This window comes from Dendrobates tinctorius, unplaced genomic scaffold (genome assembly GCF_039654945.1).
Source record: "Dendrobates tinctorius isolate UK_male_01 unplaced genomic scaffold, ASM3965494v1 ptg000070l, whole genome shotgun sequence".
NCBI classification, from domain to species: Eukaryota; Metazoa; Chordata; class Amphibia; order Anura; family Dendrobatidae; genus Dendrobates; species Dendrobates tinctorius.
This window is the reverse complement of record NW_027361738.1, coordinates 62,459,599-62,734,216: the sequence shown is the minus strand read 5'-3', so window position 1 is coordinate 62,734,216 and position 274,618 is coordinate 62,459,599. Positions and strand designations below refer to the sequence as shown.

At 41.9% G+C, this 274,618-nt stretch overlaps 1 protein-coding gene across 4 annotated transcripts; it reads right to left on the bottom strand.

The window, feature by feature from the left end:
• Window positions 1-134,221: 134,221 nt before the first annotated feature.
• On the bottom strand, window positions 134,222-267,298 carry MKX (mohawk homeobox). Of its 4 annotated transcripts, none has more exons than XM_073581732.1 (7): window positions 266,976-267,297; window positions 260,209-260,459; window positions 227,389-227,551; window positions 209,221-209,374; window positions 205,563-205,898; window positions 138,783-138,816; window positions 134,223-135,046 (listed from the first exon to the last, which is right to left on the bottom strand). In XM_073581732.1, the coding sequence occupies exons 2-7, from the start codon at window positions 260,385-260,387 to the stop codon at window positions 134,857-134,859; spliced, it is 1,056 nt and encodes a 351-aa protein (XP_073437833.1). In that variant the 5' UTR covers window positions 260,388-260,459; window positions 266,976-267,297; the 3' UTR covers window positions 134,223-134,856. The 4 variants fall into 4 exon arrangements, with proteins under 4 accessions (XP_073437836.1, XP_073437833.1, XP_073437834.1 ...); XM_073581733.1 differs by having other exon boundaries at window positions 227,389-227,548; window positions 266,976-267,296; XM_073581734.1 differs by having other exon boundaries at window positions 134,907-135,041; window positions 266,976-267,298.
• Window positions 267,299-274,618: the final 7,320 nt, after the last annotated feature.

Genomic DNA, 274,618 nt, shown 5'->3' with positions numbered 1-274,618 from the left:
AGTGACTCCAGACTTACATCGGCTCATATCGGCATTCAGCGGCTTCCTCGACCGCCGTGCAGTGCACCGCCGGCTTCCTAACACCCCCAGGCACATGTTGACCCGTGGTAGAACACAGAGAAAGGCTTCTCCTCTGCGCCTGCCTGACATCTTTCTGAGGACTCAGACTGCACATGCAGCAGGGAAACTGGCAGCAGCTTCCCCTCCCTCAGGATCATCTCGTTCCTCCCAGGGCTCAGAGAGAGGTGAGACCTCAGAAGATACACATCACAGTAACTCTGCACCTATGACTAGGGGGGACATGAGGGATTTCCTGGCATCTATACGCACTTCTTTAAGGGAGGACATGCAGGACATGTTAAAGGAGATAAGAGGAGAAGTTAACTCTTTAGGAACATGTACAGACCACTTAGAAAACAAGATGTCTGAGTATGTTTCTGTCATCAACGCTCTTGTGGATGAGAATCAAGCCATGAAAGGTAGATTGGCAGGGGCATTTGATAAAATACACGATCTGGAGGACAGATCTAGAAGAAATAATCTTCGTATAAGAGGCATCTCAGAGACTATAGGAGATAAAGATCTGGCCCCCTTCCTCCAAAACTATATGCAAGCTGTCCTGCCATCGCTCTCCCCAAGGGACCTGTTAGTTGACAGGGTCCACAGGACGCCCAAACCCAAGCACTTGGATTCGTCTCTCCCCAGGGACACTCTTGCAAGGATACACCTGTATACTACTAAAGAGACCTTTCTGAGACAAATAAGAAATCCTCCTGAGCTTCCTTCTGAGTTTCAGGCACTGCAAGTTTTCCCAGATCTGTCGGCTGCTACGCTGTCTAGGAGGCGGGAATATGCCCACGTCTGCAGAGCCTTGAGGGAGGTCTCTGTGAAATATCGGTGGGGTTTCAATCCTGTGAGGCTCTTAATCACTCATAACGGAAGTACAGTCGTCTGTTCCTCTCCTATGCAAGCGGAGGAGAAGCTCACGAGCTGGAAGATCCTTTTTTCACCGAGACAAGCTGACACGGGTCGGAAGGTGGCTTTGGAGTGGTCTATGGCTTGACTGTACTGCATGGTATGAGTCTGGATAACTGGACTTTCCTGCTACGCTTCCTAGTGGGCCTTGGTTCGCGAACTTTTCACTTCCACCCCCCTCGTAGATCCTTGATCTGCGGATCGTCCGAACTGTTCTGGATGTTTATACGAGTGGCTCTCGTATATTTGACTATGTTTTGGTTTCTTATCTTTTTCTTTTTTACTTTTCCTTTCTTTTTTTGTCTGTTCTCTTCTTCGAGGTTTTTTCCTCCCAAATACCCAGGCATTTATGTGCTACAATGGACTCTCAGTGTATTTGTAGGCGTGTTAGTTCTAACATGCTATATGTGACTATATTAAGTGTGCAGTTCCATTCTGCCGGCAGCACTGTGAACTTCTCGTATCAGTATTATGAGTATACAAATCTTATCCTTGAATGTTAGGGGCCTTAACGAATGATTATTATAGGACCTTTTCTCAGCAATTAACACCATATCTACAGTGTCTGTTCACACACTGGAGAGACGCTGGTACTGTGATGGCCCCTAATTTAGAGGCCACTATTTCCACTATACCAAAACCGGGGAAATCGCTCACACATCCCGGAGATTTCAGACCCATTGCTTTGTTAAATTCAGATGTCAAACTGTTTACTAAAAATCATAGCATCTAGACTGAAACTAATACCAACTATAGTGTCACCAGATCAGGTGGGCTTTGTTGCAGGACGGGAGACGAAGGATGGCATACGACGTATGTTGAATTTGATTAAAATATCTGAGCTGTCTGGCCAATCCAGTGCATTCCTGTCACTTGATGCTGAAAAAGCTTTTGACAGGGTGCACTGGGGATATTTAAGAGCAGTCCTGAAGAAATTTGGACTGTCGGGCCCTATATTATCCACAATCTGTGCCATGTACTTGACCCCCTGCGCCATGGTTTTGACGTCTGGCTTCTTGTCCGGCCCGTTTCAGATCACGAACGGTACGAGACAGGGGTGCCCGCTCTCGCCTGTTATTTTTGCGCTGTGCATGGAGCCGCTTGCCGAGCGCATTAGAATGTCGGCGGGCATTTCTGGGATTAGGGTTGGACAGGTGGAGCACAAAGTCGGTCTATACGCCGATGATGTCATTCTATCCTGTGTAAATTTAGAATCTTCGTTTTCTGCGATTTGTGAACTTGGGGAATTTAGCAAGGTCTCATACTATAAACTGAACCCCACAAAATCCCTGTTGTTTCCGGTGGCGGTTCCTTGTGCGGCAAAGACAAGGCTGGAGGCCATTTTTCCATTTAAGTGGATGAGAGAGGGTATTCCATATTTGGGCATTACACTGACAGGTTGTGAGCAGATTGTGGATAGGACCTTTACTAATTTGGAAACACAGCTTAAGAAACAATTGGAGCAGCTTCATGCTGTCCAGACCTCCTGGATTGCAAGGATTAATGCCTTTAAGATGATTGTCCTACCTAAAATATTGTACCTACTCCGGTGGATACCAATGATAATCCCTAAAAAAAGAATTCTAAGATTACAAACTATGGCATAAAGTTATATTTGGTCATATAAAAAGTCTAGGATCTCCAGGGCCCTAATGTATTACCCGTATAAAAAAGGGGGACTGGGGGTACCAAACTTGTTAAAGTATCATAAAGCCGCTATAATGACGGGACTGAGAGACTGGTGGCAAGCGGACAGAGACCATAAATGGCTTCAAATAGAAAATTATTATGCTACCGTCAAGTCTACCCGATATATTTTGGAGGCTGAAGCTATTAAAACTACTAAATATTCCCCACTTTTGCCAACTATGAAAGCTGCGCTACATCATTGGAGGACAGTGGTCCCATCTCTTATTAAACTATCACGCCACTCCATATCGCTAAAGGCCCTTGAGATGCATATTCCATACCTTAATCTTCAGTCATGGGTTGCTGCTGGAATTGTGAGTCTGGGAGACCTAGTGGGGAGTGGTGGGTTAATCCCGTTTGACCAACTGGCTGCTGAGTTTCCGGCCACTCGGAGGTGTTTTTACCAATGCCTACAAATACGTCATATGTTGCATAATTCACCGGACTCGGTTTTTTTCAATTCACAACTAAATAACATAGTTAACGGTTATTTTCTGCTGCCTGATTCTGACCCGAATTATTATATAGAGCCCTGAATGACCCGCCGGATAATACAAAACTGCCCTATATGATCAGGTGGGAGCGGGATCTGGGTTTTCTCTCCAAACCTGTTGACTGGGAGGAAGGATTGGGTGAAGTTGTACGGGTCTCTTCATGTGTGAACCATCTGGAGCAGTTGAAAAAGACGCACCTGAGATGGTATCAGTTCCCGGTCCGAACAGCACATTTTGGAGCTGGTGGGTCTGGTGAATGCTGGAGAGGGTGTGGGATGAGGGGTACTCTTGAGCATACTTGGTGGTCCTGTCCGATGCTCCAGCCTTGGTGGAGGGGTGTTGATTTATTGATCTCACAAGTCTTGGGTATCCAGATGACTCTGACCCCAAGCCAGGCCATTTTACACATTGGCCTGAACGAAATTCCTCATATTCTTAGAGGTACGCGGTCACATATTTTGATAGCTGCTAGAGTGTTGACAGCGGCTAGATGGAAAGATCCCACCCCCCCAGAGGTTGCAGGACTAATTGATAGAATAACACTCACTGCCAGCTTGAACTAGCACTAGCTCACTCGATGACCGCCATAATAAAAAGACAGAACATTTGGCACCCCTGGATACATAGTAGACACTCCACGGTTGCCCCGCTCCAGCCTGCTTAGCCGTATATAAATAAGATGCCGGATATTAGATATTGGATGTTGTTTGTTTTCTTTCCTTTTTGGAATATATTACTGTACTGCAGAACACTGAGACTTATTATGTGTACTTGCTGTTACACATAGTTCTATCGATGCCACTAATGCCTGTTCCTCCCCTCACCCATTCCCCCTTCCCCCCCCCCTTCCTTTCCTGTTTTTCATTTGTCGGTCCCCACTTTCTGCTCCTTATTTTCTCCTCTCGTTCCCCTAGTTTCATATGTATGGTGGTTGTAACTATTGTTGTCATTGTTTTGACTTGTTTTCTTGTTCAACCTCAATAAAAAATAATTGAGAAAAAAAAAACCCCTCCCTCCCCAAAATATAAAATAAAGCAAATATTATTAAAAAAAAAAATATATATATATATATATATATATATATATATATATATATATATATATATATATATATATATAATATATTCTCCTTTAACCTCAAGTCCCGGATGAGGCCTCCAGCCGAGTCTCCTTTTAGTGACCAAGTACAGGTGAAGCAGTAGGATAATGTCATCTGCCAATTGTGCTGGAACGTTATTGTCCTCAATGGGCGTTCCTCATTTCTGCAGGCTGCTGGCTTAGTGACCTTCGGTCTACAAGGAGAGGGGGGTAGAGCCCATGAAATTGTTTTTGCAATTAGGTTTTATTACAAATTTTGTACAGTTTCACACTTACAGGCCTTTTGTTTCCTTACTCAAGTTAGTAACTTGCCTCTCTCTTTCTGGGCTTTTCTCTGCTGATTTATGGCCACATCCAAATGTATCTCGACTTTGATGTGGTCATAAATCGGCTGAGAGGAGAAAGATAGATTAGAGTTACAAATGAAACTCGCTGACAGTCTTGGAGAAATCATTCGGCAGCTAACAACGTGTAGAGAAATAAACGGTTTTAAAAGCCAAACGGTGCAAGATTTTTGCAAAAAATATTTTGTAGCCCAAAATATCCAAAACGCTATTTCTCAGACGGTACATGGACTGCACACTGCTCTGTGCTAAAATTGCCTTTCTGTCTGCCCTTATTAGTTGTAACTGTCATGCTGTTGCAAACGTTTGTGTCCCCCCCCCCCCCCCCCCCACACACACACACACTGCCTTGTTTGCACAGTGGGCCTCCTCACACTTTCCCACAAACCACAATGCCAAAAACTGCATTGTAAAACCTCACTAATTTGCTGTAAAGAAAAAAAATATATGTATATATAAATATACCAAATGTAAATTTTTGGTGCAGAATCAACAAGTGGGACACAATTGTGAAGTTGAACGAAATTTATTGGTTATTTTAAATTTTTGTGGAAATTCAAAAACTGAAAAGTGGGGCGTGCAATATTATTCGGCCCCTGTAACTTAATACTTTTGTTGCGCCACCTTTTGCTGCGATTACAACTGCAAGTCACTTGGGGTATGTCTCTATCAGTTTTGTACATCGAGAGATTGAAATTCTTGCCCATTCTTCCTTGGCAAACAGCTCGAGCTCAGTGAGGTTTGATGGAGATCGTTTGTGAACAGCAGTGTGACAGTCCCCATAGACAATGAATAGAGCAGAGATTGAGTGTGCGCACCCTCAGCTCCGCTCAAAATGGGGTTGATGAGCATCAAACTTGCGGTCGCTAGGGGGATGCCAGCAGTTAGACCCTCTGAGATCATAGTTATTCCAGATCCGTTTTTTGGGCGGGGGATATATATATTTACACACAAAAGAACACCGCAGCACATGTGCATGAATCTAGGTCATGTGAAAACAGAAAAACATTCAATTTAGCAAAGTTTTCCCAAAAAATCTTTTCAAAAATTTTTTTTACTTACAGTAATAATGAAAAAATGAAGGTTCTTAGTGCACAAATTGGCCAATTCATGTATGCCCATCAACCACAGCAAGGTGACCTCCCTCTGATGGGTCCCTGCTCTACACTATATGCCACTTCCGGACCACCGGGTACCATTTTGGAATTATGTGACTTTTTGATCGCTTGTTACAGCATTTTTTGTTGAATTGTGGCTATCTTGGGGAAAAAAAAGCATTTTGGCGTTCTTGAATTTTTTCCGTTGTTTACCGATACGGTTTAATGATTTTTATATTTGATAGATCGGACTTTTCTAAACGTGACAATACCAAATGTTTTTGTTTTGTTTGTTTTTTTAATAACTTTATTTTCACTGGGGGGAAAAGGGAGGCGATTTGAACTTCTATTTACTTTTTCATATTTTTAAAACTTTTTTTTTTTTACTTTTTTACGGATTTTGTTAGCCCTCCCTACGGGACTTGAAATTGGATTGTCTGATCACTTGTGCTATAAGCAGCCATGCCACAGCATCGCTGTATATAGCTGATGCAGTATCTGTCTCCTTTGAAGCCTTGCCATAGACATAGTTTTAAAGTGGTTCTGTAATGACAGTCACCGGGGTCATCAGCCAACCTCCCGCTGTCATGACAACCCATCGGCGACCCAGATCACGTCATGGCGTGCATATGTGCGGAAGTACACGCTTGCGCGACATCGCGAGTTACATGCTGTAAGAGAGTGACAGTGGCATTTAATCAGTTAACAATTGCAGGTGGAGTTCAGCTCCACCCGTGACTGTTAACGGCAGGTCCTGTATTACACAGCTCCAGTTAATTGGAGCCGTGTCATACTCCATTTTTCCTGTGCTGGAGCTGCAAGTGAACAGCATTTCATGGCAGGGCTCTCTTGGCAAGGGAATGTCATGTGACTCATTGGAAAACCTTCAAATTGGGATGCCCTGTCCAAAATGAAGAACCAGTTCAAAGAGAACCTGTTGCTTTTGAAAACATTCTGCTGATATAGTGGCAATCTGCAGGAAAAAGGGTGTAAGTCGTGTCTGGCTGCCATACTAAAACTGGCTAGAGGGGGAAAATGAATGTTCTCCCTGCAGCCGCTTGTTTTCAGCTGATGGGGCGGTGTAGGGAGCTGTTACAATCACTGCGCATTATAAGTGTGCTGTAATCACTGGCCAGCACATTGATTGACAGCCTGCTCTGCGTACAAGTTGCATGCACACATGCCGCAGAGCAGGCTGTCAATCAGCCGAGAAGTGAATACACCACAGTCATAACATGGTGAGCAGTGACTGTAACCACTCCCTGCACTGCAACAATGACTGGAAGTGAGCAGCTGCAGGGAGAATATAATTTCATTTTCTCCCTGTAGCTGTACTTCCAATAAGTCAGCCAGACGTAATTTAAATGCGTTTTTGTAGGTGACCGGATACCTTTGTACTACTTAAAGTTGGCTGGCACCACACCTTTATGTGTTGTAAATGTAAGCAATGCTTATCCTTTTTGAATGCGAGCAATAAGGCTGCTTTCAAAAACATATCACGTTTTTTGGTGTCGGTCACAATCCATTGGATCGACAGATCCGTCGCAGATTGTAAAAAACTGATGCAACGGATCCGTTTTTTCGCCAGATCCGCAAAAAAAGGATACGTCGCATCCGTTCATCCGTTTCTTCCGTTTTTTGATGGCTCTGTTTTATAAAAACGCCCACAGACCAATACAAATCTATAGATAGACATAGATATATCCATAGATATATCTATGCCTTGATATATCTATGGATAGGTATAGATAGATAATAGCAAGGCCGATGTTTATTAATGAACAATATTTTTTATTTAAAAAAAAAAAAAAAGGAAAAATAATGGTGTGGGCTCCAACTCAATTTTCTGCACCAGAGGGGGAAAGCCGACGGCCGGGGGCCAATATTTGTAGCCTGAAAAGGGGGAAATACCCATGTCGGCATAGCCTTTACTGGCTATTAAAATAGGGGGACCCCAAAAAAAAATGACGAGGGGTCCCTCTACATTTTATAGCCAGAAAGGCTACGCAGACAGCTGTGGGATAATATTCATAGCTGTTGTGAATTCTCTCTCTGGCTTCCCTCTGGTGATTACTGAAGATAGTGGAGCTGGTCAGATTGAGAGTTCGATTTCTGGGCTCCCTCTGGTGGTGACTGGAGGTAGTGGAGCATATCTGATTGACAGAGGCTTGCCACCTGATAATGAGGAAGATGATTGGAGATCTGGGGTTTCTGATTGGGATTTAAGACAGCTGACTCCCTCTATCCCTGCTGGTGATTTTTTTTCTTGTGCCTCCTGAGGTCTGATGTATCCTGCTCTTTCCCTGCATGTTCAGCTAAGTGGTCCATTTGCTATTCTGCTTGCATTTGATCTGGGTTTTTTTTATCTCTGCTTTGTGCAGGTCAGCTAGCTCCGGCTGGGGCTGTGCTGAATCACCGCCCATATGTTACTGCATATGCCAGTTTGTTTTGTCCCCTTTTATATTGGTCTCTTTTTGCTTTGCTTTCAGAATATACCAGAGTGCTGATATAGTGGGGTCGAAGTCATGTGACTTCAGTGTTTTTTGCATCAGACGTGTTGGACTTTTGCAGGGTTTTTTATGTGATTGCAGACAGTGTCTTTCCTTTCCTGTCCTATCTAGTCAGACTGAGCAAACGATGGGGCCCACGCTATTTTTCTGCCTGCATTTGTGTTTTCATCTTGTCTCACCGACAATATATGTTTGGGGGGCTGTCTATTCCTTTGGGGTCTGCTCCGGGGCACTTTAGATTTCCCCTTTCTTCCTTTAGGCTTAGTTAGCTCTCCGGCTGTGCCGAGGTGTCTAGGATCATCATAGGTACGCTCCACGGCTACTGCTAGATTTGTGGACAGGATCAGGAGTCTGCGTCCACTTAGCTACCAACCTCTCTGGTTTTCTGTGGCTTAGCCTGGGCCTGCTATCCTCCTCGGTGACCCATTCATAACAGAATCACCAGCCTAACTGTAGACTCTAGGGTACTCTAAAGAAGGAAAGAATTTAAAACAAAAAAAAGTGTCAATTTTTTTTTCATATTTTTTTTCCTCTTTTTTTTTCTCTGGGGCTGTAGAAGGATATTTTTTGTCTAAGTGGAGACTAAGCAATTGTCTGATCGTGTTGAGCAGCTCGCTGCTGAAGTGCGGGGAATTTCTGCCTATCTCGCTCAATCATCTGCTGTTGAACCAAAAATCCCTACTCCTGATGTGTTTTCTGGGGATGGGTCTAAATTTTTGAATTTTAAGAATTGTAAATTATTTTTTGCTTTGAAACCTAACTCATCGGGGAGCTCTGTGCAGCAGGTTAAAATTGTTATCTCCCTGCTACGCGGTGATCCCCACGATTGGGCCTTTTCTTTGACACCCGGAGATCTTATTCTGGCTAATGTGGGCGTGTTTTATCAAGCCTTGGGGTTGTTGTATGATGAACCTAATGCTATTGATCAAGCTGAGAAAACTGTGTTGGCATTGAACCAGGGTCAGGATTCTGCAGAGTTATATTGTCAAAAATTCCGAAAGTGGGCGGTCTTTCAGAATGGTGGGATGTTATGGTGGGATTTCCTGTTCCCTCTGGTCTTGACGACTGTCATTGGCCATTCAAATTGATCGGCGTTTATGTGAACGCAAAACTACACGAGAGGCATTGCCGCCTTTCGAACGAACTTCTGAACCCATGCAATGTGATAGGGTTTTGACGTCTGGCTTCTTGTCCGGCCCGTTCCAGATCACGAACGGTACGAGATAGGGGTGCCCGCTCTCGCCTGTTATTTTTGCGCTGTGCATGGAGCCGCTTGCCGAGCGCAATAGAATGTCGGCGGTCATTTCTGGGATTAGGGTTGGACAGGTGGAGCAAAAAGTCGGTCTATACGCCGATGTCATTCTATCCTGTGTAAATTTAGAATCTTCGTTTTCTGCGATTTGTGAACTTGGGGAATTTAGCAAGGTCTCATACTATAAACTGAACCCCACAAAATCCCTGTTTCCGGTGGCGGTTCCTTGTGCGGCAAAGACAAGGCTGGAGGCCATTTTTCCATTTAAGTGGATGAGAGAGGGTATTCCATATTTGGGCATTACACTGACGGGTGCTGAGCAGATTGTGGATAGGACCTTTACTAATTTGGAAATACAGCTTAAGAAACAATTGGAGCAGCTTCATGCTGTCCACACCTCCTGGATTGCAAGGATTAATGCCTTTAAGATGATTGTCCTACCTAAAATATTGTACCTACTCCGGTGCATACCAATGATAATCCCTAAAAAAAAGAATTCTAAGATTACAAACTATGGCATATAGTTATATTTGGTCATATAAAAAGTCTAGGATCTCCAGGGCCCTAATGTATTACCCATATAAAAAAGGGTGACTGGGGGTACCAAACTTGTTAAAGTATCATAAAGCCGCTATAATGACGGGACTGAGAGACTGGTGGCAAGCGGACAGAGACCATAAATGGCTTCAAATAGAAAATTATTATGCTACCGCCAAGTCTACCAGATATATTTTGGAGGCTGAAGCTATTAAAACTACTAAATATTCCCCACTTTTGCCAACTATGAAAGCTGCGCTACATCATTGGAGGACAGTGGTCCCATCTCTTAATAAACTATCACGCCACTCCATATCGCTAAAGGCCCTTGAGATGCATATTCCATACCTTAATCTTCAGTCATGGGTTGCTGCTGGAATTGTGAGTAAGGGAGACTTAGTGGGGAGTGGTGGGTTAATCCCGTTTGACCAACTGGCTGCTGATTTTCCGGCCACCTGGAGGTGTTTTTACCAATACCTACAAATACGTCATATGTTGCATAATTCACCGACTCGGTTTTTTTCAATTCACAACTAAATAACACAGTTAATGGTTATTTTCTGCTGCCTGATTCTGACCCGAATTATTATATAGAGCCCTGAATGACCCGCCGGATAATACAAAACTGCCCTATATGATCAGGTGGGAGCGGGATCTGGGTTTTCTCTCCAAACCTGTTGACTGGGAGGAAGGATTGTGTGAAGTTGTACGGGTCTCTTCATGTGTGAACCATCTGGAGCAGTTGAAAAAGACGCACCTGAGATGGTATCAGTTCCCGGTCCGAACGGCACATTTTGGAGCTGGTGGGTCTGGTGAATGCTGGAGAGGGTGTGGGATGAGGGGTACTCTTGAGCATACTTGGTGGTCCTGTCCAGTGCTCCAGCCTTGGTGGAGGGGTGTTGATTTATTGATCTCACAAGTCTTGGGTATCCAGATGACTCTGACCCCAAGCCAGGCCATTTTACACATTGGCCTGAACGAAATTCCTCATATTCTTAGAGGTACGCGGTCACATATTTTGATAGCTGCTAGAGTGTTGACAGCGGCTAGATGGAAAGATCCCACCCCCCCCCAGAGGTTGCAGGACTAATTGATAGAATAACACTCACTGCCAGCTTGAACTAGCACTAGCTCACTCGATGACCGCCATAATAAAAAGACAGAACATTTGGCACCCCTGGATACATAGTAGACACTCCACGGTTGCCCCGCTCCAGCCTGCTTAGCCGTATATAAATAAGATGCCGGATATTAGATATTGGATATTGGATGTTGTTTGTTTTCTTTCCTTTTTGGAATATATTACTGTACTGCAGAACACTGAGACTTATTATGTGTACTTGCTGTTACACATAGTTCTATCGATGCCACTAATGCCTGTTCCTCCCCTCACCCCTTCCCCTCCCCTTCCTTTCCTGTTTTTCATTTGTCGGTCCCCACTTTCTGCTCCTTATTTTCTCCTCTCATTCCCCTACTTTCATATGTATGGTGGTTGTAACTATGGTTGTCATTGTTTTGACTTGTTTTCTTGTTCAACCTCAATAATAAAAATTGAGAAAAAAAAAACCCCTCCCTCCCCAAAATATAAAATAAAGCAAATATTATTTAAAAATAAAATATATATATATATTCTCCCTTAACCTCAAGTCCCGGATGAGGCCTCCAGCCGAGTCTTCTTTTAGTGACCAAGTACAGGTGAAGCAGTAGGATAATGTCATCTGCCAATTGTGCTGGAACGTTATCGTCCTCAATGGGCGTTCCTCATTTCTGCAGGCTGCTGGCTTAGTGACCTTCGGTCTACAAGGAGAGGGGGGTAGAGCCCATGAAATTGTTTTTGCAATTAAGTTTTATTACAAATTTTGTACAGTTTCACACTTACAGGCCTTTTGTTTCCTTACTCAAGTTAGTAACTCTTGCCTCTCTCTTTCTGGGCTTTTCTCTGCTGATTTATGACCACATCCAAATGTATCTCGACTTTGATGTGGTCATAAATCGGCTGAGAGGAGAAAGATAGATTAGAGTTACAAATGAAACTCGCTGACAGTCTTGGAGAAATCATTCGGCAGCTAGCAACGTGTAGAGAAATAAATGGTTTTAAAAGCCAAACAGTGCAAGATTTTTGCAAAAAATATTTTGTAGCCCAAAATATCCAAAACGCTATTTCTCACACGGTACATGGACTGCACACTGCTCTGTGCTAAGTGTGCTAAAATTGCCTCTCTGTTGTGAGTCCATTTTTCCCTTCACCATTGAGGTCTGATGAACTCCCTCCTCTGGTGAAGGAAGGTATTGAGGCTGATTACCAAACACCTGGGCAGCTAGATGATGACTGGGTGGCTGGAATTGAGGACTGGATATAAGGCTGCCGACGCCCTTCTTCCTGGCTGGTGATTTTCCTGCTGGATACTTGGAGACCAGTCTGATTCCTGCATCTCAAAGCTAAGTTTTTCTGCTCTGCTTTGTACTTTTCAGTTATGATTTTGTTTTGCCTTGTTTTTTGGGAGTTCTGCCATCCCCGGCTGGGGGTGAGCTGAATTCCATTTTTGTCTCTGATCTGTTGATCTTTTGCTCTGTCTTCAGAATATACCTGAGTGCTGATATAGTCTTTTGAAGCCTAGTGACTTCAGGGCCTGTTTTTCCTATCAGTCGGTTGGCTCTTTTTGGATAGGGTTTTTTGCGGATGGCAGACAGCAGCTTTCCTATCCTGTCCTATGTAGTTAGCTTGGGCCCCATCATTTGCTCAACCTATCTTTCTATCTGTGTTAGTGTTTTCATCTTGCTTCACCGTCATTATATGTTGTGGGCTGCCTATTGCTTTGGGGTCTGCTCTGAGGCAGTTTAGTTTTTCCCCTTTCTGTCTTTAGGCTATGTAGTTCTCCGGCTGTGATCGAGGGGTCTAGGGCACCGTAGGAACCCCCCATGGCTACTGCTAGTTGTTGTGGATAGGTTCAGGGGTCTGCAATCCGATAGCTGCCAACCTCTCTGGTTTTTCTGGACTTAGCTAGTATTTTGTTTTTTCCTCCTTCGGTGACTCATCATAACACCTCTCTGTCTGCCCTTATTAGTCATGCTGTCATGCTGTCGCAAACTTTTGTGTCCCCTTACACACACACACACACTGCCTTGTTTGCACAGTGGGCCTCCTCACACTTTCCCACAAACCACAATGCCAAAAACTGCATTGTAAAACCTCACTAATTTGCTGTAAAGAAAAAAAAATATTTATATATAAATATACCAAATGTAAATTTTTGGTGCAGAATCAACAAGTGGGACACAATTGTGAAGTTGAACGAAATTTATTGGTTATTTTAAATTTTTGTGGAAATTCAAAAACTGAAAAGTTGGGCGTGCAATATTATTCGGCCCCTATAACTTAATACTTTGTTGCGCCACCTTTTGCTGCGATTACAGCTGTAAGTCACTTGGGGTATGTCTCGATCAGTTTTGTACATCGAGAGATTGAAAGTCTTGCCCATTCTTCCTTGGCAAACAGCTTGAGCTCAGTGAGGTTTGATGGAGATCATTTGTGAACAGCAGTGTGACAGTCCCATAGACAATGAATAGAGCAGAGATTGAGTGTGCGCACCCTCAGCTCTGTTCAAAATGGGGTTGATGAGCATCAAACTTGCGGCCGCTAGGGGGATGCCAGCAGTTAGACCCTCTGAGATCATACAGTTCTTCCAGATCTGTCTTTTGGGAGGGGGATATATATATATATATATATATATATATATATATATAATATTATACACAAAAAAGAACACCGCAGCACATGTGCATGAATCTAGGTCATGTGAAAACAGAAAAACATTCAATTTAGCAAAGTTTTCCCAAAAAATCTTTTCAAAAATTTTTTTTTACTTACAGTAATAATGAAAAAATGAAGGTTCTTAGTGCACAAATTGGCCAATTCATGTATGCCCATCAACCACAGCAAGGTGACCTCCCTCTGATGGGTCCCTGCTCTACACTATATGCCACTTCCGGACCACCGGGTACCATTTTGGAATTATGTGACTTTTTGATCGCTTGTTACAGCATTTTTTGTTGAATTGTGGCTATCTTGGGGAAAAAAAAGCATTTTGGCGTTCTTGAATTTTTTCCGTTGTTTACCGATACGGTTTAATGGTTTTTATATTTGATAGATCGGACTTTTCTAAACGTGACGATACCAAATGTTTTTGTTTTGTTTTGTTTTTTTTAATAACTTTATTTTCACTTGGGGAAAAGGGAGGCGATTTGAACTTCTATTTATTTTTTCATATTTTTAAAACTTTTTTTTTTTTTAAACTTTTTTACGGATTTTGTTAGCCCTCCCTACAGGACTTGAAGATTGGATTGTCTGATCGCTTGTGTTATAAGCAGCCATGCCACAGCATCGCTGTATATAGCTGATGCAGTATCTGTCTCCTTTGAAGCCTTGCCATAGACATAGTTTTAAAGTGGTTCTGTAATGAGTCACTGGGGTCATCAGCCGACCTCCCGCTGTCATGAAAACCCATCGGCGACCCAGATCACGTCATGTCATGGCGTGCATATGTGCGGAAGTACACGCTCGTGCGACATCGCGAGTTACATGCTGTAAGAGAGTGACAGTGGCATTTAATCGGTTAACAATTGCAGGTGGAGTTCAGCTCCACCCGTGACTGTTAACAGCAGGTCCTGTATTACACAGCTCCAGTTAATTGGAGCCGTGTCATACTCCATTTTTCCTGTGCTGGAGCTGCAAGTGAACAGCATTTCATGGAAGGGCTCTCTTGGCAAGGGAATGTCATGTGAATCATTGGAAAACCTTCAAATTGGGATGCCCTGTCCAAAATGAAGAACCAGTTCAAAGAGAACCTGTTGCTTTTGAAAATATTCTGCTGATATAGTGGCAATCTGCAGGAAAAAGGGTGTAAGTCATGTCTGGCTGCCATACTAAAACTGGCTAGAGGGGGAAAATGAATGTTCTCCCTGCAGCAGCTTGTTTTCAACTGATGGGGCAGTGTAGGAAGCTGTTACAATCACTGTGCATTATAAACGTGCTGTAATCACTGGCCAGCACATTGATTGACAGTCTGCTCTGCGTACAAGTTGCATGCACACATGCCGCAGAGCAGGCTGTCAATCAGCCAAGAAGTGAATACACCACAGTCATAACATGGTGAGCAGTGACTGTAACCACTCCCTGCACTGCAACAATGACTGGAAGTGAGCAGCTGCAGGGAGAATATAATTTCATTTTCTCCCTGTAGCTGCACTTCCATTAAATCAGCCAGACGTAATTTAAACGCGTTTTTGTAGGTGACCGGATACCTTTGTACTACTTAAAGTTGGCTGGCACCACACCTTTATGTGTTGTAAATGTAAGCAATGTTTATCCTTTTTGAATGCGAGCATAAGGCTGCTTTCACATATCACGTTTTTTGGCGTCAGTCACAATCCATCGGATCGACAGATCCATCGCAGATTGTGAAAAACTGATGCAACAGATCCGTTTTTTTGCCGGATCCGTAAGAAATACGGATCCGTTGCATCCATTCATCCGTTTCTTCCGTTTTTTGATGGCTCTGTTTTTTAAAAACGCCCACAGACCGATACAAATCTATAGATAGACATAGATATATCCATGTCTTGATATATCTATGGAAAGGTATAGATAGATAATGGCAAGGCCGATGTTTATTAATGAACAATATTTTTTATTTAAAAAAAAAAAATGGAAAAATAATGGTGTGGGCTCCAACTCAATTTTCTGCACCAGAGGGGGAAAGCCGATGGCCGGGGGCCAATATTTGTAGCCTGGGAAGGGGGTAATACCCATGTCGGCATAGCCTTTACTGGCTATTAAAATAGGGGGACCCCAAAAAAAAAATGACGAGGGGTCCCTCTACATTTTATAGCCAAAAAGGCTACGCAGACAGCTGCGGGCTAATATTAATAGCTGTTGTGAATTCTCTCTCTGGCTTCCCTCTGGTGATTACTGAAGATAGTGGTGCTGGTCAGACTGAGAGTTCTATTTCTGGGCTCCCTCTGGTGGTTACTGGAGGTAGTGGAGCTGATCTGATTGACAGAGGTTTGCCACCTGATAATGAGGAAGATGATTGGAGATCTGGGGTTTCTGATTGGGATTTAAGACAGCTGACTCCCTCTATCCCTGCTAGTGATTTTCTTCTTGTGCCTCCTGAGGTCTGATGTATCCTGCTCTTCCCCTGCATGTTCAGCTAAGTGGTTCATTTGCTATTCTGCTTGCATTTGATCTGGGTTTTTTTCTCTGCTTTGTGCAGGTCAGCTAGCTCCGGCTGGGGCTGTGCTGAATCACCGCCCATATGTTACTGCATGTGCCAGTTTGTTTTGTCCCCTTTTATATTGGTCTCTTTTTGCTTTGCTTTCAGAGTATACCAGAGTGCTGATATAGTGGGGTCGAAGTCGTGTGACTTCAGTGTTTTTTTGCATCAGACGTGTTGGACTTTTGCAGGGTTTTTTGTGTGATTACAGACAGTGTCTTTCCTTTCCTGTCCTATCTAGTCAGACTGAGCAAACGATGGGGCCCACACTATTTTTCTGCCTGCGTTTGTGTTTTCATCTTGTCTCACCGACAATATATGTTTGGGGGCTGTCTATTCCTTTGGGGTCTGCTCCGGGGCACTTTAGAGTTCCCCTTTCTTGCTTTAGGCTTAGTTAGCTCTCCGGCTGTACCGAGGTGTCTAGGATCATCATAGGTACGCTCCACGGCTACTGCTAGTTGTGTGGACAGGACCAGGAGTCTGCATCCACTTAGTTACCAACCTCTCTGGTTTTCTGTGGCTTAGCCTGGGCCTGCTATCCTCCTCGGTGACCCATTCATAACAGAATCACCAGCCTAACTGTAGACTCTAGGGTACTCTAAAGAAGGAAAGAATTTTAAAAAAAAGTGTCAGAATTTTTTTTTTTTCATATTTTTTTCTTTTTTTTTTTTCTGGGGCTGTAGGAGGATATTTTTGGTCTAAATGGAGACTAGGCAATTGTCTGATTGTGTTCAGCAGCTCGCTGCTGAAGTGCGGGGAATTTCTGCCTATCTCGCTCAATCATCTGCTGTTGAACCAAAAATCCCTACTCCTGATGTGTTTTCTGGGGATGGGTCTAAATTTTTGAATTTTCAGAATAATTGTAAATTATTTTTTGCTTTGAAACCTAACTCATCGGGGAGCTCTGTGCAGCAGGTTAAAATTGCCATCAAACTGTGTTGGCATTGAACCAGGGTCAGAATTCTGCAGTTATATTGTCAAAAATTCCGAAAGTGGGCGGTACTTACTAAATGTAATGACAATGCCCTAGCAGCTCTTTCAGAAGGGTTTGGCAGAAACCGTAAAAGATGTTATGGTGGGATTTCCTGTTCCCGCTGGTCTTGACGACTGTCATTGGCCATTCAAATTGATCGGCGTTTATGTCAAAGTAAAACTACACGAGAGGCGTTGCCGCCTTTCGAACGAACTTCTGAACCCATGCAATGTGATAGGGTTTTGTCTAGGGCACAATGTCAGGAGTTTAGAAGGCGTAATAAGTTGTGTTTTTTATGCGGGGACGCCTCTCATGCTATTGCTGTCTGCCCTAAACGAGAAAAGCGTTTTGCTCGCACATTTGCGGTGGGCAGTGTACAGCCTAAGTTCCTTTTGGCGATTACCCTGATCTACTCCTTGTCTACATTTTCCGCTAAGGCTTTTGTTGACTCAGCAGCAGCTTTGAATCTGATGGATTTGGACTTTGCTAAACGTTGTGGTTTTCCCATGATACCCCTGCGGACTCCTATCTCTTTGAGGGGTATTGATGCTACTCCCTTGGCAGAGAATAAACCCCAGTTTTGGACCCAGGTGATAATGTGGGTCTCCCCGGACCACCAAGAAAATTGTAAATTTTTGGAGTTACACAATTTGCATGATACTATTGTTCTGGATTTCCCTTGGTTGCAAACTCATAATCCTGTTTTAGATTGGAAATCTGTGTCTGTAGTGAGTTGGGGTTGTCAATGTGTTCTTAGTGACACTCCTGTTTTCTCCACCTCTCCCCAGTCTCATGATATTCCTGACTATTTGGCTAATTTTTCTGATGTATTCAGTGAGAGTAAGTCTGCGTCTTTGCCTCCTCATAGGAGTTATGACTGTGCAATTGAGTTAATGCCCGGGTGTAAATTTCCCAAGGATCGGCTTTTCAACTTATCGGTACCCAAACATGATGCTATGCGATCTAATATCAAGGAGTCGTTGGAGAAGGGTCATATTAGACCATCCTCTTCACCTTTAGGTGCTGGATTTTTTTTGTGGCCAAGAAAGATGGTTCATTAAGGCCTTGTATTGACTATCGTTCCCTTAACAAAATCACTGTTAAATATCAGTACCCGTTACCCCTGATTTCTGATTTATTTTCCAGAGTTAAAAGTGCCTGTTGGTTTACCAAGCTTGACCCCAGGGGGCATATAATCTTATTCGCATCAAGCATGGGGATGAATAGAAGACGATGTTTAATACTCCGGAGGGACATTTTGAGTACCTGGTGATGCCTTTTGGGCTCACTAATGCCTTTTGGGCTCACTAATGCCCCTTCTGTCTTCCAGTCTTTTCTGAACGATATTTTCCGGGACTTTGTTGATAAGTTTTTGATCATTTAGCTGGATGATATTTTGATCTTTTCCAGTGATTGGGATTCTCATGTGGAACATGTCCGGACTGTGTTCCGGATTTTGAGAGAAAATTCTCTATATGTTATGGGATCGAAGTGCCTCTTTGGTGTACAGAGGATTTCATTTTTGGGATTCATTTTGTCCCCGTCGGCTATTGAAATGGACCCGGCCAAGTTTCAGGCCATTTGTGATTGGGTTCAGCCCACTTCTTTGAAGGCTCTCCAGAAGTTTTTGGGTTTTGCTAATTTCTATCGTAAATTTATAACTAATTTTTCTGGTATTGTTAAACCACTGACTGATTTGACTAAAAAGGGCACTGATGTGGTGAATTGGTCTCCAGAGGCAGTTTCGGCATTTCAGGAGCTTAAGCGGAGATTCACTTCTGCTCCGGTTCTACGGCAACCTGATGCCTCACTCCCATTTCAGGTGGAGGTAGATGCTTCTGAGATTGGTGCAGGAGCCATTTTGTCCCAAAGAGATCCAGTGACTTCTAAGATGAATCCTTGTGTCTTCTTTTCTCTAATTCTCCCCATCTGAACGTAACTATGACGTGGGGAATCGGGAATTGTTGGCCATAAAATGGGCATTTGAAGAATGGAGACATTGGTTGGAGGGAGCTAGACACGAAGTTGTGGTCCTCACTGACCACAAGAATTTGATTTATCTTGAATCAGCCAAACGCTTGAATCCTAGACAGGCTAGGTGGGCCTTGTCTTTCACGCGTTTTAATTGTGTGGTCTCTTTTCTTCCGGGCACTAAGAGTGTTAAGGCGGATGCCCTTTCTAGGAGTTTCTTTGCCGATTCTCTTGATGTGATCGAGCCTACTACCATTGTAAATGAGGGTGTAGTTCTTTCCGCCATCTCACCCGATTTGCCCTGTAGGAATTTCAGGAGGACAAACCTGAACGTTGTCCTATGAGAAAATTGTATGTCCCTGACCAGTGGAGGAAAGAGTAATGTCTGAAATTCATTGCTCCGTGTTGGCTGGTCATCCAGGTATTTTTGGTACCAGAGATTTGGTGAGACGGTCTTTTTGGTGGCCTGCCTTATCTCGTGATGTCAGGAATTTTGTGCAGTCCTGTGGGACTTGTTCTCGGTCCAAGCCCTGTTCTCGCTCTATTGGGTTGTTGATGCCCCTGCCGGTTCCCAGGAGGCCATGGACTCGTATCTCAATGGATTTTATTTCAGATCTTCCTGTCTCTCAGAGAATGACTGTTATCTGGGTGATCTGTGATAGATTTTCTAAGATGGTCTATCTTGTACCACTCCCAAAGTTGCCATCTTCTGAGTTGGTGCCCTTGTTTTTTCAACAGGTGGTTCAGTTGCACGGGATTCCGGAGAACATTGTGTCGGACAGAGGAGTCCAGTTTGTTTCCAGATTTTGGAGAGCTTTTTGTTCCAAACTGGGAATTCAGTTGTCTTTCTTCTCTGCATTTCATCCTCAGACCAATGGGCAGACTGAGAGAACAAACCAGACTTTGGAATCCTATTTGAGATGTTTCATATCTGCTGATCAGGATGACTGGGTCTCATTTTTGCCCTTGGACGAATTTGCGCTAAACAATAGAGCTAGTTCTGCCACTTTGATGTCGCCTTTTTTCTGTAACTTTGGGTTTCATCCTCCATTTTCTTCGGGGAAGGTGGAATCTTCGGCCTGCCCAAGTGTGGATTCTGTGGTAGAGAGAATGCAGAAAATTTGGGACCAAGTGGTGGATAAGTTGTCCCAATCTCAGGAAAAAGCCCAACAGTTTTCCAACCGGCATAGGACCATTGGTCCCCGGTTTAAAGTGGGCGATATGGTTTGGTTGTCTTCAAAGAATAGTCCTATGAAGGTTGTGTCTCCAAAATTCAAGCCAAGATTCATTGGACCTTATAAGATTTTGGATATCCTTAATCCCATTTCTTTCCGTTTTGCTCTTCCAGTTACGTTTAAGATTCATAACGTGTTCCATAAATCCTTGTTGAAGAGGTTTGTAGAGCCAGTAGTTCCCATGGCGGCACCTCCTGACCCTGTATTGGAGGTAAATTGGAGTATGAGGTAGAGAATATATTGGATTCTCGTTTGGCTAGACGGAGACTCCAGTACCTGGTCAAATGGAAGGGTTATGGCCAGGAGGTTAATTCTTGGGTGTCTGCTTCTGACATTCATGCCAAAAGATTGGTTCGTGCTTTTCACCGGGCCCATCCTGACCCACCTGGTGGTGTGGATGAGGGTTCGATGACCCCTCCTCAAGGGGGGGTACTGTTGTGAATTCTCTCTCTGGCTTCCCTCTGGTGATTACTGAAGATAGTGGAGCTGGTTAGATTGAGAGTTCTCTTTCTGGGCTCCCTCTGGTGGTTACTGGAGGTAGTGGAGCTGATCTGATTGACAGAGGCTTGTCACCTGATAATGAGGAAGATGATTGAAGAACAGGGGTTTCTGATTGGGATTTAAGACAGCTGACTCCCTCTTTCCCTGCTAGTGATTTTCTTCTTGTGCCTCCTGAGGTCTGATGTTTCCTGCTCTTTCCCTGCATGTTCAGCTAAGTGGTTCATTTGCTTTTCTGTTTGCATTTGATCTGGTTTTGTTTATCTCTGCTTTGTGCGGGTCAGCTAGCTCTGGCAGGGGCTGTGCTGATTCACCGCCCATATGTTACTACATGTGCCAGTTTGTTTTGTCCCCTGTTATATTGGTCTCTTTTTGATTTGCTTTCAGAATATACCAGAGTGCTGATTAGTGGGGCGAAGTCGTGCGACTTCCGTGTTTTTGTGCATCAGACGTGTTGGACTTTTTTGCAGGGTTTTTTGCATGATTGCAGACAGTGTATTTCCTTTCCTGTCCTGTCTAGTCAGTGTGGGCCCCATCGTTTGCTCAGTCTATTTTTCTGCCTGCGTTTGTGTTTTCATCTTGTCTCACCGACAATATGTTTGGTGGCTATCTATTCCTTTGGGGTCTGCTCCGGGGCACTTTAGATTTCCCCTTTCTTGCTTTAGGCTTAGTTAGCTCTCCGGCTGTGCTGAGGCATCTAGGATCATCGTAGGTACGCTCCACAGCTACTGCTAGTTGTGTAGACAGGATCAGGGGTCTGCATCTGATTAGTTACCAACCTCTGGTTTTCTGTGGCTTAGCCTGGGCCTGCTATCCTCCTTGGTGACCCATTCATAACACATATTCTAGGAAGGGGCCATGGATATTGCCCCCCTCCCCGGCTACAGATACCAGCCCGCAGCCGCCCCAGAAATGGTGCCAATTCTGGCACTTAGCTTCTCTCTTCCCACTGCTGTGTAGCAGTGGCATATGGGGTAATAAGGGGTTAATGTCACCTTGCTATTGTAAAGTGACATTAAGCCCGGTTAATAATGGAGAGGCGTCAATAAGACACCTATCCATTATTAATTTTATATTAATAAAGGGTTAAAAAAACACACATAAGAATAAAGTATTTTAATGAAATTAAACAACACATTTTTCAAAATTTTTATTTTCCGCCTATCCAGTCAAAGCCATCGATCTCCTGCAAAAAAAATAAAAAAACCCTATACTACCTGTCCGACGTAATCCCATTAATAACGATTGTCCCACAACGATCTCACCTATAGAGCTGTCACATCAGCAGATGTGACCTCTCTATAGGCCTCTGATGACACACTGACCGGAGATAACCCTCCAGCTGTGTGTCATTGGAGAAAATTCTCACGCTGTAGTGCCGCAAAGTGACAGGTGAACTCAGGTGACCTGTCAGCGAAGGAGTGTTATAATTTGGAGGATTATCTCCATCGTTATATCACCAGAGCCCCTGGAGAGTGGTTGCATCAGCTGATGTGACAGCTTTACACGGGAAATCGTTGTGGGACACAGGGAGTATACTCTTTGTTATTTTAATTTTTTTCAGGTGATAGAGGGCTTCGGGCATTAGCAGAAATGGTGAGTATGAACTATATATATGTGTATGGGTTTTTTGTTTTTTTTTACATTCAACACAGCTGGATGATGGGGCTACTACTGTCCCATCATTGGCTAATGTGTCAATCAAACACTGTCACTGTAGCAGGCGTAGCCCGATGGAACTTGTAGTCCCATCGGACGATGCCTGCATATACACACAAACACACAGGCACCCGCACTAGCACACGCACAGCGGCACACAGTGTCGGCACATGCGCAGTTTAAAAAAACGGATTCCGTCATTTGTCGGACAGCGATGGATCCGTCGCCCATAGGCTTCCATTCTAGGATATTTCGATGTAGACTAAAAACGTTCCTATGTCCGTTGTCTCTGGCCGATGGACAAAGAATTTCCGACGGATGAAACGTGCGGCAATCCGGCGCTAATACAAGTCTATGAGAAAAAAACGGATCCAACGGCATCATCTGTTTTTTTTCAAAATTCGACAGATTGTGACTGATGGCAAAAAACTGATATGTGAAAGCAGCCTTAACAGTTCCTAATATCCTGGACTCCTGAACTGTATCGCTCTTGGATGTATTTTCACCCGTCTGTTTTACTGAAATTCCTCGTGATGACCTTGTTATCAGAACCACATGGTATCACTGGCCCGATGGCTGGATTGCGTTTGAGAGCTTTTTTGGACTCTTCTGTTCCTATAACTCTGAATGACACCATAACTGTAGAAAAGAAATACTGCATCCTAAATGTTTGGAATTTAAAGCCATATTTGTTCACAATAAGCTCTCGCTAAAAATGATAACAAAGAATACATCATTGCTTCACTGAAACTGTGGCTCTGAGGTTCGGGGATAATAAAAGCAATAAACTGCTGCATAAATCAGATTAAGGTCGATTATAGCGCGATCAGTCAGGAGCAAATACAGATGTCGACAGCCACTATCTAAACATTATTAGTTAAGCTGTACAAGACACCAGGTTAGATTTATCAGTGCAATTAGGCAAGTTTTCTGAGATGAACACAAGAAAGCACCTTAAATACCTTACGGGAGATTCGTCAAAACTGGTGCACAGGAAACATTTTTCAAAGAATTGGTTGATCATTATGAGCAATTCCTCGATGTTCACTTTGCACTAATTTTGATAATGCTCATCACATCTTTATTAAGCTTCTCAATATTGTTGAGGAATCATGCAACAGTCCGAGATCGCCTGGCAGACCTAAATAGAACTTTGAGGCTTTGCTCTAGCTTCCACGACTGTCATGTCCCAGGAAAGCCCTGGCCTTCACTCTTCATCTCCTGTACAGGGTTGTGAACTTACACAGGGACCCGGGGTTGAGTTCTCAGTGCAGCTGCTGGCCGCTGCAGCCTGATGGCAGGAAACCAGGACATAGGGATGGGGACAAAATCATCAGGCTGAAGAATGGTCTCTAAATGAGTCAAGGTCTGAGACAGGAATATTCACTAGCATCAAATGAGCTGATCACAACAGGCATTAACCAGAGCTAGTACAAACTATAACTGGCAGCCAGTGACTGACTCCAAGAAATGTAAGTCGGAAATAGCTTAGACTATGGTTCCAGTAGAGAAAAAAATACATCAAACTAATTAGCTCATTACAGAGAAACAAGAAAATTGTCTGGATGGACACAAGTCCCAGCAGAACTAGGGTCCACCAGAAATACGTCTGCGCGACCCAGCAACAGGGGCAGATGTGGCCAGAGCATGTCCGGACGTGGATCTTACATCCATGCAGGAATCTGTAGACCTGCATCTCCACAACAGAAACCTCTAGGTCTCTACAGGGGATTCCAGAGAAATTACACATCGAATCTGTGCTCAATCATATGAATGTACCATAAGAATGTGTTCACACTGATTTACTTTTTAAATGTATTTTGAACTCACAGGCAAAAGGGCAAATACAGTCAAAAGGTCAAACACTGAATAAAAACAATTTTATTAGTATATATAAAAAAATTGTATACACATATGTACAGACAAACATGCATGGAAAAGGGCTGAATGATGGAAAAAGGCTATAGCAACCACATACAAAAACCCAGGTAGGTATGTCACAGGGGAGTTGCAATGATCAACACGGTATTGTGAATATATCAATCACTCATGGTAATGTGCCAACAGGTAATGCATCCCAAGTACCCATACTAACAAATAAACAGGGTCACCCATCCTAGAAAGGGTGAATACCACCAATAATGAACAAAATATGAGGGAATACAAATACCTTGTAGGCAAGAGGCAACCCTCCCGGACCGACCTACCAACCCCAACGCGCGTTTCGGCGTGCCTTCATCAGGGGGAATAAGGCTCAAGGTGCTGGGTCTGGATTTAAATATACTCCATACCGGAACCATCATTGCGGCCGCGCGGCCCCCCGGTGACGTCACGTCCGCCGGATCGCGCTCACACGGGCAGCCGAAAGCCGGGAACACGTGGGGCCCCACGTGACCCGGAAGTCGGCGCACCGCCAGAGCGAGAGCCGGCCGACACAACGGGAGCAGGGCGCACGCGCTCCGCAAGGAATGAGACAGGACGCGCCATGACATATGTGGGCAAGAAAATGGGCGGCTAGTTCTAGTAATGATCAAAGTATGTCACAAAGACCAAGACAAACAAAGAATTATATAAAATACACATCACAAAATAAATAATAAGAAAAAGAAAAAGAGAAAATTGACATTGTGGAAGTGACATTATAAACTGAGCCAATAACATAAGTCCATAAAATACAAACCCATGCCCAAACAAACATAGTTGTCATATAATAACAATTGAAACAAACACGATTAGTGCAAAAATGTCAACATTAAATAGTGTATGCTTGTATAGAGTATCAACAATGAATTGAAAATACGCATATAACCATACACCGGACGATCACATATGGAAGCATAGGAAACAGATATAAGTATAATGGCCATGTCAATAAATCTAACACACATATTATCCCATATCTTGAGAGTACAGATACCGCATGCCAAATATAACATCAATCTGCCTAGGCAAAAATACAGACCCCAGTGGAAATTATTCATGTGTATATATATATGCATATCCCCATAAACAAAAACATACAAAATGACAAAAAACTGCAGCACCAACGAATATACAAAATATATATGACAACGATTGCGGGATAGCTTCAAGAAGAAATGCGCATCCATGTCAGCAGCCAAATGCAGATGGCCGTCAGCAATAGCATAGCACACTAAAAGAAGAAAAAACAAAAACACAATTAAGATCAATTAAAAATAATGTATGCGGAAGCTTAACCAAGCACAATGAACTAATGGTCAGAGAAATGATGAAAAGCTGAGATTCTCGTTTAATCCGTGTGGCTGAACTGTATTTAGGGTCCAAATCCATCTACACTCCAATTGACCTAAACGTTTAGACAGATCAACCCCCCTAATGTTAATCTCCAACACATCAATGCCGCGAACTCTCAAAAGAGAGCTGTTGCAATGATGGAATAACTTAAAATGTTTGGGGATGGTTTTGAGGGTGGTTGTCTCATCATGTCCGTCGGCAGCTTGAATGCCTAACACGTGTTCTCTAATTCGGACCTTAAGTTGTCTTGTCGTCATCCCCACGTAAATTAAACCACAAGGACAAGTGGCGAAGTAAACCACATACCTTGTGGTACACGTGATACGTTTCCTTATATTATAGATTTTTGTACCAGCCGAATTAGAGAAATCATTACACCTGTCAACATTAGGGCATGCCACACAACGGCCACAAGGAGAACAGCCACCCGCAATCAGGCCAGTACCCAAAAAGGTCTGTGGTTGTAAACCCATATGATGACTTTTAGTTAAGAGGTCACGTAAATTCCTGGCACGTCTAAACGTGATTAATGGTCGTTTAGGTAGAAACTTATTAATTAAAGGATCTACCTGTAAAATAGGCCATGCCTTGGTTAATGCTGACCTAATGCGATCCGAATAGGGATGGAACGTGGTAATGAACCTACAATGGTTCATATTATCAGGTTCCCTGGCCCGTTTGTTATATAGAAGAGAATTCCGTTTCGAATGCTTGGCCCTATGATAGGCCTTCTTAACAATCCGCCTACTGTATCCGCGTTCTAGAAATCGTAGTTTCAATTCCTCTGCCCGCCTCTCAAAGTCTACATCCGATGAGCACAACCGTCTCAACCGGAGAAATTGTCCCACCGGTATAGAAGTAACCATATGTCGCGGGTGGCAGGAAGATGCATGTAATAATGTATTGGTGGAAGTGGGTTTACGAAAGATGTCAGTGATTATATTGCCACGGTTGTCCTTAGAAATCGTGACATCCAGGAAATTGATTCTATTACTATCCCACTCACATGTCAAGGAAATATTTAAGTCACTGCTATTGAGGCACTTAACAAATTGGGCAAGGTCGACGGCCGTGCCCTGCCAAACGAACAGGATGTCGTCGATGTACCGCGTCCAAAAGGGGACGCGATCAATCGACGGCACCCTGCCCGAGAGGAAGAGGTCCCTCTCCCACAGCCCCAGGAACAGGTTGGCATAGGCCGGCGCAAAGGCCGCGCCCATGGCTGTCCCCTGGAGCTGCAGGAAGAAGGACCCCTTAAACACAAAATAATAATAACACAGAATAAGGCTCAAGGTGCTGGGTCTGGATTTAAATATACTCCATACCGGAACCATCATTGCGGCCGCGCGGCCCCCCGGTGACGTCACGTCCGCCGGATCGCGCTCACACGGGCAGCCGAAAGCCGGGAACACGTGGGGCCCCACGTGACCCGGAAGTCGGCGCACCGCCAGAGCGAGAGCCGGCCGACACAACGGGAGCAGGGCGCACGCGCTCCGCAAGGAATGAGACAGGACGTGCCATGACATATGTGGGCAAGAAAATGGGCGGCTAGTTCTAGTAATGATCAAAGTATGTCACAAAGACCAAGACAAACAAAGAATTATATAAAATACACATCACAAAATAAATAATAAGAAAAAGAGAAAATTGACATTGTGGAAGTGACATTATAAACTGAGCCAATAACATAAGTCCATAAAATACAAACCCATGCCCAAACAAACATAGTTGTCATATAATAACAATTGAAACAAACACGATTAGTGCAAAAATGTCAACATTAAATAGTGTATGCTTGTATAGAGTATCAACAATGAATTGAAAATACGCATATAACCATACACCGGACGATCACATATGGAAGCATAGGAAACAGATATAAGTATAATGGCCATGTCAATAAATCTAACACACATATTATCCCATATCTTGAGAGTACAGATACCGCATGCCAAATATAACATCAATCTGCCTAGGCAAAAATACAGAGGGTGGTAATGTCGTCCTGTGGCCTACTAAGCTATATGAGAGGGAAGCCTATCGTCAGCTGAATAACAACATATGTTATAAGAAGCTGACATATAACCCCTCAAGTAGTTATTACAATCAACTAGAGAATATTATTAAAAAGGCTACACGGGATGACATTATCACCAAGGAGCTGGCTTCGGCACTACTGGTTAATGAGCCAACTATTGCCACTTTTTATTTACTACCAAAGGTTCATAAGGACCTGAAGTCACCGCCTGGTCGGCCTATCGTATCGGGGAGACGTAATTATTTAGAGCATGTTAACCGTTGGATTGACTTCCACCTTCAGCCTCTCGTTACAGCACTCCCCTCCTATTTGAAGGATACCGGTGAACTTTTGTGCAGGGTCGATGGCCTTTGCCTTGAGGGTGAATCCCTGTTGGTTTCAGCAGATGTGGAGTCCCTGTACACTAATATTAAACATAAAGATGGTATAGCTGCAGTGCGATTTTTTCTGCAAACCTCTAATTTATCTATTCCTTTGAAGGGACTCCTGCTGGAACTGCTGGAATTCACCCTCACACACAATTATTTTGTGTTTAAGGGGTCCTTCTTCCTGCAGCTCCAGGGGACAGCCATGGGCGCGGCCTTTGCGCCGGCCTATGCCAACCTGTTCCTGGGGCTGTGGGAGAGGGACCTCTTCCTCTCGGGCAGGGTGCCGTCGATTGATCGCGTCCCCTTTTGGACGCGGTACATCGACGACATCCTGTTCGTTTGGCAGGGCACGGCCGTCGACCTTGCCCAATTTGTTAAGTGCCTCAATAGCAGTGACTTAAATATTTCCTTGACATGTGAGTGGGATAGTAATAGAATCAATTTCCTGGATGTCACGATTTCTAAGGACAACCGTGGCAATATAATCACTGACATCTTTCGTAAACCCACTTCCACCAATACATTATTACATGCATCTTCCTGCCACCCGCGACATATGGTTACTTCTATACCGGTGGGACAATTTCTCCGGTTGAGACGGTTGTGCTCATCGGATGTAGACTTTGAGAGGCGGGCAGAGGAATTGAAACTACGATTTCTAGAACGCGGATACAGTAGGCGGATTGTTAAGAAGGCCTATCATAGGGCCAAGCATTCGAAACGGAATTCTCTTCTATATAACAAACGGGCCAGGGAACCTGATAATATGAACCATTGTAGGTTCATTACCACGTTCCATCCCTATTCGGATCGCATTAGGTCAGCATTAACCAAGGCATGGCCTATTTTACAGGTAGATCCTTTAATTAATAAGTTTCTACCTAAACGACCATTAATCACGTTTAGACGTGCCAGGAATTTACGTGACCTCTTAACTAAAAGTCATCATATGGGTTTACAACCACAGACCTTTTTGGGTACTGGCCTGATTGCGGGTGGCTGTTCTCCTTGTGGCCGTTGTGTGGCATGCCCTAATGTTGACAGGTGTAATGATTTCTCTAATTCGGCTGGTACAAAAATCTATAATATAAGGAAACGTATCACGTGTACCACAAGGTATGTGGTTTACTTCGCCACTTGTCCTTGTGGTTTAATTTACGTGGGGATGACGACAAGACAACTTAAGGTCCGAATTAGAGAACACGTGTTAGGCATTCAAGCTGCCGACGGACATGATGAGACAACCACCCTCAAAACCATCCCCAAACATTTTAAGTTATTCCATCATTGCAACAGCTCTCTTTTGAGAGTTCGCGGCATTGATGTGTTGGAGATTAACATTAGGGGGGGTGATCTGTCTAAACGTTTAGGTCAATTGGAGTGTAGATGGATTTGGACCCTAAATACAGTTCAGCCACACGGATTAAACGAGAATCTCAGCTTTTCATCATTTCTCTGACCATTAGTTCATTGTGCTTGGTTAAGCTTCCGCATACATTATTTTTAATTGATCTTAATTGTGTTTTTGTTTTTTCTTCTTTTAGTGTGCTATGCTATTGCTGACGGCCATCTGCATTTGGCTGCTGACATGGATGCGCATTTCTTCTTGAAACTATCCCGCAATCGTTGTCATATATATTTTGTATATTCGTTGGTGCTGCAGTTTTTTGTCATTTTGTATGTTTTTGTTTATGGGGATATGCATATATATATATATACACATGAATAATTTCCACTGGGGTCTGTATTTTTGCCTAGGCAGATTGATGTTATATTTGGCATGCGGTATCTGTACTCTCAAGATATGGGATAATATGTGTGTTAGATTTATTGACATGGCCATTATACTTATATCTGTTTCCTATGCTTCCATATGTGATCGTCCGGTGTATGGTTATATGCGTATTTTCAATTCATTGTTGATACTCTATACAAGCATACACTATTTAATGTTGACATTTTTGCACTAATCGTGTTTGTTTCAATTGTTATTATATGACAACTATGTTTGTTTAGGCATGGGTTTGTATTTTATGGACTTATGTTATTGGCTCAGTTTATAATGTCACTTCCACAATGTCAATTTTCTCTTTTTCTTTTTCTTATTTATTTTGTGATGTGTATTTTATATAATTCTTTGTTTGTCTTGGTCTTTGTGACATACTTTGATCATTACTAGAACTAGCCGCCCATTTTCTTGCCCACATATGTCATGGCGCGTCCTGTCTCATTCCTTGCGGAGCGCGTGTGCCCTGCTCCCGTTGTGTCGGCCGGCTCTCGCTCTGGCGGTGCGCCGACTTCCGGGTCACGTGGGGCCCCACGTGTTCCCGGCTTTCGGCTGCCCGTGTGAGCGCGATCCGGCGGACGTGACGTCACCGGGGGGCCGCGCGGCCGCAATGATGGTTCCGGTATGGAGTATATTTAAATCCAGACCCAGCACCTTGAGCCTTATTCCCCCTGATGAAGGCACGCCGAAACGCGCGTTGGGGTTGGTAGGTCGGTCCGGGAGGGTTGCCTCTTGCCTACAAGGTATTTGTATTCCCTCATATTTTGTTCATTATTGGTGGTATTCACCCTTTCTAGGATGGGTGACCCTGTTTATTTGTTAGTATGGGTACTTGGGATGCATTACCTGTTGGCACATTACCATGAGTGATTGATATATTCACAATACCGTGTTGATCATTGCAACTCCCCTGTGACATACCTACCTGGGTTTTTGTATGTGGTTGCTATAGCCTTTTTCCATCATTCAGCCCTTTTCCATGCATGTTTGTCTGTACATATGTGTATACAATTTTTTTATATATACTAATAAAATTGTTTTTATTCAGTGTTTGACCTTTTGACTGTATTTGCCCTTTTGCCTGTGAGTTCACATTGCAGTTGGTCTTCTTTTGTCCTCTTTATGGTGGATATGTGAGTTTGTGACTGTGTCCATTACAATATATTTTTTCATCTTCTTATTCACTATGTTCATTGGACTACTTCCAAATGTATTTTGAAGCAGGACCAGTTTAAAATCCACATCACAGAGTATTTAAAGAGGTATTTGATGTAGATTTTGAAGCAGTACTACTTCAAAATCCATGTAAATTGTAATATTTATTACGATTTATTTATTACGATTGTTTGTTTTTTTAATCTCATTCATTCTTTCTTTTACTATTTCTGGAAAATGGAATTTTCCTTTCCTGTTATATTATTGAAATTTTCTAAATAAAGGATATATATAGAAAAAAAAACCCATGTGAAAAAATAGTGTGAATATATCCTAATGTTAAGTTTCCATTATGAGTTTTTGGTTAGTTTTCGATGTTGCAGATATTATACACCATTTCTGCACCTATTATGACCATGTTTACACCTTCAGTATTTGGGCAGTATTTTGCAACAGTATTTTTAATCCAAAACCAGGATTGTGTGATAAATACAGAAGTGGTGACGTGTTTCTATTATACTTTTCCTCTGATTGTTCCACTCCTGGTTTTGGCTTACAAATACTGATGTAAAATACTGACCGTGTGAATGAGGGCAGGGATAAACAAAGTACAACCTGCCATTGCTCAAATCAGCGTACACAAAATAATTACAGCACACATGCCGTGCCATTATTAATATATGTGCTTGATTATATAGACAGCCAGAATAAAGTCTTTTATTTGAAATAAAAAGACACAGTTTTACTTTTTTATTTAAAAAACAAGCACTGATATACTCGCCTAACGCCCATTCTATTGAAGCCATGGTCTCCTGTAGATGAAAACAAACATATCCCTCACCTGTCTGACGTTCTGTCCCACGCCGTAATCCATGTCTGCAATAAATAGTTTTCAACCTGGATGGTGCCAAGATGTGACCGTCCAGGCTGAGAACTACTGGTGAATGAGCTTCTGCGAATGCAGTGTCAGTGACCAGCGGTGACCTCATCAAGGTTACCGCAGGTCACTGAGGCTGCATTTCCAGTCGGGCCACTGAACCGTTGTGATCTCAATGAGCTCGGCACTGTGAGACTTTTTCTCATGGTGCTATCGGTGATCTCTTTGAGGTCGCCGCAGTATATGGGCCTGCTCTCGCTGCAGTGAGTCATTTTCCCCTGCTCTTCAGCATGAGCGGTAGCCTCCGATGAGCAAATGTCGCACAGAAGGATTACGGTGTGGCACACTATGGAGTCTTTCAACTTTGGACAGGTGAAGAATATTGCTGCTTTTTATTTTATTCTTAATTTTACACTTGAATATAACTCTCAATAATGTCCCCTGATCGCAGGCAGAGCAGGGGCCAATGATGTGAGCTGTCTTCAGCAACCGCCGTCTGAGAACAGCGCAAAATGTGCAGGCTTTTCTCAGGCACATGGGAGCCACAAGTATTAAACACACGGACACTGATATCTCTGATACTGTTTTTTCCAGTACCAGAAATATCACGACGTGTGAAAGAGCCCTAAGGCTAAGTTCCCAGTGTTTGGTGAGTTTTTTCTGTTGAAGATTTTCTGCACCCATTAAGTAAAATAGACTGCTTGCATTTTTTAAAAATTACGCAGTGTAAAAAAAAAACTCACCAAAATGTCATCGTGGCAACGTAGCCTTATGTCAGAATTGTGGGGACATAGATTTTCCCACTTTTTTATGGCCATTGGGTATAAAGGGCCCCATTTTTACAAACTCTCCAGGAAATTACCTATGGGTGGTGCCCCCTGATTGTATTTGAGATGGGATGCTGGCGTCATTATTATTACAGTTTCTCTAAAATGGATTTTGTGTCTTTTTCTTGAATACTAAAATGAAGAATATTCTCTCCAGACAGCAGTAAATTGAATTTGATGTACATTCATAGAAGAATAGAAACTTCAACAAAGAAAAAAAAGTCTCCGGTGTATTGACTCCTGACAAAACAGTTTATCTTTTGTTCTCCTGCACAGTAAGGAATAATGTTTCTGACATCCTTGCCCTGCTTCTTCCCTCTCCAGTTGCTGCCTCTGAAATCTAAGACTTCGGTCCAGCAAATTACAATTAAAATGGGCACAACTGGCAGACGTGAACGCGGAGCTGGCAGCGAGAGCTTGAATCATTTTCACAGGGAATTCATTTAGACGTTGGCTGTAAGGCTGACTTCTTTCCTTTGTAGCAGGTACCACTTTAATATATATTGTTAACTTCTTTTCTTTTTTGTTTCTAATGCCTTTTGGCTTGTATTATTGTTATATCATATTTTACCTAAACAATCCAACATGTTCAGATTCTTTTTTTTTTTTTTTTTCCAAACAAATAGTTGGATTAAAACAACACACATTGGCTGGCGCGATCAAAAAACTGGAGCTAGGGAACATTTGTAGGTCACATCGAGAGCAAATGTATTTGTCTAAAATCCTTTGTGATTCACATAACTTAGAAATGTAACATAATAAACCTAAATGATTCCATACTGAACTGTCATCGAAAGAGCCGTGTAATCCGAATAAAGACTGCTTCATGCGTATGCTAATGCTGTGTCACCGGTTGAATTCAGTTCACCGTTGTGAACTACTCTTATATATGTCCAGATCACAATATAGGTCTATTAGTGATGAGTGAACGTGTTTTATAGAAATCTCATGGTCGCTGTGCCTTTTTTTTATGCAGCGCAAACCGACCTGCGGTGCGTGTTTCAAATCCGCAACATGCCAATTTCTCTTGCGGATACGCTGCGCTTTCTGTGCAGATTTTTCCTATAGACTTGAATAAGATGTGGATAACCCACAGGTAAACAATGCCCATGTGTGTTTTTTTTTAGTTAATTTCTGCAGTGGTAAAAAGACCTGGAAGTAGCAAATACAAAGCAACTTTGCATAAAACATGACAGACCAACAAGAGGCAAAAAAAAAACGCAATAAAAAAATCAGAAAACAAATCTGAAAAACAATGAAAAAAATGAATGTTTAAGCTCAGAAATGGTGCAGAAAATCTGCAACATCGAAAGCTTATAGTGGGAACATGGCCATACAGTCGCGATGATACCACAAATGATTGTTTTTTAAGTCATTTTTAACCCCTTTCTGACATCCATGGACGGGATAGTACGTCTAGCGCGATCAGCTGCGCTCTCGGGGGGAGCGCAGATGATCGCGGCCAGGTGTCAGCTTATTATCACAGCTGACACCCAGCACTATGTGTCAGGGGTGGTCACGGACCGCCCCCGACACGTTAACCCCTTGCACACCGCGATCAAACACGATCGCGGTGTACCGGGAGTTAAAGGGAATCATCAGCAGGGAGGGGGCTCCCTCCATGCTTCCCTGAGCCCCCCACGGCAGCGCAATGTGCAGCGCTGCTGCGGGGGGCTCCTTCCCTGCAGGTCCCCGGATCCAAGATGGCGACGGGGACCTTCAGGGGCCTGCATGGAGCTGGCTTCCTCAGTGCCTGCAAAGCGCAGGCATGAGGAAGTCTGCTTCAATGCCTGTGACAGATCGCTGATCTGTCACATGACAGTTATTGTAATAAAGTTAAAAAAAAAAAGTGTAAAAATAATTTATAAAAAATCGCTAAATAAATTTAAAAAAAAAATCCCTAATAAATTCATTTTTTGGGAAAAAAAAAACAATAAAAGTGCACATATTTAGTATCGCCGCGTCCGTAATGACCTGCCCTATATAACTGTCCCACTAGCTAACCCCTTTAGCGAACCCCTTAAAAAATAAAAATAAAAAGCAAAAAATGATTTATCATACCGCCGAACAAAAAGTGCAATAACGCGCGATCAAAAAGACGGATATAAATAACCATGGTACCGCTGAAAATGTCATCTTGTCCCGCAAAAAATGAGCTGCCATACAGCGTCATCAACGAAAAAATAAAAACGTTAGAGCTCGCAGAATAAAGCGATGCAAAAATAATTATTTTTTATATAAAATTGTTTTCATTGCATAAAAGCGCCAAAACATAAAAAAACTACATAAATGAGGTATCGCTGTAACCATACTGACCCGAAGAATAAAACCGCCTTATCAATTTTACTGCACATTGAACGGTGTAAACGCACCCCCCAATAGAAATTCTTGAAATGCTGGTTTTTGTTCATTCTGCATCCCAAAAATCGGAATAAAAAGCGATCAAAAAATGTCACGCACCCGAAAATGGTACCAATAAAAATGTCAACTCGTCCCGCAAAAAATAAGACCTCACATGACTCTATGGGTCAAAATACGGAAAAATTATAGGTCTCAAAATGTGGTGATGCAAAAACTATTTTTACAATAAAAAGCATCTTTTAGCGTGTGACAGCCGCCAAACATAAAAACCGCCATAAATAGTAAATCAAACCCCCCGTTATCACCCCCTTAGTTAGGGGAAAAATAATAAAATTAAAAAAAAAATGTATTTATTTCCATTTTCGGGTTAGGGCTAGGTATAGGGTTAGGGCTGAGATTAGGGTTAGCGGTGTGTTGGGGTTAGGGTTGGAGTTAGAATTGGGGGTTTCCACTGTTTGGGCACATCAGGTGCTCTCCAAATGCAACATGGCGTCTGATCTCAATTCCAGCCAATTCTGCGTTGAAAAAGTCAAATGATGCTCCTTCCTTTCCAAGTTCTGCCATGTGCCCAAACAGTGGTTTACCCCCACATATGGGGTATCAGCCTACTCAGGACAAATTGCAAAACAACTTTTGGGGTCCAATTTCTCCTGTTACCCTTAGGAAAATAAAAAATTGGGGACAAAAATATCATTTTTGTTGAAAAAAATGATTTTTTTATTTTCACGCCCGGACGTTATAAACTTCTGTGAAGCACTTGGGGGTTCAAAGTGCTCACCACACATCTAGATAACTTCCGTGGGGGGTCTAGTTTCCAAAATGGGGTCACTTGTGGGGAGTTTCAACAGTTTAGGCACATCAGAGGCTCTTCAAACGTGACATGACACCGGCAAACCATTCCATCAAAGTCTGCATTCCAAAACGTCACTACTTCCCTTTCGAGCCCCGACGTGTGCCCATACAGTAGTTTTCTCCCACATATGGGGTATCAGCGGACTCAGGACAAATTGGACAACAACTTTTGGGGTCCAATTTCTCCTGTTACCCTTGGGAAAATAAAAAAATTGGGGACTAAAAGATCATGTTTGTGGAAAAAATATGATTTTTTTATTTTCACGCCCGGACGTTATAAGCTTCTATGAAGCAATGGGGGGTTTAAAGTGCTCACCACACATCTAGATAAGTTCCTTAGGGGATCTAGTTTCCAAAATGGGGTCACTTGTGGGGGGTTTCCACTGTTTAGGTACATCAGGAGCCAGCGTCGGACTGGAACACCTTGGGCCCACCAGAGAAAATCATTCTTGGGGCCCACTATGTAGCTGCATAGAGTTAAATGCCAGACCACCAATTATGCGGTAAAACACGCTAATATCCGGGTATAATATAAGGTTGTACATGTCTTAATTATGTAGCAGGAGTTGGGGTAGCCCCCTCATAGAATATAAAGCAGCCCCCTCACATAGTTTAATGCAGCCATCTCATAGAATATAATGCAGCCATCTCATAGAATATAATACTGCCCCCCTCATAGGGTATAATACTGCCCCCCTCATAGGGAATAATGCACCCCCTCATAGGGTATAATGCACCCCCTCATAGGGTATAATGCACCCCCTCATAGGGTATAATACTGCCCCCCTCATAGGGTATAATACTGCCCCCCTCATAGGGTATAATACTGCCCCCCTCATAGGGAATAATGCACCCCCTCATAGGGAATAATGCACCCCCTCATAGGGAATAATGCTGCCCCCTCATAGGGTATAATACTGCCCCCCTCATAGGGTATAATACTGCCCCCCTCATAGGGAATAATGCACCCCCTCATAGGGTATAATACTGCCCCCCTCATAGGGAATAATGCACCCCCTCATAGGGTATAATGCACCCCCTCATAGGGTATAATGCTGCCCCCTCATAGGGTATAATACTGCCCCCCTCATAGGGAATAATGCACCCCCTCATAGGGTATAATGCACCCCCTCATAGGGTATAATGCTGCCCCCTCATAGGGTATAATACTGCCCCCCTCATAAGGTATAATACTGCCCCCCTCATAGGGAATAATGCACCCCCTCATAGGGTATAATGCACCCCCTCATAAGGAATAATGCTGCCCTCCTCATAGGGTATAATGCTGCCTCCTCATAGGGTATAATGCTGCCCCCTCATAGGGTATAATACTGCCCCCCTCATAGGGAATAATGCACCCCCTCATAGGGTATAATACTGCCCCCCTCATAGGGAATAATGCACCCCCTCATAGGGTATAATGCACCCCCTCATAGGGTATAATGCTGCCCCCTCATAGGGTATAATGCACCCCCTCATAGGGTATAATGCTGCCCCCTCATAGGGTATAATACTGCCCCCTCATAGGGTATAATACTGCCCCCCTCATAGGGAATAATGCACCCCCTCATAGGGTATAATGCACCCCCACATAGGGAATAATGCTGCCCTCCTCATAGGGTATAATGCTGCCTCCTCATAGGGTATAATGCTGCCCCCTCATAGGGTATAATACTGCCCCCCTCATAGGGAATAATGCACCCCCTCATAGGGTATAATACTGCCCCCCTCATAGGGAATAATGCACCCCCTCATAGGGTATAATGCACCCCCTCATAGGGTATAATGCTGCCCCCTCATAGGGTATAATGCACCCCCTCATAGGGTATAATGCTGCCCCCTCATAGGGTATAATACTGCCCCCCCTCATAGGGTATAATACTGCCCCCCTCATAGGGAATAATGCACCCCCTCATAGGGTATAATGCACCCCCACATAGGGAATAATGCTGCCCTCCTCATAGGGTATAATGCTGCCTCCTCATAGGGTATAATGCTGCCCCCTCATAGGGTATAATACTGCCCCCCTCATAGGGAATAATGCACCCCCTCATAGGGTATAATGCTATATAGATATATAGATATAGAGTTAGATAGATATAGATAGAAAGATAGATGTAGAAATAGATAGATATAGAGATAGATAGTAGATAATGGATAGAAAGTAGATAATGGATAGATATAGATAGAAAGATTCATAGAGATAGATAGAGATAGATAGAGATAGATAGAGATAGATAGAGATAGATAGAGATAGATATAAAGATAGATATAGAAAGAAATATAGATAGATCGATAGGTAGATAGATAATGGATAGATAGAAAATAGATAATGGATAGATAGATAGATATAGAGATAGATAGCTATAGATAGAAAGATGTAGAGATAGATAGATATATAGATAGAGATAGATAATAGATAGAGATATACAGATATAATAATAATAATAATATAGACATATATAGATAGATATAGAGATAAATATATATAGATAGATGGCTATAAATAAAAATAGATATAGAGATATATAGAGATAGATAGATATAGAGATAATAGATATAGAGATAGATAGATATAGAGATAGATATAGAGACAGATAGATATAGAAAGATAGATATAGAGATAGATATAGAGATAATAGCTAGATATAGAGATATGTATAGAGATAGATAGATATAGAGTTAGAAAGATAGATATAGAGAGATATAGAGATAGATAGAGATAGCTAGATAGATAGATGGATAGATAGAGATAATAGAGATAATAGATAGATATAATAGATAGATATAGAGATAGATATAGAGATAGATGGATAGATCAATAGATAGATAGATAAAGAGAGAGATAGAGATATAGATTGATAGATAATGAGATATAGAGATAGATATAGAGATATAGTGTTAGATAGAAAGATAGATATAGAGATAGATAGATATAGAGATAGATATGGATATAGAGATAACAGATATAGTGATAGATAGATAGATATAGAGATAGATAGATAGATATAGAGATAGATAGATAGATATAGAGATAATATATAGATAGCTATAGAGAGAGAGATATAGAGATAGATATAGAGAGAAACAGATATATATAGATAGATATAGAGACAGATAGGTAGATAGATATAGAGATAATAGATATAGAGATAGATAGATATAGATATAAAGATAGATAGAGATAGAGAGAGCGGTAGATAGAGAGAGAGATAGATATAGAGAGAGATAGATACAGAGATCGATAGATAGATATACACTCACTGGCCACTTTATTAGGTACACCTGTCCAACTGTGTGTTAAGACTTAATTTCTAATCAGCCAATCACATGGCGGCAACTCAGTGCATTTAGGCATGTAGACATGGTCAAGACAATCTCCTGCAGTTCAAACCGAGCATCAGTATGGGGAAGAAAGGTGATTTGAGTGCCTTTGAACGTGGCATGATTGTTGGTGCCAGAAGGGCTGGTCTGAGAATTTCAGAAACTGCTGATCTACTGGGATTTTCACGCACAACCATCTCTAGGGTTTACAGAGAATGGTCCGAAAAAGAAAAAAAATCCAGTGAGCGGCAGTTCTGTGGCCGGAAATGCCATGTTGATGCCAGAGGTCAGAGGAGAATGGGCAGACTGGTTCGAGCTGATAGAAAGGCAACAGTGACTCAAATTGCCACCCGTTACAACCAAGGTAGGCAGAAGAGCATCTCTGAACGCACAGTGCGTCGAACTTTGAGGCAGATGGGCTACAGCAACAGAAGACCACACTGGGTACCACTCCTCTCAGCTAAGAACAGGAAACTGAGGCTACAATTAGCACAAGCTCATCGAAATTGGACAGTAGAAGATTGGAAAAACGTTGCCTGGTCTGATGAGTCTCGATTTCTGCTGCGACATTCGGATGGTAGGGTCAGAATTTGGCGTAAACAACATGAAAGCATGGATCCATCCTGCCTTGTATCAACGGTTCAGGCTGGTGGTGGTGGTGTCATGGTGTGGGGAATTTTTTCTGGGCACTCTTTGGGCCCCTTGGTACCAATTGAGCATCGTTGCAACGCCACAGCCTACCTGAGTATTGTTGCTGACCATGTCCATCCCTTTATGACCACAATGTACCCAACATCTGATGGCTACTTTCAGCAGGATAATGCGCCATGTCATAAAGCTCGAATCATCTCAGATTGGTTTCTTGAACATGACAATGAGTTCACTGTACTCAAATGGCCTCCTCAGTCACCAGATCTCAATCCAATAGAGCATCTTTGGGATGTGGTGGAACGGGAGATTCGCATCATGGATGTGCAGCCGACAAATCTGCGCCAACTGTGTGATGCCATCATGTCAATATGGTCCAAAATCTCTGAGGAATGCTTCCAGCACCTTGTTGAATCTCTGCCACGAAGAATTGAGGCAGTTCTGAAGGCAAAAGGGGGTCCAACCCCTTACTAGCATGGTGTACCTAATAAAGTGGCCAGTGAGTGTAGATATAGATAATAGATAGAGATAGATAAAGATAGATAATAAATATAGAGATAACAGATAGATATAGAGATAGAGTAAGATAGAAAGATATAGAGATAGGTATATATAGATAATAGAGATAGCTAGATAGATAGACATAATAGATAGATATAGATATAGATAGATATAGATAGAAAGATAGATATAGAGATAGATGTAGAGATAGAAAGATAGATATAGAGATAGAGCGATAGATAGAGATAGATATAGATAATAGAGATAAATAGATAGATAGATAGAGAAAGATAGATATAATAGAAATATAGAAACATAATAGATAGATATAGATAGATAGATATAGATAGAAAGATAGATATAGAGATAGATGTAGAGATAGAAAGATAGATATAGAGATAGAGCGATAGATAGAGATAGATATAGATAATAGATAGAGATAGATAAATAGATAGATAGATAGAGAAAGATAGATAGATATAGAGATAGAAAGATAGATAGATATACAGAGAGATAGATATAGAGATAGAGATAAATAGCTAGATATAGAGAGATATAGAGAGAAATAGATATAGAGATAATATATATATATATATAGAGATAGATAGATATAGATATAGAGAGATAGATACAGAGAAAAGATATAGAGATAAATAGATAAAGATAGATAGATATATAGATATAGAGATAGAAAGATAGATATAGAGATAGAGCGATAGATATACAGAGAGATAGATATAGAGATAGATAGAGATATATAGATATATAGCTATAGAGATATAGAGATAGATATAGAGAGAAATAGAGATAGATATAGAGATAGATAGAGATAGATATATAGATATAGATATAAAGATAGATATAGAGATAGATATAGATATAGAGATAGAGCGATAGATAGCGAGAGATATAGATATAGAGATAGATAGATACAGAGAAAAGATATAGAGATAGATAACAGATAGATAAATAGATAGATAGGTATAGAGATAGATAGATATATATATTAGATAGAGATATATATAGATAAAGATAGATAGATATAGATGGTAGCTAGATAGATAATAAATATAGAGATAATAGATATAGAGATAGATAGAGTAAGATAGATAGATATAGAGATAGATAGATATAGAGATAGATGTAGAGATAGAAAGATAGATATAAAGATAGAGCGATAGAGATAGATATAGAAATAGATAGATATAGATAATAGATAGAGATAGAAAGATAGATATGAGAGATAGAGAGAGATATATATAGAGATATATAGAGATATAGAGATAGATAGAGAGAGACAGATAGAGAGAGCGAGAGAGATATAAAAACAAAACAAAACACAATACTCACCTCTCCTCCTCGCTCCCACGCTGATCCCGGCTTCAGTGTCAGGAGCTGCCCCCTCTGCCAGACACACAGCGGGTGCGCGATGTAGTGACGTCATCGCGCACTGGCTGTGAGCCAGGAGCAGAGAGGACTGAGGGCAGCGCCTTACAGCTGTAGTCTGCAGCGCAGCTTACTGGGCTGGGGGCGGGGCCTCTGGGGGTGGAGACCTGAAATGATATTCACTGCTTCGCGGTGAATATTCATTTCTCTTTAGCAGCGGGGACAGGGGCTCCTGCCTCCTGACACCCGCTGCTGCTCCGCTGGCAGGGGCCCCCATAGCAGCTGCATGGTGTGCGACACACCACTGGCTGGGGGCCCCTGGAGCAGCGGGGGCCCTAGGCAACTGCTGGCCCTGTATGCCAGCAGGTGCCAGGGCCCACCAGATGCCAGGGCCCACCGGAGAATCCTCCGGTTCCCCGGTGGGCCAGTCCGACGCTGTCAGGAGCTCTCCAAAGGCAACATGACACCAGCAGACCATTCCATCAAAGTCTGCATTCCAAAACGTCACTACTTCCATTTTGAGCCCCGACGTGTGCCCATACAGTAGTTTTCTCCCACATATGGGGTATCCGGGTACTCAGGACAAATTGGACAACAACTTTTGGGGTCCAATTTCTCCTGTTACCCTTGGGAAAATAAAAAAAATTGGGGACTAAAAGATCATGTTTGTGGAAAAAATATGATTTTTTTATTTTCATGCCTGGGCGTTATAAGTTTCCAAAATGGTGTCATTTGTGGGGAGTCTCCACTGTTTAGGCACATCAGGGGCTTTCCAAACGCGGCATGGCGTCCAATCCCAATTCCAGCCAAAAAAGTCAAATGGCGTTGCTTCCCTTCCGAGCTCTGCCATGCGCCCAAATAGTGGTTTACCCCCACATATGGGGTATCAGCGTACTCAGGACAAATTGCACAATAACTTTTGGGGTCCTGTTACCCTTGGAAAAATAAAACTTGAGGGTCAAAAGATCATTTTTGTGGAAAAAATATGATTTTTTAATTGTACGGCTGTACGTTATAAACTTTTGTGAAGCCCTTGTGAGTTCAAAGTTCCCACCACATATCTAAATAAGTTCCTTGGGGGGTCTAGTTTCCAAAATGGGGTCACTTGTGGGGGGTTTCCACTGTTTAGGTACATCAGGGGCTCTCCAAACGTGACATGGCGTCCGATCTGAATTCCAGCCTATTTTGCATTGAAAAAGTCAAACGGCGCTCCTTCCCTTCTGAGCTCTGCCATGCATCGAAACAGTGGTTCCCCCCACATATCAGGTATCAGCGTACTCAGGACAAACTGCACAATAACTTTTGCAGTCTTATTTCTCCTGTTACCCTTGGTAAAATAAAAAAAAAATTGGACCTGAAGTAATTTTTATGTGAAAAAAAGTTAAATGTTCATTTTTTTTTAAACATTCAAAAAATTCCTGTGAAGCACCTGAAGGGTTAATAAACTTCTTGAATGTGGTTTTGAGCACCTTAAGGGGTGCAGTTTTTAGAATGGTGTCTTTTTTGGGTATTTTCTATCATATAGACCCCTCAAAGTGACTTCAAATGTGAGGTGGTCCGTAAAAAAATATGGTGTTGTAAAAATGAGAAATCACTGGTCAAATTTTAAGCTTTATAACTTCCTAACAAAAAAAATGTTGGTTCCAAAATTGTGCTGATGAAAAGTAAACATGTGGGAAATGTTACTTAAGTTTTTTGTATGCCATATCTCTGTGATTTAAGGGCATAAAAATTCAAAGTTGGAAAATTGCAAAATTTTCAAACTTTTTGCCAAATTTCCATTTTTTTCACAAATAAGCGCAAGTTATTTGAATGAAATGTTACCACTAACATGAAGTACAATATGTCATGAGAAAACATTGTCAGAATCACCAGGATCCATGGAAGCGTTTCAGAGTTATTACCTCATAAAGGGACAGTGGTCAGAATTGTAAAAATTGGCCCGGTCATGAACGTGCAAACCACCCTTGGGGGTAAAGGGGTTAAACTGGCAAGTTTTCAAAAGACAAGATTATGGTTTGCCTAGCACAGGAAATTGCATATGGTCCATAAGAACAATAAAGTGTTCATTAAGACAATGTTTATTTTTTTGTTTTAATAGTTTACAGCTAAAAAATTAATGTACCGTACTTCTATAGTGTACGTTATTGAAGGTATCTTTCCAATTTGCGTCATCACTGTTTGTTCCATGCGTCAAGTTCAGGATTTTATCAGTGGTTTTCATGTATGAAAAAAGCAAATAAATGACAACGCTTCTCCTATACATTACAATGTTAATCACTGACAGCACATGGATTGTACACTGATGTGTCTGTGTGACTTGTCTGGGTAATTTTCATCCATGACACCTATAAAAGTTCTAGTCCTCTTCCTCTCTAAAGAGGCAATTTGCATATTTCCCAAGAGCTTTGTGACTTAAACGTCTCCTCATCATGGCATGTCAGGCTTGACATGTCACTCTCCGCAAAGCGAAATGTTACCCCTTGGATCACGATGATACACCTCTCACCTAGCCAAACCAGATCTCACACTGCACTGATGAGGGGCAGTACACCAAAACAAAGTGCCTGCAAATTGAGATTTTGGCTTTTATCCTAAGTCATGTGACAAGGCTCGTTAGAGAGTCGATATTGACTTTTAGAATAGCTACTTCCAATAGGTGGTGGTATAGTTGTAGTCTCTTTCTATCTAAAGAGATAATTTATCAATAAAAACAAACAGGTCTCTTTGATTTTTTGGAGGACACTCGGTCTGCAAAATGATAGTCATGTGAACAGCCCCATAGACTATTATACAGTTGTGCTAAAAAGTTTACATACCCCAGCAGAATTTTTGCTTTATTGGCTTTGTTTTCAGAAAATATGAATGATAACACTAAAACTTTTCCTCCTCTCATGGTTAGTGGTTTGGTGAATCAATTTATTGTCAAAACTACTGTGTTTTTTCTTTTTAAATCATTATGACAACTGAAAACATCCAAATGACCCTGATCAAAAGTTTACATACCCCATGTCTTAATACTATGTATTGCCCCCTCTAATGACAGCTTGAAGTCTTTTGTGGTAGTTGTGGATGAGGTTCCTTATTTTCTCAGATGGTAAAGCTGCCCACTCTTCTTGGCAAAAAGCCTCCAGTTCCTGTGAATTCCTGGGCTGTCTAGCTTGAACTGCACGTTTGAGATCTCCTCAGAGTGGCTCAATGATATTGAGCTAAGGAGACTGAGGTGGCCACTCCAGAACCTTCACTTTGTTCTTCTGTAGCCAATGACAGGTCGACTTGGCCTTGTGTTTTCGATTGTTGGAACGTTCAAGTACGTTCAATTCGCAGCTTCTGGGCTGATGATTGCAAATTTGCCTCCAGTATTTACTGATAACGTGCTACAATCATGTTTCCTTCAACTTTGACCAAGTTTCCTGTGCCTTTGTAGCTCACACATCCCCAAAGCATAATCAATTCACCTCTGTGCTTTACAGTAGGAAAGGTGTTCCTTTCATCATAGGTAGGGATGGGCGAACCCGAACTGTAAAGTTCTGGACCCGTACCGAACTCATAGCTCAGGCCATGAACTGGGGTGAACCCTGACGTCACCGCACGAACACTGCCAGAAAAAGCCGAAGACTGCCGAGTGCAGTGAATACCGCCAGAAGTTAATGAGCGGCCCCGGAAGCAGATGGGGCTGGGAAACAGCGGGACGGCAGGACGCATCACTGGATAGGTAAGTATAATTATGATGTTTATTATTAATTTTATGCTTTGTTTTACAGCCCCCCCCTGCCCCATCCCATATCTGTAAAGTCCAAGCTCGGGGTTTGGACGCAAGTTCACATCATCTCCGGCCCCAAGCTCGAACTTTACAAAAAAAACTCAGGCGAACCCGCCGATCCCGATCCTCGGGGGGTTCACCCATCACTAATCAAAGGTCTTGTTGACCTCTCTCCAAATGTAACGTTTATGGTTGTGGCCAAAAAGTTCAATTTTGGTCTCATCACTCCAAATTACCTTTTTCCAGAAGTTTTGAGGCTTGTCTCTGTGCTGTTTTGAGTATTGTAGGCGCAATACTTTGTGGCGTTTCTGCAGTAATGACTTTCTTCTGGCGACTCGGCCATGCAGCCCATTTTTCTTCAAATGCCTCCTTATTGTGCATCTTTAAACAGCCACACTGCTATTTTCCAGAGAGTCCGGTATTTCAGCTGATGTTGTTTGTGAGTTTTTCTTTGCATCCCAAACAATTTTCTTGGCAGTTGTGGATGAAATTTGTGTTGGTCTACCTGACCGTGGTTTTGTTTTTACAGAGACCCTGATTTTCCATTTGTTAATCACAATGCTGCTGACTGGCATTGTCAATTCCTTGGATATCTTTTTGTATCCCTTTCCTGTTTTATACAGTTCAACTATCTTTTGCCATAGATCCGTTCACAAATCTTTTGCTTTCCACATGACTCACACTCCAGAAATGTCAGTGGCTGGATGAAAGATGCAAGATGGATCCCAGAGACTCACTCAGCTTTTATGCACACACACTGATTACAAGCAAACAGGTCACAGGTGAGGGCGTTACCTTTAGTAGCTATTCAAACCCATTTGTGTCAACTTCTGTGCATGTTATCAGGCCAAAATCAACAGGGTATGTAAACTTTTGATCAGGGTCAGTTGGATGTTTTGGGTTGTCATTATGATTTAAAAAGCGAAAACACAGTAGTTTGACAATGAATGGCTTCACCCAACCACTAACCATGAGTGGCGAAAAAGTTTTGGTGTGATCATTCACAATCTTTGAAAAAAGGTCAAGAAAGCAAAAATTCTGCCAGGGTATGTAAAGTTTTGAGCACAACTGTAGGTAGAAAACCACAGTTAGAACACGTTTGTAAAAAACAGATGTCTGAATGAGACCTTCTGCGCCTCTTCTCTCAACCTCTGTTAAAATGTCAGAAAATGGTATTTTGAGAACAAAAACATGAAGTTGTTGAATTTTAGAGATAGGAACATTTTTTGATGTTTTAAGGTAAAAGTCAGGTCAAAGTTAATGTTTTTTCTCAGCTTTCAAAACCAGAGTGTGAAATCGATAGCCTTGGAAAACACATTCATCATACATGAGCTTAACAAATGGTCTTAAAAATGTTTCTACCTCTAAAACTGTTCAAACATTTTGACATTGCCAGTGCGGCATAAATCGGAGGGACGTCCTGAGGTGTGGGTGTGCACATTACAGAACATTAACATTTTTATTGCCAGTCTACAGATTGTTGGGTTGTTGATGATACATTTAGATATTACAACTTTGGCACCGAAATCCCATCTTATATTTCAGTACTGTCCTGTAGAGACCAAGTAATTAATGAGCAGCAATAAATCTTTAACATCAGTTCTCTAAACCTGCCAAGATACATCCATAATATATCTACTGCAGTCTGCACTATGTGTCTTTTGTTCTCCCGGGAGATAATCCACTTCAAAGATGTCTAGCAGTTATTTAGTCCCACCTCCAATCGAAACCCATGCACACTCAGCCGAGCCCAGGTAAATGGGGGAGACAGCTTTCTGCCTTTCGCCTTTCCAAGGGTACATGCACTTTGCGTTCTGTGTCCCCGTTGAGGCATACATCCAAAATCCCCTTAATACTTCTGAGTGTCCACCTCTTGTAGGCATAAACTCCTCAAAGAAGTGCACAGCATAGCGCATGTTTGCGCTATCATCACCATTGTCCCATCCGATACATGCGCACGGACCCTCATTTTGCTGGGGATTTAGGGCGTATGCCCCGACGGGGACACAGAACGCAATGTGCAAGCACCCTAAGATATATGAGCACCTTTAGGCTCGTAAAGTGAACCTGCACTTTAAATTCTTGTATAGGACGTTGATGCTCCAGGGATCTCTATCAGTATCAGAAACCCATTGAGGGAAACCTAGGAGGTTGCCGGAGTTCAATCCTTGGTACTGTGGCTTAAAGAGGTTTTCCAATTTAATGCATTGATCATCTATGCGCAAAATAGGTAATAAATGTATGATCACTGGAGATCCATCTGTTGGGACTCCTACTGATTCAAGATTTCCAAGGTCCACAGTGTGAATAGAGCAGTAGTGCACATGTGATCTACCGTCATCTTACATTTATCATCTATATTGTGACCCCCGTGGGAGCTATGGTGACCCAACCAGCACTGACATACACAGACAGAAGAGGACCCCTGTGTAAGAACAATATATGGGCCGTTTGCAGCCATAGAGCTCATCATAATGCACAAAGCCACCTGCTTTGGAGGTAAAAATAAGCCACCGTTCCTCTTAGTCCCCTGTGTGACCAAACAGGTTGCCCCAATAATATGTCACCCATGCCAACCAGTGTCAGCCACCATGACCCCCCTTGCAACTACAGTCCCCTACAACCAGCACTGTATTTGCACCCTTGTAACGTCACTTTACTGTGCTGAAACATAAATAGTTTATAGATACAAAATATTGCGTTAAATAGACCAAATGGGGCTAAAGAAAGTCTCGGTTTTGCGCCAGAGTTTATTTTTCGAGAATTTAAAATATAACTAGAGGAATCCGCCTGAAGAATATTCTACTTCTTTTAACCACTTTATAGTAAGAGATCAAAAGAAGTAGCAAAAGATTGAACACGTGCACAGCGATGTCGTTTGTCATTTTTTTCAGGCAGATTTCAGGCAGAAACTGCCTGAAAAAGACGTCATCATGTGCATATACCCTACTAATGTTTTGTTTATCAAAGACTTATCTAAGACTAAGTTCACACCTTTGTTTGCACATACTTTTTGAAATGATAAGAAGTGTCAACCATTAAAAAGCTACTCTGCTGGGCGTAGATATCCCTTCAAATTGAAAATAGTAACTTAGATTCATGCATTTTAATTGGTCGACGCGTTTCAAAGTCGCACCGTCTCCGTATTCAAGACATAAAACCACTAATCACATGCACGTAAACTTTATCTCTTCCGTTTACAGGAACAAACAAATGGGAATCATGTGCAAAACAGATCATTGTATCACTGATATAGACGGAAGCGAACTGACTCCTTTGATTGTTATGGGGTCCAACTGGGTTACCTTTTGTGTCGCTTTTTAAAAAAAGAAAAAGCGCAAGATGCAGAACTCTTTCTTCCATTCTAATCTGACATAAAACGGAACCCAGAAAGGCTCCAAAATAATCAATGGGCCCCTCTACTTGTGTTTACCATGGATCCATTTTGCACATGTTCCTCTAAACGAAAAATGCAAACAGAAATGTGAACTTTGCCTAAGACCACTCGAAAATATGTCATCTCCATCCGTGGGAAGACTGAACATAATTTAATGTTGTTTGTTACTTGTTTTACTTAGACATAATAAGTAGTTGTCCCGCGAACAGAAACAATAGAAATATAAAAGTCATGCCTGTCTGGCTTCACATTTGAAAAAAGGAGCTGGAACGCCTGGAAGACTTATCTTTTCGAGTGGTTTCATTGCCAGCAATGTATAAGCAAGATTAATATTTTCCATTGTGTTACAGATGTGAGCTGAGGCTATTGTTTGACCTAAATGACTTTTCTGACCTGATTAGTCGATGATATCACTTGGCACACTGAGCATAATTAGTGGGGATCTATTACAGATTTGTCCTTTGCGCTCCACATTGTTCGCTCTTGGAATCGTCACTCGTCTTGATCTCCAGGTTTGAATGCGCCACCTGAAAACAAGCAGTGTTTAAGTAAAGCTCGAAAACTTGAAACAAATGGTAAACCAAAAATGTGGCAAAGTCGAATCCAATAACATCTTGATCTTGTAACTATCTCTGTGTTGTCTTTCAAGCATTAATAAAATCCATATTGGAGATGTGGCTTTGATACTGAGAAAAGGAAGCAAACACATCTGTATTTGCTAAACCTTGGCCCACTTTTATGTTTGTTACTTTTGTCTTTCCCCTTTTGATGACATCTTTTGGATGGTGTTTTAAACTTAATATTTTATTATATTTTACTGTGCGGGGGGCACTGGAATAATCTAATTTCATTTCAACTTTTTTTGTTCTTTTTTTGCTGAGCATGCGCTGTATGTTTCTACTAGCTCCTTGTACTTAAAGGTTACCTGAAGTATGGGATTATTGGATAATGAAACTTAAAGTAACTCTCCTGCGTTTTTTTGTTGGCTTTTCTTTTTTTCACTATCTGTTAAAACTGTTAAAGGGAACCTGTCACCACTTTTATCATATATCAACTAAAACTATCACTTTATTCAGCGCTTGTGCTGCAATCCATAAATGGTTATATAACACCCTAACTCCCCCTGTATATTCCCCAAAAACCTTTAATGAGGTGTCCTTTTGGTGCTTTCTATCCCTCCTTCCGGCTGCTGCTCACCGTCCTCCTGCTTTGCTTGACTTGGATGATGCCTTCTGCGTCATCCACATTGCCGGGCAAAATCCCACGCTTGCACAGAGAAATCACCAGCTCGCGCCTGCGCACAATGCTCTACCCTACTGTGAGCAAAGCTGAAAACATGCGCACAGCAGTGGCAGAGAAATAGCTCCTGTACATGAGCCGGAAAGACATGTGCCACCGCATGTGCACTGATGTTTTCAGCTCTACTCGCAGTAGAGCAGAACATAGTGCGCCGGTGATTTCTCTACACAGGCGTGGGATATTTCCCAGCTATGTGGAGAACGCAGGAGGCATCATCCACATCAATCAAAGCAGAAGGATGGCAAGCAGCAGCCGGGAAGAGGGGTAGAGAGCCCAGAATCGACGCCTCTCAGACAGTACCGTCAGGATTAGCATACTGCACAGGAGAACTTTATAATGTTTTTGGAGGGTATACAGGGAGACTCAAGGGGTTATTTAACCATTGATGGACTGCAGCACTGGCGCTGATTAAGGTCATAGTTTTAGTTGACACAGTACAGAACTGGTGACAGGTTCCCTTTAACTGTCAATATTTTTTCAGTGTGTGCATTGAACTACTTACCGGTAACTGTCTTCTACTGTTATGAGTACTTCTCCACTTCTCTCCAGGACCATGTGACTGCAGTTGTGACCAGCCCGTTCACTCCAGTGTTTGCTGTGTATGCGGAAACCACTTTCTCAATGTAAGACTATGAGAGCTTTTAGAACAAGACTCTGAGACCTTCACATGAGCGTATATATCGGACAAGTGCTAGATGATGGGTTTTTTTGCATGGATTTTGTAAGTAGATCCACTTCAAGTTCTACATCAAAAATTAAAAATTGCTCCAAATACTCTTTGATGTGGATTTTAAAGAACTCCAAAATCAGTGTAAAAATGTTCAATGTGAACTTTTACACTAAATTTGCTTTCGCTCCAGCTAAGTGACAAATAATCTGAGTCATACTGTAAAGGGGTTGTCCACTTTGCCTTAATTTTAGCAAATGTGTTTAAGACATGATTTTGTGGCTCCTTAGAAATCTTAGTTGGTTCCTCATGGCCAATAAGTATTACATTTAAAGAATGGCAATGCATTATATTGTATAACCATAGGTTCTTCAACGTAGGTGTCTCCACCACAGCTTCTCCACCTTTTTACAGACCTCTGTGGACATACCACACATACCAACCACCATATTAGTAGGTGGAAATCAAGGAGGCCATAAATTGTTGTTCCCGGGGACCCTTCTGTTGTGGATGTCTTCTGGCTTCATGACAACAAACTCTTTCCATACATCATTATTTGTGCATTTGGACATTGCACATATAGACCCTTGCTGGAGAACTGCAGTAAGAAAACTGATCACGATAGATTAGAGAATCTGGACCTACAGCAATCACTTAATCCTTGAGTTGCCTTCTACTTAAAGTAGTTGCTCGGTGACAATATGTTCTCATCTATCTGCAGGATAACTTACTGATCGAGGGGGGGTCCGGCCGCTGGGACCAGCATAGAATGGGGCAATATTATTTCGATTATGGATGCCCATTTGTATCTCAATTTATTCTCTAAGGGGCAACTGGAAAAAAACCAAGCTCATTGCTTGCCAGTCCCATAGTGGTGGTCGAGTATGCGCACTGATGCTCCATTTTAACAGGGCTAAAGTTCTCCCTTCTGCAGATCATTGTGCGTTCCAGTGATTCCACCCTCATTGTTCAACAAGCTATCGCCCTACTATGGACTAAAAACTATGAACAGATATTATTGCCTTTGCCTTTTACTCTATATGAGATCTTCTATAAATGACGTGCACCGTTTCATGCCCGACTTCTGTTATTCTGTAGAGTTTTTCAACTTTTCCACATTTATTTTATGTAACCAGATTCCATGGTGGTTCTGTGATCTTTTACTAAAGCACATTATTTTTATAAGTAAATTCATTATATTTCCTTTAGCTAGAATTCCCAGTTCCTTTCTTTTGTTGTCTTTAATATTAATAATTTTATTCTCCTTGACCGGACTCTTTATTCTCACAAAACTTCCCTTCTCGCCGCCCGTCATTTCTTCTGCACATACTGTAGTATCAGGAATTACCATTAGTTTCAGGTTTAATGCTAAAATAACACAGCAGTCGGCCACCTGAGACATTATTATTCCAAATAGTTTGAAACATTGTGTTTGTAGCTCTGCCCGTAGATTCTACTCAAGTCTTTGACATTAGACCACATCAACCACACGTCTTATGCAGTACAAATTGCTTCGCGTTACAACGGCTTAATTGCAATCAGCAAATCACAAGCAACTAAGGAAAAATTACCCTAAAGCACATTTAAGTAAAGTTACATATTAAACTATTGTGGATAATGTACCTCGAAGGAAAACTTACCATAAGGGTGCGCTCACACTAGTGCATAAAAAAATCGGTCTCATTCTCATCCAGGATAGTTGGACAATTTTTTCTCACTTATTGTCCGTGTGATGTCCCTGTGCAATTAATTTTTTTACTCAGCAGCTATCAATCATTTACAGGACTATTTTCAGTTTCCTATGATACAGAATTGCAATGTATCAGTAAAAATTGGATGCCATATTAATAGTCCGTATGGCATGCATTTTTTCTCATTTCGGAGTGAAATTGCAGCATACTGTATTTTTTTCCTCATGGCGAATACAGCACAGAAAAAATACGCAGCTCTACACTGCCTCATTGAATAACATGTGCAACATGATTTTTTTTATTGGATTGATGGGTCGCCCTCCGTCCCAGGGCCGTGGGGTACTCGGTACCGGGCCAGTGTCAGTGGGATGTGTCACGGCGGCGGTGACCCGGTCCGTGTCACTGGGCGCCCAAATCAATGGTGGATTGTAGTTAATGAAGTGGAATAGTTCGTGACACCACCTGTGGTGTTTGGCAAGCAAGAGGTTAAGCCAACGCTGCATGCAGATCCTCTGGGGCTGATGGTGTGCTGCAGCATAGATGGTGTAGCCCCCCACAGGTGAAGCTGTAACCCCAGGGGAGTGTATAGGTGCAGGCAGTGGGAGGAATGTAGGCACCCAGATGTAACAGTGCTGACGGCGTTGGCGCACAAGTGAATGGAAGACACCAGGGCTTGTAGTTACAAAGCTTTACTCATAGTTCGTGGTACACACTGGTGCCTGCCTCCGTGCCGTGTCCTCCGGGGCAGAGACTCAATCAACCTCCCGGGCAAGTCAGGATTCTCCTCTCCAACACCCCGCCAACATGTACCTCTCCTGAACGACTCCTCTATTGCGCCTTGTAGTGTGAAGAGCTCCAGTACCGTGGTACTCTGAAGTTCCTCCTTTCAGATGTTCCGAACAACTCTCCTTGTACGGCAGACAGCTGTAGCCTACTTCGGGGACTCCCTTTATCCTGAGTCCCGGCTCTCTATACAGATGCTGTTGTGCCCCAAGTCTTGGATGGGAGTAGTGCATTTACAGCCAACTACTCCACCGGTGTCTGCTGCAGAACCATAAGTGTCCATACAACCTTGGGGACTGGGCCCCGGCCTTGCGCTGAGAACCTATAGGCAGGGTTCCTCTTCCAACCCACAAGTCCACTCTGTTCTCCTACTCCTTCGTTCCGCGCTGTTCCTTCTCTCTCTTATGGAAGCTTAGGTTGCAGTTCTACGTCTTTCTCCTTCTGTTCCCTTCCCGTGCCAGCTGGCTCAGATCACTGAGGCAGCTGCAGCACTCCTTCCTCCGTTCCTTCTTCCAAGGAGCTCGCTCCACTAAGACCAGTCCTCAGCCTCGCCTGACTGACTGTCTTCCTCCGCCTTGACCTCCCAGCAGGCTGACCTCCTGTCAGCCTGCTCTCCCACTCATCTCAGACTGACTTCCAGACTGAACTGAACTCCAATTCTAAACTTTCCCACTCTTTTATATAACTCAACTCCACCCACCTCCCAGCACATCTCGTGTTACGAAGCAAGGACCCATGAAAGGTGCTCTGCTATCCTCTAAGCATGGAACCGCAATCTGGTCCATTAAACTCCGCCTAGGTGTCTTGGAGGTGATGGCCTGCCCTGAGGCAAGTGTACTTTAGCAAGGCAGGGTGTGTCATCACAGACAGGCGCATGTCCACATCCAACGTGGAGAATCTAACATTCCATAAGATGAACCAGGTGTGGATCCCACAGGACTTGTCCATACCTTTGGATGACTAGACAACTATAACAGCCGCACACAGCCAGTCTTCAACACTATTTGCCATTTGTTTCATTTGGGAGATCCCCCCCAAAAAACAAAAAAACAAAACTGTGTTGGCTACTTATTCCTCCGCCTTTTCATCCTATACCACCACATCCACCTCCTCCTCCACTTGGACCTGTTCCTCCTGGTTCAAGATTCTTATTTTTTATTTCTACTCTGCTTAGCGTAGGGACAGGACACAGTGGTAGTGAGGGACAGTATTAGGATTTGTGTGTGCGCAGTTTTGCAAAAACAGTCTCTATGTGTACTCTGCACCCGTGTCTGTGATAGTGCCGTGTGTAACTAAAAGTTTTAATAAACTTCAACTGAGCCGATGATAGTGATATGTGTGTAAACATGTTTTTCTACACTTACGCAACCATGTCTGTGATAGTACTGTGTTAAAAGCCACTGTGTGTATTCTTTAACCCATGTCTGTGGGAGTAATGGATCTTTAAGTTGCTGTGTGTACTCTGCCACCCTGCCTGTGGGGGTACTATGGGACATTGTCTGGGTGTGAAATTTATCAGCTTCTGTGGGGAAAATGTGGAAACATGCTCTGTGGGTGAAATTTTTAACAGGAATGCTGGTAGCAAGCCCCGGTGTGGACCACTAGCTTGATCCAAGAGCATTCTACAAGCTTTTCATTGGTGGCATTTGGAACGTACTGGAGCAGACATTTTGGAGGTGTGGGGCTGTTATTCCTCATGCACTCGGTGTGAAATTTGTTATCAATTTCTGTGGGACAAATGTGGAAACATGCTCTGTGGATGAAATTTGTTAGTAGCTTCTGTGGGGGTTCTCTACCCCATGCTCTGTGGGTGAAATTTCTAAGCTGCTAACATAGAGGTACTGTGCCCCATGCTCTGTGGATGAAATTTCTAAGCTGAAAATGTAGGGGTACTCTGCCCCATGGATTGTGGGTGAAATTTTTACCTGGACTGGAAGTATCTAGCCTCTTTGAGGGCAGTATTCAAATGTTTGTTATTCTTTTACTTTCTATCTTACTATGATTACTTTGGTGGCAGAACCCCTTCAATAATTTCCCTATCCACATTTGTTTGCAGGGCAGTTATCCTGCCCTTACCGCCATTTAGTTTCCTTTCCAGCCCCCATAGCCTTGACTATGACCATTTTACAGCCATTTTAAAGCACCAAAGTTTGTTTCCCCATTGACTTCTATAGGGTTCAGGTCCGGGGTCAAGTTCTGACCCGAACCGAGCCCGGAGATTCTGAACATCCACAGGTTCGCTCATCTCTACTTGTGACATTTCAATTTTTTTTATGTAAGGATGCAATTAAAATTATTCAACTCCGACCGCCAATTAGCAAAATTTACAAACTTTGTGTTGCTTGTAATAAACCAATCAACCAACAAACGTAATATAAAATTGGTTTCTCCAAAGTGAACACAAATTTTCGCTTTTACTGACTACTGCACTCTCAGAATTATCATATAAAACTTATTTCTCATCTTTATTGCAGAGATATCTGTTACATTCATGAAGAGTTTTCAGCAGGCTCCTTATCATCAGAGGCAGGATTCCAATATCAGATAACACTTCTGTGCACAGCTGATAACACAGGATCCACCAATCACAATATGTGACCTTGCTTCCCTCTCTTCACAATGACTTTTGCGCATGCTCATTACATGCTTCAATACAAAAGATGGGGTCATTGTCTGGTAAGATGCATGTATTGTTTCCAGAAACAAAAGGAAGTTAGAGACTAAAGGCCCCATCACACTAAGCTAGCAATATCGCTGTAACGTCACTGGTTTTGTGATGCAGCAGCGATATTGCTAGCGATATCGCTACATGTGATACTTACCTCCGACCGGCTCCCCCGCTGGTTATCGCTGATCGCGCGAGAACGTCCTGGGCTGTTTCTCGTCGTCAGCTTCCTGCTGGGCTTCCTGCTGGGCTTCCTGTGGCGTGGACGCGGGCGGGAGGACGTCAGGATCGCCTCGTCTGAAGGGTAAGTAGCGACCCCCGACCGCTGCGATGTCGCTGGTGAGATCTGCCTGTGTGGCAGCTCACTAGCGACCACTTAGCGATGCACCAGCGATCCATATCGCTGTCGGGATTGCTGGTGCATCGCTAAGTGTGACAGTACCTTAAGAAATCCCCACTGACCAATGGGAAAACTGAATGATTTAGATTTTGTAAGATTTTTAAAACAAATTGTGATATGATAATAAGAAATAAGAATGCTAAAAATATAAAAAATACATTTAAGGCACAAAATTTGATATAATTAATAGGTCGTTTTTGGTTACAGCTTCTAAAACATACATCTGGGTATAGCAAGGCTCTGTAATAAGAAGTCTTACTGGTTCCTCCCATCTGGATTTTCAGTGAATTTCAGCCATTCTGCTCTACGTTAATCCTGGGAATACATGTAGCTAATTGTTCCATCTGCCCTCCTGCCCACCATATTCATGTATGCACCAACTGTGCATGTGTGCTGAATCATGACAATGCTGCTGTAGATACTTTTATTGTTTCCTGAAAAATAAAGACTGGACGTGTTGAAATAAAACCACCCGATACAACTTTTATTTTATCAGTTTTAGGCGAGAATCACACCAGCGTATTCATCCAAGAGAATGGGGATGATTATGTTAATCACACTCTGATCCCACTCAGATCAGATTGTGATCATAGTGTGATCTGATTTTCTGATATCAGGAGAAGATTGAAAAAAGAATTCTCCATCATCTCCATTCTGTCAGTCCATGAAAATCGTACTGCACTCAGATGTCATCCAAGCGCAGTCTGATGGTTTCTGTGGACTTATCGACTTCCATGGCCGAGTACGATCTGATAACCGATCCAACTTAGACATGCTGTGATCTTTTCTTTGGACCGACTTGGCCCAAGGAAAGTATCGGACATGTGCACGGCCCCATAAATTAACATTGATCCGAGTGCAATCCGTCATTTGTCGGATCGCACTTGGTTGATTGTCATGTGCACGAACCCTTAAATAGCCCCATATATTCTGCTGAGCATTTACAGGCATCCCTCACTGTGCCCATTGGGGCTCACAATCTAAATTCCCTATCAGTATGTCTTTTGCATGTGGGAAGAAGCTAGAGTAAACATATACAAACACAAGCTCCTCGCAGATGTTGTCCTTGATGGCATGTGAACACAGAACGTCATCACTACAAGACCACAGTGCTAACTACTGAGCCGCCCTGCTGATATCCTGGAAAAATCAGGACATCCCCATACACTGAGCTCCCTGAAATTGATGGGTCAAGCTGACAATAATAGCTGAAGAACATAAGTCCCCAGAGATGAGGAATACTTTAGAATTAAAATCTTGACTTCCATAACAGATGTATTTACAAAAATATTTTCATTTGACTTTATTGTAATTTAATAAATTCACATTTCAAACATGTTGTATAACTAATTAGAACAGAGTGTTGGATTATGTCCCCGAAATCTCTCAAGACAATAAGAATCATGTGGGTAATAGTAAGGGAAGATATAAGTAAAAAGAAATACATATGATTCTTCTTTAGCATCACTAGGTGTCAATGTAGCACTCTCACATACACTGCGCATATTTGCTCCTGTAATATATTATGTAAATGAGCTCTCACCCAGAGGAAAGAAAATGATCTCACTAATCCATGGCCATATATTCGGTAGGAATTTGTGGAGCATCTCCGCGCTGCCGCAAGGATAAATTCCAAGAGATTGCCAAGGATTCAAGGTGGTTTATTCAACGCGTTTCGGGGTTCCTATGTCCCCTTCATCAGGAAATACCATAGTATTTCCTGACGAAGGGGACATAGGAACTTCGAAACGCGTTGAATAAACCACCTTGAATCCTTGGCAATCTCTTGGAATTTATCCTTGCGGCAGCGAGGAGATGCTCCACAAATTCCTTCCGAATATATGATTTTGTCAGGTCGTGGATCGCCCTGTGGATCTGCAGCAGCCGTCACCTCTACATGCTCGTATCTCATCCTCACCAGATGAGCAATTTTCCCGGTGCATTTACTCTGGGTAACGTCGATAAGACCCTATTGCGCTTTTTTGTCTCCCCTTTCTCTTTGCAATAATCCATGGTCATGTGATAAGGTTCCTTATGGGGTCAGGCACTGACTTATATTGAAGCTTCTCACCAAAAAGGATATAAAATTCTAACATCACAGAAAAACGGCAGCGTCTTTACCAACATTAGGTCCCAATACTAATGCACCACGGGATGCAGCAGATGAATTGTGTCGCGGGGCAGAAGCCGTGGGCGAGGTGTTCATGGTTCACGCCCCAGCACACTACATGAAAATGGGGGTCCTGGCTAGGTGTGTGGACTTTAGCAGTAGAGGCGCTACGCCCTTGCAGATCTCATGGCCAGGACAAGGTATTGAAAAGTTCATAGAGGGAAACCACCACTCAAAAAATAAACTGTATGGAATATATACAGTAGATAGCGGGTACAATACTTCAAGTACATTGCTCTTAGAACATATGATATCTTCATACACATTTTGTTACTCCCTGAGCTCACTACACTCTGTGTCGTTTAACCTCTCTCTCTGGCTTCACCACCACCCAGCACAACACTTCGGGAGCTTCTATAGTTTCCAACAGGCGCACCACTAACCTGTAAGCAATAGTCCTATTTCTCAACCTTTTCCCCTTAGGGGAGCTACTTATACCTCTATGGCCATTACTTAGTTTCTCTGTCGATGACTTGGAACTACCACACAGGGCACTCTCTCTTTTTCCCACTTTCCTTCTCAGCGCTCCTCTGGTACTTGACTGTTAGATATTTCTGTACCATCTTGCTAGGCTTTCTGCCCCAGAATTCGTTTCCAGAGAATTGCTCACTCCTTCTAACACTTTTCCTTCTCTACTCTCAGGATCATGCTATCTGGTGCCTTGGTCTCTTCTCACTTTGGAGACACGCCCAATTCATGCAACTCTGCCAAGTACTCAGACCGCAGGTCTGCTCTAGCTGCAGGCTAAGCCCAACATGACCTACTGATAGGAAACTCCCTCTGTCCCTTTACTTTAGCTTCTTCCACTTTGGGCTAGTCCCAACCATTAACCCTACCCATCACTATCAACTACCTGTGACTGGGCAGAACACAACTTATTACTAATAATGCATATTACTAAACACATTGCAACATTACACGCGTCTTCAAGGGGGAATGTGGGCAGAACATCCATCTTCTTACACAGACCTCCATGATAAAGGCAGAGGTAACACCAATGAATAATCACTCACACGCCCACCATTCATGGAAGGGTTGGTTGCCTGTATTATAAATGCAAACAGATAAGGATTGTATATGTCGCCAGTCACACATATGTATTGTGCATCATGGCAGCTTATAGCCTATTGGTCACTACTATATTAGATCAGGTGGGCTCCCCAAGTCTTTATAAGTGCACCCCACTGGAGCATGTACCCCAAATTACCCTAGCCAATACTAAAGTGCCTAGATGCATCCTGCACAAAAATTAAATAGGCAGCCTTGTTGTTGCCTATTTATTTTACTCATTTATATAGCACCATTAATTCCACAGCTCTTTACAGACATTATTGGAACTATCCCCGATGGGGCTCACAATCTAGATTCCCTATCAGGGAGTCTTTGGAATGTGGGAGGAAACTGAAGTACCCGGAGGAAACCCACGCAAACATTGGGAAAACCTACAAACTCCTTGCAGATGTTGTCCTTGGTGGGATTTGAACCCAGGACCCCAGCGCTGCAGTGCTAACCACTGATCCACCATATTTAGTTGATGTTTTTTGGATTTTATGTCCTTTTCAGTGAGTTGCTTTTAATTTTAGTGTAGAAACTAGCAAGACAATGAGGATGTATTTTGTACAAAGCATCAACCAATATTTCATGCAATTTTTATCATAGTGCAGCCTACCTGATCTAATAGTATGTCTGTGACCAAAAGGCTGTAAGCGCACCTCACCACTTTGATTGACAGCTCGCTCTGCACAGATGCGCTGCAGAGTCGGTTGCTAATCAAAGTGCCACAACATGCTTACACCCACTATTCACAGTATAGTGAGTGGTGCTGTGAGCAGTAACTGAAGCCGCACTGGTTGCACCTCTAGAAAATCAGTGATTCCCAGGAGTGATGAAGTTAATTTACTCCCAGTAGCTGTGCCTTTAATAAGGCAGCTGAATAGCTTTGCAATGCTAATAACCTATAGGTTAACCCTATATCTGCTGGTTAATGGCGTTATCCAATGTGACAGGTTCCCATTAAGATTTACTTTTCCTGGGACTAAGGGGCCTAGGCCGTCTCATGAAAAAAAACGCCATAACTTTAGCCATACCCCTTCCACCAAACTTGACAGTTGGCACAATGCAGTCAGGCAGGTACTGTTCTTGTCACTAGTGACAAGGGACTGTGGACATCTACTCGATCCTAAGACCTATGGGCACCCTAGTCTTTCCCTGTCCCCCAGATTAACCCAGATGGTAGAGACGCCAGGTCTCATACCTTGCTATGCTCCTATCTTAACACTTATCTTTTCCCTCCCCACCCAAGGAGGTGTGAGGCCAAGTATATTGGAAAACACTAACCGGACAGACAGGGGTTAAAGGACAGGGATAAAAGAAAATTACTATCATACAAATACACGCACAAAACAAGAGTGGGAAACGGAAGGAATAGGAGGCACAAACCAAATAGGAGAGGATAAGGATAAACACGCAAGCCAACTACAAGCAGCAATCTTTTGAAAAACTCTCCAACTGCCTACTCCAAACAGTGAACTTCTCATTCAACACAAAAACAAAAAGTAGAACAACTATCACTGGCAATTCCCAAGTGCCAGTGACAAGCATATATATAGCAGAGGGGAGTGGCCAACATAGAACAGCAGAGACAATTCCAGATGGAGAGCTCCAGGACATCAGCTGAACTTATTAACCCTTACCATGACAGCAAGGAAACCTGTACTGTTTAATAGGATGGGGAAGCAGTTCAAATCAGTGTAGGACTTCCTATAACAAAATGCTGTGATCTTCTGGCCCCTCTGTGTCACAGTATCCTTCACGGTATTCAGCAAACTCAGAGTTATGCATAAGGTGATAGATAGAGAAGTGGGATCCCTCAGTGCACAGAACAAATTTCCACTGCTCCAGAATCCAGTGGTGGCGGCTAAACATCGCTTCATTTGACATTTTGCATGGAGCTTAGTGATGTAAGGCTGCATGCAGCTACTCAGCTATGAAGCTCCCAGTGGGGGCATAGTGTTTGCGCTAATGTTAATACCAGAGGAGATTTGAAGTCTGTAGTTATGGAGTCAGCAGAGTGTTGATTATTTTTCTGCCCCCTGCTCCTCAGCACTAGTTAACCCGGCTCTGTAATGCTACGTGGTCTCCACTCCGTGGCCGAGTTGCTGTGATTCCTTCCACTTTTCAATAATATCACTCACAGGGGATGGGTGAATATTTAGGAGGAACGAAATGTCATGAACGGGCTTGTTACCCCTGTGGTTCCTTTTACAGGACCGCATTGGTACCAATGACCTCACAACAGACATTCTGTCAAACATGTTATAAAGAAAAACGACATGGCATAAGATGTTATACGCTGGTGGCAATGGGACTGAATGAAAAGCCTGAAATTAAAAGCAACTATAGTTTATCACTTTTTTTTTTTTTTACATTTGAGTGACCTTTTACTTGCAAACAGATCATTGGGCATTCTGGTTCTGAAACTCGCCCCTCCAATCACTCGAAAATTCCCCCCATGTGCAGCTCAGATAATAGGGGTGCACAGCCACATCTGAGAGCACCTGGAGACCAGGCCACAGATTCAATAGAAAATATTGGCCACGTAGCCCATGCTTTCTATTGAATCTGTGCTCGGGCCCATGCATTCGCTGGGGTGGAGTTGGGCACCCCTGTTGTCTGACCTGCACACCTCTAGGGGAAGGGCTTGTAAGTGATTGTTGGGTTCTCAGGACACTTGCAATTAAAAGGACACTCAAATCTCAAAAAGGGATAAAGGTTAAGTTACTCTTTAAAATGTATGTGCCAAAACTTTTGTCCATATAGTGTATGTACAACATAACATAATTATAGTCATCACCACACCCCTTAAGCTGATCGCCCACTGGCAGAATTTAATTAATGAATTAATTAACTCTATGACTGGAAACTTTAGGGGAAAAAGAACTCGTATCCCTATGGAACTATTCGGTGCAGTTCAGCCGTGTGTCCCCCGATGCTCAGCACTCTCGATTGGTGCTCAGTTTTCCAAATAATCGGTGCACCTGCAAAGTAATAAAAGTCGTACTATGTGCCATCTTCTCAATTACCAACTACATATTGCTCTGCATATCTGCCGCTTAGTTAAACCGGCGCACGGAATGAAAATGTTTAATCCTCACATTCTCTTGCGTCTCGTCTCCGCTGTGGTGCCAGTGACGCCATGTATCATCCCAGATGAGATTGATTTCAATTTAATATTAATTTTACAGTCCATATATTTAGAAAGCCCAATTATGTTTCTACGATGGAAAAGGAAACCTGGTCCTTGGCACCATTAATTTTTTAAAAGGGAATACAAGCCAGGTACATTTTTAAAAGTATGTGTTATACATGAGCCAGGACATTTTTTTTTCAGGCAGAGAGAGAGAGAGAAAGTGATTGGACTTGCTGACACAGGAACCATTGACCTACATCAAGGATTATGGCAAAATATATTAAACACATTTTACTGCTACCTAGGTATTGTCTAAGCGTTTTCTCAGCATTTTGTTGGCTTAGCTTAGTCTTGAGTCCAGGTTACTTATATTGGAACGAAGAATTTGATTTGATTCTTTTTCAATTTTTTTTTTTGCTTTCCAAAGAAAGAAAGAAAGATTAGGAGAGAATATTAAAAAGCAAGGAGATCGTTTACTTATATTGTTTCCTGTCTGAAATTGGAGATTGGAAGAATTAATTGTTCCCGATCATATATAAGCTGGTTTAAAAGATACAACTGAGACCCCAATTGCTGTTCAAAAAAAAGTGGGCCACCGTGCTGTTTTCCTTTGCAGTTTTACCTGCACAGCAGTGCCCCTGGCAGACAAAGGGGCAGATTTATCAAAATTGTTCAGAAGAAACACTTTATTTTGTTGGATATTGCAACCAATTATAGTGCCGATTCCAATTTACCAGGTTAGTTTAACCAGTTTAAGGCCAGGCCATTTATCCATTTTTCTGACCAGGCACACTTTTGGGTTTCTTCATACAGTCAGATTAAAGTGATGTAATATTTTTTTTCTCTTTCAGATATTCAAATAATTTTTGCGTCTTTTTTTCATGATACAAGGGGTGTAATTTTTATGTTATTTTCCTAATCTCTTCTATCAATTGGTGGGAAAATAAACATTAAATTAAAAAAAAAAAAAAAAAAAACAAAGCGCAAAGGCTGGTTTCACACTTGCGTTTTTTTTCGCGGTATTTTAGCGCTAAATAGCACATGCGTTTTTTTTCCTATACTTTGCATGGGATGCGCTTATGTGCGCATACACATGCGTTTGTACGCGTTTTTCCGCGCATGCGTTTTTTTGCGGTATGCGCTCGGGCGCACAAAATGCAACCTGTTGCATTTTTTGGGCGTCCGACTTGCCTCAAAAAAACGCATGTGCGCGCAATGCGTTTTTTTACAGCAAGACACCCATTATAAGTCTATGGTGAGCATATGTGCGCATTGGCATGCTTATGTATGCGTTTTTTTGCACATGCGTTTTTTTTTTACCATTAGTTTAGACAATGGAATTTAGGGGTTTGGGTTAGAGTTAGGGTTAGTTAAGGGGGGTTAGGGTTAGGGTTAGGGTCAGGGTTAGGGTTAGGGTTAGGATCAGGGTATGGTTTGGTTAAGGGTTAGGGTTAGGGTCAGGGTTAGGGTTAGGGTCAGGGTTAGGGTTAGGGTCAGGGTTAGGGTTAGGGTCAGGGTCAGGGTTAGGGTTAGGATCAGGGTATGGTTTGGTTAAGGGTTAGGGTTAGGGTCAGGGTTAGGGTTAGGGTTAGGGTTAGTAAAGTCATGGTTTGGGTTAGTGTGAGGGGCCACCTAATGTTGGAAAAAAACGCAAACGCGGTAAAAACGCACTAAAAACGCATACAAACGCATAAAAACGCTGAGTTTTTTTCATGCATGCTCATAAAAATGCTTGAAAAAAACGCAGCATCTGTATGCGTTTGTATGCGTTTTTTCAATGCGTTTTTTTGCGGGAAAAACGCGCTGCAAAAAAAAGCAAGTGTGAAACTAGCCAAAGACCAGTGAAATACATTCAAAATTTTGTTCTCCATCCATAACTATTACTCTTGTATATAGGACACTTTTTTTTACAGTGGTAGGGCTATTTGGATTGGCAGCAACTTTTATTTATTTTGTTTTTTAATTTATTGTTTCTGTTTTTTATTTACTTATTTATTCATGTATTTATATATTTCATTTTATTCACAAAGTATGCCCCTCATAAGCTCATAAAGGAACTTTGGAGGCATGTTAACCTTTAAATACGTTTATTAAAAAAAAAGATTAGCCCTGTAACTGAGGCTAGTATATTAGTCCTAGTTACAGTGATAATTTTTCTTCCCGCTTGCAAAGCAGAGCTGTCTGGTACTCAGCTGCTCCTGCTTCCTTCCTACTCCCAGCAATCACATGATCACTGGGTCCAGAGGAGGAATAGCTATTAACACTTCCCATATTTTATTTGTACAGTGCTTGTTCACATCTCTGTATGCAACAAGCAAGAAAGCAGAAATGGTAACAAAACCATCTCTGCCTTCTCTATCTGGCTGTGTCTGACAGCCGACTCCACACTCTTGCATATGCATGATCTATTCCAGCTCTTATAATATGCAGTGAAGTTTTAGAACATTACTGCAGAATAAAACATGGGTCACCCAAATGTTTATTGTCTTTGGGTGGCCTGGTAATGGTTACGAAATGAAAGCTGGTTTACCATGAGTAACAAAGACAGTTTTTTTTTCAAGACTTTATTGATAAATGTGGCTTAATGGTCTTGTTGCTAATTGCTTTCTAAGATCATGAATAAAAGTACACCCTGCATGTGATGAGGGGAAAAAAAAAAACAAAATATGAAAAAAAATTAGCATTATTAACAAACAGGTTAAATAATTTAGAGCAGATACATCAAAGAGAAATATAATTGTAATATTCATTATTTTTACAAATCTATAATAATAAATGCGCTAAGCAGCTTCCGGGTTGTAACAACTTCCGTCCAGTTGTAACTGGTGACGTTACAGCACACCTCTTACCATGTTAACCCTCAACACACCACTCCTCCTCAACACACACCTCCTCAACACACACTCCTCTCACCTTTCACCATCTCCACTCACGTCCACTCACTCTTTCACTCCTCATACGACCCTTTCTCTCACTCCGTCTCTCATACTCACGCTGTCATCGCCACTGCTCCACGATCCCCGACATCTTCTTCCGCCGGCGTGGACGACGTCAGGATCCAAAATGGCATCGGCGAAATCTCGTGAGATTTCGCCGACGCCATTTTGGATCCTGACATTGTCCACGCCAGCGACATGCTCTTGCGGCGACGCCATCTTGAGTATCGCGGGATTTCACGATACTCAAGATGGCGTCGCCACAAGAACATGTCGCCGGCGTGGACAACGTCTGGATCCAGGATGGCGCCGGCGGAAGAAGATGTCGGGGATCGTGGAGCAGCGGCGATGACGGCGTGAGTATGAGATGGAGTGAGAGAAAGGGTCGTATGTGGAGTGAAAGAGGGGGGGACGTGAGTGGAGATGGTAAAAGGTGAGAGGAGTGTGTGTTGAGAGTTAACATGGCAAGAGGTGTGTCACTATCCTACCGATGCGATAGCATCGGGCCTTAATCTAGTATTCCATAGTTACCAACAGTCATGAATTTTTGCAAAAAAAAATTCTGTCAAATTTGGGTATCTTCCAGGTTGCAGAGAGAGGCAGAGTTTTCCTAAACTTCAGAGAGAAAGAGGAGTAAACCTCTAGTGCCATCTATAGGAAGTAGCAATCCTAAAAGTCAATGCCAACTCTTTAACGAGCCTTATCACATGACATAGGATAAAGGCCAAAACCAAAATCTCAATTTGCAGACATTGTGTTTCTGGGTACTGCCCCTCATCAGTCCAAAGTGTGAGATCTGGTTTGGCTGGGTGAGATGCTTCTGACCGGGATTCAAGGGGTAACATTTCTCTTTGCGGAGAATGACATGTCAAGCCTGACATGTAGTGGTGAGCAGACTTAAGCTGCAATGCTCCTGTGGGAAATATGCAATTTATGTCTTCAGAGAGGAAGAGTACTAGAAATCTAGTGCCACCTCATGGAAGTAGGGAAAAAAGGGCATAAACTTAGGGCATAAAAACTGGAAAACACTCAAAACTGGGTGTTTCCTCCTTATTTTGGTTTGTTCCTGGGAAAGAAGCTTAAAAGTTGCTGTTTTACCAATGGGCATGTTGGTAAGTGGGATATTCCCAACTCTCACTGTATAGATACGGTATTGCTGTTTTTGTAATATATTAGAAAATTACACTTAATATTTTTGTCTTTTTTTATTAGCTCCATCAGGATTGGAAATAAGCTGTGTCCAACTACAATATATCAGCAGTGCCTGGTTAACTGTTTTTGGCAAATTTAAGAAAAACAATTACCATTTAGTCATTTGGACTGGTCCATTAAGCTCTGACAATAAAATGGGACAGTAAACAGCTGAATTTTATGCTGATTACTTACTACTAGGGACAATTTGTACATGCTGAACACAAAAAAAAACTTTTAAGGAGGAGTACTGTTTCTCCATGTGGAGACAATCAGCTGACGTAGAGAGAATTCTAAGCCACGCAATGCGCCCTGGGAAAAAAAGTCAGCAAATGAGCTTTCTCCAAGAAGGAAAAAGTTGGTAATGCATCAGACATTGACTTATAGGAGAGCTACCTTTCTCTTTTGCTCCATAACCAGGTTCCTCGCATCATGTTCTCACATGCTTTATGCATTTAATAGCCCTCTGTGTCTGTACTGTTACATATTTAGACTGTTAACTGGTTCATGCAGCAACAGAAACACCCAATTCTTACACTATGGCTGGTCCAAACAATAAAAGCGACAGTAAACAGGCATCTTTTACCCCTGAACTGTTTCAAAGAAATACTACTTTACTTACATAGCTTCCATTTGGCAGAAACTAAACCTTTATATTGTATCCTGGATTTAGTGCATCGATTCTAAAAATGTTTTGCCTTCTTAACCGACCGCCATATAATGTGTATTGGGATTAGAAAGTCCTCAATATTGTGCTGTCTACAGACTGAATGATATTCCAATATTGTAACATTCTACTGCTATTTTCCATAATGGATTTTTTACATGGGATTTGGCCCCTCTGGAATGAAAGCTGAACATTTACAGTGGTGTATTGAAAAAAAAATCGACTAATGTATGGAAACTTATTTTCAGACATACATGTGTATGTAACAATGCCGCCTTTTTGATTTTTACAGTAAATCCCTATATGCCATACATTGTCGAGAACACTTTTTATGTTCGTAAATGTCTACATAATTCTGCTATATTAGGAAATATCTGTTTCTCATAACCAGAATATGTTCAACTATAACAATCTGTTTTCCTTCAATGCCCATTCGGTTTCTATACACATCTGTACGCTGCCTTTGATAACTGTTCTTTAGTATTCTCTTGGCCGCCATCCATTTCATAGGGAAAAATATTGTAAGTCGCACCATATCCATACGTGCTGTAGACATCAAGCGTCATAGCGTCAAGATTTTTTTTACTGAAATGTCCTCATTAGGACCTCGTCGTTGCCACCTTTGTCCTTCTCTGAAGCACATTCATATGTTGAGCTTTAGAGGAGACAGAACTTTATATTATATTGTGCAATACTACAAAAATGCGGTAAATAATGCACGTTAAAGTTCTCTAAGGGGACTAAACATTGAAGTAAATATTTTTTTTTTTTAATTATGAAAAAAAAATAAAATAGAAAAGTTCAAATCCCCCCCTTTCACCCATTGAAAATAAAGAAATAAAAAACCATACACATATGTGGTATTGCCGCATTCATAAAAGTCAGATTTATCAAAACATAAAATTGATCAACTCAATTGGTAAACACCGTAACGTCAACACAAACCCTCCAATTTTTTCTGAATGGTTTTTCTCCAATGAAATAAAAAAAATTGTAATTGGTGTAATTGTACTGACCTAGAGAATCCCAATTGAGAGTAACTGTACGCAGTAAAAATAAAACACAAAAACCATACCGGAATCACATTTTTTTTTGCCCAAATTTCACTACACTTGGAATTCTTTTCAGTACACTGAATAGTAAAATGAATGGTATCATTCATTCAAAACTAAGACTCATCCCACAAGTAATAAGCCATCATGGATGGAGAAATAAAAAAGTAATGCATCTTGGAAGAGGTGTTGAAAAAGAAAAAGTACAAAGACGAAAATTGGAAAGAAGTTAAAGAGTAAACGTTTTTTTTTTCATTTTTATGGCATAGCTTAATAGTACACAAGACAATAAGAAACTTTGTGATATATCTTTTAAGAAAATGTGCTATTTTTCTCCTTATGGACTGACTGGTCATTAATCCTCAAAATTCTCAATTCACTTAGAAAATCTGTATTCAGTGAAGTGACGTCTGCTTTAGGCCTCTTTCACACATCAGGTTTTCGCCGTCAGGCGCGATCCGGCGCTTTTGACAGAAACCGGATCCGGGGAAATGCAATGCCGGATCTGGTTTCCCCCCCATTGACTTGCATTTGCGCCGGATCGCGCCGTATGGCCATGCGTTTCATCCGGTTTTCGCCGGATCCGGCAATGTGTCGCGATCCGGCGTCTGGAAAAAACGGCTACTGTAACGTTTTTTGTCTCCGGCAAAAAAGCCGGACATGCCGGATCCGGCACGTCTGGCTTTTTCACACAATGAAAGCCTATGAGCGCCGCAATGCGCCTGATCCGGCGAAAGCCGGATCCGGTGGCCGGATCCGTTTTTTTTGGTCTGAGCATGCTCAGTAGCTCTGCCCACAAGACATATATAAAAGCAAGACAGTGGGACCCACAGCCACACCCAACATGCCACCCAAGAAAGCAACCAAGCGAAGCAGGAGAAGGCAGGAGACCACTGCAGCACCATCAGCACCACCACCACCCCAAATGGAGCAGCAAATGGAACATGCTGAGGAGGGGAGGCCAGCAGCAGATGAGAGACGGTAATTATCAAATCCCCCATTCCTCCAAACTAGGGCCATGGAATATCAAGATATTCATTGGCCCTTTGTTTCTCTTTATTCAACAGCCGCCAAAGAGATGCAGCAGCAGCAGAAATGGCATCACTGGCAGCAGCAATACCCACAGCCATGGAGTCTGGCCATCAACAGGACAGCACATCATCTTCTGGGAGCCCTCCCTCGCATCGTCAGCGTTTGACGGTAAGTTTTTATTTCCAAAATCCATCATCTCTGTAATATGTGTTTATTCATTGCCTTTTATTTCAAAACAGGAATCACAAGATGAAGAGGAGCTCCCAGAAGAAGGAAGGGGTGGACAGACACCTGGAGTGGGCTCACAATTGGTAAGTTTTTTGCATCAAACGCAGAAACACAACATCACACTACACACAACACATAGAAAACAATGTTCTGCAGACCACACACAGCAAACAAATGCCTACATCCAAAGACATAACATTTTTTGTTTTCTTCTCTAGTCTTCCCAATCTGGTGCTCGGCCAAGAGGTCCTCGCAGTGCCTCCCAGGGTCGTCGGCGACAGCAACGCGGCGGTCACCAGCGTGTAAGTATAAATATTTTTGCTTTGTTTTTTTGCACTTTTTATTTCATTTCTTTTGTGGAGGCTAATTATGTTATTTTTGTCTTTTTCTTTAACAGCCTTCACAGCGTGCTCCCGACTCTGACGGTGAGGATGGAGGACTCGATGTGGACCACCTCATCGATCTCGTCAGAGAAAGGGAGCCGCTCTGGAATATGGCTGACCGCCGCCACGCTGACCTTATCGTTACCCGACGACTCTGGGAGGAAATCTGTTCGCTCCTTGTGGGCCGCTGGGAGGACCTCGATGTTCGGGCCCAGATTAAAGAGCGTAAGTATATACAGTACCGGTTGCTTGATGTAAACCAGTGTTTCCCGAACTCCAGTCCTCGTGGTCCCCACGGATCATGTGCTCAGGATTTCTATTTACTATGGAAATCCTGAAAACATGACCCCTGGGGACCATGAGGACTGGAGTTTGGGAAACACTGATGTTGTATACTAACCACTTTGTCCTTTCTCGTTTCAGGGAACAGAATTGTGAATCGGCGGCCGTCTGTGAGGGATCGTTTCAAGAAGGAGTTCAATAAAGAGATGCGGGCCCCGAGTGGATCTGGAGGACGCAGGAGCAAGTACAAGTACGCAGAAGCCCTGTCGTTCCTCCGGGAAACAATGGTCACTAGAAGGTAAATATTACACACCACATGTGAAAAAAAATGTTAGATGTAAATTTTTTTTTTCAGCCAGGGCCATACCATGTCAGTATTTTAATTTTTTTTTTTTTCTCTTTATTCCACAGCACGGTGAGCAGCACTCGGGAGCCTGCACGATTGGACCCTTCTGAGGCGATCCCTGAGAAGACCGGCACCGAGGGACACTTCGACCGCCCCGGTACATCTGCACCTTCCCAGCCTTCCCACACATTCGACCCATCTGTCCCATCCACCAGCACAGGAGCATCGTGGCCACCTACATTACATGAAGCTGCTGGTGAGGAGATCGCTTTCCCTTTACCCCACCCTTCTGCCCCTGCCACCTCTAGTACACCTGCGGGTACTGGGCGGCAGCGGCAGAGGGGTCAGTTAAAGACTTATGCGCCAGAGTTCTTGCATCTGAATGCATCTTTCCAGAACTGTCTAAAAGTCTTGTCAGAGCAAATCTCCGCAGGCTATCAGCAGATCAACTCCAGCATTCTGGAGGTGAAGACACTTCTGCAAACCATGCATTCAGAAGCAAGATCTTCGCCAAACCACACCTTTTTCAGGTCTGTTGTGGAGCGCATGGAAACGCTCTCTCCTGCCCAGCAGATGCATGTAATGCATTCATGCCACGCTGCTCTCCAGCAAGTTACCTCCCAACCTCCTCCTCCCACCACAGTAGTTCCTCCACCTGCACCCCCTCCAGCCACTTTCCATCCTCCCCCTCCTATTACATCTACACCCCCTCCAGCCACTTTCCATCCTCCCCCTACTATTACATCTACACCCCCTCCAGCCACTTTCCATCCTCCCCCTCCTATTACATACCATCCACCTCCCCAGCACCATCCACCTCCCCAGCACCATCCACCTCCCCAGCACCATCCACCTCCCCAGCACCATCCACCTCCCCAGCACCAGCAACCTCCCAAGCACCAGCAACCTCCCCAGCACCAGCAACCTCCCCAGTACCAGCAACCTCCCCAGTACCAGCAACCTCCCCAGTACCAGCAACCTCCCCAGTACCTGCAAACTCCCCAGTACCAGCAACCTCCCCAGTACCAGACATCTCCCCACTTCCAGCAACCTGCCCCGTACCAGACATCTCCCCACTTCCAGCAACCTGCCCCGTACCAGACATCTCCCCACTTCCAGCAACCTGCCCCGTACCAGACATCTCCCCACTTCCAGCAACCTGCCCCGTACCAAACTCCTTCCCCATACAACTTGCCATCAACATCATCTGCTCCTACAGTCCCTGCCCAACCCTCCACTCCACCACCCACCACCTCTTCTGCTTCCCACATGTCCACCCATTCTGTAGTTTTTTCCACACCTTCACCTCTAACTGTTCCTTCCCCACCACGATCCCAGTCCTCTCTCCACACTCCCAGTGTCGAAGTGTCCCGCAGCCCCTACAGCAGTATTTCCACCACACACTACACAGATTTATAATGTGTGTATTTAAATAAAAATGACCAGTTTTATGGTTTCAGTTTTATAGTTTCAAAGCTTTAACAAGTTTATTAAAATTTTAAAAAAGTTTACTAAAAAAAACATTTTTCAATAAAAGTTAAATTATTTTACACTGGTTGTCTGTCATTTCTTTCTGCGGCGAAAAAGGTTAAATACAGGGTATTTAAAAGGTGAAATGGTATTCAAAACTAGGTATATAACTGTGGGTAAATTTTAGCTTTTTGCCACAGTTGTGTTCCTGGTTGTGTTTGAAGCAAAGTATTTCACCTAAAAAGTTGTGTTTATTGTTGGTGATTTCCTAACAATGTACACAACTTTTGTTAAAAGGTGAAATACTTTGCATAAAACACAACCAGGTACACACCTGTGGCCTAAAGCTAAAAATAGAGACCATGACAAGATAGCCAACTTTGGTTGGCAAAGGTATATACTGTTGGTACAGAAGGTACACAAGTTTGGTTGGGCACAAATCTTTCACACTCTGTCATCCTGCCAGTGTACTCTGCCTTGAGGTGACATAAAGTATAGTGCAAAATTGTCCCTCATTACTGAAACCGTCACAGAACTTCTAGTGGTAATGTCATGGTAATCTTGCAAGGTGGTTTCTTCAGAGGTGTCCTCAATGGAAATGGGTTCCTTGCAGATAACAAAATTGTGGAGTACCACGCAAGCTTTGATCACCTCGTCCACAGTTTCTGTCTTGAGGTTGATCGCAGTCAATAGGACCCGCCATTTGGCTGTCAGAATACCAAAGGTACATTCAACCATTCTTCTTGCTCTTGTGAGGCGGTAATTAAAAATGCGCTTTGGTCTTGTCAATCCTCTGCTAGAGTACGGTTTCAAAAGGTGTTCTGACAGCTGGAAGGCTTCATCCCCTACACAGACAAATGGCATAGGTGGACCAGATGTTTGCGGCAGCGGTCTAGGTGGTGGGAACTGGAAGGTGTTTCCATACAGTTTACGCCCCATGGCAGACAGTTTGAAAACTTGAGAGTCATTGGAGTGGCCATAGGCCCCAATATCAACCGCAATAAATTTGTATTCCGCGTCAGCGATGGCCATGAGGACAATTGAAAAATATTTCTTGTAATTGAAATATTCCGATCCCGATCCAGCTGGCTTTACAATGCGGATATGTTTCCTGTCCACAGCGCCCAAGCAGTTTGGAAACTGACATATCTGTTGAAACTTGTCAGCAATTTCAATCCACCTCTCTGTTGTGGGCTCTGGTAAAAACTCTTCAGCCAAGGAGTCCCACAGTGCACGGCATGTGTACTTCACAATTCCAGATATGGTGGAAATCCCGAGTCTGTACTGGAAATGCAGTGACGAAAGGGATTCTCCAGTTGCAACAAATCTGTGGGGAATTAAAAAACAATAAATTAGTTTTAAATCACAGCATTACATACCAAAACTGAGCTATAACACTTGGAGATAAAAAACTACCACCAACAAGATTGCAGTGAAAGTGTGCTCTGATGCGAGGCACATCCAATAAATGTGGCTTACCTTAAAGTCACCATCAGACGCTCTGCGGGTGAAACAGAGAAGCGGCAATAGGTGTCCGCTTTTCTTATGAGGTGTGCAATGCGCTCCACCAAGTAATCAAAATTCTCCATTTTCATCCTAACATATCCAAAAAATTTATCCGGGTTTCGTCGAAGGTCCATGCAGAGTGTAGAATAGACCCCACGCGTCATTCTCTTGGCTGTGATGGGGTGGATCCACAAACGTCGTGTACGATGCCTGATGCGCTGCTGTCTCGCTCTCTCCTTCTCCAGAACAATCACCCTCAAACGATTCGCCTCCGCTATAAAATCCGCCAAATTCTTCAAAATATTTCCAATGACAACATCCATCTTCGCCAGTAACTTGCTCTTCTCTCCAACCTGCACTTTCTCCTCTACAACCTGTCAAAGAAGGGCTGTAGGAACATGCTATATATAGTTTTCCAGTAGCCAATCCCGTTCGGAAGGCCACAAGGGTCAATTTTAAAAACCGGATCCGGCGTAATCCGTCGAAAAACGGATAGAAAAACGGATGAACCGGATGAGACGGATCCGGTTTTGTCTGTCAAGAAAAAGACGGATCCGGCAGAAAACCGGATCCGTCACATCCGGTTTTACGAAACATTTGCCGGATCCGGCGTTCCGGCACGACGCCGGATCGCGCCTGACGCCGAAAACCTGATGTGTGAAAGTAGCCTTAGGGATGCAGCTGGTTATCTTGTTACAATGCACACTGACAGTGCTCTCAGTTGCCGCTCGTCCCTTCTCATTACAGTTGGCATGGGAGCGCACTGTCACTGTGCACTAAGAAGAATATTATACTGGAAGAAAGAAGCTTATACAGAGTATATATCAGAATTAAAAAAAAGACATATGCTCATTAGAGCAGGGACTAGCCCAGCCGCTGAAACGAAAATCATTGATGGCGCTTCATGTCAGGGGGTGGGAAAAGTCTGCGGCATTGACTGCAGCTTCTTCCTCCTGATGACATCTCGTTTGCCTATTCTAGCATGCACTGGGGGTTCTAAATAGTTAAAAAAAAAAATAAAAAAAAGCAGTTAAACTAGAGAAGGGACAGTAGGAACTTTTGAATGAAAGCATATTATATTATTAAAATAACTAACAAGACAGGGTGAAAATCAATATAAGATTACCACTCCTTTAAAGGGAATCTGTCAGTAGAATAAACCCTCCTGAGCTGTCTATATGGGCAAGCGGGTCATAGGAAGCTGAATAAAATGATACCTTAATAGATTATTCTGGCACAGAGATCTTTTCAGCTCATTTACATATATAAAAAAAGTGCATTTCTCGGGAACTTCTCATCGGATCGCAGATAACAAGGTATCTTTTAATTTAGCTTCCTATGACCTGCATGCCTAGATAGATGGCTTAGGAGGGTTAATCCTACTGACAGATTACATAGCAGGTGCAAAGCACTGATGGATTATACAGTAGCTACTAAGGCACTGTAGAAGCTCAAACACACCCAAAAGACTAGATAAGAGGAATAAAATAGGTGGGATGACCATGATGTGTAGAGTGGATAAGGAAACCAAAAACTGTGATTGCAATGTCTTAATTTCAGTAGTACTTTGCAGGGTGGTAAAATTTCTCTTTGTGGAGAGCAACATATTCGTACAGGGAGACTTAGACGCCATGAATATACCGATAGTGTCTTCACAGAGAAAGAGAAGGGGTTTCTAGAGACCCTTTCTTCCTTTGGGAAGAGGCTAATCACAGTGTTTGTTAGAGATTCTTGGACAACTACTAGAAAACTCCTTTATTATTAATGTCATATTGTCCTCCTGTAAACCATGTGCAGAATGTGTATAATAAAGATTAACTCTAACCTATACTAATAATAATTTTTCCTCTGAAGACTCTATCATTCTGTTCTTGGTCCATTTCAGAGTGCAGTGAGCTTTGGCACCTACCGCCCATCCTCGGTTAGCCCTGCACTTCTACCCAGGATCAATACTCTGATTTCTGTCCCAAGCTATTTTCTCAGTAAGTCCTGCTTTCAGGATCAACAGGTTCTCATCACCCCTAATGTGTTTTGGAGATATATAGTACTTCAGTTGGAACACCCTTACATTCTTTTGGATTGTTGACACAGAAGAAGACATCCTGCTCGCTCTTGGCTTCAGAAACAGCCTAATCTCATTTTAGTATTGTTCCACAGGTAACAGTGAAGGAGATACATCTCTGCCGGGAGAGGTTGCAAAAATCAGTCACTGGAAAATGTAGAATGTTGGATGTTTTCAAGACCTGTACATTTTACATTTCAGAACTTTAGTGTGATTTTTTTTTGGGACAAAACATAAATTGGAGTCAGACAAGGAGGTGTGCAAATAGCGTTCCAGCAAAACTAAATTTAGACATTTTCCAGACCAATCTCCAGAAAACGAGAGTTGATAATGCAGTGCTATTGAGTCAAGGTTGCCAAAGATTTTAGGAGGCATTGTAACCTAATATGAAAATGGAAAGTCAAGTGCGTCACAGAGTATTGAGGATATGGAAAGAGGGCACGGTATTAGTAAAATAGTAGCAGGCGGAGGGGGGTTTTATGACTCAAATCTCTAAGTTGTTCAAATGAGACTATTAATGTGGCGCAGCTGGGAGTCGGGATAATGCACTCGGGTGAGATAATCATGTGAACCCTGATATATTATGGTCAGTTAGAATTTAGTGCTTAATATGTATAGCATTTGCTATTATTTAAGGGACATACTAACCAAATGAAGATTAGTGAGTATCAACAGTAAAAACCCCATGAGCAGCAATTATGATGCACCTCAATAACTTAAGCCTTTCTGATTCTAGCCTCATAATTAGAAATGAGGGGATCGCTTAAAATTCGACCAAATTTTTCCCGAAAAATGTAATTAATAGAAGAGAGAGACTACAAGAATAATAGATCTTGCTTCAACATGATCTGTCTTAGACCTCATTCACATGTCTGTGCACGTGTGACATTTTTTTCACGGATACCACTCGTACCCATTATAACCTAAACCACACAGAGACATGTCCGCTTTTTTGCAGCAGCATGAGTGACAAGGGCCAATACAGATCTATTGCTCTGTGAAAAACACAAACAGCACACGGACGGAATCTGGGTGCCATCCGTGTGCTGTACATGTTTGACATTACAAAGTTTAGGAGAAACTTTGTAATTTCATTCTTTCTTCATTTTTCCATACCAGAAAAACACTGATGAGTGATGACACCTTGATTACACACTGTTGGAAAACACTGATGAAACCAATGCCATTTTTTCACGCATGTGCTTTATACGGATACGTTAAGGAGGCCTTACCCGGTGTACTTGGAGGTGGAATCCAACTCTGTCATACATACTACCAGTCCTCTGCCCAACTTTGCTCCACTAGGACCTTATGATCTTCGATGACCAATTGGTGTACTGACCACCACTGTAAAACTTATGATAATCCACTTGAAAAACTTGTATGTGATGTCATAACTGCAGGAAATTATGGGGAAGCCCAATTGGCCATGTTAAATTACATTAGCCCAATCTGTGATGCTTTTTCAGTGTGGGAAATGATTCTGAATCAAATCTCAAAGTATTGAAATTCGTGTAGAATCTTGTATTTCAAAAATTCGACTCAAACTCATTCATTTTTGCAGATTGATCCTCTCATCTCTGCTGATAACTCATGAAAAAGCAAAAAAAAAATGAAAAAAAAAAACCCTTGAAGTCTACCTCTCCTGTCAAATAAAACCTTTAGAAAAGCATGATTTTGATGCCTTCATCACTCACAAGAATATAAAACCGCTTTTAGTGCACTAACCAGCCTAACAAGTTCACGATTTGTACTGATTCCCATGCTTTGTACATTTTGGAGTGCATCCACTCTTTTTCCTTTTTGCTTGGGTGTTTACTCTTTATTGGCATGCTTACTTTTTCCTAGCATGCATTTTAGCTGTCATTAAACAATAACTTACCTGCCCTTAAGTGAAAGCATACCTCACTGTTTGGCCTATATGTAGTTTGACAGAGACAAGGTGACGGGGAAGAGTGAACGCACCCGTATCCTACTTGCTATAATGTGTCTGAGACTCTGCTGATACAGATTATACTTGACAACAGGCAGTGGACAGAAAATTACTTAGACGCAGTAATTTTGTACTTACCATATATACTCGAGTATAAGCCGACCCGAGTATAAGCCCACCCCCCTAATTTTGCCACAAAAAACTGGGAAAACTTATTGACTTGAGTATAAGCCTAGGGTGGAAATGCAGCAGCTACTGGTAAATTTTAAAAATAGATACCAATAAAAGTAAAATTAATTGAGACATCAGTAGGTTAAATGTTTTTGAATATCCATATTGAATTAGGAGCCCCACATAATGCTCCATACAGTTCATGATGGCCCCATAATATGCTTCATAGAATAATATGCCCCATATGCTGCTCCATAAGATGCTCCATAGATTATGCCCCCATATGCTGCCCCCATAAGATGCTCCATAGATTATGCCCCAATATGCTGCCCCCATAAGATGCTCCATAGATTATGCTCCAATATGCTGCCCCCATAAGATGCTCCATAGATTATGCCTCTATACGCTGCCCCTATAAGATGCTCCATAGATTATACCCCTATATGCTGCCCCCATAAGATGCTCCAGAGATTATGCCCCTATACGATGCTCCATAGATTATGCCCCTATATGCTGCCCCCATAAGATGCTCCATAGATTATGCCCCCATGTGCTGACGCTGCTGCATTTAAAAGTAAAAAAATGACATACCTCTCCGTCGCTGGGGCCAGGTGCCAGTGTCACTGCTGGCACCTGAGATATTCACCTGTCCCCCGGTCCATCGCTGCTTGCTGCTGTCTGGCACGTCATCTGTCAGTAACGTTCAGACTACAGGGGGCACGGAGCACACTAACCACGTCACCGTGCCCTCTGCTGTCTGAACATCACTGACAGATGACGTGCCAGAGAGCAGCGATGGACCCCGGACAGGTGAGTATCGCTATACTTACCCGTCCTGGCACAGTCTCTGCAGCCTCCAGCTTCTCCGCGATCTCCCTTCCTGCCTTCAGCAGTCACGTGGTACTGCTCATTACACTCATGAATATGCGCATATTCATGAGTGTAAAGAGCGGTACCATGTGACCGCTGAAGGAAGGAAGGGAGATCACGGAGAAGCTGGGGGCTGCAGAGACCATGCCAGGACAGGTAAGTATGACCTGACACACCGCCCCCCCTCCCCCTCTGACCCCCTGGTGTATATGACTCGAATATAAGCCGAGAGGGGGACTTTCAGCCCCAAAAAATGGACTGAAAATCTCGGCTTATATTCGAGTATATATGGTACTTTTCAGAGATACGATAATATGATTATTACATTAAATAATTTTCTGATGACCTTTTTAGCACGGTATCTAAAAAATGCTACCAAAATGTCCATAAAGTACCATCATTATTTCACTTTTACTTAATATACATTACAAATCCATTATTGGTAACCCCTTCCTAAAGAAGACATATACTGAACACAGCAGAACCCTCATTGTGCACTCACCTGTAGTGTACTTTCTTCTCACTCCTTTAAAGAGAATCTGTCACCCCATTTTTCAAGTATCAGCTGCCGGCACCGACATCAGGGGCTTATCTACAGCTTTCTGTAATGCTGTAGATAAGCCCCTGATGTAACCTAAAAGATAAGAAAAACACGTTAGATTATACACACCAGGGGGCGGTCCAATCTTAGTCCAATGGGTGTTGCGGTCCGGCGCCTCCCATCTTCTAACGGTGACGTCCTCTTCTTTGCTGCCTGTCGTGGCTCCTGCGCAGGTGCACTGCTCTGCCCTGTTAAGGGCAGAGCAGAATACTGCAGTGCGCAGGCGCCGGACCATACAGGTGCTTTTAAGACATCTCATTCCAAATCTATAGTTATTAATATGATATGAATGCCTTCCGTGCAGCTATACCAGCTTCAACTCTCTGGGAAGTCTTTCAACATTTTGTAGCGTGTCTTGGAATTTTGACACATTCATCCAGACACTGATTTGAAAGAGAGGGCCAGGCCGTTAATCTCCGTTATAGCTGATCCCAAATGGGTTGAGCTCGGGGCAATGAGCGGCCGGTCAATTTCTTCCACACAAAACTCCTCCAACTATGCCTTTATGGACCTTGCTTTGTGCATTGGGGCATAGTCATGTGGCACAGAACATGTTTTTCCCGAAATTGTTCCTCCACAGTTGAAATCCATAATTGTCCAAAATGTCTTGTATACTGAAGTATTAAGATTTCTCCTCATTGAAACTAAACACCTGAGGTCGACCTCTGAAAAACAACCCCATAGCAATATCATAATTATCATTATTACAATGCAGTGAGGATATTAGAAAAAAAAATTTGACAGTGAGGGTGATCAATGAGTGGAACAGGCTGCCACGAGAGGTGGTGAGTTCTCCTTCAATGGAAGTCTTCAAACAGAGGCTGGACAGACATCTGTCTGAGATGGTTTAGTGAATCCTGCATTGAGCAGGGGGTTGGACACGATGACCCTGGAGGTCCCTTCCAACTCTAACATTCTATGATTCTAGGGTAACCTTCTATGGACACTCCACAAACCTAAACACACATCCAATGCCAGATAGGAAAGTATGAGCCGTCACTTAGTGGAACATGTTTCCCAAGGTTCAATTGGGGCTGCTTTACACCACTCTATATCCATGACATGAAACTTCCGTTACAGTTTTTGTTCTGATGTTAATACCAGAGGACGTTATGACTGCAAATTATGCCCATAGTTTTAAATGTACACTACTGTTCAAAAGTTTGGGGTCACCCAGACAATTTTGTGTTTTCCATGAAAACTCATACTTTTATAAATCAAATGAGTTGCCAAATGAATTTAAAATCTAGTCCAGACATTGACAAGGTTCGAAAAAAAGATTTTTATTTGAAATAATAATTTTCTCCTTCAAGCTTTGCTTTCGTCAAAGAATGCTCCCTTTGCAGCAATTACAGCATTGCAGACCTTTGGCATTCTAGCAGTTAATTTGCTGAGGTAATATGGAGAAATTTCACCCCATGCTTCCAGAAGCCCCTCCCACAAGTTGGTTTTGCTTGATGGGCACTTTTTGCGTTCCATAAGGTCAAGCTGCTCCCACAACAGCTCAATGGGGTTGAGATCTGGTGACTGCGCTGGCCACTCTATTACAGATAGAATACCAGCTGCCTGCTTCTTCCCTAAATAGTTCTTGCATAATTTGGAGGTGTGCTTTGGGTCATTGTCCTGTTGTAGAATGAAATTGTCTCCAATCAAGCGCTGTCCACAGGATATGGCATGGTGTAGCAAAATGGAGTGATAGCCTTACTTATTGAAAATCCCTTTTACCTTGTACAAATCTCCCACTTTACCAGCACCAAAGCAACCCCAGACCATCACATTACCTCCACCATGCATGACAGTTGGCGTCAGGCACTCTTCCAGCATCTTTTCAGCTGTTCTGCGTCTCACAAATGTTCTTCTGTGTGATCCAAACACCTCAAACTTGGATTCGTCTGTCCATAACACTTTTTCCAATCTTCCTCTGTCCAATGTCTGTGTTCTTTTGCCCATATTAATCATTTCCTTTTGTTAGCCTGTCTCAGATATGGCTTTTTCTTTGCCACTCTGCCCTGAAGGCCAGCATCCTGGAGTCTCCTCTCCACTGTAGATGTTGACACTGGTGTTTTGCGTGTACTATTTAATGAAGCTGCCAGTTGAGGACCTGTGAGGTGATGATTTCTCAAACTACAGACTCTAATGTACTTGTCTTGTTGCTCAGTTGTGCAGCGGGGCCTCCCACTTCTCTTTCTACTCTGGTTAGAGCCTATTTGTGCTCTCCTCTGAAGGGAGTAGTACATACCGCTGTAGGAAATCTTCAGTTTCTTGGCAATTTCTTGCATGGTATAGCCTTCATTTCTAAGAACAAGAATAGACTGTTGAGTTTCACATGAAAGTTCTTTTTTTCTGGCCATTTTGAGAGTTTAATGGAACCAGCAAATGTAATGCCCCAGATTGTCAACTAGCTCAAAGGAAGGTCAGGTTTATAGCTTCTCTAATCAGCCAAACTGTTTTCAGCTGTGCTAACATACTTGCACAATGGTTTTCAAGGGTATACTATCCATCCTATAGCCTTCTTACACAGTTAGCAAGCACAAAGTACCATAAGAACACTGGAGTGATGGTTGTTGGAAATGGGCCTCTATACACCTATGAAGATATTGCATTACAAACCAGACGTTTGCAACTAGCATAGTCATTTACCACATTAACAATGTATAGAGTGTATTTCTGAATCATTTAATGTTAGCTTCATTGGAAAAAACTGTGCTTTTCTTTCAAAATGTCACGGTCATGTGTGTCTGGACGCAGCGAGTACCGCAAGGCGAACCCATAAGACACCCGTGACCCTGGATACAGCACCTCCAGAGGGGCAAATTTAAATAATAAAACGTGCAGCTGGATACGCCGCCTCCAACTGGCAAATTTAGGTATTACACGTTATACATAAAGTAGTCTGGAAACCCCGCCTCCAGTAAGGCGAATTTAAATAATAAAGGGGAACCAGCGTAACATTAACAATGGTGGGCCCTGCAATAGGGAATAGGGAAGAGGAGACCTCCTGAACTCCCCTGAGCCAGTGTCTCTGCAGTCCTAACGTTCCCTATGCCGGTTCCGTACTGGGCGATGCACAGGAACCTAAAAACCCTAGCTCGCCCTGAACCTAAACCCTCAAAAGGGAATTGGTCGGTGCGGAAACTAATCCCACCACTGCACTAAACACACACGAGGGAAAATGACAATACAGGGGAAACACCACTTAGCTTTGCTCTGTTGCGTACGCTCCTAGCAACAGAGCACACCACCTGTATCTTCTCCTCCACCCGGATCCATCACCATAACTGGATCCTTCACCATAGTGCAGCCTTGGAGCAGAGTCCACCACCAGTTGCAGCTGCCCAGTAAGCAGAGTCCCAAAGATGAGTTCAGCTCCTGCCCAAAAAGTCAAGCATGCTTGAGTCCAGCTCTCAGCAACCAAGTCCTGCATGCTGAGTGCAACTCTCTCCATAGTCGTCACTCCACCAAGCCATGCAAGCACTTCCTGCCAACACCATAAACTGTGACTCCACCTCGCCATGCCAGCCCTTCTTGCAGACCACCTAGCTGCCACTCGTCCCCTCTGGCTGGGCTGCGCAGGACTCATGTTCAGCTCCTTCCTCACCCAGGCTTGCTTCCCAAATGACGAACACACAATATCACCAACAGTGATTGAACACACCTGGCTCTCTTTTATAGAGTCTCACACCTGATTTATAATTAAGTGCACATTAAACCAAAGAAACTAAAGTGCACTACCGCTCACCACCACCGGGGCAACGTAGAATGCACAACACCACGTGTAACAATTCTAATCGCCACCGGGGCAATCAACCCACTTTGGCACCTAGCCAAAGGGAAAAAAGTTCAATTTGTGCATTTAAACTGTCAGATCCAGCCTGGATCATGACACAAAAGTAAGGAAATTTCTAAGTGACCCTATACTTTTGAACGGTAGTGTATACATTTGGTTTTCTATGTACTGTTATTTAAATGGTGGAAGAAAGCCAAAAAGATTTTTACGTCCAGTGACATCCCCACTTGTACATTTAGTAAATCTGCCTAAATATCTTAAAACTTGTCTGAATCACAGTTAATCATTTGCAAGGCTGTGAATTCATGAAGACTATCCAGCAGAATTATCCCCTGCTCTGTCTTATATCATCGGCTTACAAATCCCCCTGTTAACATACACTTGGCATTAACCTTGTAGCCTTTACAATACTACATTATCCCCAAACTAATTCTAGTCAATGTGTGATCAAGCAAGTGGATGAGTTGTCATCTTGCACCTACTTTCAGAAGATGGTTCTTGTTCGAGTTTTGCCTTGGCAAAGTCACTTCACATCATCGTTGCCTCCAACTCCTCCAGTGTTAATAAAAAAGCTCCAAGTGTTTTCCATATGTGTAAACAGTGTCTTAAAGTAAAACAAACATGGTTCTTTAACATTCCATTGCATCGTTGTAGCGTACAGTAATTAATAAAATATGGCCTCTCCTCCCCAAAAAAAAGCTTTTTAAAATTAATTGACAGAAACAGCTTCGGTTACTCAGCAAGAACATCTGAACAACTGTCATCCATGAACTGTTTTTCTGTATTTTTTGGAAGCCAAAATGTATTGAGGAACCTCGTCCAGAAGATCAAAATGTTTCTGATCTGGACACAATGTAAACTTGCTTTATTGCAGCACATTGTAGTTACTGTCAGAACTTAATATCCTACAGGTTCTGGTTTATTGCGAATGAACGGGAATGGAAAAGTTGGGTGGTACAAGACAAGGCGAGAAGCACATGTAGGAAGGGGCCAGGATGGTAGTCGTGGCCAAGGACACCAGGGCCTTGGTGTCCTGGCCTCCTCTCACAGGAAAATTGTCAGCTTCTACCGGCGTACCTGTTTGTAGTTCTGGTTCACCGTCAGGGATTCCACAGCAGTGTTGCACAGCTCCTGTACACTCAGTTTCGGTGCATAGGGTGGAAAGAACGGACACAGATACCGGTTCAGATGCCAAACAAATGATTTTACTTTTTTCATCAACGGTCCCGGGCACATCAGTTACATTACAGTCCACACAACATTCCTCCTGCACTTTCCCTTTCCTGCTTTCTTTATCCTCACGCACATTACGGGGTAGTAGCGCCCTAGGTGGTACCGCAGCTTCACTTCTGTAGGATCTCAAGACATAGGGGACCCCGTTCATCTGTTTCTCCCCAGACTTACAAGCTTCATCTCTATTTAAGATCTGCCACATGGTGAACATTCTGCGCCCTGCATGACTCTTGGATCAAGTAAGCCTCTCCTTTCCTTGCTGCCGTGGAACACTGTAACTCCCAGGGTGCTTGGGTCTCATCCAGCACCCATCTGACTGTGCCTGTGCATTTTTCTTCCAACAGAAAGTTTCATAGCTGCTATGTCATCCTGTGCTTAGAGCCCTTGTGGACATTTCGGGCATACTCGCCCTTCTAACCTGTTCCTATCTCCTACACTTACTTAACCCATAGCAGCTCCTCGTACCATTAACCCTCTATGAACTTCCTATAGCTATACCTAGCAAGGCCCACTAGTGTACCCCATCTAGTGGCCCACTACTGAACTACACTTTCCTATATCTAGGAACTCTATACTAATAATGCCCTCCTCTAATGAACCTGAAGAATGCACCGGCTTACTCTAATCTCTACATAAATATGCCGAACATTATTCAATACAATATATTACAATCTTACAGCATGGTAACACATATATGATGTGGCAGTAGTGTAGGGAAGGTGACCTGACGGACGGACGGATTAGTCAGAGTAAAGAAGGAAAGGTTTGCACAGTGTAGGTAGGTGTCAGTTATTACAGTGGGGAAACAGCTAGGAAAGTGTAGGTGACGTGCAGTACCTTGGGACGACCATTAGATGGCAGGGTGGAGTGTGAGCAAAGGACATGACATCAGCTTAGGGCTTTAGAAACCGTTGGTCATGGGGGGCGGAGTGACAGTTAGAGTGACAGTTTCAAGGAACCGGGAGAGTTATAAATACTGAGGGAGGGTTCCAGAAAGTTCCAGTCCCCAGGGGGAGCTCAGGTGACAGGATGACTGCGCCAGTCTGTGCGCTCTGAGGAGAATCCGACCAAGGGGACTGAGGAGAGGAAACGTCAGGGGGGTGGTCCTGACAGGAAAGGACCGCAGCAGAGATGAGGCTCTGGGTGAAGGACACCGTATGTGACACGACGACTGAGCAGTAGAAGCGCTGTTGGTTTACGGGCCTAAGGCGGCCACAGTGACGGACCTGTCAGGAGCGTCGACAGTAAAGGAGGGGACGGTGTGTGCAGACACGTCCCTTGTGTACGGTGTGAGAAGCGGCTCTGGAAACAGAGGGCCGCGAGGTGTGAGACCGTCAGTCGGACGGCAAGCGTGAATAAACTTGGACCTGTTGCACCCAGTACCTGCCTCCATCTTGTCTCTGTGTCATCTCTGCGCGGTAAGAAGTGGGACCACCCCCTACCCCCCAGCTCAGCTCACCACCGACCCTACAGTACCAAGAATAATTACATATATACATTAGCACTTCTTAAAGGGAGGCGACATTAAAGGGGACGTATTACTTCACTCCCCTACACACACATTGAAAAACAGCACCCAGTTACCCATCATCATTTGCCATCAACGCATATGTGGCGACCCTGGGGGTCCAGTCGCCACAGAGGTACTGCACGTCACCCAGAGGTGTGGTATAAAACAACCAGGTAAGGTGAATGCACCTGACCAGATTCCAACGCCCACACCCCACACACACCAGTAGTGTAGCGGAGCACCCTTTATGGCCCCTGCTTGGAACACGAAGAGTGCTGGGAGGTGGGCGGAGTGTAGTTTGGGAGGGAGAATCTTAGCACAGAAATAAGTTAGTTCCCCCAAAGGGAGGGAAGTAGACGGACGTGTCCTGAGCAGCTCCTGTACTTGCACCAGCAGTTGACGGACAGAGCGGATTTATACGGAAGGTTCTCCGTAGGAAGAATTGGTTCTCCTAGAGACTCGGTTGGAAAGTGTATCCCGTGGGGCTCGTTCCATGCTGACCGCCGTCAGGTGGAGGAAGAAACCAGGCCACAACAAAGGGAACGGCCCCTAGCCTAGTTCGCGTACCTCAGGGCGCTACTAGCGAGCCGATAGCTTTGGTTCCTTTATCGACCATCGCCCCTACCACAGTTAGTCCGACTGGAAAGGCGGCTATATAGGATCACAGAAACGGTGAGGCGCTGTCTGGACAGGATTCGCAGCTGCTGGCCCAGAACGATAACTGTGACGTGCTGGAAAGGAAGGAAAGAGTTAAACCAGCATATTGTTTGGAGACGTCCAAGAAAGGTACATACTGACAGGGAAGGCTGGAAGGGTGCACTTCATCTTATCTGGAAGTTGTCTGGACCTCTCATCTGGAGAACGCAGCATTGAAGCGGGCATCCGTATCGCAAACAGAACTGTGAGTAAAGCTATTGGAACTGCATTCAACGGAGTAGTTTGTCTCCTTCTCTGCGCCTCTCGCCCAGCTCTGCTACATCTTCCTCTCCACACTACTCCCCATCTACCAACTCATCTCCACTGCCCTGGGACTACAGCTCTACCTGTGGAGGGCTCAACAAATCTGCTGCACCATAACATCTGTCCCAGAGAAGCAACACTGCAGCGCTGGTCACTCTGATCAGATCCATATTTGTCTCCACAAGGTGTCTCAAGGAAAATTTCTATTTACCATCCCTTTAAAGGGAACTTGTCAGCTCTCATAGGTTTTATCACATCGGCTTTTCCCCACCTAGTCACCTAGATTAACAGGCTTCTACCTATGTGTGTGTATGTATAGGGAGAGACTTATCAGTATAGCTGAGTGGGCAGGGAGAAGTTGGTGGGGACATTACCTCTCTGGCTGCTGTTTTAACCCCTTCACACCATGGCCATTTTCCTTGCTTTTGTTTTCTTTTTTCCTTCCATTTCCTCCAAGAGCCATAACTTTTTTATTTCTCTGTCCACATAGCTCTACAAAGCCTTGTTTTTGTGGGACAAGTTGTACTTTTGAATGACACTTTTCATTTTATCATGTGATGCACTGAGGAGCATGAAAAAAATCCAAGTGCATTGAAATTGCAAAAAAAGTACAATTTCATAATTGTTTTTTTTTATTTACGAATACGCAGATACCAAACATTTATCTTTTTTTTTATTAAGTGGTGAAAAAAAATTGGAAACTCATTAAAAAAAACTTTCTTGTTTTGCCATTTTCTGAGACCTGTAATGTTTTCATTTTTCAGGATATGGGACTCGGTGATGACTTATTGTTAGTGTCCTGAGCAGATGTTTTTACTGATACCATTTTGGGGTAGATGCAATGTTTTGATCATCTCTATTTGCAATTTACTGCAATATTGCGACACACAAAAAAAAAGTAATTCTGGGTTTTCGATTTTTTTTTCTCATTAGATCATAGATCATCCTTTTACACTATCATAGAAGTGTATTTTTTTAATTGTTTTCATTTTAATGGAGAAAAAAGGACAGCTCCGCAGCGTTAGAAGTCAAGGAACCCAGCGTGACAGAAGCTACAGTGAAGGTCACAACAGTACGGGGATGTAGGTCACTCTACAATGTGGCAGCTTACTGCATGGGAAGATGTCCTCAGGTCCGGGGCAAAACAGACGAGGGAACTCCTAGGTGTAGTGAGTCTGAACAGGGAGGATGCTGCAGTACCGCAGGAGATGGTATGACCCGAGCACATACTGAAGGCCTTAGGAAGAAGTGCAGGGAAAGTGGAGAATGTGGACTGTATGGAACCCTATGCTGATGTTGTATCTATTAAGGATGTGCTGCGAATAGAAAGAAGTAAAGTTCTGCTTTTTAAGTTACAACTGGACTGTGTCTCTGTTTGTGCACAATCGTATGGAGAGGGCCTTCAGCAACCCAGAGGAGACCCTGAAGGTGCAGAGAGTAGAGAGGCAAGTACACTGACTAAAGGATGTTCTTTATATGTGACGGGAGACCAGGGCGCGCAAGACCCAATATTCTCAGCTACGACTATGGTCCTGGCGCTCCCTCACATATCTGCCCATATGACCACAACACACTGTACACTCCATAGATGTGGCCTTTATGGAAGAGTGGGCAGAAAAAACGCCTTTACTTACATACAAAAATTGTAAGACTCGCTTTCAGTTTGCAAAAAGACTCATGGGAGACTCCCCAAATGTATGGAGGAGGTGCTGTGATCAGATGAGACCAAAATTCTACTTTTTGCCACAAGTTAAATGATATGTCAAATGAACCCAGCTCATCACCCCAAAACACCATCCTCACAGTGAAATATTATGGTGGCAGCATCATGGTGTGGGGATCTTTTTCGGCAGCAGGGACAGATAAAATGGTCTGAGTCAAGGGGAAGATGGATAGTGCAAAATACAGGGTTATTTTTGAGCAAAATCTGCTTCAGTCTGTCAGTGATTTGATACTAGGATAGAGGTTCACCTTTCAACAACACAATGACCCAGAGCATACTGCTAAAGCAACACACGAGTTGTTTAAGGGGAAACATGTAAATGTTTTGGAGTCACCTAGTCAAGGCCTAGACCCTAATCCAATTGAGAATCTGTGGTCAGTCAAACTCAAAGAAGCTGGAGCAGTTTTGCCTTGAGGAAAGGGCAAAAATCCCAGTGGCCAAATGTGGAAATCTCACAGAGACTTATCCAAAACAACTTGCAGCTGTAATTGCAGCAAAGGGAGGATCTACAAAGTACTGACTTCACTGGAGGTGAATATTTGTGCACACTAAAGTTTTCAGTTATTTTGTCCTATTTATTGTTTGCTTCACAATAAAGAGAAAACCAAATGTTCACAGTTGTAGGCATGTTTTTCACACGAACTGATGCAAACCCTAAAAAACAGTGAAATTCCAGGCTGTGAGGTAGCAAAACTTGGAAAATTACAAGGGGGTGAACACTTTCGCAAGCCACTATATACACATACACACTGCACATATAAATGTGTGTATACACACACTGCACATTCAAATGTACGGTATATACACACACTCCACAAACACATTGTGGTAGATCAGCTCACTCAGCGGTAAACACAGGACACTGTCTCTATAATTCCTTCACTGGTTTATTAGATACATGCGGCATAAACAATGATGAAGTAAAAATAAACAAGGACCTTTGGACAAAACAGGAAAACAAAACAAAATGGTATCTCACAGTACATACGTCTGCGGGGATCTGCTCGCTCAGGGTTAGCAAAAACACATGGTTCAGTTTAGCACCAACACAAGCACATTCCTGTAGTTAGTCTCCCCAAACACACTAAACACTGAATGTCTAACAACTCCAATTATTTAAACCTCAGATCACACCCTGGGGTACAGATAAAGTTGACAACCTCCTTCCCGCTCTATGGTTGTCCACAAAACCCCAGGCCTTAAAATGGTCGATTAACCCCCCTCAACACATAGTGTGCTGGAGCAAACTTCTGAGTTTCAAATTGCTGAAGCTAATAGCCTCAGTAAAACATATCTCCCCTCTAGCCCTTTGCCAGTGACTTTATCACAACATCCACATGCACACACTACACAAACACATTTATATAGGGAGGAATAGGGCTAAGCAACAGCACATGTGAAAAAGACTTGGGTATACTAATAGATCACAGACTGAATATGAGTCAACAGTGTGATACAGCAGCAAAAAAGGCAAATGCAATTCTGGGATGTATTAACAGAAGCATACAGTCTAGATCACGTGAAATCATTACTGCCCTCTACTTCTCTTTGGTCAGACGTCATCTGGAATACTGCGTCCAGTTATGGGCACCACATTTTAAAAAAGACATCAACAAACTTGGACAAGTTCAGAGAAGAGTGACCAGAATGGTGACCGGTCTGCAAACCATGTCCTATGAGGAACGGTCACAGGATTTGGGAATGTTTAGCTTGCAAAAAAGAAGACTGAGAGGAGACTTAATAGCTGTCTGCAAATATCTCAAGGGCTGTCACATTATAGAAGGATCATCTTTATTCTCATTTGCACAAGGAAAGACTAGAAGCAATGGGATGAAACTGAATGGGAGGAGACACAGATTAGATATTAGAAATAACTTTTTGACAGTGAGGGAGATCAGTGAGTGTAACAGGCTGCCACGAGAGGTGGTGAGTTCTCCTTCAATGGAAGTCTTCAAACAGAGGCTGGACAGACATCTGTCTGGGATGATTTAGTGAATCCTGCTTTAAGCAGGAGGTTGGACCAGATGACCCAGGAGGTCCCTTCCAACTCTACGATTCTATGATATACACACACTGCACATACATACACATGTATATGCAAACACTGCACATATGGTATGCACCAGCCTGCTTCCTCTTCAATTCCTCTAGACTCCCACACTTAAAGGACCTTTGGTGACATCATGGTCACATGACCATGATGTCACCAAAAGTCCATAAGCAGTGTTAACCTCGGAATAGAAATGCTGGAGGCCCCTAAGAGAGTTGGGTCCCTGAGACGTTGCCCTATTCCCACCCTTCTAAATCCTTCCAATGCCGGTCCTGCCTGTAAATAGGGCTTATTTTTGGAGTAGGGCTTATAGTTCAAGCATACTGCAAAAATCCAGTTACATCATACTAGGGAAAACAGTGCTCTGAAGAGTATACATAAAACACGCTGTATGTACAGTCCAGTAACAGCATCCCACACAAATCACACACAAAATATTATCTATGTGCTGCTAACAGTTTTATTAATATAACATATAATATGAAACCAAACATTGTCACTCAAAGAACATAGAAGCCACAAAAGTTCTGCTGTCAATTAAAAACATTTGCATTTCTTGTCCTTAAGCCAAGGAAGAAAAGACACTAGATAATTGAATCCATGCTGTCGGCTTGGAATTGTGATTTACATTTTTTTCTATCACAGTGATACTTGCTTTATGTTGCTACAATTGTGGCGTATGAGAAGGTCCTTATATACATTCCAGGTTAGTGCTTATGAAATTATTAAGCCCCTTCAAGACTGGACTGTCTTCCATTTTTGATCCTTCTTTTTCCCCCCTTTTCTTCCAAGAACCATAACCACCGTTCATTGTGGGTGGTGCCTCTCCCAAAAGCAATTTTAAGATCTCTCCACAGGTGTTCAATGGGATTTAGATCCGGATTTATTGCTGGTCACTTCAAAACTGTCCAGCGCTGTATTTCAATCCATTTCTGGGGGCTTCTTGTAGTATGTTTGAGGTCATTGTCCTGCTGGAAGACCAATGACCTTTTATGCAAACTCAGCTTTCTGACACTGGCCACTACATTGCGACCTAAAATCTGTTGGTAATCATACTTTATCATACATTGCACACAGTTAAGACACCCAGTGCCAGAGGCAGACAAACAACTACAAAACCCCAAAACATTTTTGGTCCTCCACCATATTTGACTTTAGGTAGTAGATTCTTTTATTTGTAGGCCTCTTTCCATTTTTTTTGTAAAGAGTAGAATGATGTACTTTAACAAAAAAGCTTTATATTGGTCTAATATGTCCACAAGAAGCTTTTCCCAGAAGGATTTTGGCTTACTCATATACATTTTGGTAAACTGCAGACTAGTTTTTTATATCTCTGTGTCAGCAATAGGGTCCTCCTGAGTCTCCAGCCATAGTGTTTTATTTCATTCAATGTCAACGGATAGTTCAATCTGACACTAATGCACTCTGAGCTTGAATGGTTTTGGAACTTGATTGGGGCTTCTTATCCACCACCCAGACTATCCTGCATTGCAACCCTTCATCAATTTTTCTCTGCCCTCCTTGTCTAGGGAGATTAGCTACAGTGCCATAGGTTGTAAACTTTTTGATTATGCTGTGCACTATGGAAAAAGGAACATCAAGATCCCTGGAGATGGACTTGTAACCTTGACATTGTTGATTCTTTTCAACAATTGTGGTTCTGAAGTCTTCAGGCAGTTCTCTTCTCATCTTGCTATTATCCATGCTTAAGGTACTGTCACACTTAGCGATGCACCAGCGATCCCGACCAGCGATATGACGCGGTCAGGATCGCTGGTGCATCGCTAAGTGGTCGCTAGTGAGCTGCCACACAGGCAGATCTCATCAGCGACATAGCAGGGGTCGTGGGTCACTACTTACCTGTCAGACGAGGCGATCCTGACGTCCTCCCGCCCGCGTCCTCGCGTCGCTCGTCGGCGCCACAGGAAGCTGACGACGAGAAATGGTCCAGGACGTTCTCGTGCGATCAGCGATAACCAGCGGGGGAGCCGGTCAGAGGTAAGTATCAGACATAGCGATATCGCTAGCAATATCGCTATAACGTCACAAAAACCTGTGACGTTATAGCGATATCGCTAGCGATATCGCTTAGTGTGACAGGCCCTTTAGTGTGGCACACACAGGCACACAATGCAAAGTTTGAGTCAACAACTCCCCTTTTTATCTGATGTCTGGTGTGATTTTCATATTGCCCACAACTGTTACTTGCCACAGGTGAGTTTGAACAAGCATCACATGCTTGAAGCAAAGTTGTTTACCCACAATTTTGGAAATGTGCCAATAATTTTGTTCAGCCCTTTTTGTGGGTTTGTATGAAATGATGTCCAATTTGCCTTTTTTGTTATTTGTTTCAGTTCTTCATAGCAAAAAGCTAAACTCATATATTATATAGAGGCAGAGACAGAGTGATCTATTTCAAGTGTTTATTTCTGTTAATGTTGATGATTATGGCTTACAGCCAATGAAAACCCCAAAGTCATTATCTCAGTAAATTAGAATACTTTATAACACCAGCTTGAAAAATTATTTTAGAATCCAAAATGTTGGCCTACTTAAATGTATGTTCAGTAAATGCACTCAATACTTGGTTGGGGCTCCTTTGGCATCAATTAGTGCATCAATGCGGCGTGGCATGGAGGGTCAGCCTGTGGCAATGCTGAGGGGTTGTGGAAGCCCAGGTTGCTTTGATAGCAGCCTTCAGCTCGTCTGCATTGTTGGGTCTGGTGTCTCTCATCTTTCTCTTGACAATAACTCATAGATTCTCTATGGGGTTAAGGTCAGGAGAGTTTGCTGCCAATCAAGCACAGTGATACTGTTGTGTGTACACCAGGTATTGGTACTTTTGGCCATGTGGACAGGTGCCAAGTCCTGCTGGAGAATGAAATTTCCATCTCCAAAAAGCTTGTCAGCAGAGGGAAGCATGAAGTGCTCTAAAATGTCTTGGTAGACGGCTGCGGTGACTTTGGTTTTGATAAAACACTGTGGACGTGCACCAGCAGATGACATGGCTCCCCAAACCATCACTGATTGTGGAAGCTTCACACTAGACCTTAAGCAGCTTGTAACCCATGTCCTGGACACGTCTGTTTCTGGCGGCTCTTGATGCAAGGACTCCAGCAGCAGTCCACTCCTTGTGAATCTCCCACAAATTTTTGAATGGCCTTTTCTTAAAAATCTTTTCAAGGCTGCGGTTATCCCGGTTGCTTGTGCACCTTTTTCTACCACACTTTTTCCTTCCTTTCATCTTTCCATTAATATGCTTGGATATAGCACTCTGTGAACAGCCAGATTCTTTAGCAATGACCTTTTGTGGCTTCCCATCCTTGTCGAGTGTGTCAGTGACTGCCTTCTGGACATCTATCAAGTCAGCAGTCTCCCTCATGATTGTGGAGCTACTGAAACAGACTAAGGGACCTTTGTAAACACTTAGGAAGCCTTTGCAGGTGATTTTTGTTAAATAGTCTAATTTAGGCCAGGTTCACATAGCGTTAACACAGCCCGTTCAATGCATAACTCTGATGATTCATCAGCGCTAGCGGTGACAGAGCCTCAGACGCTGCAGCCCGAGTCCGAGGCTCCGTCAGTGTTTGACGGCATATCGCAAACGCGTGAAGCTTTACGGCATACGTCGCGATGCGCCACATAATGGGGGTCTATGGCAGCGTTAACGGACTGCGTTACATTGCTTTATACCGCGGTGTAACGCAGTCCGTTAAACAGTCACATGTCTGGACCCCGAGAGCGTCCTAAGCTATGTTGTGAGGCGAAATTTTAACCCCGCGCGTTCCAATTAACCAAACAATTTTGCCCCTTTCTACATAATGGGGAAAAAGTGTGTGCGCATCAAGCCCCGCCCCTCATTATGATGTCATAATGCCCCTATCTACATAACGGGGAAACAGTGTGCGTATAAAGCCCCGCCCCTCATTATGATGTCACAATGGTTGCCATGGCGACGCTGATGTCATGATAGGTTGCAAGCCCCGCCGCTCATTATGATGTCATAATGGTTGACCATGGGATGGAGGATGTGTGATGGGTATATGGGCACTGGACTCTGGGATGGAGGATATGTATGACGGGTATAAGGGCACAGGACTATGGGATGGCGGATATGTATGATGGGTATATGGGCACGGGACTATGGGATGGAGGATGTGTGATGGGTATATGGGCACTGGACTCTGGGATGGAGGATATGTATGACGGGTATAAGGGCACAGGACTATGGGATGGCGGATATGTATGATGGGTATATGGGCACGGGACTATGGGATGGAGGATATGTATGATGAGTATATGGGCATGGGACTATGAGATGAAGGATGTGTGATGGGTATATGGGCATGGGACTATGGGATGGAGGATGTGTGATGGGTATATGGGCATGGGACTATGGGATGGAGGATGTGTGATGGGTATATGGGCACTCTACTATGGGATGGAGGATATGTATGATGGGTATATGGGCACGGGCCTATGGGATGGTGGATATGTATGATGGGTATATGGGCACGGGACTATGGGATGGAGGATAATTATAATTTGTTATAACTAACCACAGTTAGTTACTATGTCCGGGCAGCGCCGGGCTCTTCAGCTAGTAACTCTATATAATATATGAGTTTAACTTTTTGAATTGAAGAACTGAAATAAATTAACTTTTTGACAATATTCTAATTTTGTGAGAAGCACCTGTGTGTATATATACAGTGGGGGAAAAATTATTTAGTCAGCCACTAATTGTGCAAGTTCTCCCACTTAAAAAGATAATAGAGGCCTGTAATTGACATCATAGGTAGACCACAACTATGAACGTCAAAATGAGAAAACAAATCCAGAAAATCACCTTGACTGATTTGGCAAGATTTATTTTGCAAATTATGGTGGAAAATAAGTATTTGGTCACCTACAAACATGCAAGATTTCTGGCTCTCACAGACCTGTGACTTCTTTAAGAGGCTCCTCTGTCCTCCACTCATTACCTGTAGTAATAGCAGCTGTTTGAACTTTGTTATCAGTATAAAAGACACCTGTCCACAACCTCAAACAGTCACACTCCAAACTCCACTATGGTGAAGACCAAAGAGCTGTCGAAGGACACCAGAAACAAAATTGTAGCACAGCACCAGACTGGGAAGACTGAATCTGCAATAGGCAAGGAGCTTGGTGTGATGAAATCACCTGTGGGAGCACTTTTTAAGTGGGCGAACATGCACAATTGGTGGCTGACTAAATACTTTTTTCCCACTGTATATATATATATATATATATATATATATATACAGTATATATATATTTATATATATATATATATATACATATATATACACTCACTGGCCACTTTATTAGGTACACCTGTCCAACTGTGTGTTAAGACTTAATTTCTAATCAGCCAATCACATGGCGGCAACTCAGTGCATTTAGGCATGTAGACATGGTCAAGACAATCTCCTGCAGTTCAAACCGAGCATCAGTATGGGGAAGAAAGGTGATTTGAGTGCCTTTGAACGTGGCATGATTGTTGGTGCCAGAAGGGCTGGTCTGAGAATTTCAGAAACTGCTGATCTACTGGGATTTTCACGCACAACCATCTCTAGGGTTTACAGAGAATGGTCCGAAAAAGAAAAAAAATCCAGTGAGCGGCAGTTCTGTGGCCGGAAATGCCATGTTGATGCCAGAGGTCAGAGGAGAATGGGCAGACTGGTTCGAGCTGATAGAAAGGCAACAGTGACTCAAATTGCCACCCGTTACAACCAAGGTAGGCAGAAGAGCATCTCTGAACGCACAGTGCGTCGAACTTTGAGGCAGATGGGCTACAGCAGCAGAAGACCACACTGGGTACCACTCCTCTCAGCTAAGAACAGGAAACTGAGGCTACAATTTGCACAAGCTCATCGAAATTGGACAGTAGAAGATTGGAAAAACGTTGCCTGGTCTGATGAGTCTCGATTTCTGCTGCGACATTCGGATGGTAGGGTCAGAATTTGGCGTAAACAACATGAAAGCATGGATCCATCCTGCCTTGTATCAACGGGTCAGGCTGGTGGTGGTGGTGTCATGGTGTGGGGAATTTTTTCTGGGCACTCTTTGGGCCCCTTGGTACCAATTGAGCATCGTTGCAACGCCACAGCCTACCTGAGTATTGTTGCTGACCATGTCCATCCCTTTATGACCACAATGTACCCAACATCTGATGGCTACTTTCAGCAGGATAATGCGCCATGTCATAAAGCTCGAATCATCTCAGATTGGTTTCTTGAACATGACAATGAGTTTACTGTACTCAAATGGCCTCCTCAGTCACCAGATCTCAATCCAATAGAGCATCTTTGGGATGTGGTGGAACGGGAGATTCGCATCAGGGATGTGCAGCTGACAAATCTGCGCCAACTGTGTGATGCCATCATGTCAATATGGTCCAAAATCTCTGAGGAATGCTTCCAGCACCTTGTTGAATCTCTGCCACGAAGAATTGAGGCAGTTCTGAAGGCAAAAGGGGGTCCAACCCCTTACTAGCATGGTGTACCTAATAAAGTGGCCAGTGAGTGTATATATACAGTTGAAACCAGAACTTTCCATCCACTATATAAAATATAAAAAGACACACATGCATGTTTTTCTCAATATCTGACATGAAATCAGAATTAACCTTTCCCGTTTTAGGTCAATTAGGATTACCATAATTATTAGTATCTGCCAAATGCCAGAATAATGAGAGAGAGAATGTTTTAAGGCATTTTTATTACTTACTGCAAAGTTTTTTATGTTTCTTTCTTTTGGAGTAATAGCTTCTTAGTGGCAGAGTGGCCTTTCACCCTACGTTGATTCAGTACTCGTTTCACTCTGGATATTTTCACAATCTTACCAGCTTCAGCCATCATCTTTACAAGTAGATATGGGAAACTAGGAAAAACAGAGCGCAATAGGGTCTTAACTAGGGGCGTAACATCCGCGGCTGCAGGGGTCGCAGCTGCGACGGGGCCCCTGAGCGCTTAGGGCCACGGGCCCCAAGGCCGCCAGTCAAGGCATTAATGCCCTGACTGGCGTATGGAGCCCCTATGAGCATAGGGGCCCCGCATCGGGCCCCAGCCACGGGGCAGGCTTTAGAGACGCACCATATCAGCGCCGCCTCCCCCCGCCTCATTGAACTATACCAGCGTCTGTCGGTACATTTCAATGCAATGATGGAGGAGAGAGCGTCAGCTGACGCTCCCTCTCCCATCATTCCCCGCTCTGCATCTGACACAGCAGGTGTGCGATGACGTCATCGTGCTTTCACTGTGTATCAGGAGACAGGAGCAGCAAGCAGCGCGGGCACGGGGAGAAGGTGATGAGAGGTTTTCTTTTTTAATGCAACAGTCAGTACAGCCAGGACTGTGGGGCCATTCTCGGGGGGCTGTATACGATGGTGCTGTATACCATGGGGGGGTGCTGTGCTGTATACCATGGTGCTGTATACCATGGGGAAGTGCTGTGCTGTATACCACGGGAGGGTGTATACCATGGGGGGTGCTGTGCTGTATACCATGGGGGTGTATACCATGGGGGGTGCTGTGCTGTATACAATGGGGGTGTGCTGTGCTGTATACCATGCAATTCTGTATACCATGGGGGTGCTGTGCTGTATACCATGGTGGGCTGTATACCATGCAGTGCTGTATACCATGGGGTGGTGCTGTGCTGTATACCATGTGGTGCTGTATACCATGGGGGAGTGCTGTGCTGTATACCATGGGGGGCTGTATACCATGTGGGGCTGTGCTCTATACCATGCGGGGCTGTGCTGTATGCCATGTAGTGCTGTGCTATATACCATGTGGTGCTGTGCTATATACTATGCGGCTGTGTTATATACCATGGGGGTACATTATATTCTATGGGGGAGGCTGTGTTATATAATATGTGGGGCGACATTATATTCTATGGTGTAGCAAGTCAGACACCTGTCCTCCGCTCCTTTCATTCTCTATGGGGGTGGAGTTATGGGAGCGGTGGGGCTGTGGACAGTTCGAGGGATGAAGCCTGGGCTGGTCTCAAGGGGGCGCCAAATATTTTGCCAGTATGGGGCCCTGAAATTCCTAGTGGCAGCCCGGGGTGGTGGGGGCCCCATTTGAAAGTTTGCATCGGGGCCCATAACTTTGTAGTTATGCCACTGGTCATAACTGATAACACAATAAGGTGCAGAGAAAAAAGGAATCTGCTCACCTGATGAAGTTGCACTTAAGCAACATGTTTAGCACATATCAGCCACTGCAAGACAGGTCCATAAGGAAAGAGTGACACAGGAGCCGGGTGCATCCACTGACACTTTATCCGGGTCCTGTATCATCTTCACAAGGTCTTTTGCTTTTGGCCTTGGGTTGATATGTATGTCAGACCTAAGGTACATTCATTTCTGGAACACAGAACATGTCTCCTTCCTGAGCGTTATGATGGCTGGACATTCCCATCTTGTTTGTACTTGCGTATAATTGTTTGTACGGATGAATGAGGCGCCTTCAGGTATCTTGAAATTGTACCCAAGGATGAGCCAGACTTGTGCAAGTCCTCAATTCTCTACCTGATATCTTGACTGATTACTTGAGACTTTCCCATGATGCTACACAAAGAAGCAGTGTGTTTCAGGTGTGCATTAAAATACATCCATCAGAAGCTTCCAAACACATGACATCATCATATGGGCAGTCCAGAATTGTTAAAAGGCATAGTAATCTTAGTGTATGTAAACTTTTGACTTTGCAGTAAGTAATAAAAATGCCTTAAAACATTCTCTCTCTCATTATTCTGGCATTTGCCAAATAATAATAATTATGGTAATCCTAATTGACCTAAAACGGGAAAGGTTTATTCTGAAGTCATGTCAGATATTGCAGAAAACATGCAGATATGTTTTTTATATAGTGTATGGAAACTTATGGTTTCAACTGTATATATAGATCAGTATTACATATGAAAAAAAAACCCTTTGTAATATATCTAATTAAAGAAATCTGCTTCTCTTTCCTCTTGGACTGATTTTGCATTAGTGAAATTAGATTTTCCCATTACTGAGGCAGAAAATGACAGTTGGTGCTACTGCTTATAAACTTACATGTCATTGCACTAGACCAACCTTTTGTACCTTTTAAGCCGTATTTAACTGGATAATGGAAATTACACATATTAATTAGAGATGAGCAGATTATTTCAAAATTAAATTTGGTGGCTTTATCGAATTTTGCCCCAAAATTTGATTCTTGGTGAATAAATTTGTGAGAATCTCAATATTAAAAAGCTTGTAATTGCTCATAAAATACACATGGGGAGGGAGAGAGAAAAAGAGAGAAGATATCTCGCTGACCATAAGAGCTTACACTCTACAGGAGAGAGAAGAACCCGCTGAACATAAGAACTCCAAAGATGAGCGAGGACCCTACTAATCATAAGTGCTTACACTCTGCAGAAGACAGATTAACCTGCTGACCATAAAAGTTTACACTCTACAGGAAAGAGAGGACCCTGCTGACCATAAGAGCTTACAATCTACAGGAGAGGGAGAAAGATGACCCTGCTGACCAAAAGAACTTACACTTTACAGGAGAAAGAGAGGATCCCGCTGACCATAAGAAGGTACACTCTACATGAGGCAGAGAAAGATGACCTTGCTTACCACAAGAGCTTACACTCTGCAGAAGACAGAGGACCCCGCTGACCATAAGAGCTTGCACTCTACAGGAGGCAAAGAGAGAGGACACCGCTGACCATAAGAGCTTACATTCTACTGGAGAGAGGACTGCGCTGTCCATAAGAGCTTACACTCTAAAGGAGAGTCACTTACCCAATGACTCTGAAAATAGGAGCAGACTCAGTTGTACAAACTGTACTTCACTGGGATCCACTGATCTCTAATGGCCCAGGAACTAATGGAAAATGACGTTACCCCTCTCTCTGAAGCTTCAGAACTATAGGAAATGGTGCCAAATTGAATTTCAAAGTCAATTTGACTCGAACTCTGCGGATTGAAAGAGCTTGTATGTGCTGTACTTCTTGTCTATGAGATTGGCCTCCACTGCTTTGAAGTTGGCTGGATCACTGGCTAATAAAATAAAAACAGCGCACATAAAGAAAAAAATTCCAAAAATTAAAAAAAAAACACATTTGAAATGTTGACTCACCAAACCTTGACTAATGCACTAGCAGGATGCAGCAGACCTCCATTGATAAAGGCTGGGGCAGCACAGGTGCAAACCACTGATGAAAAAGGCCAGTAAACCAAGAGGGTCTGGCAGCCTAGTGGAAAAATTGCACACAAATAGGGCTTGCATAGGACATCAGTCACACAGATAAGTGTGGTGCAAAGTGTCTGAACAGCCTATTAATGACGCCCATAGTATTAGCAGGCGGGCTGCTCAGTACTATATGCATGCATCACATAGAAAAAAACAAGCCAACATAAAGAGGTCAGTGGTTTGCACCTGTGCTGCGCAAACACCTCGCTTGTAGAAGTCAACAGTTTGCTCCAAAAGCCACGCTGTAAATGAGAGTCTCATCATCTGGAAAATGCTTGCCCTTCAAAAATAGCTTCATTGTTGTAAAAAGGTGGAAGTCCGATGGTGCGAGGTCAGGTGAATAAGGGGGAAGCGGTAGAATTTCAAAGCCACAGGAGCATGCTTCCGTTTAGGCAACATGTGCATTGTAAACTGGTCCACTGTCTTGCAGAAGGCGGACACCTTTGGTGAGCATGCCTTGTCTCTTGGTTTTGATGGCTTCCCGCAATTTCCGCAGCAGTGAAGCATAGTATGCCCCAGTGATCATGGTAGCCTTTGCTAGGAAATCCATGAATACTACTCCAAGTTGGTCCTAAAATACTGTGAGCATGACCTTGCCTGCTGAGGGTTGGGCATATTCCATCTTTGGAGATGGAGAGTTGTGATGCTTCCATTGCATTGACTGGACTTTGGTCTCAGGATCATAGTGATGGACCCAGATTTCATCTCGTGTTATCAGTCTGTTGAAAAAGTTCTCCTGGTTTCCATGGCACATTGTCAGCAGAGCCTGAGAGCATTTGATTCGTTCCTGCTTCTGGAAAGGTGTGAGCAGCCAGGGAACCTAGCGAGCGGATACCTTATGCATGTGAAGATGGTCTTGGATGATTTTTTCCACGGACACCACACTAATTTTGACATTTTGGACTAGGTGGCAAATGGTTACGCAGCGATTTTCAAAAATGGCGACCTACACTTGCTGGATGGTGCATTCATCAATAGCAGCGTGGGGGTCGCCCTGGAATTGGAGTTGTTTGCACCGAAGTCCGACCACATTTGAATTGACGATGTCAGTTCTTGACTACATCATATGATGGGGAATCATCACCATAAACCTCTTTCATCTCATCGAACGACTCCTTTGGTGTCCGGCCTATCAAGTAAAGGAACTTGATGACTGCTCTGTATTCCACACCATTTCACACCACTTCAGCACCTGTAAAATCAAGACCGTTATCAGTTCTGAGTTGCAAATTAGCACGTAACCTATAGAGAAATCTTTAATGAACGCTCCTCATATGTCACTAGCTCCCTGGCTGTTCAATAGGTCAGAGTGAGGCGCGACTGTGCAGGTCTCTGATTCTGCTGTGAAGGCGCGACACTTCCAGCACCATCTGGATGACATTGAGATGTCATGCATTCCCATCCAGATAGAAGAGGCGGCGTCTGAAGGGACTGGAGTGACGCTGATTGCATTCTGGATTTCAAAGGTAGGCACCCCATTTGCAGGGTTCTAAGACAAAAAATTGGTGACAGATTCCCTTTAAGAAGATGAGACAACCCCTTTAAAAAGCTCTTCTGTACAATGATGAAAACACAGATAACAGGAAAGGATGGAGTGGATAATGTTTACACCCCATCCCAGTTTACATGTGAGACTCATGCTGTGAGTGGGAAGAGGGACCAGTAGTGTCGGGATTCTTATCGGTCAGAGCACACAGCTCCCTGTCAGGAAAAACAGCATATATATGGAAAGAATGTACAAAAATGATGCAGGTGGGTAGAAATGACCCAAAATATGCAGGTTAGACATATTTCTGGCTTCACTGCACCTCATATATACTTACTGCCTATTGTGGGATTGGGATCTTACATTTTGATGTCCAGCCCATCAGTCTAAACCTAATAACTCATTCAAAATCAACACCATGAGTTATAAGCAATAACCATATTTGTATAGTCCGCGTTTTGCAAAAAAAAATATATAAAAAGGAGAATTTGTTCTGACATGAAGTTATACCTCTCGCTGACATCTGGCTGGAATACATTGTCTGGAAAAAGCAGAGTTTAGTTTTGCTAAAAAAAAATATAAAAAATTCTAAACTGATTCAGGCTGTGAGTAAAATGTTGCGGCCAAATATGCTAGAACATAATAATAAAAGCCCCATAATGATTTATGGCCTCAGAATCACTTTTGCATTGCACTGGAGCCTGATTTCATGTCAGTAAAGATAAAACACATCTTCTTGAACATTTGACAAATGTTCCGACTTACTACCTATAAATTAACCTCATGTCACTTTTTAGGATATAAGGGGCTACTTTAGTACACCTCGTTCAGTGCACTTATTCATCTGTTTTGTTTTTTTGCAGGTTTTCCCTTTTTTTTGTGATGTAGCTAAAGCGTGCCCATCAGTATTGGTTTACATACAGTACTGTTTCCACATGTTTACGTCCATTTTCCAGTTGTAAATTTACACGCTCTTAAAACCGTGTCATGGACTTGTCCACACTCCAGTGAAATAGATACCAGATATATTTCATTTTCCAAATTGTGTGCTGAAGTCCTACCTTAGTTGCACAATAGGAAATTGTGCAAAGTGCGTGATCCCGTAGTAAACGGATTTCATCCATGTGTTATTAAGAAATACTTTATGGGAAATGTGAAAGAAGCATGAGAAAAAAATAATTTTCTATCAACTCAATTTTTAAAGTACTGCAAAATAAATAAAATACAGACGTAAGTGTATAAAGTGAACGAAGGATAAAAATGTGCAGTAATCTTCTGTTCATAAGGCTCCTTCCCACGATGAGTGTTTGTTGAGTTTTTGATGTTGCATATCTGTACCTTTTAGGTAAATTAGGGTAATTGTGTTTTTTTCACTGTGTTTTTTTAAATGCTTTTTTTAAGCTGTGGCTTTTGTCTCTTTTTGGTGTGTCATGTTGAAATAAAGCTTCTTTGTTTTTGATACACCCTTGTATTTGACTTTGACAAAATTTTATCATAGCTCCCAACCATCCTGGATCCAACGGGACAGTCCAGATTTGGGAGTACTGTTCCGCTGTTAAGGCCGGAGTCACACTAGCAAGGAATACGGACGAGTTCTATGCGCAAAAAAATCGCATTGCACTTGTCCCAATGTTAATCTATGGGGCAGCTCCCATCAGCCGATTTTTTCTCGGCCGTATTATACATGCTGAGAAAATCGCAGTATGCTGCGATTTTCACCGTATTAAGCCCACAAAACACCAAAGCAAGTCTATGGGGGCGAGAAAAATACGGATTACACACGGATCAGACGTGTGACTTGTGAGAAATACGCACCGGTGTCCTTTAACAAAAGCCGGCAATTTAGTGCGCTATACAGTAAAATCACACTGACATGTTTAATAAAGAATCGAAAGAATAGATAAATACACAAAGAATGCATATATATATATACATGTCATTGAGACACACACATATATATATATTTATATTTCATAGAGTTTTACATAGCATAATAGCCGCTAAATCAATTGCCGGCTTCTGTAAAACCATTACAGAACCCGACATGATATGTCATATCAAAACAATTTATATATGTTAGTGTTTACTACATTTATTAGTTTGTGTTATGAAAAATTTGGAACTCTAGGGGTTAAATTTAAGGCTATAATTGCTGAAAAAAATTGTGTGGGCTCCTGCGCAATTTTGTCCATCAGAGAGGGAAAGCCAGTGAGTGAGGGCAGATATTAATAGCCTAGAGAGGGACCATTGTTTTTGGCCCCCTTTCCCCAGCTAAAAAAAATCTGCCCCCAGCCACCCCAGAAAATTCCGGCACTTAGCCTCTCTATTCCCATTGCCTTTAGCAGTGCTCATGGGTTAATAATGGGTTAATGTCACCTTGCTATTAAAAGGTGACATTAAGCCGGGTTAATAATGGAGAGGTGTCAATAAGACACCTCTCCATTATTAATCCTATAGTAGTAAAGGGTTAAAAAAAGACACACATACATTAATTAAAAATTATTTTAATGAAATAATTACACAAAGTTTTTGACCAAATTTATTATGCTGCCAATCCAACTGAATCCCTTGTTCTCCTGTAAAAAAATAAATAAAAAACCAACAATATCCATACTTCCCCGCAGTTCAGTCAGGTCCCCCGCTGCAATCCATCTCAAGGGGTGAACTAGTTTACAGGGACCAGTACTAATGCTACCGGCTCCACTGTAAACCACTGCAGAATGAATGAATTGATATCTGCGCAGGCTCCCCGGCTTATTGACACCTCTCCATTATTAACCCAGCTTAATATCACCTTTCAATAGCAAACCCATCATTAATAACCCATTATTAACCCATGAGTAGCACACCCCCATAGGCAGACTGATAGGTAAGGCAGCACCCCCCACATAGGCAGACTGATAGGTAAGGCAGCACCCCCCATAGGTAGACTGATAGGTAAGGCAGCACCCCCCATAGGCAGACTGTAAAGTAAGGCAGCACCCCCCCATAGGCAGACTGACAGGTAAGGCAGCACCCCCCCCATAGGCAGACTGTTAGGTAAGGCAGCGCCCCCCCATAGGCAAACTGTTAAATAATGCACCCCCATAATAAATAAATAAACACTGACCTCTCTTCCTCCCAGCTCCTGCGCTGCTCCGAACTACCGCTTATCTCCTGACAGCGGATGCCAGGCAGGGCAGTGACGTCATCGTGCCCCCTGTCAGCGTCTGGCATCAGACACTGACAGGGGAATGATGTGAGAAGGAGCGCTCGCTCCTTCTCTCATCAGTGCGGTCAGCTGTATTGGCTAGATGCCGAGACAGTTGACCCTGCGATGATGGGCGGGGGGCCCACTGCTGGCACAGGGCCCCCTCACCTGCTCAGGGGCCCCATAGCGGCCAGGCATCAGAGCACGGAGATCGATTCACCCTGCTCTGCTGCAGAAGGTAACTGTATTGGCGTGCTGTGCATGCCGATACAGTTACAGTAGCGTAGCTGCAGGTGGGCCCCCTCAGAGCATGGGGCCCGAGGCCACAACCCCCTCTGCCCCGCCGACAGCTACGCTACTGCAGCTGACCCTCCGATGACAGTAGCTTACCTCTGGGTGGGCCCACACAGAGTGCAGGGACTGTGGCCACCACCTCCTCTGCCCCCCCGGTAGCTGCGCTACTGAGTGGCATGTAAAATTTTAGGAACCACTGGTCAAAATAACTGAAATTGTGAACAGTTAATAAAGTTGAAGAAAAAAGAATCTCTAAAAGGCCTAAAGTTAAAGTGAACCTGGATTGTGATGAGTAAACTACAGACAGACATCGGTTGAAGTCCATCTTGTGGTTGCTGTTTAACCTTTATTTTCAGTTAATGAAATTGTCATGCTTCGGGTGGGCCTGTGGTGGGTCTTTATGTGGTGCTCTGCTTAGATATACATCTGTATGGCTTATGATAGGTCACTGATCCATCGGGGACGTGACCCCTATTTTACATACTGAATATAATATGGTTTGAAAAAAAAAATCAGGTCAGATCGTTGGACTGTGAGGGCCATTGTAAAACCTTCAACTTTCGGCTTTTGAGGTAGTCTATTGTGAATTTTGGCGTGTTTAGGATCATTATCCATATGTAGAAGCCATCGTTTTTTTACAGATGGTGTTATGTTTGCATCAAGAATTTGATGAAATTTAATTGAATCCATTCTTTCCTCTATCCGTGAAATGTTCCCCATACCATTGGCTGAAACACAAACCCAAAGCATGATTGATCCACCCCCCATGCTTAATGGTTGCTGAGATGTACTTTTCCTGAAATTCTGTGCCATTTTTTCTCTACACATACTTTTGATCATTGTGGCCAAATAGTTCTATTTTAACCTCATTGATCCATAGAACTTGTTTCCAAAATGCATCAGGCTTGTCTAGATGTTCTTTTGCATACGTCTGAGGCTGAATTTTATGGTGAGGACGCAGGAGAGTTTTTCTTCTGATGACTGTTCCATGAAGGCCTTTTTTTGAGCAGGGTCTCTGAACAGAAGAACAATGTACCACAACTCCCGAGTCTGCTAAATCGTTCTGAAGGCCTTTTTCAGTCATGTGGGGTTTTGATTTGCCTCTCTAGCAATCCTACAAGCAGCTCTGATTGATATTTTGCTTGGTCTTAAAGACCTTATCTTGACCTCCACTGTTCCTGGTAACTGTCATTTCTTAATGACATTTCAATTTGAGGAAAGGGCAACTTGAAATGTTTTTGCTATCTTCTGATAGCCTTCTCCTGCTTTTTGGATATCTACCATTTTCATTTTCAGAGTGCTAGGCAGCTGCTTAGAAGAACCCATGGCTGCTGTTTTTTGGCATAAGGTTAGAGGAGGCTGGGTTTTTATAAAACTGGGAAATTTGCATCGCTTGCCCTTTCTTAACAAGGATGCCTGTAAACTTGACCCAAATGCATAAACAAGCTTCTTAGTACTTTGTGCAATAGAGCATTACTTTCAGGGTTACATCACAGCGGACAATCACCTCAATGAAACTTACTTCCCATAAACTATGTGTCCGGTAGCCACCTTACTATATACAGTGAGTATGGAAAGTATTTATACAACTTTAAATTTTTCACTCTTTCATTGCAGCCATTTGGCAAATTCAAAAAAGTTCATTTTTTTCTCATTAATGTACACTCTGCACCCCATCTTGACTGAAAAAAACAGAAATGGAGAAATTTTTGCAAATGTATTAAAAAAAGAAAAACTGAACTATCACATGGTCATAAGTATTCAGTCCCTTTGCTCAGTATTGAGTAGAAGCACTCTTTTGAGCTAGTACAGCCCTGAGTCTTCTTGGGAATGATGCAACAAGTTTTTCACACCTGGATTTGTGGACCGTCTGCCATTCTTCCTTGCAGATCCTCTCCAGTTCCGTCAGGTTGGATGGTGAACGTTGGTGGAAAGCCATTTTCAGGTCTCTCCAGAGATGCTTAATTGGGTTTAAGTCAGGCCTCTGGCTGGGCCAGTCAAGAATGGTCACAGAGTTGTTCTGAAGCCACTCCTTTGTTATTTTAGCTGTGTGCTTAGGGTCATTGTCTTGTTGGAAGGTGAACCTTCGGCCAAGTCTGAGGTCCAGAGCACTCTGGAAGAGGTTTTCATCCAGAATATCTCTGTACTTGGCCAAATTCATGTTTCCTTCAATTGCAACACGTCGTCCTGTCCCTGCAGCTGAAAAACACCCCCATAGCATGATGCTGCCACCACCATGTTTCACTGTTGGGATTGTATTGGGCAGGTGATTAACAGCGCCTGGATTTCTCCACACATACCACTTAGAATTATCACCAAAAAGTTCTATATTCATCTCATCAGACCAGAGAATCTTATTTCTCATAGTCTGGGAGTCCTTCATGTGTTTTTAGCAAACTCTATGTGGGCTTTCATATGTCTGGCAATGAGGACAGGCTTCAGTCGGGCCACTCTGCCATAAAGGCCTGACTGGTGGAGGGCTGCAGTGGTAGTTTACTTTGTGGAACTTTCTCCCATCTCCCTAATGCATCTGTGGAGCTCAGCCACAGTGATCTTGGGGTTCTTCTTTACCTCTCTCACCAAGGCTCTTCTCCCATGATTGCTGAGTTTGGCTGGACTGCCAGGTATAGGAAGACTTCTGGTGGTCCCAAACTTCTTCCATTTCAGGATTATGGAGGCCACTGTGCTCTTAGGAACCTTGAGTACTGCAGAAATTCTTTTGTAACCTTGGCCACATGTGTGTCTTGCCACAATTCTGTCTCTGAGCTCCTTGGCCAGTTCCTTTGACCTCATGATTCTCATTTGGTCTGACATGCACTGTGAGCTGTGAGGTCTTATATAGACAGGTGTGTTCCTTTAAAAATCAAGTTCTCTCAGTTTAATTAAACACAGCTGGACTTCAATGAAGGAGTAGAACCATCTCAAGGAGGATCAAGAAAAAATGGACAGCATGTGACTTAAATATTAGTGTCTGAGCAAAGGGTCTGAATACTTATGACCAGGTGATATTACAGGGGGTTTTTTTTAATACATTTGTCAAAATTTCTACATTTCTTTTTTTTTTAGTCAAGATGGGGTTCAGAGTGTACATTAATAAGAAAAAAATGAACTTTTTTGAATTTACCAAATAGATGCAATGAAAAGAGTGAAAAATTTAAAGGTTTCTGAATACTTTCCGTACCCACTGTATATCTTCTGGAAGGTCGGTTCACTTAGCTGCTCCTCGAGGTAGACACAGGCACACCTGTGGTTAAAGTCTGTGGGTGGTTTATTGCATCCTAAACCAAAAACCTGAACTGATAACAGAAAAACAGCCTTTCTGGCTCAAATGACTTTTGGGTTTTCATTGGCTGTAAGCCATAATCATCAACATTCACAGAAATAAACACTTGAAATAGATCGCTCTGTTTGTAATGACTCTATATAATATATGAGCTTCACTTTTTGTATTGAACAGCTGAAAAAAATTAACTTTTTGATGATATTCTAATTTTGTGAGAAGCACCTGTATATCTTTGACAACTGTTAATAGTTGCACAGGCAAGATAGTGGAAACACAATCACATACAGATAATATAATAAAATTTACATTTAGAAAATAAAAACAGTTAAAAAAAATAATATTTATCACTCTGGTCTTAATTATTAAAGAAAAAAATGTGATATATTTCCTTTAATCACCAACCAACTTTTTTTTATAGAAAGTTTAGTTTATTAGATAGCTGAGTTCATATTTAGATCGTCTGATGTCTCCTTAGTTCTTAGACAATCAACACAGGTTTCTTTGAAGTCGTTTACTATGGAAATTCCTGCACAATTTATGGCATTAATTTGCATTTTACAAAACATGAAATACCAAACCACATCAAAGGTACAGAACAGATCAGGTCCGTGTTTCTTTGTTTCCTAGAACATCGTTCTCTGAGGATGTGTAATGTTTCCTTATCATTTTAATATTGCAAGGTGACTTGTTCTCTTTTTTTTTTTTCTGTTAACTAGAAAGCGTGACATCTGAAAATACATTTTCACATAACCTGGGCCTTTAAGGCCCTTGTGCAAGTCATATGGAGGATCTCAAATAAATAAACTTTTACAAGTTTATTTCAAAATTGCAAAGTAAGATATGAAAAATGCACAACATTGTAATATAAGCGTTTGCAAAAAGTAAGCTACCGGGCCTAAAAGGCCCAGGTTAAGCATTCTAGTGCAAAAAAGGGTAAGAAACTTTGTAATATGTTGTATTACAGAAAAATATTTTTTTCTCCACTTATTAGAATCTTCTGTTCTTCCATTTACAAGTACAATTTTAAAGTTCCAAAGATGACTTTTATCAAATTAAAAATTCAGACCTTAAGCAGCTTGGATTGCATGCCTTTCCACTCTTCCTCCAGAATCTGGGACCTTGATTTCCACAGTCTAGCGTGTGGTTTCCACAATCAGTGCTGGTTTGGGGAGCCATGTCATCTGCCGTTGTAGGTCCACTGTGTTTTATCAAGACCAAAGTCAGTGCAGCCGTCTACCAGGACATTTTAGAGCACTTCATGCTTCCCTCTGCCAACAAGCTTTTTGGAGATGGAAATTTCATTCTCCAGCAGGACTTGGCACCAGTCCACACTGCCAAAAGTACCAATACCTGGTTTACACACAACAGTATCACTGTGCTTGATTGGCAGCAAACTCGCCTGACCTTAACCCCATAGAGAGTCTATGGGGTATTGTCAAGAGGAAGATGAGAGACACCAGACCGAACAATGCAGACGAGCTGAAGGCTGCTATCAAAGCAACCTGGGCTTCCATAACACCTGAGCATTTCCACAGACTGATCGCCTCCATGCCACGCCGCATTGATGCAGTAATTGATGGCAAAGGAGCCCAGACCAAGTACTGAGTGCATCTACTGAACATACATTTCAGTAGGCCAACATTTCGGATTTTAAAATCATTTTTTTAAGCTGGTGTTATAAAGTATTCTAATTTACTGAGATAATGACTTTTTGGTTTTCATTGGCTGTAAGCCATAATCATCAACATTAACAGAAATAAACACTTGAAACAAATTGCTCTGTGTGTAATGACTCTATATAATATATGAGCTTCCCTTTTTGTATTGAAAAACTGAAATAAATTAACTTTTTGATGATATTCTAATTTTATGAGAAGCACCTGTATATTAAAGTCTGTTCAAATTGCTAAGTTATTGCATTGCCATTTTCTTTAGCCTCTGTTACTATGTTTACAAAGCATTTTTCATCCATGTTCGGTGCGTGTCTTTTTGATGAGTATTGTAAAGGTGTTGGATAGAATATTTATTTACATATTTAATCTTTTCAATGCAGAGACATTCTCCAAAAAACGTGATACAGTTTATCTCTCTTCTGCAAGGGATTCTATGGGTGCAGTGTGCCGCTGTATGGTATACAGGAGTACTCATAACCTCTTTGCATTTCAGACATAGGCTGGGAGATTTCACTTGTGTATATGCTGAAATAAAGCATTATGCAATATGAACAGAGTCAAAAGCTATCATTTCTGTAATACAATTGCCTTTTATTACACAAAGTATCTAACAACTGTAGGGATTTACTCTCTCTATAAGGCATTATGCCTTTGGCAGCGTTCAAAACATAGAATCATAAACTTAAAGGGCTTATCCAAGACTATTTTTCCCTATGGGCGTAAGAACTAGCAGGCAGGTAGCTGCTAACTACAACCACTGATAGGTAGGGCTCTTTTTAGGGCATTGTAGGGATAGATCAGTCACCCATACCATTTTTTATGTACAGTGCCTTGCGAAAGTATTCTGCCCCCTGGAACTTTTCAACCTTTTCCCACATATCATACTTCAAACACAAAGGTACCACATGTAAATTTTTGGTGAAGAATCAACAAGTGGGACACAATTGTGAAGTTGAACAAAATTTATTGGTTGTTTTACATTTTTGTGGAAATTCAAAAACTGATAAGTCGGGCGTGCAATATTATTCGGCCCCTTTAGCTTAATACTTTGTTGCGCCACCTTTTGCTGCGATTACAGCTGCAAGTCACTTGGGGTATGTCACTATCAGTTTTGTACATCGTGAGACTGAATTTCTTGCCCATTCTTCCTTGGCAAACAGCTCGAGGTTAGTGAGGTTTGATGGAGATCGTTTGTGAACAGCAGTCTTCAGCTCTTTCCACAGATTCCCGATTGGATTCAGGTCTGGACTTTGACTTGGCCATTCTAACACCTGGATACGTTTATTTGTGAACCATTCCATTGTAGATTTTGCTTTATATTTGGGATCATTGTCTTGTTGGAAGACAAATCTCCGTCCCAGTCTCAGGTCTTTTGCAGACTTCAACAGGTTTTCTTCAAGAATGATCCTGTATTTGGCTCCATCCATCTTCCCATAAATTTTAACCATCTTCCCTGTCCTTGTTGAAGAAAATCAGCCCCAAACCATGATGCTGCTACCACCATGTTTGAAAGTGGGGATGGTATGTTCAGGGTGATGAGCTGTGTTGCCTTTACGCCAAACATCGTTTGGCATTGATGCCAAAAAGTTCGATTTTGGTTTCATCTGACCAGAGCACCTTCTTCCACATGTTTGGTGTGTCTCCCAGGTGGCTTGTTGCAAACTTTAAACCACACATTTTATGGATAACATTGAGAAATGGCTTTCATCTTGCCACTCTTCCATAAAGGCCAGATTTGTGCAGAGTGCGACTGATTGTTGTCCTATGGAAGACTGTCCCACCTCAGCTGTAGATCTCTGCAGTTCATCCGGAGTGATCATGGGCCTCTTGGCTGCATCTCTGATCAGTCTTCTCCTTGTTTGAGATGAAAGTTTAGAGGGACGGCCGGGTCTTGGTAGATTTGCAGTGGTATGATACTCCTTAAATGTCAATATGATCGCTTGCACAGTACTCCTTGGGATGTTTAAAGTTTTGGAAATCATTTTGTATCCAAATCCGGCTTTAAACTTCTCCACAACAGTATCACGGACCTGCCTGTTGTGTTCCTTGGTCTTCATGATGCTCTCTGTGCATCAAACAGAACCCTGAGACTATCACAGAGCAGGTGTATTTATACGGAGACTTGGTTACACACAGGTGGATTATATTTATCATCATTAGTCATTTAGGACAACATTGGATCATTCAGAGATCCACAATGAACTTCTGGAGTGAGTTTGCTGCACTGAAAGTAAAGGGGCCGAATAATATTGCACGCCCACATTTCAGTTTTTGAATTGCCACAAAAATTTAAAATAACCAATAAATTTTGTTCAACTTCACAATTGTATCCCACTTGTTGATTCTTCACCAAAAATTTACATTTGGTATCTTTATGTTTGAAGCATGATATGTGGGAAAAGGTTGAAAAGTTCCAGGGGGCCGAATACTTTTGCAAGGCACTGTATGTGTAGGGGAGTGAAGTGAGACATCCCCTTTAATGTCGCCTCCCTTTAAGAAGTGCTAATGTATATATATGTAATTATTCATGGTACTGCTATATAGTGTATTACCATTTCTTTATTGGTACTGCCACATCATATATGTGTTACCATGCTGTAAGATTATCATATGTTGTGTTATATAATGTTCTACATATAAATGTATAGATTAGGGTAAGCTGGTGTATCCTTCGGGTTTAATAGTGGAGGGCTGTATTAGCATAGCGTTTCTAGATATGGGTAAGTGTAGTTCTGTAGCCGGCCACTGGATGGGGGTATACTAGTGGGCCTTGCTAGGTATAGCTGATAGGAAGTTCATATAGGGTTAATGGTAGGAGGGGCTGCTATGGGTTAAGTAAGTGTAGGAGATAGGAATAGGTTAGAAGGGCGAGGACGCCCTGTGTCCACAAGGGCTCTAGGCCCAGGACGACTAGCAGCTATGAAACGTTCTTTGGAAGAAAAGTGCAGGGGCTCAATCAGACAGGTGCTGGATGAGACCCAAGCACCCTGGAAGTTACGGTGTTTCATGGCAGCAAGGCAAGGAGAGAATTATGTGGTCCAAGAGTCGTGCAGGGCACAGAAGATTCACAATGTGGCAGATCTTAAATAGGCCTGTGACTTTTAAGTCCGGGGTGAAGCGGATGAACGGGATCCCCTATGTCTTGAGATCCTACAGAAGTGATGCTGCGGTACTGCTTAGGGTGCTACTACCCTGTAATGTGTGTGAGGACAAAGAAAGCAGGAAGGGGAAAGTGCAGGAGGAATGCCATGTGGACTTTAATGTAACTGATGCGCCCGGGACCGTTGAAGAGAAAAGAAAAATAGTTTGGCATCTGAACCGGTATCTGTGTCCATTCTTTCTACCCTATGCACTGAAACTGAGTGTACAGAAGCTGTGCAACACCGCTGTGGAATCCCTGATGGTGAACCAGGACTGCAAGCAGGTGCGCCTGTTGGAGCTGACAATTTTCCTGTGGGAGGAGACCGGGACACTAAGACCCTGGTGTCCTTGGCCACGACTACCGTCCTGGCCCCCTCTTACATATGCACTATGATTCAATTTGTCTCACCCATACTGTGGTCTGCCATCAATAGCTATACCCTATTTAGCACCTTTTTTAGAAGTTAGTTTTTGAGTGTCATACTTTTAGTAAATTAATAAAAGTTAATTTCTAGGGGCCTTTTTTCTTGTTTTGGTTTGTATACTATACTATGTTGCTAAATAGTAAAGGAGTTGTCTTACTATTACCTCTAAGACGGAAGACAGGTCCAGATTCTCCCACACTCCTGGCAAATAACTAATTTTGTCAAGGAAGTTTCTATCAACTTCCAGAAAAGTCCTTAACTACAGGCATTCACTCAAGAAAGCCAGATTGGGAGCTTCTGATTGTTAGCAGAGGACCCCCCTACTCTATAAAGTCCATATGCCATAAAAAGAATATGGCCAGGGCTAGTTTTTTTAGAAAAACCCGATTAAGCCTAAATGATATGTTTCTTTAACTTTGTCAAATTGCCTCCAACCGTACTCTTCATGTTACTGTTTTTTTTTCTTAATTTATGTTGAGAGTATTTTATTTTTTAAGGAGCAAAAATCTCATAAATCTCACCAATAACTGGCTGAATTTAACATAAAGGCACGACTAAACATCAGTTTCTCCATTAAACTGACAAGCCCTGAAAGGAGAATGTCCAGTGTTCATTTGTTTAGAGTCTAAGTGATATGTAGAAGAAAAATTTTCTAAAACAATTTAAAGTCCCGTTAACCAGATTAAAATGTATTGGAGTCAGCCACAAAAGCTCCCTGGCAGTTCATTTGGCTGATCTGAGGTTCTCAATCCCTCTGTTTGTGGTTTTCTAGAAAACTGTAAATCTATCAGTATACAATAAATGAACAATCTTATTAGAACATGAATTCCGTTCAACAGATTGTAACTTTATGTTGTATTAGAAATTTAATAGAACTACTGAACAGTACCGAAGCCTAGCAGGGAATCTACTCCATGGACTTTAGACAGTATCCTTGACCGGGGCAGATTCGACTCCTATTCACCTCTAACAAGATCTTTTGAAATGATCTGATTCCCTGCAATATGTCTCAACTGGTCTCCTTTATTCAAGTATTATAAACAGTATCGCCGCACAGTTACATGTCACCCATATTTATAGTATGTCCTGCACTGTCCCCCAGACCGCCACTAGGTGAGTGATGTCATCATGTTGACTAATTTGCAAACCTAATAAGGGGTATTCTCCAATAAATCAAGTTATTATTCATAGGATACGGGATTAATTGCTTATTCCAGGGTATCCGATCAGTGGAACCATCAGAAATCCTAAAATCTGGATTCGGGAATTCCAAGTTTTGCCCTGAAGCTCCATTCTGATTGGAGGAGGAGGAGCACAATCCTTTCATTGTCTATGAGACTGCCAGACATAACCAAACGCTGTAAAAGACAATGAATAGCGCTAGAGCTGTGCATTAGCACCTCTTCTCGATTCAGAGTGCGGTTGCAGAGCTCGGGTCTCAGGGTGTTAGAGCCCAAATCTCTGTTTCTTCTGGTTATCTGTGCAGTCAGACACTCCAGCAATCAGCAAGTTCACCAAACTATTCCCTATCCATAACTTGGACGTGGCACTTTTTCGTCATTTTTCTAGTTGGATATGTTGGAAAAACTTTATAAATGTGTTCCATTTGACTCATTCATATGTGTTGGAAAAATGGTAAAAGGTATTCAAAAATTTGTGGTTGCCGTATTTTTACAATATATTTCCAACAGATAATTAGATACATTGGTAAACCTGCTTCACTGCTTCGATTTAGCCAGACCATTCCATTGAAGGGGTTGTCCTCCACTAGGGCAACCCCTTTTTGAACTAAATGTTTGGCCTCTATAAAATAAAAAAATCTATACTCACCTTCTGTGACGGCGCCGATGTATAAATGACTATTTTCTGATATAGTCTCTCTTTTGATAAGATGGTCTGTACCCATTATAATCTTACTGGCCCTCAGAGGTTTCCTCTGGAAGTTCTTGAAGGGGCTGTCCACTACTAGAACAACCCCTTCTTCAACTATTTGTTTGGCTCAGATAAAATAAAAAATCTATACTCCCCTCCTGTGCTGGCTCTGTTCCAGCGGTGTCAGCACTTGCGGTCCCGGAGCTCTGGTGCGCTGAAATGACACGTGGTGCCCGGCGACCATCTGCGCTGGCTTCACAGTCCGCTCCTTCGTACAGATTGAACATGAAGAGGAAATCAGAGATCAGCTGCATCCCTGACTTCCTCTTCATGTTCAATCCGTACGAAGGAGCGGACTGTGACACCAGCGCTGATTGGGCTCCGGGTACCATGTGTCATTCCACCACACGATAGCTCCAGGACCGCGAGTGCTGACAACCCCCTAAAGAACTTGCAGAGAAAACATCTGAGGGTCTGTAAGATTATTATGGGTACAGTTCATCTTATGAAAAGAGAGACTAAATCAGAAAATAGCCATTTATACACAATACTGTCTCAGTAATGGAGAAAATCTGTCTTCAATGAATACAGATCTTACAGATTTCACTCATGAATTGAATGAGAAAGATCGATCCAGGAGGACAAGAAGCAGATTTCTTTGATAGGATATAATACAAAGTCGCTTATTTTCATGTTTACTGTTGATTCATGAATAAATGACTCATTAAGGTTTCCAATTTGTCACACAAATACATGTTAAATACATTATTGTAATATTCTAGCAAAACTTCCGACAAGCCTTAGTGATATAGCAAGTTTCATTAATGGGTAAAGACCAGGGAAATATTTGGCATTCATACTGCCCTGGGCACTTTAAGTGGTCATGACCCCTATTTGTAAGTCAGACTAAGGCTAGTTTCACACTAGCGTTTTTTAGCGCAGCGCTTCATGCGCAATAGAAACGTATGCAAAAAACGCATTATGCGTTTTGCATGCGTTCGCTTTTTTTGGGTGCATAGGTTTTAACCAGTTTATAGCCATGTTAACTCTTAAAACGCATGCGATTTTAAACCCAGGCGTGCGCATGTCCATGCGCACGCCTGCGTTCCCATAGACTGTAATGTAATTTTTTTGCGCATTCCCTGCGCATGCTTTTTTATGACACAAAAATGCAACAGGTTGCGTCCGGCGCGCCTAGGTGCACACTATAAAAAACCGCATGTGCACGAAAACGCATACAAACGCATGCAAACACTAGATCATGTGCCCCCATGTTAAACATAGGGGAGCATGGCGCATGCGCATGGAAATGCACGATGCGCTACGCTAAAAAACGCTAGTGTGAAACCAGCCTAAGGCCACATTAACACATTCAGTTTTTGTTTAGTATTTTACATCAATATTTGTAAGCCAAAACCAGGAGTGGGTGATAAATACAGAAGTGGTGACATGTTTCTATTATACTTTTCCACTGTTCCTCTCCTGATTTTGGCTTACAAATACTGATGTACAATACTGACCAAGTACTAAACGTGTGAACGTGGCCTAAAGGTACACATAACCTTTAGAAAGGACTATAGCTATGGGTCGCCCTCCCAGGGCTGTGGGGTACTCGGCACCGGGCCGGTATCAGGGGTATGTGTCACAGCAGCAGTGACCCGGTCCGTGGCCCTGGGCGCCCAAGTAATGGGGGTTGTAGTTAATGAAATGGAATAGTTTGTGACGCCACCTGTGGTGTTCGGCAATGGAGATGTTAAGCCGACGCTGCAGACAGCTCCGCTGGGACAGATGGTGTGGTGCAGCAGTGATGGTACAGCTCTCCACAGGCAGGGGTAGTGTAGTGGTGGTTGGCACGGTGATGTAGCAGTGCCGTAAGGGTAGGAAGCAGACAAGACACAGCGGGGTGCAATTTCTGTACCTTTACTTGATAACTGCATTCCAGGGTCCTGATTACAGATGGTATTGGAGCAGGCTAGCCTGGAAGCAACTTAGGGATTCTCTCTCACAGACGGGCTGTGCAGTCTCCTTCCTAGCACCTTGTGGTGTGAAGCACTCCAGTACTTAGTTACTCTAGAGTTCCTCCTGTCAGATGTTCCCAAGAACCTCACTTGCACGGCAGACAGCTGTAGCCTCTCTTGGGGACTCCTCTTTAGTCCTGGCTCTCTATCCAAGCTGCTGTTGTGCCTCAAGTCTTAGATGGGAGTAGGGCATTTACAGCCTCCTACTCCTCTGGTATCTGCTGTAGGACCTTTAGTATCCGTACAGCCATGGAGACCAGGCTCCAGTTCGTGCGCTCTCAAGCTGAGGGAGCTCTCCTTCCTAGCTCAACCTCCAGCTTCTTTCCACACGTCTGCACACTTCACCCTTTTTCAGACTATCTGACCACTCCTTCCTCTTGGCCCTCAGGGAGCACCCCTCCCCTAAATCCTGGTTCAGAATTCCCCCTGCTGGCCTAGAGTGTAACTGTGTTGCATGCATGGATTGACTGCGAGAGAGAACCATCATTGCCTCCAAGCCAGGCATTACCCACCCCTGGAGGAAGGCAAAGCCACTGTGGCGACCATACTCCAGGGGGCGCCACAGTTATTTTTGCATGAGCCAAAAAACTAACAGGCAGGTACTTGCTAACTACCTGCCTGTTTTATCTGATGCCGGCTCAGAGCAGTCATTTACCTCTTCTGCCAGCAATTCCACTACTCCACGTCAACAGAGCAGCCCTTCTTCTTCCGAGCTGCTCTGTTGATGGGGCGTTTCTGACAGATACATGCTGATTGACAGCCTGCTCTGCAGTTAGTCAGGGGGAGCGGGCTGTCAATCGCCATGGCATTGGGAGGTCACGCCCCATCAACAGAGCAGAATGGAAGAGAAGCTGCTGCTCTGTCAACGTGGCATCAGCAAAAGCCACAAAATCGCCTGCAGGAGCAGTCTGTGACCGCTCTGTGCCAGCAGAATATCGGAGTCGGGTCCAGGTAGAACAGGCAGGTTAGCAACTACCTGCCTGTTAGTTCTTAGGCCTTAGCAAAAAAAATGATATAGTCCTGGATAACTCATTTAAGGTCCTTTATATTCACTAGATTAACGAAGCCCGTACTTGTCAGTATCAACAGGTTCAGCTCACAGTCTACGGCTAAGTTCACACATCCGTGTGAGTGTTACAGTTCGGGAGAAATGGACCAATTTTCTTTCAGATGTCATCCTAATTGTACCTGAGTTGCTTCTGTGTGTGTAGAGGTGTCCTTGCTTCCAAGCCAATAAAAAAATCCTTTGGGACATCATGTTTTCATTCAAGGTTATCAATGAGCAAAAGCAACAAATCCGTGATGGAAAATGAAAGAAAATCATAAGCCTTCCGGTCTGCATCTGTGCCTCATGGATCCCCATAGACATGAATGACCGAATCTGATTCACAAATCGGATCAGAATATCAGAGTCTCTGTCACAGATGTCACTATCACATCCATGATATTAACCGATGTGTGAACACATCCATTCCAGTCTATGGGACAAAGTGAAGACCGAGGAAAAAAAATTGGACAGTACTCAGAAGTGTTATACAGATGTGTGAATGTAGCTTAAGTTACCACGATGAGTATTTCACGAGTTTTTAAAGCTTCAGCATTTCGGCACCAATTAGCTAAATTAGGTTTCTTATGTTTTTGAGTGAGTTTTTATGTCTTTTATCCTGTTTTTCAACAGCGGTTTTTGTGTTTTTTGATATGTCATTCTCCACCATCAGAAATAGTACCCCCAAGGTATGGCAAGATGCAGACTACTTTACAACTGCCAACAATTTTGTGATCTATTCTGAAACACCAGGTCATAGTATGGAAATCTGATTAGAGATGTGAGTTGCGTGCATTTATGTGTTTTACGGACTAAATATACATTTTCGTTATCTTTGTAGATATGTTTCCCGTACACTGAAATAATGTGCTTTTTGACATAAAAATGAGAACATTGTAACAAATCTATCAAATTTCATTATTTTATCATTTGCAAATACAATGACGAAAGGGAGAATGATATTACGTCAGTATCATTTATACACAAATCTAGCAGGATTGGTCCTGTTATAGTGCCCCGTGGTCCAGCACTTACAACCATAGCCCAGAAAAATCTGAACAGTTTACAACAACCCTCCGGGCACGGTCCTTTAGCCAGCTTTCTTTCCAGACATGCAGTCTTTACCTTATATATTAAGTGCCTGAGGCTCAGTGTCGAGCACTTTTGAAAAATCTGAATAAACTGCACACATTGCCAACGTTCTGTCCAATATCTTACTCACTTCTTCAGTAAAAACTAAGTAGATTTGTTTAACAAGATTGGGCTTTTATGAAGCTAGGCTGGCTGCCGCTTACTGGAGCTTCGAAATTGTATTTTTACTACGTTCCATCCTGTATCCTGATAATGCAGTTGCTAATTTATAATTCTTCCTCGCCTCATACCATATTACCAATTTTTTATTCTTCATGAGAATAAGAGATCTTAGGACTCTAAAAGTTAAAGCCAAAAGTCACATCCAATGCAGGTCTTGGCACTTTAGGCCCTAATAAATCTAGAAATGCCATTGAACGCCTTTGTTTCAAGGTTTGCCTATTTTTTTTTACTGAGTTTGCAATAATGTCCCTTTTAAATGTATTGGTCCTTTTACAGATGATGAAGGTTTGATGCTGTCCCTTACATAATATCTCACTTTGAGTTCATTATAGTTGTGATTTATGTCCCCCCACCATATCACAGTATTCCACTTAGGAAAATTCTATTGAATCTAGCTGAATGGCAAGACATTCCTTGGGTGACTGCAATAACATACGTACAGTAACCTTTTTCAGGATAAGTGTCCTGGAGCTGAGGATGTAAGGTTTGCCTTTTGTCGCCTGCTCCCTCTTTGACCGCTTACAATCTGGCTTCCGGACTCATCACTCCACTGAAACTGCCGTAACTAAAGTCACCAATGGCCTACTAACCGCCAAAGCCAAGCGACACTACTCTGTCCTCCTCCTCATGGACCTGTGCTCTGCCTTTGACGAAGTTGACCACTCCCTATTACTACAGACCCTCTCATCTCTTGGCATCAAAGACTTGGCCCTATCTTGGATTTCATCATACCTAACGGACCGGACATTCAACTTCTCCCACTCGCACACCACTTCGTCATCTCGCCCCCTATCTGTTGGAGTCCCGCAAGGTTCAGTCCTAGGGCCCCTTATCTTCTCCATTTACACCTTCGGCCTGGAACAGCTCATAGAGTCCCACAGCTTTCAGTATCATCTCTATGCCGAGGACAAACAGATCTAAATCTATGGATCAGATATCACCACCCTACTAACCAGAATCCCACAATGTCTGTCCGCTATTTCATCCTTGTTCTCTGCTAGATTTCTAAAACTTAATATGGACAAAACAGAATTCATCATCTTTCCCCCATCTCACTCGACCCCCCCAAGGTACCTATCCATTAATGTAAATGGCTGCTCACTCTCCCCAGTCCCACAAGCTCGCTGCCTTGGGGTAATCCTTGACTCTGATCTCTCGTTCAAAACACATATGCAAGCCCTCTCCACATCCTGCCGACTTCAACTCAAAAATATAAAAATATTTCCCGGATCCGTACATTCCTCAACCAAGAATCTGCAAAACTCCTCATCCATGCCCTCATTATCTCCCGTCTTGACTACTGCAACCTCCTGCTCTGTGGCCTCCCCTCTAACACTCTTGCGCCCCTCCAATCTATTCTAAACTCCACTGCCTGACTAATCCACCTGTCCCCCCACTATTCCCCAGCCTCCCCCCTCTGTCAGTCCCTGCACTGGCTCCCCATTACCCAGACTCCAATACAAAACCCCACCATGACATACAAAACCATCCACAACCTGTGCCCTCTATACATCTGTAACCTCGTTACCTGCACGCAACCTTCAATCCTCACAAGATCTCCTTCTCCACTCCCCTCTTATCTTGTATGCCACAATCGCATACAAGATTTCTCCCGTGCATCCCCTTACTCTGGATCTCTCTACCACAACATATCAGACTCTCACCTACCGTGGAAATCTTCAACAGGAACCTGAATACCTACGTCTTTCGACAAGACTTCAACCTGCAATAACTACCGATCTGCCAAACCGCTGCACGACCAGCTCTGCCCTCACCTACTGTATCCTCACCCAGCCCTTGTAGATTGTGAGCCCTCACGAGCAGGGTCCTCTCTCCTCCTGTACCAGTTGTGATCTGTGTTGTTTAAGGTTACTGTACTTATTTTTTATTATGTACACCCCTCCTCACATGTAAAGCGCCATGGAATTAATGGCACAATAATAATAATAATCTGTCAGGTCCCCCAGAACCACCAGCAGTTGTGTCTGCATTTATAAACACCATGTCTAACAGTTCCTGTATTACATTACATACATAAACAGATCTTTATAAAAAAATAAGTAAATGGGAATTGGGGCCTTGACTAGTTAATGGGGCATTAGTGTCCCCAGACTAGTCGGCGCACTTATCATGTTACCAGTCTCCATGTGGGCGTCATAACATAACTTACAAGAACTGATGTAATCACTAGCACTTTACTTACTTTGTGCATGCATGCAGCTTCTTTTCTTCAATCCATTGATCCTCTGAAGCTGGGTGTAGACGTGCTGGCTTCAGAGAGGCGCACTGCGCATGATTGGAAGTGCAGAGATTACGGTGTGGGACAATACGGCTGTGGTTTTATTTACAATATGACTATGCACGGTTAGTAATAGATAGGCGTTTTATAGATGTCTCTCCATTACTAATCTGTGGACTTAATGTTACCTGACAAAACAAAGGTAATATCAACCCCACAAATATTAACCCCACTTGCCACCACAGGGCAAGTGTGAAAAGTCGGGCAAAGCACAAAAATTGGAACATCTAATAGATACGCCTTTTCTGGGGCAGCTGCAGGCAGCTATTTTTAGGCTGGGAGGCCAATATCCATGGCCTCTTACCCATTTGAGAATAACAGCCCCCAACTGTCTGCTTTAGCTTATCTGGTTGTCAAAAATGGGAGGGTCATGCTGATAACAGTGTGGCAAGCAATGAATGTTCAGGGCCCCCATTCATCTGAATGAGGTCCAAGCTCAGTTACTGTTCTAGTACCAACTCTAGAACCAAACTTTTATTAACTGTTCGGTGGAACCTACCTGACCCGAACATCCAGAGATTCGCCCATCACTTTCTAGCAGTTACCTCAAACCTGTGTAACTATGACATCTCTTAAGACCTGTTTCACATCTACCCACAGCATCACCTGTATGGGTATTGAGGGATAAACTTGAAAAACTGCATTTTCACCAGTTTTCCCGTCTCTTTGGTCTACATGTAATTTTCAGTCCAGTGGTAGCTGTGGGGAGAAAACAAGCTGCAGTGATTTCTCCTATAGACAACACAGCACAGACATGAGGGATTTCTGCACTTCATTTACTTTACAGCAGAGCTGAGCTATCTTGATCTGAATGAAGCTCTAATGTGAGGTGTATGTTAGAGAGCAATGCACTGGGTTTTTCTGTCTCTCCCTGTTCCCTTTCCCTACTCCTTACTCCTCATCCCCATAGAGAATAATGGGCTGTGTCACATGAGATCTACAATCCATTTCCTCTGAGCAAAACGGACTTGAGATACCTGAATAATGCACAGCTCTTCAAAGTAACATGAAACAAACATAGCCTGGTGTGGGGAAATGGGAGCTGCAGGGTGCCCAAGTCTTCTAGCCAGAACCGCATGGATCATGCCCGATCTCCCGTTAACGTGGGCATAACGCTACTCAGACAACACTGGGTGAGGGTAAAACAGTGTGGCAATGCTTTCTTGAACCACAAAACAGGCAGATAACACATAGAACAGTGCCATCAAAATTCCCCAAGATGGTGCACATTACAGAGTCTCACCCTTCCGCTGACACACCAGGATAATGACAGACGTTACGTCAGAGCTCCCAGGGTCAGCTACCCCACCTGTGGTACACACACAGAGATGACGTAACAGCAAGCATAGGGGGATGACAGTCCATAGAGTCCATACAAGCTCAAAAAGCCAGTTGACACGAGAGTCACCATCTGGCTTATCCGAACATCTTTCATGGACCCAGGCGACCAGCGGGTCCCGATCCTGGCTTTCTCCAAACATATCCATGGTTCAGTGATGGTCAATGGAGCAGATCTGTATCCTTCCAAAACTCCTAGGTTGTTTCCTATAGAATGATAGATCTGTGTCCCTCGTGATGGTGCTATGATGAATTGGCTGCAGTCCTGTCTCTCGTCCGTTGGGTGTTTGGCAGAATCTCCGGCTGACTCACAGTCTCTCTGTCTCTGAGTCTGAGGCATGTAAGCTATTTTTAGATTTACCCAGTGTCCTTCAGTCCAGCAGCAAGATAAAAGGAACATAGTTGGCTGGGTAATTAAGATATGATCTGGTTTCTTCACACCTGGAAATAATTAATTAGATTCCATTACAGAAGAGGACCACAGGCTAGTATTCATTAAATATAAGTTTATTACAGTGAACCTGTCAGCAGGATTTTGCCCAGTAAACTACAGACACTGTCAGGTTGATGCTGTTATACTGATTAAAATTATACCTTGGTTGATGAAATCCATCTTATGGGGGGTCTTCATGTGGTGATCTTCTTAGATATTCATCTTTATGGGCTTATGACAGGTCACTGCTCTCTCACTGACTTGCCTCCTATTTAACACACTGCATATACTATTGTTGATATTACTGTTGATAATATTCTTGATATGTAATATTGCTGATAATACCTATAATATTGTGGCTATTGTGAGACTTAGAAAAAAATTATGTCCAGAAAAATGGCTCCAACAGTGGTAGACAGTAGAATTATATGACTAAAAAGCTCTATCTTGGTCACATTTGTCCACAAGATGGTTTACCAAAAGAATTTTGGCTTACTCATGTACATTTTGGCAAACTGCAGTCTAGCCTTTTTATGTTAGCAGTGAGGTAACATTCAAATGTCAACAGATAGTTTGTGCTGACAGTGATGCGCCCTGAGTCTTCAAGACAGCTTGAATTTCTTTGGAACTTGAGGAGTGCTTTAGTGTAGGACTTTTTTGCACATTTTTTTGCAGGGTGCAGGCCAGATCTTTCCAGGGGTGGCTGGGTAATGTGGGGTGTCTAGCCTGTGGGTGCACATATGGAATTGGCAGCCCGCCTGATGTAAAAGGAGGGGCGTCGGTAATAGGCTTCTATACGGATAGAGGTGCATCTCACGTAATGGTATGAACGACACCCTATGCAGACATGTGGGCAATTGGAACACTAGGCAGCCGCCCCAGTTGGTTTAGTAAGCGACTTGTTTTTAGTATTTTGCACCTGTGCTGCCCCTGCTTTATCTTGGGGGACTCGCTACATCCTGTTTGTGCATTTGTGTCAGGACATGATATTGTAAGTACATCTGTTTTTTTCTCTCTGAGTGGTTATGCACCATCTGTACTAGCCTGTGTTGCAGCCTTTCATCAATTTTTCTTTACCGTCCACGTCCAGGGAGATTAGCTACAGTGCTATGGGTTGCAAACGTCTTGATTATGTTGCCCACTGTGGACAAAGGAATATCAATATCTCTGGGGATGGACTTGTAACTTTGACAGTATATAGACATGACATAAGCCCACAACATGAGTATACTGTATAATAAGTGTGCATACAATGTAAGTAAATAATAGGCCCAATTAAATGTTTAAGAAATAGCTCTCACTCGCCAATGCATCCAAGGACCATTGTATTCAGTGATAATACCCTAAAAAGTCCTAAATGCATAGGAACAATTCTAAAACATCTGAAAATATTATCTGCCAGTTCTGATTGTTACCTTCAAAATCAGCACTCAACCACATAAAGAGACTATTTCAAGATAGACCCTGGAAACCTCTTGTGCTCCGTCCCCGGATTCATTGTCTGGGCTGATGTGGCTAGTTACGCCCCACTGGTACACACACTGAATCCTATGAACCGTATTAGAAGGTTTGTGAGAACGTAACACCCTTTTGCTAGGAAACAATTTTTTTCTTTGCTTTATTGTAGTAGTATAAGGTCTGAAATTTCATCTCAGCTCAAGAAAAGTGAGTAATTGTGGTAATTTTCTGGCCGGGATTGGGTTCCTGTGAAGCCAATATGGATCAATATGAAAATCAAGTAACTTCATCAGACAGAAAATGTGAATCCAGAATTATTTAGAAATGTGTTACAGTTTAGCATACCTACTTGGCTCCCGCCTGACTCCCGAGATTTACCTTTGAATACTTTCCACAACCACAATATCTAAACCTTGGTCTGATATCATGCTGAATGTATCTTGTTTCAATAGTCTATATTCAGACATAATGATTTTCATTGTTCCGTTTTCTCTCTTGATAAATGCAGCAATCACTAGATTCTCTCATCTGTTATGCTTGGAAAATATAATTTATTGACACGGAATACTGAATAGTAAAGTAACTTATCATAGTACAAATCGTAGTAAAGTATTCCATTATTTTCTGGTGATAGAACCTAAGCTGATAGATGTAATGTTCCAGGAATACATTACAATCATGAAGAGATTGACCTGAAAAGAAACTTAAAGTGTACCTGTAATTGACGAGACAAGCTGACTCCGGCGTCCCAAAACACCCTACATGAGGGTCCTTGCGTGGGTGCACATATTTCTCATTCAGCTGCTGACACCTTCAGACGAGGTTCTGCCACAATTTGTGAGACACTGGGACCCTTTAACTCCGCAAGGAAGAAGAAAGGTTTACAAAAGTAAACTGTTGTTTACAAGGTCTGGAACATATGTCCTATGGGTAGCAGCAGGGCCGGATTTAGACAAAGTGGGGCCCTAGGCAAAAGTTTAAAATGGCGCCCCAAAGGCTCACATATTACAACCAAAATGTTTGTGTGTGATGGTGCATTTACTTCTGCTGAGTTCAGGCCGCTAAACAAGCGCAATCGACAATATTGAAGTTGTTTTGACGCTTGTTTCCCAGACTCTTTAGGGTAGGTGTACACGTTCAGTAGTTGGCAGCGCTTTGGACACAGCACATGTCCGCTGCGCCCGAAGTGCTGCCGGCTATTGAACGCAGGTGAATCCACGTGTTCATTGAACTGTGTGGAATCACCGCGTCCAATACATTGTACGGGTGAGATTTATCTTGCAGAGGCTCGCGTCTCCACAAGATAAATAGACATGCTGTGGTCTGGAGAGACGCGCCTTATGTCCGTGATCCGCAGGCGTCTGTGGACGCATAATGGGCATGGGATTTCGTGGAATCCCATTCACTATGCTGTAACATCTGGACGCTGCACAAGTACTCAGCGTCCAACCCGCATCGTTTATTGACCGTGTACACCTACCCTTATTCCAGCTGAGGAAGAATAATTGGTACAGATAGTCCTAGATACAGTATAATGCAAGTCCCATATAGTACATATACAGTGAGTTCAGAAAGTATTCAGACCCCTTTAAATTTTTCACTCTTTGTTTCATTTCAGCCATTTGGTAAATTCAAAAAAAGCTCATTTTTTCCTCATTAATGTACACTTTGCACCCCATCTTGACTGGAAAAAAAAACTGAAATGTAGACATTTTTGCAAATTTATTAAAAAAGAAAAACTGAAATATCACATGGTCATAAGTATTCAGACCCTTTGCTCAGTATTGAGTAGAAGCACTCTTTTGAGCTAGTACAGCCATGAGTCTTCTTGGGAATGATGCAACAAGTTTTTCACGTCTGGATTTGGGGCTCCTCTGCCATTCTTCCTTGCAGATCCTCTCCAGTTCCGTCAGGTTGAATGGTGAACATTGTTGGACAGCCATTTTCAGGTCTCCCCAGAGATGCTCAATTGGGTTTAGGTCAGGGCTCTGGCTGGGCCAGTCAAGAATGGTCACAGAGTTTTTCTGAAGCCTCTCCTTTGTTATTTTAGCTATGTGCTTAGGGTCATTGTCTTGTTGGAAGGTGAACCTTCGGCCAAGTCTGAGGTCCAGAGCACTCTGGAAGAGGTTTTCATCTAGGATATCTCTGTACTTGGCTGCATTCATGTTTCCTTTAATTGCAACACATCGTCCTGTCCCTGCAGCTGAAAAACACCCCCATAGCATGATGCTGCCACCACCACCATGTTTCACTGATGGGATTGTATTGATGAGCAGTGCTTGGTTTTCTCTACACATACCGCTTAGAATGATCACCAAAAAGTTCTATCTTCATCTCATCAGACCAGCTAAACTGATTTCTCATAGTCTGGGAGTCCATCATGTGTTTTTTAGGAAACTCTATGCGGGCTTTCATATGTCTTGCACTTAGGAGATGCTTCCATCAGGCCACTCTGCCATAAAGACCCGACTGGTGGAGGGCTGCAGTGATAGTTGACTTTGTGGAACTTTCTCCCATCTCCCTACTGCATCTGTGGAGCTTAGCCACAGTGATCTTGGCTTCTTATTTACCTCTCTCACCAAGACTCTTCTCCCACGATTGCTCAGTTTGGCTGGATGGCCAGGTCTAGGTAGACTTCTGGTGGTCCCAAACTTCTTCCATTTAAGGATTTTGGAAGCCACTGTGCTCTTAGGAACCTTGAGTACTGAAGAAATTCTTTTGTAACCTTCGCCAGTTTTGTGCCTTGCCACAATTCTGTCTCTGAGCTTCTTTGCCAATTCCTTTGACCTCATGATTCTCATTTGGTCTGACATGCACTGTGAGCTGTGAGGTCTAATATAGATGGGTGTGTGCCTTTCCAAATCAAGTCCTATCAGTTTAATTAAACACAGCTGGACTCCAATGAAGGAGTAGAACCATCTCAAGGAGGATCACAAGGAAATGGATAGAATGTTACTTAAATATGAGTGTCTGAGGAAAGGGTCTGAATACGTACAACCATGTGATATTTCAGTTTTTCTTTTTTAATAAATTTGCAAAAATTTCTACATTTATGTTTTTTTTCAGTCAAGATGGGGTGCAGAGTGTACATTAATGAGAAAAAAAAACAAAGAGTGAAAAATGTAAAGAGGTCTGCATACTTTCCATACCCACTGTAGTAAAATGCACTCCCCATGGTCTTTGATAGAGTATAATAACCCCCCCTCAGAGTATAATGCAGCCCCTCACACACAGTATAATGCAGCCCTCCACACACAGTATCATTCAGCCCCCCCACACAGTATAAATCAGCCCCCCACAAACACACAGTATAATGCATTCTCCCACATACACAAGTATAATGCAGCCCCCCACACACATTATAATGCAGCACCCTCAGAGTTTAATGCAGGCCCCTCAGAATTTAATGCAGCCCCATACGTAGTACAATGCAGCCCCCTAGAGTGTAAAACAGCCCCTCAGAGAACAATGCAGCCCCTTCAGATTATAATGCAGCCCCCCCACACACAGTATAATTCAGCCCCCCCACAAACACACACAGTATAGTCAATATGAGCCCCCAGATGTTTGATTTCATAAGTTGGTTAACATCTGTTTCTTTCAGTCCCAGAGAAGTGAGTGCCGCACGCTGCCCAGTTAATCAGATGTAAATTGAAAATGAATATTCACTGCTCCATACACCCACCTCTCGGCATCAGGCCAGTGAAAATCTTCACAGGAGCAAAGAGGTGGGCGTAGGAAGCAGTGAATATTCATTTTTAATTTACAACTGTTTAACTGAGCAGTACAGCTGAGCGTTGTTTCCATTCATTTGTTATTTTCTGGTCGCCCCAGGCCTCCTGTAGGTTCTGCCAGAAAAATGCTTGAGTTTCCCATTGACTTCCATTATACTTGTTACTCGAGTCGAGAGAGTCCAAGTGTCCGACCTGTACCGAGAACTCGAGCATTTAAAACATTTGCTACCAGTTTTCTAATTCTCTAATATTTTATTTCTTTCACCGAATGGGAATTAAACCTCCTTGTCTGCAAATAGGGCTGATATGAATAACTTTGGAGAACTATCAGATAGTGAAGGAGGTTTCAAAGTTAAAAAAAAAGGCTTAAAAGGTTTTATTTACGGCTGGAGATATTCTTTAGACTTTTTTTGCTGATACAGAATACTCAAACTTGAAAGAATCAATGTACAACCATCAAAGAAGCCGTGAAATTAAATTTGGCACTTTGCAAAGATTTCACAAAACATATTCAGGACCGTGTAAAAACGGGTCATGTCCTGATCCGCCTCAGTAAACAACTTATTATATATTGGAAAGCATTCGCGTTTCATGCCAAAATGAGTTGATTTCTTGCCGAAAAGGCAAATAAACATTCTAGATTTTTTTTTATGCAAAGCTTTGTGGCAATGTGGATTATGCTTACTCAGACAATATCTAAAGTTTGTTTAGAGTTTTTTAATCCAAAAAATATCAGAATTTTTCAGTGGTATGAGGATCTCAACTGTAACAGGTTAGTTCAGGAGATTGAATAAAGCCATTAGCACACACGTTTTTTATTGACAGCTACACACAGTCCCATTTATCTGGCTATGTGCGGGGGCTAGTAGGCTAGTGGTGGTTGTCCCATTTGACACCATTAAAAAAAGGGGTAGACAGCGAAGAACTCTGATTTTTCCTACAAAAAAGCAAAAGCAACTGTTATACTTGAGCTGTGTCTAGTATTACAGCTGATCCTCATTCACTTAAATGGCACTGGGCTACACCATGAATCACAGCCAAAGATTGGAACTGTTTTTGGTTTAAAAAGCAGTTTTGTCGGTTTTGAAACACTACTTTTTTGCGGGGAAAGTGTTGCAGTGTTTGCCTTCACTAATGTCACTCATTACAAAAAGGAGCTACAGAGTATACAAGGTATGATAGCACTCTTAAGGGCCTGTCACACTAAGCGATATCGCTAGCAATATCGCTATAACGTCACTGTTTTTTGTGACGTTATAGCGATATCGTTATCGATATCGCTATGTGTGATACTTACCTCCGACCTGGTTATCGCTGACCGCGCGAGAACGTCCTGGACCGTTTCTCGTCATCGGCTTCCTGCTGGGTTTCCTGCTGTGACGACGAGCGACGCGTGGACGCGGGCGGGAGGACGTCAGGATCGCCTCGTCTGACAGGTAAGTAGCGACCCTCGACCGCTGCTATGTCGCTGGTGAGATCTGCCTGTGTGGCAGCTCACTAGCGACCACTTAGCGATGCACCAGCGATCCTGACCGCGTCATATCGCTGGTCGGGATCGCTGGTACACCGCTAAGTGTGACAGCACCTTTACAACAGCTTTCTGAGTTAAAAAAAAACGGTCTCTTGACAATCAATAGCCTTATTAGTTCATAAAGATGGCATGCATGGTAATGAATTGCTGTATAATTGCATTAGATTTAAATACAATGGTATAATCAATGATTTAAAAATATAGTGCTGGAGAATGATGTTATCAATACCATGGATGGCAAGAATAACAAATAAATCAATTTTGGAACAAATCAAGCCATGTCACTCAAAGCAAGGCTGACCAAACTCCAACTTGTCTACTTTGGACACTTCACACGAAGACAGCAATCACTGGAGAAGAACATCATGGTTGGAAGAATAGAATTAACAAGCTGAAGAGGAAGGCCAGCAACCCAATGGCTTGATACTATCAAGATAACAGCACAGAAGACCCTGGTGGATCTACTTTGGCTTGCAGAAGATTGATCTTCCTACAGAGCATTCATCCATCAAGTCACCGTGGCTCGAGATTAAGACGAAGGTCATTAAATAAATAATAATAATTTCCAAAGAGGCAGAATTTGCCAATGACATGAGGGCTGGGAACCTGACACTTCTTCTTCTAGTGCCAAATTTACTGCTTGGGCAAAGATATAACAACTCAAGCTCATCTTCCCGTAAGGGCTCTTTCGCACGTCAGATTTTTCTATGTATGAGAAAAACGGACAAATTATTCTGATCAGAGTTTGATCATAGTGTGATCCAAGTGCCATTCGTTTTTCTCTTACGTGGAGAAATACAAAAAAATAAGTTTCTCCACCTCCATTCTGACAGTCCATGAATATCGGACTACGCTAGGATGTCATCCGAGTCCGGTCCAATGTTTTCATAGACCAATTGACGATTTTGTTCCAACCCTTGGATCAGATTCATACATTTCCCTACAATTTTTCTCAGACTTCACGGTCCAAGAAAAACCACAAACATGTGAATGGCCCCATAGACTATCACAGGTATGAATGGTTTCCATGAAAAACATAGCTACCACTCGTGAGCAAATATCGGGCGTCTGAATGAGCCCTAAAACTGTGTAACACTACATTACAGCACAACACTGGTGATTTCTAGGTTAGGATCTTCTTTCCGAACAAAAGTCAATGATGAATGAAGAGGAGAAAACTACTGATGGTTCGGAAAGGTGTTATTTAGACTATTTGGAGTGTGGACGGACAGCTAAAGAGGAGTTGATTGGTAGGTTTAGAGATGATTGCTAGTGAGGTCCATACTGGCTGTTGAGCTCATGGCTCCCATATACATTAAATTCAAGGGGTTGTCCACCTTTGAGGATTTTTTTTGCAACTGGGTTTCATTAAAAAAAAATGTGCACTGTTTACCTTCTATGTGTTGCAATGTCTATTGCTGACTGCAAAATGAGTTAACTGAGAGTTTGTCAGCTCTTTCTGAAGGTCTGACAGAGTTTTTTTTACACTTTTGAGGGTATGTGCATACAGGATCTTTTCTGTAAAAGCGCCTCAAAAAAAAAAAACATAGTGAACAGCAATGTCAATACATCATTGCTGTGCACATGTTCTGTCTTATCTCACTTCTTTTAACTGCTTTGGAGTTCGGAAACCTGGAAAAGGGTAAAAGAAGTGACATGCTCATTATTGGGGCAGCTTCTCTTAGTATAGAGTCAGAGACACTGGTGGCGGAGTTGCTGGTAGTGGAGTCGCCACAAGAACAATGACAAATCTGCCAGTGAAGCCACCTTACGAAAACCACCACCAGCGTTTTCCATAAGTGGCTTCACCAAGGAAAACTCGACGGCTGCCCTAGTGTTTAAATTGTGGCATGTGCACGTAACTTTATATGGCTTTCTCAGAGCTTTTTTCAGCTTATGTATGACTCCAAACCCCATCAAAGTTGAATGTTCAGGGAAATAAAGAGCCTGTAAAGGCCAAACGGTACAAAATTTGGGCTGTTTGGATCCAACTGCTCAACCTTTTTTATTTTCATAAGTGATAAGCCACCGCCAGATGTATTTTACCTCTCTCACCATTGAAAACTCATGAACGCTCATTCGAGCCAAACTTTCATATGTACGGTGAAGTCAGAAGAAATTGCTATCGACATATCTAAGTTGTATGTGAAAATTTAGAGTTGGTGCACCATTATTTTTCTACAAAATTCCAAAATAATTTTGTTCTGGGAATAACCATTATTACAATTCATAATGTTCTTTCAACATCAGAAAAACAACTTAATAGTAAATGGGGGGTAGTATTATAAATGATGAATTATATGCAGAAAGTATTTACCAATTGATCGACAGCCCTGAAACTAACTTGAAATGCATTAATGGAGTAAAAGGATTTATCAAAGTGGTCCAGAATCACCAGTAAAATGTATGAAATTCTTAAAGTTTTATCAACTTATCATTTTATTGCAATTTTTTTTTCATTTATTATAAAAAAAGACTTTTAATTTTCTGATAGTCTTATCTCCTGAAGATATCTCATCACTGGTAATTTACATTATCTGACAATACAAAACAACGACAAGGCATATCAATAATTGCCAATCGTCCATTGGAATGAATGCATCATTTCTGGGTTTGGTAAAATTTTAGTTCAGGTTACCTGAATAGAAAAAGTCCAAGACTAAATATATAAAAAAAAAAAAAAACATTATGGCATTCATAATTTAAGGCATAAATATTTCATATCATGCCCACGTTCTAGCTTATTACTGAAAGGCAAGGCACATATGGTAGAAGCAAGGCAGACAGTTTTACTTATAAGCTGAGTATTTATGCTCTTTAGCATAAAATAAGTTAGTATTTTGGTTAAAAATAAAAAAAAACATAAGACGTAAAAATTTACATGTCCTGGGTAGAAGATATTATACATGGAAGTCCAAGTCTGGTGGAACCAGTTTAGAAAAGTCTACAAAATGTTCTAAGGCAGAAACATGCTTGTGGTTGTTATCATCAGTCCTGAATGCTCCATTGCAGGTTGGAAGTCGAATCCCATTCATTGATATTGCTGAATTAGTGGCACTTTGACAGTCTTAACTTCTGATATATGTGATGATTTCTGAATGATGCAGCTAGTGGTCCCCTGCAGTTTGTCTTTTCCTTGTGCCAGATTCGTTAAGGCCATCGCTGCATTGATCTCCCGCCAGTACGTCTCATCCTTGCTGGCCCCTTTTTTATTAACTGCACTAGATTAAGTGAAAGAAACACAATTGCATCAGCTCATCTATTAAAAAGTATCAATCAATTAATAAAATATCAACTTTTTTATGATTTTATAATACCTTACATAACTTCACATAATAGTCATTAGAATGCCGTAATTACAAGGCATTAGAGATGAGCAAAATGATTCACAGAAGCCTGGTCCATCGGTCACATGAAGGCTATGGCTGCCAGACCAGAACCCTGTGAAAATCTTCTTGCCTCAGCATCCCTGTTTCTTCTGATTAGTCCAGTGCTATATCCTCTATTCAGTAGAGGTGCCACAGATGTTAGAGGGTCACAGGTCAGTAAGGTACGCCAGTAATCCATGGCCATTGGACCAGGCACCTGCAAAAGTTTTGCTCAACTCTACCAGGCAACCTACCGTATGCAATATGCCAACTAGTCGACTCGATCCCTTTAACCCCTTAAGGACAGTGGCGTATCTAGGGGGGGGCAGCCGGGGCAGTTGCCCCGGGCGCAGCCAGCAGGGGGGCGCAGTCGGGCCGCCTAATGCAGCGGTCCGCAGTGTCCTCCCTGGCGGCTGCGTTCTGCCGCCCCCGCCTGAGAGTCGGCGGTTCTCTGTGTCAGCTGTTAAACTGACAGCCGGCGCAGAGAAGGAGGCCGTGCCAGCTCCCAGGGAGCAGTTGTACTGGCGTCTATACAGACGCCTGTACAATTGAAGCTCTGACCGCCGGGCCAGAGCGACGTCAGCAGCGTGATCATGTCATGTGATCACGCTGCTGACGTCACTCCCCGGCGCCCAAAGCAAACGCTGGTGGTAAGTGTGCTCCACTGTGGAGCTGAAGAACCACCGAAGATGGGAGATGAGGGGGAGTTAATGAGTGGAGATGGGGGGGATTTGTAGAGGGGATGGCGGTTAATGTGTGGGGGTATTTAGAGTGGGGATGGGGGTTAATGAGTGGGGATGCCATGGGGTTAATGTGTGGGGGTATTTAGAGTGGGGATGGGGGTTAATGAGTGGGGATGCCATGGGGTTAATGTGTGGGGGTATTTAGAGTGGGGATGGAGGTTAATGAGTGGGGATGCCATGGGGTTAATGTGTGGGGGTATTTAGAGTGGGGATGGGGGTTAATGAGTGGGGATGCCATGGGGTTAATGTGTGGGGGGATTTGGAGTGGAGATGGGGGTTATTTAATGTGATGGGGGTTAATGAGTGGGGATTGGGTTAATGTGTGCGGGGGTTAATGAGTGGGGATTGGGTTAATGTGTGCGGGGGTTAATGAATGGGGATGGGGATTAATGTGTGGGGGCGTTAATGAGTGGGGATGGGGGTTAATGTGTGTGGGGGTTAATGAATGGGGATGGGGGTTAATGTGTGGGGGTATTTGGAGTGCAGATGGTTATTTAATGTGTGGGGGGATTTGGAGTGGTGATGGGGTTAATGAGTGGGGATTGGGTTAATGTGTGCGGGGGTTAATGAATGGGGATGGGGGTTAATGTATGGGGGCATTAATGAGTGGGGTTGGGGTTAATGTGTGGGGGTATTTGGAGTGCTGATGGGGGTTAATGAGTGGGGATTGGGTTAATGTGTGGGGGGATTTGGAATGGGGATGGGGGTACTTAATGTATGTGGGGGATTGGGGATGGGGGGATTTAATGTGTGGGGAGATTTGAGGACACAAAATAAAGAGTATGTATGAGGAAACAGTATGGGGGATTGGTGCAGACAGTATGGGGAGCGAATGGGTTAATGTAAGTGGACACAGTATGGGGAGTCGGGGATATGTGTGAGCAGACAGTATAGAGAGTGAGGGGGTAAATATATGAGGAGACAGTATGGTGAACAGGTGGGATGCTAGAGGGGAATAGTGTGAGGCGACAGTATATTGCAGATATTTGTATTTAGGAGCATTATAATGACACTTCTATCTTTAAGGGCGTCGTGTGGAGATTTGCTGCAGAAGACCGGAGAAGATGGAAGTCTACAGAGACGGCTGTGGATGAGAAAACTCATCATGGGGTCTAGAAGAAAAGGAGACTGACTGCAGAGACGACGTCATCTATAAGGTACTTGGATGTAAATGTTATTTGTGATACTGACTAATTCTCATGTTTTTATTTGTTAGGAACATTAAAGGGGTTGTCCAGGTTTGTACGGAGTCTGCAGTCATTCTATGTGACTGCAGACGTCTGAATTCTCACAGTGCTCACTGAACGCTGTCAGGATTCTCTCGTGCCGGTAACTTACATCCATGCGGTCACATGCTGACTAGACGTGTGGCCTCACTCAATGAAAGTGAACGGAGCGAGGCCGGGCACGTCTAGTCGGAATGTGGCCAGAAGTATATAAATCACATACTTGTGCTGACATGACTGTACATCAGCAAGGGAGAATCCTAAATGTGTGCAGTGCATTCGTTGTGAGAATTCAGAAGCTGCAATGTCAGGATTCAGCTCTGCAGGTTCCAGTAGTCATCACATGGACACTTCACTCATGTGCGATTTTCATACTTGACAACGAGCTTCTCTTCCTGCTTCTCTCAGTTTTTTACTGAACATTGAGAGCATTAGGAGGAGCAGCTCGTGGGTACATGGCTAAGTGTGCAAGTCGCATATGCACTTGGGGGGGGGGGGGGCGCCGAACCGAATTCTTGCCCCGGGTGCCAGAGAGCCTAGATACGCCTCTGCTTAAGGACCAGGGGTATTTCCATTTTTGCGCTTCCCTTCTTCCCAGAGCCATAACTTTGCTATTTTTCCGTCAATATGGCCATGTGATGGCTTGTTTTTTCTGGTACGAGTTGTACTTTTGAACAGCACCATTGATTTTACCATATGATTTTACCAGTAGTGTTTCTATTTTTCATGATCTGGGGCCCGGTGAGGGCTTATTTTTTGCGGGTCAATCTGACATTTGTATTGATACCTTTTTGGTGTAGATACGATCTTTTGATCACCTGTTATTGCAATTTTGCAGCGACCAAAAAAATGTAATTCTGGAGTTTTGATTTTTTTTCTCGCTACGCCGTTTACCGATTGGATTAATTATTTTTATATATTGATAGATCGGGCAATTTTGAACATGGTGATTCCAAATATGTGTAATTTTTAATTATTTTTTAAAAAATAATTATTTCATACTGAATGGGGTATGATTTGAACTTATATATATATATATATATATATTTGTAATATTTTTAAAAACTTTTTCGTTAATTTTTACTTGCTTCAAAAGTCTCCATGGGACACCAGGAGATGCAAACATCCAATCGCTTCTGCAACACAAAGCAGGGCTGCAGCCTTGCTCTATGTAGCAGAAATGCTCACTTTCCATGAGCGCCCACCGCTGGGCGGCGGTCATAGCGATCCGGCAATAACAACCACAGGGGTCTCTTGCAGACCCCGGGTTGTCATGCCAACCCATTGGCAACCCACTGTCATGTGACATGGGCGCCAATGGGCGGGGTTAATGACAAGCTTCCTGCATATGCATGTTAAATGCACCTGTCAGAGTTTGACAGCGGCATTTAACATGGTTACAGCAGCGGATGGATTGCGATTCCACCCGCGGCTATTAGGGGCACAGGACAGCTGATCAGATCAGCTATCATGAGCTGGAAAATGTGCAGGCTAATCGCCGGAGCCCGCAACAAACCAGGGGAGGCATCCATTATTGGATATATCCGTCATTGGACGTTAAGAGGTTAAAGGACTGATCTCAATTCTATGCACACCACAAATGTAAATCAGCTGACTCACCTTTGACATTTATTTGGTCCAGACTCCAAAGCGTCTAAAATAAAAACAAAGTTGATTATTAGTTTTTTCCGTAAATTAACATACTGCCTATAACATATCTTGCTGTTGAACAGCCGTAGCAGAGACACATTTTTTTCCATTGCTTAAGTTGACAACTAACAAAACATAGCTAATTGTTAATTGACAAGACATTTACAATTGTCCAGACCCATGAGGTCTCAAAATTACAAAATTCTCTCCGGGTGATGTCGATGCCCTACAGTGTCCCACTCCAACTCTTACTGGAGACTTGTAAGTATTAGAGTTGCCCACTTTTATAACCTTTTTAATGTGAAATCTAGGTAGGTAGTTTTGGAGAACAACCCTAGCACACTGTGCCCAATTGGTTTTCTCTCAACTGGCCATGGCTCATTGCCATCTCTCAAGAAAAATGTCCACCATTACCTTGGTGCTACCCATTGGCAATCTGTGCTCCCCTCCTGTCCAGTACAGTGAGAAGTAGTGATCTCTTTTAATGCCTCTAGCCTCGATGGATAGGTCCGTCGATGATTTCTCTACTCCCTTTTAATATTCATCGTTCCTGTCCTCCCTCTTCTAATCCCACTTTTTTTTTACTTTGTTTTTTTGTTGTTGTTGTTGTTTTGACTTTATATTTTGTGGGATCTTTCAGTTTTTTTCTTATTAGCCAAGTTTTGACTTTCACATTGTGCAGTTCTGGACATATTTGGGTGCTTTGTTGCACAGGATGTTTTTTTTAGCACAGGTGATAGCATAATTTCTACATTATTGTCTCCACTATTACAACCCTTGTTATCTTACAGATCGCTTAGTTGCATATTTCGTATGTTTCATATGATTTTCTAATGTTTGTGCTTTACTAAATATATTAAAGTTTGATAAAAACATATTAAACATAACAATCAAAACAGGTGGGATCGTGCAAACATTAAGTATTTAGTGCAGAAATGTTTCTCTTAGCAGGAGACGCACGGGGGCAAAAATTCTCGTTTTGCTGCGTTCTTTACTTGCGTTTTTGGTACAGTTTTTTCCCCATTAATTAGTATGAGTGAAATGTGCAGCAAAACCACTAAAAGAATTGACAAGCAGAAGATTTAAATCTGTAAGTCAAAAATAAGCATGAGACTTCACGATTCTCATTCACTTTGCTGGCGTGAAGGAAAGCCTTCAGGATTTGTGTTAAATCTGCACTGAAAAAACGCAGCACAAACACAACATGTGCACACAGCCTAAAGGGGTTGCCAGTTTTAAATTTTTTAAATTTTCCATTGGATTACAAATCTATAAAACAACAAAGAGAGAGACGTTACTCATTCTCCCCTTATCCAGGACTGACCCATCAGTCGTTGTTCATAGGCTGCAACGTCGAGGTCGCGGCCAGAGCACACGTGACTACGGCAGCCAATCACTGGGCTCAGTGGCTCTAGCCGTCTAGATCAAGGACCTGGAGACACTTTTGTAGTTATAACCAAGGTTACACTTTAAAAATTCCTTATGTTAAAATAAGACTTGAGTAAGATTTCTGCAATAAAGCTGCAATCCTACTAATTCAATATGAACATTGTTCTCCAACCTCATTTCCTTTTAGATATTTGCGAAAGGAAGTGACTCTTGATGCAACATGATGATCACAAGACAACAGAATGTCGGGTCTATGTGTCACTGTAACCAGCACCTAGTATTTTACTGCCAGAAAAACCACATGCAGATAATTACTGAACATATATAATTCCAGTGTTCAGTTTGGCTTGTGGTAAAAATATAAGAGCCGCAAAGATTTCACAATAGGACCATCTGGTTAAAAAAAAGAAAGATGTTTTCCAAGGAACAGTGCTTTTATCATTCCCAATTGCTTCCTGCATCGAAATGTTTCCAAGAAATCTGAATTTAGGAACAGTAATACACAAAATGAATACTGAAGCCACTCTTAAATGCATATAGGAAGGTTAAAGATATTGAAAGAAGGGTACAGCTTACAGATAGCTGCCAAGTGTCCTGAATTTGCCTGGACTCTCTACTTCTGGGGAACAATACCAGCATATTAAAGACGTTGTCTTTTTTACTTACCGTAAATACATGTAATTGGAGCTATCATTTTTTAATTTGGGATTAAAATGTTTGTACCGTTTGCTGTATATAACCTATGTGTTGCAATGTTTTTGCTGGAGGCAGAATGAGTTAAAAGGGTGTTTTCAAGTTATTAAAGTGTTTTAATTAGTTAGCATGAAAATAAGCAAGTTTGCCATTGACATGTTTTTTCTATCTGCTGTCATTTTCCTGCAAGGAGAACTTTTATCTTTCATAGTGTAAAGCTTGTTTTCATGGAGCTCAGGCATTAGTGCTTGCTGGCCAAGAGTGTGAAGTGGTTACATTCCAGGAGAGACGTTAACTCTTAACATACCAACCACCTTTCTCCAGCCAATAAATTTCTATACAGCAGTTATCTGCTCACCTCCACTCCCCTCCCTTTCAGCTCCTGACAAGCTGCTATTATAAATCTTGCAAAATCACTTGCCCACAGCACTGTTTCTTCCAGAGTAGGTCTACAAATCATTGTTCTCGCTGTTCCCAAGTGTGGGCTTGTTTAAATGTCCTGTTATCTCTATATATAAATACAGTGATCGCAGTGTACACAACAGACGACTGATAGCTGAATGTGTTACAGTAGAAGTTGTGCTGCAATTTATAGTTCTACTAACACTACTGCTCTGCTACTCACCAGAACCATCAGTCAATGAGGAGAGCCCTCCCTGCCAGAAACCAGGAGGATTACATAATTCTAGGCTGCTCAAGAGACAACTTTAGAATACTCCTTAAATTGAGAATCCAAAAAATTATTCTTAACCTTAAATTTATGTTAAATAGTTACATAGTTTTGAAGGCTGAAGGAAGACCTTATGTCCATCTAGTTCAGCCTATTTTTAGTGCAGCTGTTCTGCATTGTTGATCCTGGGGAAGGCAAAAAACCCACAGAGTAGCAGCCAATTTTCTCCATAGGGAAAAAAGTTCCTTCCCCTAAGCTGGGTCAACCATCTACCTATAATATTATGTTATTCGTAACCTTCTATACTGTTACTCACAAGAAAAGCATCCATTCCTTTCTTAAATTCATTCAGTGAGTTGGCCATCACCACTTCCTCAGGAAGAGAATTCCATAGTCTCACTGCTCTTACCGTGAAGAACCCTCTTCTATGCTGGTGTAGAAATTGTCTTTTCTCCAAATGAAGAGAATGCCCCCTTGTTCTTGTCACAGTCCTTGGTACAAACAGTTCACTGGAGAGATCTCTGTATTGCCCTCTGATATACTTGTACATATATATTAAGTCTCCCCTAAGTCTTCTCTTTTCTAGAGTAAATAGACCTAATTTTGAGAACCTTTCTGGGTATTGTAGTGAACCAACTCCATTTATCATTTTAGTAGCCCGCCTTTGAACCCTTTCAAGTTCAGTAATGTCTTTCTTGAGCACCGGTGTCCAAAATTGCACACAATACTCCAAGTGTGGTCTGACCAGTGATTTGTACAGAGGGAGAATTATGTTTTCATCTCGTGTCCCCAGACCTCTTCTACGCATCCCATGACCCTATTTGCTTTGGTGGCAGCTGCCTGACACTGGGCACTCCAATTTAGCTTCTTATTGACTAAGATGCCTAAGTCTTTTTCCATGTCTGATTTCCCCAGCAGTTTCCCATTTAGTAAGTAATTGTAGCATCTGTTTCTCCTTCCCATGTGCATAACCTTACACTTATCTGTGTTAAACCTCATTTGCCATTTTTCAGCCCAATTCTCCAATTTACCCAAATCTGTCTGTAGTTGCAAACTGTCCTCCTTTGTGTTAACTACCTTACATAGTTTTTGTATCATCTGCAAATACTGATATTTTACTGTGTAAGCCATCCACTAGATCATTAATAAATATATTAAATAGTAGGGGCCCAATACAGAACCCTGTGGTCCCCCACTAGTAACCCTGGCCCAATCTGAGTATGCGCCATTAATAACCACTCTTTGTTTTCTATCAATAAAAAATTTACTCAAAAGCTAGACAACCCCTTGCTTGGATTTGTACATGTTGGTAAGTATGCTTATAGAAAGTGCTTGTTTTAAATAAAATAGTTGTAAATAATGACAGGCAATTAGGTCCAATATCATTTAGCTAAGAAGGTAGAGTGACACACAAGTTTCTTTTGAAATGTGTATATACTGGGACCCAACTGTGGACTGCTGAGAAGAACCTTACAAAAATGATAGGGACTAAATGTGGCGCCTTCAGGATTTGTCATGTACCGTATATAAATTCTCACTGGTAGCTGTAGCAGGACAACTGATTAATGCAATGTTTCTGTGTGGTGGTGTCTGGGACAATGTACATGCAAACCTAGCTACAAATGTTGTAAAGACACAAAGATCTAAAATATAAGCACAGCCAAATAATTATTGTGCAATTTTATTATAAAGAGCATGGCTGAAAAAAGTAAACTATTGCCTCCTATAAATAAATTTACATATTTTACTTTGGACAACCCAAGCTTAAAATGAAGCCCTCCTTAAGACAAGTTGATCATGGGTAGCGTCTTGGTGCTTGGATCTTCATGTGATAAGCAGGAGCAAAGACTCAATTCAAATGGACTATTTAATGGGGTTGGGAAAGGATAGATTGGGTGCAAAACAAAAAGGCGATACTTACACCCTCTCACCAATATCTCCTGTTCCGAATCTCGTCTGCTCCCCAATGGTGTCTATCCTTTGTTCCTTCTCAAAATGCAAAGAATATTAGAAAACATCTGGCATTGACTGCAGTAAGTCACTGCTACGGCCAGAGATGGGCTGAACGTGCATTTCTCAACATTTTCTTTGGGATAAGACAACAAAGAACTAAAGACCTGGGGAAATGAATGCGCATCTGAGAACCAGAGGAGCACTGGAAAAGAAGCTGAAGATCTTTGAGGATGAAAATCTCTTGTACTTTTTAATCCTGTCTGAGCACTTTCTAGAAAATATTTCTCCACTGGACAATTTCTTTTAATGAAGAGACATTTATTATTTCACTGGCTATCTACAGTTCTCTAGAGCTTATGTTTACATAGATTTTGCTTACATATTGTCGAATTTAATCCAAAACCAACGTGATATATGTGGCAATTCTGACTTTGACTATAAAAAAAGTGTATTATTGGAAGACTCCTCAAGAAGATCAACTTTCAACACTGTTTGATGCTTCCCTTCAATACCTGCTTTGTAAACAGGTCACTTTTATGGCACTTCTTGGATTTAAGTTTTGCACGTTTACTTTATCCTCAGCCAATGCATGTCATTCTAAACATTTGCAATCCCAATAAAAAGCCACTTTTTGTTTAGTGGAACACTGATATTTCATTTTTGTGTGTTAAAAACTGGTCATATTTTCGCAGCATGCCTCTTATAAAACAAACTGCAATGGTAATTGATTCATGAAAACCACGCGTAAGTCTGTTTTTGATCAAAAGGAATGTAATAGGGAAATAAAATAAGGTAATAAGTTTAACATTATCACAGTCTGCATGCCGGCTTTGGTTTCCAGAGGTCAGAAAGTTCTTTATGAGGCCTGGACATAATATTACTTGAATAAACTTACAGAATCCCCCACACTTTGTGTTCGGTGCAAAAAAAGTCCCGTAAACTTTTATGATCGTAACCGATAGAAGTGTGCCACGTGCCAGGCCTTGCAACGTGCAAGCCTTCTACTCTGATATATATATATATATATATATATATATATATATATATGTATTTCTTTTTGGTGATATTTTTCTACTGACACATAAAAGCTACATAATGTGTTTTCCACATTTATTTGGATTTTTTATTTCTAACCTAAAGCACTAACAGCTTTTGTCTTAAGCGTATAAACTGTACGTTCTCACGAAAAGAAACAAGGCAAAAGGAAAACTTTGTATACTAGTAGATGAATGTCTCAGTCAAACAAAATTGTATAGGAATTAAATTAAGATGCAAAAAATGTCCATGAAGAAAAATATCCATTCAATGTGATATCTGTGAAATGTGAAAGGAGTTGTGCACTTGCTAAAACTTGACATGCAATGCCATGTGAAAGATTAAAATGCTGCATCATTATCATAACACTCATATGCATGTTACAGATCCCCTTGGAGAACGCTATGTAAATAATAGGTCACATTCAACAAGGCTGTAGAGTCGGTAAGCCAAGCCTCCGACTCTCAGCTCTGACTCCCTCATACAAGCTTCGCTACTGAGCAGTACATAAAGTGCAGCACAGATCCATCTCAACTACGACTCCACAGCACTGGTCACTACTGAGCATGTACATAAAGTGCAGCACAGATTCATCTCAACTATGACCCCACAGCACTGGTCACTACTGAGCATGTACATAAAGTGCAGCACAGATTCATCTCAACTATGACTCCACAGCACTGGTCACTACTGAGCATGTACATAAAGTGCAGCACAGATTCATCTCAACTATGACTCCACAGCACTGGTCACTACTGAGCATGTACATAAAGTGCAGCACAGATTCATCTGATCTATGACTCCACAGCACTGGTTACTACTGAGCATGTACATAAAAGTGCAGCACAGATTCATCTCAACTATGACTCCACAGCACTGGTCACTACTGAGCATGCACATAAAGTGCAGCACAGATTCATCTCAACTATGACTCCACAGCACCGGTCACTACTGAGCATGTACATAAAGTGCAGCACAGATTCATCTCATCTATGACCCCACAGCACTGGTTACTACTGAGCGTGTACATAAAGTGCAGCACAGATTCATCTCAACTATGACTCCACAGCACTGGTCACTAATGAGCATGTACATAAAGTGCAGCACAGATTCATCTCAACTATGACTCCATAGCACTGGTCACTAATGAGCATGTACATAAAGTGCAGCACAGATTAATCTCAACTATGACCCCACAGCACTGGTCACTAATGAGCATGTACATAAAGTGCAGCACAGATTCATCTCAACTATGACTCCACAGCACTGGTCACTACTGAGTATGCACATAAAGTGCAGAACAGATTCATGTCAACAATGACTCCACAGCACTGGTCACTACTGAGCATGCACATAAAGTGCAGCACAGATTCATCTCAACTATGACTCCACAGCACCGGTCACTACTGAGCATGTACATAAAGTGCAGCACAGATTCATCTCATCTATGACCCCACAGCACTGGTTACTACTGAGCATGTACATAAAGTGCAGCACAGATTCATCTCAACTATGACTCCACAGCACTGGTCACTACTGAGCATGTCCATAAAGTGCAGCACAGATTCATCTCATCTACGACTCCACAGCACTGGTCACTACTGAGCATGTACATAAAGTGCAGCACAGATCCATCTCAACTACGACTCCACAGCACTGGTCACTACTGAGCATGTACATAAAGTGCAGCACAGATTCATCTCAACTATGACCCCACAGCACTGGTCACTACTGAGCATGTACATAAAGTGCAGCACAGATTCATCTCAACTATGACTCCACAGCACTGGTCACTACTGAGCATGTACATAAAGTGCAGCACAGATTCATCTCAACTATGACTCCACAGCACTGGTCACTACTGAGCATGTACATAAAGTGCAGCACAGATTCATCTCATCTATGACTCCACAGCACTGGTCACTACTGAGCATGTACATAAAGTGCAGCACAGATTCATCTGATCTATGACTCCACAGCTCTGGTTACTACTGAGCATGTACATAAAGTGCAGCACAGATTCATCTCAACTATGACTCCACAGCACTGGTCACTACTGAGCATGCACATAAAGTGCAGCACAGATTCATCTCAACTATGACTCCACAGCACCGGTCACTACTGAGCATGTACATAAAGTGCAGCACAGATTCATCTCATCTATGACCCCACAGCACTGGTTACTACTGAGCATGTACATAAAGTGCAGCACAGATTCATCTCAACTATGACTCCACAGCACTGGTCACTAATGAGCATGTACATAAAGTGCAGCACAGATTCATCTCAACTATGACTCCATAGCACTGGTCACTAATGAGCATGTACATAAAGTGCAGCACAGATTCATCTCAACTATGACCCCACAGCACTGGTCACTAATGAGCATGTACATAAAGTGCAGCACAGATTCATCTCAACTATGACTCCACAGCACTGGTCACTACTGAGCATGTACATAAAGTGCAGCACAGATTCATCTTAACTCTGACTCCACTGCAGTGGTCACTACTGAGCATGTCCATAAAGTGCAGCACAGATTCATCTCAGCTATGACTCCACAGCACTGGTCACTACTGAGCATGTACATAAAGTGCAGCACAGATTCATCTCATCTATGACTCCACAGCACTGGTTACTACTGAGCATGTGCATAAAGTGCAGCACAGATTCATCTCATCTACGACTCAACAGCACCGGTCACTACTGAGCATGTACATAAAGTGCAGCACAGATTCATCTCAACTATGAGCCCACAGCACTGGTCACTACTGAGCATGTACATAAAGTGCAGCACAGATTCATCTCATCTATGACCCCACAGCACTGGTCACTACTGAGCATGTACATAAAGTGCAGCACAGATTCATCTCAACTTTGACTCCACAGCACTGGTCACTACTGAGCATGAACATAAAGTGCAGCACAGATTCATCTCGTCTATGACCCCACAGCACTGGTCACTACTGAGCATGTACATAAAGTGCAGTACAGATTCATCTCATCTATGGCTCCACAACACTGGTCACTACTGAGCATGTGCATAAAGTGCAGCACAGATTCATCTCATCTATGACTCCACAGCACTGGTCACTACTGAGCATGTACATAAAGTGCAGCACACATTCATCTCAACAAAAAGCTTAGATCCTTAGATCAGGAACAGAACAGACATTTAAAGGAAATTTCATAACTTTCCCAAATTTTTAAGAAAAAATATTCAGCACATCCTGCATTGTACTACTGTTCTCAATTTACTATATATTTTAGGAGTCAGTCCATTTTATACGGGCGCCGACTCCACCAAAATTGACACCGACTCCGAATCGACAGCCCTGACATTCGATATGTCCATGATGGTCCTTTGATTTACACAATCTCTGGATGTTCAACACATGCGCAGAAACATGAAATTTTGCAGCCTGTACCTGTGCATGCACAGAAGAAGACAGAGCCAAGAAGGCATGTGGGAAAATCTCATATAAGGATCCCAGATGTAGACACTGCCACCATCACATCTATTGTCTACATAAAGTACCCAATGAGGGAGGGTTGAATTCAGGGGGCATGCTAAGGTAAGGAAGCAGAATTTCAGATTTTGATTCTATCACTTCAAGTTACGTTATTTCTGAAATGTCATCTAAAAGTCCCAAATCCCAGAACCGATCCCTAATTGGGTGAGGGTTTATAAAGGACTCTATGCAGACGATACAACATTGATAGCAACAAGCATAAATGGAATGTTGGACTTATTACTGCGGGTCAAGATGGAAAGTTCGAACATGGGACTGCTACTCAAGACTAAAAAAGACAAAGATATTGACTACTACCAGGTACGACCGAGACACATTTAAGATGGTAGTCAATAGATAAATAGTTATGGGCAAATTTACAATTAAGTCACTGGACAAGGTCTTCAAATTGTGGAACATTTCACTGGCGATGAAGACACGGCTAGCACATAGTTTTGTCTTTTTTGTGCAAAACCTGGATGATAAAGAAAAAAAAAGACAGAAGAATAGACTCTGGTGGACCTATCTAGGCTTACACAAGATCGATCTTCTTTCAGAGGTTTCATTCAAGTCACCATGGCTCGAGATCGAGCCAATGGCCGCTAGATGACAATGACTCATGCCTGTGTTTCATGACTGTTTATTTGATGGGACAAATTGTCCACAAAAAAATAATAATTTGTGCATTTGTTTATTTTTGATCCAATTTGTGAATCAAACTCACTGATTCCACAGAATGAGTCCATGATAAAAAGAAAAAAAAAACACTCCGATTTCATCCTCGTGTCATATGAGTTCTGTTCAGTTTTTACTGTTCAATGGGTAGGAGAAGCTTGTAATATATATTTAATTCATGCATAGAAGGAAAGCCAACATGAAAAAAATCTAATTCAGCACACTGATGAAAATTTTTTTTTTCTTGTACACAAAAAAATGGACTCTTGAATGGGGCCTCATCTCCATCCAGCAATGACTAGTTATTTTGGGGTGCAGTATTAATTCACTGATGACTTAATTAGAATCCTGTCCCTGGTGACTCGTTCCTTACTTTCCTGTTGATACAGGGCTTGATAGTCTCATTGTGTCTCCAAAAAACTGTTGATTCCATCGGCCTCTTGTGGTTTCTGTAGCCTTCCCTGCTAAAAAATCTGATCTGATAAATAATATTCCTGGTGATCTAGCAGGTTAGTAAAATATTTAATTTGTAGTCATCTGAGCAGGAGCTCAGTCTTTTTATGTGCTGCAGCTCAGAGCTTTCGATGCATGAGGATGAGGGGTACAGGCTGCAAAATCTCGGGTATACAATATATCTTCTAGTATAACGGTCAACTACATCAATCCTGGTAAATTAAATAATATTTAGTCGTGTGGTGGGTAAATACATTATTCCTGGTTCTAAGGAGGTCACCTATTTTCATTGAGGCCTACAAACACGCAAAGGAGTAGGGGAAGGTCCTGCCCATATGTCATAGACTGAAGCGGGCAACTATCACATTTTGCCACATCAGTACTTTTTCTTCCCATTGACAAAAAATCCCTTTTAAAATTCTTCCACATTGTATGGTAATTGGAGGTGTCTGGTCTGATGGACGTTGTTGGTTTTTGCCCAGCATGTACTCTAAAGGCCCCCTTACACGCAACGATATTGTGAATGATATCATTGCAACGTCACCAGTTTGGTGACGTTGCAGCGATGTCGAAACAACATCGTTGTGTGTGACACGTAGCAATGATCAAGGATCAGTTGGCTGGTCGTTAATTGTTGCCTATTGGTCTGGGCCATAAATCTATCATTGGTCTCCTGCTGGACAGCACACATCGCTGCGTGTGACAGCGAGAGACCAACGATCAATGAACTCCCAGCGCCATACAGCAGACGATGGAAGCTGGTATCCAGGGTAAACAGCGGGTAACTAAGAGCCATGCAGTGCTTTGATACCCACTGTTTACCCTGGATACCAGCGTGCTCACTGGTCCTGATCGCTGGTCAGTCTGCCTATGTGACAGCTCACCAGCGATCAGCTATGTCCCAGCGATCCCATCCACGTCGGATCATTGGCGGGATTGCTGGGACATTCAAGCATGTAACGGGGCCATTACACTGCATTCATGTCCTCCAGCCTCGATTGATGTCGATGATGCATCTTACTTCATCCCCACAGAGCTGTAAATCTTGCGTCTGTGCAACTGAAGCACTGGTTCTGCAGAAGGGCACTTTGCTTTGCTGCTACCAGCGCATGTGCATTACAGGACAGAGCAAAGTGCGCCTGCATAGACCTGTGCCTCAACTGTGCAGGTGCGACCCTGCTGTAAGTTTGCACTAAGCTGGGCATTGCATGGCTGGGTGTCCACAGTCGGGCTCCGGTCTAGCTCTGCCCTTATTCACTTTGAGGTCGTTTTTGATATATGATGAGGTTCTACTATTACATATTGTATAGGACTTTCCCCATTTCTGTACACCCTGTTGTGGTAAGATGGCTTACCAAAAACAGTGATAACTATATACTCCATGTTATTTATATCTACTATTACTTTTTACTTACAGCAGGGTTTGTTTCTTGCTCATTATCTTTCTTGTTTCTTTTGCATCTTAGGTAGCTTTTGCTTATATTGGGAAAACCTGCTGACAGGTTCCCTTTTAATATCTTGTTTTGGACAAAAATGATAATAACTATGGGTGAAGAAAGGAAGCCTGACAAGTTAAATCTAAACTGGAAAAATAAAAACTTACATTTTATTAGTAGTGAAGAACAATACATCTTTTTTATTAGAAAAAGGCCCAGAAACGTGGAACATTAATATGGCTTTACCTTTTCATTGTAGTCAAGTAATCTATGGAGGCCCATTTAGCCTTATATTGTCCCTGTGTGCTCTATTTTATTAAATAGCCTCTGATTCAGTCAGTTTAAGGAAAGCATTAAAAAAATCCAGAACTGTACCAAATAAAGAAAATTAATTTCCTAAAACAATGCATTCACTATAGCTTTCACTTCAGAGCTACGGAATCTAATAAGAAGCACACGCCATCATAGCAAATCATAACAACCAATCCTACTGGTGATCAAGCCTCGGGGATGCTTTTCTGAAATTTCTGACCGCATCCAAATTACCAGATACAGGATATTCAATCTGAGTGACCACATAGCTGGCATAATGCTCCAATATCATGGCGGGGTGTGATATTTGAAATAATGGATTTAGACAGCGGTCTCTAAAACATTATAACAGGGAAAAAGTATCACCGTTGTGAAAATATTAGAATACTATTACTAACAAATTCACTAGAAACAATATAAAGATATCTCATCAGTGAGGTGTAATAGATTAACAATAAATCTACCTATAGAAAAGTGATAAAATCACTTGTTTATTCTCAACCATTGGCCCAATGTAGCCCAAAAATGGCTGTTAGAAAATGTTATGTGAATCTTTTACTTTCAATATGAAATCGGCACTAATTTCAACCTCCTCTTTCATATAGCTAGCCGCCCTACTTCTGACAGTTCTATCTATCAGGAGGGTCTATACATCAAGTCCTATGAATTTCTTATGAATACCTGCAAAATTGATTATTTGTCAAGATTACAAGTTATGCTCTACAGCAATTCTACAGTTTCTCCCTTTGATTTTGCCATTCTTGTGCCTGGGTGGGGCTTGTTCCTGAGCCTGGGTGGGGCTTGTGCCTGAGAGTAGGTGGGGCTTGTTGCTGAGTCTGGTTCAAACCTGTTCCTGAGTGTGGGTGGGGCTTGTGCCTGATTGTGGGTGGGGCTTGTTCCTGAGCACAGGACGGGCTAGTTCTTGAGTGTGGGTGGGAGTTGTTCCTGATTGTGGGTAGGGCTTGTTGCTGAGTGTGGGTGGGGCTTGTCCCTAATTGTGGGTGGGGCTAGTTGCAGAGTCTGGGTGGGACTATATTTTGTACTTCACTTCTTATCCCATCATGTAAAACAACACACACAGGTTAAGTGGAGTCATCACTTCTGGATTGTGAACTAAGATAAGCCTACGTAGATTTTAGGACATGAACAGTGCAATACTTCAGCTGATAATCCTGATCATATGCCAGCCCATATTGATATGATCTAAAGACTGTGTGGTCATAAAAATAAAAATACGTGCCATGCAGAGAAGCATAGCTGATAACATGCTGGGGGGGTCCAACCTTCAGGATGAGTGACTCTGCTCTACTGAAGGTCTACAAGACAACTGGAGACTCGGGAATCTCAGCTGCAAATTTAGCAGTTTTCAGAATGCTGAGCTCTGTATAACCCTGCACACCACTTGATTGGCAGCTTTTTTTGTACACTGTGCATAGGCAAAAAGCTGCTAGTCAATGGTGGGGGTCAGGATTATACAAAGCTGATAAATATGGTGGACTACATGGTAGTAGGACAAGTAGTCCTCTAGAGATATACTCCTAATTAATCAGTGATTTTACAAAAAATACACTATGAAGTCTAGTAAGTGACACATTGTTGGAATCAGGGCTCTGATCCTACATTATGCTGATGCTGCTCTCAGATTAGTTAGTAAAAATCTGTTAACAGATTCCTTTTTAAATGCAATCTTCCCCCTTTAAACATGATATCCCTTTTACGTCCGGAATGCTGTGCCAATATATTTCTACATATAAAGTTATGAGGGGTGAAAACCTGTTTTTCTGATTCAGAGCTCCAAATGGTGCAACACAGAAATGTAATTGAAACATCCTAGACATTCACAGCCACCACTAGAGGGAGCTGCCTGCATACTGTGTTATTATTGACATGAATCTATAAACAGCAGTAAGCTCCCTCTGCTGGTGAAAATGAGAAAATTATTTTTAAGCCTATGTCAATCCTGTATCTGTATTTATTTTTACTGCTATCTATATATATATAAAACTGAATATATGTATGTGTGTATCATCAACCAATCACGAAGCACCTTTCATTTCACCAGAGCTGTTCAAAAGAAGCTGAGCTGTGATTGGTTGCTATGAGCAACAGTTTTGCTTGCAACCAATCACTAAGCATCTCTCATTTCACCAGAGATGGTTAAAAGAAGCTGAGCTTTGATTGGTTGCTATGAGAAAGTTTTCCCTCTTGACAACACCTTAGCAGACACTGACATGGTTGGAGAAATCTAGCATCCCTGGGAACATAAGCTCCCAGCCATTGTCTGCCCCCAAAAAGGAGCAGAGAGCACATGACAGAAATGAATCCCCCCTCCAGTGCCCATATACACATCACACATCCTCCATACTATAGGCACATCTTCCCTCTTATAGGGATCATTGGTATGGAAGTCAGAGCAAATCCATCCAGCGCTTTGGTTTCGACCCCAGGCCTCTCTTAAAGGGATCCCCGGTATGGAAGTTAGGACCGTTCCACTCAGCTCTGTGGTTCTGACCCTAGGGTCTCTTAAAGGGATCATTGGTATGGAAGTTAGGGCAAATCCACTCTGCACTTTGGTACTGACCCCAGGGTTCTATTAAAGGGATCATTGGTATGCAGGTCAGGGCAAATCCACTCAGCGCTCTGGTTCTGACCAAAGGCCCTTCTTAAAGGGATCATTGGTATGGAAGTGAGGGCAAATCCATTCTGCGCTTTGGTACTGACCCCAGGCCTCTCTTAAAGGGATCTCCGGTATATAAGTTAGGGCAAATCCCTCAGCGCTCTGATTCTCACCTCAGGCTTCTATTAAAGGAATCATTGGTATGAAAGTCAGGGCAAATCCACTCAGTGTTCTGGTTCTGACGCCAGGCCTCTCTTAAAAGGATCCCCGGTATGGAAGGTAGGACCGTTCCACTCAGCGCTCTGGTTCTGGCCCCAGACTGATGGGATGATGTGGGATATTAGGGGTAGTAGTCCGGTGGCTCTGGCTGACGGGATGATGTGAGATTTTAGGGGGAGTAGTCCGGTGGCTCTGGCTGACCGGATGATGTGGGATATTAGGGGTAGTAGCCCGGCGGCTGTGACGGGATGATGTGGGATATTAGTGGTAGTTGTCCGGTGCCTCTGGCTGACGGGAAGATGTGGGCTATTAGAGTAAATGTGGCTATGCGGAGTGGGCGGGGCTCTACACTCAGCTTTATATATATAGATATAATCATTAAAATTTGTTATAACTAACCGTAGTTAGTTACTATGCCCGGGCAGCACTGGGCTTTTCAACTAGTAAATATATAATGGGAAGTTAACCAGCAGAAAATGTTGATTTTATTTAGAGTAAATGAACAAAATAATATTCAAGGGTAAAAAAAGTATTTATAAGTATGGACATTCGGATTTATTGTTTTATTTAAAGCAGCTGTTTTCTTTTATATTCTCTTTTTTTAGAGTTTTTTTTTGCCACCTCCTAACTGGCAACATCTCTAAATAGTGAGTAAAATGCAGACGTGTTTAATGGTAACAGATGCAGAGTAAAGTAGGATTTGTGTCCGCAGCTCGTTAGAAGCTGCTGTCGCACAGCGGGACGCATCCATACATATAGTCCATCTGTTCCAGGCTCTTATTATTCCTTACCTCAGTTTCTATTGTTGCCGCATTGCAATAAAAAAAAAAAGAACAAAAAAAAAATTCTCCGGGAACAGTAAATGAGGAAAATATGTCTTTTACACACTTGCTATATCACTCAAGTAACCAAAGAAGTTTGTCAGCAACTTTCTCCCTCATTAGAAGCAGACGGCGGAGAAAACTTTTCCAAGGTCAGCGGGTGTTGGCGCAGGTTGAAAAAAAAAATAAATTCTCCAGCCCAACAAGCCATGTTTACGTACATGAAACTTGACAAAATCTGCCTTTCATTATGAGCGGCACTCATCTGTGAACCAATGGACTGATATTAGGCTGCTAACGAGCTTGTTAGAGATGGAAAATTAGAGTAAAATCACACAACGTTACTGGTCCACAACATTGTAGAGGCTGGTACTCAAAGCTGTGTATCGTTTTAAGATTTTTAAAGTTGATCTTTTTTAAATGTTGTTAAGCTAAAAAGTGAAGACCAAATGTGCAAAATGATATCTATACTTTGGGCTTTGGTTGCTCTAAACAAAGAAATGAACCTTCTGCGACTCATTTCTGGCCAGAAGAACAATAATAGTTACAACCTAATAAAAGATTGAATTTCACCGATCTTATTGCTTTACATATAGTCTTCCATGATCCTTGTTTCATCTTGATAATGCCAGATTGCAGGTTGCTGGTGCTAATGTGAGCAACCTGTGTGGCCTAAATGTGCTACCATGGGCTGTGAGGTCTCTGGACACCTCTCCTTTTGAACCCATCTGGGGCATCATTTGTCTGCAATTGCAAAGGAATCTGCCAGCAGCAGATTTTGATGATTTGTCCAAGTGCACAGCACTGCAAAACGTTCCTTAGACGACCATTAATAACTTTATTGATAACAGCTGAGGCTTGTAAGTGCGGGGATTTCTGTACATGGTGTGCATTCTCCATACTGAATAAATCAAGATGTTTTGTTTCCATTTTTTCATCATTTGCATATCAGTTACATGTCTATCGATCCTGTAATTTCCTAATCTCCATGACGTTTATTTCTTAGTGTTGCAGTTTCAATGTTGAAGAGTGTACCCTATATGTACATACTGTAGACGCACCGGACCATAAGACGCACCCCAAGTTTAATGGAGGAAAATAGAAAAAAAAATAATTTGTTACCTGTCATCAGAATCAGGCATGTCAGGGATCACAGGTGCATTTTACAGTCCGAGTGAAGCTTTCCGGGGGACGTCGGCAGTGGAGCGGGGGCCACAGGCGTCAGGAACAGGGTAACATTTACGTCCTTTGACGGCAGAAGTGGAGCGGAGCTGTGGACCCTGGGATGGGAGGAGGGGGTGTTATGGCAGTGTGATGCCGGAGCAGAGTCCCCACTGTGCACATTGATCTCACGGCGATCGTTAGTAAAATTGATCCGTAGGCGGCGTATGCTCAGATTGAGATCGCAGCTAGTAATTGAGCCGAGATGTAAGTCTGTGCATGCGCTGACACCTTTTTCCTGAAGCCCATCGCAAGGTCAATTTCCGCAGCAGGGACTCTGCTCTTGCTTAACACCACCTCCTCCAAGTTCAAGGCCTGCTGCATCGCTCCACTCCTGCCACCGCCGGCTTCCCCCACCGCCACCAGCCCTCCTTCCCCCGGTAAGCTAAATTCAGAATATAAGAGGCACACCCATTTTCCTTTCAAATTTGGGATAAAAAAGTGATTATTATAGTCCGGAAAATACAGTATATGGGTGAACATGTCCATGTTTTATTTTACCCTCTTTATTTTACCACTTGATTTGGCAACAAGATTTAGTATTGATCTATTCACTTTGCGTTTTCAGTGTACACTTGGCATGTACTAGGAAGACCTTGTACCTCTACGAAACTATTGAATATATGCAGTAGATCACACATATTATGATGTATGCTATACTGTTTCTGTTTCTGCCCACAATCATATACTCTCATCTTGTACAGCAGGCTAAATGCTTAAGAAGCACTCCTCCTTCCATCAAAGTTCTTATTCTCTTAACCCTTCAACCTCTGGGCCATTTTCCGTTTTTGCGTTTTCATTTTATGTTTCCCCTTCTTCTCAGAGCCATAACTTTTTTTTTATTTTTAAGCCACTATCACCATGTGAGGGCTTATTTTTTCCGGGTCAGGTTGTACTTTTGAACGGCACCATTGGTTTTATCATATCGTGTACTGGAAAACGGGAGAAAAATTCCAAGCACTGTGAAACTGAAAACAAAATGCAATTCTACACTTGCTTTTTTTTTTTTACCATGTTCACTAAATGCTAAAACTGACCTACCATTATGATTCTCCAGGTCACTATGAGTTCACAGACACCAAACATGTATAGGTTCTTTTTTATTTAAGTGATGAAAAAAAATCCAAGATTTGTTTAAAAAAATGGAGACATTTTCTGAGACCTGTAGAATTTGGGGTTGGGTGAGGGCTTATTTTTTGTGTGCTGAAGTTTTTTACTGATACCATTTTGGTGTGGATACGTTCTTTTGATTGCCCGTTATTGCATTTAATTGCAATGTAGTTTCGACCAAAAAAACGTAATTCTGGCTTTTTGAATTTTTTCCTCGTTATGCCGTTTAGCTTTGATTCTTTGTTTATATTGAAAGATCGGGTGATTCTGAACAATACCAAATATGTGTATATTTGATTTTTTTATAGTTTTATTTTGAATGGGGTGAAAGGGGGGTGATTTGAACTTTTATATATTTTTTTTATATTTTTAAACTTTTTTTTGCTTTTCGCATGCTTCAATAGTCTTCATGGGAGACTAGAAGCTGCAGTACTTTGATCGCCTCTGCTACACAAAGGCGATGATCAGATTCATCTGTGTGTAGCAGAAATGCTCACTTGCTTTGAGCGCCAACCACGGGGCGGGCTTAGTTACGTGTTTCCTGTAAGAATGAGTTGAATGCCGCTGTCAGAGATTAACTGTGGCATTTACCTAGTTAACAGCCGCCGGTGAATCGCAATTTTACCCGCTGCTGTTGCAGGCACATGTCAGCTATGTAGATCAGTGGGCTCAGCGCTGGAGTCCGCATCAAACGGGGAGTACGACATGTGCATACAATTACAGCTCATGTCAGAAAGGGATTAATATATTGCTGTCATCATATTAAAATTGCTCATTTTGCCTTTCTACCCAGTTAATTCTTCTCTTTTCTCTGCTCTATGTAGAAACAGGAAGTCTCTTGTCCCTGTATTTTTAATTCCCTTTCAACTCCCAGCTGCTCCCCCTACTCACCCAGGACTTTTGCACTGACTCACAACTTAGGCAGAGGAAATTGACCTCCTTTTACTACATAAAGCTTAGAAGGATTCAGCTAATCAGTTTTAAATCATGTGATATCACAGACCTAATGGAAAACAAAAGAAATTGTAAATGTAAGTGCTATATAATATGATGTGTCACACCTGTAGGTGTCTCATGTAGTTTGTCTGCCTAGGAAGGGTCATAGCTAAGCAGCTACCTGGTGTTTGCTGGAGCTCCTTATAGTGAAGACAGACTGGGCTTCAAGTAGCCGCCAGGTACCACGCTTAGGCAGGCGCCGGTACTGCAGCTGCCGATCCCAGGGGTCGGGTTTGCTTACACGAGGAGAGGATACAGAGACTGCCGAACTGTACAGACAACTTGAAAGTTGAATATAGGTTCTTGCTCACACTTGGAGATATCAGGAGACAGTTCTGGAGCTGACCACAATAGGACCAGGGACAACAGAAACAGAATTGGCTGCACTGGGACCTGGAGACCAAGTATAGGTACCGCAGACGCGGTTTCAGGATTAGGATACAGCCGAAGTGGCCACAGAAACACAGGCAAACTATACAAGATTAACGGGAACACGGGATGCGGGAGTAACTTTAACTGATGAGGACGAGGACCTGGCAACATACAGTTGCACACACCAACACCACTACTACTAAACTATAGGGGTGGCTCAGGCACCTCCTAATTGGGGAGGGTGCCTGTTATCCAAGATGCCTCCCAGTTATCGACTGGGAGACAATTTGCAGGGAAGTACCTTAACAAAATGCCTCCTATCTGACAGCTAGGGAGAATTTACTATGTGTGCACGCTGCCTCTTTAAAAGCAGGGGAGCGCATGCAAGCACGTACTAGGCGCTTTGCCTGACCACAGTGTAGCATGCACAGAGGAGGAGAAGACAGCTACCAGGGATACTGCTGTGGCCGGGGCGGTGAGTAAGCCGGCATCCCCGCATGGTGGGAGGTGGGTGACCATGCGGAGGTGCCAGCAGACGCTACATGATGATTGCAATATATTAAGAGGATACGAATTTTGATAGATGTGCTTCTTTGATAAGCAACAAAAAATAAAAATACTACAGTAAAATGTATCAGCCTAAGAGATGGCACAAAGACAATGATTTAGTATGCATCGATTCCACAGGGGCCAGAGGAATGTTAGATATATGTGCCTTATGCTGAAGGGCACACTGAAAAAGCCATAAGGCTGGGGTCACACTTGCGAGTGTAATGCGAGAAACTCATGCAAGCGCACACTCCAGTCCGGCGGTAGTGCCGGGTATTGACATGCGAGACTCATGCGAGTTTCTCGCATCACACTCGCAAGTGTGACCCCGGCCTTAGAAAGGATCGACAAAAGAGAATGTAGAATAGTAGTAAAAACAATTATACACATATTTTAAACCAATATTCCCATTCCCAATGGAGGAAAAATAAGCAGCAGTACAAGATGTAGATGTTTAGTACCTTTGTCATTTCCTGGCTTCTATTAAATGAGTCGCAGGATTGGTTAAAGAATCTCGCTTTGGTTCCAGTTATTTTAAGTGTTATGAATGACCATGGTGATACTTTCTAAACGTTCCAGAAAATGTTTCAGTCCAGCTTTTCTGCCTGAATTAAATGCTCTTACACTTTTTCATTTTATGTGTATCTTGCATTCATTTAGACGCCACCGCTGCCAACATATAACTGGCTGGCACCAAAAACATTCAACCTAAATGCTGTGGCCAAAAAGAAGACTCATGTGTCGTATTATTCTCTGCATGTGTTTTATTACATTAGTTATTCAGCTTTTATTAATGCAATGATTGAAAGGCAAAACATGAAAAACTTGACGTGGTGGAAAAGTCCTAAAAATCTGTTTACACTTAACCATTCACGCAACTGAAGTCTATGGCTCTGACCACTTCCGATATAGATGGGAAGTAAAAGTATAGGACTTCTCCTCATTTTGGGAAAGCATTGCACATTTCTTAGTGTTATAACGAATATTAACCCTATAAAGAATCAGATTATAAATTGGCTTAAGGGCTACATTATTTTGATATTTTGCATTTTAGAGTGATTTCTTTATTTTTTTTTCCTTTTTTTGTACCATAAATGGATATGTATTTTAATATTTATTATGCTATTGGCTTTTTAGTGTGGAAAAAATAGTAGGCTAATATACACTTTAGTAGATTTTCCATCGATGTGATTGGATAGTGTATCTTCAAGAAAACTTTAAACTGTGTTTGCTAATTGTATTAAGTTTATTATGATATTATGTGGTGTCTTTGGTGCGTGTGCTCAGACTGAGACCATGATATGGTTGGTCATGATCGTGATTTGATATCATTATTTTCTTGCTGTTTTTTATTCTTTTTTTTGTTTTGTAATTTTGCATTTTCCTAAAAATTAGGAAAGTCCTTCACGCTGCATTAAAATCACTTACTGCTTATAAAACAATCCTGTATTGTCACATTTATCAAAATCAGAGATGATTGCGGCACAGCCACGGCCAGCAGCCCTAATATAGGGAAAGATGTATGGTGACCCCACAAATATTTGGAAAGCTACTTGGGATAATACAGAGTACAGCACTCGCCCTTCTAACTATAAGCGCTCATGCAAGATGGCCGTAGATTGCCTCATCCAAGAGAATCGGGTCGAGTATGCGAATGACACTCTGATCAAACTCTGATCCAAGTGTTAGCATAGTGTGATTCGATCCTCTCGGATGAGAGAATCGGAGCACACTGTGAGGAGAAGATCGAGAACAAAATTTATCCATCTTCTCCATTCTGTCAATCCACAGATGTCCAACGTTTCCCGCACACTCATTGCCTTGCATGGCCGAATGCGATTCGAATATCTGATTTTGAAATATTTATTAGTCATTTGTCACCTCTCATCCCTTAGGTCAGATGGAGTGACTGCTAATAGTCGCACAGTTTTGCTGGTAAATGGTGAGTAAACATGGTTTTCCTGTGTGCATTTTTGCAGTATACAACATATTACGGTAGTTGTTTCACCCATACACTTTAGCTAGCTGTCGCTGTCTCCCTCATATACAGATGCTTGGCTGGATTTTATTTTACTGCCCATATATGAAAATCTCTAGTTCCCAAAACATATGTTGGCCGTCATGTGGACATTTCTACAGCAATGTGCCGTCATTGTTAATTTTAGAAAACACGTTCCTCTGATATATACAAGATTGCCAGACATGGAAGGAGCAGAGAAGCATCTGATGACATATAAGATTAATCCATAATTTATATCAATGAAAACCTATTTTTTTTTTTCCATAGGAAATAAGAGATCATCACATCACAGCCAGTGGCCTAAGAGTGCTGATATTACATTAAATCACATAAATCAGATTCCTTTTTCACAGTACATTGGACAATGGCAACCAACGTCAGGATTCCAATCCTCAGACATCTTTGGGTCTCGTAGGCTTCAGCAATGTCACGTTCTGAGGCCATAAAACGAACCCTCTTTATGATAGTGTCAAAAGGAAATCTTTTAAGACATCTGCTATAGACAAACTCAATGCAGGAACATAGACATCAAAGGAACAAGACACAAGCCAAACTTCTTGATCAAGCTACTGATGAATTCTCCTGCCAAACTGATAAGATAGCGCCTGCAAAACATCTTCCCCAGCATGACGCTTCGTGGAATTGTGTCTGTCATCCAAATAAAACTGGGTGTTCTGCTCCCGCAGAGTACAGAGAAACCTGACCGAGACCCTGCAAGAGTTATTCATTGGAGAGCCACCTATTTCAGCTCCTGTCAAGGAAGAGCATTGACATCATAAAAAACCTCCTACTGTAATAAAAAAATTAAAGGAGTTTTCCACTTTAAAAGGTTCATAGGCTTGTGAAATGGAAAGAAAAGTAATAAAATCAGAATAACTTACCCTCCACAGCTCTAACAATGCCTCTCCGCTGTGGTCTTTGTTGACCAGCTAATGCGGTGACATCATAACTGCAACGTATGTGACCACTACAGTCAGTCTGTGCTCGGTGGCTCATGCCTCTAGTGGGTCATTCGGCTTCATCTGCATTCTGCCAGCACTATTCTGTGCCTCACTTCACAGCCTGCTTTACCAATCACAATTAACTGAATTGAGGGATGAAAGTAAGGGCTCGTGGAGACGACTGTATTTTTGTGCAATCCGACAAACACAAGTCCCAATTTTTTCAAACCAAGTCGGTCCAAGGAAAAAAATCGCAGCATTGGATTATCGGATTGATATGATTGATATTGATATGATCTCGGTCTACTGAACCGCTGCACGACCTGCTCTACCTTCTCCTACTGTATCCTCACCCATCCCTGTAGACTGTGAGCCCTCGCGGGCAGGGTCTCCTCTCCTTATGTACTTGTGTGTCCCTTGTCTTACACATGTTTATTGTGCCTGTCTATATTTCCCCTTTTCACGTGTAAAGCGCCATGGAATAAATGGCGCTATATAAATGCATAATAATAATAATTGCATTCAATCGCTCATGTCTATGGATACGTGGAAAAAATTGGACCGCACTCGGATGACATCTCACTATGGTCTTATTTTCTCGAACTGTGGAGAAGAGAGGAGATTTTTTTTCTTCTCCACATCTGAGAAAATCAGATCACAATGTGATCACACACTGATGCAACTCTGATCTGGGTTTTATCTGTCTGTGATTGCTATAATCGGACCGATTTTCTTGGATGAAATATAACCAACCTTCTTTGTGAATTTGAGCCCCTCGCTAGCTCCAGGTCATGTGCTGAGCTGCCTACTGAAGATCCCACAACCATCTACCAAGAAGCAGGCAAATCTGGGTGGTTGTTCATCTACCACTTGCCTGTAAAGGAGGATTTCTGTGGAGCCATCAAGGGTATATTCACACTGAATTTTCCTGTGGATTTTGGAGCTGCTTTTGCTCCAGAATCAATACAAAAACTGCCCGAGATATTCTTTGAATAAGCCTTGTAATGGTTTCCATACGAAAACATGTCTACAGTTCACACAGTGATTTTTTTCCATGTGTTTTTTTTTCACATGGAAAAAGAATCAACATATCAACCATTGCAGTGTATCTGCTTGAAAAATGCTCCAAGTTTGAATACTTTGTTAACAAAGTCAGAATAAAGATGCCCAATGTCCAAAAACCTCATCATAATTCACACCAAAAATCGTGCCAAATAGTTCTCCCAGAAAAATGAACTTAAAAAATCTCAAATGTGAACAATATCGTTAGTGCATAAAAAGCTGCAAGGCAGGGACTATCTACAAAAAATATATGGATGGGGCTACACCACGAATATGTGTGGAGGGACAGCAATTATCTGAAAAGTCAGGCAACAAAAACATTTGTGCAACTTGTGGGTCGCCCTCCAAGGGCTGTGGTGTACTCGGTACCGGGCCGATCTCTCAGATGGGAATGTCACAGCAGCGGCGACCCGGTCCGTGGCCTTGGGCGCCCAAATAATAGGGGAGATTGAATGGTGGAATGTAGTGGATTAAATGAATAGTTCGTGACGCCACCTGTGGTGTACGGCAATTGAGATGTTAAGCCGACGCTGCATGCAGATCCTCTGGGACTGGTGGTGTGGTGCAGAAAAGAGGTTGAAGCTCACCTGTAGTCCCAGGGCAGTGTAAAGGGGATGATAGTTGGGAGGCGTGAATGGTCCAGCAATGTAGCAGTGTTGGGGATGTTGGTGCCGGAATGAGTAGAGGACACAAGGGCTTGTAGTTCCAAAGCTTTACTCACAGTCTGTTGTGCAAACAGGTGCCTGCCTCCGTGCCGTGTCCTCCGGGTCAGGGGCTCAGTCAACCTCCAAGCAAGATGGATTGCTCCCTTCCAACACTCCGCCAACATGTGCCTTTCTGAACGTCTCCTCTATAGCGCCTTTGAGTGAAGCACCCCCAGTACTGAGTTACACTGGAGTTCCTCCTGTCAGATGTTCCCAAGAACTATACTTGCACGGCAGACAGCTGTAGCCTGCTTCGGGGACTCCTTACTCCTAAGTCCCGGCTCACTATCAAAGTTGCTGTTGTGCCCTCAAATTTTAGATGGGAGTAGTGCATTTACAGCCCACTACTCCACCGGTGTCTGCTGTAGGACCCTTCGTATCCATACAACCTCGGGGACCGGGCCCCAGCCTTGAGCTTAGAACTTCTAGGCAGGGTTCTCTTCTAACCCACGTCCTCTGTTCCCTTTTACTCCTACTTTCCGTACTAATCTTTTCCTTCTTATGGAAGATCAGGTTTCTCTTCAATGTCTGTCTCTTTCTTTCGTTTCCCGTGCCAGCATACCCAGGTCACTGTGATCTGCTGCAGCACTTCCTTCCTCCATCCCGCTCTCAGGGATCTCCTCTCTCCTCCCCTCTGAACTGAACTCAACTCTCAACTGAAACTCCTGGCTCACAGCAAGTTTCGTGTTCCAAGCAGGGAGCCACCAAAGGTGCTCTGCTACACTCCAAGCAGGGAGCCGCAATGTGGCTTTGCTACACTACTTTGTGATGATGGGTGCAGGTGTTGGAGTGTGGTCAGGAGCCTCCAACTTACCTGGATGGTGGGGCACCACACCTCAGGAGGAGGTGCAATACCTCTGTGGCAACTGAACCCTCAGGGGCGCCACACTTGTTTTCAACTTAGCGTCGAGCGACTGTTTTAGAGCGAAATATTCAGGATTGAGAGTCCTCAGCAGTTGATACCTTTTAATGGCTAACTGAAAAGTTAGCCATTAAAAGGTATCAACTACTGAGGACTCTCAATCCTGAATATTTTTCTATCCACTGGCTAACACGGTACAAAGATATACATCTTTCCTGTTTTAGAGCGCTGATTATTCTGTAAGTAAAACAGCCAAGTTGCAGATAAGTTGCACACAAGTCGCATGTCGCGCTACTTGCCTTGAAATTTAAGGCTATGTGCCCACGTAGCGTTTTTTAAACGGGTTCTCCTTCCCAGAAAACGCGCGTTTTTTCCCCGCGCGTTTTTGCTGTGATTTTTGCGTCTTTTGGACTATAGGAAATAGCTAAAAACGCGGACCTAAGCGGAAATTAATGAACATGCTGCGTTTTTTACCGCTAAGCGTTTCCTTAGCGGTAAAAAACGCATCCATTGGCACAAAAAGGCCAAAATGCATTTAAATTAATGGGATGCTTCTTTTAAGCGCTTTTGATGTGGTTTGACCCCGAAAAACGCATCAAAAACGCTTAGAAAAACGCTACATGGGCACACAGCCTTAGGGGAGTGTGTCGAATGAGACTTACGACCAGCAACAGAAAATCCAACACGTTTGGAAACATTTGCGACCCCGTGACTCACCAGGTGGCAACACCACCCCACTGGAAGTCATTACATCCGATGTTGCACCTGGATTTCAGTGTCGCGTGACAAATGTCGCCGTTTAGCCAAAGTTTAATCGTTCTCAGGTTCATTACTGGAAAACCCCTTTACACTAATTATTGAACCTACAGCATTAATTTGTCACAAATTCCGTGATTTCTGTAATTGAAAAACAGTAGTTGGCACTCAACGTCAAATTCTACAGTTCTGGATGTCTATGGCAACAAGTACGGTTGGTTCAGAATCGCAGATGATACCGTCAGACTCCATTTACGTGTAACATGTTTTGACATACACATCTAATGGGATGGCATTTAGCATCCCATGCATGTGCATTTAGCTTTTGCCAAAGAAATACAGCAAGAGGATTTTTAGTGCCCACAGTGAAAAAATCTACTGCAAAAAAAAAGGAGCATGCTTCATATTTTGAGCAGACATGCTAAGGATTAGCCCCATTAAATACCAATAAGGTTAATCTACGTATGAGGGTCTGCTGCACCCTTACAGCACGTCCACATAAAATGTGTAGCAAAAAACAAGGAAAGGGCGCAGTCACACGGCCATATAAATCAGAACGAGATCGGAACACAGTGCACGGACAAGCAGTGGCTCTCCTCAAACGAGCGTGACAGCTGCATAGAAATACATTTCGCATTTTCAACTTATTGGTTCAGTTTCGACACAGAAAATGTTAAGAATTGCCCCTCATCCAATCACTGGTTGATTGACTGGCTGAGTGGGCATTCCCTAGGGTGACCGAGGCAGTGTCAAAACAGGAGCAGAGTTTATATTTTTTAACTCATCCAGATCCATTGGTAAAATACAATTACTTGGTGGTCTATTGCCTTAAAGGGAATCTGGCCTTGGGTTAATATGAGAGCAGCATAATGTAAGGGCAGAGACCCTGAATCCAGCAATGTGCCACTTACTGAGCTGCTTGGTGGAGTTTTGATAAAATCACTATTTATATCAGCAGGATATTATGACTAAAGGACTAGTAAACCTGCTGCCAGATAGTCCTCCATATTCATGAGCTCTGGCTAACCCCGCCCTCACCACTGATTGGCATCTGCCAATCAGTGTTGTGGGTGGTGTTATACAGAGCTCAGCATGTACAGAACTGCTAGATCTGCAGCAAATAAAACAGTGATTTTATCACGCAGCCATATAAGTGACACATCACTGGAATCAGGGTCTCTGTCCATCCATCATGCTGCTCTCAGAGGGGATAGCAAAAACCTGGTGACAGATTTTCTTTAACTATATTTCTATGCAAGTATTTAAAAAAAAAAAAAATCTGCTCCAGGAGTAGTCTCTTTTTGGCTAAACGTTAAATTATTGGACTACACTGCCCATAATCCTTAGCCAATGACTGAAGAATTGGAGCCTGACCGTATCTGGACTGAGTATTCTCACACCTGGTGACTAGAATCAGCACTGGTGGCTTAATTATTCCAAGTATTAATTCATAAGAAACATCGCCCTTCCACGTTCTCAATAAAAACATCCACTGCACACATTTTTCGAGCAGTCTGGCACTACATTGTTTTTCAACACTAAGGTTGCTTTGTTTTAAGCACGAGTAATTTGCCCCTTTAGATTTATAAAACCCGGCAATAAATCAACTTTCTCAATTTTCCAGTAGAAGCCTTTTTCACTGTCTGCGATTTGCTGGCAGCTGGCTCGTCCCTCTCACGGTCAGAATGTGCAATTCACTCGCTCTATATATAGAAGTGGGAAGTCGAGGCAAATTCCACAGACAGAACCAAAGAAATTCTTTAGGGAGAAGCGGAGGAAAAAAAATGTGAGCAGCGTCACAATTACTCCCTTTGCTCGAGCAGCGTACCGCCGGCCAAATGATCCCACATCCAGTAGATGTTAAGTCGTAACGTAATTTCCTTTTAATGAGTGTGGAATTCCAGGCAGAATCTTAATTTCCTTCCCCTTCCAAATTTACACAGCGACAGGTATATTCCTCCTCGTAATTACCAAGTTGCCAATCGGCTCTAATTTTCGTCTACTACACACATTTCTGCCCCCATCTGAGATTTCTGCCCCAGTTTCAGGCTCTATTTGGAATTGCTGAAGAACAATGAATAAAATATTTTAAAAAATAAAGAAATCCCAAATTTTCAGATATAGGGCAAGTTCACACGAGCCTATAGAAAAATTGGCCGATTTTCATCCAGAAAAAAGAAAGGACAACTGTATCGGAATCCTGTTTATATATCAGCAGTGAACCAGACCAAAAGCAATTTCCCGTGTTCGGCCTCATACACACCTCAATTTTTTTTTCACGTAGGAGAAAAACAGACCAAGTTTCATAAGGAAATTTCATCAGGGTTATATCAAAGATAGGTAGGAGTGTCATCATATTTTTCATACTTGAAATAAAAATTTTTTTCACATTCTCCTTTCTGACGGTTTATGAAAATCGGCCATGCTCAGATGTCACCCGAGTGCTTTTCTTCATGGACCTATAGACATGTCATGCAGATTTTGATAGGACACTTGGATCAAAATCGGACATTTCTTCGTCATTATGCATGAACCACTCGGTCAGATGAAAAAAAATCGGACATGTGCACAGCCCCATAAACTATCATAGGTATAAGTGTTAGCCATGAAATACAGATAGCATTCGTACGAGAAGAACGGACGTCTGAATGAGGCCTTAATAATGGCAATGTATGAGTAAAAATTGGATGAAATATGGATGATCTGTTCCAGCAAGGGGTTCACATGACACTGTAATGCCGTGTGAATGCTGCTGCAGCCAATCATCGCCCACTGTTAGGCTTCTGTGTTCCCATTTCCCAGAGAACATCAGACAAGTGGAAGCCCAGACAAGTGATTGTACTTTATGACAGCTGCCCTTGCAGCCCACCGTCCAGTCCTCCGCGCCTCTTCTTTTCCCTTCCCACTTCACAGGCATCCTTATTGGCTCAACTAGGCCTCTGAAATCACCAACATTACGACAAATTCCGCCCAAGTGATGGCATGGCGCACAGTGATGTCATGTGACCTCGTTAAGTGGGAAGCTGTGGCCTGGACAGAAGCGGCCAAAGAGAATGCGCACGACTGGGAAGAAAAAAAAAGAGGAGGAACCAAAAATGGAGGGACAGGTGAGCGCTCATGTAAGTACATTTTTATTATGCACAAGAGCATAACAAATAACTTGGCTGCAAATTTTATTTCCCTTGAAAACCCGTTTGACAAATTTTTATCTTAGCAAATTTGATCAGTCTCCTAATGGGAGGCAACTGACATTGAAACTTCATAGATTAATTAGCAGAAATTAAGTGATGACTTGATAATGACATGACTCTGCTCATTCTGTCTCAATCTACACGGCAAAGCTCACAGGTGAGATGCAGGGAATATGTCGGCTTATTTTGTACGTGTTGTGGAAGCCGCAGTATTTCAAGATTTTATTAAATGTCTATAATAATTAAAAAAAAACAGCAACAAAATTTGTAAAACTTTAAATGTAGAATTGTTTTATCAGTTCCAAAGATTTTCAATTTTCCCTGAAATTTCTCTTTACCTGTGAGGAAGTAGGTATGATTTTATAACTTTACTCCTTTATTTTTAGGCAAAAGTATATTTATTTCTTTACATGTATTTCCACATGTGGGAGAAGACGTTTGGAAGTGGCGCATGTGTTATAAACCGGCTTTCCCTTAAAAAAAAAAAGAAAAAACATTAACTAGACCCACGTGCGTCATCACTGCATCCAGAAATACACATGTTGCGTCGTACAAGTGTGGATCTGTCCCACATGTGTCTGACTGAGATGAGCCATAAAGACTATATAGATGGTACGGAGCTCGTGCTAAGAAAATGGGCCAATAAGCCCTTGTTTTAATGGCCAAATGTTCTCTGCTCAGACAGAGCCTCAGAAGTCTTGTTAAACTGGAATGAGAGCAGAGAAAGACAAGGCTCACAGAGTAAAGCAAGGTGTGCCTTCACTGCTAATGGAGAAAGAATGACATGTTGTTTTAGCCGGATCCCATTTGTCCACCAGGGAGATGTTATTATAAAGTATTTGGGATTTTTATGTCCATCCTTTCTAAGTTGGCTCTCAAGTTAAAAAAAAAAAAGTTATTTGGACATTCTTGGAAAGGGTAAATTATGTCATGCAGATACTATCTATACTGGATGCTGACAATTTGTACCAACTAAACTTGGAAAGTTGTGACATATTTGCATATTTAAAAGGATTGTCCAAAACTTCTTAAAAAAAAAAATAATTTTCCGCTTACCCACCCCTCACCATTCCTTTACATGCTCCTGGCAGTCTCTTATCTTTTGGCATAAATGCGCACTAAAAAAAATCACTAAATGAATCGGTTCTGTGCATCCTGTTCCTTTTATACAGGCACGTGACTGATGCAGCTGTTACACACCCCACCCTGGGGCAGTGATTGGCTGCAGCAGTAAGATACCCATTCCCTAGAGAGAAGATGCAATGAGTCGGGAGGGGGGGACCCAGGTAGCGCTACGGAATGATGGGGGGGTAAGCTGAGTAAAATATTTTTTTTTTATTTTTCAGTATGCCGGACTATTAACAATTATAAAGTCAAGGGTAGAATACCCCATTACCCCACTGCTCCCAGTACTGATCCCTGTGGTTGCCCGCTGCTCCCAGTAGTAATCCTTGTGATCCTCACTGCTCCCAGAACTAATGTTTGTGGTCCCCACTGCTCCCAGTACTGATCATTGTGATCCCCACTGCTCCCAGTACTGATCCTTGTGATCCCCACTGCTCCCAGTACTGATCCTTGTGGTGCCCACTGCTCCCAGTAGTAATCCTTGTGATCCTCACTGCTCCCAGTAGTAATCCTTGTGATCCTCACTGCTCCCAGTACTGATCCTTGTGGTCCCCACTGCTCCCAGTACTGATCCTTGTGGTCCCCACTGCTCCCAGTAGTGATCCTTGTGGTCCCCACTGCTCCCAGTAGTGATCTTTGTGGTCCCCACTGCTCCCAATATTGAACCTTGTGGTCCCACTGCTCCCAGTACTGATCATTGTGATCCCCACTGCTCCCAGTACTGATCCTTGTGGTGCCCACTGCTCCCAGTAGTAATCCTTGTGATCCTCACTGCTCCCAGAACTGATCTTTGTGGTCCCCACTGCTCCCAATATTGATCCTTGTGGTCCCACTGCTCCTAGTACTGATCATTGTGATCCCCACTGCTCCCAGTAGTAATCCTTGTGATCCTCACTGCTCCCAGTACTGATCCTTGTGGTCCACACTGCTCCCAGTAATGATCCTTGTGATCGCCACTGCTCCTAGTACTGATCCTTGTGACTTTATCCCATTTAGAGAATGTACTGTTTACAAAGACCATTTTCTTGCACCTTAACCAGTTTTTAACCCATGTGCATATTTATAGTGTCCCTAGTACATGCTTCTGAAGCTTTAGTACATGTCTGTTGTTTGGTACTGTATCAAATGCCTTTACAAAGTCCAAATATATCACATCAGATGCATTCATGAAAATAAATCATGAAAAGAACCATTTAAGAGGACTAAGATTAGTTAACATTAGGACTTACTATGTACTGTAAATGTAGGAAATATTTTGTGTTAAATTAGTCTTCCCACATTGGAATGTGCCATAAATGTCTAGTAGATGAGTGAGGGCCTCCACTTTTTGGGCCTCATCTCTTAGGAGAATGACAGTTGCCTCAGCTGACAGAAAAGGGATTGTGGGACCTTCATACTCCTCATAAGAGGGTACATAGAAGTGGAAACCACATTTACAAAACATTATGATTAATTATCAATGGATGGACCATAAAGGTCTAATGCGAGAATGAACCTTTACGTTAAAGAGGTTAAATATACTGTATATATATATAGATATATATAGTGTATATATGTGTGTGTGTATATATATATATGCATGAGATAAAAAAGAAAAACGCGGACGGCACCGCTTTTACCGTGTGAACTCAGGTGATGTGCGGTATTCGGAGCACTGATTGCTGGCAGCTTCGGGTGCTGGCCTGGAAATCCACAATGTTGAATACATCCAGAAAGAAAGAAGGACCGCACTCAACGAGCTGGTGAAGATATCGCTGGTTTATTGGCACATGCGGTACATGTCAGCTGGGGGAATGATATCACATAAAATGTACCGCATGTGCCAATAAACCAGCGATATCTTCACCAGCTCGTTGAGTGCGGTCCTTCTTTCTTTCTGGATGTATATATATATATATATATATATATATATATATATATATATATTATTATTATTTATTTATAAAGCACCATTGATTCCATGGTGCTGTACATGAAAAGGGATAACATACAAAGTACAGATATCACTTACAGTAAACAAACTAACAATCACAGACAGATATAGAGGGGAGAGAGGACCCTGCCCTTTCGGGCTTACATGCTACAGGACGGTGGGGAAGGAGACAGTAGGTTGGGGGGGTTGCAGCAGTTCCAGTGATGGTGAGGCGGTAGCTCCAGTAGTGGTGAGGGGGCAGCGGGGATCATTGCAGGCTGTAAGCTTTCATGAAGAGATGGGTTTTCAGGTTCCGTCTAAAGGACCCGATTGTGGTTGATAGTCGGACTTGTTGGGGCAAAGAATTCCAGAGGATGGGGGCTATTCGGGAGAAGTCTTGGAGGCGTTTGGGTGAGGTGCGAATAAGTGTGGAGGAGAGAAGGAGGTCTTGAGAGGACCGGAGATTACGTGAGGGAAGGTATCGGGAGATTAGTTCAGAGACATATGGGGAGACAGGTCATAGATGGCCTTGTAGGTCAGCATTAGTAATTTGAATTGGATACGCTGAGGGAATTGGAGCCAGTGAAGAGAATTCCAGAGGGAAGAAGCGGAGGAGTAGCGAGGAGAGAGATGAGTTAGTCGGGCAGCAGAGTTAAGGATGGACTGGAGAGGTGCGAGGGTGTTAGCACGGAGGCCACAGAAAAGGATGTTGCAATAGTCGAGGTGGGAGATGATGAGGGCATGTACAAGCATTTCAGTAGAATGAGGGTTGAGGAAGGGACGGATTCTGGAAATATTTTTGAGCTGGAGGCGACAGGAGGTGGAGAGAGCTTGGATGTGCGGTTTGATGGACAGGGCAGAGTCAAGGGTTACTCCGAGGCAGCGGACCTCTGGTACGGGGGAAAGTGTGATGTCGTCAATTGTTATAGATAAGTTGGGTAAGGAAGATTTGTGAGATGGGGAAAGATGATCAGTTCAGATTTGTCTACATTCAGTTTGAGGAAGCGAGAGAAGAAGGAGGATATAGCTGATAGACACTCTGGGATTCTGGACATCAGAGAGGTGATGTCTGGGCCAGAGAGGTAGATCTGAGTATCATCAGCATAAAGGTGGTACTGGAATCCATGGAAATTTATGAGTTGCCCCAGGCCAAGTGTATAGATTGAGAAGAGTAGGGGTCCTAGAACAGAGCCTTGGGGGACTCCAACAGAGAGAGGGTGGGATGAGGAGGTAGTGTGGGAGTGGGAGACACTGAATATGCGGTTGGAAAGGTATGAGGAGATCCAGGATAGGGCAAGGTCTTTGATGCCAAAGGCATATATATATATAATATATATATATATATATATATATATATATATGTATATATGTTATGGTAAATACATATACTTTGTCTTGATTATCATTCAGACAATATACGGTATATAACTTTGATAATTTAATATTTCTAAATTGGCTTTATAAGTGTTATTCATAAAAGCAATAACACAGGGTGTGGTCTCTGATATAGAGTTTTCTTTGCTGCAGAAGGCATAGGAAACTGGACAGAAGTTCCAAAGACTTCTGCAGAATCCATATTTTATTACCTTGTTATTCCCAATTAAAATACTTTCCTTGTTAGGTGATGTACTTAGCCATTCCCCTTTCTTCTGGGAGTGTAACAAAATACTTGCTTGGGATCTGATGGCAGACAAGAATTGTACACTGACAGACACTGGCTGTGTGTTATTTTCTTATCTCCAATGATTCATACTTTTTAATTTGAACCAATAATGGCAGATTGGAGATCGTTTGCATCTCATCCCAAATTAGCTCTACTTGGAAGGCTTTAGCACATAGTTTAGTTGCTTGCTAGCTTGTTAAAGTGTTTGTACTAAGACTAGAAATTATCCACTATCATTAGGATAGGAGATAAGTTCCTGATTGCTGGGGTCCAACTGTTGGGACCTCCATCAATCTATTTGAACAGCCCTGTATAAATGGAGACCGAACATGTGCACCTCTACTCCATTCATGTGCACCTCTACACCATTCATGTGCACCTCTACTCCATTTTTGTCCACCTCTACTCCATTCTTGTGCAACTCTACTCCATTCATGTGCACCTGTTCTCCATTCATGTGCACCTCTTCTCCATTCATTCTCATGTCACCTCCAGAGATGGCTGAGATCTCCACTCCCATTGAGATCCATTCAGACAAGCAATCAGAAATGTATCCCTTTTTTTATAGATATGGGGTAACTTCAATTTTTGGTATGAACCCTTTAAGAAATTAGTGTCAAAATTAAGATTAAGTATTTTATTCTGAAATCTTTACAGATTTTTGTGGTGCGTTTGGAATCTACTTTAAGTTTTTACTGTACTGTAAATACAGAATTACATATTTCACAGATATCATCAGGAGTGGAACATTCTTAGTATTATATTTCCATTCCTGCCCATATTTTGATGGTTTTCAGTTCACATTACATTATACCATTTAAGTGATTTACTAATTGCAAAAAAAAATCTCCAAATGTAGCTGTCAGCTACGCAGCTTTCACTCACTATACTATTTCATAATCGCCTTCCATTTAAATTGATTTCATGGATTGAATATCTGCCATAATGTCTTTAATACACATTAAAAAGATGAAAATTACTGGCAGCCTTGATGACAGTAGGCATTACAACAAAGATGTTAACACATACTTTCCTAATGTCCTAGAGCTGGGTTCCCCAACTCCAGTCCTCAAGGCCCACCAACAGATCATGTTTTCAGGATTTCCTTAGGATTGCTCAGGTGATAATTGCTTCACCTGTGCAATACAAAGGAAATCCTGAAAACATGATCTGTTGGTGGGCCTTGAGGACTTGAGTTGGGGAACCCTGTCCTAGAATATCCAGGTGGATCATGGGGGAAAAAAAGGAAACCTACTAGACACACTAAATAGTTGGCAAAGCTGCAAAGTGCCTCAGAAGACTCCCATAGCCTCCCTAAAGCAGCGCTCCTGGAGGTTTCCTGAGAGATCCCATCGATAAGCCATAAATGTCACAGATGGGAATAAATACTTCTAGAAAATCTGTTTTCTAGAAAATCTGTTTATCTGACTTTTTGTTGACTCTGTTCCAGTCTACACACCAAAGCTGAATAGTGAGCTGCAGAGAATAGGATGTGTCAGCCTATTTTATGAACTATAGTTGACATTTTCATCTGTAAACTTAAACAATTACCAAAAATAAAAAAGTAAATAAAAGATAAGTTAAAAAATAACTAAATTATGATTTTTTTGTAATATTACCTTATTTTGCTTCCATCTCACAATCATTATACTGCAGTGCTGTTTCAATGACCAGTTCATGCTTGTTACGCACCTGTCCCTGGTATGTCGGTTTCCACTCCCTTCACCTTGGTCCACTGCCCTATGCTGGGCTCCACATCTGGTTTTGTAGGATGCCCGGAGTGGATCTATGACATCACCTCCCAAGACCTATTTAAGGTAAATTAACATACTTGTGTCTTTGGATTGTGTTTCAAGACTTTTGCTTTGTGTACTCCACCTCTGGTGAACACCATGCTAACCTGCTTCTTTCCTTGCTGAATTCACTGCATCCATTCAGCTGGTCCATGGATTCCTGAGCTTACCACATCTTCACTCCCCAGCTGTACCAATGACCAGGGATCATGTACCAATCCGGACCTTGGCTTAGTGAGTCCACTTCACAAACTGAGCCTGACCATGCTCCTTTAGAAGCTCCTTTAAACTGTTGTTGGGCAAGATCCATACAGTATATCCAAACTATAAGAGTATAGGACTTTCCTTGTCTCAGCCTCTCTGCTCCTCACCCACCACATATTTTGATTGTTTGGATACAGTATAGGGGATCTTTGCTGAGAAGCAGTTGAAAGCAGCTTCTAAAGGAGCATGAGCTGGATACTTGAAACAGCACTGCAGCAATGCTTGGGAGAGAAGGAGGCGAAATAAGGTAATATTGGTAATATTATGAAATATACTGCAAAAATTCATAACTGTAAGGTCTGGCTAATAATAATAAAACAAATTTAGCTACTCTTTAAACAATATGCCATTTTCTGATGATACATTTAGTTAAAATGAGGTCATCTGTACAATCTCTTCTATCAAATCACAAATAATGAGTCAACTTCTACCTACTTTATAGGATAATATAAGGAGACCAAAAAAAAAGAGGTTTCTAATGAGGTCACAACTGCAGAAAAGTGCAATTTGTGACCCGCAATCTGCTCAAACAAATGGCTGAAAGTAATTAAAAAGGCGAAAGGCATATGTAGAAAATCAGTTACCACCTTTCTGTATTTTTAAGATTCCTTTATGTAATAGGTCCTGTCTTAGAACAATATGGCTACTTTGATTACTGATTTGAAAGTATCTTTTTCATTTGTTGCATCGTGTATATTGGCTCGTATGAGAGCGGCGAAAAGTTAAAAATGTCATTTAAATGGGTGTTGTCGTGTCATGTAGGTATAACACAGATGTTATTCATCTACTGTACTCTTGCTTCCAAACCAATAACTATTGATTTAACCTCTGACTAGAGGGTAAAAAAAAAAACACCTTTGCTGCATTTGCTGTGAGATGCCCCATTAATCGATAATTTGGTTTGCGAGGGAATAAAAAAAGGAGTCGGAAAAAAAAAATTCTTGGCATGGAAAATGGAATTATTTCACTCTTTTTACTTCAAAAAATTCCCACAAGGGTTCAGTTAGCAAAAAAAAAAGTTAGTTTTCCACTGGAAAAGACAAAGAGAGGTCTAGCATGCACCGCCACATGTTAAAGCACACAGTAAAATAGTCTATACTTTCCAGTCACGTTTGTGGAGTGGGCAATTTATTAGCTGTTTGGCTGCCAAGTTCCACTATTATCATAAGTATAGAACATTTTTACTAAAACCAAATTATATTTAGCTTTTCAGTATGAGAACTGCCGCTTTTAACCATGATAAAAAAAAAAAAGTTCAATGGAGTGTCGTAATAAGTTACATGTCCGCGGCGGACCGTATATCACAGGGAAGTGCTTCCTACACTTTTCAATCTTGCGTTTCGCTACGTTCTGCAATTTCTTCAGATCGTAAGATCTTTTGTATGTGAACGCGGGTGTATAATGAGGTGGCAGAGATCAGATATTTTACTAGCAGAATTTGAGGATCACAGCCGACGGTATTTGGAACTGGATAAAGTTTAGCACGTTAAATGTACCATGTAATAAAAGGACAGTAACACTCTGAAACATAAAGGAACGGTATTTATTTGAAATGTCTGCTGTTACCAGCCAGAAGCCATTAACTAGGCTGTAAATGTTACTTGGTGGAGAACTGTAGAAGGTCATGTCTCACCGCTGACTCGTGTTTGTGTGTGCCATTGGTGACAGGGGTATTAGGACCGAAAAAAAATGTCATAAAGGGAAAAATGTGAACATAAATTAAATACAATAGTGAACATTTAAAAAAAAAAATAAATTACACAAGTAGAACAATGACTTTCTCCGCTTTATATTGTCATAGGAATTCTCTGATATAATGGTATTAAAAAATCAAAATTCATCCCTAAACATCTTCATTTTCTCTTTGTCAATGTCAAAGTCTCCGAACTCACATTGTTTGAGTATTCAGAAGCCTTCACTTCGAAGTTCCTCTCCGACATTTATCGAATACTCTTAGACAGTGGTGTAACTTGAAATTCATGGACCAGAGTGCAAAATCTCCAACCGGAACTCCAACTATCACAGGTCTTTAATAGTAATAGTCTTCATATAGGCAAATGGAATCTTTTGGGCCCTCCTAGACTCCAGAGCCCAGATCAGATTGCAAACCCTTGCTCCTATTATAGTTATGCTCAGGCTGACAGACCTTAATTTCAGTGATCACCCAAAGCATTTTTGTATGACGAAATGGAAATCCTTCCTAGGGATGGAAGTGTGTTCGGAGACATGGTAAGTAATCTGTCGAAAGGATGCAAAATCCTCCTTGTGTTCTAAGGAAAGCCAATATAAAGTATTAAAGGAGTTGTCCGGTCTTAAGCAACAAGTCTGCAGTCACTCTATGTGTCTGAAGACTTATGAATCCTCGCATCATATGCACTGCGTGGTGTGAGAATTCTCGGAAATGTATGCAAAATAGTAAGGAGGAAAACTAGGAATATGTGAGCGGAAACTTGCAGCAACTGAATGGTTGACCACGGTCTTGCTGAGATGGCTATTTTTGTTCATTAAGTGCTATTTAAACTTACCGCTAGGACTATATAAATAATAATTGATTCTGGTGTATCGCAGCCTCATATCTTTTAACCCTTGACTTAATGCCACTGTCCACAGATGTAGTGCCAATCTAAGCGCCGATGCTTATTGTCTGTGTATGCCATTTGTATCTCTTCTGATACAACATGATTGACTCCAGGTGACCGCTGTCTCTTAGAATGAAGTGTGTGCACTTCAGTCAAAGTGACGTAGGTTGCCTTTTTTACCTGTGCTACTTCTTGTGAACTCTCCACTCTTCTTACAGCACAATCCGTTTGCCTAATAATTAACCGAACCATCAAATATTTGGCTTGCTGAACTAATAAAGCAACTATTTAATTATTTGGCACGTTAATTTGGAGTGTCTGTTTTTTCTTCATATTTGGAACTGAGGATTAGTATCCTACCTGCGCATTCTAAAAAAAAGTGTGGTGTGTGCCATGTATCTCATTCTTTAACATAACCTCTGTTCAAACAAAACAATTACCAATTTATACAGCACCGCTCTCCCACGGCATGACTAGATTCATCTACCACTGAGACATTTAGGTGACAACCATTATCGTAGCTCTAATATTGGCCATATTTGTTGTGACCGAACTGCCTCAGAAACCGGTGTAACTAAGAACTTATACTTTTTACAACTTTATAAAAGATGACCTCTTAAAGACTCAAATGCCCTTTTAATTCTTTTTATATTTTATGGCTGATTGCACTTTAAATATAAAGCAGTTATAAAAACGAAAATGCTACAGTAAAGAAAAATTTGGCATTGGCACTTACATGAACCCAATAAAATACAATTATATTTTTTTAGAGGTGCTTCTGTTTTTAATATTTTTCCATTTCCATAGTGCATACCTAAAATGAACCAAGGTTACGCCATCATCACTGCGGGACAAAACGACCTGTTAAAGTGTCTCGTTATAAGGCTCAGTGTCTAGGGGTTATAGTAATGAGACCATTTCAATGACATCTTGAAAGTAAGCCATATGAAAAGATTTATGACTGTCGTTTTAGCAAGATCATAATTAATACCGTTACCTGAAATGCAAAAATAAAGAAAACACGGTGAAATAGGAAATCTAACACCATGCTCAGTTTTTCTAACCTTCTAACAAAGGTTACAACAATAATTAGTGGTTGGTACCATAAGTACAGTCGATGAAGCACAGCTGTCTAGTGCGACCTGGCACAGGACCAAATTGCTGCATTATTAACCGGTTTTCTGTAGAAGTCTGAGTCACTGGGAGCAGATGTTTTTACCAAATACTGAACACACAGAGTACACCGTGTTTTCTACCCATGAAGGGTCATTTGGTGCCTATAATGCAGAGAGTACTACTGACCCAAAGAATGATGACCCATAATACACTATCAATGTCTAAGGCAGTGTTCCCCTACTCTATATCACGGTTCTGCCTACCAGTGTGTCTGGAAACAGTGAAGGACAGTTCAGCAGTCCATTCTAGGACAGGGGGATGCCAAGCTGTCAGTGTGTTGAGTGACAGTTAAGCCGTCCAATCAGGGCTGAGGCATCCCAGGGCTTCCTCTATGTGTCTGCTATTAGAGTCATTATTTGGCTATTTAGCTGGCTCTCTGCCTCCAATTAGTGCCAGTTGTAGCTTAGCTCAAGTGGTGTGCACTTGCTGTGTACTCTGTGCTCCTGTATTTGATCTTGGTTGCCTAACTTTAGATCTTGCTTTGATCATGCATTTGCCTTGCCCTTTTGTCTTGACCCGCTACCCTGCCAGAATTATGAACTCAGACTGTGACTTGTCTACGCTTTTACCTACCCCTTTGTTTATGACAACCCCTCTTGGTATCTAACCTCGGGCCTCTTGACTACCCAGCCTCACACCTTGAACATGCATAATGACTAGCATCATACTCTAGTCCTCAACAACCACCTACAGATCGTGTTTAGAATTTCCTTAGTATTGCAAAGGTGATGGAATTATCATCTGGCCAATAATAGCAATCCTGAAAACATGATCTATTGGTGGCTCTTGAAGTCTGGAATTGGGGAACAATTTTCTAAACAGTGAAGTCTGACTACTGGTATGACACAATAAGCACAAGAATGAACTTTGCTTTTTTGCTCAAACGATGCCACTCCCAATTTGGTGAGTTCTAAAGAATAGTTGCAAGTTCACGGCATTCCATTATCAACAACCTTAGAGACAAATCAGTTTTAAGAGACATTTACACTGCAAGATAATTGTGAAGGAGCCTTGTTAAAAACGCTCATTACACGATTATCATGACATGTAAACAGGCTGCTTATCACCTGATGAACGCTTGAAACGCTCATTCATCAGGGGAAATTCACTTTTATGCAGCACAAAAGATCCATTGTTCTTGTAAACAGGACTCTGACTGCCGAGAACAATAGCAGCCTATGTACCACTGTATTAAAGGTATAGCTTGCTCAGTGTGCATTGTTTGCTTTGGTCTGCTAGTGTAAACAGGCATTAACATTCAAACGACTGCTGATTGGTGGAAGTTTACCAATCAGCAATTGTATCATGCCACCGATCAGTCTGTGTAAATGGACCCTTACATTGCGCAGCTTCAAGCAGAAAACCAGTGCACATAGAAGGGCATTTTGTGAATAGGTATAATAACTGTTATAAGCATAAATATCCTTTCACACAAAACCTATAGAAAAGCATGGTCCTGCTGTCCTCATTCCAACACAACAAGCTTAAATTGCTTATGGCGGACATATGTCTAATATGCCCAGGAACTGTACTTAGGTTTCCATCCATTCTTTTTTAGTGGGCTTTTCCTCTTCATCAGCATTCTACTACCTATATATATATGTGTTGGAACTTCCTTTCTCTCACTTCTGAGCATGCACTGAATTTGATTTGCCATTGATCAATAATTTCCCTGCCCTTTGAAAACCCATCTCTCTTTTGTCTCTGTACAACTTAACAGACAGGAGAGCAGGAGCGGTGATATAAAGCCCCATCCTCACGTTGTGTCATCATTCTCAGCGTCTCTACTGTAGAAGGATTACACTTGACAACAGGCAGTGGGCAGCTTGAAAGCCAGAAGGGAGACATTAAATGGATGTAACTTTCAAGTGACGTTTCAGCGGTAAGAAAACTTATTTTTCATATAAAGTGATTTGTAGATTTTCTATTTATCACATGATATATCACCTGATGTCAAGTTGCCTGAAAGTAAAGTGACCATTTAAAGACAGAATTAATGTGGATTTTAGGAACACTGTAGTTTGTAGCCTCTCAACACAATATTCTGCTGCTCAAAATCTCTAGGAAATGTCAAATGCAGCATGATACTATGAATTAATATTACATCTCCCCCATAGATAATTGTGAATGTTTTACTATTATATACTGATGATATTGATCCGTATAATGGGTACTACCACATACATTATCATGACAAAGGGAGATCTTCAAAATATTTTAGGGCTACAAAATTTTTTCATTTGTGGGAATGTTTACTGAAAAAACAAATGCATCTATTAAGAAAAAAGAAAAAGGATAGCCAGAGATAGAGGGAAGGTTATCTGAGGACACTTGGTTGATTTTTACTGTCAATTGACTTGAAAGCATCCAAACGATATAGTGAAAAATTGTGGTGGAAGGGGGTTTCATTGAGAACCACCCCAACTCAATCAGTGCAGCTAAGTATAAAACAAAAAAAATAAAAAAAAGAACAATTTTTCAAACACTGTGATAATTACTGGGTGTAAAACTCATTGTTCTTTATAAATCTTCGACAGAATATCGCTCCCATAATATAATAATAATAATAAATTTTATTTCTATAGCGCCGACATATTCCGCAGCACTTTACATTTCAGAGGGGATTTGTACAGACAATAGACATTACAGCATAACAATAATCACATAGATCATAACAGATACCAAGAGGAATGAGGGCCCTGCTCGCAAGCTTACAGTCTGAGGGAAAAAGGGAGACACGAAAGGTGGGTGGTAACAGTTGCCCTGATTGTTTGGATCAGCCATAATGTTAAGTGTGTAACAGTACAGACACAGAGGGCTGATGGATGCATAAAGCATGTGGGAACATGATGCGGGGAACCTGGTTATGGTCAAACTTTTGGCTGTGCCACACAGGGATAGATTAGGTTAATGTGTTGAGGCGATAGGCCAGTCTGAATAAATGAGTTTTCAGGGCACGCTTAAAATTGTGGGGATTGGGGACTAATCGTATTGACCTGGGAAGTGCATTCCAAAGAATTGGCGCAGCACGTGTAAAGTCTTGGAGACGGGAGTGGGAGGTTCTGACTATTGAGGATGCTAACCTCAGGTCATCAGCAGAACGGAGGGTGCGAGTAGGGTGGTATACTGAAACAAGGGAGGAGATGTAGGGTGGTGCTGAGCTATGGAGGGCTTTGTGGGTGAGGGCAATAAGTTTATACTGGATTCTGGAGTGGATGGGTAGCCAGTGTAATGACTGGCACAAGGTAGAGGCATCGGTGTAACGATTGGTGAGGAATATGATCCTGGCTGCAGCATTCAAGACAGATTGCATACACATGCAGGCATAGTTTGGCAGAGAGGAGATGTGCTTTCAGTGAGGAAGAGGTAGTAAACTGCTGCCAGACACTTCTGGCAGTGGCTTATCTCTCATGGGGAATAAACAGATTGACATGTAGCATGGTTTATCCTCATCAACACCTGTTTGGGGGAAAATAACGAAGCCCCCTTACAAATTAGTAGGTCAGTCTGTCCAATTGAAGTAGGTGAGTTTGTTCCAAGGCACATGGGGGGTTTATACGACACATAGGTCAATGTCATTCAATGACTTTCTCATTATTGCTAATGCACAGAGATGAGTGAAGCTCACACGCACAGTGGTTCATTATTTCAGGCCCTTTAGTTTATTTTTGTAAATATGTTTCATACTTTGAATAGCTGTAATAAAACTGTACAGTAGTTTTACAAGTGGAAAGCTTACTTAGAATGACCATTTTCATTTTTTTCACTTTTAATGAAAAACATTTGACTCTAAAACTTTAAAGACAAGTAACTTGCGCAAAAAAATGAGTTAAATACCTTAAAAAATCCCCTAGCTCCCCTAATTCTGCCACTCTTCCACTCTGTCAATCCATTGCAGAGATATTCGCATTTTCACATTTGTTTCTTCTGCGGATTGATGGGGGTTCGACCAACAGAATCCCTACTGATCCCAAGAATAGGGAACTGATATGCCTCATTAAAATGCAGGCACCATTCTATTCATTTTTTAAGGGTCCATTGGAGGTAACAGTGCACAATCCCTGGCTATTTCCAGCAGTCCCATCGGGAATGGATGAAGCAGAGGTACGCATGTACAGCAGCTGCTCCACTCGTATAGGAATGAGAATTCTATTTTAGAAAAATAGACCATTATGTGCTCCATAAGCTAGAAATCTCTAGCCTTCATCCATATCTAATCTCCTTATCTGAAATACACGCATTAGACTAAAGTCGGTTGAACCCGACTATATCAATGGGTTGGTCCGGCAGTCTAATTTATATGGAAGCTCCGTACAGATGATTGTTGAGGAGTTAAGGATCCACCATGTCCAATCTCAGACTACTGATCGTACTGTCGACAGTGGCTTTCTCAGGGAGAAAATAGGAGTGCTCAGCAGATTGAGTATGTATGGAAAAATTATGCATTGTCTTATATAGCGCCATCATATTCAGCAGCATTTTACAGACATAATCATCAGTGTCGCCATTGGGGCTCACAATCTACATTCCCTCTCAGTATGTCTTTGGCATGTGGGAGGAAAACAGAAAACCCACGAAAAACAAGGTGAAAACATACAGACTCCTCACAGATGATGTTCTTGGTGGGATTTGAACCCAAGACCTCAGCGCTGCAAAGCAACAGTGCTAAACACTGAACTGCCAGATGAACCAGCAGCAGAACAATCGTTTAGCTGACAGCCATCTAAGGTGTATGGGGGCTTGAGTCAGTTTCAAATAACCTGTCATTATGTTTTTAGTAGAGATGAGTGAACCAGAACTTAAATGTTTGGGGTCAGAACCGGACAGTTAGTGTCCGGTGCTAAATGCCGAACAAGGACTTCTCCTGGACGTCCATTGCAATGTTCAGAGTTCCAGAGGAAGTTAGAGAGAGAGAATTTTTCATCTCAAAAGTATTCTTTGGGGCTCTGGTTCAAGTTTGGTTGCAGTTCTGGTACCTGAACCGAACTTTGGAATAAAGTTCTGGTCGGAGGTACCAGAACCCGAACTTGCACAGGTCCAATCATCCCTAATTTTGGCTCTTCACAGGGCTTCCACATAGACTGATTACATGCACACGGCATGAGGACATGACATACCCTGGCTGGAAAATCTCACTTCCCTGCAACATTTTAGAAAAGCCAACACCAAGCAGCAATCTCTAACTACAGCCCTGAACAGAAACTCGTAGCTCAGAAATTCCCAGAAGATGCAGACAACGTGTAATCTACCAGTAAACAACACAATGGACCAGCAAATTATTCCCAGCCTCTAGGCACATAATTGGATTTAAGGCAAAATAAAATAAATCATTGTCATAAGTTCTATATTTACCAGTATAACTAAATAAAAACACAAAATATGCCAAACAAGGCTGCACCACTGGTATGTGCGCCAAGGGGTTAATGGCCATCCAGATTGCATTTCACAATAGCCAGGACTAGAGAAATTAATAAGAACAAGTATTGTTTTGAGCAAAGGGCAAGGAAGGGGTAGCAGACAGAAAGCAGAAACATCCAACCACAATAATGAGAGCCTGGAATTCCACCCTCACTGAGCTTTCTCTATTTGAAACAGATTTCAAAGATATTTAGGAACAGATCATGAATGTTTCCACGTCATTTGGTATTTATACTGCTGGTTATGTGCGATTATTGAGTGGTACCATTTGTGTTTTAGGCATGCAAACAATTATACAACGGCTCAATGGTGTCAAGTGTCAGCGCTAAACTCTACCATTAGCACAGATGACAAAATCAAGTGATGTCAGAATTGTCAGGAACTCCCAGTAATCAGAGAATGCATAGATAATCCTCCACAAGGATTATATCATCACATTGTACTTTTACTGTATGTCAGAGAACTGTAAAAACCAGTCAGAATACGGTGAAATTCATAAGCATATAAAAATATAAACAGAAAAAAATAGAATATAAAATATATGGACAATTTCTAATTTAATGTTGTTAAAGGCTATGGGTACCATTGAAAACATGATTTTCAATCGTAGTGGTTACCTTTAATTGCCATAAGCCTCAGTTGGCAGTCTTCATTTCTTCTTTCAATTTCAGTTTGATGCCTGACCTAAGTTTCAATTTTTTTTTTTTTTTGGGGGGGGGGGAGGGTGGAATATCCCTCTCAGTAATATAGGCTGGATGTTAGGTCTGTGTTTATCCAAGTATCCAAGATACTGCCGTGTTTACTTGCTTTAATATTCAGCACTTCCGTAATACTTTAATTATTTCCTCCCTTGTTTTCTTTCCTAGACACATACTTCATGTTGTTTCAGGTAGTGATTTTAGCAGGCACCTTATCAGCAGGGGCAGGGTTAAGGCCCTTTTACATTTAGCGATGCACCAGCGATCCGACAAGCGATACGACCCGGTCAGGATCGCTGGTGCATCGCTGAATGATCGCTAGTGAGCTTTCACACAGAAAGATCTCACAGCGATGCAGCAGCGATGCAGCGCACGATACTCACCTTTCACACACAGCGATGAAGACGTCCTCCCACCCGCGTCCACGCGTCGCTCGTCGTCACAGCAGGAAGCCCCAGCAGGAAGCAGATGACGAGAAATGGAGCCGGACATTCTCGCGCGATCAGCGATAACCAGCGGGGGAGCCGGTCGGAGGTAAGTATCACACATAGCGATGTCGCTAGCGATATCGCTATAACGTCACAAAATCGGTGACGTTATAGCGATATCGCTAGCGATATCGCTATGTGTAAAACCCCCTTTACAATGACAGGTGACACCTCTATACACAGCTGATAACCCAGGATCCATAAATTATAAGAGGTGATGTCACAGCTGCCTCTGCTCCCATTTCCTTCTAAAAAAAAACCTTTGCACATGCGCAATATAAAAGAGAGGGTCGGGGTCTGTTCAATGTGGCTACGTACAGGTGCATCTCACAAAATTAGAATATCATCAAAAAGTTAATTTATTTCAGTTCTTCAATACAAAAAGTGAAACTCATATATTATATAGAGTCTACAAACAGAGTGATCTATTTTATGTGTTTATATCTGTTAATGTTGATGATTATGGCTTACAAACAATGAAAACCCAAAAGTCATTATCTCAGAAAATTATAATACTTTATAACACCAGCTGGAAAAAATTATTTTAAAATCCAGAATGTTGGCCTACTGAAATGTATGTTCAGTAAATGCACTCAATACTTGGTCGGGGCTCCTTTGGCATCAATTACTGCATCAATGCGGCGTGGCATGGAGGCGATCAGCCTGTGGCACTGCTGAGGGGTTATGGAAGCCCAGGCTGCTTTGATAGGAGCCTTCAGCTCATCTGCATTGTTGGGTCTGGTGTCCCTCATCTTCCTCTTGACAATACCCCATAGAGGTCAGGCGAGTTTGCTGGCCAATGAAACACAGTGATACTGTTGTTTTTAAACCAGTTATTGGTTCTTTTTATAGTGTGGACAGGTGCCAAGTCCTGTAGGAGAATTAAATTTCCATCTCCAAAAAGCTTGTTGACAGAGGGAAGCATGAAGTGCTCTAAAATTTGCTGCTAGTCAGCTGCGCTGACTTTGGACTTGATAAAACACAGTGGACCTACACCAGAAGATGACATGGCTCCCCAAACCATCACTGATTGTGGATACTTCACACGCTGTCTCCCTGCACCCCAACGCGCGTTTCTCAGGAAGAAGCACGGGCGAAACGCGCATCGGGGTGGGGGGAGACAGCGTGCCACTTGGTATACGGGTGCTCTAGGCTCAGGTAATATGTGTTTGGCCATTGTTCTATTTATTTGCTCATAGTAACAGTGTGCTGTTTCTGACACAGGAGGTTATGGCAGCGTAACGTTAGATGTGTTTACACACCATTTGATTGCTGCTGAAATAAATGTTTATGATGGTTACATTTGGATCCCCACTTAATTATTTAGCTTAAATCTTGGTGGATAAAATGTCTTTTATCTAGATTATCACTAATTATTTTTGTATTTAATGTGTAAACTTTGCACTTGGCACTTTAATATTGATAATCAGTATCAGTGGCTTTTCAGTGCCCTTGACATTTAGTGAACAAACCATGAGGAAATAAGGAGGATTGCCTCCTTTTGTACTCTTGTTTAATTGAGTTTTTGCCGGAAAAAAATCTCTATCAACCCTGTGTTTAACGATTGGCTCCAACATGGTGATTAAATCTAGTAGTGGACATAATGCTGTGGATATTACATAAAGATCATTGGCATATTATTTAAGAATTATTGTATCCATATTGTTAACGCTGTTCTCCTTGCCTATGCATTATTTGGTTAGAGGCAACGGTTTTTATGTTTGCTTGTTTAAATTTGTGAAATAAAATATCCCTCTTATTTTATAAAATGAGTGACACTCGGTTTATTTGTCACTTATTAGTGGCATAACCTTTGCGACACATGGTATATAATTATGTATGCAGTATATTCGCTGCTGGAATATACTTACAATCACAGTCCATTTAGATGTGTTAGTAAAGCTTCAGAAATGCAGTTTTACATTTTATCTACAGAGAATGGTGCAAGCTCCTACTGGGCACTGACAATCGGATTGCATATGGCCCATAAATTTCTAAGGGCTGTCTGTTATAAGGTTTACATTGTGAGGTGGATCCTCTAAGTCAAGGTCTGGGTGAGCACACAGATCCTGGGCGCTGATGCAGCAGGCAGGTAAGGCACTGAGAAACATGGACTAGAAACAATGACAATGGAAGCCGCAGGCAGGCAGACTTCGGGAAAGCAGGTACTAGAAGCACGGGAGGTCGCAGGCAGGCAGAACACCAGAAATCATTTATGGAGTAAGTACTATAAGTATTGGAGGTTGCAGGTAGGCAGGACATCGAAAAGCAGATATGGAGCAGGCACTAGAGGCACTAGAGGCCACAAGGAGGCAGGATACAGGAAAAATAAAAGTCTTAATACCAAGACATAGGTGTATGCCTTGTTGGGCTTATAACATGGGAGCATGCCAGGCTACTTGCAAAACCTGATGTGGAGCACAGCGGATAGCAGTAGTGATATTAGAAGATAATAAAACCCTACCGAGACAGGGCAGATGTGTAACACTGTACTGCATAAACCTATTAAATTCTATGGGGCTTTTCACATGCTTGGAGACATTTCTAATTTGTAGATCATAATCATTTATTCAAGTCATTGGGTCGGTTAAAAAAATGAACAACACATGGATGATATTTATTTTTCATCTGAGACTTGTCTGTTTTGCACTTGATAATGGGTAGAAGAAGCTAGTAAACCTTTAATTCTTTCTTTTTTTTCATATGAGAAAAACAGATATCAAATAAATGTCCAATGCTGGGACCAGCATTTATCACAAGAATGGGGCTCCGACATACATTTCCAGGAAGGAAGAGGTGCCTGACCCACTTTGCTTGCAAAGTGGGGCCTACATCCATAAGACATTTATGGCATATCCTACCGTATAAGTCCCAGATGTAACCACCACTTTAAGTGTCTTCTACAACTTAATAATTGGGCAGTATATGGTAAGAGACCACAAATATAGCCATGTAAATAAGACTTACCCATACCCTTGTCTTGGCCCTTGCTGATCACCATATGTAGCACCATATGATGCAGTCAAGAGCTGCTTTTGGGGACATGGATTATACATCAAGTTGATTTATTTTTTTCTATACTACAAAAGCCAAAATTGCAAAGCGGAATGGATCCTACGACTTAAGGTATTGTTCTTACAATGAGCAGCAGCTTCTCTATAACCCTCTTGTGATCATTTTTCTGTACATATCCGTGTCCCCACTATAAGAACATAGCTACACAGCCTTTATGTAATCATTATGTCTGAAATATTCCACTATCCATGTTTCCTTGCGGTAATGTGAATACACTTTGCCTTCTATAGCTATATTTATTTTAGCTGACCTCATTCCAGTTTCTGTTCTGCCTCCACCCGTTGTTGGATCCATTTTCCCTCTTCTTCTTTTTTTTTTTTGCTTTAGTCACACTCACAAATCCAAACACAGCACATCCACTTCTGTACCCACATCCAAACCACACCATCCATTCCACCCATAGTGCAGAGCCAAAGACAATCTCAGTCTGGAAAAGCGCACCTTCCCAGAACTGCCTAGGATCTATGTTTTCACTTAACCATTCTAAACTAATTTTTTAGAGTCGTCCATCCTATGGTTTGGAACAGGTGGGGATGAATGTGCTTATGTGCTTCTGTCAACGGCATTGTTGTAACATTTTAACATGCTTGTGATGTCCCTCGGACATTCCTCACATCCTTCTATTGTTTAGAACGGTCTTCTAATACATCAGTTTGTTAATATTAAGGATTTTTTCACTGCAAGAATACATGTCTGGCTTGAACATTTGCTACAAATCACATTTGTTTAGTTTCATTATATCCCGATGAATTACTGGGTTCTCGAAAGATCAAAGACCTGGACCTACAGCCAAGCTGACCACACTCATAGTCATGGCAGCCATGAACAAACAGTAAATTGTACCATTTTACATGTAAACTTGACTTACTTTTTCTTCAAAAAGTTTCTTTTCTTTATCGTTTCTTACAGATTTATCAAAGCAATGAAAATGGTCAACTTTAAAGGGAGTCTGTCAGCACAATGTGCCTGTTCAAACCAAGCACAGGTGCCTGGTACACCATTGGTAAGGCCAAACATATCAGTGCACATTCCCACCTAATTGTTTTACACCTATCTCTGCTCCGCTCTACATTGATGGACAACTCTGGCTTTACAAGGTCCAGAGAAATGTGGAGAATGAAGGCAGTATCATTTTTGGCAGTATTCACCTATCTGAAGTCAACAAAACGCAGTCAATCAGAATTTGGTGCCCTCCTCAATTAGGCAGATACTGTCGGAAATGGTGCTCGACAAAGCACACATTGACTTTGTCTACATCACTAATGTCAATGGGACTGTCAGCTCAAACGCCTGAATCCTGTTTTTCAGGGCTCCAGATGTAAGAATCAATGGAACCACTGGGGAGTGGACAAAACGTGATATGAAACCCATGTGCCGCATATAGACAGATATTTCTATTGTAACCATAAAAGTAATACTCCTTAAATTTGTAAGATCTACAATACTGCTAACTGTTTGAAAAACATTTTTTAAAACATTCTTCTGAATCCAAAATTGAAAACTAAATGGAGAGTCCATGTCATGAAATGAAGTTGTTGTCCATGACTTTCAACACTGACGACCTACCCATAGGGTAGATCATCAATGTCTGATCGGTAGGGGTGCAACACTCGGTATCCATGCCGCTCGGCTGTTACGGGAACCGGGAACAGCTGATTGATATTGACGGGGACGCCGGGTGTTACACCCCCACTGATCAGACATTCACGTCCCATACTAACAATAGGCCATCAGTGTTAAAGCCGCTTTAATGCTCCATAGCAAGAATGCTAATACCAATGACTTACAACCCCCCCAAAACAACTGCCACCAAAGTTTTTAGGAGGATGGAAGTTTATTCCACACTGAAAAATTTTGGGCGAAAATAATTAAAAAAAACTAAGGCAACGTTCTCATCTTTTTCTTTTTACTTTTGCTATATTGGAAAGTCACCCGACAAACCCCACTGACTTAGAATGAGGTCCGTCACGGTTTTTTCATGGTTCCATGGCTACTTTTGCTGTCAAATCTGATGGAACTGCTGATGTTACATGCAGTGTATTATTTTACTGGCATGAATTATAACAGATCCCCGCCGTGACATTACAAACTTATAAACGTCGCTATTCTATGTATATTTATTTAATCAGTACCTTTCACTGTGCTATTTCCAACCATTGTTTTTAGACATATTCTGTATAATTCAATCTGTGCATTTCTTATAATAATTGCTTGGAACAGATTACACTTTGTTTCTTCATGGCAGACATACTGGACCTGGGAGAATTTAACATTAAATTAAATTATAGTTATTTGACTTGAAACAACTTCGTGATCTCCAAACTTTGAACTACTGGAATTTGTAACAGATTTAGGCCCTTTTTTTAAATGTAAATGTTCATTGGATATTAAGCTTGTAACAATTATAAAAACAAAGGTGTGCCCGACCAGAATTATTCCACAATATATAAATATTATTACTACTAACATGAAATACTCAGACTTTATTAACCAGGTTTTGCCCCCTTAAATGACTGTTTAACATGCAGTAGCTATTTCATTTACAGAGAAAAATCTGTAAACCTTCCAGAGCAAACATTTCTTAGAAGCTGAGGCACATTCACAAGTAACTGAGTGTTCAACGCGGTCAGTGTTTTGCATTTTGCGATGGCAAAGTTAATAACCCGTAAAATGGAGCCATGTATTAAAATAAAGTTGAAAACCAAGTGTGGCCAGTTATATTCTCGTCGTCAACTCTACGGCCATTTATACAACAGTGTAATGGAAAATGGTTTATGGGGCATTGGAGCAGATAATATCTATCACTCATCCATTGATTAAGTGATAAATGTTAGTTTGGTTAAATTATGAACACTGGGCTCACAATGGATAGCTAGAATAAGGAGCAACAGAAAAGGGAAAACATGTTCATCGAAGACCATTTGGAAGACCAAGAACAGGAATTATAAGAAGGTCTATGGTCCTACATCAGTGTTCGATGAAAATCCTTTCCAATCTCCTTACCACCACAAGCTGGACTTGGGCAAAAGACAAAGAAAAATTGAAAAATATATATGTGTTAGTATTTTTTTTTTAAATAAACCGGTAATGTTAAAAAATGACAAAAAAAATATTGTGCGTAAACTAAGAAAAATAAGCCAAATTATTTTAAAGTCGATGGTAAGATTTGCTTGCAGCGCTATTCTTCTCAATCCAATCAACAGACCTCACTTGAACCCTGTAATGTATAATAATTAGATCTGTCTCTTTAAGCAAGCCAGACTTATGGGACTTGGGGGGTGGAGACAAGAGGGATGAGAAGGGAAGTTTCACTTTCACTTCTGTGTAGCATGGGAATGCAACTGTTATGCTGTGTGCTGGAGGACGAAGAATAAAACATATCTAAAGTTTAATACCTTGAATTCTTCATAACGTGTGGATATTGCAACTGGCGAAGAGGATGGGATATAATCACCTACTGCTGTGAGTACGGACTATATTTTACCGCGTCACACGCCAGCACCACTGAGAGACTCTATCATGGCTGACTACTTGCACACATTCCCACAATTTGATATGACTGATGTCATTAATCTCTCCCATAACTGGAGAAAATGGCTAAACAGATTTGAGAATTTCCTAGAAGCCATGGACATAAAGGAGGAGAAAAGAAAGAGAGCTTTGCTCCTGCATTGTGCAGGCACAGGAGTCTATGACATATACAGTACGTTACCTGCAGCAGAAACAGACACATACAACAACTGCACTAAAGCTCTCACTGGCTACTTCAACCCCAAACAGAACATCAGATATGAAAGATATAAATTCAGGATTGCCAAGCAGCTTCCAGAAGAGTCCATAGACACTTATGTCACACGGCTGAAAGAGTTAGCACATGGATGTGCCTTTACAGATGTAGATGATGAAATCCTAACTCAAATAATTGTCACCTGCTCGTCTAATAACCTAAGGCGTAAGGCTCTGCAGCAGGATATCTCTCTACATGATTTGCTCAAAATGGCCCGTGCTATAGAAATAGCAGATCATCAGGCTACCGTAATGGAGAATGGGGATAAATTACATGTGCATAATCTCAAACAGAAAAATTTACCAGACAAACAAGCCCAGAAACAGAAGAAATGTTATAGATGTGGACAGGATTTCCCTCACCACCAGAACAAATGTCCAGCTATGGGACAAACCTGCAGTAAATGTGGAAAAGGGAATCATTTTGCAGCTGTTTGCAAATCAGCGCACTACAAGCCTCCGCTGCCTATGACAAAATCTGCAGATGTAAAAGTGATAAATCAGGACACAGAAGAAATGTCTGCGACTGAGAACTATGTGTTCACTACCTCTGTCACTGGTTCAGTACAGTCTCCCTGTGTTACACTCTCAATCTGCAACACTGACATTACCTTTACAATAGATACAGGAGCTTCAGTGGATATCATAGATGGCACTACATATGAACAATTGAAAACAAGGCCAGTCTTACAACAAGTGCAGACTAAAATCTTTCCTTATGGATCTAAAACACCTCTAGCAATAATGGGACAATTTGATGCTGAAATTAGATATAAAGAAAACAGGCAGAAAACCACTTTCCACACATTACAAGGATCAGGAGGCTGTCTTCTCAGCTATCACACTGCCTTGGAGCTAGGGCTCATCCAGGTTATTCATACCATAACTGACCCTGCGGATATGGATGTACAAACTATGGTGAACAGCTTTCCCTCCCTATTTAGTGGTTTGGGAAAACTAAAGGACTCTCAAGTACACCTTCATGCGGATGACAATGTTCATCCAGTAGCCCAGCCTCACAGGCGTATTCCATTTCACCTGAGACAGAAGGTAGAAAAAGAACTCCAATTGCTCATGGATGAGGACGTTATTGAAACTGTTACTGGTCCCACTCCGTGGGTCTCTCCACTTGTGGTAGTTCCAAAACCAAAGACTCCTGATCAAGTGAGACTGTGTGTTGACATGCGCCTGCCCAACACCGCTATACAGAGGGAAAGACATATCTCACCTACGATTGATGACATTATTCATTTATTAAATGGAGCCACCGTCTTCTCAAAGCTCGACCTCAATAAGGGATATCATCAATTAGAACTGAGTCCAGAGTCCCGATACTTGACCACATTTTCCACCCATTTGGGCCTCAGAAGATACAAAAGATTGACTTTTGGAGTCTGCTCAGCAGCAGAAATTTTTCAGGATGCAATAAGGAGTGTCATTCAACACATCCCAAATGCCTTTAATTACAGTGATGACATATTGGTTTTTGGTAAAACTCAAGCTGAGCATAATCGTGCTCTATATGCTATCTTCGAATGTCTGCTTTCTGCTGGACTCACTTTAAACAAAGAGAAGTGCGAGTTTGACAAGGGTTCATTAGAATTCTATGGTCACATCTTCTCGGCAAAAGGAGTACAACCAGACCCCAAGAAAGTGGAAGCTATCAGAACAGCCTCAATTCCACAGGATGCCAGTGAAGTGCGTTCTTTCCTTGGAATGGCAAGTTACTGTGCTAGATATATTCCGAATTTTTCAACAATCAGCAATCCACTACGGGAACTTACAAAACAAAGTTGTATTTTTCAATGGTCTCAAGACTGTCAGGCCTCTTTTGAAACAATTAAAAATGAACTCTGCTCGACAACCACTATGGCTTATTTTGATCCAGCTCTTCGAACTGAACTGATTGTGGACACCAGTCCCGTGGGACTGGGTGCTATTCTAGCGCAGTACAAGGATAACAATCAAAATCCTCACATCATTTCTTATGCAAGTAAGAGCTTAACAAACACTGAAAGAAAATATTCTCAACCTGAAAAAGAAAGCTTGGCAGTTGTCTGGGGATGTGAACACTTTCACTTATTTCTCTATGGAGCTCCCTTCACCATTGTCACAGATCAGCAAGCACTTCTTACAATTTTTGGAAATCCCAGAGCTAAAATGCCTGCACGAATTGAACGATGGGGCCTACGTCTACAGGACTACAACTATAAAATTGTTCACAAACCTGGAAAATACAGCAATCCGGCTGATTATCTTTCAAGACATCCTACTAATGATGATATACCTGTGCATTCCTCCATTGAAGAATACCTACGTTTTGTTACAGATCATGCCGTGCCAAAAGCACTTTCTCTTGATCAATTTATAAATGAAACAACAAAAGACAAGACACTCTGTGCCCTAATACAAATCATCCAAAATCGAAGGTGGCATGAAATTCAAAAGGAAAAATTTCCTGATTCTGAGATTGATCTGAAAGAGTTAAAACTATTCTCAAACGTACGTGAGGAATTATCAGTCACTGAAGAACACCTCATTCTTCGAGGTACCAAACTAGTTGTACCTAAGACTTTGCGTAACTTAGTCATACAGATAGCACATGAAGGTCATTTAGGAATTGTTGGCACAAAGAAGTTACTCAGAGAAAAAGTGTGGTTCCCAAATATGGATCACTTGGTGGAAGAAAAGATTAGACGCTGTTCTACTTGTCAATTAATCACTCCATTATCAAACTTAGAGCCATTACAAATGTCTCCGTTACCCACTGCTGTCTGGGAGGAAGTGGCAGTCGATATATATGGACCATTGCCAAATGGCCAATACATTCTCGTAACAATTGATGAATATTCTCGATACCCTGTCATTTCATTTATCTCTTCAACATCTGCTAATAATGTCATACCAGAGCTGGATGACATTTTCTCGGCATATGGTATTCCAAGAGTGGTCAAAACAGACAATGGACCTCCATTCAGTGGACATGTGTTTACACAATTTTCTGAATACTTGGGATTCAATCACAGGAAAATCACACCTTGCTGGCCACAAGCCAATGGAATTGTGGAACGTTTTATGCGTACTCTGGGGAAACGTATCAAGGCAGCGAGTCTGGAGCACATCCCACTGAAACAGTCATTATACAAATTCATGCGTAATTACCGCAATACGCCACACTCCACTACTAATGCTGCTCCAGCTCATTTAATGTTCAGCAGAACCCTGCGTATAGGTCTCCCTGATGTGACCAGCCATCCCCGACCGAGTGACTCAGTGAGATCCACAGATTTCTCCAATAAACAAGCCATGAAACGTTATGCAGACAGAAGGCGAAGGACACAGTCAAGTGCCATCGAAAGAGGGGATGTCGTGGTGGTACGTCAAAGACCAATCAACAAGACCTCACCGTATATGGTCCTGCAAAATATTATGTTACTAAAAGGAAAGGCAGCATGATCACAGCTGAACGAGATGGACACTCCATAACGCGAAATTCTTCATATTTTAAAGTCATACCGCAGAATGATGACAATGAACTCTCTTTGGTGGAAGATTTGGTATCCGATGGTGGAGAGGACCAACAAGAGGTAGCTGGTCCATCAATAATGAACCCTCTCAATGAGCCCAGACGTTATCCTACACGAGAGAGAAGAGCTCCATCGAGGCTTATTGAAGAAGTGTAACTACAGTTTTGTTTGTTTTGTTTTTTTGTTTTTTTTGGTTGTTTCTCTGGTTTTTGAATTGAACAAATAAGACAAAACGGACATATGATTTCTTTGGACGTTTTCATGTTGTTGCATTTATCAGTAATATGGGTTATTTATAGTAAAAAAAAAAAAAAAAAGGGGGGATGATGTAATGTATAATTAGATCTGTCTCTTTAAGCAAGCCAGACTTATGGGACTTGGGGGGTGGAGACAAGAGGGATGAGAAGGGAAGTTTCACTTTCACTTCTGTGTAGCATGGGAATGCAACTGTTATGCTGTGTGCTGGAGGACGAAGAATAAAACATATCTAAAGTTTAATACCTTGAATTCTTCATAACGTGTGGATATTACAAATCCCTTCATGACCCAGCCTATTTTGACCTTAATGACCTGGCCATTTTTTGCAATTCTGCAGGGGAAGGGGTTAAGGTCTCATGTAGATGTACAAGCAAATTGGTCCAAACTCAGACTGCAATGCACAGACAGGCCACAGCTCTCCCGACTTGAGCGTCACTGCATCACATATTCTTATGAAGCTGTCACATTCGGATCGGGATAGCCGCGGCCAGTTCGTGCATTGCAGTCCGGAATCGGACCAATTTGCACGGACATCACCATGAGACCTCAGGCAAAGGGGTCTGCTGTAGAATAGATCTGGGACTACACTGTGACTTTCATTGCCACAAGTGCCTTAATGGCATTGTCCGGTTTAAACAAATTATCACTCATCCATAGGATAGGTGATAACTTGTTGATCGTGGGGGTCCGACCACAGAGACCAGTATCAACCATCAGAGTGGGGAACATTTATCTTCATAAGATTAGAGCATCAGTGTGAATGTGCAACCTGCGCTCCACTATTGGGGCTGCCAAGTGCTGCATAATGCTTTCTCCGGCAGCCCCATAAGGAATGAATGTAATCCGACCTGTTACGCCATCTTGTAATGAGGATAAAAGTTCCCTAATCTGCCGATTGGTGAGGGTCCCAGTAGTGGGACACCCAACGATCAGCAAATTATCATAGGCAACTACTTTAAAGCTTTTATTTCTAGGTTAACAAATAAGATATTCACAAGATAAAACCTGCATTTTATATGTACAAAACAAGATGATATGTGCTAGGCAAATGGTAAAAATCTGACAGCAGTAGAAAGACCCTCAAATTTAAGGGACCAAGTGAGGAGAATTTAAGAATCTTTGAGATTGTTGTTCTTTCTCAGGATTAACTATTGCAATGAAGTTATTCAAGAGCCCCAGATTACTGGTTGTTAGACAGTTGTACTGTTGGATCTAAAATGGTTGCCCCATCATCCACATCATTATATGCCTTATTAATGAGGGTCCTGTGCTCAGACCCTCTCCAAAAGTGAGAGAAGGAGCCATTACAAAGTGGCAGATCTCTTTATGTTGGACTCAGGCTGACCAAGGAGTTACCAGAAGCCAGATATTTAAGTGGTTGGCGTGTAATACTACACTACAGTAAAGCACAACTGCATAATACAAAGTGATTATCCAAGTCAATCACTTCAGTAACAAGAACATCCGGATTATACAAATCCAAGGATGTGAGGAATTTCAAATTCCCCGCTGTTCCTCAGTAAATCCATCAGTAGAAAGCCAAAGGACTTTAGCTAGTGGATTTCGCCCAAGAAAGTAGAACAAAAGTTAAAGTCCAACATCCCGACAATCAACCACATTCCTTAGCTACACTACCTACAGCAAAAACTGGATCCAAACCCTAATTTTTATAGGACCTATGACAAGTAACACAGTGACCAAAAACCCGCTCCTGCCACCAAAAAGCTTGTCGGACAGAAGGTCGTAAATACCAAAGTAAATACATGGCCTGAAAATAAACTTTCCTTTGGAAAGACGACTTCTCTGATCTGGTTCTAACTAAAAGTGAAACTTTATGAAGTTAGAACTAGGGCTGAGTGATGTCCTAAATAACTGATTAAGACAGTGGCTGTATTATTCCCAGGGATTTTCTGGGCAAAGAAATCTAAAGCGTTTTCCCAAAAATTCATATTTATACTTCATGCATTTTATATTTTTGCAAATCTGAATTTCAAAATGGATTTTTTTTTAAATATAATTAATTCCTTGGAAGAAAAAAAAATTTTTTATAGTGTAGAACTGATACTGTTGTTTAGAAGGTCATTATTATGTATGGATGTTCTGTCTCAATGCTATTTATTAGCAGAATCTGCTAACGTATGATTAATCAGAAATAAAGGAAAAGGTGAAATCGACAGTTTTATGTATCCCGGCATAATAATTAAAAAAAAAAGATGTGGCCTTTAGAAAGTCATAAGATTAGGTAAATACAACCTCAGATGAAGAACAGCACATGACAAATTACTCTGCGCCATTATCTGTTCACAAAAACTTTGCTAAAATGCAGAAACAGTGTGTGTGTGTGTAAAATTAAGTACACCCGATGATCAATAACTTTCGCAGCAATAAGTTGAAGTAATCGTTTTCTGTATGAGTTTATCAGTCTCTCACGTCGTTCTGGAGGAATTTTTGCCCACTCGTCTTCACAACATCACTTGAGTTGAGGTTTACGCTCAAATCTCTTAAGGTACGGCCACGGTATTTCATTAAGGTTGAATTATAGAGTGTTGAGTTGGAGGGGACCTCCAGGGAACAAAGTGGGTGGAGCAAGGATGGGATGGGGGCGGGATGGGGTGTAGTGACCCCCTCTTGTCAAGTTTATGCAAGCAGGAGCTCGAATAAGATTTGTGGTAAGGCTCAAATAACAGCCCCTCTTAATGAATCAGTAGCGTCTACTCCAACATGACCCCTCATCAAGACCGGTGATGAAATTACTGATCTTGATGAAGTGCCCCCTTAGACTCAAGACAGCTTTTCAAAATATGTTTTTTCTGAGGTGCCTCAGCATTTCAGAGTAAAACATACTCGGATGCCTTACTTTGATTCATATTGTCCGTGGTTTGGGCAACATGAATCAAATAACAGGTTCCCTTTAAAGTGGATGTGTCACCAGAAATTCACAATACAAACTATATATGTTACTAAACAGATATTTTAGATCTAATGAGGCTTGTATACTTACTGTGAAAATTCAAGTCTGTATAATCCTTTTTGAAAGTTTAATATCAATCTTCACCCACCAAACTTGATTAACAAATTAAGATCATCACTGTCCCTTCCTGCTGCTGAGATCTCACATTGCTCAGTACAAGCTGGAGCAGTCAGTCATCTTGGGTTGATGGAGACTGAATACATATTGACTCATAATTTCACTCTTTAGGCTTTATAATCAGGATTATAAAGTAATTCAGACATGGATTTTTAGAGCAAGTACAACGGCCTCATCAGGCCTGAAAGATCGATTTAATAGTGTATGTAGTTAATAATATGTAAACTAGTGACAGATCCACTTTATAGTCTACAGAACTGACAGAAACAAGCAACTACTGCAAATTAGACTTTGAATGGATAGAAATACATACAGCGAGGATGTAGGTCGTCCAACTGATGGCAAAATATGAGCAGTTTCATACGGCCAGTGAGGAAAACATATATAGAACACTTTTCTGAAACAGTAAATGTACATTATACCATGAATCAGAGATGCAATTTCCAGCTTTAAGGAAGCAGTGGCTTTCCACAGGAATGTATTGGCTCAATTCTGTCATTCCAAGAGAGGGCTTTACCAAACATTGCTACCCATATTACCAAGTGTTATATCATCCCAAAATAATCTGTACAACTATACACAAGAAATGAGTTAAAGCTATTTTTGGCGGGAGAAAAAGGAGGAGAAATGGAAAAAAAAGTAATAATAGGATGAAATTACTCAAGTCTGAATTGGATGGGTATTCAATAGCAACAGGAGATATAGTAACACTACACATTTTGTGGACAAAAGTGTTAGGGACACACGTCTTAATCAGTGAATTCAGACTTTTTATCCAGCCCCTCGCCCCAGAGTATAACATCCAGCCCCTCAGTCTTGGTGTATAACATCCAGCCCCTTGCCTCCAGTGTATAACATCCAGCCCCTCACCCCCGGTGTATAACATCCAGCCCCTCACCCCTAGTGTATAATATCCAGCCCCTCACCCCCCGATGTATAACATCCAGCTCCTCACCCCCGATATATAACATCCAGCCCCCTGGCCTCCCAGTGTATAACATCTGGCCCCTCACACCCAGTGTATAACATCCAGCCCCTCACCCCAGTGTATGACATTCAGCCCCTGACCTCCAGTGTATAACATCTGGTCCCTCGCCCCCCAGTGTATAACATTCAGCCACTCGCCCCAGTGTATAACATCCAGCCTCTCACCCCTGGTGTATAATATCCAGCCCCTTACCCCCGATGTATAACATCCAGAGGGATACTATATCGGACAAAATGAACTTGTGTAATAATTGGTTATGCAAGCATTTGTTTTTAAACAAGATATAAGTTGGGGAAAACTTCAGCTAAGACAGAAGCTCTGTTAATCTGTGGATTAAAAAGGGGACGCCCATGATGCCACAGTTTGGGTCCCAGGAATTTCTCTGTCTTTGCTGTTCTGCTTCTCACAGCTGATGTTCCAGGACACATGATGTGCTACTCATGGTGAAGTTTTTCGTGTGTAGTGTGCAATGTAAGTACTTTACATTTGTGATCTATATTATACAAAACTGTACGCAATATCACACTATTTCCTATTTTCTGTAATCCTTTAATTATTATAATAAAATTAATCGCCTCCGTTAAAGCCATATCTGACCTTTTGATTACTCGGCAAAACATGCTCTTATTTGTGAACAGGCAAAAATTCTCAACAGATACACCTAAAAATCTTGTAGAAAACCTTCCTAAGAGAGTGAAAGCTTTAATTGCTGCAAAAGGGGGAACATGTACACATTAATGCCTATGGATTTAGGATGGGATATCATGAGAGCTCCGGTAGGTGCAATGTGTAATGTCACAATAATTTTATCCTTGTAGTATATTTTTAATGGCTTCAAAGTATCGTTTTGTAATAAAATTATCCCAATTCCCTATGTTATATGCCTGAAATCAGCATGGGGGATAGTTTAGGAGCTTACGGGACACTGTATTATATGTGGTTGTTCGGTTGATCAATTTCTTTAAAAAAAAAAGGATTTCCAGTGGCAATAAAAAAAAAACAAGCATTATTTTCATGCGTTGTATATTTCCCAATTAAATTTTTTTCATTATCTTGTCATTTTCTGTACTATGTAGCTGAGTGGTTGAAGTGGCTCCCAGTGTGCAGAGAGTTGTCATTAAACTGGAGCTGAATACTTCAATTCTCAAAATCACCCAGCATTTGAGAGAACAGGATGACGAGCGGAGAAACTAGGGACTGATAATTTTTTTTAGCTTGGTGGAAGTTATATTAGAAAGTTTCTTCTTTTCACTCTTAATTAAATGCAAAATTAAAATGTAGCTACTATTTAAATATTTAAATGTGTTGCGTAAACGATGCGTTTTTTCACCATTGAAGTTTTGTGCAGGAAATCTGCTGCGTTTAACAATTCAAGCAAAGTCTATGTGTTTTCATCACATGTCCGCTGCGCATTCATGGGCACTGTTGAATTATTGTTGTGTGGGGTTTTTTGGTGCTTTAGATTTTAAGTGCAAAAATACACTGAAATATGCATTTAAAAAAGCACGGTGTCAAACCTGCATGAAAAAAATTAAAATGGAGAAAAATATTACAAAAAAATTAGAAATTCAATAATCAGACCAGATTGCTATTAGAGTGTGTGCACATGCTGCGGATTCTGCTGCGGATCCGCAGCGGTTTTGGCCCTGCGGATCCGCAGAACTGCTGCCGTGTACAGTACCATAATATCCTATGGGAAATGGAAACCGCAGTGCAGACGGTGCGGATTTTTCCGCGTGGATTTGCTGCGGTTTCTAATCCGCAGAAAGAAATGACATGTTAATTCTTTCTGCGGATTCCGCTGCGGTTTACCATCTCCTCCATTGTAGAGGTGACAAACCGCAGGGCAAAACTGCAGGGTAATACGCAGATAAGGTCTTTGGACCTGCAGATTTACCTGCGGATTTTGCAAAATCCGCCCGGATCAATCCGCAGCAGAATCCGCAGTGTGTGCACACACCCTTATATATTTTGGTGCAGACACTCACTGAAAAAAATACAGAGGAAAAAGCAAAGAGTGGGAACATGGCCTGAGAGCGTCTCACTCTCCACACAAGACTGATCCGCTGCTAGCTTTCTCGGCTACATTCCCACAATGAGCTTTTGGTGAGTTTTTAATGTTGCCGATTTTCTGCACCATTTCTACTCCTGTTAAGTAAATTAAATTACTTGCATTTTTGAGTGCATTATTTTTACATGAGGTTATATTGCACCTTTTACGCTGTACTTTTTGTCTTTTTTTGGTATATTGTGTTTTAAACAAAACCTGTTTTGTTTTTGATACTTCCTTGTATTTGAAAAAAACGTTAATGATACAGTCATGTGTGTATTACATGCGTTTATTTCCACGGAAGCGCACTAAAAACGCATGTGCGTTTTTTACCTGCAGAATTTTTCCATCTAATGCAAGTCTATGGGGAAAATCTGCACATAAAATTGACACGCTGCGTATTTGAAGCACGCAACGTAGTTCAGTTTATACTGCGTTAAAAAAGCATTTAAAAAAATACACTGGGCAGATTTCTATAATCCCATCCACTTTGATGGGACTGTAAGACGCTGCATTTTTGATACAGCAAAAATATGCAGCGTCAATAACGCACTAAAAACTCACCGTGAGCACACAGTCCTACAGTGGAAAATTTGCAGAAAAGTCCTGTTCGGAAAAAAAAATGCAGATTTTGTTGTGGAAATGCTGCACATTTGTTGATGATTTAACATTTTTTTGTTCCAAAAGGTGAAACTGGACAAGAAAATCTACTTGTGTTAAAATAAAAAAAATAATAATAATAAAAAAATAGGTCAACAAGTTTCCGGCGCACATATTATTTCAACAGAAGAACAGTATAGAGATGATCTAGGCATTGACATGACAATGGTATATACTATAGAAAATATTGTCCTTATATGCATGTTATACATCCCTCTAAACACAGTGTCAGATTTGTCACCTTTCTCTGTAAGTTTGTTTCCAGCGCCACATTAGTAAATTTTCTTCTATGTGGTTAAGGCTGGTTTCAACAGATCGTAAAACTGTGTTTGCAAGGCCAGGAAGAGGCGAAAGGTGGAACTTTCCGCTGGGTGATAATGACCTTAGAAATTAAGTTTGCAATAATGCCGAACAGTTTGCAAATCAGATGTGCTGTACAACAGTGAGTGTTTCTGTACATCGTCCCTGTGAGCTCACTGTCCAGACTCCAGACTTCAGTAACAAGTCCCAGATGAATTTACTTCTACTAGAACTTGCTGGCTTCACTTTGTGTTGTAAGAACCACACCTATGTAATATTGTGTGCGAGCTCTGAACCCGCCGAAGTGAGGAGTAAAGCTTTCACTCCAGATTGGAATCTTCTTCAGGCTTGTCAGCGTGATGGCATTTAATTCTGCAGGAGTCGCTCACATTAAAAAAATGAGCGAAGCCAATTCTTTCCATTGGAATATCTACTAAAATAATGTTATTAAAGATAATAACCTATTTCATAATGTTTTTATACCCCTTACTAGTATGAGGAATCTCTGCAACTAGTCTGTGAAGCTGTCAGATCTCCTGAAGAGGACAGGGGTGAAACGATATAAGGTACTAATATGGGAACATTCCCAGCATACAATCACAGCAGATGTGAGCTCTAGGGCAACATACTCACAGTGTCTGTCACATTCTCAGGCTTAAAGGGGATGTCCAGTGAAAACAAATTATCAGCTATCCATATGGCTGTATTTTCAGTCCAAGAGCGATCAGACATCACTTCAGATCGCACTTGGACCAATATTATTCCAGGGGCCGTGCCACATGACAATTTTTTAATCAAACAGAGCCGGTCCGAGGAAAAAATCACTGCATGCATGAGTTGGATCCGAAAGTCAGATCACACTCATCCCTGCAAGTCAATACATGCGTGGAAAACATCAGACTGCACTCGGATGACAATTTCCATGGACTGACAGAATGAGGATGGGGAATTTTTTTCTCCATCTTCTCCTCATCCGAGAGAATCGGATCACACTATAATCACACTCTTATCAGAGTCTGATTCAAGTGTCATTTGCATAAGTGTCATTCTCTAGGATGGTAGAATACACGGTCCTCTGTATGAGCCCATAAAATAAGTGATACCTTGCTAATCAGTCGATGTCCCACAGATAAAATCCACACCTATCAATAGATCAAACAATTTGTATCACAGAGGAGAAACTTATATCTCCGCTACAAAAATGGCACAGCAGGTTGGACTCCTGACCTCCGTTCCATTCATTCTCTATGGGACCTCCAGAAAAAACGAAAGCAGCACTCAGCAGCCCCATAGGGAATGAACTGAACGCGGGTCCAGCATGTGCACTGCCCCATTCTACTGATCGACCCAGGGCCCAGCAGTCGGCACCACCCACCAATAAACTAGTTATCACCTACCCAGAGGATAAGTGATAATTTGTTTTCACTGGACAACCACTTTATCAAGCAAAGATCATGTTTACCAAAATCGTTAAGGAGCCCCACTAACCAATGTGCCCCAGAACATGTCAATATGTCTGACGATGGCAACTCTGATTAGAATCAAATCACTTCAATTAAGTGGGCACAGGAACTAAATAATGCCCTGATTGCTCACCTTTCTGGACAATTTTTTTTTAATTAAACTAATGCATTTTGGGCTAAAAATAAATTTTTGCAACGAGGTTTCAGTAAAACATTTTGCACCATTTGGCATTTACAGAGGAGAGTATTGTGTTGTGAGATACCCGTCTTAGACTCTCTGTGAATGGGAAAAAAGTTTTTACTAGTATTTATTTTAAACTCTGATCTGAACGTGTGTGTATCGTCCATGAGGGTATGTATTGAATATTGATTCTGCTTAACCCCCTATGGTACCTTACATAAATACTAATCCATTACTAGAGATGAGCGAATTTGTTCAGATTTTGTCCCCGAATCTGATTTTGACACATTCGTGCCATAATCGAACACTATTCGTGCCAAATTTATGTCTTGTGATCAGTTCCGGATATATTCGGTAATTTCTACTCCCATTGACTCTAATGATGTTCGGCTTTGTTCGATGAATATTGCAAAAACAATATTTGATTCCTATCGTATTCGGAACCGGGTCCGTACAAATTCACTCATCTCCATCCATTACCACTACCCTCATCCGAGCTTTATGGGAAGTGTGCAGACCAGTATTTCCAAAATTTACTATAAAAAGAAGGTTCTGCAAGTAGTATCTGAAGCCACATAATTTAACAAGAAACATCTTTGGCACACTTACCTATATCGAGGCCTTACAGAATTGTTACCCAAGCCAAAAGGAAAGCAGAAATGGAAAGCGGCATCTGTATGTGCACTCACCTGTACGGTAAACAAAATTGCCTTCAGTTTCTGAGGATGAAGGGGACACAAGCTCTTCTTCAAACTCGTTTGAGCTGAATGATCCTGAGTGGTTTCTCTGTCTTGTGTTTTCTCTCATGACTGAATTAGTGGCCATGACATGTCTTAAGGAGTCATTGAGATAACGATGCAATAAACTACTTTTGTATTTCGGAGGTGAGACGTAGTCTTCATTGGTACTAGCTTCTGCCCTCATCCCTGACTTGATGACCGAGTTCTCAGTATTTATCACAGTATGGTGGATGGGTTTATCATAGACTTCATCATTAGCATGACCCATGGGAGCATTTTCTCCCTCTGAAAAAAAAAAAATGTTTTATGGGTTTAGGTGGAAGAAAAAAAAGATGTATCACAGTGAGGTGATGAGTGTACACTTCCTCTAAATAGTATACTGTTTATACCTCTAAATAATGGTACCTAAAGGGGTTGTCCACAAGATAAGCGATGTGTCTGATCACTGGAAGTCCCACTACCAATTCAGGAATAGTAGTTCTGTGCCCACATTTTTTGGAACTGAACAATAATAATAATCTTTATATAGCGCAAACATACTCCGCAGCGCTTTACAGTTTGCACACATTTTCATCACTGTCCCCGATGGGGCTCACAATCTATATTCCCTATCAGTATGTCTTTGGAGTGTGGGAGGAAACCGGAGTGCCCGGAGGAAACCCATGCAAACACGGGGAGAATATACAAACTCCTTGCAGATGTTGTCCTTGGTGGGATTCGAACCCAGGGCTCCAGCGCTGCAAGGCTAACCACTGAGCCATCATGCTGTCCATCAATGTCTAAGAGATTGGTGGAGATAACCATGCGTGTCAGTCCCAAAGACAAATAATGGAGTGACAGCACACACACCTGATTGCCACTTCATTTAATCAGTGACCTTAGGACTCCCAATTGTCAGATGGCTCCTTGACATAGGGCTCATTCATATGAGAGCATAACTCGGACGAGTGGTATTCAATGTTTTATCGGATAGCACTCGGACCAATGTTATACTATGGGTCAGTGCTGATCAACATTATTTTCTCTTACCGATTTGGCATGAGAAAAAAAAACACAGCATGTTGGGATTTCAAAAGCAAATCGGATGACACACAACCATTCAAGTCTATGGGTGCAATGAAACATTGGACAGCACTTGGATGATTTTCGTAGACTCATACAATGGAGAAGATGAAGAAATTTTGTTTGCCATAATTTTATCTGTCCTACTCAGCGGCTGATCGGAGTGTCATTACCATAATCGAGACGATTTTCCCAGAGAAGGTATGCTGGACCCTAGCTATAGATTGTTTTTCATCAGTGTCTACTTTTGCCATAAGTGTGGCTTCTGTTTTTCTAGTAGGCAAAAAACAAAATTCCTAGCTTCTCCTACCTATTAAATTGTAAAAAAGGGGAAAGCACCTATGGCATCCAAGTGCTATCCTTTTTTTTAGAGACCAATTCACGGTCACAAGATTTAGTACCAAATTTAGAAGGTATCACCTATACATATCATGGGTGATAACTTGCTGATCTCTGGTGGTGGTTCAACGGCTTTGACCACCACCAATCTTTTTTACTGCCGGAAAAAGATATGACCACCACCAATCTTGTGGTACTTCCTGAAAAAGCTAAGTGTAGCCCTCAGCCCATGCCATAGGCAAGGAATGAAACAGAGATGTGCAGGCCAAACCTCTGGAACGTTGGGACACCACTCTGTAGAGTCTCATTCATGGAGTTGGTAGAGGGCTCAATAATCCAATTTATACCAAATTGGTATTAAAAAAAACAAACCTTTAAATGTTTAAAATTTGAAAACTGCAAATTTTGGTGAATGTAAATGATTTGGTAACAACTTTATTTTTGTGGGGGGGGGTTTGTTAGTGAAGAAAGTAACATTTGCAGAATCCCTTCTTAATAATAACAAATTATGTTTATTATCCCTTCTGCTCTAACAATGAACAACGAAACTTGAGAGCACGTAATACTGAATAAATCTATCCAGATTTATTTTTTTAAGACTAGTGTGAAAGGGGAGACAGGGGTCACCAGCTCAGGAGGTACAGGCTGGGTAATAAACACTTGTATTTCAATCATAGGTATGGTCTTGACCTTTTAAGACATTCTGCTCTGTATTCTTGTATTTCAAACCTTCCTTAAAAAAACTCAATTTCTGTACCAATAAACATTCCCCGTTGACTCAGTGGAACTGTTCTATTTAGACTGATCTGCAACTTATTCTTTGCAGGAATAGTCCTTCTTTTCTTAGAAAGTCTGGCTAGTGTCCAGCATAAATATAAATTCACCCTATAGGCTACCTCTGCGTAACCCACATGTAAGGGATCAGATATCGTTCCTTGTTTTATTTCATTTATGACACGTTCCTCATCTTTACGCTACCGCTGCTCTGTCTCAAGACATAAATAATATGAAGAATGTTCTCACTGAAGAAATAATTCAAGGTTGTGTAAATCTAGATGTTGCTTAGGATAACACTTCAGTCTTGCAGAAGGTCCTACAATATCTTCTAGTCACCCCTGTCTGCTCAAACATTGGGAAGAATTGACAAGACGCTGCCCATTTGGGAACAGTATGGTAGACTGCTCTCCACCTGGAATATTTTTGTAGAAAATTTCTGTGGTAACATGAAAAAACGTATGCATCCATAAAGAAGAGCAGCATAAGTGTACAGAACGTCAGCCATAAATCCTGATTAAGGCTGTCGATAACTGTCAGTCACTGATAGGACCGCCCACTGGACTGAAAATCCCAGAAAGAGCAGAAGTTTAATATAAAGCTGTGATATAAAGCTGGATATAAAGATGTAATATTGCTTTCAATGCGGAGTTCAGTGTAATTATAGGGGATGCATTATTGTGTTGACACATAAGTTGTGTAGAAATCAAATGTCGTTCAAAAGAGAAGAATTACCCAATGTTCCAACCACTAGGTGTCACCCTGTTACCATGCATCTGTCAACTGCCTGTTGTCAAGTGTAATCTTTCTCTGGTAGCAGAGACGCTGAGACAGATTCCTTGGTGGAAGGGTTTTGTCTTTCTGTACCTGAGAGTCAGTCAAGCTACATGCAGGCAATACCTAGGTGGTATTGTAGTTCAGGCAAGCCACTGGACAAAGCAAGAGCAAAGTGAGAAAACAGAAGCTCTTGCACCTATAGTGCTGGCAAAATTCTGATGAAGAATACTTGGTCACTCAAAAAGAGTGTATTGCAGGTTACAGAGCATTGAATCGGGACAGTTCCTGGACATATCAGACTGCTATGGACACCAATTTTGGGAGGAAGAGGGCAGTAAGATCATACTTTTGTAAAAGTTTTGTAAGAAAAGGAAGGTATAATTTAATTAAAAAATTGTCAATCTTGCATCCTGATTAATCAAAGCCACATAAAAAAAGAAGTGATGGGCAGCAATCTCTGAGGTTTTTGGTTTTACTGCCAATATAGGAGTCCAAAAGTAAGAAGGTGAGGCTGTGCTAACATCGACAAAGATTTGTCATCAACAAGCGTCACCTAGAATAAATGAATTTGGATTGTTCTGCACCTAATATGTGAGCGCGGCCTCGACCTCTCACTTTGTAATCAGAACCACTATCACAATATAAAAGAACGAACCTTCTGAACAGGAGTCTTCACTGCTGACACTCAGCCGCTCAGCATTGCCTTGAACATATTTGTTATATAACTTTATCCTCAAAGCCCAGCTCAGATCTGGTTGTCTCACAGTGTTTTTGAGGCGTCGTCTTGCATTTGCAAACCAGTTTGAAACCTGGAGGGAGAAAAAAAATGTCATTATTCACATTTAAATTTTATAAGCAATTGGTATCAAGTCAACTGAAACCTGGAAATATGGAAATACTAAAAACACTTTGTTGAGTGCAACATCAAAGTTCCAAAAGAAAAGGACCGAATGATGGACACGTCAACAGGTCAGAAAGGAATCTAAAGTGGCCATGGATAATGGATTTAGCGCTCTCTCTTGCATCCCTTGCTCTTGGATTAGGGAAAAAACAACTGATGTCTATGGGAGAAAAAACACACTAGTTAAAAGGTACTCTCACCAGGTTTTTGCTACCCTATCTGAGAGCACCATAATGTAGAAGCAAAGACCCTGATTCCGGCGATGTGTCACTTACAAAGCCGTTTGCTGTCATTTTGATAGAATCACTGTTTTATCTGCTGCAGATCTAGCAGTTCTCTGAATACTGAGCTCTCTATAACCCCGCCCACACCACTGAATTGCCAGCAGGAGTGGTCTGAGCTGGCGCCAGGTAGAACAGGCAGGTAGTTGCCTCTGCTAGCAACTGCCTGCCTGTCAGTTTTTAGACTCATAGAAAAAATAAATATTTACTGCTCAAAAAAATAAAGGGAACACTTAAACAACAGAATATAACTCCAAGTAAATCAAACTTCTGTGAAATCAAATTGTCCACATAGGAAGCAACACTGATTGACAATCAATTTCACATGCTGCTGGGCAAATGGAATAGACAATAGACGGAAATTATTGGCAATTATCAAGACAAACTCAATAAAGGAGTGGTTCTGCAGGTGGGGACCATATACCACATCTCAGTACCAATGCTTTCTGGCTGATGTTTTTGTCACTTTTGAATGTTGGTTGTACGGACTCTAAAACCCAATCAAGTGGCTTAGGTAGTGCAGCTCATCCAGGATGGTACATCAATGCGAGCTGGGCAAGGTTTTCTGTGTCTGCCAGCGTAGTGTCCAGAGGCTGGAGGCGCTACCAGGAGACAGGCCAATACACCAGGAGACATGGAGGGGATCGTAGGAGGGCAACAACCCAGCAGCAGGACCGCTACCTCTGCCTTTGTGCAAGGAGGTAAAGGAGGAGCACTGCCAGGGTCCTACAAAATGACCTCCAGCAGGCCTCAAATGTGCATGTGTCATAGATGAAAGCAGATTCACACTGAGCACATGTGACAGACATAACAGAGACTGGAGACGCCGTGGAGAGCAATCTGCTGCCTGCAACATCCTTCAGCATGACCGGTTTTGGCAGTGGGTCAGTAATGGTGCGGGTGGCATTTCTTTGGAGGGCCGCACAGCCCTCCATGTGCTCACCAGAGGTAGCCTGACTGCCATTAGGTACCGAGATGAGATCCTCAGACCCCTTGTGAGACCATATGCTGGTGCGGTTGGCCCTGGGTTCTTCCTAATGCAGGACAATGCCAGACCTCATGTGGCTGGAGTGTGTCAGCAGTTCCTGCAAGATGAAGGCATTGAAGCTATGGACTTGCCTGCCCGTTCCCCAGACCTGAATCCGATTGAGCACATCTGGGACATCATGTCTCGCTCCATCCACCAACGTCACGTTCCACCACAGACTGTCCAGGAGTTGGCGGATGCTTTAGTCCAGGTCTGGGAGGAGATCCCTCAGGAGACCATCCGCTGCCTCATCAGGAGCATGCCCAGGCGTTGTACAGTAGGGAGGTCATACAGGCACGTGGAGGCCACACACAATACTGAGCCTCATTTTGACTTGTTTTAAGGACATTATATTTCACTTTAATTTTGTGTGTGACTCCAAATCCAGGCCTCCATTGGTTAATAAATTTGATTTCCATTGATAATTTTTGTGTGATTTTGTTGTCAGCACATTCAACTTTGTACAGAACAAAGTATTCAATGAGAATATTTCATTCATTCAGATCTAGGATGTGTTATTTGAGTGTTCCCTTTATTTTTTGAGCAGTGTATATTATATATAGTCGTGGACAAGCCCTTTAATGCAATGTATTATCTGTGCCGCTATAAATATTGTGAAAAGTTTTTTTACATTTAAAAAAAAAAGAAAACGGTAAAAACAATACTATTATCCCAATCTGGTTGGAAAAACAGACAGCATCAAATTCTGTTTAAAAAAAAATGTCATTTTTATTTTTACTTATTCCGCCTCCAAAAAAGTGAAATAAAAACTGATCAAAAAGTCAAATGCTCCATAAAATGAGCGGTTGAAAGAGAAAACTTCAGCTCGTCACACAAAAAATAAGCACTTGTGCAGCACAATTGACATAGGAAGAAAAGCTTTTGACTCTAAAAATACATTTTTTTTCAATAATTGTACTTTCTAACAGATGAAAAATTTAAAACTGAGTTGTTGCTCTTTTCTATTTTTTTTCAATAAAGTGTATAAACGTTAAGTGATATGTTGTATAAACTATAATTCAAGTCATCCTGCAAAAAAAGCCCTAATTAAGCTACATTAATGAAAAAAAATTAAAAAAAATGAGGTGAAAAAACATATTTGGTATAAAGAAATCTAGAGAAGTTATGCAGAATAATGTCTGAAAGAAGAGAATATGCTAAAAGTAAAAAAAAACTACCGTAATACTCGTGTTAAATCCAAACAACTTCACAACAAAATTCTCACAATTTTTTGCATCAAACAGAAAAATGTTTTATGAGTATATGTTATTGGAGGCATACACGAGTACAAAATAAGCCCAAAGGGTGCAGTACAACAGAGATCTAAAAATACATCCCTGCGCATGAGGTCTTAAGACCACTGACTCCCTGCACCGAGGAAAGTCATAATTAAATACAAGACCCCTGACTTCACTAGAAAACAATGACACAATGATTTGGAGTAGGTAATTTGTGGTGACTTGTGCCCTTTAGAAGACCTCAAACATGTTAAAACCCGTACAATTAAAGCAAACGGTCTCTTTAAATTGTCTCCAGATTTAGATAATGTCCCAAATTATCTACCCAAGAGAACCAGTAAATGTCTCATCCTCCCGATACATCTGTATCTGCTATGGTTATCTTACACCATATTGCTCAAATTATTCCCAGCATCAATTACTACTTGTTATACGGCGTCATAAAAGAGATCAATTAGTATCAATAAGCACTTTTTTTTAGAGTTGACTTATATTTAGGTATGTGATAAAACGAGCAGGCTTGTTGGGATTAACCCTTTACACAACGTGCTGCCCATTGGATACATCTTTAAGAGGTATATTCACATTTTAGATACTTATGGCATATCGGTAGGCTACACCATAACCCTCTAATCCGACATCAGGGACCACCTACTAATTCTGAAAATGTAGGGATTGAGGTCTCTTTAGCCATTCCCCTGTACAGTAGTGCCCCAAATGTGAAGAACGGCAGCGCAGCTCTAGTCAAGTGAATGCAACGACCCTCATCAGTCAATAAGTTATGGCATATCCTAGACAAGAACTTAAAGAAAATCTTTAAGTGTTATCCAACTTTTACAAATGACAAAAAAGGCAAATGTTCCAAACTACCAGTCCATTAATTTCCCCGACACTCCATTCTTCCCAGTCTTTGTTTATAAGTAGTTCATGTGTGACAGATGCGCAGGCTTCTTCAACAAGTACATGATGGCTGAGCGGTAACGCCTGTAGTGCGGTATGACACCACTGATTGCCACAATGGTCATGTGCCAGAAAGAGATCTAAAGCGCTATTGAACAGAATAGGTCAGGAATGTATATTTTGTTAGTTTATACAATTTTCATCTCTTTTAGGAAAAAAGAGGACTAGTTGCATAACCCTTTAAAGAGGCCATGTACACCTTCTCACAGATTTTCTTCTTAATCGCTGATTTGGGTCCTAAATGTGAACTTAAGCAGCTTTCCAAATAGTTTTTTCTAACATTTTTGGTCTGAGTGCAATCCAACAACACATCGGATCGCACTCTGACCAAAGTTAGACTATGGGGCCGTGCATATGTCCGATTTTTTCCCTTGGACAGGGTAAGTCTGAAGAAAACAATTGCAGTATGTCCGAGTTTGATTCGATATTTGGATCGCACATGATATCCGAGTGCGGTCTGATTTCCATAGATTGACACATTGCAGAAGATGGAGACATATTTTTTTTCCATCTTCTCATCCCAGAAAAATTGATCGCACTGTGATCTCACTCTGATCAAACTCTGATCACAGTCAGATCAGAGTGTGCACAGCATAAATGAACAGATTTTCTTTGACGCTTGTGTGACCCTAGACTGATATAGTGAAATAATACGAGTCAGGCCAAAAAAACAGCACTGCAAATTCAACCATAAATGGTTGTTAGAGAGTTCTTAAAGATTGTTCTTACCGTGTGTTGTGGATGCATTAAATCCCTTTAGCCTTATACCGGCCTGTGTCTATATTCATAGTGACAATTTAATAGGCCACTACTAGTGGTTCTGTCATTTTCATTCTACTCTCAAGCTTAGATTAGTCAGAACGGCAAGTCCCCTAAGAGATATTAGCCGAGAAGGATTCCTTGGAATTCTTCCATCCCTTAATGCACCATGGATGCCGATTTCTTTCCAAGTCCTCCCTGTGATCTATGGCCGGCTTGTGTAGGATTTAGCATGACACAACAACAACATGGCGGGATTAGTTTAATGTCTGTCTACATGATCTGCTAAAGGCTGTAGTGTTTCAACTACATAGGGTATTTATTCATCAACTACTGTTCATTCCCAATCCAGTGGCTGCCGGGCTTTATTTCAATGTGCACTGTATTGGGACTCTAGCCAACTCCACTCAATACTGTATTTTTCAGCACTTCAGAAAGCCACGAAGGAATACTTAAAGGTTGATATGAGAAGTATCAAATAGTTTCACACCATGCACATGCTCTTCTGTAGTCTTTTTTAAAAACAACCTGTCATCACGATTTTGCATATTAAAGTAAAGGCATGACCATAATGGCGCTGCCATACAGATTCATAGATGCATTTCGTGAAGAAATCCACATCCCGGTTGTTCTTTATTCTGCATTTGAAGTTTGGGTGTAATAACCATTCGTTGTATATTGGCAGCGCTGTGGGCAGGGTCTTCGGCTTTGCCCTGGCCCATCTGACTGTCTCTGGTGTCTGTATCAGCCTCCTTTTCTAAAGTTCACACTAGTGCTGTCCTTGCCACGGGGCGGTGCTTGCAGATTCATCTTCCGGTGGTCTTCAGTAAAATGGCAGCTGTGCATGCACAGATTGAAATCTCGCTCATCATTGAGCTGAGATCTAAATCAGTCAGCACATGCACTGCCACTGGCGCCTTTTTACTGAAGACCACCAGGAGGTCAGTCTTCGTATGCGCTGCCACAAGCACCATTTTACTGAAAACTGAGGAATCTGTACAAGCTCAACCTGTGAGGAGGAAGGTAATGGCACTATCTAACACACACACCAAAGCCAGGTGGAGGGGCCGGGACAGAGTCGAAGACCCTACCCACAGACCCGCCACTATGCACCAAAAGGTTATTACACCCAAACTTCAAAAGCTTATTAAAGAACCACCAACAAGCGCATTTCTTCACTAAATGCATCTATGAATCTGTACAACAGTGCCATTATGGCCATGATTTTACTTTAACATGCAAAATCACGATGACAGGTTCTTTTCTTAAAGAAATGGATACAGTACAAAAATTAAGTTGAATAGAATAATCTGCTTTGGAATTTAGTGACTAAAGACCCCGTTACACACAGCGATCTCGCTGGCGAGATCGCTGATTTTGTGACGCCACAGCGAGATCGCTGTGTGTGATGGGGATCAGCGACCGGCCCCCCTGCCGGTTATCGCTGATCGTCCTCGATCGTCCTGGGCCATTTTTCGATCACTGGTCTCCCGCTGGTCCTGGATAGCGTACATGCTGGTTTCCAAGGTAAACAGCGGGTATCCATGAGTCGCGCGGCTCTTAGATACCCAATGTTTACCTTGGAAACCAGCGTTTACGCCGGTTCCCAAGGTAAACAGCGGGTATCCAAGAACCGCGGCTCCTGGATACCCGATGTTTACATTAGAAACCAGCATCCACGTCGCTGGTCCTGATCGCTGGAGGGACTGTCTTGTGACAGCTCACCAGCGATCAGCCTAACGATGTCCCAGCGATCCCATCATGTCGGATCGTTGGTGGGATCACTGGGACATCGTTATGTGTAACGGGGCCTTAAAAAAGGTCATTATCTCAGGGGTGGATATTAACCCTGAAGGGCCCATGTGTACAATTTGTGCTTTCCCACCTTTTGGTCAGGCCTCGTATGCACATGCAAATTTACATGTATATTCGCATTAGTTATATATATATATATATATATATATATATATATATATATAGAATATCCACATGCTAATACATAGAATATCCACATGCTAATACATTACACACATTGTTAACACCTGCACACAATGGTCACATGCCACACACATATAAAAAAATACATTTTTTATACCACACCAAGATGCACACGTTCAGACAACCAAATTTTTTTGTTCATTCATAGTTAATCTGTCATAACTTTTTATTTTTACATAAGCTTCACTATATGTGTTTTATTTGTTTTACTTTTATTATTTACAGATCACCATAAATCTGTTCAAGATAGGGATGCCAAATATGTCTTTGTTATTTACTGAGGTATGATTAGTAATGGGGAGGCACCTATCCATTACTAATCCTATAGTTGTATTGTAAATAAACACACAGCAAGTATAAAGTCTTTTATATGAAATAAAAACAAAACACACTTTTACATTTTTATTTAAAACAAACACAGTTATACTCATCTTATGTCCATTTCATTGAAGCCAATGTCTCCTGTAATAAAACAAAAATAAAAAAAACAACACTATCCATCACCTGTCCGACGTTCTGTCCCCCGCCGTAATCCATGTCTGGGGTAAAGAGTTTTCAACCTGGATGGTGCCAAGATGCAACCATCCAGGTTGAGAACCACTGATGAATGAGATGCTGCAAGCGCAGCATCAGCGAGCAGCGGTGATCTCATCAAGATTGCCACCTGTCACTGAGGCTGCATTCCCTGCTGGGATGAACTGCAGCGACCTCAGCACTGTGAGAAAAAAGTCACTGAGTTCACAGCAGATCAACATGAGAAATCGGTGACACTGAAATCTTTGATACTGGTTTTTCCGGTACCAGAAATATCAGGACATGTGAAACCGGCATAAGTGCGAAAACGCTCTGATTTCTTGCTCTTTTTGAGTCCAGGGATCAGAGCATGTCCGCATCAATAATGTGTGCACCCCTAATCTGACAATGCATGTGCACTGTTGGGCTCAATCAGGGTCAGTGCAAGCAGGAACGCGGATTGTGTTATGGCACCACTTACTTTTGACAAATGAGTGCTGTTAATCAAGATAAAAAAGAGCTTGATACGAAAATTGGAGGGCGTACGTGAGAACTTGACATGCCAACAGTGTACTGAAGCGCCATCATTTGCACATGAAATAAAACTTAATTTCTCTGCCACTAAAACTATGTCTATGATTTTTAGTTTTTATTTTACAGTTTGGAGTGACTCACTCCTTTTAATATTCTTTTAAATTTATAGTAAGGGGTACACTATTCCTTATATTACATCTCAGCTGCTCCACTTCTTTTTGAAGAGTGAAATATTGATTAAGATAAAATGTCCTCATGATTGTAAAGCGCTTTGATGCCATTATATTCTGTCGGTTAGGGCGTATTAGTAATTATTACAGACCTACTTATAACTATAGAAGGCACTGCTAATAAATTGTGCAAAACACAACCGCAAAATCAGTAACACAAAAGAATACAGTAAATACAGCTTCTGACAAAAAAAAACACAATTTTTTAGAAAATAAACAAACTTTAAATACGCAAAACTAAGTAGGACAGCATTCAAAAGTTTATTATCATGTGTAGTGTCAGAAAAAATAATTAACTTAATAAGAAGTACCGTAATTCAGTTACTTGCAGTGTTCTGTTTCCATACATAATATACCAAAAAGAAGTCTTTATCCGAGGTTCAGAAAGTAAAACAAAATACTAATTTCCTTCAGACTAAGCATATTGTCCAGGACTGGGGTTCAAGTCTGCAGTCACTCTGCAGACCTGTGAATTCTCGCACACTGTGCGGATTCTTTGGTGCTGGTCGAGAGCGCGCAGGCGCTTGACCACAGGCGTGTGTTTTGCACAACATCGCTCAATAAAAGTAAACTGAGCAAGGCCATGCACGTCTAGTTGAATTGTGGCCAAAAGTACGCAAATAGCATTTTTGCTGTTACATGACATGTCTACTCCCGCCACCGGCTCAGTGTTCGTGCTGAACGGATCCAAAAGTCTGCAGTCACATAAAGTGACTGCAGACTGGAACTTCAAGCCTGAACAACCCCTTAAATTATGTCATTACATGACCAGAAAATAAATTTGCAGGGAGGATGAATTAAATCGTATCATAAACAAGAATAAAGCTAGTATTTTTTTGCGTATGAGAATAATAACTGAAGTCTGAATGAGACCTTACCTAGAGATGATGACTCACAGTGACCAGGACCATGCTTGTCCATCCATTTGAATGTGCATTATGTAATGTGATATCATTAAAGATGAGCGAACCCAAACTTAAAAGTTCAGAGTTCATACCGGACAGTTAGTATCAGGCTCTAAATGCCGAGCACAGACTTCTCCCAGACGTCCGTTGCAAAGTTCGGAGTTCCAGGGAGGGATAAAGAGAATTTTTTTCCAGATCCAAGGTTTGGGTCTCCATTGTTTTTAATGAGGTTCGGGTTCTAGTTCAAATTCGGGTACAGTTCTAGTATCCAAACCGAACTTTGGACTAAGGTTTGAGTTGGATACCAGAACTCAAACTTCCATGGGTCGGCCCATCCCTAGATACCATCTGATCGGCAGAGATTCTGGCTGTCAGACTTGAGACAATCACCTGATCTCCACTGGTTCCTCAGTTAAAGAAGAGAGTGTGTAGATGGGAAGACTCCTTTAAACTTGTGAATAATTTGATGGATGCCAAAACAACAGGCAGAGCCAGACAATTGGACGTCATTCTAAAATTATCATTTTATTGTAACCATTTTGCTATGTCCCAGAGAAAAGAATTAAACCTGCAGTGCGTGTGACTATTACAACGTGCTATTCCACGCTCTTTTTCCCTCATTTAAAATATTGCAAAGCCGTTTTGCCTGAGAGGTCACGTACTTGGGAATAGTTATGTGACAGCTTAGGGATTTAATGTGTCCACATGTGTAAAAAAAATATATATTTTGCCAATGAGTTGAATTTTAAGCGTCTAGCAATAAAATTCTTTTAGGTAACACTATACACATAATCTATAAAATCATCTCATTTTCCACTGCAAATGAATTTCTCCAAAAGAGAAGTGGGAATGATACAATACATCTCACCAGATCTATTCTGAAGAGGCTCCAAGCGATCATTTATTTTATTAATTGAGGCCATTAATGAAATCTCTCTATTTTTATACTACAAGAAATTGGGGAAGTAAGCGAACAGTAAAACAAAAACGTTTGGAACTTGCTGTTTTCACATTCTCATGTAAGTCCATCTTGGATTTCACATGCCCAAATGAACAGAAAAGGTCAATTGCTGGAGATATTGTTGGCAAATGTTGGCAAAAGCTGTCATGTTTGGGTTGGCAAAGCCACTGTCCAGTCCACGCTTTGCATTCCGATCTTGATCCCATTTATACCGCCACCTGACTGTGCCCTTAGGCTTTTGTGTGATCAACCTGATTGCCAATCTTCCCTCTAAATCCCATAAATAAATGGTTCTTCAGTTCAAATATTTCTCATGGTGGTGTAAGGCTGAGTTCACACGTGGCGTTTTTTTCGCGTTTCCGCGGCAGTTTTAACCGCGGGATTTTGCCGCGAAATCGCGAAAAATAAGCATCCCATGCATTCCTATGGGATTCCGCAATGCTGTGCTAATGCTGCGGTGGAATTGCTTCGCGGTAAAAAACGCATCAAGCTCATTAATTTCGCCGAATCGCGGTGATCCCGCACCCATAGGAATGCATTGTTCTGCTTACTTTCCGCATGTGGCTTTGCACACCATGCGAAAAGTAAGCAGAACATTTGTGGATGGTACCCACGGTCCGGAGGAGAGGAGACTGTCCTCCGGGCACTAGGTACCATATACCTGTAAAAAATAGAATTAAAATAAAAAATATTGTAATATTCTCACTTTCCGACGGCCCGCGTAGCCTTCCCGCCTCTCTCCACGCTCCCAGTAGTCCATTGCGAGCAATGACGTCCGTTCTCGCGGGATTGCGAAGTCTCGCGGTCACTCGCGCGACGTCATCGCGAATGACCGCAAGACATCGCGATCCCATGAGAACGGACGTCATCGCGGTAATTCGCGCAAAGGACTACTGGGACCGGGAGCGTGGAGAGAGAAGGGAAGGCTGCACGGGACGTCGGAAGGTGAGAATAACAATATTTTTTTTTTATTATTATTTTTTACATCCCATCTTTTACTATTGATGCCGCATAGGCGGCCTCAATAGTAAAAAGTTGGTCACACTCGTCAAACACTATATTTGACGAGTGTGACCAACCTGTCAATCAGTTTTCCAAGCGATGCTCCAGATCGCTTGGAAAACGCTAGCAATTCTGCAAGCTAATTACGCTTGCAAAATGCCAGTTTTTCCGCGGGAAAATAGCGGGAATTTAAAATGCGATTTTCCCGCGGAATGGAATTCCGGAATTCTCGCGGTAATTTCCGCGAGAGTTCCGGTACGTGTGAACACAGCCTAAGAGTGAGCAGGTTGCGGGATGCAGTGATGGACAGGAGGCAGAACATGAGTTAACAGATTTATTAACAAAGGGATTACTCCACACAGAGAGGTGATGGGTAAACAGGGATATGGCAGGAGGAATAGGCCCAGTACATGGGCGGGCTAAGGCAAAAATGGCAATAGATAAAGCAACTGGTCATAACGGCTTCTTAGCTGAAGAGTCCTATTGCTCAACGGTGGCGCCTTCACAACTGGCGCGTGATGATCCCGGGGTTGTCCTGAAGAAGTTGAAGATCCGGTTCCTAACGGTGGCGACAAGTCCTCGCTGTCTCGTGCGGGGTCCTGTGTCTAGATTTGTCGTGACGAGTAGTCTGTGACACTGCCCAAGTATGATTCAGCTTGGCAGAAGACTGCGAGTGAGGTAGGACACAGTTCTATGCAAGTCACCCTGTCTCAGGTGGTACACACATAGCACAAACCGGTCCGGAGCGTCTGGCACTTCCAGAAGCGGGATCCAACGGGCACACAGCAGGTCTCTGCTTACAATCACTGTACTTGACAGTCTGGGATCTATAGGACAGAGCACCAACCTTCCCCTGCTGCGCACGCTGTCTTCCCGCCAAGTCTCCTGCCTCCTTCCTGTACACAGCCCCTTTTATGTAAGACACACCCCCTGTTGAATAGTGCAAAGGTCGGTCCGGGAAGGAAAGATTTCCCCCGGCCAACAATGGAGACAGCCCTGACAGTTCCGGAACCGGCGCAAGAGAGGAATCTCCAGTCCGGTCAATCTTGTTACATAAGTATCTGTCCCAAGTTATGCAATAAAGTGGAGTGTTTACACTGAATACCAATTTGCTTACAAAAGAAGAGAATAACCTCAAAACTTCCCTCCATCGTATATAAAACTTAGCATTTATTATTTTTTATAAATTGGTATTTACTGGTATTCCACCTTTAATAAGAGAACAAATGCTAATGTTTTATATAGGGTGGAGGGAAGTTTTTAGGCTATTTTTTAGTTGCCAAAGGCAAATAGGTATTAAGCAGAATTAAGGCATCAACCCTCCATTATTTATTTTATTTCATTTTTTTACTCACTTACTGTATATAGTGCCATTAACTCCACCATACTTTACAGACATTATTATCGCTGTTCCCATTGGGACTCACGATCAAAATACCCTATCAGTATGTCACTGAAGTGTGGGAGGAATACAGAGAATCGGCAGGAAACCCACCCAAAAGCGAGGAGAGCATACAATCTCCTTGCAAATGTTGTCCTTGGTGGTGCTAACTATTGAGCCACCATGTTGCCCCAATATCTTATTTTTCTTCGTTCTCTCCAAAACACTATGCTGCAGGACAGTGCCAATGCCAAGTTCATGCTTCTTTATAAGCGTCTTTCAACTGCTACTCAAATACTACTTCTTTCAACTACTGCTCTGCAAATGTCTGTGCACTATATCGAATTAGTCTGTGTATGGGATTTTATCTGCTTGAGCCTTCCTGCTCTCAATGCCTGTACTCAGACAGGAATTTTGTCTTTGGTTTTTACTACTTCAGTTCCTTAAAGGGGTTACCCTGGATTTTGCTATTGGCTTGAAAACTAACAGTCAGGTAGTTGCTGACTACCTACATGTTCTACCCAGCGCAGGTAAAGAGCGATAATTGACCGCTCCTGCCGACTATTCAATTGAGTAACATCAACAGAGCAGCTCTTTCGGGCTGCTCTGTCGACAGCATGGGACTGCATACATCATGCTGATTGACAGCGGGCTCCCCACAGTTAGGCAGCAGGGAGCCAACGGTCGATCAGCATGACATCGGCAATCACACCCTATCAACAGTGCAGACAGGAAAAGAAGCAGCATCCCTATTGACGTGACAGCTGGCAAGAGTGGTCTATGACAGCTCTGTGCTGGCAGAGATTTGCTCCAGGCACAACAGGCAGGTAGATAGCACCTACCTGTCTTTTAGTTTTTAGGCTCATAGTAAAATAAAATTGTCTTGGACAAGCCATTTAAGTTTCCCATACATACTAGAGAAAAAGTAAACTAAAGATACTGATTTCAAAAAGACCGACCAACTATACGTACGAGGGTGTCCCAAATCTTCTCTGACAGATGATTTAGGGGAAAAGAAGGGTCAACATTTTTCAATGTCCAATTTCTTTTTTTATACAAACTGCACAAGCATGTGTATGGGAGGAGGTCGTGAAAGTGACCATTACCAGCAATGAGCACCTTGAAAGTGTCTTCACAGTAGTTTGACCTTCCGGACGCTGAACAGAGAATAATATGATTTCTCCAGGCACAGTAACCGAATCCACGTGTACACATGAAATTTCCTATAATTTTACATAAGCCGGGGTGCAGAGGGAAATGTTTTACAACAAGAGTATTTCATAGACACTATTCAGAAGCTAGACATTATACTTCATAAGGTCAACTCCGAAATATTAAACCAAGAAAAAAAAAATCTACAGCTAAAGATGATTTTTACCAAATGTAAAGGATTAGACATTGCTGGGCGTAGTCTGCCATCTGTCCTTCTACAAAGTACCTTACACTCTCACAGGCTCATCACTACTTTGTATAAACGCATATGGGAACATTTTAGTGGAAGCTAGTCTGATAGATTTTACTTTAAAAAAAAAGAACAAAACTGGAGCAGGTTGTGGCAGATAGCCATACCAATTTACTCTGCAAAGGTTAGAGTGAAAGTCAATTACTTTGCAAGAACCCCTCCCCAACTTTGGCTCATCCAGAACACCTGTTCATATGCTTTTGCCAAGAGATGTTATCAATGCCAAATCTTCCAGTATTGTATATCTCCTTCAGCTGGACGTTCACAAAGAGGTGCTCAAACATCCCTTACTTTCCTTTGTCTCTGTCTTCTTCTTAAGGTTATCAACAGCAGAGGTATATAATCTAATATCTGTACCTAAAATCTGTCCTCATACAACCAAGTCTATCCCCATACAACCAAATCTATCCCCATACAACCAAATCTATCTCCATACAACCAAATCTATCCCCATACAACCAAGTCTATTCCCAAACATCCAAGCCTATCCCCATACAACCAAGCATATCCCCATACAACCAAATCTATCTCCATACAACCAAATCTATCTCCATACAACCAAGTCTATCCCCATACAACTAAATCTATCCCCATACAACCAAATCTATCCCCATACAACAAAGTCTATCCACATACAACCAAATCTATCCCCATACAACCAAGTCTATTCCCAAACATCCAAGCCTATCCCCATACAACCAAGCCTATCCCCATCCAAGCCTATCCCCATACAACCAAGCCTATCCCCATACAACCAAATCTATCTCCATACAACCAAATCTATCTCCATACAACCAAGTCTATCCCCATACAACCAAATCTATCCCCATGCAACCAAATCTATCCCCATACAACCAAGTCTATCCACATACAACCAAATCTATCCCCATACAACCAAGTCTATTCCCAAACATCCAAGCCTATCCCCATACAACCAAGCCTATCCCCATACAACCAAATCTATCTCCATACAACCAAATCTATATCCTTACAACCAAATCTATATCCATACAACCAAGCCTATCCCCATACAACCAAGCCGATCCCAATACAACCAAGCCTATCCCCATACAACCAAATCTATCCCCATACAACCAAATCTATCTCCATACAACCAAGTCTATTCCCATACAACCAAGTCTATTCCCAAACATCCAAGCCTATCCCCATACAACCAAGCCTATCCCCATACAACCAAATTTATCTCCATACAACCAAATCTATATCCATACAACCAAGCCTATCCCCATACAACTAAGTTTATCCCCATACAACCAAGCCTATCCCCATACAACCAAGCCGATCCCAATACAACCAAGCCTATCCCCATACAACCAAGCCTATCCCCATACAGCCAAATCTATCTCCATACAGCCAAGTCTATCCCCATACAACCAAGTCTATCCCCATACAACCAAGCCTATCACCATACAACGAAGCCAATCCTTATACAACCAAGCCTATCCCCATACAACAAAGCCTATTCCCAAACAACCAAGCCTATCCCCATACGACCAAGCCTATTCCCAAACAACCAAATCTATCCCCAAACAACCAAGCCTATCCCCATATAACCAAGTATGTCCCCATACAACTAACCCTATCCCCTACAACCAAATCTATCCCCATACAACCAAGGCAATCCCCATACAATCAAGCCTATCCCCATACAACGAAGCCTATCCCCTACAACCAAATCTATTCTCAAACAACCAAATCTATCCCCATACAGCCAAATCTATCCCCATACAACCAAATCCATATCCATACAACCAAAACTATTCCTAAACAGCCAAATCTATCTCCATATAGCCAAATCTGTCCCCATAGAACAAAGTCTATCCCCATACAACAAAATCTATCTCCATACAACCAAATCTATTCTCAAACAACCAAGTCTATCCCCATACAGCCAAATCTATCCCCATACAATGGAATCTATCCCCATACAGCCAAATCTATCCCCATACAATGGAATCTATCCCTATACAGCCAAATCTATCCCCATACAATGGAATCTATCCCCATACAGCCAAATCTTTCCCCACACAACTGCAAAAAGGGACATTTTTAAATATACATTCAAATAATAATGTGATGAATATGCCACTTGCAAATCACTTTATTTAAGAAGTTCCAGCCACTAAGTAAAGAATCTCCCTACTATCTATCATGCTGCCCCCTGCCTGTTGTCAAGTATAATCCGTCTCTATTAGCAGAGATGCCGAGACGGATTAAATGAAGTGGTGGAGGGCTTTTATTTGCTGCTGCTTTCCTGTCTGTCAAAATACAGACAGGCATAACGGAGAGGTGAGTTTTTATTTCAGGGCAGCCAAGCCATGGACAATTGCAGAAAGAATACCATCCGCAGAGTAAGGGAAAGGAAGTTGCAGAACCTATGGTGCTGGCAGAATGTTAATGAAAATAAAACACCCACTCAAAAGGAGTGGTGCAAAACACATGGCATCAGGACAGTTCATGGGCCTATTACAATCATATGTTAATCAAAACAGTTTTAACCTACCGTATGGTTTTTTCTGCTTTTTCATTTTTTGGGGGGAGGATGGACTTTTCATTAACAAAACCATAAGTTCCTATAGAATTTGTGTGTAAGAACAGGTACACTTTAAGTTAACACTCCAAGAACCCAATAAAAAAAATGTACTGGGTTCCGCACCCTACTAGGTGCCATTTATGGAAACGGGTCCTTTCAATAAATTCATCCCTTTTAACATGCCTAAAAGACAACTTAAGGTATGTTCACCCATCACGTTTTTTTCACGTATTTTTGCTGCGAAAAAAGCAGTATTTTAACATATTAGCAAAGTGAATGATACTTCTGAAATCTCATGCATACACTGCTTATTTTTTCCTAGAAGATTTGAGGGCGTTTCAATTCTGCAGGATGTCAATTCTTTCAATATTTTTGCAGCATTTTTCACCCATTCACACTCATAAAAAAGTGGCAAAAACAAAGGAATTTTCTGCTGTGTTTTTCCTGCTAACAGTCCAGTATTTGCAGCAGATTTTTCTGCTTCAAATACTGAACATGTGAGCATAACCATAAATATATATTTAAAAAAAATTGAAAATTGTATGTTCCAAATTTCCATTACTGATCGCTATACATCTATTCTTGGTAATCCTCATCTATCTACTCTTTAAAGAGTAAATAAAATCTTTTTATTTAATAATCCTCCAGACAATGCAAGGTTATGATTTTTGCTATATATTATCTTATTTTACTTTCTTCTTTCCCTGTGTGTTGCAGTGGGATTTTAATTGCCAATTCATGCTCCTTTAAAAGCTACTTTCAACTGCCGCTCAGCATAAATTGGTACAATATATTCCAAACCTTTATGCACTGAAATTTCTCTCTAAGTACAGGCATGGAGAGAAGAAAGACTAGAGAGAAAAAGTTCTACACACACTGATTCAATATAGTAAACAGAAATTTGCATAGTACTTGAAAGAAGTAGTTGAAAGAAGCTTCTAAGGCTGGTTCCACACTAGCGTTTTTAGCGCAGTGCATTGTGCGCATCCATGCGCATGCGTCCTGCGCCCCTATCTTTAACATGGGGGCGCATGGTCTAGCGTTTGCACGCATTCATATGCGTTTTCGTGCGCATGCGTTTTTTCGTAGTGTGCGCCTAGGCACGCCGGACGCAACCTGTTGCATTTTTGGTCCGTCCGACCTGTGTCAAAAAAACGCATGCAAAAGGAATGTGCAAAAAAATCACATTACAGTCTATGGGAAGCATGAACTGGGCATCGAAACATCAGTGTTTTGGGAGAAGTAAGAAAAATAAGGGTTCAATTCTCACCAAGGACAACATCTGCAAGGAGTTTGTATGTTCTCCCAGTGTCTGTGTGGGTTTACTGTGTGGGTTTACTCCGCATATTCTGGTTTCCTCCCACATTCCAAAGACATACTGATAATGAATCTAGATTGTGAGCCCCAATGGGGACAGTGATGATGTCTGTAAAGTGCTGTGGAATCAATGGCGCTGTATAAGTGAGTAAAATAAATAATTGAGTATATCACAAAAATCCATAACTTTGCAATGCCTGGGGGATAATCATATACAAAAAGTTTACTTACATTACTATTTAAGAACAAATAACCTGATAAAGAAAAGGAGGGTCCGTTGTTTGTGATTCCCCTTTACAATCCACTGCAAGCTGCCCATGTGGACTCAATAGAGGAATCATTTCCATGGCACGGAGTTAATCATCAGAATGGTGTTATTCTTAAAAAAAGTCATTATAAAGGAAACCTGTGATCTTATTCATGCCGCCCAAACCATGTGCAGAGCCAGGCTGCATGATGGCAGAAAATAAAACTAAAAAATACCATTGCGAGGGACCGGTCAATTTACCTCTCATAGCGCTGGGAAGAGCCGGCTGAGGGCGGCACCAGACTAGACTCATCCCTGGCTAGATACTTTCCAATTTATAGGTAGAAGCTTGTGTAATCGTGTGGTGGCTGGTCTAAAGAATCTGTACAATATTACAAGGCTAACACTGATCCTGAGCACTGAAGAGTTAAAAAAAAACGTTACTTTTCATTCTAACGCCTTTAAGTATTTGATGTAAGAATGGCCAACAATTTGCCTACCAATGTCTTTCAAAAGAATACGAATACAGTAACTATGTTCTAGATACAGTTACCTGTACGAGGGTCATTTGTGACCCAAGTGCTAATAGTATCTTCTCCGTCTTGGTGGGGTAGGGATTGTCCCGATGCTTGTACAACCACTGCTTCAATGGGCGTGCCATGTCCTGTAGCGCCTGCCGTTTGTGCCTCACTTTCCCGCTTGCACTTCTTGAGCTGCTTGAACAGAAAATAAAGTGACATAAATTACCGAAGTTAGCGAGACAAAATAAAAGAGAAATCAAAGCGAAATCAAACATTAAGTCTTTATTGTAGATCAACGACTAGTGATTTTCGTGTGTCACAGAAGGTAAAGCCTAAATTTACCACCATTTTTCCAATTTCTAACACCATTCCACATTATTTTTTTTTTTTAGACATTATTGATCTACAGGTGAAGTGGTCAACTTTGCAAATACATTACATTACCTAAACGTTATGTACTGAAAATTTGGTGGCCTCAATTTCCTTAACTTAGGCTGGTTTCACACTTGCGTTTTTTTGCGCTGTATTTTACCGCTAAAAAATGCATGCGTTTTTTTTCCCTATATTTTGCATGGGATGCGCTTATGTGCGCATACACATGCGTTTGTATGCGTTTTTACGCGCATGCGTTTTTTTGTGGTGTGCGCTCGGGCGCACAAAATGCATCCTGTTGCATTTTTTGGGCGTCCGACTTGCCTCAAAAAAACGCATGCACGCAATGCGTTTTTTTTTACAGCAAGACACCCATTATAAGTCTATGGGTGCGCATATGTGCGCATTGGCATGCTCATGTATGCGTTTTTTTGCGCATGCGTTTTTTTGTTGACCATTGGTTAGACAATGGAAAATTAGGGATTTGGGTTAGAGTTAGGGTTAGTTAAGGGGGTTTAGGGTTAGGGTTTGGGTTAGTATTGTTTGGTTAAGGGTTAGGGTTTAGGGTTAGTTAGGGTTTAGGGTTAGGGTTAGTAGGGTTTGGTTAAGGGTTAGGGTTAGTATGGTTTGGTTAAGGGTTAGGGTTAGGGTCAGGGTTAGGGTATGGTTTGGTTAAGGGTTAGGGTTAGGGTATGGTTTGGTTAAGGGTTAGGGTTAGGGTTAGTAAAGTCATGGTTTGTCCAGGTTTGACATGAAAGTCAGTGTCACTCTATGTAACTGCAGACTTGTGAATCCTCACATTGTGCACATTGCACACTGTCAGGGTTCTCCAGTGCCAGGAGCGGGCGATCATGTGGCCTCAAGCACGCAATATGAATACTCCCGGACACATTCCGACTAGACATGTGCGGTTTCGATCAATATAGGTGAATTGAATGACACCAGTCACGTCCATTCAAATTGCGTCCAGAAGTATGCATATCCCAAAATTCCGATCACATGACCGCCCTGTCTTGCTGCTGGCACCGGAGAATCCTGTGCGCGAAGTGAGGATTCATAAGTCTGCTGTCACATAGAGACTTTCATAAAAAACCTGGACAATCCCTTTAATTTGCACCTTGTTACGTTAACTTGGTTACAGTAGTTTTTCTTTGGGGGGGAGAAGTTGGCATTATGGACATGCTTTCTTCTCATCTAAATATTTTAACCTAATTAACCTTTTGTGACTTTTCGAAATGTCGCAATTTACTGGAGTACAAAATCTCTCTAATTTTATTTTTGCACAGTTGAAGACTTATGTGCGGCAGTTTAAAGGAGCATGCATCTTTTTGCTTTGATAAAGGTTACTAAAAAGGGTAAAAGAAAAGTAAAAAAGAGCATCTTTGATTGTGCTCAAACTTTCAAAAGTTCCAAGTCAGTTTGAAGAATTTTGGCACAAAAATGGCAACACAGCCTCAAAACAAAAAAAGAAAAGTCACTTTTAAATAAATGCAAATGATGAATTCAGGCCTAAAAGTTTTTTAAAAAACTGTCTTATCTGTCTTCTATTCTTCTCCACTCACCTTAAATTTTCAATAAAGTGTCCTAGAAATGAAAAGGATAGAAAGTGGAGATGATGTCTTGGTCTATTACTTCTAAACAGTGAGAGGCATTCTCTCTTTTGCTCCAGCATTTGGGCTTGATGATCTCGGCCATTCTCGCCGTAGAACAGATGTGTTACAAATTACATTTTCAACAGTCTGACTGCTCCAATTTACCACATTAAGGCTTTGGCTGATGCTGGAGAATTTATGCAGATATGACAGCCTGTCACACACCTCATTACCTTATAATTGGACCTAGTTAAATCAGTCATTATTGAAAAAGTTTACACAGTAAACCACACAAAAAGGGATGTGGTCGAGATTTCCACATCGCCCCGGCAGAAGGTCGGAGGTTGAAGCAGTCAGAGCAAGTATTGGAATCTTTTCATTTGGGATTCTGATGCAGCGGGGGTTAATTACTGTAGAAATGATTTGGTATTTCTTACTTTTTAGAACATTTTCTTTGCGCCACTTTTTTTTTTTTTCAAAAAATACAGCAAAAATAAAAAACATACACTACAAAAACGGCTGCTTTGAATTGTTCAAATTTATATACCGCAATTTAGTAATATTTCATTTTAATTTGAAAAACATTTAAAGGGAATCTGTCACCCCTTTTTTGAGATATCATATAATGATATCATTCAATTGTGTATCACATAAGGATTCTCTTAGTACTTTTGCTTCTCCCTGACCCCGCACCTTTCATGCATAAATACCTTTTTTATATCGGTTCAGATGTATGTAAACTGCCGCTGTCTGGTTCGATGGGCGGGGCTTATTCAACTGCTCCCCCCTCCCTGTCTTGCTCTACACAAGAAGAAATGCGTAGAGCAAGACAGGGAGGGTGGGAAGCGGGTGAATAAGCCCCGTCCAGCGGACCGGACAGCGGCAGTTTACATACATCTGAACCGATATAAAAAAGGTATTTATGCATGAAAGGTGCGGGGTCAGGGGGAAGCAAAAGTACTAAGAGAATCCTTATTTGACACAAAATTGAATGATATCATTATATGATATCTCAAAAAAGGGGTGACAGATTCCCTTTAAGTGCATAACATAATACAGAAAAAAAAACAAGAAGAAACATAAACTAAAAAAGTGTCAGACTGGTACAAAGGTAAAAAGAAGATTGCACACAAGAGCTTACAATCTACAAGGGAAGGAGATATTAGGGGAGGGTAGAAGTGATGCAAACAATACTCACATGAATACAACCTTAGTAATTACCATCAACTTTTTAACATATCATATTAATGAGATTATCCACAATTTTAAAATATTTTAACATCTATAGCTATTCTTATTTTAAAGGGGTTGTCCACTACTAGGACAAGTTCAACCTCTTCTTAAACTACAGTAAATGTTCGGCCCCGAGAAAATAATAAAGCCTATACTCCCCCGTTATTATTTTATTGGAAAAACATGCAAAACACAAGCCGCGGAGACACCATCACATGTTTCTCAACGCAAGCAATGACTAGCCAGGTCTTTCCCCGGGAAGGAACAACCACAGGAAGGGCAGTCTCCAATGAAGGAAACCACCTATGCCAAAACATGGTATCCATCCACAGACAGCTGTTTCGGGGTATTGCCCCTCATCAGTGTGGAGTAGGAAACTGGCCAGTAGGAGCAATGCCTAGTAGAAGACTGTGAAAAATGAGGATGAATGAACACATGGAGATCAACATCCAACACTGCGGAGACACCATCACATATTTCTCAACGCAGTGATTCTAGAGCAATGCCCCCATCCCTTATGGGAAATATGTAAAAACATGCAAAACACAAGCCGCGGAGACACCATCACATGTTTCTCAACGCAAGCAATGACTAGCCAGGTCTTTCCACGGGAAGGAACAACCACGGGAAGGGCAGTCTCCAATGAAGGAATCCACCTATGCTAAAACATGGTATCCATCCACAGGCAGCTAGTAGAAGACTGTGAAAAATGAGGATAAATAAACTCATGGAGATCAACATCCAACACTGCGGAGACACCATCACATGTTTCTCAACGCAGTGATTCTAGAGCAATGCCCCCATCCCTCCCCTTACGGGGAGAGCGAGTGCCGACACCGCGGTAACGGCGCCGGCAAGGGAGGGGAGTATAGGCTTTATTATTTTATTGGGGCTGAACATTTAGTTTAAGAAGAAGGTGTCCTAGTAGTGGACAACCCCTTTAAGGGCTTGTGTAAACAACCGATTTTCTTGTCTGAGTACTCCAAGGTTTTCATGGAGAGCACTTGTACCTGATAGTCTATGGGGCTGTGCATATGTCCGACTGTTTTCTCGAACCAAGAGGTGCGCGGAAAAAATCAGAGACATGTCTGATTTCTGAATGTTGGATCAAAATCTGCAATGCAGGTCTATTTTTATTTATCCATGTCTGAGAAAAACTGATGCCACTGATCAAAGTCTGATCAGAATAATAGCACTGCTTCTCTCTGCTCTTAAGGTAATGTTTGTTAGAGTAGTTCGGCATAATATTCATAAGACATTGCCATTTCCATGTTATACTGAGATAATGTCACATGTCTTATACAATATTATTATAGTAATAGTTTTACAAGGTAAGCAGGTTTATCCAGGGGAAAAAAAACCTTAAAGCGCCACTCCAGCGGTTCTTTTTTTTCTCAGCGCACCAGACTTCTGCGCAACACAACTGATGGTCCCAACCCCATTTATAAGGCAAGAAATCCCACATATTAAACCTGACAGGGCACACCTGTGAAGTGAAAACCATTTCTGGTGACTACCTCTTGAAGCTCATCAAGAGAATGCCAAGAGTGTGCAAAGCAGTAATCAAAGCAAAAGGTGTTTACTTTGAAGAACCTAGAATATAAGACATATTTTGAGTTGTTTCACACTTTTTTGTTAATTATATAATTCCACATGTGTTAATTCATGGTTTTGATGCATTCAGAGTGAATCTACAATTTTCATAGTCATGAAAATAAAGAAAACTCTTTGAATGAGAAGGTGTGTCCAAACTTTTGGTCTGTACTGTACGTCTATGAGAGCCAGAACGAGGCTCTCATAGACGTACTTTGAAACACTGGAGCAGCCAGCGGGTCACTAACTGCAGGAGACGAAACAGAGCAGTGGCCAAAACAGACGAAAATGCTGGAAGGTGAGTATCAGGCAGGAGACACGAGACTTGGATTTTAAGCACCACTCCAGGGGTGAAATAAGAAAAAAAAAACGCTGGAGCGGTGCTTTAAGAAAACTTTTGTCAATTTGACATTTTGCTTTTTTTATTACATTATTTACCGTATATTGTTTTATATCACATCAAACTTTTAAACATCTTTTGCCATTTTATATTCCTGCACTTACAGTAGACAGAATAGTTGCACTTTATATTACGCGTACACTCAGATATTGATTACCGTATATATTATTTTACTTATTTGCATAGTTTGCTCTATTATTAGATATTGTTTTCATATTATTACACATTTTTGTTGGAGTATTTTTGGGTGTGTTATTACCAAATATTTAACTTTCTATTGTTATTTCATGGCGGCATAAAATTGGATATTGCATAGCCATGTATGATGGCATAATATTATCATAGAATCATAGAATCATAGAATCATAGAATCGTAGAGTTGGAAGGGACCTCCTGGGCCATCTGGTCCAACCCCCTGCTCAAAGCAGGATTCGCTAAATCATCCCAGTCAGATGTCTGTCCAGCCTCTGTTTGAAGACTTCCATTGAAGCAGAACTCACCACTTCTCGTGGCAGCCTGTTCCACTCATTGATCACTCTAACTGTCAAAAAGTTTTTTCTAATATCTAATCTGTGTCTCCTCCCATTCAGTTTCATCCCATTGCTTCTAGTCTTTCCTTGTGCAAATGAGAATAAAGTTGATCCTTCTACAATGTGACAGCCCTTTAGATATTTGTAGACAGCTATTAAGTCTCCTCTCAGTCTTCTCTTTTGCAAACTAAACATTCCCAAATCCTGCAACCTTTCCTCATAAGACAGGGTTTGCAGACCAGTCACCATTCTGGTCGCTCTTTTCTGAACTTGCTCCAGTTTGTTGATGTCTTTTTTAAAATGTGGCGCCTAAAACTGGACACAATATTCCAAATGAGGTCTGACCAAAGAGGAGTAGAGGGAAATAATGACTTCACGTGATCTAGACTGTATGCTTCTGTTAATACATCCTAGAATTGCATTTGCCTTTTTTGCTGCTGCATCACACCGTTGACTCATATTCAGTCTGTGATCTATTAGTATACCCAAGTCTTTTTCACATGTGCTGTCACTTAGCCCTATTCCTCCCATTCTATATATGCTTTTTTCATTTTTATTGCCCAGATGTAGTACTTTGCATTTCTCCCTGTTAAAAACCATTCTGTTAGTTGCTGCCCACTTCTCCAGTTTATTTAAATCTTTTTGAATCCTCTCTCTCTCTTCTCTAGTATTAGCTATCCCTCCTAGCTTTGTGTCATACTTGTGGTGTTCATAGATTAATATGCTTATATGATATCGACCTATTAGATACTGGTAACGTATTATTTATACCTTTTATGACATCACTCCACCAAGGTTGCCAACTTGACTTTTTTATTTTTTCTGGACAGCTCATCAAAACATCACAGACAGACTATTTTTTACAGACACATTTCACGAACACCTTCAATTTTTTTTTATGGACAGGGCAAAAATATGCCCTCTATTTACGGACTGTCCTGGAATTTCAGGATGGTTGGCGACCCAGGCTGTGAGGTGTCAAAATATTACTATTATGACATTAAATTATTAAATACTGTCTACAGATTATTACATCTACATAGCACCTTAAAAATGGCTTGCAGAATACTACACTGATAACACCTCATATTATTATTAGACTTTTATTACATAATAATCATATTATTACACATATTTTATTTATTTTATTCACTTACATAACGCTGTTAATTCCACAGCGCTTTACAGACATCATCATCACTGTCCCCGATGGGGCTCACAATCTACATTCCCACACTATTGGAATGTGGGAGGAAACAGGAGAACCCGGAGGAAACCCACGCAAACACGAGGAGAACATACAAACTCCTTGCAGATGTCGTCCTTGGTGGGATTTGAAATTAGATTAGAATTAGATTAGAAATTAGAATTTACATATTATTTGCATGATATAAAATGTGCCTATTTTGCTGTCATTTAGCACGTTAAGTATTATTACATATATTATTATAACATCATGCATTTTTTTAATTATTTAATTAGCGTTATTTATTGATCATTTACCAAAATATCACATTTACAACACCTTATCCGAGCACGTTCACTCATCACGTTTATTCATCACTAGCTACCCGAGTCTCCTTCGGTTCTTGTTACTAACAGACACTGCCAACAGAGACTTGGCTTTTACTGCCAAGAGAGCAGGCTTTGCCAGCAAAAAAATAAAACGCAGCAAAAAAAACAGCATGTGAACATAGCCAAAGAGGATTTTAGAAAACACGTCTGAAAAATACATGTATGATTCATTTGGAAACAACACCAAAACACATCAAGAAGGTGAAAAAAGCCACAAAGCTGCACTTTTTTTTGTAGTGTGCTTCACATTTCCTTCTTCACATCCAATATTTGTATTAAAATGTGATGTTTTTTTACACAAAGGGGGTTTTTCTGAGAACACACCATACCCGACCTACCTTACAAAACGGGACAATACCCAACAGAAAAGCTAATTAGTAGACGATTTGCAGGTATACAGAACGGTGTAACGGTATGTGCCCATGCTGCGGATTTGATGCGGATCCGCTGCAGAATTCCTAGTGATTTACAGTACAATGTTAATCTATGGAAAATAAAAAAAACTGTGCACATGCTACGGAAACACAGCGGTTTTTTTCCCCGCAGCATATCAACTTTTTGTGCAGATTCCGCAGCGTTTTTACAAAATGCGCAGGAAATCCGCAGATTTTGACCTGCAGATTCTGCCAAAAAAAGCAGATTCTGCGTGGAAAATTCCGCACACGAATCCGCAACATGTGCACATACCCTAAGGAGTGAAAAGGCAGTAACCACAAGAGTGCAGGTGCCCCTATGAAGCACAAAGACACTTTAAAGGGGCATTTATTTTACATTTACAATTTTTAGGCTAAGGGCAGAGACACACTGGCGAAATTTTCGTCTGAGAAACTTGTCCTGGCCGGCACCTCTCCTGACCTGAGCTTGACAGCGTGATGGATTACTATGCAGCTGTCAAGTTCAGGTCAGGAGAGGTGCCGGCCAGGGCAAATTTTACGATCTGATTCTCGGACGAAAAATTTGCCGGTGTGTCTCTGCCCTAAAAGTCATTCTTGCTTTTGGGTTCCTTTAAACATTTTTCACCTTGTTATATTTCTGGTTGCTGAATGAGTTTCCCTCAGTGAGTTAATTCTGAAAGGTTAGTTTCTTATCCTACCATATGCTGAACTGAACTTTGTGGTCATAAAACAGCTGGGAGGATCTCACAAAAAGGGACATAAGGGTTTAAGATGCGTTCACATATAGTGATCACTCCATGGCTGAAAACTGTTCCCGTCCTACGCCGCTGTGGTCTTTCCATGGTTTACCTGCACGATCGCTTAAATTTGCACGGTTTAATACTATTCGTCTGATAGTAATCGCTCAGTAGTTTTGCAGGTGAAATAGCTGCTTCCATGTATGATGAAATGATTGTGCAGGGAAAGAGTGGAAACACTGTGCTGACACTGGGTTGTTGCAGTTTTTAGCTGCTACATGTGATGTGCGAGTATACTTGATAGGGCTCATACTCACTTGTGAGAGACTCGCACGATTGTCGTGTGAGTCTCTCGCATGAAAACCTGGCACTCGGACCGGAGCGTACGGCTATAGAAATACATGTAGCCGCACGCTCCGGTCCGAGCGCCGGCAGGTTTTCATGCGAGAGACTCACACGACAATCGTGCCATTCTCTCACAAGTGAGTATGAGCCCTTACTAGGGTTTCTCGAGCATGCTCGGGTGATCTCCAAGTATTTTGGGCGTGCTCCGAGATTTAGTTTGTGTTGCCGAAGCTGCATGATTTGCGGCTGCTAGACAGCTTGAATACATGTGGGGATTTCCTAACAAACAGGTATTCCACACATGTATTCAAGCTGTGTATCAGTCGCAAATCATGCAGCTACGGCGACAGAAACTAAATTTCCGAGCACGCCCAAAATACTCGGAAATCACCCGAGCAACGAGTATACTCGCTCATCACTAGTTGATACATGTGAAGACAGCATTAAACTCTTCCATCAAAATAAGCTCACTAATGGATTCTCAGTTAATTCATTCTACAGCAAGCAGCAGACAGTGCAAAGAGTAGTTATAGAGGGGTGCTAAATCTTTAAAGGCAGTCCGTCTTTGGTGTCCTTAGCATGGCCAAGAGCGAGCACTGAATGTTGCTGGTGTGTATGCGCATGCGCACTGACATTAGCTGTGCCGAGCCGCGCACATACACAGTGTCACATCTCACACAGAGTGTTCTTCCCCCCCTTCTTCTTTCTGCAGATGCTACTTGCTATACTAATACATCTGTAAGGCTGGAGTCACACACAACCATTAAAAAATCGGTCCGATTTTTACGGTACGAAATCGCACAAAGATTTCTTGTCCGGGGATCCGTCTGTCATCCGAATTTCCGGCGATGAACCGATTTTATTCGCATCTAAGCATCAAATTGACTTCCAATGCCAATGCCTGATGCTCTTTCCTGTTGACCTGGAGAAGTCTTGCGATTTAATCGCAAGTCACACGTGTGGTGCGTTTTCAATGCGATCTTTAATCGCATCCATAGACTTGCATTGTCGAATCCGATCCGAAAACCATGCTGCGATTGTCTCGGTCCGAGGAACGGATCCGATAAAAAAACGGATGATGGGAGCAGCAACATAGAATAACATAGGGACGAATGCAATGCGATTTTTTATCGCATTGCATTCGTCCGATTTAATCGCTAGTGTGACTCCGGCCTAAGTGTGTATGTGGCTGCAAAAGAAGAGAAAAGGAGAGGACGATGAGCAAATACACATGGTGTCATCATCAGCAGAATGTAGACAGGGAGGAGAATGCATCCAGTCACTGTGTGCGGCGCAGCCTGGCACATGCAGTGTTAGTGTGCACACGCACATGCTAGCGTTAAGACCCACAATTGCAAATAAGGAGGTATAACAGTGCACGAGCTCTTGGCCACTCAGGCGTGCACCACAGGCTGCCCAATTGCATACAAATTTGCACATATGGTACCACTGCTAGTAGGATTTTTATAACGGCTAAATCCCCTACAATACTGTACAGCTCATTTAAAATGTATTTTGGGGTGCCATACTTGCTTTAATTAAACACAATGGAAATTGCAATGATTTTTAACCCAAAATACAAGCATTTAAGTAAAAAAGGATTGCTCCAAAAGGTGTCCATATTCTTTAAACAGCTGATTAGTGAGGGTGACAACAGTCGGACACAAACTAATTTGAGATTGATGGTCTAACCTAAAGAAAATACATCAATTTTGGAATCCCAGAAAAAAAAACATGCTTCATGAATTTTGCCCAAAATCAATCTTTGACCTGTTTTGCAATTTTTTGAAAGCAAAAAGTCACAATCTTTTTCCAAAATAGTTTGCCCAGGTGCCTCCCGTCCTCAGATGATTTGCTAGGTATTTAGCTGGCTTGCAGGGAGCAGCAGATTGTTAGTTGTAGCTCTGCATTAGTTAGGTGTGTCTGACATCTGATCTTGTTTATGGCCTTGGATCTGTTCTGAAATTTCTCGAGGATTATCCCTTCAGGTTTTGATATTCTTTGACTTCAGGTATCTGACACCGGACTTGGCTTCTGACTATCCGTTTGTTGTACTCCCTTGTTTTGACGTTCCCTCCTGGCATTTGACCCCAGACTTTGACTTACTCCTCTGTACTATAAGCCCTCCTGGTATCAGACCTTGGACCTCCTGACGAACCTATCTCACAGAGTCACTACTAGCCTATGTTTACTGTTTCGATAAAATCAGTGTTTTATCAGCAAGAAATTATCACTACAGGACTAGGTGTCTGGTGTCTCCTGATCCAATCATTCCCCACCAGAGATTTGTTGCTTTCTGTCAATATAAAGTACACACCAAAAGGTTCCAATCAGTGGTGTGGTCGAGGTTACACAGGGCTCAGCATTCAGAGATCTGCTAAATCTGTAGTAGAAAAATCTGTGATTCTATCACAACTGCTGCACCCAGTAAATTAAGTGATAAATCTCTGAAATCAGGGTCTCTGTCCCTACATCATGCAGTTTCCCCTTAAGGGGCAGACTTAAACCCTTAAAGAGTTATACACTACTGAATAACTCTTTCTTAAATACTATAGAGCCTCAGATAAAATAATAAAAAGCATATTCACCTCCCAAACCATTCCAGCAATGTCAGAGCTTTTCTCCCAGCAGCCTCATGACATGCATGGCTGCAGGACTCACTTGACATAACAATTTCACATGGCCACTGGGAGAAACAGCACTAACATTGCTGCAACGGTGCCTGTATGGGAGGTGAATATGTGTTTTTTCAGGCTTGTTTTTTTTTTGGGCTTCTTTAACATTTATGAAGGGTTTGTTCAGTATCAGAAAACACCTTGAATTTTTTTTTACTGTAAAGTCTTCATCTGGCGACTACTAATCTGGATGTAGTTGGTGTCAATACACGTTGGAGAATTAGCAGCTGGTAAACGTCACTGATTATACTAACTAGGTTAGAGTACAAGAGAAAAAAATGAAAGAAAATTACATTTTGATTAAACTTTATACATTTTTCCAAATGCAATACCATTCAGACTATAAGATAGCAGTTCTGGTATGTTCAAAAGATTAGTAGACTATTAACATAAAGAACGAGTACAGAAATGGTTAATACGGTTCTCAGGTTGACAATGATCCTACTTTTGAGAAGGCAAAATCCTCACAATGAAGAGCTAAAGGGGTGGTCCAAAAAAACAAATTAATTTTCATACTAAATCCTTATCTAGTTAATGCCATAATCTAATATATTTTCTATTTCTCTTTGAATAAAAAATCCCCTGTCCTTCCCTAACTACACAATCTTACTGCAGAGGCTGCCCCAGCCCCCTCCCTGAAACTTAGCACCATCGCGTGACCTTCGTTTCATGGGCTGGGCTAGTCCCTGCTTTGTCACTTTGCAATGTGGACAATGAAGTGCGCTCTTTTGCTGGTTCAGATCAGTAGTATCAAGCTGACAACAGAGTGCACTGTCAGTACTTGGAGTACAGAGACCAGCGCTGCCCCCGCAAGTCACTGCTTGGCTATATTATTCAATAATCATGTCAAAGATACTAAAAATTCTGATGGAAAGTCAAAAACATTTTGTGCATTCTTGGCTGGGGCTAGTACCCATGTGTCGCACAACAATAATTCTCAGACAAGTTGCACAACCATAAATATTTCTGCGCCTTGTTATAACGTTCTGTCATGTGACTATTTTAGAGCTGTGATTTTGCATTAAGAAAAAAAAAAACATGGCCGGTGAGTCCTCCCTATAGCGTAACATAAAAATGCCGAAAAATAACATCTGGTCTTTATGGATATACTGAGACAGATTTACTCCATTTAAACAGCAAACCATAAAGGAGGCAGTCAACTCTACCACAGTGGCGCAACATCTTTTCAAGTCATTAATAAATACGTCTGAAATAATTTGCAAGTAATGTTGAAAATTCTGGTGCAGTGGTAAAGGTTTGCCTACATGTGATAAAAAAAGAATTTATGCATTCTGTTCTTTTATGGATTTGTTGCATTTTTCACCACCATGCATTGCAAAGGGTGAAATCCACAGGAAAAATCAGAAAGTAAACCGACGAGGTTCCGATTTAAAGGGAATCCATCAGCAGGTTTTTCTATGTAATCTGACAGCAGTATAACATTGGGAGAAATACACCGACTCCAGTGATGAATCACAATCACTTAGTATACTGGGTTCAGCAGTTATAACAGAGTCACAGTTTTCTCACTGTAGACCTAGCAGAGCTCTGCTGTGTATAACCCCGCACACATCACAGCTTTCTGTGTTCATTGTATAGGGACAAAGAGCTGCAACTCAGGCGTGGTGGGACTACCCTGCAGGTGCCAAGTTGTCCAGCAATGATAAACTCCTGTTGATAAAAACGCTGATTGTAATGAAACAGCAAAACACAGCCGGGTAAGTGACACATCGCTAGAATCAGGGTCTCTGCCCCTACTTCATGTTGCTCTCAGATTACATAGAGAGAATCTGATGACAGATTCCCTTTAAAAATCTGCACTGAAAATATACACAGTGCGTCATTTATGGTACTTCGCTGCTAGAGTAATCCACTGAAACAAATCTGTAATATCTGAACAAGCTTGAATAGTAAAACAAATATTTATTCTGCATTCTTCAAAATTTGGAAGCTTCCAAAAAGCACAGTCATTAGTATTACTGAAAAAGTTGTTTCCATTAGTTCTATAAAAGTCCGGGTCTTGGCGCGGCCACTACCTTGTGTGATTTGACAAAGGCTTGTCTTTTTTATTTAAATAAAAGACTCTTTAAAACGCTTTCACTACCTGGAATTTGTTACTGACATCAATTTTTCCTTGGCAGCAGAACATCGAAAGCATCTTTAGAAATATCTGGCACAGCCCCAAATACACATTCAGATGCCCAGACGTGAGTAATAGAATTCAGCAGAGTACTAATAGGATTCCAGCAGATGTCACTGCAAGTCAACATGATCCCCGCAGTAAGTGTGTTCGAGCCCAGCCGTGGCAGACATCGCCACAAATGTTTAGAATTTCTGAGAACATCAGAGGAGAAAGGCTGGATACAAGAGCAGCTAATGACAAGCCGCTCCACTCACAATTACCATCGTTATTTATCAAGCCTCGTGTCTGCAAAACAGATTAACTAATAGAAAAGATGAAATACATTTCATCTGCTGGCAGTGAGAAGCCAAAATGGTATTTTAATGATGTCTTGTGTTACATTGTTTTTCTCCTTCCTCATTTGTTCTTTGATTGGTGTGACCACCCGAGACTTCATCCCACCTAATTATGTCACGTTAGTATTAAAAAGACACGAATACAAGTATTAACACACAGGCTCAGACTGGCCGATGGGGGAACAGGTAAATCCCCCGGTGGGCCACTCAGGCAGGAGTAAGCTATTTACCCCCCAACAAGAGTAGTAGTTGGCCCTCTATAGAGGATACACTGATTACAGATAAAAGCAACATCTCATCATTTGTTAACCCCTTCACTACCAAGGGTGGTTTGCACGTTAACTCCCGGGCCAATTTTTACAATTCTGACCACTATCCCTTTATGTGGTAATAACTCTAGAACATTTCAACGGATCTAGGCGATTCTGACATTGTTTTCTCGTGACATATTGTACTTCACTTTAGTGATAAAATTTCTTCACTATAACGTGCATTTATTTATGAAAAAAAATGGAAATATGGCGAAAATTTTGAAAATTTTGCGATTTTCAAATTTTGAATTTTTATGCCCTTAAACCAGAGAGTTACGTAACACAAAATAGCTAATAAATAACATTTCCCACATGTCTACTTTACATCAGCACAATTTTGGAAACAACATTTTTTTTGTTAGGAAGTTATAAGGGTTAAAAGTTGACCAGCGATTTCTAATTTTTACAACAAAATTTACAAAACCATTTTTTTAGGGACCACCTCACATTTGAAGTCACTTTGAGGGGTCTATATGGCAGAAAATACCCAAAAGTGACACCATTCTAAAAACTGCACCCCTCCAGCTACTCAAAACTACATTCAAGAAGATTATTAACCATTCAGGCGCATCACAGGAGCAGAAGCAACATGGAAGGAAAAAATTAACATTTAACTTTTTAGTCACAAAAATGATATGTTAGCAACAATTTTTTAATTTTCCCAAGGGTAGCAGGAGAAATTGGACCCCAAAAGTTGTTGTCCAATTTGTCCTGAGTACGCCGATACCCCATATGTTGGGGGGGACCACTGTTTGTGCGCACGGCAGGGCTCGGAAGGGAAGCAGCGCCATTTGACTTTTTCAACCTAAAATTGGCTGGAATTGAGATTGGACGCCATGTTGCGTTTGACGAGCCCCCAATGTGCTCAAACAGTGGAAACCCCCCACAAGTGACCCCATTTTGGAAACTAGACCCCCTAAGGAACTTATCTAGATGTGTGGTGAGCACCTTGAACCCCCTAGGGCTTCACAGGAGTTTATAACGTCCGGGCGTGAAAATAAAAAATCATAATGTTTCCATAAGCATGATCATTTAGTCCCCAATTTTTTATTCTCCCAAAGGTAGCAGGAGAAATTGGACCCCAAAATTTGTTGTCCAATTTGTCCTGAGTACGCTGATACCCTATATGTTGGGGGGACCACTGTTTGAGTGCACGGCAGGGCTCGGAAGGGAAGCAGCGCCATTTGACTTTTTCAACCTAAAATTGACTGGAATTGAGATTGGACGCCATGTTGCGTTTGACGAGCCCCCAATGTGCCCAAACAGTGGAAACCCCCCACAAGTGACCCCATTTTGGAAACTAGACCCCCTAAGGAAGTTATCTAGATGTGTGGTGAGCACCTTGAATCCCCTAGGGCTTCACAGGAGTTTATAACGCCCGGGCGTGAAAATAAAAAATCATATTTTTTCCACAAACATGATTGTTTAGTCCCCAATTTTTTATTCTCAAAAAGGTAGCAGGTGAAATTGGACCCCAAAAGTTGTCCAATTTGTCCTGAGTACGCTGATACCCTATATGTGGGGGGACCACTGTTTGAGCGCACGGCAGGGCTCGGAAGGGAAGCAGCGCCATTTGACTTTTTCAACCTAAAATTGTCTGGAATTGAGATTGGACGCCATGTTGCGTTTGACGAGCCCCCAATGTGCCCAAACAGTGGAAACCCCCGACAAGTGACCCCATTTTGGAAACTAGACCCGCTAAGGAACTTATCTAGATATGTGGTGAGAACTTTGAACCCCCAAGTGTTTCACTAAAGTTTATACTGCCCAGGCGTGAAAATAAAAAATCCTATTTTGTGCCCACAAAAATGATCATTTAGTCCCCAATTTTTAATTTTCCCAAGGGTAACAGGAGAAATTGGACCCCAAAAGTTGTTGTACAATTTGTCCTGAGTACGCTGGTACCCCATATGTGGGAGAAAACTACTGTTTGGGCACACGTCGGGGCTCAGAAGGGAAGAAGTGACGCATTGGAATGCAGACTTTGATGGAATGGTCTGTGGTTGTCATGTTCCGTTTGCAGAGCCCCTGAAGTGGATAAACAGTAGAAACCCCCCACAAGTGACCACATTTTGGAAACTAGACCCCCTAAGGAACTTATCTAGATATTTGGTGAGAACTTTGAACCCCCAAGTGTTTCACTAAAGTTTATACTGCCCAGGCGTGGAAATAAAAAATCCTATTTTGTGCCCACAAAAATGATTGTTTAGTCCCCAATTTTTAATTTTCCCAAGGGTAGCAGGAGAAATTGGACTCCAAAAATTGTTGTCCAATTTGTCCTGAGTACACTGGTACCCATATGTGGGAAAAAACTGTTTAGGCACACGTCGGGAATTGGAAGGGAGTGACGTTTTGGAATGCAGACTTAGATGGAATGGTCTGTGGGCGTCATTTTCCATTTGCAGAGCCCCTGATGTGCCTAAACAGTAAAAAAAAACACAAGTGACATTGTTTTGGAAACTAGACCGCCAAGGAACTTATCTAGATGTGCCCCACCTAGTCTAATGTTTCCGGTAAAGTAATTTAGTAGTGCATTGAGGTGTGGTACAATTTGAAGCAATCCTTCATACACAGGCCAGGTTTTTCGGGGCAGGTGTCGCATTGATAAATGGTGTCCTTGCGTATTCCGTTTTTGTAACACACTTGGCACCTTTTTTGCGATTTACCACTTTTTGTAGCTTGCGGGACCTCCCCCGGGAAATGCTGACCTGGTACAATACGAGCACCTTCAGTTCCAAAAGTTCTGGGGCCCGCTCCTTCCAGAGTGGCAAACATCAGGGCCTTAACTACTACCTCCTGGAACTCAAGGTACGATGTATCGGTGTGGTGTGCACATTGTGACAGCAGGAATGCGTTGAGCATTGCCAATTGGACAATGTGCACGGCCAGCTTTTTGTACCACACCTTGGCCTTTCTCAAAGCATTGTACGGTTGAAGGAGTTGATTGGAGCGATCAACGCCCCCCATGTTTTTATTGTACCCCAGCACACATTCAGGTTTGCTGACCTGTGCAGAGGTACCCCGTACAGTGCTGAGGGCGCTACCATCACCGTGTATGGTGGTCAAGAGAAAGACATCCCTCTTGTCCTTGTACTTGACCACCAGCAGGTGGTCGCTACATTGGGCCCTGCTCTCACCTTTTCGGAGCATCTGCCCAAGTAGCGTCTTCAGGAGGCCTCTCTGATTTTTGCGGACAGTACCGCAAGCTGCGATACCTCGCGCAGAGAGGGATTTGTAGAGTGGGACACTGGTATAAAAGTTATCAGTGTAGAGGTGATAACCTTTATCCAGCAGTGGGTGCACCAAATCCCACACAATTTTCCCACTCACTCCCAGGTCAGGAGGACACTCAGGGGGTTCAATCATGGTGTCCTTTCCTTCATACACGCTAAACCTGTGGGTGTACCCTGAGGTACTCTCATACAGCTTATAGAGTTTGATTCCGTACCTGGCCCTCTTACTGGGCAGGTATTGACGGAATCCGAGCCTTCCCTTGAAATGGACCAAAGACTGACCCACGCAGATGTTCCTTTGGGGCACGTACACTTCAGCAAACTTTTTGTTGAAGTGTTCGATGACCGGCCGAACTTTGAACAGACGGTCAAAGTTGGGGTCATCTCGTGCGGGACACTGTGCATTATCGTTATAATGCAGAAACTTGTGGATGGCCTGAAAACGCGTCCGGACCATGACCATTCGGAACACTGGAGTGTTGTATAAAATATCAACACTCCAATATTGCCGAATTTCAGGCTTCTTCAGTATCCCCATGTGGAGGACCAGGCCCCAAAACTGCGTGATTTCAACTGCGTCCCCAGGAAACCAATTAGTATAGGATGAACGCGGGTTTTGCTCCAAAAATTGCCGAGCGTACAAATTAGTTTGCTCCACCATGAGGTTAACAAAATCCTAAGAGAAAAAGACTTTGAAAAAGTCAATTTCTGTGAGGCCTGTGGTGTCAAACTTTATTCCTGATTCTGCCACAAAATCAGGAATTGGTGGCTCGTAATTTTCGGGGGGCGAGGTCCACATGGGGTCTGCTGAATCAGCTGCGGGCATGGTGGGCGCTGCCTCATCTTCTGTCCTGGACCGTCTGCGTGGCGGTTCCACAGGACCCGAGGAGGAAGATGAGGAGGGGGAAGAGGAAGAGGATGAAGAATCCGAAAAATAAAGAAAAGTCGGATCGTCATCCTCACTATCAGTGGCGGAGGCAAGTAAAGCATATGCCTCCTCCATTGAGTAGCGCTGTTGGACATTTTTTTGTGTAAATATGGTGCTTGGGTGTACTTTATTTATAACTGTGTATGTGGTGGGGGGGGCTAGTGAGAAAAGCTAAAAGGAAATGGGGAGCAAAATACCTGTGAAAAAAAGTCTAAAACAGCAGATCCTAGATATGATAAGTGAACGGCGTCACTTATCAAAATGTAGTGGCTGCTGGATGTGTGCACAGGGGTGGCTCAAAGGGGGGGAGGTGAAAAAGAAAAATGGAAAACAGCCGGCACGAACTTTGATAAGTGAATTGCGTCACTTATCAAAATTCGGCGGCTGCTAAATGTGCACACGGAAACGGCGCAAAGGGGGGTAAAAAGAGGGGGCTGGGGGGATTGGGGTGGATGAATAGAAATCGGGCAGGGATCAACAGTTAGGGTTGTAGTTAGGTGGCACAAAAAGGGGTGAAAAAATGAAAAACGGCAGGCACAAGCTCTGAAAAGTGATGTGCGTCACTTATCAAAGTTTTGCGGCTGCGGGATGTGTGTGCGGAGGTGGCGCAAAGGGGGCTAAGGAAAAAAAGCGAGCACGAGTGTTGATCGGTGAACTGCGTCACCGATCGACACTCGGCGGCTGCGCACGGAAGTGGTGCAAAAGTGGGGTGGTGGGGGGTAAAAATAGGGGGAAGGGGGATGGGGGGATTGGGGTGGATGAAGATAGATTGAGCAGGGGATCAGGGATCAATTAACACTTACAGTTGTAGTTTTCTTTCTTCTGCAGGGATTGTGATGCTACAAGCTGTGGCACCACAATACCCAGCACAGGAGCTCTTGCTGCGTCCGACCTACCTGCAGGAATCCTCAGCTAGAGTGAGGACCCCTGCAGACAAGTCAGACAGGTCAGAGGCAGGTCAGGGGCAGGTCACAGAGCAGTCACATCGCTGCTGTGACCTGTCATTGGTGGGATCGAATGATTACATTGATCCCACCAATCCCTGCTCTGCCTGGTGACCATGGTAACTGCCTAGGATCGGAGGTCACAGCTCCAATTCCTAGGCAGGTCATGGCCAGGTCATCAGCAGGGCACACAGCGGTCACAGCAGCTGTGCCCTGTGGCTGGCGCGATCGCCGATCTAATCGATCGCGCCAACCACTTCCTGCAGGCCCTGCTGGGACTGTCCTAGGCTCCGGCCTAGGATGGGTGCTATTATAGCACTGATCCGGGCCGGTACTGGCAGGGCACAGCGGTAATATTGCGTCACGGTGCACTGCGATTGGCGCAATCGATTAGATCGGCGATCGCGCCAATCTGGGGGCTTTTCTCCGGTGCCTGGCGTTGCCAGGCACCGGTCCTAGGATCGAGTACATCGGTACTGGATCCTAGCTAGGATCCTGTTGTTTCAGCCAATCTGATTGGCTGAAAGAAAGAGAAGCGCTGTGATTGGCTGTTCTGAATTGAACAGCCAATCACAGCTCACAGAGGGGCGGGCCAGGGCGGAGACTGCCCGGGATGCCGAGGCCATCTATCCAGAGGTAAGATGGCGTCGGCATTTTAATGCGATCACCGCGACTTAAGTCGCGATGTCGCATTAAAGGGCATGACGTACTATTCCGTCCATGGGACTTAGGTCCCAGGTCACATGGACGGCATAGTACGTCCAATGTAGGAAAGGGGTTAAACTAGTTTATTAATATGTATAGAAGTAGAGGTAATTTTTAGAAAGATGGTAATGTAATATTTGCACGTAGCTGAACACTGGGCCCCCAGGGTCAATGTTACTGGAGGGCCTTTGTCACCTCAGTCTGACATTGGTAAGGTTAGTATCACACTAGCGTTTCACTGAGCTGCGTCGGTCTGCGCACGGCCGCCGCTTAGCTCCGCCCCGGCCGTGCCTCCTCCCGGCCGCTCCGCCTATGGGCGCATGACACTGCATGTGACCTGCATACCCTATCTTTAGCATTGGGTATGCAGGCTGTGTGCAGGTATGCGTTTGCCGGCGCATGCGTCCTTTTGACGGTGCGCCGAGCGCACCAAAATGCAACATGGTGCGTTTGGCGCAGGTCGGCGCACCGTCAAAAGGACCCATGCACCGGCAAACGCATACCTGCACACGGCCTGTGTACCCAATGCTAAAGATAGGGTACACAGATCGCATGCAGCGTCATGCGCCCACAGGGCGGCCGGGAGGAGGCGCGGCTGGGGGGCGAAGCTTAGCGGCGGCCGGGCGCAGACCGACGCAGGTCAATGAAATGCTAGTGTTAAACTAGCCTAACACATACCAAACAATGACATACTATCAATATGTCCAAAGCGGAAAAAAACAATGAGAATATGAAACAAATAAAATGCTCCATTCATAACACATTAGTACAGATATAGCAGAGCTGAGTTTGTCATATGTCCTCAAAATAAACCTACGTAATGATCTTTACAATAGTTTCACAGGATGATAAGACTTATCTAATCCATGAAATAATACATAATTTATAGTGTATGTTCACACTCAAAAAGTGCTAATAAAGAGATCAAAAGAATGGTCCTATTAATTTGTTTGGGAAAACGACTTGCTGTTCATATGTTCAGGCTTTTGAACGCTTCATACTTTCACAGACACCAAGAGTTTAGCGAAAAAAAGAAACACTTTTTTAGGGTTTCAAAAACACACTAGTACTTATTTAATCGTTTCATAGATAAAAAATAAAACACCACTAAAAAGACGCCCCAAAAATGCTGAATAAAATATACAAAAAATATTCAGAAAACAATGAAAGAATGCTAATAAAAAAAGTTTCAGGTTTACAAAACTCCTGAGAAGGGGAGCGATTCTTGAAGTTTCTTCTGCTTGAAAAACAGGCATTTTTGATTATGGGAAAAAGACGCAGTGTGAACATACCATTAGGCTAAGTGCACACTTCCACACGCCCAGAAGAAGCCAGCAGTGAAACGCGCGTCGAGGTGTGGGGAGTCCACGGTTCCACTTATTTTGAGGTACTGTATTATGGCACCATTTGTCTGATATGTTTGTGCTCCCTCTATGATAGAGTTGATACTTGTGACTCTGGAGATAGGCATTATGAGATATATTTAATGGCACTGATATGACTAAGGTTGAGGTTTCTATGGTCATTATTTCGGCTTAGTTATAGTGAGGATTTTTAGGACTTGTACCATTTCTCCCTCCCCTCCCTTTGTGAATTTGCACCATTGAATTTTATAGACCTCTTTTTCTGTGGTCCTCTGCACTTTACTTTATTCTTATTTACTTATGGTTCTCTAACAAGCTTTAAACATTGGTTTATTACTGTGGTCTTCCCATGTGAGGCACTTTGCTATATTTTAAACTTAATTTTAATCTATTATTAATAAAGTTTCATTATTTTAATATTTTTCTATGGGTCTCTTCATGACTTTTGGTATTACTTGGTACCAAAACGTGTGATTACATTTGATTTTGAAGTGCCATTTATGCAATTTTTTGGACATCCTTGTGTTAATAAGTGCACACTGAGTTTTTTGAAGAGTCTGTGGGGGGTTTCATGTGGTGCTCTGATTAGGTATTCATCATTCATCCCTCAGTTACCTGCCTCCTAGTTTACATAATGAATATTATATATATTGAACAAAAAATAACTTCAGCAGGCTGGCGCCGGCGGCGGAGCCTGTGCTGCAGCATGATCGTATATATAATGTGCATATAACTCTTTTAGTTGATGCTATTAATAAATTCATTTAAAAAAACTCTCTGCTACTGCGCAGGCGCGGCCGGCTACATCTTAGTGGAGACAATTTTTTTTACCCTAGCAATATGGCGCCACCGGCACCTGCACAGTAGCATGTATCGGCGATCCGATAGATGCTACTGTGCAGGCACTGCCGGCGCCATCTGGCTAGAGAAAAAAAAGCCTCCTCTAAGATGGTGCTGCTGGCAACTGCGCAGTAACATCTAACGGAGAGCCGATAGATACTCCTGCACAGGCGCCGGTGGCGCCATCTTGCTACAGAAATATAAAAGTTTGTCTCCACTAAGATAGCGCTGGCCACGCCTGTGCAGTATTATCTATCGGTGATCCGATAGATGCTACTGCGCAGGCCCCAGCAGCGCCATCTTGAAGAAGGCAATTTTTTTTCTAGCAAGATGGTGCCTGCACAATAGCCGTTATTGGATCACCTCTATATACACTGATAGCTGCTACTACACAGACACAGCTGGCACTATTTTGAGACAGTATTTTTTTTTAATTTATTTATAGCATTTATTACATTATGTAAACTAGGAGGCAGGTCAGTGAGGGATCAGTGACCTATCAGCAGTCTTCAGGATGAATACCTAATTGGAGCTCCACATAATGATCCCCCAAAAGGTCGCCCCGGAGAACGAGCATATCATTAAGGGTATGTTTCCACGGTCAGCAAACGCTGCGGACTGGATGCTGCGTAGAGCCGCAGCGTCCAATCTGCAGCAGCCAAATGTTACAACATAGTGGAGGGGATTTTATGAAATGCCGTCTCCACTTTGCATGCAGGGACACCCGCGGCTTCTCTGCGTATACGCACATGCGACACGTCTTTCTAGACCGCAGCATGTCTATTTATCTTGCGGAGACGCTCAGTCTCTGCAAGAGAAATATCAAAGTTTATGTATAGGATGCGGTGATTCCACATGGTTCAATGAACACATGCGGAATCATCGCGTGTACAAAAGCCGGCAGCGCTTTGGACGGAGCTGCCGCTATGGACCGTGGAAACATACCCTAACACGAAACTGAAAATAAAGATTAAACCACAACCACAAGACGGATTTCATCATCAAGGTATGATTGTAATCAGTATAACGGCGCCGACCTGACATTGTCTGTAGGTTACTGAGCACAATCCTGCTGGTTCCCTTCAAATGCTAGCGTTTTATTCATTAATTGATCGATTTCAAAAAACGTTAGAAAAAAAGTCTAAAAAATGCAATAAGATGTTAACATAACATTCATAGAAGATGCTTCAGAAAAATGTTAACAAAACAACAACAAAAAAACTCTTATATATACTCGTATAAAAAAACAAAAAAAGGATAGCTACATAGGAGCGTTTTCTGAAGTGGTTTCAACTTTAAAGACACGTAATTTTTGACAGCCTTAAAAAAACTTTGGGGGCAATTCATCAAAGTGCTTTCTGCATAAAAGTCACAAAATGTTTAAACAACATGGTGCTGCACAAAAATGTTGTGACTGTCAGCATTTTCACACCAGATTAGGAGCCGAGACTTGGTGTGGGCCTCCTAGTGAATTCAGCGCACTGTACTCCAGCGAGCCCTGAATTAAGTCTACCGTGCGCAACACTAGTTTTAATGAATCGGTCCCAGCGTGTGCACATAGGCCCTGATTCATCAAGACTGGCGTTGTTGGTGATCTTTATGAGGGGGTGTGCTGGAGCCAGACGCTCCTGATTCATTAACAAGTGCACATCTCTTAATTTTTCAGGCGACTATGAACAGAGGTATGTGCCTCCTTGTGCATCGCCTCAAATCTTACTCCAGTCACAGACTGGAGTAAATAAAGCAGATAAGTATTTCTAATCCTAAACAACCCTTTAATGTTATAATTTAGCTCCATTTTAAACCACTACTCCAGTGTTTTTTTATTGTAGTGCTGGAGTGGTGCTTCTAAAGTAAGGACCCTGCATGCACCTAATTACTAGCCACCGTCTTCATCTTTTATTGTCGCTGCTGACAGTCTCAAGCAGTTTGTGACCTGTTGGATCGCTCAAGTATTCGCTGGTGCGAGGCGGAGGCCACTTTCCAAAGTTAGTCTTTGAGAGTCAGTACAAGGCTACCATAGACTTATAATGAGAGTTTGTGCCGGGTACCTCTGGCTTCTGGTCAGAAGTTGTGTCAAGGGTCCAAAGCCACACCGGGTAGAGCTGAAGATGATGGACGGTGAGTATAATACTAAGCTCAGGGAACTTAGATTAGCAGCACCACTCCAGCGATGAAATAAAAAAGAGCGCTGTAGTGGTGCTATAAAGAATACTCAGACAAGCGTGTTATTTAACAACCATGAACAATACATGTAATGTGTGTGGTCGGCTACACAGGCATCCCATAAACAAGGCAGCAGACCATCACAATGTAATAATCCCACTACTGTACGCTTGATTGTACATAATGGACTGTGATTCTCTTGATCCGCAAATATTGTTGATATGGAGGTTGATGATGGCTATTGGCCACTGTTGACAACCGGAATCTCAGGAGTGACCATGGTGCTAGAGACTTAATTAGATTCCAGACTAGCCAGCTATAGATTAGTACTTACAATCTCTATTAAAAATGTTTTTTACGCACTGATTGGCCACGTTTCTACGGTGCGGGGGTGGCTGGTAACCGCTACACAATGAGCATTAAACAATAAAATTAACTGAGATCAAAATCGCTTGTTTTTACAAGCCCTTTACAATTTGAACTATCATTGATGTCGTGTCATGATCCAGGTTGGATCTGACAGATTAAATGTTCAAGTAACCTTTTTTTTTCCTTTAGCTGTACTAAAGGTGGTTTTGCCCCCAGTGGCCATTAGGATTATTGCACTGTGGTGTGGTTTGTTCTAAGTTTTCCCCCCGGTGGTGGTGAGCATCATTGCACTCTGTTTTTTTAGTTTAGTGCACATGATTAGAATGCAGGTGTGATTGCTGGCTCTTACCTATAAAAGAGTCTCAGGTGTTGCAATCAGCATTGGTGATATTGTTTGGCCTTTTCCAACCATGCTGAGTGAAGGAAGGAGCTGAGGAGAGTCCAGGACAGCTCGGTCAGAGTCCTGGAGTGGCAGCTATGGTGTCAGTGAGGAGTGCCTGCATAGCTTGGTGGAGTGGCAGCTATGGAGTCAGCAAGGAGTTCGTGTAAAGCATGGTGGAGTGGCAGCTATGGTGTTAGTGAAGAATTCTTGCAAAGCTTGGTGGAGTGGCAGCTATGGTGTAGAGCTGCACTCAGTTGCTGGACTCTTTTGCTGGAAGCTGAACTCAGGTGCTGGACTCCGTTGCTGGACAGCTGCACTCAGGTGCTGGACTCCGTTGCTGGACAGTTGCACTCAGTTGCTGGACTCTGCTGCTGGAAGCTGCACTTAGGTGCTGGACTCCGTTTCTGGACAGCTGCACCAGGTGTTGGACACGGTGGGAGGAAGATGCACTCAGGTGTTGGACTCTATTGCCTGGAGCAAGTGCATCAGAGCAAAGCTAAGTGATTCCCTGTTTGTCACTTTTCCTCATGTTGGTGCTAGTGCAGTGGTGGGGCCAGTGCCTGCGCCACCCAGCTCCCTAGCAAGGGATAGGTGTAGGGTGTACTAGGGCGACAGGTTCATGATCGGCGACAGGTGAGGAGCCTGTATAGGGAACGTTGGAGTGTCAGGGACACTGACTCAGGGGAGTGCAGGAGGTCTCCACATCCTATTGCAGGGCCCACCGTTGTAAATGTTTCCCTATCCCCTGTGTCTGGTTGTATTAGTTACCGGCCTGCTGGCCGTGTCACACAGGACGGGGCACTGACATGTTGAGATTAACCCTTTAACATACGCACAAATATATATGTGTGTGTGTATTTAAGGACTATGCTAAACATCAATGGGGGTTAACACTGCAAAGTGTATGTATATAGAGACCTGCGGAATACTGTGAACATCCCCACAAGACCTTCCAAATAATGGGAACTCCCCTCAAGACCGGAAATATAATCTGGACACCCCACAAGACCTGCAATATAATGGGGACACACCACAAGACCTTACGTGTATTGGGAACACCTCACAAGACATGCCGTTTGGTGAGAACAACCCACAAGCCCTGCAATATAATGGGGACATCCAACAAAACCTGATGTATAGTGGGAACACCTCACAAGATTTGCCATATATTGGGAATGCTCCACATTGCCAGCCATATACTTAGAACATCCCACAAAACATGCCATATAAAGGAAACATCCCACAAGACTTGCTGTATGCAGTGAACAACCCCACAAGACCTGTGGTATAAAGGCAATATCTCACAAGACCTGTCATGTACAACATTGAACATCCCACAAGACTTGTTGTATACCGGCAATACCCCTCAAGATTTCAAACTGGGAACACCCCACATTATTTACCATTTTGAAGAGTCTCTCATCAAGTCATTTATCTTTTACAATTCGTCCCTTGCCACAGTCACTGAGATTCTTAGGCTTGCTGATTTTTCCTGCTTTCAACACCTCAATTTCTAATCTGTATATTCACTTGATTCCTAATGTATCACACACCTTGTCAAATTATCAAAAGTGGCATTGGATGGGTAAGTGCAAAAGATAAAAACATGCCACATCTAGCAGAAGCATTACGTTGACTATTGGCACCAACCATCTCAGCAGTTATGCTTCCACACACAGGTCCCACTTGGCCTTCTTTTAATCCAGCAAGTGTATTAGGGGGATTAAAAGTGGAGGGTGTTATAGAATATATTGCATACCACTGATATTAGTCACAATTGATGTTACCTCTGACAGCGACACTGTCAGTTTGTACCAGTGTTCTTCAATGGTCTGTTTGAAAACAAATGACAAAGATGACTAATGCTTGGGCCATTTTTTTATTTAAAAAAAAAAGTCAGTGCACTGAGTTAATAATTGGTTTGTTGAGTACTTCTGGGTCACTTTGAGATTGTTTTTAAAGAGCTTGTAAAAGGTTGTATATAGTCATAGGGGACATCAGAGTCGTGCACACGTCTTTTCAATGCAGTTGGAGGCTTGGTAGCTTTGCGATTCACTGCAAAACTAATTAAGGGGAAAATTTAATTGAACATGACAAATTAGAATTTCAAAAGATTCGATCGTCACCAAAATATATATAGCCATAAATTTAAGCTATGCAGTTCTCTGCCACTGATATCAGGCCTCTATACATGTACTCACTATACAATTAAACTAACATTACATGCAACAGTTTACATGCAACAAATTACGTGCAACAACTGGTTTTAGCTTCCCTTTCCATATTTCACATTATAACCTATATATACAGACCCTGAACACATGTTCTAGTATGTACAGAAATATACTTTGATGTACAAAGGAATTACTTTCTGTCTTATGATTGATAAGTCTGTAACACAGGACATATTCATGTATTACACCCAGACTCGAACAAATCGCTTCCTCGAAGCAGCAAATGGAAAATCCAATTGATGAGCAGATGGTAAAGATGCTTTGTATCATATGATATATTTCTTCTGCGGATAATTCCGGTAATTCCAAACCCACAAACTCTCTAATGTTTCACATTCATAGTTTACACAGTGACCACTAATCTGCTGGTAATTTTGCCACCATAGACAATTGAGTCAGACGTACCTCCAAGAGGGCAGAAGACGCATATAATGATTATCCCTATAAAAATTATATTTTGGACCTTATTTTTATAGAACTGCGATACACCACTATAAAACTGAAAATAGAAGCAAGATGAAAAAGAGGTAAAACAGTTACATTCTGAGATCTCAAGCACATGGCTGAGTTGTGGATCAATGCTTTTTACATCTATAAAACACAATGCTATAGTCCGCACTCGGGTTATGTTGTGCCTCCAATCTTATGTGTCATGCAGCATCACATGCCTATAGCGCATGGGTACAGCACAGGAAAAGTGCTGGGGGCTAGGTGGGCTTTAGTCACAGGCGATGAAAGAACAGGAGTATACTGGTAAACATGATGAGATGAGAAAAGAGATGGTGGAAGGTACAAATTTTAGGAGGAACGCTGAATTGCTATGATGTGTATTGATTTCTCAGACAACAGAGTATTTCATGAGTAAGACATGAATTAGTATTTTTAACTAAGACATATATTATTATGTAACTATACAATAATTCCACTCGTGGGAGTATCCTTTCTTAACCCCTTAATGACACAGACAATTTTCATTTTTGCACTTTCACTTTGTAAAAAGAAAAAGCCAACGTGTCTGTTGACGCCATTCATTTTACCATATAATGTACTTCTAAATTGAAAAAAAAAAATTTAAGGGACTTGAAACGGTGAAAAAATATGCAATTACGTCATTGTTTTTTGGGTTTGTTTTTTACTATATTCATTGTGCAGTGAAAATGACCTCGCAATATGATTCTTTAGGTCCTTATGATTACTGCAATACCAAACTTAGGGCTTTTATTATTTATTAATAAAATAACTTTTTTTTTAATCAGTGGAACTATGTGAAAGTTTGCTTTTGCATGCCAATCTGTAGTATTTATTGGTACCATTTGGGTACATAACGTTTTGATTGTTTTTATATATTGCATTTTGGATTTTTGGGGGGAGGTACGGTAATTCTGGTGTTTCTTAAAAAAAAAATTTCTTTACAGCATTTATCTTACGGCTTAATAGTTTTAGCACTTTTATGGATGTGGCACTATCAAATATGCTTATTTTTTCTGAATTTTTTTTTATTTTTGGAAGCCATCATGGTGCAACTCATGCATAGAAAGTGGCTTTCATGCAAATTTGACTGACCGCTTTCTCACATTCGCAGTGAAAGAAAAGGCAACATTTAGGGTCTCATCAATTCTGCATAGGTTCGCCAGTAAAACTTACAGTATTTTCTTGCAAAACTTCTCATCATTTCACTTGAAATCTGTGCCCTTTTTCAGTAAAACCTAATGTTTTATCTACACTACGCCTGCAAAGTGGCTACTTGCGCTTATCAGATCTCTTTCACGTACAAAACCCAACCTTGCATCTGAGCTGGACGCAATTATTATAGGTTTTTAGACTCTTATTAGATAGCTGTCAACCAAATTACTGTTTAATTACTTTATGAAGGAGCCACTGCCAGAGTCATTTGGCAGTAGCTTATCTCCCCACTGAACAAAGGGAACGGGTAACTGAATTGCAACTGTCCGAACATTATGTCCCCATACATATTAGACGGTTTTCCCGACTTCTATTCAATGTATTTGGGGGCCTTGAGTGAGATGATGACCTTACATTTATGCTAAAAAAAAATCTTCCCAATTGTCTTTTCTGTTGGAAGACCTCAATCATTAGACCAACAAAGGTCACAAAAATAACATCTGCATAGAGCTAATATTGATATTCCAGTTCAGCCAAGCAAGTATGAATGGTACATGGGAAGAGAGGTATAAAATGCTACCAGAGAACGCTGTCGACAGCTTATCTTCCATGATATCAAATGGATTGGGCATGTTAAAATCCAACATGCCCCACCAATCTTTCCCCCCGATATTTGGATTTGTGGTAGAGCTGAAGCACTGCTATACTTATTAGATGGTCTTGCTCTCATGGAGGTGAACAGAGAGAGACGGGTGTGCACAGCTAAGCAATGACAAAAGACAGGACCCCATTTTCAAATTAGGTTGCAGGGATAGGAAGCAAATCGGACATCTATAACATATGATTTGCATGTATAGGAGAATTATGGCCAATTTGACAAGTCTGACATTCATGGTCCATGTGTAGATCGCGATGCCCAGACCTGCATGCAACAGACTGATGTATGGTTTCGCATTTGGGTCGTGACTGTCGAACGTGTAAAACCGGCTTGGGGCTCTGTTCACATCTGTGGTGAAGCCTCTGTCATAGATTTCATTACATATACTGTATAAAATACCCATAACAAAATCTGATGGACCGCATGATAAATCAATGGGTTCCTTCTACTGCCAGTGCTGTCGGCCATGCAAGGGCACTTTATCGTTTTTGGTTTTCTGCTCCTTTGACAGAACAGATGTAAATTAGGGCAAAGTAAATTAGTGAATCGGGGCGGCATATTTATTTCTGGGCAGATAGCTTAGAAAAATCTACTTTTTGATAGCTTGCTTCAAATTATATATGAAATTTAATGGAATTCCTGAAAGTGTTTGATGATTTTTTCAGATACAAAGTCAAAAATTAAATATATCTGTATTGAATATGGACCATATACATAGACTTCTTTGCTGCCCACAGCAACCAATCACAGCACAGCTTTCATTTTTGAAGAACACAGTTTAAAAAAATAGCTGAGCTCTGATTGGTTGCTATGGACAACAAACACAGTTTAACCTCGAGCCAGCTTCATAAATCTCCCACACAGTGTAGGCCTCAGTTCTACAGCAGCAATTTAACCTGATGTTAGAGCTTTATATACAGGCGTACTGTATACTGATATCTTGAAACACCACATGGAGTACTATCAGAATTTGTAATGAACTAATAAATAATTTTTCTGATAAAGCGATCTTATGAAACGGGCCTCATAGTTGTCTTATGAAAACAGCCATAGCAGGATCTGATTTACCTCATTCATAAGTCACTGTCGGTATATGTCGTAGATACATCATGTCGCATACATAAGTCACTGTCGTAGGGCGTAGATACATCATGAGGGGGGGTTCCAGTCCGATGGACTCAAATTGTCCATATAATAATACTTTCCCCCCGGCAATGAGCAAAGAAGGCTTCCAACCCCCCAGAAAATCAGCTATTTACCACCATGATGCAATGTGGAAGAGGTTGACTTTGACAAAGACAACCCTTGGAAAGACAAAGTGACTAAGGAGACAAATTAAAATGATTTAAAAAAAAAAAAAAAGCAAAATATGTGTAATAAAAAAAAGTTCATATAACCCCACTTTCCCCATAACGTCATTAAAACAAAAAAAAAAAATTTTTTTTTGCCATACACTGTATACCCTAAAAAAAAATCTAAATATCACTATTGCTCTTTTATGGTCACTTTGACTCTCCCCAATAAATGGAATAAAAAAATGTATGGACGCCAAAATCATAATTGATAAAAGCGATAGCTCGTGTAGCAGAAAACAAGTCCTCATACAACTATATTGACTGAAAAGTTAGAAAGAAAGTTATAGCTCTTGGAAAGTAAGGAGGAAAAATCTCGGTGTCGGGTTGTGATCACTCACATGAGCATCGCAAAAAAATCTAACACTATTGGGTTTTTTTTTTTTATTGTCAGACACACACGATTTCAATGCAAATCGACAATGACCTGTCTGTGATTTTAACTTATTTTTTCACAACCTAATCCATAAACAAGCCACAAACAAGGCATACTAATATTTCTGATCACACAACTTTGAGATTTGTTTTCATGTGACCATTGTCGCTATGAAGTCTTAGGCCTCTTTCACACATCAGTTTTTCGCCGTCAGGCGCGATCCGGCTTTTTTTTGTAAAACCGGATCCGTCTAAATGCAATGCCGGATCCAGTTTTTCCCCATTGACTTGCATTAGCGCCGGATCGCGACGGATGGCATTGCGTTTCATCCGTTTTTTGCCAGATCCGGCTACTTGTCTCATTCCGGGGTCTGCAAAAAACGGCTACTGTAACGTTTTTTGTCTCCGGCGAAAAAGCCGGAAGCGCCGGATCCGATGCTTCCGGCTTTTTGCCACAATGAAAGTCTATGGGCGCCAGAATGCGCCGGATCCAGAAAAAGACGGATCCAGCCACCGGATCCGTTTTTTTAAGTCTCCGCATGCTCAGATCCAATTGGCCAGCCCCTAGGAAACAGATATAACCTGCCAGATGGATCCGGCAGAAAAACGGATCCGTTTCTACAGTTCTCCAAAATTTATGCCGGATCCGTTTTTTCTAAAAATAGCCGGATCCTGCCTGACGGCAAAAAACTGATGTGTGAAAGTAGCCTTACTGGTTGACCAATCGGACTTTCCACCTACTGTGTCATCACTTGCTTGAAGTAATGCAGATTGTACATCAGACACAGCCTATCGTTGGTCCCTTAGACTCCAGTGGATCAGTAAGGTCATCCTGCAGCTATTATCAGATGAGATACACCAATGTCAATGCTGCACGCAATAAGAGACACATGTAGAAACCAACAGAAACAATAAAACCAGTCCAGCCTTAACTTCTATTGGCTTTAATAATGGCTCGATAGCCCAAGAAGACCTATGAAAAGAATATGTTCCCTAAATAAGGAAAGATATTTTATATTACACATTTAAAGAGAACCTGTCACAACGACTTTATGACTGAAGCTAGTAGTATGCCTTTATAGGTCCAAGTACAATAATAAAAATGATATCCATCTTGAAGTAATCTGATGTTCCAACGTTGAGAAATCAAGGTTTGAAGCCATATGCGAATTATCCTGGAAGTACAATGGGGGCAAGTTATTGCACTCAAGAGTATATGGAATTACCCCCTAAGTACTTCCATTCTAATTTGCATGTGTATTGAAAGCTTGATTTCTCAGAGAGGACACATCGGATTACTACGAAACAGATATTATTTTAATCTCAGTAGTAAAATCATCCAATCGGATTCCCTTTAAAGAGTGCAAGAATATATCATCATCCCTCAATTCAATACTAATAGAATGATAATCAGTGTACAGTAGCTCAAGTAAACGTTCTTACCCGGGGCGCCGATGTCTAATGATGGCATTGTCCTTTACTGACACACTGTCTTGAAGGCCAATATCAGGATTGGGGCTCTCCATTCCCACGACATATGGTCGAACTACTCTTTCACGGTCACTTGTGGTGTCCTCAAACAGGACTTGACCACTGAGCTTGTTGAACATGATGGTGTTCATGGTAAGAAGTCTTGGAGCTTCTCTCTCGACTCCTATAGAAAATGTAGTTCTGTAGTGCAGAAAAATTGGGTCCTACACAAAAGAAACAAACATTATAGATCAGTCCTCTCATTGACATACACGGTCCAACGTAACACAGCTGAGGCATGGAGTTTCTCCAACTTTCCTAAATGAACTTATCGCCATCTCCTATAAAGATCTTCTCACTGTAATTTCAAGTAGTTATAAAAATTCCTAATAGTCAGGACCTATTACTGGTAGAGATGAGCGAACCCAAAGTTAGAAGTTCTGCATTCATACCTGACAGTATCCGGTGCTAAACGCCGAACACGGACTTCTCCCGGAAGTCCGCTGGAATGTTCGGCGTTCCGGATTAAGAAAGAGATTTTTTTTTCCATATCAAAAGTTTGGGTTTTCATTGTTTTCAATGTCGCTCAGGTTCTCGTTCAAGTTTGGGTGCAATTCTGGTTCCCGACCCGAACTTTTAAATAAATTTCGGGTCGGGTACCAGAACGCGAACTTCGACGGGTCTGCTCATTCCTAATTACTAGGTAAAATATATAAATATCTAAAATCTTAAAATCAAATGTTTGACATCTTTAACATAGATATAAAAAAATTATTAGATACAATAAAAATGTAGCCTCATCAGAACTTGACCGGAGAAATAGTGAGCACTTGCGTTTAGTCCAAGACTTAAAAGCACATATTGACCCCTCCAAGAATGATGTGTACTGTACATGTGCCACTGGCAAGAGCCATGATGTTTGGCTGGTGGTACAAGGTGTCCCTTGGCACTTTTTAGGACAGATGCCACAACGCTAATTAGTGATGGAGCTATGAAGCTATGAACCTGTATACAATCTGCCTTAGTCAATTCTTACTTGGCTATCCAGGAGTATAATGAAATGATCACATAATTATATCCCTAGGCTCTGCTTTTACCACTCTGATGGATCTAGTTTCCATCTTATCCAAATGGCCATTGATGGCTCCTTTTGACGATAATTGTTGCAGAATGTGAAGTCAAAAATATCAAAAAGATCTATAATCTTATGAAAAGTGACACGGATTCATGGAGTATCTTCTTACTCTGTCTACCTCCCCTGTGTCTGAGGATTCCACCGGCAGCTCATTATGATGATGGAAGGTTTTGGTATATTAAATAAATCATAGTCCTGGAGAATTAAGGCAATGATAAGATAATGGATAGAAGGAGAGAGTGGCTTATCCTGTCTGGGACAAGCTGACAATTTGGGATTTGTAAAGATTTGTCTGGGTATTTCGTAAATTGAGGTCCATTCGCAATACAAGGCGTTGCTGTGGAAAAACTAGTAAAATGCAATCATCCATGTTTTGGAATGCACTATTTATATCACCGCCTGTCTTCGAATGACTGTAATGTGGCACAGAGGAACCACAGTGAAAGGAAGAAACGGACAGTGCACATGGAAGACAAATGGTTGAATATAACGATATCATTTGACATTTGTTCTGCTCAGTTTCCACCTTCTTCCCATTTATAATTTGATGGATTCAGAATTTTACAGATTTGCATTGTACTGAAATTAAAAAGATGTGCAGTCAACTGCCCGCTCCTCCGTCTTTTCCATCGAAATCTACGTAATTAATCACAGACCCTTTTACTCGGTTTCATAGGAAAGAATCAACATTACAGCAAAGGAGAAAAATAAGGATCCGCATACACCATAAATATGGAGAATTCTAGATAATGAAGGGCTCATTCATAGGAAGCTTTCTATCTCTGAATGAGCCCTTCAATATCTCGTATTCTCCATATTTATGGTATATAAGGAACTTTATTTTCCCCTACATAATATCACAGTATGTTACTTACGGTTTTACATAGGACTCTAGGTAAACCTACATACATAACCATATCGCAATGCACATACGCTCCACAAAAACTGCAGCCCAAAAAAGTAAAATGACACACGCAGCTCTGCTACATCAGTTTAACATGGCAGTGTCGGTTGTTTAAATACGGAACATGTATATATATGTGATTATTATAATAGATTACTTATGGTTACAAAAATGAGCAAAATAGGCCATAAGTTCAACATATTCTATCTAAGAAAAATGTTTCCTTTTTCATTCAGTTTCGTAAACATGTACTAAAATGAAGTATGGTAGTACACATATTCCAAACACATTATTATTATGTAATTTTTAATGTATTTATTCAAGTAACTTTTGATTTCTCTTAGTAGCCAGACAAGACAGTAAGAACGTCCATGGCTGTCACAAGAAATCAATCCAAAATGTTAGATTCCAGTAGCAATTTCTTTGCACCCCGGCTCCCTATTCTGCCCCAATATGTATATTTATTCCCACATACATACTATATTATTTCAGGTTCATAAAGACAACTACAAGTAATATGTATACCAAACCCCGTAACATAAAATATCAATATTGTAACAGGCCCATATTGATAAGGATGATATGGATGGAAGTGTATGTACATGCTTGGAAACCAAGAGCGCACAACATTATCCAGGACCCGGCTACATTTTTACTAATAAACAGTCTATAACATCTCCCAAAAACATCATTAAAAAAAACAAAAAAAACAAGCTTAGCCTGCAGAAACACATTTCTATGTAATTATATGAATGATTTTAGTTCCATCAACACCATTCATTCTAATAAAGTATCATATTTATGTTGCACCAATATCTTCCGCAGAGGTGTACAATTAGCTACTGGAAAGTATTGGACAATGTCAGCTGGAAATCTAGTTGTCTTCTTTCCCCATCACCCACATACAAGAAGCCATCACTGCTGCTATATAATATGTGTATAAAGAACATATACGAGTATAATCTATGACAGTTTTCCCAATATAGTGCACTTACACCATTTTTCCATATTGTTTGTTTGTTAGAATACTGTAACTTATGGGACTATTTATACATTGTATCCAATGGTTCTTGCTTTGTTAGCTCACACACATTGCAAAGTGCTGGTAATTGACGAACTCTTTAGTCTTAATAAGAGATGAGCGAACCCGAACTTTAAAATTTGGAGTTCGTACCGGAGACTTAGTGTTTGGTACTGAACTCCGAACACGGACCTCTCCCGGAAGTCCGATTGAATGTTCAGAGCTATGGGGGAAGTTCGGGAGGAGAGAGAGAATATTTTCCAGCTTCGAAGTTCGTGTCTCCGTATAATTCTGTAGAGTTCGGGTTCATGTTCAAGTTCGGGTAAAGTTCTGGTACCTGAACTGAACTTTGGACATAAAGTACAGTTGGGCACCAGAACCTGAACTTCCACGGGTCCACTCATCCCTAGACTTAATAGTATATTTGAGAATTTGACTTGCAGATGGAAGCTGTGGGCAACCACTGTCCCAAAGCATATACTGTATATAAATGCTTTATATATATGTATACATATGTTCATATCTGTAAACTTGTGTATGTAACGAATATATACTTGCTCCCTCTTGCACATTTATGTACGTGTATATACTGTAATACATGCGTAACCTATATGAGTTTGAATATGTATTTTCCTCTGTGCTTGTGAATGTGTGAAAACATATCTATATGTATACTGTGTATTTGTAAACATGTCTTGTGCAAGTCTGTAAGTGCGAGTGTATATACTGTGTTATTTGCATACGAGTCACACGTGTGTATAAATATATATATACATTATATAGAATTATAGATCTATTTATATTGAGGGAGACAGATGCATATGTATATATCTCTGTACATATGTATATGTAAATGCGCTCGTGTGTTTATATTATGTGTGTATGTCATACATGGATAAACATATGCATCTTTGTATACACACAGAGAAATACACTATATATGTCGTGTGCATACATCTGTGTATATAATATATGAATATATTTTTTTTTAAGTTTTTAGACAACAATATATATGAACATATATACTGTACATACATGTGTATGTATAAATTTATATATGTGTTCATAAGTTTCGCATGTGGGTATGTGTATTTTTATACATTATTACTCGATCGTAGTATGGCGCCAGCATATTCTGCAGCACAGTACAGAGCTTTTGCATATGTATTAGTTTACTGGAAGTGGAATCCATCCTTAGAATATGTAGCATTCTGAATGGCATGGAAGCCCCTTTCGACCCTTCTATATTCCCATCACTACTACTATACCTAGGTAATAAAGAGACAATGTTCCATATTACAGTACCACCCCCCTCCCATCCTTCTCTACAAAACTTTCCTCAGTTACCCAAGTCCATGGGCGTTGCGTGCAAGGCTCAGACCCATGTCTTGAGTAGATCCATGGGTAAGACTCTGCATGAAGCTTGGGTTTCCTACACTCCAGATGAGCCTGCGCTGCCTTTGATCATTCCACCGCCTGGGAAGAGCATAACAGTATTTCCAGTGTAACATGCATTGATATATTACAGTGACCTTCCTTCATCCACTACCATCAACAACCTGCTGCAACGTCAGCCCCCGGATCTCAGTGTGGTTTTACTGTGTTTAGATTGAAGTGGAGCAACATGAAAGGGTGGCCACTATAAATATTTGCAGGGATGTAATTCAGACGTTATTTGTCTGTTCTACATAAAATATGAGCAGCTGTCTGAATTCCCTAGACTGTTCTACTGTATACTACAATAATATCAACATGCCTCATTTGTGTGGCCGTCCTACACTACAGCAATGTGTGACCTCTATTTATAGCCCACTACTTCTGGCCAAACTTACTGGCACTGCCCAAATCTATTCACCCATCATCTTACAAGACACTGGGCATGCCTGGAACACTACAGATGTGGCGAAGCTGCACATCTCCCCATGATGTCACAATGGGCTGCTACCTGTGGATTTACATAGGACTGCAAGTAAACCTGTATGCATATCTATATGCACTTCTTCACACAGCCCTAAAAGACTCATTTAACTCTGCTACATCTGTACTCTACATCCCTAATAATAGAGATACCAATCATACACATTCAACCCAGATTAGACCTCCTTGCCTTTGCCAAATATCACTCATCACTCACATGATTTACTGATTTACGCCCCTAAATACATGTCACAGGCTACTTCTACATATGACAAGTGCATGTGATGTATGCTATATAGTGTAGGAGATGAAGGATTTTAGTGCCGCAGCCCTGATGAACTACAAATGTCAGCATGCTAGTAACTGAACTTCTAAATCTCTGACTGTTCCCATATAGCTAGATCAACGTCAATATAGGTTCATACATGTTATACTGAGCACAGATGTAGCAGAGCTGAATTCTCATTTAGCTATTTAGAGCTAAAATGATGCAGAAGCCGAACCTGGTGAACTAGGTAGAACTCAGCCCTGCGATAGCCACCAGGCTTAACACCTACTCCCTTCATATACATAATACCTAATGCTACATTTCCTAGGAAATTGGCTCTACAGTATGTGTGTCTATACCGGGAATTAAATGGTAAGCTCTTCAGAGAACATGGACTGGTGGAAGCAGATGCATTCTGGCTGCAGGATATAATGGAGCGTGATAACAAGTGATTCAACAATGTGGTAATATTATAAGAAATTACATCTATTGCAGGACTCATTGTGACTGAATGACCCTGTAATGTAAACTGCTGGACTAATAGACACTAAGAGAAAGGTTTGCCAGCATGGGCTCTGATCTATGGTGGAGACAGATAGATAGATAGATATTGATAGATAGATAAATAATGGATAGATAGATAATAGATAAATGATAGATAACAGATCAATAATTATAGATAGATATATAGATCGATAATTGATTGATAGATAGATAGATAGATAATAGAAAGATAATTGATAGATAGATGATTGATTGTTAGATAGATAGTGGATAGATAGACAGATAGATAATTAAATAGATAATGGATAGATAGATAGATAGATAGATAGATAGATAGATAGATAGATGATAGGTAAATGATAGATATTTAGATCGATAATTGATAGATAGATAATAGATAGATGATAGATAGATAGATAGATAATAGAAAGATCATTGATAGATAGATGATTGATTGATAGATAATGGATAGAGATAGATAGATGATAGATAGATAGATAGATAGATAGATAATAGATGATAGATAGATAATTGATAGATGATTGATAGATAGATAGATAGATAATATAAAGATAATTGATAGATGATTGATAGATAGATAGATAATATAAAGATAATTGATAGATGATTGATAGATAGATAGATAGATAGATAGATAGATAATAGATAGATAATAGATGATAGATAGATAATAGAAAGATAATTGATAGATGATTGATAGATAGATAGATAGATAGATAATTGATAGATGATTGATAGATAGATAGATAGATAGATAATTGATAGATGATTGATAGATAGATAGATAGATATGAGATAGATAATATAGATAATAGATGATAGATAGATAATAGAAAGATAATTGATAGATGATTGATAGATAGATAGATAGATAGATAGATAGATAGATATGAGATAGATAGATGACACACTGAGTAATGAATGGCCCCTCCATCACAGCCATGCAGCCCATATAGTGGTCCTGCATTACCTCGCTAGGGTTCTGCTTGTCGTCCCCTCGTATGTCGGTGCCGGTGCTGAGGACCAGTCATTGGCCGCCGTGTGCGCCTCCGGTGCAGTCCTGTGCGTGCAGCAGCGCGGTCGGTAGTATTACTCCGCCGGCTCCCGCTCCTCTTGCCATCCCCGGTGTGAGCCGCACATGTCTCCTGCGCCGTCCTGTCCTCAGCTCTAACCGCACGAGCCGCGGCAGCCTCTGCTCTATCCTATGTACTACGCCTGAGGCGGCGAGCCCTGCACTGCGCATACACCAAGCGGCCCATGTTATCCAGCTGCGCAGCGCAGACTGTGAACATCCAGTGCTGCGGGAATCCAGGGTCCGGGGCGGGGGGAGGAGGAGGCTGGGGAGGGGAAGTGTTCTGTTCCTGCACACCGGGCTTGTTTTGGGCGCAGAGCGCTGGTATAGCCCCTCAATGACTGACTAGACTGCGACCACAGAGTGTGTGACTGTGCTGGGACCACTCTCCACCACTGACTCTGTGTGTGAGCCTGTGGTGGTGATACTGTACATTACTGACACTGTATATGATGTATAGAGGGCTATGTGCACTGGGGACACAGGAAAGGGCCCCGGTGCAAGAAGAATATATGGGACCTTTTCAGACCAAGAGCTCCTAAAATTGCACCTGTTTTCGAGGTAGAAATGGGCCCCTTTACCTCATGGGCCCCTGTACGGTCGCACCAATGATATGTCCACCCCTGCCGAAAACAATATATGGGCCCTTTGCAGCCCAAGAGCTAAAATGCAAAATTGCAGCTGTTTTGGTAATAGAAATGGGCCCCTTTACCTCATGGGCCCCTGTACGGTCGCACCAATGATATGTCCACCCCTGCCGAAAACAATATATGGGCCCTTTGCAGCCCAAGAGCTAAAATGCAAAATTGCAGCTGTTTTGGTAATAGAAATGGGCCCCTTTACCTCTTGGGCTCCATAGTGGCGCACAGCTTGCACCAGTCAGATATCTGCGCCTGACTATGCGATTACTGACACTGTATATAACATACGGTAACAATATAGGTGACTGTGCCTGATGCTACTATAGATTACATCTATTGACCCTTTGCAGCCCAAGAGCTCCTAAAAATGCAAAACTGCATCGACTTTGGCGGGAGAAATGGGCCGACACAAATTTCGGTTTTCACGCACTTTGCTGCTTCAGTGTTTTTAGAACTTTTAGATATTTTTATAGATACTGAAGTACAATTATAAGATGTCAGAAGTTTCTTAAACTTTTATTGATAAATTCATCGAGTTTATACAAAGGTTCAATAATTATAGTGATGTCCCTCATTTTTTAAGACTTCTGCCCTTGGCTCCGGCAGCTGGTTATCACTTCTGGCCCAAATTCTGACATATGAGCTCCCATTTTTGTCTCATCTTCAGTGCTTAGAGATTTTCACAATCTCTATTTTTGTTTGTCCACCCGCTTTTTGAGATTGACCAGAATTGACATACGGGGACTTTCATGGCCATGGACCCAAAATTGCAATGTTTTGTTTTGAGCCACTTAGTTATCACTTTTTCCTTGTCATATGGTCTCCGTCATTATGGATAAAGCTATGTTCATCACCAAATTGCTCCGGGATGGATGGCACAAGTTGCTCTTGGAGGATGTTTAGATCCCATTCTTTATTCATGGCAGTGCTTTTAAGCAAAATTGTGAATGATCCCCTTCCGTAGATATATAGCAACCCCACACATGAATGGTCTCAGGATTAATGATGGGCGAACCCGAGCAATAAAGTTCTGGGTCCATACTGGACACCCATTGCCTGTGCACGGACTCCAAACACGGATTTCTCTAGTAAGTCTGTGCTACTGTCCAGGTTCGGCACCCCAAACATTGGCTGTTTTTCACACTCTCAGCTCTGTGACAGCACGAGAAACACCAGCAGCTCTGATGAGCGGTAAGTTTGTTACCGACGGTCAGAGCGCTGCGGTTCCCACGCTGTCAGATGACTGCATATGAGCCAGCAGCTGTGACCTTTTTACCACCAGTCAAAGGCATTGGCTGATGAGAGAATACTACTCTCATCAGCTTACACCTGCTGTCTTGTCAGACAGGTGGAGAATATGGTTGTTTATTATTTTTTGCCTTTTACAGGTCACATGGGCATCAATGGATTAGGCGTAAAGGTGAGTATAACTTTGCTTTTTTATTTTTATTTCAATTAAAGGTGTCAGTTTCTTTATTTCAATGACAGGACTTTATTCTGACTGAGATTTTTTTTACAATCTGACTTTGGGATTAGTAATGGGGGTGTCTTATAGATACTTCTCCATAACTAACCCCTGGGATTGATGTCAGTGGCCATAAAGCAGCTGAAACCAACCCCTAATCTATTACCCCACTTGCCACAGCACCAGGGTAAGTGGGAAGAGCCAGGCAAAGTGCCAGAATTGGTGCATCTAATAGATGTACATTTTCTGGGAGGCTGCGGGCTGCTTTTTTTATGGCCTAGGGTAAGCCAATATCCATGGCCTCTTCCTACTCTGAGAATTCCAGCCCACAGCTGTCTGCTTTAGCTTGGCTGGTTGTCAAAAATGTGGGAGGGCACGCCTTGAATTTTTAAACTATTTATTTAAAAAATGTTTTAAAATTGCGTGGGACCCCTCTATTCTTGATAACCAGCCATGATAAAGCTGACAGCTGAGGGTTACTGCCTGCAGCTGTCAGTTTTGCCTGTGCTGGTTACCAAAAATAGAAGAGATCCCACATGATTATTTTTTAAGTGTATTTATTTATTGCACAGGTGCTGGCTGATGACTACTCTCATCAGCCTCACCTGCTCTTGCTTCTGTCAGTGACAGCAGGCGTATGCTGATGAGAGTAGTACTCTCTCATCAGCCGACACCTGTGACAGGCGAACCGACAGTCACAGCTGCTTGCTCACATGCTGCCATCTGATAGCGTGGGAACCGTAGCTCTCTGACTGGCGGGAGCGATCTTACCGCCAATGAGAATCCGTGTCTGCAGATGACAGCGTGGAAAACAATGGATGTTTTGGCCCCCATTCAGATGAATGGGGTCCGGGTTCAGGTACTTTTCTGATACCCGAACCAAACTTTTTTTTAAATGATCATCTGAATACACCGCACCCGAACATCCACTGATTCACCCATCACTTTTCAGGATGCTTTACTGTTGGCATGACACCGGATTCATGGTGGCGTCCACCTTTTCTACTCAGGAAAATCATTCTTCCAGATATTCCAAACAATATGAAAGGGGCTTCATCAGAGAAAATGAATAATGAACGGGATCTAAACATCCTCCAAGAACAACTTGTCCCATCGATCCAGGAGCAATTTGCTGATGAATGATGCTTTCTACAGCGTGATGGAGACCACATCACAAGGCAAAAGTGATAACTAAATGGTACGGTGAACAAAATATTGAGCCATGGCCAGAAAACGACCCAGATGTCAATCCCATTGAGAATCTGTGGTCAATCCTCAAAAAACCCGATATACAGTACAAACAAAAAACACAGAAATTGTGCTCACCTCCAAGCACCAATTAAACAAAAATGGGTTGTCATCAGCCATGCTATGGTCCAGAAGCTGATATCCAGGTGTAAGGGTGAAGGGCAGAAATCTTGAAAACCAAGAATCAGCACAGTAAATATTTAGTGTTCACATAACTTGATGTATTTGTCAATAAAAGTATAAAAACTTGTGAAATCTTATAATTGTAATTTAGTGACCATAGAAACTTTGTGAAAACCAAAATTTATGTCAGTCTCAAAACTTTTGGCCATAATTGTACTGCTGAAACTGTATATAGTTTGTATACAGTACTATGTATTTGACTATTCCTGGTACCAGTGGTGGACACACCTGGACAGGAGATGCAAATACAACCTTCATAAACATACATATCTACAAATTAAAGAAGTTTTCTGCTTTCAGAAACTTCTTTTTCCCCTGGCACAGGTTTTTGTTTTTTTTTAAAGTTCTTTATTTTCACTCCCCAGATCCAGCGCTGAGTCTCCACCTCTGCCCCCAGTGTCTGTTATTGTCTGTGGTGCTGATGTCACGTCATCAGATCCGCAGGCAATAACTAAGCTCAGTGGTTCTGCCCACGTTGGCGCCACAAGCTGCTCAGAGCCGCTCAGCTCACCGTTGTCAGCGCTGTTGACAATAACAGACACCAGAAGCAGCGGTGGAGACTCAGCGCTAGACCCGGGGAGGTTGAGTAAAACACAGTATGTTTGTTTTTATATTTTGTGAATTACAGAAATCAAGAGTTTAAAGAGGAGTCAAAGGAAAAAATGTCGACATCAACAGGGGGAGACATGAAAATATAAATACAATAGAGGATCCAATTAGAAAAATAAATCACATGATAGATCCCAATAGGGGTATCAGGGTAAAGTAGACAACTGTGGTATAACAATCGCCATAGAGGCTACACAAGAGCTGTAGACGCTGTCAGGAAGCTCAGGACCCCACACATGTGAACCGTGACCTCCATCGATTAGACACCTATTTTGTGTATAGACGATAGATTGTGATTGGGGGATCGCCTCGATAATGACGCAATAAATCTTTTCCAGGGTGTCTTGCAGGCTGGCCCCAAAAAGATGCAACAACTTTCTAAATATCCAAACGATCTGCTGGGTTAGGCTACTTTCACACCTTGTTTAGCAGCGTCTACTTGCCATATGAACCAGCAAATTGCATGCGTCAAACATACCCATAAGCACTTATTCAAGTGTCTGAGGCAAATGAATGTCTTTTTGGCCTCCATAGGACCAGTAAATGTCAGGGTGACTGCTATTCCATACGGAAGAAAGCGTAAAATGACATCTACCAATCTGCACACTTTTCTTTTTAACATGTACTATGGATACTACTGTAAATTTTATCGATATTGGTCAAAGGTATACATTCCAGGTTTTTCATTGGAAAATTTTCCCCATGGAAACCTCCAACAGACACCCCAGATGAGGTACGGTATGTAGGCCACGTGTAAGAGCGGCAGGAATCGAGGACCCGTCCTATTCATTGCAGTAGCAGAGATTCGCGATACCAGCTGCTTGCTCATGTGAGCAGTATATATCTATAGATGGGAGTTCATTGTCCCCGGTCACCTCCCGAATTAGAAGTGAATGACACCAGATTATCTACCCTAGTCCAACCACCAAGACACCAAATGCTATCCAAGTACCCTCAAATGTATGATCCTACAATGCATTGCCTATTAATGCACAACATAAGGACAGTACATAGAGAAATATGGGAGTTTACAACTGGTGTAAAAAAAAATGCAGTAAAACTGCAAATTTTGGCAGATCCCCTGTTTACGTCTTTTTTTTTTTTTAGTTTTTCAACACTTATTAAAAGTCCTCAGAAAAGTATTTAGGATTAAAGGGATATTCTCATAGTATTAAATTGCCTAAATAGCATGAAAATAAGTAAGTTTACAATTGAATTGCTTTATCCCATCATTCTTCTGCTATGAGCTTTTATCTGACATAGTGTACAGCTTGTTTCCAAGGCGCTCGGCCACCAGAGCGTAACTCCTAGCATACCAGTCTAGACCATCTGTATAAAGCAGTTAGTTTCTGGCCACCATCCCCCTCCCTCTCAGCTTCTGACCAAGGTGCTCTTATCAGTCCTGTAGAATCACAACATCCCCATACAAGCACACACATGCATGCACAGACCCCAGAATCAGCAGTTTCCATGGCAGTTCTCCTAATCATCGCTCTCACTTTCCGGATCTAGGTGTTGTTCAAAGGCCCTGTTATCGCTATATGCAAATATCATAATAATAGGGTATATTCAGAGAAAACAATGCTAGACCTGCTTAATGTGTTGTAGAAGGATGAAGCTCTTGACCAGAACTGTCACTCAAGGAAGAGCACCAACTCCCAGTCAACCAGGAAGTAAGGAGATTGCATGGCTCTGAACTGCTCAAGAGGCAACTTGAGATAATTCCATCTTGGACTCATTGATGACCTTTGTGTAGGACAGGCCGTCAATATCAGATCAGTTGGGGTCTGACATTATGCTGTTCAAGTTTTATATGCTGTGTACTTCCAGCAGGTGCAGGTGATGGGTCAAGGACACACTCTGATGTAATTTTTATGATTTGTTCTAAGGGTAGGTCATCATTGTCCAAGTTATGGTTAACTCCTTTATAACTTGCCCCAGAAGTTGGGGGAAATTGCAGTACAGATTTCAAGTTTCTGGTGCAAATTTATACTGAAATTTGGTGACCTTTAATGAGTTTAAAGAGAATTTGTTAAAAATTGTATCTAATCTGCAGGCAGGATGTTACAGAGTAGGAAGAGCTGATTAGGTTGAGATACATTTTTTGGGGAAAATGTTCACTTTATTCATTTAAACACCTGGTGTTTGCATGTATTTGAGTCCAGTGGGCGATCGTATTCAGTGATTGTAAGATGCCAATTTTAGTAAATTTCAGCCTATAACATACTAGGAGCTTGGCACCCAAAATTATGCATATATCACTGCCACTTACTAACAATGCAGCACATTTCACAATGTAGTTCAATGAAATGAACATATATATATATATATATATATCTGTAGCTGTATGCTGGCACCAGAGAACAGTATATCGTTACGATGTGCCATTGATAGTGCTGGTTATGATCAAATCTTGTACAGAACAACATCTGATGTATACAAGAACATTTTAATTTCTTGACAGCGAGCAGTAATTTTGAAAGTGGTGAAGATGAAGAATCGATATGCAAAGTATATTGCACAACTCTTTACTCGAGTGATACTAACTAACAAGCAATCAGCCTTACATGGCAGCCGCTTCCATACATACTGTATAGTGTATTGCTGAAGATGAAGTTGGCCAACAGAATCAAACCTGACCTGCTAACTTTCCAATAGGTATCTGCCTGGTGTCAGACTAGAGGGCAATATTTCCACATGACCATTATTCGCACTTATGCCATGACCATAACCGTCTATAGGAATGCTTGTTAAAATTCCAGGTGATAGATGAAACTGCCTAAATGATTATGGAAAACTTTTCAGCACCTATAAATTTCACCGTAATGATCCAGTTTTTCTTAAAGGAATGCAACCTTTCCAATCCATTTGTCTGGCTCTCATGGGCATGGCTGAAGGGCATGGGTGTAACTATATCCACAGCAGCTGCTATGAGACCCTGAGGTTGAGGGGGCCAACACATAAGATCTCTATCCATGGTGCTGTTTTAGTTTCCTGCCAGTAGCTTGTGGTGGCCCATCTCATTTTGCTATGGCGCACTATGTAATCTAGTTACGCCTGTGGTGGCAGGTATGTGTCCCAGGTGCTGGGGGACAAAGGGAGCCACCAACAATCCACTCTGCCTCGGCCAAAGTGTTTAGACCCAGATTTAGGACAAAGAAGGGCATTGTTGCCCCAAGCTTAATAGAAGCCTTGCTACTACTCTAATAGATAGCCCTAACAGCCAGATAAAACCCCTTTGGTGGTCCAATTTTTGAAAAACTCTCAGCAACCCAGATAGCGTCCAACTATGGAGGTATGGGGGGATTTGCAGCTTGGCAATGGCAGGAGGGCCACAAGCTAGAGATGACTTATCTCTGAGCACCTGTATTTCTCCACTGTTCTCCACCTGTCAA

Coding starts and splice junctions, on each gene's coding strand:
- MKX (XM_073581732.1), bottom strand. CDS start 260,387: ATGAACACCATCATGTTCAACAAGCTCAGTGGTCAAGTCCTGTTTGAG. Junction 138,817..205,562: donor CAATTTTGTTTACCGTACAG/GTGAGTGCACAT, acceptor TTTTTATTTTAG/ACGCTTTGGAGTCTGGACCA. Junction 135,047..138,782: donor GGACCAAATAAATGTCAAAG/GTGAGTCAGCTG, acceptor CACTTAATCTAG/TGCAGTTAATAAAAAAGGGG.